The 288,358-nt window shown below is 39.9% G+C and overlaps 4 protein-coding genes, 2 long non-coding RNA genes and 1 pseudogene across 8 annotated transcripts in view; 1 reads left to right on the top strand and 6 right to left on the bottom strand.

The window, feature by feature from the left end:
- lsamp (limbic system associated membrane protein) overlaps positions 1–124,710 on the bottom strand; it is a 1,260,578-nt gene extending 1,135,868 nt beyond the window's left edge. Inside the window, exon 1 of the mRNA XM_026192045.1 lies at positions 124,232–124,710. Coding sequence (XP_026047830.1) covers positions 124,232–124,295 — 64 coding nt within the window. The 5' untranslated portion in view covers positions 124,296–124,710. The remainder of the gene's footprint in view (positions 1–124,231) is intronic.
- LOC113036031 (uncharacterized) lies at positions 190–3,149 on the bottom strand. 2 transcript variants are annotated; one of them, XM_026192047.1, is made up of 3 exons: positions 2,933–3,149; positions 1,703–1,766; positions 190–1,623 (listed from the first exon to the last, which is right to left on the bottom strand). In XM_026192047.1, exon 3 carries the CDS (start codon positions 1,614–1,616, stop codon positions 714–716), a length of 903 nt encoding a protein of 300 aa, XP_026047832.1. In that variant the 5' UTR covers positions 1,617–1,623; positions 1,703–1,766; positions 2,933–3,149; the 3' UTR covers positions 190–713. The 2 variants fall into 2 exon arrangements, with proteins under 2 accessions (XP_026047832.1, XP_026047833.1); XM_026192048.1 differs by lacking the exon at positions 2,933–3,149 and adding an exon at positions 1,939–2,289 and having other exon boundaries at positions 190–1,766.
- LOC113036035 (histone H1-like) lies at positions 81,282–82,435 on the top strand (annotated as a pseudogene).
- A 16,907-nt stretch (positions 124,711–141,617) lies between the features above and the next one.
- igsf11 (immunoglobulin superfamily member 11) lies at positions 141,618–265,423 on the bottom strand. 2 transcript variants are annotated; one of them, XM_026191303.1, is made up of 9 exons: positions 264,869–265,423; positions 227,623–227,652; positions 165,099–165,262; positions 164,763–164,771; positions 154,940–155,147; positions 154,360–154,515; positions 151,613–151,735; positions 147,492–147,639; positions 141,618–145,480 (listed from the first exon to the last, which is right to left on the bottom strand). In XM_026191303.1, exons 1-9 carry the CDS (start codon positions 264,927–264,929, stop codon positions 144,928–144,930), a joined length of 1,452 nt encoding a protein of 483 aa, XP_026047088.1. In that variant the 5' UTR covers positions 264,930–265,423; the 3' UTR covers positions 141,618–144,927. The 2 variants fall into 2 exon arrangements, with proteins under 2 accessions (XP_026047088.1, XP_026047089.1); XM_026191304.1 differs by lacking the exon at positions 164,763–164,771.
- A 14,023-nt stretch (positions 265,424–279,446) lies between these two features.
- LOC113036361 (splicing regulatory glutamine/lysine-rich protein 1-like) lies at positions 279,447–281,613 on the bottom strand. The gene is made up of 4 exons (XM_026192678.1): positions 281,493–281,613; positions 281,233–281,321; positions 280,849–281,043; positions 279,447–279,806 (listed from the first exon to the last, which is right to left on the bottom strand). The coding sequence occupies exons 1-4, from the start codon at positions 281,512–281,514 to the stop codon at positions 279,801–279,803; spliced, it is 312 nt and encodes a 103-aa protein (XP_026048463.1). The 5' UTR covers positions 281,515–281,613; the 3' UTR covers positions 279,447–279,800.
- A 2,397-nt stretch (positions 281,614–284,010) lies between these two features.
- Positions 284,011–284,214, bottom strand: LOC113035843 (uncharacterized). The gene is made up of 2 exons (XR_003274391.1): positions 284,180–284,214; positions 284,011–284,081 (listed from the first exon to the last, which is right to left on the bottom strand). It is a non-coding gene; the product is annotated as an uncharacterized LOC113035843 (long non-coding RNA).
- A 138-nt stretch (positions 284,215–284,352) lies between these two features.
- Positions 284,353–284,519, bottom strand: LOC113037018 (uncharacterized). The gene is made up of 2 exons (XR_003274541.1): positions 284,488–284,519; positions 284,353–284,409 (listed from the first exon to the last, which is right to left on the bottom strand). It is a non-coding gene; the product is annotated as an uncharacterized LOC113037018 (long non-coding RNA).
- Positions 284,520–288,358: the final 3,839 nt, after the last annotated feature.

Raw genomic sequence — 288,358 nt, 5'->3', positions numbered from 1 at the left:
TTGTAGGTCTGCAATGGCTACAGTCTGCAGAATTACCACAGCAACTCAAACCGAAGAAAATGTTGTGAAACAAGAAAATACATCCATCTGCGTAATTTTGTCCCCAGTTCAAAAAACTCAGTTTCTGAATTACGTTTTCTTTTCCACAATCCAAAAAAAAAAAAAAAAAAAAAAAAAGGCATTCAGTAAATCTCTTAAATATTAAAAGCTATGACAAAATATTTACAAACAAGGATCAACATATATACAATTTATAAACTTTTAAACAGTGAAACAGAGCACTTATTTTGGGGGACATTTTGATCTAGAAGAGTCATTGCGTCTCCTTTTGGCAGAGTTTGTTCTTCAGCACTTGTATTTTGTTAGACAGTTTTTTGTCTTCCAGTCCCATGAGCACCTTCTGGAAGAACTCAAATGTGTAGCGAAGTGGCTTTGGGTAACTCAGATTGAGGCAGTAAATTAGCCCAAACAAAAGTGCACACCCGCTCGCCACATCGTTTTTGCAAGATGTTCCTAGTGGGTTGCACACTTCAAAATCATCAATATATAGGCATAATGAAATTCTGAGCTCTTCACTTGAAAAAAAAAATTGTTCTTCTGATTCTCACCGTCCTGAAAACATGTAAGCAGTTGTGAATTTGAATGACTCCGTTTATAGTTTTCAACTAGCTTTCCAACAATATCTTCACGTTGAAGTAACTGCTCCAGTAACTTTAGCAGTGGAATATATTGAAAGGGTTTTTTTTTGTTTTTTCCTCTAGAACATATTCCTCTAGCTCAACAACATTAAACTTTTCATAGTAAAACTTCTTGCGCTTAAATGTTGTTTCAAGTGATCCTCCTTTTGCAATACTTCTAAGTAGTGGATTTCCAGTGTATAATGCTGTGCACAACTCATTCACTAGCGATGCACTAACCTCAATATTATGCTCCTTGAGAACGGCCAAAGTTAAGCTATTTGTTAAGGGTAAAGCAGAAGTAGTGAATAGAAAATGTAGTCCCTCGAGTAAATTGTCAATTGCTGATGTTGGTACATGTGAAAAGACCTCCAACTTTAACAAAATCAAGGCAAGGTTTTTAACTACAGCTTCCTCCAAATTTTCACTAACTACACCAGCTTCACAATCCAAGTCAGAGGGCCCTTCATCTGCAGACTCCTCAGAAAGATCATTCTTACTTGTAAATTCAGTTCTTTTCACTATTTCATTTTTGAAATCTCTTAGCGTGCATGAAGAATGTTTTCTACTCTTGTGTGTCTGGAAAGTACCATACACATTAGTTTTGAAAGAACAATTTTGATAAACACAATCTACTGTCTCCAACCTCTTGAGATGTTTATTAATATGGAGGAAGTATTCTCTGCTTGTTGATATGTGGCTTTCAGGACAAGAAGGACAAGTCAAAATAACATGTTCTACAGTGTGAGAGGGCTTAGCAACATGTGCACGACTTAGATGAGTCCTAAGACCACCCCATGTTTTGAAAGTACAAGGACAATGACTGTAAATGCACGGATATGAGCGTCTCAGACCAAGAATGGAGTGTTTAAGTCTCAAGTGTTTTAGAATTTGGTACCTTTTAGATACACTTAAAGAGCAAAGCTTACAACACCACATTCATAACCTAAAAGACCAAATAAGAGAATTCAAAATGTAAAATTGCGTATTAAGGAAAAAGTAAATAATATGAAAGCATTAGGTACCTCCAACATGCACTTTTGGAGCACAGCTCAAATCTCCACAGCTCCAAATTCCACAACCAGCAACCTGAGAGAAAAAGAAAACCAGAAAAAATTAATCGTGTACAGTGAGACACATGCAAAGGGGTAGCACAGAGATGGTCTAAACTTAAGAACACTCCTGTTTCTTTTAAAATGTAATAATACAAGTTAAATTTCTATTACTCATTTCATAAATCTGTTCCTGTGAGCACGTTTACCATTATATACCGGAGCAGCCCAGTCTGTGAACGTGACCCACTTGCCCCCAAAAATAAAATCAAGTATACTGGGTGGTTAGTGCTCCGTTTGTGTCGGTTTGTGCTGGTAAAATCCTCGTTTGTATCGCTAGGTGTCAAAGATATTACACTTTTATTTAATAGGTCATTCAGAGTTCACCCCCCCAAGCAACACGAAAATGGCCCAAAATAGGTCAAAACATGCCACAAAATGCTCGGGTGCGAGCAAGCGTTTCCTACGACGTCTACATCACCTCGCCCTCACTCGCGCCCGTAAGCACGGGGAGCGTGCTTGACGCCCTTGACGTCACCGCGAAAAAGTAAAACATTAATAACCGGCTAACCGTAGCAGCACAAATGTTAATTTTAACGGCACAAACAAGCACTAACCAAGCAGAGCATTTTGTGGTATGTTTTGGCCTATTTTGGGCCGTTTTCGTTTTGCTTGGGGGGGGGGGGGGGGGGCTCTTCAACTCTCAATGACCTATTAAATAAAAGTGCAATATCTTTGGCACCGTAGCAAACAAACGGAGCACTAACCACGCAGTATACTTGATTTTATTTTTGGGGGCAAGTGGGGGTCACCTTCAGAGGTCTCTTTGAGACTCGATGCGCGAAGATTGCAAACTACGCAGCTAGCGGTTCTCTTCAGTGAAACAGACGAGTATGGACTCGTCAACAATCACTGCACATGTATCCCAATTCTTGTTCGGGCTAACGTTCTCCTAACTTGATAGTGCAATAAAACAAATAAAATAAGTGTGCTATTCGGAGTTCGAATGAAATTTTAAACGCAGATGGAACAATATTCAGATGTGCAGTAACGTCGAATATGCAAATTAATGTTTCCAATGCTAGCAAAATGCTACAACCTACAGAACACATACTGCCCACATATTTACCGGAAAAATATACGCCATATATTATCACAAAGTACTAGTTAAATTATATTCTATTAAAAATAGGAAGAAATTACCTTAACTCCAACGGATGAATAGTGATTAATCCCTCTTTCCAGACACGTGGCCAAAGCACGCTGTGGCGTAGATGAAGAAGGTCAATGCGTATGCGCGAAGATTTTTTTCATTCTCTGCGCATGCTCAGAAAGGATGTGGAAAGGGCTCTTTGGATTTAATTAAATGTGTTCAATAAATTGGAAATATCAATATTATTTAACATTAAAACGGTATAGAATTAATTAAATCAAATTAAAAAATATTAATTACACCCATAAGATTAACAATTTTAAGTATATTGAACATAAAACTAAGAATTAATTTTTAAAAAGCCCATGTTTCATTTCTTAGAGTGTAATATGCTCATTAATCTTTGATTGCTTCAAGGCCCTTAATTTTGAGCAGGGCAGAAATGTCACATCAACCAGGTTCAACAGCTCATATCATTTACTCCAGACTGTCTTGCCAAACACATTTAAATCAATGTCAGACCTGCTCTCTATAGCGGCCTATAGTAAAGTCCAACCACTTTTTGTATATTTATACAATAACGAAACAGTGTGGATTGCCACAATATTACATTAGACCTCTATGTTATAGAGACCCTTCAGAAAACAATAAATTTGTGTTATTAACAAAATGATCAATTATTATATATGCTAAGAATATACCCAATCGTGTCACTGGCCTGTTGGCAAGTAAACTAAGTTGTTGCAAAATGTTCCTCAGACTGATTTTAGTAATACTTACACTCCCAGCCTCTTTTTTTTCTTGTCCAAACTTTTTTGATGTATCACTCACAACAACTTGAAAATGAAGTAATATTTTCCAAGACACATAAAAACGTCTCAATGTAAATTTTTTATCTTTTTATTTTATGTTCTATTGTGAATAAAATATGTGTTTTTCATATTTTACACAGCATCTCAATGTTTATGGAATTGGGGTTGTATAATATTGTTATGAATTTGATTTTAAAGTAAACTTGTGCATTGTTGATGTTGTTCTTAAGATAATGCTGTCTCTTTTTTAATCCTATTTAATCTGGGTTGAAACAATACCAGGATCAATTATACTGCAGTGAGCTGTGCTACTGTTCAGGGGACACATTAGAGATAAAAGACTGTTTGATGCTTCTTGCAGGGAGGCTGGATAAATATACCCGCTATTAATTTAGAATACAAATGTAGCCGCTATATTCCCAAAACTAAAGCCCAAGTGAGGAGATATGATGCGAATAAATGTGTGTGCGTTTGTGTGTGTGTGTTAGTTTTTGTGTGGACATACTGCAATAACTAAGTGTAATTTAATATTAGTACTGAAACATGAACAGGAGAATGAGATTGTGTGTAAATTGAGAAGTAGGTTAAGTGTGTGAAACTGTCGACTAACAGCCAGTATCATTAATACTCTATACATGTGTCAGTGGTGCCTAGATTTTTCACATACTTTCACAAATAAAAGTATGCTGTACTCAAGTGTGTGACGGATAACAGACAACCTGGAGGCTGCAGAAACAAACAGATGAAACTGTTCATTTCTGCAGGTCAGCTTGTTTGAAAATATCCCACGTCAGTCCACTAAGTCCCTACATTTCGCACGCCACTATCCATGGATCATACCAACTAATGATATGCAGTCATATACATATATTGGCAGACACTTGGTTGTCTTTCAGCTGATATTGTAAAGATATTTCATTCATTGCAATATCAATATGCTTTATTGTATAGTAAGCTAATACTCCTACAAACAACCAGACAAGCATCTTTAACCAAGCACTTGATGATTATGGGAAGGAAGACAGAAGACAGAAGACATATACTGGTACGCGTGTGCGTGCGTGCGTGCGTGTGTGTGTGTGTGTGCGCGCGTGTGTATATATATATATACGGAGATCTCTCTGTGTAGCAAATTGTTGTCCAGACTGAGTTGTGCTAAAATTTTTGTCTGTCTGGTTGTACTGCCCTAATACTGCTTATTAAGAATTTAATCTGGGACAAATTTGCACAAACAAGCAGCAAAGATTTCAGCTTGAACTATTCACTGCCTTAAATTCCATCACTACTGTGTGGCCACACAATGCAGGTAAATTCAGAATACTTGCACTTCCAGGCACACTTGTTGTAATTAAGCAAAGATACTATAATAATACTATAATAATACTATAATAATACTACACTGCTATCATAACCCATAAGATAATGTGACAACACTTTATCTGTTACTGGTCTTTATCAAATAAACAGACAAAGCAAATATTCTGGTCTTTCCAGTAAACACTTGCAGTCCATTCATCTTCCAAAAACAGGTGACAGAATCTAAGGAATTCATTGAAATGGGAATCCACAAGTGTAACACCATAACAGGGCTATTATTCACAACTGGATGAATGAGTGATTATTAGAAACTTGATGTCTGAGCATGTTTTAGTGGATAAAGACTTATGCCAGTCAAAAATTTTAATCCTGTAATCCTGTATTACACTCACCTCTTTTCTTCAACTTCACTGACTCTTAAGAAAGCAAACATCCAGTGATTTCTTAGGTTGTTGTACCAAAAGGGGTGTGTATTTTTCACCTTAGAGTTAAAAGTGATCTTTATAGCGCCTGACAGCACAAAATGAAGAATACCTATCTGCTATTTGCTACTGTACAACTATACAGTATGTATAGTATATCATGACTAACTGCCTATTTACTGTGTTAAAATGGCCTGAAAAAGTGAAAGCCTAAATCTTAATGTGATAACTGGAGCATCTAATTTAAATGCATAAACTACCAGGTATAAAAGTCTGTTACTTAATCATCTAACTAAAACCTCCACTTTAAAAGTTAATGCACAAAACTGGCTGCCTTACACAGCACTGGAGACTTTTTTTTGCTTTCTAATTAAATTAAGTCAAAGTTTTAATCCTAGCAAAAACAGAATGTGCGCTGCATCATCCAAATGAGTGGCCGGCCAGCTTAGCCTGGTTTCTCTTTAGGCACTGTCAATGTAAGAAGATAGAACAACTTGAAGCAGCAAAAACAGAGACTACAGAGCTAATGCCGCATTTTCAAAATGAGTATTACAAATCACAACACACTAGCTCAGCAATATCAAGATCAAAATGCATTTAATTTTTAATAAGAACTCTATGTCCCTGAAAATATAAAACTCAATATGTGAGAAACATGGTAGCTCAGTTTCATTTTGAAAAGGTAGAAATACGTTTATGACAGTAGAGAGCTTGCAATTATTACCTTTTTATTTATATGCATTCATTCTCAACAAAGAATAAATAAATGAGAAACAATCTAATGCAGTAAAAACAGCTGGGCTACCAAGTAAAACAGGCTCCAGGTAAAAGAAGTGCTATGCAGAGGGCAAAAAGCTGTTAAGCAAAAGAAAATGTCTTAGCTGCTTTAAATGCAAAATCTGTTTTTCCACAAAGCGCTCAGCCAGCATGCACAAATATAATGATGGGCATGTTTTTTTAATTAGTCCTTTGAGTGCCTCCCTCTCCCTTTCAATGTCTGCACTTTGAAAAGCCATTTGTAAATGATCCATTGAACTCTGAGGATGAGAACCTTATAGGATTCTCTTCAGAGAAAACAGTGGCTCAGCCAACACTCATTTGCATACAATTTGGAAAATTAATCCAAGATAGAACCTTAAAATCACACAAAACATAACATAAAAAAGTGCTGAGGCAGAGTAGAAAAGTGTGAAAAGAAGAAGTAAAGTGTGGATGGGGAATGAGTTTTATAAATGAGTGTGAACAGATCCGATTCTGTGGCAAAAGCAATGACGCTTTTCTCTCGCTCCCTATTAGTAAAGTAAATCATGTAGGCAAAAAAATCAAAACAACAACAACAAAAGAAGTTAAGTAATCAAATAAATGTTGACAATCAAGAATTGAATTGAATGGGAAGAACACAAATCCTAGACTGAAAAGGTGTGAGCTGGTAGCTTAAGCTTATTACACCTACACTTGTTGCATAATCCATATTCTCAATGGCAACACTTTTCTGACAAGTTCTGACCAAGGTAAACACCAAAGAAAAAAAGAATATTAAGAATAAACATCCTACGACAACAAAAAGAGGTTGATAAGCAATGATTGTGGCTCATTTTTATATTCAATGCCTGATATTTTTTGTTAATTGCATAGTGAACAACATAATCTTCATTCCTCTTTATTATTAGTCAACAAGTTTAACTCTCAAACAGATATTTGCCCTGACCCTTGTTTTTCTAAAATTACCTTCAGTTAGAATTTAAAAACAAAAATCCTGGAGAAATAAAAACCACCAAAACCCAGAACTGGAAGCTTTTGCACATCAGATTCTTTTCTTTTTTTATCCAAATTTGCACCACATGTGCAATATTTTCTTAGATTGAGGCCTTAAGTCTTTCTTTAAAGTGCAAAGAGGTCCTGTAGACTTTATTAATTTAATTAATAATACATGATGTAGGATTGAAAATGTAGCAGTTTCAGTACAGTTTCTCCAGCATTTACAGTGAGCACATCACACAGTAGGTAAAAACAATCATTACCTACTGTTCATTAGAGAAAAAGAAATCTGCTTTAATTCCAAAGTGTAGAACAATGACTTCTTACACTTGCAGATCAAAGTAAATGCCTCTGACTTGCAAGTGTTTTCATTCATAAATAATTTCTATGTCTAAGTGTTTCCGTTCTCCACCAAAAGTTTGGATAAGAAACCTTCCAGATAATGCTGGTCAATCTGGGAATATATGTAAGGCAGGTAATCCTAGATAGGTTTCACAAAGATTGTAGTGTAGTGATTGACTTTCAGAAAATGTGTAAAATTCCTCCTGATATTGCAATATTAAAATCCCATTGGGCGTAACATAAACTGCCCCTCAGGTTAATGACAATAATGACTGGTGTAATTAGATAATAAGACTCCTATTAGCCTCTTGTAATGAAGTTACACCTACATTTGCCACGCAGAAGATGTGTGATTAGAAGACAGTTAGCTAAATAAGCCTTTTTTCTATAACAGCTTGATGAAAAATATCTCCGTTGTTCTTTTTTAAATTAGTATTTTGAAGGTGATGATGTACTACTACAATAATTGATGACCAGTGATGATGTGCCTACTTACTGTTGACACTGAAATGCAACTCTGTGATTAAAATGCCAAAGAGCAGCTGAGCACTGAGCTCTTCATGGTCATTCTGAAAAGAGGCTTCACGTTCCATTTATCAGCCACAGGACATGGTTAAGAAAAGTTGCACATTGAGCACCACATCAGGCTCACTGTCACCACTCTGTGCTGGCCTTTTGCAGTAAAGCTACAGATGCTGTGTGGTATTTATACTCTGATGCTAACGACTCTTGGAGCTCCAGTTTTCCAGTTTCTTCTGCTGTTGGTCTCTGTCCTGAATAAAAAGCTCCTCTGTCTATTTCTAGTGACTCCACCCCAGTGACTTCCATCACACTAGACCCCTGCTCATTACCTGTAAACCTACTGAGAACACTTGATTTATGGCTCTTTTTTTTTTTCATAACTATTATACTTGAGTTCACTCAGCTATTACAGCTTTATTTCTTTCTGAATCTTGAGTTTAAAAACATCTTCCCTCTGACACAAAGCAAACCAGAACCCTCTTTTCGGTTTAGTCCAGTAGAGTCCATCACTGGACCTTTATTTCCAGGAGATAGCTGAATATCATTGCAGTCCTAAATATCCACATGGAGCAGCATTTGCAATAAAAGTGTAACCATACACATATTACACATTCTTATTCTGCTCTGTTGTGTGTAACAAGTGTGTGAAGTCCCTGGGCAGCCGCCACAATGATTGCTTTTTCTTCCTTGCTTAGTTCCTCACAGTCGACTGACACCGACTCTTCCTACGGAAGTGTTGCTGTTTAAATATCTATTTACTGAAACCTTTAACAGTCCACATCTTGATAAACATTATGAACTGCGTGACAGATGAGGAAGAACAAGTCAGTGTGCGTATTTAAAACTCTCAGGACGAAACACATCAAAATTCTGAGCGATGATGGGCTTCTCCACGTGAACCCTGTCATTCAATAAAATTCATTTTGGAGGTTTTACTAAACTTGAGAGGGACACTCTGACATTATATATGATACAGTTAAGCATCTACACACCTCTGAGGAATAAATTACTGAAACGCTATTGTGTTTAATGGACTCATTGGCATGATGCCTTTCTTTATCAGTCTCTACCTTCTTAAAAGCAGAATTGCAGTTCTGAATTTAATTGGTTTTAAAGGCTTAAAAGTGGACTTAAAAGTGACTTTTACTTATTACAGGAAAATGCAGGTGTCTGTTTCAGCCAGGTGCTGTTTGGATTGCAAAATTACTATATTCTATTATTGAAATATGTTTTACTGTGAAACCTCACTCATATTTCTCCCATGTGCCCCATCAAAACATCCATAATCACTCTGCAAACTGAATCCCCCTGTATTACTACATTTGTATAGCCAGTCAGTGCAACTAAATGGTGGATAGAGGAACACATAGGGAGACTTTACCCTCTTCAGTGCTGTTAAAGAGTAAATGAGCATTGAGTACCTCTAAATGCATGTAATCCAACAGAACCCTGGAGTGGCAGCATTAGAGGGTTTAAACAGACCTTAAATGGCGACAGTAGAAAATACTGCTACACTTAATGAAACATTAATGCATACATACAGACAATGCATTTATTGCCAAAAAGGGGTCCCCTATTAATGCTCTGCACCTCTTTTTGTTCTTTATTGTTTTCCACATGTATTTATTACGCCTACAATGTGCTGTGATACTAAACTGATTTTGTATATATTAAGAGTATGGGCAGTGATGACATTTGGGTTGTTTCCCTAGAAGTAAGAAGTAAGCTGTGAGTTTCAAGTTGGTGTAGAATGTGAAAAAAATATGTTCACTATTTATCTATTCATTAAAGACTGCTCTCTACCTGACAGTATATTTTAGAGCACTTCTTCTTTCCTTCCTTTCTCTAATTACATTTGTTTTACTTCTTATTCATTTTGTTTCCTGAAGCCATTCTAACTTCTCCCTGTGTTTTCTCTTATCAAGTATAAACCACATTTGCAGTGCATCAGCATTTTCTTCTCAGAAACTCTGGTTTAACAAAAGGACAGTCGAAATCAATTTTCATTTCCACCATTTCTTGTTTTTGTTCAGTCCTTTTCTTCATCCTACCTTTCTGCTCTAGGTGATAAGGAAGGATGATTCAGCTCTTTTTCAAAAGGTTGATGAAAGAACAGCGTTTATAATTATTTAAAAAATAATAATCTGCAACTGACACTGGTAGTGAAGCTGATGAGTATCTGAAAAGTTAAATGTTGCCATTGCATCTGGCTCTTGACAGAAAAATGCAAATGCCTGTATCTGTTGCTGAATGTCTGTCAACATAAAAGAAAGAATCGAAATGTAAAGTTTTAATCTTGCAGTTTGTATTTATGTCGAAATGCTCTCATTACCAGTTGTGCAAAACCCTCTGATAGATTATCTGACACTTTTGCTGATCACATGAGGAATCGCACACAGTGCTGATTCAACATTGCATCTGATAAGCGATTATGTCTTGATGCTTTCATTGAATGAAACCTGTAGAAGTATGATAATAACCATGCTAGGTGGGAAATTGCTGAACTGGATCAAAAACTCATTAATCTACCCATGCATATCGCCTTCACAGCTGTCGCCATAGTAATGAATGGAGAGGTTTGTCTGTTATCTGACTGGATCAGACTTTTCCCCTTCACCCTGCACCACTTTTCTCTTGATGTTCATCTCCAAACAGAAATGCAGCATGAAATTATTCGGAGTGGAGTCGCTGAATTGGTCTGTTTTCCAAAATTATTGGCTGAATGGCTACAGGGGGAATGGTTGTACTCAAAGAGAGACCTAAATTTGTGTGAGGAAAAAGGGAAAAAAAGAACACTGCTTTATGTGCAGACTTAATGCATTGAAAAATTGATTTATTATGTTCCTGGAAATCTGAGGTCTGGGTTAGGAACTATTAAGTGATAAGAGTCGCAGACAAAACTGTTCTCACTTTCTTTGGCTACATACATTATAAGTAAATTCACTTTAGTAAATATTAAATACGGACTGAAATTGATATTTAGATTTTGAACCTATGCTGAGTTGATAAGCACAATGAGAATAAAAGATTATAAAATAAAGGCATAAAATCAATGAAACAGTTTTCATCTGTATCAAGATTTTTGCTCCTTTCAAGCTCACTGATCACAACCCAACGCTGTCACAGGCTGTTCACCTAACCTTGGCAGTGACTCAGAGATCCTCAGCAGATACTAAAAAACTAAAATAGAACATAAGGCCAACAGCCACAACATTAGGCAAAGGACCCGGGTGAGCATGGCCATTTTAATGGGTCTATGGCTATGCAGACTGACACCATCTAACCATAATTCACTCTGTGCTTTTTGATGCCTTTCTGTCATAACCAGCATCTGCATGACAGTGACTCTTTTGCGAGATCAGATTCTGCAGGATAGCATGTATCACTGGTTGCATCATTACAAAACAAATATTCAGAAGGACTTATAGCATGTTTACTCTTTTAAATCTCTGATGATATAACTAACTATTCTGTAGCAGTTTATGGACTGCATAGGTCTCTTCATCTAGAGGTTTATTTCTGAAGCTAGCTATCGAGTACACTCATATATGTACGCGCAATTACTTTCTCCTACTTTTTTTTTTTTTTTTATGGATGTGTGTGACCTTCTAGTGTCGTACAAAGAGAGCCAACATGAAAAGGCAGCAGATGGTTCACACTGTGACTTTTATCAGCATGGTTCACACACACAAACACACACCTACACACTGACATCGATGCAATGCTGCCATGGTAGTTGTGCAAGCAGGAGAAGCACTTAATTTTAAACCTAGAAGTAGCTTTTATAAAAGCTTACAGGTCCATCGTACTAATTTTTTTAAACGTGTACTGTCATTCCATGGAATGTCTATCTGCACAATATATAATGCAGGTGAAAATCCTATTGTTTGTTGACCTATAAACCTACTTTAGCATAGAGTGTATAGAAGTCCACAACCTCGACCTCAGCTGTGACTGATAGGCTGTTAGCGGCCCACCCAACTACTGCAGAGCAGACCCTGCCCCCATTTGTGGCAAAGCACCCAGTGTATCATGTAGGACTGTGTGTGTGAGAGAGGGGGAAGCAAGTGTGGGTGTTGCTGTTTGTGTCTTCGGCCTAATTAAACTTTAATTCAGTGTAGAGTATTACTCTACAGTTCAACAGCAGAACACCAGGCGTGATTTACAACAGCTGACAACAGAGGGAAGGGAAAAGAAATAAAAAGTAACGAATGCATAATGTTAGTAGATTCATCAGAATGGGATGAAAAGCCATATAGATTTAAGAATCAGCTATGCTGTTGCTATTGCGTTGCTCTCATTTTGCCATTTATTCAGCTCATGAAGGCTGGAAAAAAAAGCCTTCAAGGGCTAAAGTGTTAGTATACATCAAAAACTCCTCAGTACTTTAAAGTGTTTGATATTTTCTCTCGTGCTGTGCACATAAAAACATGTTTAAAATCTTTTCTCAGATTTAGAAAGACTGATCATTATTCTATAATTATATATTATTATATATTATACAATCAGTCGGCTGTTTTCGTTTTCCGAAATAACCATTGATTATCTGTTTCCCTATGTTGCTGAGTGCAGCGACAAGACTTTGAAATGTTTCAGTTGCATTCAGGAGACCAGCTTTTCAAAAGTCTTACATTTAAGTAGAAAGACTGCATCTCAATATTTTTCTTAGCAATCTATAATCAATTGTAAAAAGCTTGTTAATGATCATTTACAATATTTCTGTGTCACCTTCAAAGGAAACATGTTGTTACTACCTAATTATTGAAAATCTAGCTGGTCACACTTTCTGCTTCCCGTGAACTTTGAAAGTTTCATGTTTCATGCATCATCCATCTGCATCGGCTGTCCTTGTGAACAACATGACAGCAGTGAAGGACATATTATGTATTCATGCTGAATGTTTGTGTTGCTCAAACATCAGCTAGTGTGTTATCTTTATCTGAGAGTGTCTGGTGGCGGGAGCGTTCCTCTCAAATTTTGGCTTTGAAATTCTCTCTCTTAATGTGTGTGTGTGACGTTGAGGTCAAGAAGTTATCTGAGCAGCTAAGCCCAGCGCTGCTGATGAAGTAGATAAACTGCCCTTCATTGTCTCTGTCTCCTTGTGAAGTTAAACTCAAATAATCTGCAGCAATGACATATGTCGCTCTTGTTGCCAGCGTACAGAGTAGATGCACGAAGAGAGGTTGAAGACCACCTTGGAAGATTTTCTGTGAACAAAAGAAGCAGGCAGTACCAGGGCTAAGCATTTTCATCTTGGAGCCACAGCTTAACATCAACAGTCTTGAACTGGTTCAAGAGCTGGCGTTTCACACACAAAAAACCAACAAAATCCTGAGAACTTGTAGCTAACTTTGACTAACTAATTGGAACTGGTGATCAGGGTCAAGATTTAACTAGCAATAGCAAAATAATACAACCAAACACAAATATTCCAAGCTCAAGTGTGCAAAACTTTATATAATTTACACAGGATAAAAAAAATCACTGAAATTTTTCAAATTTTTTGAGCATACTAGGCAGTTTTATTGATTGGTTCCCATATGTTTTATTGTTATTATTCAATACATATGAAATGAATGAGTGACTCAAGACAAGCCTTTCACCCTATACCACATTTTTGTATGAGATGATACATGAATGTTCAGCAGAAGGAAAACCTTCTTCTCTTATAAATTAAGTCATTTGCAGTTGCTTTTCAGCAATATGGTCTTGCAAGCCACCGCAACCCATTTCTGAATGTTCATCTTAGGTGTCATTCATGATGACCACTAACGTGACAGACACTGCTAAATAATAAATAAAACATAGAGAGCTTTGAGGCCGGGAAACAAGAGGGGATGGCTTTAAAATAAGCTAGGTTCTCGCTGTTCAGTTTATAGTAATGAATATTTTCAATAGCACATGCACACATCTCCTCTCTACCACTAACCTCCACCTGTAAAAGATAATTACTACTAATCTAAAACCTGAAGTGCAGACAGGTTCTGATCCTTAACAGGATTCCCCTATGGAGTATGTTACTGCACGATTAATTTACCATAGTCAATTGGAGTTTTAATGAAATGCCATACTGCTCACTTGAGAAATACAGGACTGCTTATCAGTTCACATCTATGAGATGGATCGTGGGATCTGTAATTTGTAAGATTCCACACTTGGTCAGGTTTCACACCAATATGTTTTCTGAACATCTGAGGATTAGTATGATATGTTAAACAAATGTAAAAAGAAAAAAAAACACATTTGCTGTAGACTTGTCTTCCAAAAGTTATTTTCCCTTACAAATAAACTATATTGTTAAATTATAATTTGAGACGAGAGTAATTTCTCATGCAATACATATAAGATTTTTATATCGCTCAAAAAATAGAATCTCAGTATAAAATCAGTTAAACTTCAGGGTTCTCAATCTTTCCTGTTAATTCGCTTCATCTATGGGGCAAATACAAGTGACAACAGGTGTACTGGAGAGGCCACAGCTTCCCAAAAAGTAATGGTTAGCAGGTAGTAGGCACACACCGTTTTTCTCTCTATATATATCCATGCTGAGTGTTACTTTTTGACAGTGTTCCTGTTACTACTGTTTGAATAAGACAGTAAGTAGGTTCTCATTCAAGTTGCTCAGGTAGCCTAGCTCCTCACACAGTATAGCACATCCATCCTGTGTGGATGTGGACAAGGTACCAGGAGTTGGGTCATTACACAAAGAGAGCTGGACAGGGCCATAGCAGTAGGTCCGATATCTGCTCCTTTGTGCAAGGACAGCCAAAGACCTCCATTGTGCTACTCGTGTGCTTGTTCTGACCAAACGAGCATGGCATTGCCAGTAGTGAGACGTATGGTCACAGTACAGCATCAAGCACTCAACTGGCATTTGCCCAAGAACACGAGAATTGGCAGATCTACTATTGGCATCATGTTTTCTTCATGAATGAGAGCAAGTTAACACTGAGTACACATGAGAGGACTGTGGACATTGAACTGATCACTGAAACACTGGAAAACCGTAGACCAACTGCATGGCTAATGAAAGCAGATAAATTCTAACCTAGAACAGATCTGCTGTTTGCCAAAGAGCTTAAAAATCTATAAAGTCACTGACACACTTTCAAGGATACTAAGACAGACTAGACAACAGTTTATACCTAGTTAATGGATCCATCCATCCATCCATCCATCCATCCATCCATCCATCCATCCATCCAGCTATTAAAAATGTAAATTATTCATAGCTGTGGCAGCAAAAAGAAGGAAACATGTTTTGCTTTGTGGTATTTATTCTTTTATCCTAAGGCAGATTAAAGTGATTTTTTCAGTATCTCTTGGTATATTTATCTTACTTCCTTCTTCCATACTCAATTACTGTTTCTTAAGTTCTCATTAAATGTGGAGTAATCTATTTGAAGAAAACCTATTGGTCATAGACAAATACTCATCGGAAAAGGCCTTAGCAGACAACTGCGTAACTAGAGGAAAGGTAGAAAGCAAAACTTAACTCTATCAACATTAAAAAAAACTTTTGATCATTTTTATCAGTTTAATGTGACAAGTTACCATAACCAAAGCAGCGCTGAGAAGAAACTCAGAAGGTAAGAGAACAAGAGTTTTATTTATTGATGATACTGCACCAACTCTGTCAAACATATGGCTCAGGGCCCAGTATCGGCCCAACAAAGACTCCAACCCAGGCCACTGGAAAGCTGTGAAAAATATGACTCTCCTGTCTGGACAAAGACCTACCAGAACTTTTTTACCCATTCCTCACATAGTTTCGTAGAGCTACAGATTTCCATTCAAGTTGCTCCCCAAACTGCAACAGTCTCTTGCCTCCAGTTTCATGCTTAAGATGTGTCTACTCGTGAGCTAAAACATGCATTTTACATACACATAGTTTTCTCCATCTTATTTTAATAATATTCACCCGTAGTGTTCTGAATAGTCTATTGAATATCAATGCAAAACAATATCAATGACAAAAGACACCACTGTGAGAAAATACTCTATGGAAATAACATAAGCAAGCAGAAAGAATGCACTGTTGGTTCTACTTTAAATTTGAAGTGGATAATTTTGTTTTGCAAGGGGTAGATCCTGATACTGTTTAGCAAGCATATTCATGGGAATGAGAAAATACAAAGAAGAATTGGAGTGGGCGATGACATGCCATGAAAACTTAATTATGTAATTTAAAAATCTGCAAGTAGTATCCTTTTAGTTGAGTGTAGCTCTAAGTCAGGACTGGAAGCTAAACCCCTGCATTAGATACTGCAATATGTCTTCCAAACTGTGACTTAATGAGCGGATTTTAAACAGAATAAATTAGCAAGTTTTCTATTCTCTCTGGAAAAGTCTAGCCCATATCAGTAAGACTAAAGGAAAGCCTATTTAGGACATACCGTACTGAAAAAAAAATGTAGAACTTTTTAGACAGAGGCTGATTGAAGGAACTGTAAGTGTCAAAGATGCTCAAGTTACTCATAAATAATAATAAGTTCATCTCTGTGCTAAAAAGTACATTTCATATAATCTCTGGAACACAACATGTATTGTTTTATGTATTTTGGTATTGCTTCTCCTTTTCCATCTATGGATTTTTTCACACTGTATTTTTTTGTATTGAACTTGATCATGGAAATAGAGTTAATGGTCTGACAGAGATGTTTTTCTAATACTAATGCAAGACTGAGAGACACATCATGAGGTAACCTTTTGACTTTATTTGAATCAACTAAGCTAACATATAATACACATAAAAAAACAAACAATTTTCTCCTGGAAGTAACTGCTGTGTACTACAAAGAAAAGCTCTCATACAGTTCCTGACCAAAATCCCAAGCAATGACTTGACAGGAACTCGAGCTGAATGGCAGTTTAGAGCTGAAATAGAGCACTGAGGTGTTTGGTTGATTCGCGTACCCGTTGTCCATTTCAATTACACACAGACATATTACCAAACCATTTCATACTAACAAGCTGACTGAAATGAAACTATTAATTCACTGGTGTTTGAAATCAAGCTGGAAAAAGCCTAAAAATACACATGTATCTCTTGCTATCTGTGGGCTTAATAATAGTAACAGTTTTTCATTGGAAAGAAAAGGGTACAAAAAAGAAACCCATTGCTGCTCAGATATGCAATATTCCTAGAAAAGTAAGATATAAATCTTTTCTAGTAATACTGACTATCAATCACAAACATTAAGGCTTTGTTCTGATATCCAGGCGAACTCACAGTTTGAGCAGCAACTAGCATGAATAAACAAAATGAACAAAAGACCAGCATGTGGCATGGAGAGATTATTTAACTGACAAGGTTGTAGGTTTGTTAAAAACAGATAAGATTTTATTTATGTAAGCAAGTAATGCCATTAAAATACAGGGGCATTTTATAAGAACTGTTGTGCATAAGTACACCTAACGCTCCAGATGAGAAATCACTCATGTTGCTGCTCTTCTCACTCATTTCTCGGTACTTTTCTCAAATTTGATAATTGGTGGTGACTTCAATATCCATTTTGGCAATGATAACATTCACTTTTTACTCTTCAAAAGAAAGCAATTCGAATCATCCACAATGCAGGTTATAGGGAACATACAAACTCACTATTTTTGCAGTCTGAAATATTGAAAATTGACGATATAGTGAAATTCCAAACAGCACAAATTCTATTCAAAGCAAAAAATAAAGAACTGCCAGGTAATATTCAGAGTATGTTTTTTTTGAAAGAAGGAAGTTATAATTTAAGGGGTTTTTGTAACTTCAAAACAATGAAGGTACGTACTACAAGAAAAGGCTTTTGTGTTTCGGTTCAAGGAGTGAAACTATGGAACAAACTGAATATGGAATTAAAGCAATGTCCAAACATAAAACTGTTCAAAAAGAGTTATAAAAATATGATCTTCTCGATCTATAAAGAAAAGGAAAATATTTAAATTAAGTGAATGTCTCTATTTAAAAACAAACAAACAAAAAATTCATGATGTGATATTATAGTATATAGTATATCAGAAATCTGTTCACTATTTTTATTACAAATTATATCAGTAAGGAAGCTGACTAAATATTCACTGATAATTTATGGGACAGGGGTGGGATTAAATAAGTGTATACTTCTTCCCACTCCCTTTCAACATGTAAATTAATCAGAATGTTTTTTTGTATGTAATTTGTATAGTATATATTTTTTTTCTCTCATTTCTTTTCTAAATGTACTTGTATATTGTTCACATGTTGAAATAAATTACCAATCAATCAATCAATCAATCCCTCTTTCCAAAGATTTTACTTCTTGTCTGAAAAATTTTGGCTTTCTACAATACATACAATTTTCTACTCATTCTAAAGGTCATATCTTGGATTTGGTCTACAACAACAACAACAATCTTTATTTATAGAGCACATTTAAAAGCCTTGGGCATACCAAAGTGCTTTACATAAAACAATAAAAAATAAAACAGTTCACACATTAACATCAAATACATAAAAGTAACGGATTATGTTCACAGATAAAAGCCACCAATAAGAGTAAACTGCAGCACATAGGTTATAGCAAGGTAAGACTGTACCACCATGATAAAAGACACCAATAATGGAAAGATAGCAGAGAATTTAATACAATACAATACAATAGGTCAATAGGTCACTGCAAGCAAGCCAGCATTTAACTGGTAGAAAAGGCAAGTTTAAACATACTTCCTCAAAAAGGGTATGTTACACACTGCTAATTTTCAAAAAGGGCAGAAGCTGCACTGACAAGCTACATAATTAGATGAAGGTTTAGATGGCGCCGGTGTGCATGGCTGACCGTCCTCGACCCCGTCTGCGCCTCGGCGTAGTACTCCTTGTTGTTTTATCTTTGGTTTTATGTTCTCTAGGTGATTGTACGCTAATAACTTAGAGACACGCTCCTGAATCTTCGGTTCTCCTGTTCTCAACGACTGGACAGCCTTGGGACCGCGGGTGCTGCTATCCCCCTGATGCCTGTCTCCCCCACCAATGTGACCTACTTACCCCTTCCCATGCTCCGCAGGAAACGTTTCAGGAAACGGGGTAGAAGGAGTGGTGTCCGTGTCCGCTTCAAGGCTTATATCAGAGCCATGGCTACGGATTACCCTTCTACAAGCCGTGAGCTATCTCGTTTCATCCACTATCTCAGGAGCCGCTTTGCGGCTAGATTGCTAACCCACCGTTGGATATGCTCCGTCGGCCTTCAAACCTACTCTGCCTGCCCAGTGGCTTACCACTCTGCTCGATCTTGGATAACACCGCCTGGCCGTGGTGTTCAACATAACAACCTTAGCACCTTGCGATGGGCTACTACTAAGGACTTGGCTCCTCGGACTCGGATGGCCTTATTTAATGTTAGGTCTCTTTCAAATAAGGCCTTCCTCCTAAATGACTTTTTTCTCACCACGGGACTGGATGTTCTATTCCTGACGGAGACATGGACTTCTCCGGGTGAGTTCATCCCCTTCTCTGAGCTTCTCCCTCCTGACTGTGCCTTCTTTAGCTCACCTAGGCTAAATGGTAGAGGTGGTGGCTTAGCCTCGGTTTTTAAAAATAAACATGAAGCACGGCTGCTACCCTCCCCAACCTATTCCAGCTTTGAAGCTCAGCTATTGGAATTGACTGGCTCTCGGACTACTCTGTGTGTTGTGGCTTATCGTCCGCCTAAATATCATAAGATGTTTATCTCTGAATTTGTTGACTTTTTGGGATCCATTCTTTTTAAATATGGTTCTGTTATTATTTCTGGTGATTTTAACATTCATGTCTGCTGTATGGATGACCAATTGGCTAAAGATTTTCTTGCACTGACTGACTCTTTTAATCTTATTCAGTGGGTGAATGAGCCTACCCATGTTAAAGGCCACACCCTTGATTTGGTTTTTTCATTTAATGTGGATATTTGCATTAAGGAAATTAGAAATACTGGACTTTCTGATCATTCCCCGGTTATCTTCGATGTTGACCTGGGCAACACTGGACAATACTTAGAGGCTCCTCTTTACCCTACGCGTACTATTAATGCTGATACTGTGGTCAACTTTTCTACGTCTTTTGTGAACTCCCCATTTATTATGCTGGATTGTTTTATCCACACACGCTTGAGAATTTTACTAATACTCTTTTAACTACCTGTTCCTCGATTCTTAGCATTGTTGCACCTATCAAAATGAAACGCCCCAGAACTTACTCACAATGTTGGTTAAATGATCCTGTTCGTGCTTTACGACGTATATGTCGGCGGGATGAGAGGAAGTGGAGGAATGATAGACTCCAGTCATCATATGACATTTTACGTATTAGCCGCTCGAAGTTCCAAACTGCTGCCAGAATGGCTAAAGCAGCTTTTCTCTCTAAAATTATTACCACTAATGGTGATAACCCTCGAATTCTATTTAAAATTTTTAACTCTGTGGTGAACCCCTGCCCCTCTATGCCACTGCCGTGCTCCCCGGGTCTTTGTGAAAAATTTTCAAACTATTTTTTGGATAAAGTTTTATCTCTTAAATCTACTCTTCCTTTGGTGACTGATAGTATGTCTATTCCTGATTGTTCTGCTACTCTTTATCAATTTGAACCCGTTTCACTCTCTACCCTGAAGCGTCTAATTGATAAACTGAACAATACTAATTCTGTACATGATGTTCTCCCATCCCGTATAGTCAAGGATTGTTTTAATGCAATTGGACCTTGTTTATTGTCCTTATTGAACTTTTCCTTGCTTTCTGGCTATGTACCTTCAGCTCTCAAACATGCTATAATTCAACCTGTTCTAAAAAAAAGGAACCTTGATCATAGTGATTTTGCCAACTATAGACCGATTTCTAAGCTTCCCTTCCTGGCTAAAATTCTTGAGAAGGTGGTTCTGCTTCAATTGCAGACCTTCCTGGATGAGAATAATATAAATGATAAATTTCAATCGGCCTTCAAACAACATCACAGCACTGAATCAGCGCTGCTTCGTGTTTTCAATGATCTTTTACTAATGGCTGACAATGGACGCCCCTCTGTCCTAGTGCTATTGGATCTCTCATCGGCATTTGACATGGTTGACCACAACATCCTATTGGCGAGACTAGAGCACACTGTAGGCATTAAGGGCGCTGCCTTGGATTGGTTTAAATCTTACCTCTCCAATCGGCTCTCTTCGGTACATTTGGCCACATCCTCTTCTTCGGCTGTACCTGTTTGCTGTGGTGTCCCCCAGGGATCTGTGTTAGGCCCTACCCTTTTCTCATTGTACATGCTTCCCTTAAGTGCTATCTTTGAGAAATACCACATTGCTTTTCACTATTATGCGGATAATATCCAGATCTATTTTGAGTTAAACGATGATCTTGCTCTGTCTTTGAATAGCTTTTGAGAATGCATGTGTGAGGTCAAAAAATGGCTTTTGGCAAATACTCTTATCCTCAATGATAAGAAAACTGAAATTATGATTTTTGGTAGTAATGCCATTCGTGCCAAACTTCGGGATGCCTTTGGTTTTCTCACTAGTTCTTTCTCTGACACTGTTAGGAATCTGGGTGTCTTATTTGACAGCTCATTTAAACTTGATAAACAAGTGTCTGCTGTTGTCAGATCCAGTTTTTACCAGCTTCGCCTTATTTCTAAGACCAGGCACTATATCCCGTATAAAGACCTAGAAAAGCTCATCCACGCCTTTGTAACGTCAAGGCTTGATTACTGCAATTCACTTTATTGTGGTCTCCACTCTTCCCTTTTACACAGATTACAGACAGTTCAGAATGCTGCAGCACGCATTCTAACTAAAACCAAGAAGTTTGCCCACATTACTCCTGTCCTTGCTGATCTGCACTGGCTGCCTGTCAAATATCGTATTCAATTTAAAATTTTGTCTACTGTTCTAGCGTTACCCCCACTCACCGTAAACACAATTTGTTTCCCTGATATGATCATATGTTTATTTCTTTTACTGTAAATACAACAGCCTCCAAAACCTATACTCCTTGTGACATCACATTTAGGAAAATTAGTAATATTAACCCTGTTGATCTTTAATCTGCCATTTATGACCTTCCATTTAGTCACAGCTCCTCATCCCCTGATGAATAACTCATGAAAGAATAAAGTTACGTTGAAACCAAGCACACCATTGTTTTTCTTGTGACATTACCAATAAGTTTGATGTGTCACATGGCCCTCTTCCTATTGAAAAAACAAAAGTTGTATCCAAGATGGCCGACTTCTAAATGGCCACCATGGTCACCACCCATCTTGAGGAGTTTGCCCCCTCACATATACTAATGTGCCACAAACAGGACTTTAATATCACCAACCATTCCCATTTTATTACGGTGTATCCATATAAATGGCCCGCCCTGTATTATAATCTACTGTTTTATTGGTATCTTCTTCTTTTTTTTGTAAGGTGACCTTGGGTTTTTAAAAGGATCCCGCAAATAAAATGTATAATAATTATTATTATAATAATGATGATTATTATCATCATCATTATCATTATCATTATTATTAATATTATTTACACAGCACCAAATCACAAGAACAGTCGCCTCAAGGTACTTTATATTGTAAGGTAGACCCTACAATAATACATACAGAGAAAAACCCAACAATGACCCCTATGAGCAAGCACTTTGAAAGAAAAATAGGAAGGAAAAACTCCCTTTTAACAGGAAGAAACCACCGCAGGCTCAGTTCAGACTGAAGGGGCCAGGCTCAGGAAGGGCCAGCCATCTGCCGTGATCGGTTAGGGTGAGAGAAGGCAGAATAAAATGCATGCTGTGAAAGAGAGCCATAGATTAATAACAAGTATGATTCAGTGCAGACGTGTCTATTAACACTTAGTGAGTGAGAAAGGTAACTGGAGAAGAAATACTCCATGCATCATGGGAATCCCCCAGCAACATACACCTTTTGCAGCATAACTTAGGGAGGATCCAGGGTCACCTGATCCACCCTACCTATATGCTTTAGGAAAAAGGAAAGTTTTAAGCCTAATCTTAAAATTAGAGATAGTGTCTGTCTCCCAAATCCAAACTGGAAGCTGGTTCCATTGAAGAAGGGCCAGAAAACTGAAGATTCTCCCTTTCATTCTACTTTTAAATACTTTATAAACAACAAGGTGGCAGTGTGAGAGTGAAGTGCTCTGATGGGGTGGTATGGTACAATAAGGTCATCGAGACCTACAACCTGCTGTCAGGGCATTTATGAAATGCCTAGCTGTTCACAGAGGGTTGTATCAAAGCAAATTGATGGTGAGATGCCTAAAAGAGAAACCTGTGGTACGAAAAGGTGACTAGCAGGGGTTTTCAGAGCCTTGAGAGCATTGTCCAGAATAGTTGGTTCAAGGACTAGGGAGAGGTTAAAAAGCAGTGCCCTGAAGCTGATGTCAATGCATCAAGTGCCAATAGGGATGGAAATCTTTGCAGACAAGCTACAACTGTCACATTTCTAATATAAAGAAACTCCTGAACCACAGGACATAATAGAAGCGTCTTAGCTGGGCTAAGGAGAATAAGAACTGGACTCTTTCTCAGATGCATTATCAGGTCATTTTGCATTTCATTTGAAAATCATAGCCCTAAAATCTGGAGGAAGAATGAAGTGGTAAATTACATTATACAATTTCAACAGTTTGGGATGAGTTGGGGTGCCATGCAAAGGTGATGATTTATCCACTGGCAAAGTCTGTGCAGATACATGTACCAGGAGATTTTAGAGCATTCATATTTGCATCGCCTGAAAAGTTTTATGAAGATGCCAGTTTCCTTTTGTAGGAGGACTTAGCACCTACACTCAATGCTAAAACTAATACTAAATCATTTCCTGACTGCATTGTTATTACTGTGCTTGACTGGCCAGCAAATAAGTCTGTGTGGAAGAGTAAAACAAAAAAGACCCCATTGAACCCAAAAAAACAGATGAGAGAAGGGTCACTATCATTATATCTAGAACATATAATAGTTTATCTTTTTAAAATTTTGAAAGATAAAATATAATAATGGATTTCATTTATATAGCGCTTTTCGGGACCCCTCAAAGCACTTTACAATACGACTATTCATTCACTCTCACATTCATACACTGGTGGAGGAAAACTACAGATGTAGCCACAGCTGCCGTGGGGCAGACTGACAGAGGCGAGGCTGCCATATTGCGCCATCGGCCCCTCTGCCAACACCAATAGGCGGTAGGTGAAGTGTCTTGCCCAAGGACACAACGACCGAGACTGTCCGAGCCGGGGCTCGAACCGGCAACCTTCCGATTACAAGACGAACACCCAACTCTTGAGCCACGACCGCCCCAAAACATGTTTTGCTATCATAATGCACCTGTATTTTCAAAACTTCAGAGTGCAAATTCTTTTTGTATTTTAAAGATTTTACACAATACAGTACATACACACATACAGCAAAATGTTATTCCAGGTGTCTTTTTTTAAATCACTCTCACACGAGGGAAGGAACACTGACACCAAATAAGATATGCTATGTATGTGTATATGTACATAGAATAAAGCAGCGTATAAATACAACAGGGCCTAATCAGATTAATTGTAGATACAACGGGTATAGAGGATCTTGAAGTAGGCCCCTGACCCAAACCATTACAATGTTCTTCTAATTAATCAGTGTTTTCACTTTTATTCATCGATTTTAGTGACAGAAACTGATCATTGAACACTTCAACAATATGTCACTTAAACCAGGAGCTAACAGACATAACTGTGGTCTCTATCACTCTATAACTTTGAAGAATTCTAGAAGACTCTCTAACATGAATAATTCCAAATGTACAGCTCAGACTTGAATACTATGTAGCTAAAACTATACTTGAAATTCCACCAAGTATGTGTTTTGTCTGCTTTGTATTAACATCAATACTGAGAGTTAAAAACATTTGAAAACACTTCTCAAGCACAGTGAGTAGACAGACAAATACACACAGACACAAAGAGGACATCAGCGTACACACAAACACAAGCTTAGTTGCAAAACACTTGATATCTTCAGAAGCATGAAATACAGGCGTATTCATCTGGTATCACAGGGGCAACAAATACTGTCCATGTGTATCAGGCTGTTGTCAGTGGACGCACAGATGTCAATAAAGCAGATATGAATTGGATTTGTGCGTATGTTTTGTTTCACACAGACAAGGTGAAAGATCTTTTCGTGGACTGCTGGTAAAAACAACAAGATGAAGAAAGGAAATAAATAAAAAAAAGAACTAGTGAAAGGCTCACTGTTGTTAGAGTATATCTACAGTTGCCCAATATAGGGTTTGTTTCTCAAATGTTTAGCTATTCTTGCTTCTAATAAATTATTAAAATTCAGTAAAAACAATTGTGTTGTTAAAAAGGTAGTTAATAGATCTAGTCATTTATAATCAAGTGATAATTTTTTGCATGACTTTATCAGTCTCTCAGAGTTTTGTGAAGGAGTTATGTTGCTTCAGCTCATTGAGATTTGCAGGATTATGTGCATGGACAACTCACAGGTCTTGCCGCAGCAATGGACTTTGGTTGGGCTTTTCTTTTTCAGCCATTCTGTTTTAGATTTGCTTGTGTGCTTGGGATCATTGTCATGCTGAAGGACTGAATCCATGACTCCAATTCCAAGCAAACCATGTCTTTTTCCATTTGTATTGTCATTAACTTTAACCTAATGCTAATTGGGTCCCGTAGAGTCTGAGTTGCAGCTCTTGGGGTTTTTTGCACTTTCTTTGAGCATTGCATGGTCTGAGCTTGGATCAAATTTTGAAATCTAATTGAGAAAAGCAGTAATCCTACAAAATTCTGTCCTAATGTGGTGCATTTTCTTTTAAAACATGCTTAAGCTGAAATGACTACCCACTACTTGTTAGTTGACAACTGCGTACAATGGTGGCCACTGAAACTGTACTAGAAAAACAATATGAACAGGAAGCTGCTGAAAAGTCAAAATCATAATGTGCAGTGTTTGCTGTAGTTTGTTTGTTTGTTTTACCTAAAATCTTATTGAAGTAGCAAATAACCTTCCATTCTTTCAAACTTGGACTTCCTCTCCTGGCAGCTAATTTAAGGCAGCAGGAATTTGCCTTAAAACCCTTCCCACATAGATGGACAGCTTCTCTAAGATCATTGCTGATGCATTTCCTGCTTGGCGCTGTGCTAACATGCACCTAAACGCTCCAGGCCAAGAAACTGCTGATGATCAGTTAATCAAGTATTTGATTAACAGCACCTGGCTTAACCTCTTAATTAGTATGGAAGCAACAAAAGTGCACACACTACTTCTGCATTTTTGCTTAGTTTCTGTTATATAAATCACGATACACTGTAACATGGCATGTTTTACAGTCCATCTCACAGCCTTCATTCACTCTGAGTGTGTGTGAGTGACACCGAGGCTACATACTAACACAGCAGACTCATATGTTTGATGCATGGAGATACACAGTAGGAGGGAAAATGTCTCCACTCCTTCACATTCTGAAACTTGCAGTTGCTGGAGGAGGACAGATGCATCAAACAAATATTACTACTACACTGTCTCGAGTGAGACATTCAAAAGGATTTTGAAGGTTTGTTTTGTTTAAATTTTATTTTGTTATATGGATTTTCTAAGTACTGTAAAACAGTGTACAATACAAAGCCTGTAAAAAATTACGTTTTATTTTTCCTATAAGATAAACAAACTTTGTTTCAGTTACTAGAGAAAATCTGGAGAAAATAGTAATGATTAAGAATACAGCAACCTACCTTTGTAAAATATAGTGTCTCTGTTCTGCACACATAAATCAAGTGAAGAAGGATTTGCTCTGGCACATGTGGCTTCCTAGTAACACAGGAGTCATGTTCATATTAACAAAGAGAAGAAGAAGGTTGATGATGATGAATATACTCTCTTGATGTTTTCTTGGATTTATTTTACTTTTTTATATTTTTTGACAACCAGTCATTACAAACAATGAGGGAAATATTTATCCTTCCAATTGTGAAAAATATGGGGAAAGAATTAAATACTGCATATAAAACTGAGTAGCACCTAATTTTAGTATTTACACTTACGATTCAATTGTTTTAATGTCACTAATCCACTTTCATAGTACTATTTATTAACTCATTCACTGCCATTGACGTCTATAGACGTCAATTGAAAAACTTACGTTGACTGCCATTGACGTCTATAGACGTCAATTACGTTTTTCAATGGGAGGGGGCAGGTGTGGGATTTGAAGGGGAAGGTGACTGGAAAGGCAGAAAAACCCCAAGGGCACCTTACAACACCGACCCTGATAGCAGGCTAGACGGCGACCTAGGCAGGCACCAACTTGAAAAACTGAAGCCCACCAGCAGTAAAAGTAGACCTGCAAGGAGGTGCAGGGTTTGCGCACGTAAGGGATTGCGCAGTGAGACAAAAATGTGGTGCAAGTCTTGTTGTGTGCCCTTGCATCCCGGAAAGTGTTATAATGATTACCACACAAAAGTGAATTATTCATTGTGAATAAATGTTTCACTATGTACATTTTATTTTTTCATATATTTGTAAATAAATTGTTTTGATAAAACATAACCTTTCTCAGTGTTATTTCTGTTTTATAGAAGTGAAAAACTATTTTATATGTTAGAGGTGTCACAAAGCAAGAAATATTAGTGTCAAAGGCACTTTTCTGCTTGAAATGTATTTTTCACAAAAAGCTCGTTTTCTCCCTTTTTTTGGTCAAAACAGGCATTTTTGGTGGAACCCACCTCTCTTCTACAGCTGATTACTAAAGAATGGAAAATGGTAGAAACAAGCTTTTTTTTTGGATGAAAGAAGAGAGTCTGTTCTTCATTTTGGTAGGTTCAGCGTTTATATGATCATAACACACAGTTTTCTGTGGCTCTTCAAAAATGAGTAAAAATGCTCAAAAACCCTGGCAGTGGGGTTTTTGAGATTTGAAAATGGCTGGCAGTGAATGAGTTAATGACAAAATTTCACTCCAATAGTTTCTTCCCTTAATATCAGGGAGAAAAAAAACTGAATCATCCCAAATACCATATGCTAGCATCATCTTTCACATTAGCCTTGACCAGCACTGATGAGAATTTGACTTGAAATTCGAGTTACTCTATATCATCTATTACTGAGAAGTGAAATGTGAATGAATCAAAGGCTCAAATACAAGCAACACTGTTTGTCTGACTGCTTGTGATGCAGTAGATTTAAAGATATCATGTAATTTGATGTAAAAATACACTTAGAAAAGCTGATCTCACCTCACCACCTCACGTGTGAGATACCCGTGTGAGATATGACAAGTATATATGAGTCAGTATTTTCTTTATAGGTTTGTCCAACTTTTGCATAGAAAGTGGTGAATGCCTGGTCCAATCAACAAAAGACAACTGAGATTAATTTACAGCCTTCACGCTGCCACAGTATATTTCTGTATTTAGATTTCCAGCAAGGGGCAAACCAGCACTGCTGCTGTATGTGGAAGAGCCATCCACGGCTGAGAGCTATCTGGCAAGAGGCACAGAAGCAGTCATGGCTTCACTGCCATACTGTACAACAGTTTCTTCTCCCAAACCATCAGACAGCTCAGTACTCAGGAACTAGGCTGGAAGAATGCTTTAAATACATGCCACCATTTCCTTTGCATTTCACATATTTATACTTAAATTGTATTAGTCACTCATTAGCTTACTATTCAAACATGACAAGTGAAATCTCACGCAGCAAGCTTAAACACGTGATAGAGGTTGATTGGCCAGAGAATCGCTGACCGTTATGTGTTTGAAATCCATCTGTGTAAAAACAGATTTACGCAGGTATTTTAGTTCTGCAGAGCCAAATAAGACAGGTCAGGGTGAAGAGGGGACAGCCAAAGAAAAGCCTACCACAAAATGGAAAAATTATGACAAATCAGACTATGAGGCAAAAAAGCACAGCTTTTTTGGTTTCATGGACAAAAAGAATTTCTGTAGCTGGAATATGACAAGCTGAATAACATAATGTTCTGCCGGGTGTGTCGTGAGTTTCCCTCGATTTCTGAGTCGACAAGTTACTGGGACCAGTAATTTTAAGAAAGACCCCATCAGAACACATGAGAAATGCAAGAAATGCATTATTGCTCAATCTGCAGTATCTTTCCCAGATCAAACACCAATTGCAAAAAAAATACTAAAAATAAACCAAGCACAACAAGAAGTCCTGAAAAAGCTGTTTAGAACAGCTTACTATGTTGCAAAGAGTGAACTACCACTGGCAAAATTTAGCAGTCTTTGCAAACTTAAAAAAAAACCGATTGTTTTAATTTGTGTTTTAACAATTTTTTGATTGATGTTTTGTTTCCTTTACAATATTATACTTTAATGTATAATATTCTGGCTACTTAAATTTATTTTGGGCTACCAAAACCTAAAGAGTGCCTGCCCGAAGGGCTGCCAGGGATTTGGAAATTTTGCGAGCCCTGATAATGTATAGGATCACCTGCCTTGATCTAACTCCAGTAGCGTGCACACAAGACTGACAAGTGTTGAAGGCATTTGAAAAAAAAAATAGATCAAAACTAAATATCGCCTACATGTTAGCAGAAATTAGAGTGTGGGCAAGTTAATGTATTAGTTTAAAGTGCATATCAATGAAATATTTCATTTTAAACAGCCTATAATTATTGTAATGGTTCAGTCAGCTCTTCTGTTATTGTCTCATTGCCAGTGTTAAACACTATTATTCACATACACACAGTGACGGCACCTCTGGTCTTCTTTGTGTTGCCTGGTTGTCTTGAACAGATAACTCAGGGGTGGACTGCTTGCTCTTAAAACAACATGTGTAGTAAGACAATGGTTATGACCGTTTGTTTTTGTTTTTTTTAAACAATTGCAGATCACATTTATATAATCTTAGCACTAAACTACAATTTTACACAGATATACTGACAAAATAGGAGCAGCAATATTCAGTACTTTCTTGTTGAAATACAATTTTATTTCACCAGTGTTAATGTTTCATAACTTATCTGTGCCTGGGGCTAAACTTAACTTTAACAACACTTCTCACATGAACTAGCAGTTGACATGTACAAAGTTTGTCACTATAATTGGGGGAAATATATCTCACCAGAAAAATAAATCTAAGACATAATCAACTCTCCACGTGTTTACAGCCTCAACAAAAAAAAAAAGAAAACTAAACAGATTTTGAATGTAATTTAACTTAAGACTCAAATACTTTGGCTTTTGGTTAGAGAATTATCTGCATGCAATGGAGGTGGTGATACCTGGAGGAGGAGCTTCTTCTAATCTCTTCACCACTCTTCATTTGGAGGCTAATTAACACTTAATTCCAAGGCTTAAAGGACATCAGAATCAAATGAACCATTTAGTGTAGCTCATTTAAAGTCCTCTGTAGAAGGCAAAAGTTTAATGTCCTCACAAGTTAACTAATAAAAAAAGTGAAAATGAAATGCCCTATTGATCTAACTTTCATTAGCATATCATAACATCATTAGAAAAATGACTTTACACAGAACTTAAAGGGGTTTACCATATGTACACTGCATACAACAGATGTTTATTGTCACTCCAGTTATACAGGTGCTTAAACACCTATCCCCTGTGTGCAGAAGTAAGATTCCACTGATTGTCATGTTGTGCACTAGGGCTGCCACAAACGATTATTTTGATAGTCGACTAGTCACCGATTATTTTTGCAATTAGTCGACTAATCAGATCATGCATGAACTGGACGTAAAACGTACAGCTTATTGCATCAGCATGCGTCTGCACTTATATAACTATCATTAGCTTACAGCTTGAAGTGTTTCAGGTATGTGCTAACTAAAAATAAAGACAAGATGATAGTTTATTAAACATACAAGAAAATTTGCAGATTGTCTCCGTGGAATTTAATAAACTCAGCCGTCTGATCCTTGCTATCTAAAATATAACAGGACACTGGAGTAAATTCTCGACCATCTCACACTTCCATTTAATCAGTTTTCTGTTTGACGTTTAGTCAGCTGTGTGAAAACTATGACTTTAATCTCAGCCAAACCGATTTACTCAGGAACAAATAAAACACTAAAAAAAAGCCAAACAGTAACAGTTTTAAGTTATCTAAGTGACTTATATATCATGTTTAACCTGAGTAGCGAAAGTCCGCGGGGGGTTTGAAAATGATTTGCCGGGAGTCCGCAGTTCTCGCCGGCTCGAGTGACCATTGAACCCCCCGGCTAGCTATCGAGCTGGTGGGTAACAGATGTCTCCGAAAATGTCGGAGCACTTTTGCAAATATGTGATGTCTTGATAAACCGAGCAGATATTTGAGGTTTACACAGCTACATTCTCACCTGAAAATATGTTAAAAGTTTATTTTGTCACCCAGAAAGAATAATAAGAGTAATATTAAAACGAAGTAGCTGCCGCCATTATTGGAAACTGGAATTGGCTGAGCCGTGCTATGAATTCTGGGCTAGGTTGGGCCACAAAGGATACACCCGACCCATCCTTCAAATCTGGGGAAAAGTAGGACGCATTCGTCTTCCAATCTGGAAAGCCTTCGTCACGTCGCTGTAACGTAATCGGCCTTCAAATGGGGCCTCCGAAGAATCCGGCCTGAATTCGGACAACAGCTACGATACCGGAGTTGCTTCTTCTTCTTCTGGGTTTAATGGCAGCTGGCATCCTTGTACATGCAGTGCTGCCATCTTCTGTTTCAGTCCGTTATTACACTCTTAAATTCTACTACTTATTCCTGCGTCTTTCAGGATCTTACAAGGCGTCGACTATTAAATTTGTCATCAACAATTTTGATAGTCACACATAGGGATGGGTATTGATAAGATTTTAACGATTCCGATTCCATTTTCGATTCTGTTTAACGATTCGATTCTTTATCGATTCTCTTATCGATTCTTTTTTTTTTTTAAAAAAGGAGAACACTAAGGTCGATTAGCTCAGAGCTTTGTTTTATATCTTCTCTTTGAACAAGATAGAAATTTAGGAGTAACATGGCCTTACAAACCCAACAGTGAGATCTTGAGAGATCCAGCCTACGGCTCTTCAATGGGGTGTCACAGGGTCCCCAGGAAAAAAAATTGTAAATGTAAAATAATAAAATAAATATTCTTGTGAGACATATCACATATTGACGGGGTCGGGTTATGTTAAAAAGTATAAATTGTTATACTTTGTTCATTGGTTCAAAGGTACCCCACACTTCTTTTTTTTGTTTGCTTGTTTGTTCTGGTGTATTTTTCATTTGAACTGTTACTCTGCCAGAGTACTCATATTTACAAGATGGCATTGAACGCCCCATTGGTGTATCAGGAAAACTATTTTGTACGTATGTTCCTTGAAGGGGATTGAAGTCGTTCTTTTTTCCACCGCAGCGAAGGGCTAGGAGTAGGAGAGGAGCTGCTGTATGTTTTTGTTATCGAATCGATCTGATTGTGAAATAAAGCATATGCAGTGAGAAAGCAACTCCAGGAGTCATCCCTGCCTTAAAGCTGCAACATTCTTCTGTAGCAATAACAAAGTATAACATAAATTGTTCTGTGGCAATTACACAAGAATATCCAGTAATGTCCCTGCCTACAATTAAACACATTCACTTACCAAAAATCGGGGGCATCTGCTGTGGCAAATGGGTGCAAGCCTTTGACCACAAACTTAGTCACTGCTCGGTGACATTTGTCTATCCTGGCCTGAAAGGAGACGCTACCGGTAGACTGCAGCGAGAACTACCAGCGAGCGCCAGCCAGACTCTGTCTCTCTCATCATGGTCACCTACATGTACAGTAATGGCAGGTCTTGTAATAAGGCAGATTGCGCTAACATAATATGCACTGTTAGTTGATTATTTACCTGCCGCATTAACGGGAGAGGACGTGCAAACGTTAGCGCTGCTGCTGGGTTGAGAGTCACGAGTCCGGAGCGGAATTAAAAACGCGTGTCATCGCGTGTTTTGTGAGCAAATGCTTTTGCATATTCGTAGTGTTTCCTCCCTTAAATGAAATATCTACTTTGCAAGTTGCCCTGTTGTCATCGGTTCTCATAAAGTATAATCAAACTTTTGAGCGTTTGAGCCGCTTAGGCGCCGTGTTTCCTGCCAGGTAAATGACGCTCCGCAACGTGGTGACGTCATTCGGGGCGACTGGAATCGATAAGGGAATCGTTTGCAAAAATGGCAAACGATTCCAAGGAATTGAAACAGTGGGAACCGGTTCTCAACAAGAACCGGTTTTCGATACCCATCCCTAGTCACACATTATTTATTTAACGGTATCATGGCAGCAGGGTGGCACGGTGGTTAGCACTGTTGCCGTACAGCAAGAAGGTCCTGAGTTCAATCCCACCATCAGCCTGGGGTCTTTCTGTGTGGAGTTTGCATGTTCTCTTGCATGAGAGTTTGCGTGGGTTCCCTCCGGGTACTCTGGTTTCCTCCCACCTTCCAAAGACATGCAACTTGTGGGGATAGGTTAATTGATTAATCCAAATTGCCCATAGGTGTGGAATGTGAGCGCGAAAGGTTGTCTGTCTCTGTGTGTTAGACTGGCGACCTGTCAAGGGTGTACCCCGCCTCTTGCCCTATGACAGCTGGGATAGGCTCCAGCACCCCCAACGACCCTGAAAAGGATAAGCGGAAGCGGATGGATGGATGGTATCATGGCTTGTAAGATAATAATAATAATAATAAAGAGCTGTTTCTTAGTCTGCTTATGTGCAATTTGGGGATACCATCTTCTGTCAGAGGGCCTCAGGGAGAACAGACTATTGTTTTGAATTATTTAAAGTTTATATTTTTTTCTGTTGTTATTCTGTTATTGTTATTAATATTATACTATAATATGTGTTTCTCACAGTAAATTATTCTTGGTGTTCCTATGGACCTAAATTAGTAGTTGACATATATTAAATATATCAATAGCATGAGCATTAAACCTTCCAGGGTTAAAAGAGCTCTTGTAGGCAAGGCAGCTTACACCTTTTGATGTGTTAAGACATGCGCAATGTACTCTCAAGAGCACTATGGTTACACTATGGAACAGTTTCTGTACCAAATGGTGAAGCAGTCTGTCAAAAAACTCTCCATTATGGCCCAGTAAAGGGATTTGAGGTCTCAATTCAAAAATTGTCTAACACCTTAGACTGTCCAGGTGCTGTTGGACCTGTAACCCATGAATCACTGTATATGTCAAAACCTCCACTACTGAATTTTTGATGAACACAGCGATTATTTGCTGAAGGCCGTAGTCAGCTATTCAGATGTTGCTGTAAAGACATAACTGTTGTTTAGAGAAAGTTGTTTTTGGTTTTTTTTTTGGGGTGAGGACCACATTCTCTGTGTATTTTTTTTTGATGAAGATGAGGACTCTGTGTTGTTTCTAATGCTTCTGTTCTTAGTACTGACTGTCGGAATAGTCCTGCATCTGACTGGTCTGTAGTGTATGGCCCTAAGAGCAACGTCTCCCCTTCTCAACCTCTGCCTATAGGCAGGGAAGGGAAGTGTAATGTGAGGGTTTGATATGTGCTAGTGGATCACTATTAGTTCAAACAAACAGAAGAATGGAGATTAATAACTTTCTTAAGCAGCCCTATTACTGTTCTCCACACTCCATCAACTCAATCACACAATTTCCTTATTCTGACAAGCACTGAGTTCACTCACTCACTTCACTGAGTTCCTTGGATTTTCTTATTGTTGGGTACTGGTCAATCCAAAAACACTTAATTCATCATTTTTATGCTGCCAAAAGGTAACTACACGATGTAGTCCATCAGGATCACTAATGAGAAATTAATAGGCCTCAGAATTGTCAAGCTAAAAGACACTGTAGGACCTTCATCAACACTTATTAAAAGATTTGAGTGTATGTATATATTTGAGCCTGTACATACAGTATAATTCTTATCCTGTGTGGATTAGAGAAAATCCTGTGAACCCAGTTTTTAGTTTTTAAACTCATCAAAAATGTATGCTGTACAATCATTCCAGTCTGGAAAGAGAACAGTTAAAAAAAAAAAAATCCCAAATTACCAATGATATTCTGGACATGTATGTAGACTTCTGTGCACAACTCTACAAGCATGTATTTAACATCAAACATACACATGATTCAGTGTATATGATTTTGTTATGGCAGGCATTGCAATGTTGTAAAATGATGATTAAAGTATGAAAAATAATGGTGAAAAGAGAACCTTTTGGTTCATGGAAAGAAACAATTGCCAAGCCTTATTTTTCCTTATCTCATTGAGATGTTTTGATATCTGTACATATATGAAAGATTGTGATTATTCAAACTGAGCAGGACATATACTACTGAACAGAAGAAGTAGACATTGCTGTATCACTGAAAAAGGTAATAAGTAAGGGCTCCGAAAATCACAGAGCCCGAAGCACAAGAATGAAGCTGAATATGATTTTAAAATCATAAAATCTGTGCTTCTGAACTACAGTGTAGATTAAACATGAACATAGTCAACCGCATTATAGTATTTAAATACTCTCATAATGGCAAACTTATAATGGGTTAATCTAGTCACTCTATGTGTATGCAATGACAGCATAATGTAATGTAATGACATTGTATCAATAGACAAGCATGTGTAATGCATATATAACACAGAGGCTGTATGTGTTTCATGTGTAGCACTAAGAGCCCATTTAATCAATGCTGTAAACATCAAACTGAATAGAATAAAGAGACACAATTACAGTGAAGGCCATCATCAGAGATTGTTTTGAGAGCAAAACATATGCAACCTTGCACTGGAAATGAACAAAATAAATTATTTTATAGTACTTTCCTCCTTCTTCTGTGCACCTGTCTCAGATTTGCCTCTTGTTTCACATTTTACTATGGATCTACCAACATCATTTCCCTCTCTCTACAGTGATACATAGCTGTAGTTCTGTCTCTTTTGTTGCATGCATTATGGTGCATTCTGATCATTAGCCAGACTGAGCCTCTTTCATTGCTGTGTGTCAGAAGTGTGAAGAAACAACAGACAGGGACAGTAGACGTAAACAAAGCACAACTCAGCATGAAATCCCCTAAGATGAAAGCGATCTGTTCCAGCATTTGTGCACCAACCAAATTTCTTATATACAGAAATTCAGCATAAGGAGAATAGGAACTTTTAATTTAATTTAATTGCACCGACCTTACTTCAGCAATGACTTCAAAAATTCTTAATGTTAAAGGCTATTTGAACTTAATTCAAAATGGACTTTGATGTTGGCTATTAAAACACTGGAGCAAAAAAAATAATTGATTTTAGCAGTGAGAGAGTAACAACCGTCATCTCAATATAGGGGAAAGTACAAAGAAGCGGAAAAAGTTAAGGGTCATATATGTTTGCCCTTAAAAAAGAGGAGTGGGAAAAAAAGTTCCATCATTTTATTTGTTCCTATCAACCAGCACTGCATATAAAACACTGGGACACAAACAGAAGGTAATTAACACATACTGTAATGCACCAAGGAGAGAATGAATGTCGGCAATGACAAGTGGCAGCCATCAGCCTATACCACGGTTATGAGGTATAGACTCTACGAAGATTCCAAGCAGAAGTATAAATCAGGCCTAACTTGGTAATAAGAATCATGTACTCTGAGACAAAAGTGGTTAAACTGAGTTATTTTTTTATATTTACTTATTTATTTTTTAATAAACATTGCAATTTAAAACATAAAAATTGTGTTTACTGTTGGTTCTGGATACTGTCTAATACACAGGGCTATGTCTAAGGCACCTCACAAGCATTGCATAAACCTACACACCATCTGGCACACAAACACACATGGTCTATCTAATAGTTGCTTGGAATAACACAGAATGAAATGTGTATTTTAAAATAGCATTAGTTAAAATGCTGTTGTGATCTAGAAGGTGTCAGAATGAATTTTAATCAGCCTTTTTACAAAAGAATGGCCAGTAAGAGCCTCCAGATGAAAGCAGTCTAACCTGCTCAATAACAAAAACTACACTTGTAACCTATTCATCCCCAGAAAAAATAAAGATACATCAATTCCATCACCTCAGTGGTGAATCCAAGTCAACAATGAGTAAGGTCACAGGAAAGATGGCCAAAGATTGCTTTATTTGCTCTTTGAGTAATTGTAACAATTTCTAAATCTGGCTTTTGCTACATGGATGAGAACGTGGGGTGGCTGTAGCTCAGGCGGTAGAGCAGGTCATCTACTGATTGGAAGGTTGGTGGTTCGATTCCTGGCTTCCCCTAGTCTGCATGCCAAATATCCTTGGGCAAGATACTAACCCCAAATTGCTCTCCGATGCATCCATCAGAGTATGTGTGTGTGAATGTTACTTAGAAAGCACCTAGAAAAATGTGCTAGTGTGAATGGGTGAATGCACAAGTTGTGTGAAGCGCTTTGAGTGCTCAGAAGAGTAGAAAAGCGCTATATAAGAACCAGTCCATTTACCAATTTGGAAAACAAACCAAATGCTTTAAAAGGGTCCAATTATTTTAGCTCGGGTCATTGGTAAGTGGTAACTGTCCTTTAGCTTGAACCAACTAAGAGTTACCCTGATTTATTTCTTTTACTATTACCTAATATAATAAGTATTTATTCACAAGTATTATGCAGATAATAAGAAGGCTTTTTAGTTTTAATGGGATTTGGTTTTATGCAAAAACCAGCAAGATGGAAAAAACAAAGCAGGTGCAAGACGAACCTTAGACTTTTCAATTAAATTCATTTTTATTTATATAGCACCAAATCACAACAACACTCGGCTCAATGCACTTTATATTGTAAGGTAAAGACTCTACAATAATATAGCAGATGGCAATGATGCATGAATGAAATACTGCATTTTTTAAATATTTATGTAACAAAGGGGTATGTCTACTTCTCCTCGCTGCCAGTGTTTCTGGATATAAAAAATTTAGTTTTGCAATGGGTAAAATGAAATCAATCTCAAATCAAACATCACAAGCTATGCTCTGCAGACCTGTGTATTGAAAGGTAATACATCACCATCTGGCATCATTGATTCAAGTCTTAATGCTCCCATTTCAGCTTAGAAATAAAGTATCTTACAAATTTTGACTTTATATTCTACAAGAATAGTACAGTGGCAGACAGTCCCTCATCTTCTCACTGCTGAGGTGGTAATAATGAGTAGTATATTTCAAAAGTATCTCAGTACACACAAGTAAAGATGCTATGGTGTGTTGAAACTGTTGTTTGCAAGGTTTATCACGCTGTACACAACTGGTAGATGCATCTCTATAGAAAGTTTAAGGATGAAACAGAGCTTTAAGGCAAATAATTCGCATTAAAGATTTTTTTTTCCTTCAGAATGCTTCTTCCCTACAAGCTTATTACTACTGAGTACCAGTTTTAAACAACAATATATTTTAAAAAGAAGACTTAGTTTGTCCTCCTGGTGACAGAATGATTCCTGGTAGGAAAAATAGCTGGGAAATCTTGTGTGAAAGGAAAATGCCCTGTGTGGGCTGGTTTTGCTGAAACGAAATAAAGTTGCTAAACTGAACTACAGTAACAGATGGTGAAACCTCTTAGTGAGATCCACTTGCGGAGGCAGTTCATTAATAGCACAGTGAAAGCTTTTTCAAACTGACAGCTTGAGACACAGAGAGGCAAAATATTGAATTGACACTCGCTTATTTTAGCCATCAGGGCATGTAGCTAGAACAACAACAACAGATTTGACCATCTGTGAAAAGAAAAAATACTGCATTTGCAAGTCATAGATTTAAAAATTAAGAAGATGTAGACGCTGCAATTATTTACCTTTAAGATAAACTGCTCCATCTTTTCTTTGGGGGGGGGGGGGGGGGGGGGGAGATACCGAGGTTTTCACAACCCCACAGAGACTTCTCTCCAGCTTGTTCTGGATTTGCCTTGGGGTTGCCTTGTAGTAGGACATGACCTTACCTCTCATACTCCTCAGATAAGGGTTTTTAGCTTTTGCATTTCTAAATTCCTGTTTATTTAGGATTATTAATGTACGTATATTATTTAGCATTTTGAGCCTTTAAGTATAAGTTCCAGTCCATGTTGTTTGTGTTAGTTATTTTGTTCCATCAGTATTTCCCCCTCATATCAGTTTCTCTGTTCTCTTTGACTGAGTATTTACTATTCTTACTTCCTGTAATACATTAGCATGTAGGGCTGTGCGATATGACCAAAATCTCATATCCCGATATTAAGACATCTATCGTCCGATAACGATATAAATCACAAAAATGTAACATTTTCTGTAAATTCTGTGAATCTCGGGCAGCTCGACTTGCGTGAAGTGTTTCCAGCTGGGCGTCGCGTACGTGGAGTCGAGTGTTTTAACTGATGCATGACACTATACATTTTTAGACATAGGTTGCAACGGCCGCCGTTGTGTATTTATTACATACACAACGGCAGCACACTATGTATTTATTACATAGTGTGCTGTGGGGAAAAGGCTATTCTAACATTTGAGTCTAAGGTTTATTTTTTAGCACCTGGCGGCTCTTTTTTGCTTCTCATCCGTAAATACTCTGCATACTCTTTCACGTGATTCAGTTTATTTTGAAAAGTCTCAACAGGATCTGAGCTTTATTGTGAAAGGTTTACGTGGAAAATAAACAAGCGGACACGCGGTGGTTTTACCATTGTTGTTGCTAACGACAACCCATAAAAACAAGCGCTTGTCTGTCCGTAGTGTGGTTATATTAAATATAAGAGAAAGAGAACTTTAAGAAATTAATATAGCCACTACAGTGACCATCAAAACGATTAAAAAATATTGCCGTAAACAGTTTATTTTGCGACACCACGAAACAAACGATAGCGTAAAATGCAACGATAGACATTTTTGTATCGTCATCCGATATATATCGTTATATCGAACAGCCCTATTAGCATGGTATTTGTCTCCTGCATTTCACGTTGAAGTTCACAAGTAAATTGACAGCCTTGCCTGCACAGCATTTCCTTAACTCTTTATCCAACACGGGTCATGTGGGTGCCAGAGCCTTTCAGAGCTGTCATGGGGTGAGAGTTGAGGTGGACCATGGACAGTCGATCACAGGGCCAACACAGAGCCCACACAGCCATTCATCACTCACATCATATACCTACAGCTGATTTAGAATCTCATAAACTGAGTAATTACTTTCTGCTTCACTGACTTTCCAGTTCAGCACACTGTTTTTGTGTTTGTTTGTTTTGGCTGTGACTGAACCAAAACTGTGTGTGTCACATTATTAATGCCAAAGTAGCCAAAGTAGAAGAATGGGATTTATTTATTTATTCCATCATTAATCAAACGTGAAAAAAACAACAACCATGGTCCTGAGGCTTACAATAGTAACGAAGCTGGGTTTGAAAAAACATTTTATGAGAAAGACTAAAAAAAGAAAAACAAAATGAAATTGCTTTACACTGCTCTGGCTGTCAGGTGTAATGCCTTAAGACTTGGAAATTTAACTGGAGCAATTAAACATTCATTCACTGGCCACTTCATTAATTACACCTGTCCCCCACACCACTGCACCACCTCCATACCTCCATCAGCCTGAACCAGCGCTACAAGATAGGACGGATCTGTACTTTCACGTTGTTTTTGTCACATTCTGGCCCTAACATCTGAAAATAAAAGACTCATGAGGCTAGGTAAAATATTTTGGTAAGCCTGTGTGAAATGTAGTCTTAGTTTCCTGTTCTCATGGATTGAATGTTTTTGAGTATTTACATAATTACCAAGGTTTCAAATTCAACAACTTATCTTGTCAATGATTTGTCAGTACAAATTTTAGGAATGTCGGAACAAAACTTAGTGGCTAAAGAACAGCCTCCACGCACCCAGCTCTTTCCTTTTTCATGGCAAATTTCACAAATACTGTGCGACACAGAAACTCTTCCCTAGCCTGCCTTAAATTTTTTTAAAAAGTAGCTCAAACTGCATTTGCAGTCAGTCACATGTTATACGACTATGTGTCTCTCTTGCTTAAGTCAGTGCCGACATCTTTAGTAAGCCCCTTGACAGGCGTCTATCTGGAATTACAGGAGGCCTGAAGACACATCAATTGTGCGACACATCACCCTGTCAGTTCTTTTTCAGCCAGTCTCAAGCTTGTCTTCTTTTCAACTACAAGACAACCTGACGTGAGCATTTTCTCTTCACTTATCGTTCATCCTGCCTCCTCCTTTTCAAACAACTCTATTATTTCGCTGTTACGACGATTGACATATTTGCTGATAGCTAACTGGACTTTGTGTGTGTGAATGTGTGTGTGGTCTGACTAGTCATAACACTCTATTCAAGCCTTAGGTCAGAGGCACAAAGATACAAAATAACGCAGACCTACTGCTAACACAGAGGGTGGAGGTAATCCATTTATCTTCAGCTGTGTATTAATCCTTCTACCTCAGGTTTAGTTTCTTCCACTCCAACGGCCATGTTCGAAGTCTCATATGTGAGAAATCTGGTGCTTCAGATATTATTGAGTAAAGCCCTGGTTTAAAACGGAACAAGTGGGGGCTGTGGCGAGGCAGTTTGTACTAACAAACTGACACACAGACAAAATGAGTTTCTATATACTAATAGTTTTTCAAATACTACCTTCTTGCTTTCTGTTGTCACAGACACTGAAACACTGAAACCAAGTGTCTACAGAAGACTATTCTATTATTCCCCTTTAACCAGAATTTGCCTCATGTTTATCACTGAGATTACAGCTGCCGGCTGAATGTCCAAGAAGCAGTCTTTCACAGAGCACAGCTATAACTCACATGACACCAAAATTATTTGGCAGCCTGAGCTAGTGCTTGAGACCAAGAGATACCTGAGCTAGCCTCAGTCCACAGCTTATCTTATGGAGCCACTTTCCTGGAGAGGGGTTGGACTCTTTTCAACTCTGGAGTTGCCCTTGGTGAGAGGCAATTTAAGAGCAGGTTCTTACACGATGAATGATAGTTCAGAGTACCCAGTCTTTTTGGGGATCCTGATGTGGTTCTCGAGGTTCCCCCAACTGATGACTCAATTGTCCTGCTGGAGGACTTCAGCACTTATGTGAAAATTACAGTGTGATCTGGAAGAATGTGAATAAGAGGACCTGCCCAACCTGAACCCAGTGTTTTATTGTTGGACCTCTGTGTGAAACATGATCTGAACCAGCAAACTGGTGGTCTGCTGGTTCAGATCATGGAGGCATGGGGGGTAAGCTTCAGAAAATGTATGGATGTTTAAAAAGAACTGACTGTATTGTTTAGCATATGGTCATATATCTACCAAAAGAAAAACCTAATGAATATAAGAATCCATCATGTCACATGTATTCATCAAGCATCCTGCTTCGTCTCATCAGCCTCATCATCAGCCTCCGACGGTACCTGCCTCCATGAAGAACCACTTATTTTGTTTCCTAATATTTTCTGTTTTTATCAAATCCTGTGTTATCCTCATTTCCTAAGGTGTTATTGCCCACCTGTTGGTCCCTGTAAACCTGCATAACCTGTAATACAGTGAACTCTACATTCACAGTGTTTATCATATAAAGTGTTTATCATCACTTTTTTTTTTTACAGCCTTTCCTTAGTTTTACACCTGCTACATAAATTAAACACCCTTCTGTGATGTATTTTGTGTATGCTGAAAAATTCTGTACCATTTTCCTGAAGCTGAATTATATATTATAGGAAGATTTCTTCACATATTTATTAGCACACGACACATTCACAGAAAACCTCACACTTATAACCACTGATACAAATTTTTGATAACTGTCAAAATGTAATCTATTGCGACACTTACTTCGTAGGATACTGTTTGTTATCCTGACATTTTACTGCAAAGTCAAATTCCCTGCACTCCATCCTTCAGTATGGATTTTTAGCAACAACTAAAATTGTTTCCTATGCTGCAGGGAATTGTTAAATTAAGCCACTGGGGGTATAAAAACATTCATCCAAAATAGCTCACCTGAATCGGCACTTAGTGTAAATTAGAATGAGACCACAATTAACTGTTAACTTTTCTACAATCTGAAACTGAATAGTGACAAATTAGCAAGCATTGCAGTAATTGTGTTAAACAGGAGTTTGTTGAACTGTGAACTTAATGGATTACTGCTTGCCTAACTTTCAGTGAATTAAACGTGCACAGTCTGAATGGCTCTATAGCTATTTTACTTCCAAAGCAAATGCAGCATGGATCAAGTATAGCCACTTAATCAGTTTGTAGGAATTACCTACCTAAGTTGAAAATGAGAAAAGGTCAGTCATGTACACCAAAAGTAAATGCAGACGTTCTACCTTGCTACCTTGCTGTGTGCTTCTTGGAGGGACATAAGAATCTAAGCAATGAAGTTCAACAGATGAAGAATTATTCTCAACATTTCCTTTTCACTGAGTTAAAACAAGAAATAACTATTAATAGATGGTATTATGAGATACGGATGCACAATAATATAAAGACACTTAGTGGTTAATGTTAATGCTACAACAGCTCATCTGCCTCCATCTCATCATATCTCTAGCGGTTTACTGTTGATATGTAGAGCCGCAGAACTATAAACCTCACCTGTCTTTTCCACATGTCTGCATTGAATAGGATCTCATTGTATCTCATTGTACATGTGAGAATAAGAAGGCGTTCTATTCGATTCTGTTCTATTCTATCACACTGTGCATGGCCTCTTTCCTTTTTTCTCAGTTGTGTAGTACAGTTTGGAAATTAATAATAAAGAAAAGGAGTTGGAGAAAATAATGCATCAGGTGTCAGCGAATGGAAGCAAAGGAGAAATGATCAAGAAGAGCTTTAGATCAGAAATGAAAATGTACTTGTTATTGTGATTAAGCTTACCACATAACCAAATTTAAATGTACTGTTCATATTTATTTAAAAAAAAAACTCCTTATAGGAGAGTAAATATGACTGACATCTTCCAATTCATATTTAATGCTACTATTTTCTTTCTAAAAAAAAGAAATTGCTATGATAATTGCAGCTCTTGAGGAATGCAGTAATAGGATTTACAAACTGAACAAAACTGAGTCCACGACCAGCTGAGCCCCCAGCATTTTAATCACACAAGCTCATTCTGGCAGAGACAATGATTTCAAAAGGAAAATAATAAACACTAATTAGATTTTCCAGCAGAATTCACTGAATGTAGAGAAGCTACTTTTGCTTCTTGACTTATTGCTGCTGAGTAAATTGCAAAAACTCCTCTGCCACAATACTCAACTACCTCTGGCAAGGTCTACATTATCTGCGGTAGGTTTGTGCTTTGCAAAGAGGAGAGAGTTTCTGGCCTTCATCTGACAGACAGTCAGAGAAGCAGGACAAAAAAAACAGTAATTACATAAGGTGAATGACATCTTGCCTTTTATTCCATGTTCTCAAGTTTTGCCTTATTCATTACAATTAACTCGAGGGCTCAGTTACTTTCAATATAAACAGCAACATATGAGCTCCATTCTGTCACAAAAGCAAGTCTGATTGCTATTGTTTTATTGGTATCGATAGTAGGGGTTTTGGTAGTCTGTCTCAGCACTGAAAATTTGTTATAAAATGTAACCTTGCAACATCCACTCCACTCCAGGAGGAATGCTGTAATACAATTAGAAAGGAAAACATCATTAGGAAAGTATGATCTCTGCCAAAAGCACAGAGCAGTTATATTTTCTTACCTTAAATCAAGCTTCCTGACTACAAAAGAGTGCAGCCAAATTATATGAGGTGACACTAGTTTTTAAGGTATTTGCACACTCTGACACTTAGCATAAAAACAAGTTATTAGCATGTGACAATTGGTAACATGACTGGAATTAAGTCAACAGATAAGAAAGCGGGGACACACAGAGTGGATAGTCTACAGGCAATCTGAAGAAATCCACTTATACTTGACTTAGCACAGAGGAATAGATCAGATTTCAGAATGGGACACATAAATGCTTTACTATCTAACCAGAGAGCAATTGGTGGGTCCAAATCTCATTCAAAGCCTAATGTCTTATTAATCTTCATTTAGTAGCAGATGTGATAGTGAGTAGTGACAAGAAGGATTTTTAAGGTGAGGTAGGAATGAAAAAAAAGAAAGAAAGAAAAGATTCAGTGCAAGAAAAAGAAGGAAGATTGTTTTAATATGTCCCACCTTTTTATCTCCATGTCGGACCAAGTCAAGTTTTGAATGGAAGCTATTGCGTTTGTTATAAAGCAGTTTACTGAAAAGAAAAGCACGGGAGACTTAACAGATTCTATTTTATCTTTTTTAACATCAGTACATCAGGGAATTACAAATAAAAGGTGTGCCAGTCTCTACTGCCTAACACTGTCTATTATAATATGTCACAATATCCACTACTTTGACCACTACATGAGGCAACACATCACAGCTTTTAGTTATCATCAGCTGTCAGTGACATCTATTACAGTGCTACCATGCTGCTTATGTACAAAAACATTTCACTGTGTGCTACTGTTGGATCTCTGGGGTATAACCTGAGGAAACCATGTCAAATTTGCAATTAGTCTGAACTGATTTTATATTTCATAAGAAAACAACTTGAACCATTTCTACTGTTCTCACTACTATGGCAGAAGATAAATGTAACAGCTTCAGTATACTGTAAAGCAAAGCCCAAAGGAAACATTATAGCAGATTTCCTGCCCTCTGCTGGACATCTAACTTTTCTCTTTTCTTATTCTGAAAAACAATAGAAGAAAAAAAAAAGTGGGTTTTTTAGTGGGTATAACTCTCAGTGTTATAGCTAAGATACACATGTGCCAGACACTATCAGTAACAAAAGCTGAGTACGTAAAAGCAGTAAAAGTATAAAATAAACACAATACACACAACACTGGTACTCGACTCTTCAGTTATGACAGCCAGCTTGTTGTCCCCGCTCGTCATGGATTTATTTACAGCTGTACAGTAAAACAGCAAACAGGAGCCTCCACAATCTCCTCCAGGTCACGCTGTGCTGACCAAACAATTTACAGTTTCCCAGACTTCAATAATGCCAAGTCCTAAAGACAAAGAAAAGTTGCTGAAAAAAAAAAACTTTTTTAATCTCCTCAACTTAATGCAGGATGACCTCCGTTTTCATTTGTGACGATATTGTGCCCAACGTCTCCAGGACAGCAAGCAGTTCTTTTAATGGTGTTTTTTTCTGTTTATTCTGTTCAGGTACTGAATCAAAATGTCTTACAATGGCAGAGAAACCTCGCAGCTTTTTAGGCTAAACCTGACAGCATGCTAAGGCTCATGACGGGTGCTTGATTTGATCGACCAGGTGGATGCTCTGCTGAGATTAGTCACTATATTGTGAAGCAAAGCTAAGCTGGTCTGATGTGATCAAGGATCAATCCAAAAAGCAGGCAGAGACAGACTAGGCCAAGAGTTATAAAACACACACAAATGCACAATTAAAAAAATATTTAAAAAAAAACAAAAAACACACAAGTATTATAACTCATAACAATGACTGAATAAATGGTTTGTGAGCAAACCATTCACAAATATATATTTTAAGTAATGGCAAACAGCATACACCAGGGAGGCTTTTTATTCTCATTAACTACGAGGTACAAATATAATGTAGTTCACTGGACCATTTGAATGTCACTTGAGATGACAAATTTTGAAAGGGCTCAACTTCAGGGTCTTTCAAATATAATTTCTTTATTATACAAGTGACACTCTTCCCAGGCACAGACTAACTGTGGATTTATGTTCTAGTGGGAAATCTACACTGCAGCTAGGTCACAACCTTCATAAAACCTTCATAAAACCTTTCCCGTAATGTACAATGTAGGCATTGTGATTGGTCTGTTCAGCATCTTCGATTCTTAATGTGAATTACTGGCTACTTTTCTTCACTGTTTTTGAAATTATCAGTGAGGAAAAACAAAAAACAAAACAAAGAGCATGGACCTCCCAACATTTTATTTGGTTTAATCTCCGCAGCATATAAAACACTAGGACACGACCTCATGGTAATTAACATATAATGCACCAGCACAAGCATGAATGCCAGCAACGACAAAAGGCATGTCAGTTACAGCTCAGGTTCTACAAGCATTCAGCATTCAGACTTAAAGTCCAGTTTATACAACTAGGCTGACTGCTGCGCAGTGTCCCCCAGCACAGTTCAGCTAAACACAACGCGGTAAGCATGTAGCACAATCGCTTACAACACCAAAGCACAAATCTCCAACGCATCCTCAGAGTCCTCATGAAAATTGTGTGTTAAGCAGTTTTACAAATTCATAAGGGATGTGAGTGGATAGAAAGTCGCTGCTTCCAAATAAGCCAGAAAATGCACAAAGCCGTGAACACTGATGTTCTCCTTTTCAAGAAAGCAGACACAGACTACCTGAAGCATACTCAAACCCAGATCATTAAGCACAGTGTGAGTACAGGCCAGCAGGGAATCGGGGAGAAGGGAGCAAGGGGGCGATGATGATACTGCACAGCACAAGGCAACTGTGTCTAGTGTGATTGCACCTCTATTGCTTAGAAGGATGTGTAATCTGTGTAGCGTGCCCAATGAATGAAACTACTTTATGTCTCAGCTGAGAAGTTATAATGAAACTACCAAAGCGAAGAATGAAGGTCAAAATGTTTAGGACACTAAGATTTTGACAAGCAAAGACTCATTGTGCAGGTTGTACCTGATCTGCCAACACAGACATGCTGACATAGGCTGATCCTGACATCTGTCAGCTGGTATTTCCTCTTCAGCAGATGAATAAGCTGTGACATATAACGCATGCGCACGCACACAGAATATGAATGTAACTTGTGTTTCTTGAAGGTTATAGAAATGAAGGAAGGAATGAAAGAAACTGGTGTGATGTTAGACCATGAGCTCCACATTCCAGACAGCCTTCAGCCCCTCAATACAGCAATCAGTCCTGTTTTGAAGCATCCTTTTTTTTCCTTTATTGGGTTACTTTTTGTTTTGTTTTTAGCCCCAAGTCTTCCAGTGGTGACCGATGAACATAATGCCAGGAAGATTTATTCTAATAGCTGTCCACATAAAAGGAAAAGAACTAAATTGCTCTCTGCAAGATGTGCTGACAGTAAAAATATTTTTCTTAGTGTAGAGCAAAACTCAAAATTTGTGCACATACAAAAAGAAAAAAAAAAACCACACTGCAGTTGTTGATTGTCTGAGTTTGAGGACTCCCGTGAAGCATTGTCTGGCGAAGACAAATGAGCATGTTCCATCATGCTGTGATAAACAGATCATTTAATGGAGTGAATGATGACTTTGTTTGTGTTCCCCTGTTTTAATAATAATATATCATTAATGTTTAGTAGCCGACGATGTGACCTCCCGTTTGCTTCTTAATTCAACTCCAAAGTCAGCAGTGCAAAGCAACAAGGGCAGGTAGGGCTTATTTTTGATCTCTTGTTTTAAAGATGATTTATTGCTGACACTCCTGCTGTTCTTCCCTGAAGCAAGACACCAGAGCTAGTAAACATCCAGCTGATGTTTCCTAGATTGTGACGGCACCCGTGCGGTGACAGACAGTATTTACCGTGGCTGCTGCTTTAGTCATCATAACTGCACTGTAACATTTCCAGCTGTGACACATGTGTTTATAATAAGTACAACACACAGTGGCTGCTTCTTCTCTGTCACCACTATCAAGTGCTGCATAAGCTTTGCATTAGTAATGTTTGTCATATACGACAGACGCAGCTTGATTCAAATCCTGTGCAGCCCATTGATGCTTTCTTGACTAATGCTTACAGAAGCAGTAAAGAGAAGGTAAATTGCAGCTAGACAAATCTGAGGCATCGTAAATTCAGCCAAACATCCACAGCAATAACAGTCATCTTCCCCGAGCATCAGCTGTGCTCATAGTCAATGGATTCGTGCCTTCACAGCTCAGCCTTTGATAAGAGTAATGGGCATATAATTCATCACACAAATTGTCACATCCTTTCTGCTTTCTGCAGTAGCTGGTAGTGATTTGGACTAACACACAGTTCTCCATATGGGCTAAATAGAAAAAGCAAAAACACTTTAAAGGATTGCAGACAATAAATAAGAGCAAATATATCACATCATGTCTCAAAAGTACATGTATACTAATCCAAACATAAAAAGCCCACTTTACCTTTTCTTTTTGTTTTTGCTTGACAAGTCAAATCTGAAAGCCAATTACATAAAAGAAAAGAAAAACGCAAGCATACATATTTTTTTCTCTAGACAATGGAAGTTTTATTTATATAGCGCATTTCAGTATATGCAAATTCAATGTCCTTAACACAGAATATAAAAACAGAAAAACCTGTGTAGGTTTTAAAATGCCTTAAGAAGGTGAAAACAGTCAAATGAAACTTGCATAGTTGAAAGCACTGTGTCGGGTTTGACTAGTCTGTAAACACTCAGGATACTGTAGGTTTGTTGTTTATATGCAGATATAAGTTAGATGGTTTATTTTAAGGGAAACATTACTAATTCTACCTGTAAGCTAATGCAATGTCAGCCAATATCAGAAACTGAAGTGGCATTAGATGAAAGTTGAGAACGAGGGAGCTCTTCACTGAAGAACCTCCATATGTTTATCTCCTCAAATTAATCTCCATTCTCATTAAGTTCACACTCAAGTTCATCCCTGCATGTTGCCTGAGTTAATTAACAATAACATAGTTATAACCCACAATGGATGACACCCAATCTAACATTTTTTTGTCCATCTGTGTAAGTCAGCGTGGCTCACTCTTTCACTTTGACTGCAGACAACACTGACAAAAATCCAAAAAACCCAAGTGATTTGTAATCCTGCTAAACCCACAGCAAGAGACAAGAATACACAAGTGAGGTAATAAACTACACAACAAATGTTTTGTAAAGGCAGAGGGGAAAAAAAAACAACAATTCCTGAGTACACTGTGTCTGCAGATGTTTGTGCATGTGAACATGAGCAGAAACAGTGATGTATTTATTTTTTCCCATGAAGCCCTTTTAAGTCTCTGATTACCAGTAGTGCCGTCGCTGCTCTGGCTGTGATCTTGTCTGTTCTATATTGTCAGTCTCACGATAACATTAACAGAAACCTGTTTCTCAACAGCTTCTGCAGGAAGCAGCAAAAGAAAAGGTGCTCAGCACATGAAAAAATACTGAATGTAGAGTGGATGAAAAAGACATCTATTTTCTGTGAGTCTCAAACATTTTAAATTTATAACCAATTCCTTCTTTTCCACTGACAGGCCATTTTCTCTTTCCTGCCCTTTCCTCCGTGTTCTCAATCTGGCATCAAGTTCCCATCACTCACATTTTGATCCATTATACTGTACTATCCTGCAGACTGCCTCTCCTTTACAGTCACAGTCAGCAGGGCAGCAGCAGCATCACTGTTTATAGGTGGACAGTGAAATATGAATAATTGTCTTTAACAATACAAAATATTACCAGCAGCATGTTACCATCATGCAGAGACACAGCTAAAGCTGCTTTGGAATGAGGATGTTCAGATAACCAAGGACACTTAAACAGCCTTGTGCTCTGCTCAGACGCTTATTACAAGAATCTGTGAAGCAGCACAAATCACCTCTGGCCCTCGTACTACAGCATTCAGAAATGATGAGTGTAGAGCAGTAAACCCAATACAAAGCAAAAAAAAGTGACCTCTAACTCTATACTCCATATACTCTGACTTTATGCTTCATGCATTTCATGGCTTCAATGAAACACTGAACATCCAAAAAAATCTATAAAATCTGTAGACACTGATGCATGCAAACAGTACACTGAGAGATTGTAGAATCTGAGTAAAACCGTGTCACTGAAAGGTGGCAGTTTGATGGTCCACTAAAGATAATGGATGCTTCGTAGTTTAAAAGATACAAATTGCACTGCATGTTATGGTCCAGGCAGGCTCGGGGTCTTTTCCCTGTTTTTCTCTCTCTTTCTTTCTGTCTCAATCTCAAGTGGAGAAGAAATGGGTCGGGGTTTTTTCCCCACACAGAGTTTTCCTTTTCGGGGCTTTCTCTCCCTACTCTGCTATTTATTATCTAATCTGCTCGTGGTATTTAAGGCCCGGGTGGTGCTGCTACTCTCTGCTGGATCATTGTCACCATCATGGTGCTAAATAGGCCTCCCTCGTCACATTTGCTGCTTTCAAGTTTCTCACTGAGCAACTGCTTGCTCGTTTGTTCTCTAGTTGCCTGGCCGAAGTCCTTGAGACTCTTCTGAGTTGTCTGACCTGCAAAAAGTCAGATGAGTTTAGCAAGTACTGCCTGCCTCAACTTACCTAGGTTAAATATTCAGTTGCAACAACTGAAAATCCAAGATCTTATGTACTACTCACTAGCCTGCCCCCTCGCTACCGAATCCCTTGTTCCTTCACTGAAAACCCTACTGCTTTCCCACTGCCCATCAAAATCGACAATTCAACAAAACACAAAATAAGGTCTGAGAAACATTTTACAAACTTACAAAACCTTACCAGTATCACGGCAGCAACTGTTAATATTTGCGCTCCTCTCCAACAGAAACTCCATCCCTGCTCCAGTAATAAATACATTCTCCAATTGCACTTCTTATTCCACCTTTTCAATAAGGCTTTTAAAACTACCATCAGAATTTACTCCATGTGTAAATTGTGGTTAAACATGACAGTTCACCAATTAGAAAAGGTTAAAAAAAAACATCATGGCAGCACAGGAACAAGATCTAAGCACAAGGTCAATTGAGTCTGAGGTCTAACACACCAGCCAAGACACCAGGGACAAGCTTTGAAGATTGCAAGATGCTAGCAAGCAGGGCATACATGGAACGCCATAATATAAGTAGCTGGGATAATATACAGGAATCTGTGCTAAGTTTGGGCTGAAGGTTCCAATGTCAAAATGAGATTCTACCCCTAGGGTGGTTGAGGATGACTGAGCTAAGATCCTGCAAGACCTAGATGTAGAGGGGCAAACTGGTCATTGATTGATTGATAACCAACCGCACATAGTAGTGGTGAACAAGCAGAGGAAGAAAGTCATAGTGTAATGTAGTTATACCAAGCGATAGCAACAGGAAGAAGTAATACGAGCAGCTCAAGAAATACCAAGGGCTGAGAGAAGAGCTCGAGAAGATGTGGAGGCTGAAGACAGTGGTCCCCGTGGTAATCGGAGCCCCAGAGTGGCTCCAGCATATCCCAGGAACAATATCCAAAATCTCTGTCCAGACAAGCGCAGTCCTAGGAACAGCAAAGATACTGCCCAGAATCCAGTTTCACCATCAATTTGATAATTAGGAAAAAAAAATATTTTAATTAAGTTATGGTGATCTGGGTGTCAAACTCATGAGGCCTCAAATAGGGCAAAATATTTATTAATTACATACCTAATATGTTATTGACAGTTAATACTTTGGGGGGAAATCATTTGCTCACTGTAGTGCCTCCTAATTAGTTTGGGTTTTTCCACTACAATGCTTAGATTGTATTTCTTTGCACGTGGGAGTCAAACCCAACATGTGCTTTCTCTGGCTTGCTGAAAGTAACAAGTCTGATGAGGCTGAATTCAATACAGTGTCCACAGCATTTCATCAGGGAGTAAGCATGCAGGGACTGCAGTGATTTCTCTAAAGAGAAGAAGAGATTGGATGGGTTAAGAAGTCATTCATGTGCTTGCAGGTTTAAAGCTTTTCTATATGTAGACAGTGCTAATAGTGCAACCTGATTACATCTGGAAACAGGCTCAGGCTGAAGCACTGGCATACCACTTTAACAAAAGATTGGTGTGTTTGTCTCCTATAGGCAGTTGTTTCACCACGGAAGTTAGTTTACGAGTCACAGCAGCTTTAGACAGAGATAAGAATCAGCAAGAGGAAGTAAAATCCCCAAACTATGGTCTCTGTCTCAGGTTTAAATCCTGTTGATTAACCTGTGCGTCTTAGCATCAATGACAATGCCCGCATCAGCACTTCACTGACACGTCGGGACAGCAGACTGCATTTGCTTCTTCTCAACATAAGCTGAGGACAACAGAGGCATGGAGGGTTTGTTTTACTTAAGAGCAGAGGTTATAGGCATCTGTGTATCTGTAGATTGACATTTTCTTGATGCTGCAGCGTGTCTGCTGGGGAAACACTGACTGAATCCCAAAGATTCTCCAGCGAGTTTGAATGTCTGTGCTGCATGCAGTCTTCAAGCAATTTTACTTCTTTTAATAAGTAATTATTTACTGTTTGTGTCATGAGCTGAAGAAATAGCTGCCTGTTAACATGTAGATTATTGCTCCAACAAAGCCTCAGTAAAATTCTCTTTCATTAGAGCCAAACTACCAACCAATGTGTAGAAATCATCATGGATTAATGATGGTTCACAACATCCACATGAACACAAATTGTGAAACTTCAGAGCTTATGTGAGTGTGATATCAAGAACCGATCCAGAAAATACACCAAATATACTTTGACTACACCATGGCACACAGCATGCACACAGACTTGCATATAATCTTTCACACTTCATCACTAGGAGACGAATGGCACATGTTTTACCTGCATTTCAGGATTGATGCCAGAAGATTCCAGATGGAGCAATAAGAAAAGAGAAAAGGGGGAAGAAATGGAATTAAAATACTAATTTTTGCATGTGCATAGTTTTGTAGTGCTTCATAGCTTGTAATCCTTCAAAAATAGATGTTTCATCAAAGCATCACGATTATAAAGAAACACATGTTCAGCACAAATTAATTAAAATCAAAATACTCACTTATCATTTTTTACCAAGTACAGGCCTTTTAAATATTAACAGAAGCAATGACAGCCTTAATTTGTCCTGGCTTCTTTTCTAACTTTCTTAATTACTGCTTGGAAGACGCATTCAACCTCAACCAGTTAGGACAGTGTCACTGCCCAGACAATTTAAGATCTCCCCAGAGGTGATCTATCGAGTTCAGCTCTGGCTGGGCCACTCAAGGACTTTTCCAGAGTGTGGCCAAAGCCACTTATTGGCAGTATGCATTGGATCATTTTCTGGTTGAATTGTAAAATGCTTGCCTCAAATCCTGAGTACGGTGGAAAAGGTTTCCACTTGCTCAATGTTTCTGCATGCAAGTTTCCTTCTACAATAAGGGATAGTCTTCCAATCCCTTTTTTGTAAAAAACAAAAACAAAAAACAAAAACAAAACAAAAGCATCCAAAAAAGCCTGACAGCCTGATGCTGCCACCCCTAATGTTTGACTGCAGGGATCATATTAATGAGGTGAACCTCACTACTCAACACAGAAGACTTAGCTTCTCACAGTTTACGAGTCATTGAGAGTCTTTATAGGTGCCTTGTGGCAAACTCCGAGCAGGCTGTCATAGGCCTTTTACAGAAGAACAGACCTACGGACCACTATCATGAAGGCCAGACTGGAATGGTCAAAGTCCTGTCAGGTTATTTAATCGCCATACAGGACATGCAGTGCATTTATAGTGGTCATATTAGGTTTTTGGTTCTATGTCTGACCAAGCCCCCAAACTATATTGCTTTAGTTTAAAACATTGTGACTTAACAAAATTCTGCCTAGCAGTTATGTTCTAGAAACTCATTTCAGGCACAGACACCAATTGTAAAGGCTACTTAACAATATTGTATGGACAAATACAGAACAGGTTCAAGTCACTGGCCTTAAGTGCTTAAAAGAAGGCAACTGGACTTATTTAGGGTCGCCTGTCTTCACTGAGAAAACAGATGGTTTGAAAGCGGATCAACTGTTCACTGTGAACAACCACTGTTGAACAGAGATGAGGGCTTACAACACCGGCTATCAGCCACCTGCAATCCCTTCCCAAGCGTCTCAACCTCACCCCCTCACCCCCTTGCCTCAGGTGACCTCAATAGTTCACACAATAAAGTAAAGTGAAATGTTCCCAGTGATGTTAAGGCCAAAACCATTTTTCTTACCTTAATCCTAATTCTCACAGGATTAACAGTGGGTCAACAATTCACACGATCAACTCCAAGGGGACAAATCCCCATTCTGGTTGTCACTCAGAAGGTAGAGCAGGTCTTCTGCTAATAAGGTTCATCATTTAATCCCTGACTGCTCTAGTTTGCATGACTCAATGGAGTGCAACATAGAACAGGAATCAACCCCCACAACCAAAATCTACAGTACTTAAAATCTGCGCATGTTTGTTTCTTTGGCCACCAACTCTTACACAACCAGGAGAAGAGTAACCAAACTTGGCACACAGGTATATCTTAGACCCCTGAAGGGTCTTATCTATATCATTTAATATGATTGTCATCATGTTGCCTAGCAATGCTGTTTTTAGCATTCAAGCACATATGACACTTGATAAAAGCACCATAACAGTTTTATGTCACAACAATAACACCTAATTAATACTAATTAATTAACACTAATTAATATCCACAAAAGGTGAAATATCTAATGATATTTGATCATCAATATGTTGCCTAGTAACCACCTAACAATGAGTTAAAATAACCCTTTTTTAATTAATGTACCTAAAACATGTGATAAAAGCATTATTTTAATTTCACAACCAACAGTGTGAATAAGCAAGGCAATACTAGAGCATGAGCATGTGTTAGTAATACAAATATACAAAAGCTTTATGGTAAAGTAACACAAGCAGCAGTTCTTCATCTAAGAACAGAAAGATTGAGCCATGTAGTGGGTGCGACATAAACCTTTTTTACATTAGGATGAACAGACTGGCCTTTAACTAGAGATGCTGTTATCAAAAGAAACGCAAGAGAAAAGTAGTTTGATGTAGACAGAAAAACTGGGACAAAAAAAGACAGCATTGCATTTTCCACCAAGTTTCAGATATAATGGAAAAATTGCAGGTGGTGTGAAGGAGAAAGAAAAAGAAGAGTGCATGGCAAACACGCTAAACTAAAATAACTTTTATTTGCTTTTTTTAAAATTACATCTAATATGTGTATTATAGATTGTGGGCCTACCTGTGAGTGCATATTGACTTTTCTGTTTCAATTTTTTAACTGATTAAATGCAAATAAATGGGGAACATGTCAAGAGGACCTTACAGCAGAGACTGAGAATAAAAAATGAACAAAGGGAGATAAAAAATCAACTCTGAAGATTTCTAGTAGCCCAGAAAAAAGAAAGAGGACAAAGCTAAAGTGATTTTTTTTTTAAATGTAATAATTCTTTAACACTGAAAACTTGCCATAGTGGAGCACACTGGGTGTACACTGCACAGAAGAGAACAAACACAGTGTATCATGGTTACACATTAATCATTTGACTATGATGGGTTCACTTCACACCAAAATGTGTTGAGATGAAGGTAAACAGGTTTTACATTAATAAAAACTACTGTCACAGAGTCATTGTGATTGTCTTTGTAAGACAGCACTTTAAATCAATTGATTAAAAAGTAGATATGGGCACACTATCATATATAGCCTGCTAAATAATGTAAATTAAAAATGATGAGAGAAAATTATTCACCACAGCCTATTTTATTTTTGATGACCATGCACTACTAGCAAATACACCACGACAGCACCAGGCATGCTTCAGTAGCTGTGAATTTTAAGGACATAATGTCCTCGTAGAATCAGCAATGGATGAAAAATTATGGCAGACCTAAGCAGAAGTAATTGGTTTTGTTAAACGGAAGCAAACATTAAGATGAATGAAGATAAAGTAATACCAAACACCAAAATTAAGCCTAGACATGCTGAAATGTAACATTAGACAATCTAGTCTTTGATTGAGAAATGCTGTAATTCACACTGGACCCCTTTTTGTTTGCTCTATTTTGTTACTAACTGACATTTAATGTAGTAGGATCTTAAACCTCTGCTGTGTTCTTCCTTCTGTTGCCACCAGTAAAAGATATTATATAAATATACATCTGGTTTTTAAATTCATCATAATACCTCCTTACCACCAGGAGAAAATGCTGTCACACTTTAGCAACTGATCATATTTTGAAGTTGATTGAGTCCTCAGCATTTCTAAAGTTGCTCCTGTCAGTCAAACCACCTCAGCCATATTTGCTTGTTACATATCTCTGTGTGAAGAGAGAAAAACAAAGGCTCAAGTGAGGATCTTGTCTGTATGGTTTCCTCTCCTCAGAGTTTTGTTCTGATCTTCTGTCAATATCTGTCACAAAAAAGGGTTTCTCCCAGAAGAGGACTGAACAGAAATAATTCACTTTTCAATAGTAAAGTGAAGACAAGACTGGTTGTGGGAGTAAAAACAGTTTTTTTCTCCTGTAACGTATATTTAAGATTTTCTTCCTATGTTCAGTAGCAATATTATTAGTTCTTCCTTTCATTTTTCTTCCTCCACCACTTGAGTTTTAACAGTTTGTCCTGAAGTAGTGGTCTCTATACAGAAAAAACAAATGGACAACTTTAAATAATGTTATGTCATTTTCCCAATTTTAGTAATCATACAGAGTACATTCTCCTGGATCATTCAACTCTTGTTGAAGTCTTTGTGACATCTAACACCTAACTGACACAAAAACTAGTGCTGTGTCTCTGTACTGTGTCTTACTCTCACATATTGCAAAAAGTTACTATACCCTTGTCATCTCTTTATTCATATTATAGTCACAGAATAATCTATCAGCAGGGTGTCATTATGCAGTGTGCTGAACAGTATTTTCACTCAGATTTGTCCCGCTGACATGGGCAAGAAAATATGGCCTTGTATTGAAGGAGGGAGTTGAGAACCAGCCAGAAGTCGCTAGAACTGAGACACTACAGCAAAGAAACACAGCTGGACACAACATGAAAACAATGTTAAAAATCTTGCAGTATAATGTGAGAGGAATGTGGACTGAGGCTACACACGAAAGCAGAATTGCAGCCACCCCTCTTTTCTTTTTATTTGGCTTCCAATGAGCCAATAACCATGACACAGCAATGAACCAGTGTTACATCTAAAACACAACAGACAATTCAGCAATAAACCAGTTTTAAATTGTATCTTTAGGCTCTTTGTTACCAACAGCCTGTCACAAAAGCACATCATTTGTTCGCACTTCTTTAGTAGAATCTGGAAAATTGCCAAAGATCGCACAGTTTGACAGACATAAAATGGTATTTTTGCACCAACAAGGGGAGTCTCAAAGAGATATGGCCAAAAATGTATCATATGGTGTGGTGTGCAATGTGTCCTTAAAAAAAAATAAGGAAGCTGTTTTGGGACAAGCCCAAAAATCTACCTACAGCAGATGAACACTGAGAAATATCAAAATATCCAGGACATACGAATTAACATCAAGAAGCCACCTGGAATGAAAATCAGTAGCAAGACCTCTTGTGGACTGATGATAGCTGATGTGGAACAGTTTCCAATTTCATGGGCATGACTGTGCAATGACAATAAAAAGTAATCTTATCATCTTATATCTGAATCCAGATTTTTGGTTCAAGTCATCACGGGCTGGGGACTTCCTCTGTGGAGTTTGCATGTTCTTTTCATGTTTGCGTGGGTTCTCTCCGGCTTCCTCTCAGTCCAAAGACATGTAATTAGTGGATTTAGGTTAATTGGTGATTCAAAATTGAAGTGATGGTGAATGGTTGTCTGTATCTCTGTGTTAGCCTTGCATCATCTTGCAGGACTGTAATCCTGATAAGCAGTAGAAACTAATGTTAAAATTTGTTTAATGATGAAACATTTAAGTGTGACAAATATGCAAAAAATTAAGAAACCAGGAGGGAAGCAAATATTGTTTCACAGCATCGTATATAAATGTAAATACAGTAAATCAGAGAAGGAATTCAGAAAACTCCAATGATGACTACAGGACCTGTTTACTCTGCCTCTGACAGGGTTACCTGAGTCAAGCCAAGAGTAGAGTAAATTAAATTGAAGCTCCACAGTTCCTCTCAGATACACAGTAGCTGGTCAGAAGAATATACGAAGAGTGGAAGAGCAAGCAGGGCCTTGCCTGGGAGCTTTGATATGCAGACAAGCAAGGAAGAGAGAGATGAAAATCCAAGATCAAACACCATGCATTGGTACTCCACTCACATTAACTGACAGTAAGACTGCTAGAGGAAAAAGTGGAGATATCATCAACACACATAAAGCCTCCAGAGTCTTTATAAGCATCTCTACCTTAAAAAATGATTTTCAGATCAAAGCCATCCATGCAAAGGAAAAACCAGAGTGTGTTTGTTCTTAAAAGTGTGAGGACAGGCTACTCTGACTTGATGGTACCACAGAAATGTACATTTTAACAGTTGAATTATTTTATTATAAGTATTTTAAAAAGATCAGAAAATTACAAGGCCATGGGAAAGTAAAATACATTTCTATGAAGTTGTAATAATGGTATAGCTCAAGGATGTTGGGTTAGGCTTCAGTATCAGTATCGCTGCAAAATATCTGACAGGCTGGCCGCGTGTGGATCCTGTGCTTTGTAAACCATTGCCTACTTGCCAGTGTAAAAAAATCAGTGGACCTATGGACTAGGAAATCATGGCAGAGCCCAGAAGAAATTCTGATAAGACTTCTTAACGCAAGATGTTCTTCATACCTTAAGAAAACACGTTCTAACTTCCTATCACCTATCAGAGTAGACTACTAAACAAAGAAGGTATCAATTTTTTGAAACCACAGAGGCAGACGGTTGGATGCCATTATACCTCTCATCAGCAGTGAATTTAAGCACAGCATGTGGGTAAATCTGCATTCCTCTCATGTTTAGAATTTGATATTAAGAATCTTCAGACTCCAACTTCCATAAAGCCTCAAAGCACCCCAAGAGTACCTTTCAGCTGTTTTTAGTTACAGTCATGTTAGCGCCAGTTTGAGCGGCAACTACATGCCGCACAGCCCGGGTTTGAGTCCAACCCACGCCCGTTTGCTACATGCCGCCCCCTGTCTTTCTCTCCCTGCTTTCCTCTCTGTCTTCACTGTCACTATTGAATCAAGGCAAAAAAGCCATAAAAAAATCAAGTAAGCACCTAACTGTTTTGTTTAATTGTTTTTATTTAGTCCTTTTTTCACCTGTGGATAACTCGAATTGATCACGTTTAACTATGCATTTCTCTTAATTAATTTTATTTTTTGCATACTTCACACTTTAAAAGCATGAAAATACTTAATCTATAGTTAATACTGACATCATCATGATTTGAGCCATTGACCCAATATAATAATTCTGTTTGATGAAAGGAAAACATACCAATTTCTGCTGCAGTTTCAGATCTTACTGCAGTTGTGTCTCAGAGGGCGCAACCACTTCAGTAATTGCAGTCTAAGAGTATATATATATATATATTTTTTTTTTTTAAATGATGGTCAGTCTCCAGAGAAGACTTTGAGAAACGTTTACAGTGTGAAGGCGATTTTCCCTTTTGTTTGAGCCTTCCCTCTTAAAACAACTTTCTCTATACAAGCATATATAAACATATTTCCTTATAGTAAAATGTTGCTGTGGTGTTCTGGTGACTGGAAATGCACATTCCAAACTGGAATTATTATGAGAGACTACCACACTGTAATAATAGCACAATTTGATCATATATCCTAAATCTAAGTTTTAAAATCTATACTTTGAATGACACAGCATGAAGTGTATTATGAAATGTTCTTTCTGGGGCTCTACAAAGGCCAATCCATGACAGTGCTCCATTGCGCATTCTTCTATCCATGTATGCTTTTATTATTTCCATCAATTTTGGTGAGATGAGCTGGAATTATGAAAGCATCAAGAGCTATTGCTTAATATCACTTTTAAAAGATTACAAGAAAGTATAAGTTTGGAAGGAAAATAATAAGAATTGAGAGGTGACTCTTTTGCTCAGCACTGTATTTTTTTTTTCTTTTCGTTTTAACCACAGTACTGTATCTGCCTTGTTATAATGAACTCCATCTTCACTACAAAGATCTGTCAAACTACCACTGTGCTGCACCATGCTGACAAATCCACTGCAGTGTTTTCTGTATCAGACAAATGGAAACTATTCCTGCTGGTAGGTGACAGTGGGGTAGGAGTTGTAAAGCTGGTGAACTGCAACAGAGAACTGTTCCAACTCTCCTCTTTGTCCACAATAGTAAATCAATTCTGCTGAAGAAAGCCTTCCATCAATAGAAAATTTGTTGTTGACTTCTCCATCTGATCTCCATATGTTTTTAATGTAATTTTAGTAGCAGTGGTAGTGATACATAAATAGAAATTTGGTGAAATGCTCACATGATTCAAATGTCAAGTCATGAATAAAACTACATTTGGCTACTCGCATGCCGCAATGTGTCCCCACAGCAGGTAGTTCCACGTTTTGATTTGGGAGAGGTATTTGCCAAAAGCTCTTTTAGAATTGAACCTTTGACTTGCTAGGCCAGGGGTCTGCAACCTTTTACACCCAAAGAGCCACTTGGACCCAGTTTCCACGCAAAAGAAAACACTGGGAGCCGCAAATACTTTTTGAAATCTAAAATGAAGGTAACACTGTATATATTGTTTTTTTTACCTTTATGCTTTGTGTGAACAACTAAAGTAAGTAAGTAAAATTTATTTATTAAGCGCTTTTCACAGACAGGCAGTCACAAAGCGCTGTACACAAATATTACAATAAACAATACAATCAATAGACATTATGCACAATGTAAAAGATCAAATGTAAATAATGTAAAGAATATAAAATACGTAGATCAACAAAAGGTTTGTCTGAACAGAAAAGTTTTTAACTGCTTTTTAAGAGAATCCACAGAGCAACTAAAGTGTGTTGCTTATGAAATCCATGAAGTGCTACAGAGAAAATTACATTTTATTTATGTAATTAACACATTTTGAACTCTTAAAGAAATATAACAAAAGGAAAGACACCCAGCTGAACTAAAATGATCCATGTAGCAAACAAAAACTGCTGTGAGCCGCCCCCCTTATATCGCCTTTGGGCTTTTGGAGCCTTGACCTGACTTTTAAAAAGTAATTGGAAAAAAAGCACTATGCTGCTAAAAAAAAAAAGAAGATATTTTTAAAATTCTGCCTAAATATGTATTTTACCTGGTTAATGTGTATGGCGGGGCGTGGTCTGCAGCGCCGCTGCAGGGGAGTCGGACGCACCTAAGCGGGACCCACAATCACGCCTTGCCGCCTTAAAGTCTGTGCTCTCTCTGCTGTTGTGTTGGTATGTGTCGGGCTGTGAGCTGAAAAGCTAGAGCCGGCTGTATGTGTCAGCAACCGTGTGTGAAAAGTGGTCAATAAAGAGATGCTGAAAAGCATGTTCATGGAAACATCATCGGGTCTGCCGTGATACGTTTACAATAAGACTTATGGTCCCGAACCTCTGCGCACAGCGTCTGCAAATCGGGGCTTTCATCTTTACGCAGGACTGTAAGCTGTCATCTGTGGGGCGTGAGCGGTGTTTGTTTTTAACATAGTTCACGGTGGAGAACAGCTGCCGACATAATGTGGATCCGAAGATCCATAACTGGCCTACCTGGGTTTGAAAGTCTCGATAAATGCACGGCGTTTCGGCGGGTACACCGGCTTCCGCGAGTGTGATGCTTATTTTGAGCGATGAAAAAATAATAAGATATAATTTTATTTTTATATTTCAAAATCACAATAATCTTCCAATTTAGAACTACAAGTTAAAAAAAGAACTAAACACAAATAAAATACACTTCAGCTAAATACTTCTAATTTATTTTTCCAAACCACCCGGAGCCGCAGTATAAGGACAAAAGAGCCGCATGCGGCTCCGGAGCCGCAGGTTGCCGACCCCTGTGCTAGGCAAATGTGAAAGCCACTGTGCTGGGCAGCAACATGGCATAAGTAGACAAACTTTAAAAGACATGGACAAAACACGCACATACACCATTCTTGTACCAGTTTTACATTAAAGGATACTTTACCTTACATTTCTAACAGAAACCCCTGAATTCACATGGTGAACACACTTCAAGCCATAACGCTACTTAAAAAAAATGAAGCATTATTGCCCCTGACAGCCTCATTCTCTTTTCCCTATCTATCTTTGATCTGTTGTAATCTCATGAGAAAGTCCAGTCAGCTCAGTTTGCGTTCTTTACATTATCACATTGGCAAAGCAATGATTTTGTTCATCCCTAGCCCCTGCAGCAGTGATCTCACCACATCTCTCTGATCTGCTGCTCTTCTTCCACTTAAACTTGATGTGATGAAGCTCGGTGCTGAGATTAATATCTGTCTCTGAGCCTGAATGGCCTGACATTTATCATGGATAAAAGGTTTCATCCACCATTCTGCATATGCATTATATATTTTTTTTCTCATAATGTAAGAATGATATTAAAGATGGGGTATTAAAAAAATCTGTTTCTGTAAAATAAAACACAAGCCTGTGTTTTACTGAGACGTGTTGCTGCCATGAAATTCAAAATGAGCTAATATTTTTCATGAAATAATAAAATGTCGCAGTTTAAATATCTGACACACAGTATTTTCTGTGTTCTGCTGTGAACACAAATATCGATTTGTGGGATTTGTAAATGATTGTTTTCTGTTTTTATTTACACATTACGCAGCGTCCCAACTTTTTGGAAATTGGGTTGTAAGTAATCAACGTTGTTTTGATGTCTTATCAGTATGATGTATGGCGGGATCCAATGTATTGTCTCCAAAGGCATAAACTGGAAGAGTGGGAGCATAATCGGGTATACCTTGGGCACATGAGTGGGTGAGAAGCGGAATAAAACTTCTGTGTTTGGAGATAAAAAGCCTTTTAGGAAAGAGGGGGTGGTTGACTGATGGTGCTTGCCAGTTGGCCTTAATGACATTGGCTACAGTCCCAGTTGTCATTTATGGCAGCAAAGCATCACTTTAACTCTACAAAGGGGCCTAACTGAAAATACCCACCAGACTATTAGAATTAGAAAAATCTAATTCAAAAAGCCTTGAGTACCTCTCCCTACCCAGAAATCTACAGAGGGCAACAACAACCCATGAAAGGGACTTTGAAATGAGCTGCAGGACAAAGATGACGCTTCATTTTTTTTCTTACTTATTGAATAAAACATTTAGCATATTAATGTTTTAGTGGTTAGTTTTTTTTTTCTTGTTCTTTGTTGTATTTTCTTGTTCTAATTTTGCATGTAGATAATACAAGCTAAATGGTTGGTACAGTATATGAATGGCACACAAGTTTTGTAAAATGAATTTGATACATGCTAACTTTTTTATTTTGTATAAATGACTGGAATTAAAGGGTACTGATTAGTAATTAAACAAAGTTTCTGGCTAAGACGAAACTGAATTGACTCAGTAACTGATGTTCAGCACCATCATAAAATGACTGAAAAGACTGCAGAATTGATGGGGCACAACTTTGTTAACAATATCAACCAAGATCTTGACGAGCATCATCAATGTGGGGATCTATGAAACAGTGGGTGCTGATAAAGCACGTACCCAGCTGGGATCTGTTTAAAATAAATCGAAATTTTTGACAGACTAAACATTGCTGAGATTAAGTCGAATACTACAAAAATAAAATAAAAAAAAAATTAATAATAATAATAATGATAAACTTTATTTATAAAGCACACTTAAAAACCAAGGGTATGCCAAGGTGCTTAACAAGTAAGATAGAGAATAGGAGGAGGATAATAGAAATAGGACCAAAGCAAGTACTAAGTATGCAAGCAGGTAGCTGTCACTGATACATAGGAAAGCAACAGGTAGAGAGCAAACAAGAATTTAAATGAGCATAAAAGTGCATGATACAAAATCATAAAAGAAATATTAACTAGAGGGAAAGGCAAGATTGAATAAGTGGGTTTTTAGTTGTGATTTGAACAGTGCAATGGAATCAGATGCGCGGAGGTCGAGAGGAAGGGTATTCCACAGTACCGGGGCAGCCAGAGCAAACGCACGGTCACCCCAGGACTTCAGCCGAGATCTGGGTTGCGTCAGAAGTAGTTGAGTGGCAGATCTGAGTGTTCTAGCAGGAGTATGTGATTTGAGGAGTTCACTAAAATAAATTGGTGCTAATTTATTAATAGTTTTGAATGTAAGGAGTAATATTTTAAATTGAATACGGTACTTTATGGGCAGCCAATGCAAGCTAGCTAGAACAGGAGTAATAGGGCAAAATTTCCTGGTACCAGTCAAGAGGCGGGCTGCTCTTGACTGGTACCAGTCAAGAGCATTTTGGACTGTTTGCAGTCTAAGAAGAAGAGAAGAGGGAAGACCGTAATACAAGGAATTACAATAATGCAACCTGGAGGTCACAAAAGCGTGAATAAGCTTCTCCAGGTCCTCATGCGGAACATAATGCCTAGCCTTAGAGATAAGGCGCAGTTGGTGGAAGCTAGATATCACTACAGCAGACATTTGCTTATCGTGTTTGAGCGAGCTATCCAGCAGTACACCCAAGTTACTGACATAGTCACAAGAAAAGCTAGCAAAGGGACCCAGGGCAGCACAGAGTTGGGCACGAGGGATTTTACTGTTGAACACCACAATCTCAGTCTTCTTATCGTTTAAAACGAGGGAATTACTCAGGAACCATTCTTTGACCTCCCGCATGCATTCTTGAAAGTAGTGTAGGGACACAGCAAGGTCGTCAGTAAGTTCAAAATAGATCTGTATGTCATCAGCGTAACAGTGGAAGGCGATATTGTATTTTTCAAAGATTGCGCCTAGAGGGAGCAAATACAATGAGAAGTGAATAGGGCCTAAAACTGATCCTTGAGGCACACCACAACAGACCGGAGCGGAGGAAGAGGAGAAGGTGCCTAAGTTAACTGATAAGGATCTATCAGCGAGATATGATTTAAACCAGTCGAGGGCAGTGCCTCTAATACCCACAGTGTGCTCAAGCCTTAGTAATAAAATGTTATGGTCCACCATATCAAAGGCTGAAGAGAGGTCCAGTAAAACTAGGACCATAGAGCGTCCAGTATCAGTGATTGCAAGAATATCATTAAGAACTCTAAGCAACGCTATTTCAGTGCTATGGAATGGCTTAAAGGCAGATTGAAATTTCTCAGCAATATTGTTCGTGTCCAATTACGCCTGGAGCTGGGAAACAACAAATTACCTAGTCTCTCCAGGATCTTGGACAAGAACGAAAGCTTAGAGATCGGTCTGTAGTTTGAAAGGTCATAACAGTCAGAGTTTCTTTTTTTAAGAAGGCCAAAGGAACACAGCCTGAGAGCAAGGAAAAGTTAATAAGAAATAGGATACTAGGTCCAATTACATCAAAATAGTCCTTAGCTAAGCAAGATGGAAGAATGTCAAGCACAGTATTGGTGTTATTCATTTGAACAACTAGCCGCTTGAGTCAAAAGTGACACAGGCTCAAACTGGTGGAAAGTTGAAATGCACTCAAGAATGGGGAGAGGATATAAAACATGGGGAAGGGAGGACTTAAGAGATGAGACCTTCTCTAAAACGTGAATTTGAAATCGCTCACAAAGAGCCTGAGAATAAATTAAAGGCATGTCCGGAGAAGGGTTAACCACAGAGTTAAAATTTTTAAATAAGGTACAGGGGTTATGGTCATTGGCCAGGATGATTTTGGACAAGAAGGAGGCTTTGGCCGTTTTAGCAGTACTTTGGAATTTTAAGCAGCTAGTCCGTAGCATGTCATGAGAAACCTGAAGTTTATCTTTTTTCCACCTTCTCTCAGTGCGCCGACACATGCGACTTAAAGCGCGCGTAGTGTCATTAAGCCAACACTGAGAGTAGGTTCTAGGGCGCTTCATCTTAATGGGGGCAACAGTATCAAGGATTGAAGAAAATAGCGAAAACAAGGAATTAGCACAGTCATCAACCGAGCGAAAAGAACAACAGTCGAGAGTGACAGATGCAGAATCCAAGAAAGACAGAGAAGTTTGACATCGCTTCTGCATTAATTACACGTAGCGGGCGAAGGGGAGCCGCAGAATGTAGTTCATTAGTGCATAAGCCAGTATCAAATATAACTGGGAAATGATCCGAGATCCCAGCGTTACTTATATCCTTGATACAAATGTCCAGATCATATGAGAAAACCAAGTCCAAAGTATGTCCTTTAACATGCGTTGGGTCATTAACCCACTGAGCCAGGTTAAAAGAGTCCGTTAAAGCAAGGAAGTCTTTAGCAAATGGGTCATCCTTACAGCAAGTGTGTATGTTAAAATCACCGACAATGAGAACACAACCATACTTAAAAAGAACGGAGACTAGGAGATCAGCAAAGTCCGTGATAAAATATTTGCTTTATTTAGGCGGTCGATAAACCACCACGCAGAGTGTGGTCGTGGATGCAGTCATCTCCAATAATTGGACTTCAAAGCTAGAGTAGGTAGGTGAGGGTAGCTGCCGAACTGCATAAGAATTTTTAAAGACCGAGGCTACGCCGCCACCCCTGTCAGTAAGCCTTGGTGAGCTAAAAGCGACACAGTCCGATGGAAGAAGTTCAGTAAAAGGGATAAACTCACCAGGATGAATCCAGGTTTCAGTCAGGAATAAAGCATCAATCCCATTAGTGGAGAGGAAGTCATTTAAGAGAAAGGTCTTATTGACCAGCGACCTGACATTAAGCAATGCCATCCGTATCCTAGGGGCTAAGTCGCCACGGGTGGTGCGTCGTAGGACACTTAGGTTGCTTCGGCAAACGCCACGTCGGAGTGATGTTATCCAAACCCGAGCAGAAAAACATGCCACAGGAATCGCAGGGTAGACTTCGTGGTCGGCCGAGCAGATCCAACGGGGGGTGAGCAACTTAGCATCAGAGCGCTCCTGGGAAGGAGGGAAAGAAGATAAAATATCCAGGCTGGCATGTGGGTAGCCAGTGGATCTGGCTTTAAAGTAGACCCTGAGGCGAACGCGACGGCTGCTCCTTCTACCGCGTTTCCTATAGCGTTTCTTGTGTAGATTCGGAATAGGTAGGTGGGGGAAGCCGGTCAGAGGGTCCGGTCGGGGCGCGGTGGCGTCACCCAGGTTCCAGCAAGGATCAGGCCGAGAGGAATGAGAGAGTCTTAGATTTAAAAGTGTTTGCCTATCGTATGTAATCATTGCACAGCCATTAGATGAGCATACAACTAAAAGGATTAAAAAAAATACAATGCCAAGGCCCATAAAGAGCGTAGAGAGGGTAAAAAGCAGCGAAGCAGATGTAGCCGAGGACGGCAAGCCACGTACATCGGCACCATCTTTGTCGCATACATATGTTTTGACAACATATGTAGGTGCTTTCAGATATACTTGTTAATTTTTCAACAAATAGTAAATTGACTAATGTTTAAAGTGCTTTATACTACAATTCTCATTCATCCATTCACACACATATTAATGCAAGCACTTTTTTTCTATGCCCAAGTGCTTTGTATCTAATATTCACACACATCTGCACTCCAGTGATCACATCTGGAGAAACTTGGGGAATCAATATCTTGACCACAGATACCTGGTCTGTCTCCTGTGCCACAGATACCCCAAAAACTTCTACATAGACATCAGTCTATATCACAACATGCAGTGCAGATTAACTCTTTAGTCTGATCATTACTGAAGTGACTGAACTGATTCTAGCACTCCCTGGTTTACGTTATTGTGGAAAAAACAAGACCTTTCAGCTATGGCCTATTACCAGTGTAATCCAAAGTGTAAAGTGTAATCCCTTTCCTGACTTTATATATTTCAAAATATTAAATTGAGGAAGGTTTGAGCACAAATCAGCAAATAAATGTTAATTGCACGATAGGACGCATGCTGTGATGAACCACCAAGAGGGCAGACATTTCTCATCAAGGATGCATGACCACCAGAGCCAGAAACAACAAATTACCTTCCTTGTTTTCTGAGATGTACAGAGCAGCCTGTGGGGTTAGCCCGACCGTCATCTCAGCCCTACTCCTACACTGATTGGGGGTCATTATCCCAGGGAGAACAGTCTTATTTTAGGACCATGGGTAATTTGCCAATTCATGGAGATTTTTGTCAAACAACGTTTCATTTATAGAATGAGCATTTTATCACAGAAGTGCAGCTGCTTCAGAATTACTGCTATTTAGTGTTCAGTGGTGATGTCTGGAGCATTTCTTTTCTTTCAGTAATGTGACAAAAGAAAGTGGAAAAAAATAGAAATGATAATAATCATAGCATGCTGTTTTGCTGTATCAAAACACAGTGTTAGTGACTAGAGGACAATGACCAGCCATGCAGAATTGAAAAGCAGAAATTTAGAAATCTTCTTGCCCAAGACATTATTGTTTTAAGCCTTATTTTTTGCATGCAAATTAATCTCTCAAGAGAAAAGTTCACTTTATTTCTCTTTATTTTTAGTTTATTTATTTCATTTGTTTTCTTATTTATTTATTTTTTCTTTATTTTTATGAGGTTTTGAGGTTCTGGTTTTCATATAAAGCCCAGATGCCTTGTTAAGTGCATGTATGCTGGACATTTATATGCAGTTGACATCTATATATCCATTTCTTTGCTTGTTTGTTTGTTTGTTTTTGTTTGTTTTTGTCTGCTGCAAATCAATGAAGCAGTTTAGCCATTTGACAGCCTCCATAGTTTAACATCTACAGTACATTGTTCTTCCACCCATATGACATTTAATCGTGCACTCCTCAGCACATCCTTGACAGTTTGGTTTTCCCTTTTCTTGGCATCCTTTTGATGACAGCACTTTACTCTCCAGGGACACTCTGCAAATAGCTAATGGCTTTGTGTCTCAAGCCCTCTAACCTTTAAGCACACAAATCTCTAAGCCTTAGACGACAATACAGTGATCCCTGCAAACCTCTGTCTGTCCACTTCTTCCAACGCACAAAGACCTGTTAGCATTTTTTTGCTTAGTGTGGCAACTACAACATGTAAGGCTTTTTTTTCCAGTCTGTTACAATGTTTTGAAAGATGCAACAATCTTCAGTCTAGAATGTAGAGAGTAAAGCAAAAATGTGAAAACCAAACAATTATAGCAGGAAAAATGTGGAATGTCAATGTGGATGTGCAATTGTTGAACGAACACAAGAGGCTGGGTCCACGGTGAGTCAATAACCACAGATTCCATAAAAATGTTGAAATTTACTGCAGAAATTACCCAGTTTTCAGTCTGGTACAAAAATGGTTTCGGCATCTATCTGCCTCTGCTTTACAATGAAGAAGGATGTTTTCCACTGTGGCAATGTTCCAAATGAATTGTCAAAAGGTACATTTTATTATATCTTATTAGCATTTGTATGAAATAACGTTATATTACAAGCATGCTGTTCCCTATGTACTAGCCTATCTCTTTTGATATGTCCATGTTGTGAAGAGAGCAGTTGAAGTTTCTCACAATAAATCATGTGCATGCTGTGCAGAAATGTCATACTGGATGTGATACAACCACCAGTTGCTAAGGGAAAAAAAACATGTATTCCTCTTCTAGTGGTTACTGGAGGTTGCTGGTTCTCATTGGGTGAAACTTGATGCAAAGAAGTTGCTGTAGCAAAAGCCTCCTAGTGAGTGTTTTGGTTGATAGCAGATTCCCAATGTTGCCCGTAGATTTTTATGTAAATAATTGATAACTACTAGCCCAGCAGTAGGACAACTTGAAAAGTGCACTGCAATCCAAAAATTGAGAAAAAGTTGTGTCTTGGTGCTACAGCCAAAATATTTTACAAGACAGTTTTTATTATGAAGGCAAATGGTCTCCATTTGTGGTTTGTACTGTGCTTTTCCATTTCACTAAAGCAAGAAGAGTAGCTGACCAGTGTATTCACTGCAAACTAAAAATGACAACTGCAGCAACATAATAGTAACTAAACCAATCACAAGGAGGTTTTGCCAACGCGGTGGGAAATACACATTTTTTCCCTAATGACAGGTGGTTGCTGGTGAACGGAAGTGCAGGCTCACTGACTGGTCTGTAGTTTCTGTGTGACTGTGGCTTTAGCAATCATTTTCCAAGCGACTGCCATCAACCTCCAGCAGTCTTCACAACAGTGATTGTGAGATGCTAACAGACCAGTCTCTATGCCAGAGCAACTGGGACCTTATTCACTTGATCCTATATTGTCACCATGATTGTCACAAATGCAAAATGATGTACAAGTTAACACCACATAGTTTTGTGGTCACATGCAAAACATCAACAAAAAAGGGGAAAGCAGTATAGTTCCAGAAGAAAAATAAGACATACACACTGTATATTTACAGTGGTGTGAATAAGTGCTTGCCCCTTTCCTGATTTCCTTTTTTTTTGTATGTTTGTCACACTTAAATGTTTCGGATCATCAAATAAATTTAAAAAAAATTAGACAAGGATAACACAAGTAAACACAAAATGCAGTTTATAAATGAAGGTGTTGGTTATTTAGGGAGAAAAAACTCCAAACCTACAAGTGTTTGCGATAACTGGAAATGAGTCTTTTACAACACTGTGGAGGAATTTTGGCCAACTCATATTTGCATAATTGTTGTAATTCAGCCACACTGTAGGGTTGTCGAGCACGAACCGCCTTTTTAAGGTCATGCCGCAGCATCTCATCTCAATCGAGTTCAGATCAGGACTTTGACTAAGCCACGTTTTTAGCTTTTCTTAAGCCATTAAGAAGTGGATCATTATTCTGCTGCAGAACTCAAGTGTGCTTCAGCTTATATATGATCACTTTTCCCACACAGGGCCATGTAGGTTTGGATTTTTTTTTCCCTTAATAATAAACCCCTTCATTTAGAAACTGCATTTTATGTTTACTTGTGTTATCTTTGTCTTATATGTGAATTTGTTTAAGGATCTGAAACATTTGTTACAAGTGTGACAAACATACAAAAAATATGAAATCCGGAAGGGGGAAAACACTTTTTGACACCACTGTAGATGATTATGCCTTAGACGTCCTTGAAATGGGTAGTTTTCTTTAGCATCATGCAATACACTTAGTGTAAATTTCTAATGTTGCTAAAGTACACATATTTAGATTTTTTACATAAAGCACCTTGCTTTATGTAAAAAGAAAGGCCTCTTTTACAAAAGAAATGACAAATAATATCTGCAGTTGTGCCACAATGAAAAATAACCCAATAGCAACTCCAGCTTCCTGGCTCTGTCAGTAGACAGACTGAGAGTAGAGCTATAAGAGAGAATTGAAATATATGATGGCAAGATTAAACACCCACTATTTTCTATTTGTCTGTCTTACTGTAACAGGTTTAACCAAACTTCTCAGTGTATCCTTACTGCATATACTGTAAAACTGTGAGTGAGGCTCAGGTAGTTGACATTTACCTGTCTAGGTCAAAAATCTATAGTAGCATAGTAAATCAGGCTCTCAAACTATATTAATATTTTGTATGAAACCTTTTAATGAATTAATCAGTTTTCCCATGTCAGTGACCAGAGTAAGTTCATTGAAAATCCAAAGTTTTGTTAGATACTGACAACGAAAAAAAAAACAAGAAAACAATCTTTACTTGGACTGCCATCCAAAACATTATCTGTATGATGACATGACAGTTTTCTATATCTTTAACTCTTTAACTCATATATCTATCACTCAATGCATAATACAGGAGATCACAGCTGCTGCTCAAGCAATGAACTGAACAACAATGAACAGCAGCAGCAGGTCCTACAGCTCTTCATAGAACCAACCTTAAGAGTTAATTCATGATGAACATAATTAACATGAACTAACTACTACTATCATTATTAATACTATTAGAAAATTGATAACAATATAGGTGGCATGTAGTATGATTCATTATTAGCTTGGATATCAGCTGACAGGCTGCTGTCAAATACCATGTGACTGAGAGGAACCTTAGGATTCACTGCTGGTGGTGCTGCTCATCATTATTTGTCAGATCATTCCATCTTAAAATGAAAACAGAAACCCAGTGTCACTTTAAATGAAGTCGTAGAATAAAAAAACATGACAGTGAGACTTTACAAACGCCTTCATCCCTCAGTCTTAATTTACTGCAGTCAGAAATGTACAATGCCCCAATTCTGTCACTACAATATATCACATGGAATTTGAAAGATGGTATTAGTCATTAGATTAATGTGGATTGACAGATGAAGAAAATGTGAATAATTACTGTATTACTATAGTGTAATAAAGAAAACAATACTCTTTCAGCCACTATTCAAGATACTGATACTGTAGGAGTCTTGCACACACGCGCACACACACACACACACACACACACACACACACACACACACACACACACACACACACACAGATACACTTGTCCATAGAGAAAACTATCAAACTGTCTCCTCTTCTTCAGATTGTATCCATCTGCTGTCTCAGTGGAGCAGAAAGTGTTGGTGTATTCAGTAGTGTGAGAGAATATTGGTGTAGATGGAGTCACAGATGTCATGGTACCAAACCAGCTGTAAATTGCATTGGAGAACAAGTGTATGTGCCAGTTTTAGTTTAGTAGACGATGTCAGAATTCATTTAGATAGACAGCTCATTCTTACATTTTACAACGCAGAAATGCATGCTTATTGTGTTCATTATTTTTCACCAAAGGGACAATTCTTACAACAATACATGTTTGCGTGATATTTTAACTCCTATGTGCTGATTATTTCACAATTGGTGTGGTTAAAAATATTGAGCACCTGTCACCATTGAAATTAGTTGTTAGTTCAGGAGTAAAGAAAGAAGAAACGGGTAGGAGTTAAGGTGTCATAATTCTAGAATTTCAAACTCTATACCAATAACCAAGAAAATACTAGATACTCGCTACCATTTAAAATACCATGAAAAGAGAAGTATTCAAAATTAAGTTCAGATTTGATTCATGTTAAAAATTAATTTGATCACTTCATTACAGATCATGAAGGTAGAATATATTTTAAATCCTATTAATAAACAAAGGACATAACAAACAACAAAATACCTAACTCAGTCTGCAAGCATTATTCATCTTTTATCTAACTACAGTCCAACAGCTGCTATGTTGGCTAATGTGGCTATCGGGTAAGTTGTTAATAGATAAATGTTTGTCTGTTCGCAGCGGCGCGGTGTTGGACCGAGGAGGCAAAGACTGGACAGTTTGTACTGATATTGTTGCAAAGGAGTATCTGAGATCCAAATTAAGTTTAGTATCAACTGATATCTGAGTCGAGACATTTATAGACCTAAAACCAGAAGAGGGGGAATCGGATGTCCTGCTCCTAAAATTCACATCAATTATCTCCAGTTGGTCAAAACATTAACTTGGCATCTGCTCTCTGTTACAATCAAAATTATCAGCCATGATCATGACTTACAAGAGTTTATGATATGCCTGTTGAATACATTTTCAAGGTACTTGAATTTAGTTTACAGATGATTAGATGTTTGGCTCCACTGAACACAGGCCTTTGAAGTATGCTTAAAACCTGATGCCATAGTCAGAAATGCTCACCTCACCACATTTACAAACATTTAAAAATGATTTCAAAACAATGCAGCAGATTTTTATTCTCCCTTTTTCATCTCATCTGCTGGGGTCTATCAATCAAGACTCTCCAGGTTTTCATCACAAGATGAAACCAGTGAGAAGGAGAGAAGAGATAATATACAGTGGAAGACCCCATTTAAGGCACTTAACGGCAATATTTTTGCCCGTGGTACGACAAAATGCCCGTGTAACGAAATCTGTTTGCAAAATGCGTTTCGCTGTTCCACGTGAAAGACGTATTGTTGTTGCAGTGCGCCATTTCGTGTGCTTTTCGTTTGCAATTAGCCTATCGTTCATTCATAATGGGGCCGGCATAAGGCATAAATATAAGCGAGTTTAAAAAAAATGTTAAAAAATATCATTGCACAGTGTACGTACATTAATTAACGTAAATGTAAGTTTTAGTTTTTAATGTTTAGAATTAAATTCCATAATGTTATGAACATGTACACATACGTATGTATGTATGTATGTATGCATGCATGCATATGCTTTCTTCAGCCTCCACCAAGAACTTCGTCTTCAGCCAGCATCGCCTCACTCAAAAGACGATGGAAAATGTGCTTCGACTGACAAAAATTTTGACTTACGAAAGACCCTCTGGAACAAATTAATTTCATAAGTCGGGGTTCCGCTGTACTTTAAGATTAACCAGCAGACAATTGCCAGATCTGTTCAACATGCTGCACCCACCATTGAGTCATGAAACAGGCTACTAAAACATATGGAGTAAACTCATTAGAATGTGCAGAACCAGAGCAGTGCATCTTACTAATAAATCTATCTTGACTGCTATTCAGTTGATTAGCTTAGTAGGTTTACTGCTGGGGACCCTACTGAGTGCAGATGAGTTTGGGGTCATTTGGAAGAGCTGTGGTCTCTGTTTTGTCCTCTTCCCAGCATTACACCCCAAACGATACACTTGTGTGGTCTGAAGCAGATAGATGGATGGGTGCACTTTATGTTGAGTATAGTTTCAACCTAATTTTTCTCTTCTTCCTGTGAATGGCCTCTGCAAAATGCCATGAATAGCAAAGCATTGGAAATACTTCCAGGAAAAAACAATCCAGACACAATACTTTTGTCTTACATGTACTGAGTGAAAATATGTGGTTTACTTTTTTGCTGAAAGAAAGTGGAGGACATTTTAAGGGCAGATATTATTTTGTTAACGATAGCTCAGACTAGGTAAAATACTTAATAGTTAGTATTAGTGAGATATTAGTGCTCAAGTCTTACAAAAAAGAGAAGACTGCTCCAGATAATATCTAATCCCCTTGTATTTTAGATGTAGGTGTAATTCTATGGTTGACCTTCCTTGGAACACATAAAGGCTGCAAAATTACAGTGATTTAAAAGAAGAAGTATATATAAAAAGAAACTTTAAAGAAGAGAGAGAAGGCTGTGGAAGATTTTATTATATCTAAGGGCGTTTGGCTTCAATAATGTATATAAGAATGAGTTCAGATTGCTGACATTCAACAATTTTCTTACTCTGACGCCCAGTGTGGTGGTTTTGTCATTACAGACATTTTTAGCCCACTGCACACAGAAAATGACAGAAAGTGTATTCATTTCACAGTCCAGGCTCCAAATTTCCCCTTTTCCCTCTCTGAGGTGAGAGAGAGAGAGCCATTATACTGACTGAGGCATTTTTATCAAAAAATATTGGAGCCACCAATAACCTTTCTCTGGTGTATATTCTGAGCATACCATCTATGTGACCTAGTCACATAAATGTGCGCAATCAAACTATAATCATGGCTCAATACCGATTTGTAGGGAAAGAAAATACTAAACTTACAAGAAATATATTTTGGACTTACGCAAATGATCAGTTTTTTACGTATCCTGACAGAGAAAAGATGTACAATTCTCCAACATGAATTTGCAACTCTGCTTTAATATAGTGCTGTCAAATTTAATGTGTTAACGCAAATTAATCAGCCATCACGGTCGACACAATTGAAACATTTTATGCAATTAACCCATCTGGAGTGCAGAATGACTCAAAATCCCTGAAATGTTTCTGTCAACGCATTTCGGGCAGTTTGTCCAAGTAGAGTTACCTTCGCACATGCGCAAATGGGCAGTTGAGCTGGTAGTGCCGGGCAGCTGAACCAATCAACTCAACATGGGAGATGATAAACGCACATTGGCCTTCTCGATGGGAAATTTTAGTATTAAAAAAATAACAAGAGGGAACAGTCAACTGACATACTGTAGAGTGTTATGCACATTGTGCAAAGAATTTTCTTTTCACCGAAGCTCTTCCAGCTTAAAACATCACATTGACGCGAAGCATGCGTTAGCCGGGGATGCTGCTAGCACTTTGACTTACAGAAAATTGAGCGATTAATTCGTTCGTTGTTTTTTTTTTTTAAATCTGTTGACAGCCCCACTTAAATACTTCCAAATAACATCCATCCATTCATCCATCCATCCATTTTCTTCAGCTTATCCAGGGCCGGGTCGCGGGCACAGCAGCCCAATCAGTGAAGCCCAGACCTCCCTCTCCCCAGCCACCTCCTCCAGCTTGTCCAGGGGAACACCAAAGCGTTCCCAGGCCAGCCGAGAAAGATCTCTCCGGGGCCTCCTCCCGGGGCAGACTTCCAAATAACATATTCAATGTAAAGATGAAGCACGTTAGGACACAGGCCTGGAGACCACTCAGCAACCACGTAGCTGTTAGGGAAAAACGTATCTTCCCCGACGAGTTAGCAAGTGGTTGTTATAGGCCGATCTACTGGTAGGGATCAGTGGTTGCCAAAGGGTCACTGATCAGTCTCTAGGCCTGTGTGACTAGTGTTTATTTTACATGTTCAGATATCATTTCATCTCCACTAGAGCAGGGCGATATGGCCAAAAATATTTATCACGATATTTATTTGAAAATTTGCGATAACGATATAACTGACGATATAATTGATGCGTGACAAAATACAACTCCACAACATTACTAGCGCAAAAAGACAACTATCATTTATTTTCACTTAAACAAGAAGCTGGTTTTTATGTACATTAAAGCTTTATAAAAATGTAACAGTGCAAATGCAAATTCCTTGCTGAAAGTTTAACCAAAAGGCATTTCCAGTAGAAATGGGCTGACATATACTGAGCATAACCATGTATAATATCACTGAAGTTAAAAAGAGGTGCTTTGCAACATTAAACTGCAGTGTGCAGTACGTATTTTTCGGACCATAAGGTGCACGGGATTATAAGGCACATTAAGCGAAACAAAGCAGTCAGATAAATCAAACTTTATTAAACTCATTCTTCTTGCTTCCTCCACTTCTGTACCATTGATTCATTAATGTTGAATTCTCTGGCAGCGGCTCTATTCCCATGTTGTTGCAGTATATTAATGACTAACCTCGTATTGTGGATGGATTATCTCAGTTGTTCTCCTGACTGAAGTTTGGTCCGTTTACAGCATCCTGCCATGCGATTGCATTTGTCTCTAACCATGAGGAACCTTAACGTTAATTTTTATAAGTGGAAAAGTGTTAGTGTTCGTCCTCCAGCTTCACTGTTTATGTTATGCTAACATAGCTGTGTCGCTAGCGATCACGTAGCACATCATTATATACCAGCTAGCCCAACTTCAGTAACCCTACAAACGTCACTGCTGTTTAGTTTCCTGTGTTCATTTATGTTGGAAGTGATAGCAGAGCTGTACGTTTGATTTTTTTCAGAAATCTCTCAGTCAGAACATGCAATATCATGCTTAGGTAACTAGCGAGCTAACTTCCGCTAGCTTCCTGCTAGCTTCTAACTCCGTTAAATGTAATACATTTTGTTTTCATGGATGCCTGGAAGTTAAACTTCATAGTTACACCTGGTAAAGCAGCAATGCTGATCGTTTTATTAAAGATGAAAGAATTTAGACAGTTTTTAACTCTTAGTGATGCTGCAGTGTTCGTTTGACCTGAAAAAGACGGAGTTTAGGACCCAGATTACTCCCAGATTTAAGGGCATCTTAGTCCGACGGCCGCTTGCATGTTCTGCAAAAAAATGTGCTTTGTGGACAAACACCAAACCAGTTCCACATCACTGAAGTTGCACCATTTTTACAAACCAATTCTGGTTCATCTGTTTCACTCAACAATCGGCCATGTGCGTATGAAAACAAAGGCACTGTGCATGCGCGTTTTACTCATATTCTATCGCGATATTTCATTTTCCTATCGTTGCCTAACATTATACCGGTATTACCGTGAACGGTATTGTTAGAGTTTGTATTGTTGATTGTATTGTTGATTGTCATTGTTGATTGTCATTTATGCTTAGAAATATTTAACCATAGATGCTTAGAGGTGTATAATCAATTGTGTAGTGATAAGTTGTAGAATGCACACCTACATCCTGGGAGCACGGGAAGAGGTCGCATCTTGTTTTAATTGTTTTATGGTAGGATTAACGTAGCTACGTCTGTTCTAGTCTAAGTGCTTTTCTGTTTAGATGAACTGCTGGACTTCCTCACCGGGGGGGGGTCTAGTCTACCCTCTTCCTGACCAAGGATGTTTGACCCTTTGATCAGCAACACACACACACACACACACACACACACACACACACACACACACACACACACACACACACACACAGGCAAGGTACTCTTTGTTTGTATGTAGACGTCGGTATGTTAATGAACCTATGCATATTCATGTAACCTCAATAAAAGGACAGTGTATGGGAGGACGGACGAGAGCTACTGGGGTCAAGCGAAGGAACGGTGCCTGTCCGGTTCTCTCCCGTGCACGAGTACCATGAAGAAGTTTGCCTACTTGCGTCTTGCTTAGCAGTGTAATTATATTGTCTTAACGTTCCAGCGAATAGGTTCAAGCTACAAACCTAACATTAATTGGTCCTTCGATGCCGGATCCCTGGGATCGCATTCACCGAGGGGGGGGAGGCACGCTGAAAGACTGACGTCAGCCAGGAAGTTCCTGTGGATTCGCTGTCTGTCTTTCTCCTCGATGAATGGCGATCGGCGGGATTCAGGCTGATATTACACGCTAAGCAACGCCAAGTAAGTTTAAAGAGGCCGACTCTATAACCGTGTCGTTGTGCAGTCTCCGCCATTTTGTGAGGCGTTGAGAAGTTCGCTGCTTTGTGGAGCGATAACTGGGTTAGTGTCCCGAAAAAGAAGTTTTGGTTAAATCGCCCAAGGGTCCCAAGCGTCCGGTGAGTGTCCGGTTTTGAAATCGCCCTGGGTGTGTGTCCCGAGCGTCCCTTCATTGGGTTTTGTCGCGCGAGTGGGTGAGCGTCCCACAACTGGGTCAGGGTCCCGAGCGGTCCGGTGTGAGTCCGGAGTAGGCCTATTTTGTGTTGTTGTCATTGTTGTCGTCGTCGTCGTTTTTGTTGTTGTTGTTGTGTGAGTGTATGCGGAGCAGAACACGTGGTCTGTAACACCGACTGTTGTTGTTATCATGGGTTTCTAAGCAACCAAGAGTGAGTTAGAGGGAGAAAGACGTTTGTGCTGGACTTTGCTCCTGGCAGCACAAAGTATTTATGTATAAAAGAGAGAGAGCGACGGCTCCACAGCTGCGTGGGTGCACGCGAATGCGGTCGCGCGGGTTTCACGCGGACCTGAGCCGTGCGGTTAATCGCAGGTTTATAAATGGAAGAGATTCAAATGTTAGAAGTTTTCAGAAAACACACCAGCCTTGAAGAGTGTGTGGAAAAGGCCAGCCCACATCAGCAGCTGTGCTCTGGTGGGTGGCTTTCCCCCCACCCCTTCCTGACACAAAATGTTAACAGCCTGTGTGCCAAACCATTGAGGTGGATAGTTGTTAAAAGTAACCTACATTAAACTTGTGGTTGCTTAAATTCAGTACAATGACATGTGAGGAGAAGTGATATAGGTAAATATTTAAACTAATGAAGTGCATAGAGGCACTTGACCTGTGTGGAAGACTGTCGTCTTATTATGAACCATTGTTGAGATATACAGCACACCTGTGAAAACAACTAATATGCTCAACCCTGTATGAAACATCTAAAAATACATGATGGAGAAGCTGTGTTGAATATGAAAGTGTAAGACTTTGCCACTGTGGGCAGAGCATGCAACTACTGTGTGATGTCGCGTTGCAGTTTTGTTTTTGTTTTTTGAGCTGATGAGCAAGCTACACATTATCAGATCAAGAGCTGTCTGAGAACTACTCAAAGAGAGGGAAACAGAGAGTGTGCAGTGTTTCCATGAGCAGTTTTTCTGCACCTTGACTCGTGTGTGTGTGTGTAGCATCAGCATCATGTTTTGTTTATTTGTTTTGTTGGATTAAAAATAATTAAATAAACTGGTGATCATGCTTATGGATCACCATGGCACATATCTCCAGCCATATGGTTTATTTATGCAGATGAAAAAGTGAGTGTGAATGTGTCTGACATCACAGTGTTTTTGTGCACTGTGCAAAAGTGATTGCCTCTGATTGTGAGTGAGAGCGGTGATTTTGCAGGTCACCAGCTATTTAAAAAAAAAAAAAAAAAGAAGAGTGAAAAAGAGAGAGAATTTATATTGTAGATGAAAAATAATCATAGGAAAAAGGTTTTGTGTTGATCAGCCGAAAAACAACTACAATGTCATTTTCTGCTTTTAAGAAAGGATTGTTCACACAAACACAGACAGAGAGAGAGAGAGAGAGAGATGTGTGTTGATTAAGCAGTGATGATAATAATGAACATGTTTTAGTTTGTCACTTTCAGGTGAAAAGCAGACCTGAATCAATTTTCCACATGCAGCAGTCGGAAGAAAGTTATAGTTTAACATCATTGGAAACATGCAGGCCAAGTTTCTGGCTGACTTATTTACAGTGCCATGTGTTTCTCAACCTCACAAGCGAGCTCACTCCTCCCTGAAGATAAGGAATGCAGCTCCAAAGCAATAACATGATAAAGAGACAGCAGCAAGTCCTGAGCACAAAAAGTCCCAGCAAAGCAGCAGCAATGTGGATAAACAGCAGCAGAAGAAGAAAGCAAACCCATCTTCCTGTCTGATTGGTTGAATTTCACGGAGGGGCGAGCAAGATGGCAGCGTGAAGAGGAGTTTTTGTTTGAGTTCTCAGCACAAGACACTTATTTGATGTCTTTCTGGCCTTCGGGACTTTTTTGGAGATCAGCGCGCTAAACTTGCTGGATCTGAGGCCAGGGTCTGCGGCGGCAGCATGTTGAAATGCTCAAAAAGGACTGAGTGACTCGGGCAAGCCACATGCGGCTAGCGACATGAAAGAAATGGACCCTTCATGATGCGTTCAACGTGCCAGCGCTGTGGTGGGAAAGGCTCCATCATAAACACGCCCTGCGCCCTGCGCCGAGGTTCAGGCCAAGAAGAAGAAGACGATGACTTCCAAGCCCAAGAAGGTCGGCCTCAGCGTGGGCGAGCTGATTGTGAAAGCCGTGGCCGCTTCCAAGGAGCGCAACGGCCTGTCTGTGGCCGCTCTCAAGAAGGCTCTGGCTGCCGGAGGCTACGATGTGGACAAGAACAAGGCCCGTGTCAAGACCGCCATCAAGAGTCTGGTGGCGAAGGGCACTCTGGTGCAGACCAAGGGCACCGGGGCCTCCGGATCCTTCAAGATGAACAGGGTTACTGAGACCAAAGCCAAGAAGCCTGCCGCGGCCAAAGCCAAGAAACCGGCAGCAGCTGCTAAGAAGTCGCCCAAGAAGGCAGCGGCAGCACTTCAGACACTAGCACAAGGTCAACCGCATCAGAGGAGGGACAGGACAATAGTGAGAGTGGCTGTGACTTCACTGTGCATGTGAAGAAAACGTTTGAGGAGAACTGAACAGTTGGAGTTTGACATTTGCCACCTGTGGAGTAAAATGGCAAGAAGAGACAGTGGGACACAGGACAAAGCTGAAGGAGAACTGCCGGCTATTGGACTGTTGAAGTGGGAGAGGACAACAGAGTGAGAAGACTAGGTGAGAACACATAGGAATTATTTAATGTGGGAAATCAAAATTTGGGTTAGCAAACCTGGGGAAAAGAAAACTGACTGCTTAAGTTGGAAAATTGAGACGGAGTCTGAAACATTGCGAAAATAGAAACATATACAAAATCACACACACACAAGCAGAACATGCATTAACCCTACTAACAATTCCAAACACAAAATGACTCATGAAGACTCATAGCACATTAGTTAAGAAATGATTAAACAATAGCAGAGAAGTGTGTAGGAAAGGCAGCTTTAAGAACATGCTCTGCTGGAGATGCAGCTCCACAGACATGCATTAGACCTGCCTAATAACACAAACACATGTAATGAAAATTAGCTTGTTATCTTTCATCAGTGTTACAATAGTGTCAATTTAGCAGACACTTGTTATCAAATGCTGAATTTATCCTAAAGAAAAAAAATTGACTCTCCAAGTTGCAGGACAACAATTTAACTTTTGTGGGAAAAAAAAAAAAAAAAAAATCCTGGTTTGATAAATCAGTGATCAGACAATAAATTTAGTGTTAAAATGGTAAATTGGGAGAAGCTTCCTGCTTGATTGAGGCAGCATAAGTAATTTACTGTATGAGGGAAATTGTCTTTTGTGATACTATTTTGAACATGCTTTTCTGTCGTCCTGTCAACTTAGTGGGTTAATAGCTGATATGCAAATTAGTTGATTGGTTTTAGATTAATGAAAGGTGACTGAATTCTAGTACGAGTGAATGAGATGTGTTGGAGTTGTTGTGTGTTGAGTGGAGACTCTAAAACACTGAGTTTCCTGCTTTGATGTGCGATTGAATCCTGTATTTAGATACACAACTCTGAATACGTCAGAACAGACTGTTTTGTGAAGTGCATGACAGCATGTCACATGTTTTATGATGAAGGGAAAAGGAAAATTGAATAAAATAGATCTGTGGCCTAAATGAGTGAAGAGCACAGACCTGGTAATTAAACTCATAGCTAATAAGACATTAGGATTATGTTGTGTGTTGTGCAGCTGATGGTTGATTTGGAGTGAATCTAGCTGATGATTTTTCTTTTGTTGTGAAGTTGAGCCTGCCGATTAGTATGATGGTATGATGAACCATGCTAATGGTATGATTTACCTGAGATGAGGAGTTTGTGTCATGACTTAACAAGGCCTTTTTATTTTGATACTTTCACAGTGCACTGAAAGTTTTGTTTGATAATCTTTGTTCTTTAAGCAGATCTGCACGTCGGGAATTAAAAGCGCTACACGTCGTCGAGAAAATTGTGCCAAGTGAGTTCTCCACATTTAAATGGACTCTGGAGAAAGCCACTTATTTGGGACAATTATTAAATGACAGTCCCAGTCCAAAAGGATTCAGCGATGTAATCCAAACTAAAGTTCTTCTTTTTCTTTTTGAAATGACGTCATTTTGCTGAGAGTGGAAACTAAATGCGACGATAGGTTCCACTATCAGCAAAGAAAGAAAGAATGAATGCATGAATGAGTGAGTGAAAGGAAAACAAACTGACTGACTGGTAAAAGCTGACAAAAGCTGACAAGACTTTACTGATGTAACACGACTGTGTGAAGTTGACCCCCGCCTGGCAGGGGTGCAGATGAGTCTGTGTGTGCTTCCCTTTACAGAAGCAGAAAGATGACAGCAACACTCGAGGTTGCGTGATGATTTAACCTTTTAAATGCCATTTTCTGTGTCTGTGAATTTACTATGTGTGTGTCATTCACTAGCTTGTGTGTTCACAGAGATAGCTGTGACAAAGTATGCATATGCCTGCGCAAGCGCTAACATTTGCATTTTCGTTTTTACAGCATTACGGTTCTTCATGTGTTTGATCATGTGATTTATAGGAATACTGGCTAATGTTTCTCTACTACAAGATTTCTGGGTTTATGTGTGAAGAAAACTGTAGTTACAGGCATATGTTGATGGAGAAATGAATATAGTTTGAGACATACTGTGATGAGACCAGTGTTACTGTTTCCACAGCGAGTGTTAACTTTATGGTGTTTTATGGCACCTCTAGAATCCGTTGACCTGTGTCTGACCTCCGTCTGACCACAGTCAATGTGTATTGCTAATGTTTGTTTCTTTGAGAATGCTGTAGTAGATTCAGCTGAAGCGGACAAGTGACATGGGTAAAACAAATAAGAGATTACGGTGTTTATGGGATAGTTTATTATGGGCTCATTTGCTGGCCACTTTTGAACCCATAATAATAATATATGAGTGGAGTGACTTTGCTTAAGAGAAGTCACTGATTACATTAATGTTAACAGAGTACATGGGATAATCCATGTCTGAGGTGAATTAGGGTAATAGTTGTAGTTACTGATTTGAGAAAACCTGCACATGACACTTGTCTTGCTGATGTTGAATGCTTATTACTCTTATGATACAATTGTTTACAGGTATGAAGTTTGATTTCACTTCCAGATTTTGCTTTCCAGGCCGTGATGGTGTGTATGCAGGCTCCTGGGAGAGCCAGGTGTTAAGCAAACTTAATATGCAACACACGCTAACATCTTTTATTGCAGGGTTACGGAGCTACTCCAGAGGAGATGCCCTGATGTTGCCTGGGACATGATCTAGCTAATCTTTTTCTTTAAGACAGGGATCCAGGTTTGGTGAGTTGACGCATGGGAATGTCCATGCGTCAAGAGGTGGAGTGCAAGGATTAACATTAAACAATGTTTACTATTATTGTTGCAGTGATTTGTGTGATTAGCCGTTTTATTTACAAATATTAAACCTATGCAAGTGGTGCATCCATGTTCAGATGAGGCTTTGATGGCCTATAAGTGAAGTTCACTGAACTAAAGAATGTGGTTTGATGATTGTTGACATGCTCTCCAAATAGAAGTTTTTCTTCTTAGCAAGGAAATACAGGTGCAGCAGTAATCTCCTGAGAAATCTTCAGAGGCCCAGTGAGAAGCGTGAACCATTCCAGGCATAGCTGACAGCCAGGCAGTGGTTGAGGTCAAAGGTCAAGCTGGTTGGGGCCCATCATGAGATCAGACCTTGGAGCCACAGCAAGGACCATGAAACTGCCTGCAAAATAGAGGAGAGGATCGTCCACAAGATGGGAGAGAGGCTTCAGGAGGATCAGAGATCATCTTCAGCACAGCAGACATCACACAGAGAGCTGTGCTACTAAGCTTCCAGGAGATCAAGAGGAGACTTCCCACAGCAAGATGTTAAATAAAATGAAACATTCAATATTGACGCTGAGAAAGACAATTAAGGTGTACGACGTGCTCTGCCTTAAATCTTCAGCAGCATTGGGACATGAAAACTCGAGGGATGAGGGCTCCATCGACAGCGCAGAAGGAGTTCGAGGATGACATCATGATTCTGTGAAAAGCACAGGAACCAGAAGCTATGGTGGTGATGACAGCAATTTCCTATGAACATCACCTAATGCTGTGCCACTATACTGTGCATACGATGACACTCTGAAGGCTGCTGGGATCATAACAGCAGTAAGACAACTGAACCCTGCACCCTTTCCACAGAGGTGTTTCTCTGCAGAGCGTGGACAATGAAGGAGTCATAAATATCCCCCTCGCAGGATGAAGGCCTGAAGTGAGGTGATGGGAGGCCATAAAACTAGAGTGCTGAGAGGTCTGCAGCTTTGGAAATAGCTGAGACCCATGTTGACAAACAACAAAACTAACTGGTATGTTTGAATGTTTATTCTACATACATTTGGACTCTGGTCCTATGGACAACGAAACAACTAGAAGAGACATTCATGACGCCCTGCAGAACTCAAACCACTCTGCAGAGAGACATGTGATTTGCACACCCGGAGGAAGCATTACCAAGCTGAGATGTTTTTGAAAATGTTACTTTTTTATTTTTACTATTAAATTAACAATTTCTTTGTTTGCTCGTAAGATGCAGTTTGCCATGAGATGAGCTCAATGAATGGGGTAACTGCTAATACATTTATTAAACTGTGTAACTTTTACAGTAATTTAGGGTGATTTGACATATGCTGAGTAAAAAAATGTTTGCATTGAAACTGTCAGACATGAGGTATGCATAACTGGGAACTTTTCAGGCATAAAGGTCAAAAACGGGGGAATGTTAGAGTTTGTATTGTTGATTGTATTGTTGATTGTCATTGTTGATTGTCATTTATGCTTAGAAATATTTAACCATAGATGCTTAGAGGTGTATAATCAATTGTGTAGTGATAAGTTGTAGAATGCACACCTACATCCTGGGAGCACGGGAAGAGGTCGCATCTTGTTTTAATTGTTTTATGGTAGGATTAACGTAGCTACGTCTGTTCTAGTCTAAGTGCTTTTCTGTTTAGATGAACTGCTGGACTTCCTCACCGGGGGGGGGTCTAGTCTACCCTCTTCCTGACCAAGGATGTTTGACCCTTTGATCAGCAACACACACACACACACACACACACACACACACACACACACACACACACACACACACACACACACACACACACACACAGGCAAGGTACTCTTTGTTTGTATGTAGACGTCGGTATGTTAATGAACCTATGCATATTCATGTAACCTCAATAAAAGGACAGTGTATGGGAGGACGGACGAGAGCTACTGGGGTCAAGCGAAGGAACGGTGCCTGTCCGGTTCTCTCCCGTGCACGAGTACCATGAAGAAGTTTGCCTACTTGCGTCTTGCTTAGCAGTGTAATTATATTGTCTTAACGTTCCAGCGAATAGGTTCAAGCTACAAACCTAACAGGTATAATATGGCCCAGCCCTAATCTCCACTGTGATTCCTGTTCCGTCTAGACATTGTTTCTGTCGTCAGTGCCTGTAGTTAGTGCTCAACAATTGCTCCTAACAGTCAGTCACATTTTTATACTACAAGAAACACACACACACAACACAAACATATTTCTTTTGACATAATAACATTTTTGAGTTTCAACATTTCATATTGTGTTTCTGATCTGATTTCAGCTGAACTGAGGGGTGGCAGAGATACTGGAGAAAGATAAATGACTGGAGCGAGTCAGAAGTGTATGAAAGTAAGTCACCACTGTCATAACCACTGTCTAAAAAATTTGTATTTCATCTTCCTGGAACCTAAACTGTGTCTCTCTTTGGGAGACAGTAAGACCTGTCACCCACACAAATAGAGAGCAAAATCGCATTTCCTGCAGAGACACACCTCTCTCACATCTTCCCTCTCCTAACTGCCTTCACTTCACTCGAGGTCTGATTTCATCTTCTCTCTTTGATGAAAAACACTCATTTTAGCAGAGTGCTGATCTAATTTTCTCTCTTAATATACTCACATAAGTTTGCTTCTCTGCCACTTTATTACTGTCACTGCTTTCATTTTTATGATCCAGTACCAATCCAAATGTCACAAAGTTAGAACATTTAGAACACAAAACATTTTATTTGACAAATCAATTAATTATACAATCAAATGTTTGGACAAAGTACAAAGACTGACCAAGCTAACATTTGACACTGGCACTCTTTTAACGAGTGGGGCTACTGAATGTGTGGTTAAGTGGACCACTGGTTTTCTCCTACACCCACTTTGTACCACCACAAATCTTTACAGACTGTCAGCTGATTGTTATTTATTTTCTCATTTTGTCTTGATCTTTCGTCTCAAATAGGAATGTAGTATGACTGTCAGAGTGGAGCCAAGGAGCCCAACTGAGAGCCTTGAAGAGGAAAACTAAAAAACACAAACTGACACTACTATACTATATAAAATAAAGCTATTTTTGAAACAAAAGGAAAAAAGACTGTCTCAAGGGCGTAGATAGAGAGAAACAAAAGAAGGAACAAACTTCCAGTTCTGTGTTTAAAACTCGGGATTCCTCCCACTTTCTATAACTTCACTTAAACTCAGGTAGCTAGAAGGGTATCAAAGAAATACAGAAAATGGATGACAGCATTCAACTCGCAGACAAGAGTTATCTATAAGATTACTGCAAAGTGCTGAATAAAACACACCTGTCCCAGCTTCTGCTTAGACCTTGCTCTCTTTCTCTGTCTCCACGTCGTCTTGTCAGCCTCTGGCCTCTGACTGAATGAGATCCAAAGTGCCAGGTTATCATTTTAAACCTCCACTACTGTTGATGTCAGACTTCTATTGTACCTTTGAGACAGATTTTGGCTCAGTGTTCCCAGTGGCTCCAAGCATGACTTTTCAGACTGTGACAGACTGCTACTTATCCTCTGTCTTGACTAGAGATGGACCGATCTGATATTACTTATCGGTATCGGTCCGATACTGACCTAAATTACTGGATCGGATATCGGAGAAAAATAAAAAATGTAATCCGATCCATTAAATATCAGGAAAGCACCTCACAAAACTTGCAACACGCCGTAACTCACCTCAGAACGTTAGCACGTCGGAGCAGTATGCATCACGTGATAGAGCGGCTGTGGCGTGCGGGACCTGTCAGTGGTGTGGATAGCATGTGGAGCTTCGCTAGCAACCCGGCATTTCATTTCCGACAAAGTTATCCCCGAGAGAAGTAAAGCAAGTGTGTAAGTCCATCTCTGAATGTTTGTAAAGCATTCCCACGTTAAGCTTAACAAGTGACTGCCTCTCGCTCTCCTGCTGCTACTTCAATCATGAAACTGCTTAATGATCAGCTGATCAGCTTTTCTGTCACGAGTACGTCTCTCTTGTTTGTTTTTGGCCCACTTTGCACCAGGAAGAGGAAACCAGCGGCTGAACAACAGCAGCACGTTTAAGCTTGATAAGCTGTTGTTAGAATTTATTTAATATTACTTTCTACTCGAGGATCTTTTTCTACTTAGCTGACGCTGGTAACTGTGCAGGGGCGGATCTAGCAAAGTTTAGCCAGGGGGGCCGATAGGGCATTAACAGGGAAAAGGGGGCACAAAGACATACTTTTCTTTCTTATTCTCATTTAAAATGTCTAGCTTTTAATAAATAATTATCTGACACCCAAAGTTTTAATTTGATGTAAAATGAATAGAAGTCAATAACTGTATATAGTGACTATTAAGTCTAATATATACAGTGGGGCAAAAAAGTATTTAGTCAGCCACCGATTGTGCAAGTTCCCCCACCTAAAATGATGACAGAGGTCAGTAATTTGCACCAGAGGTACACTTCAACTGTGAGAGACAGAATGTGAAAAAAAAATCCATGAATTCACATGGTAGGATTTGTAAAGAATTTATTCGTAAATTAGGGTGGAAAATAAATATTTGGTCACCTCAAACAAGGAAAATCTCTGGCTCTCACAGACCTGTAACGTCTTCTGTAAGAAGCTTTTCTGTCCCCCACTCGTTACCTGTATGAATGGCACCTGTTTGAACTCATCATCTGTATAAAAGACACCTGTCCACAGCCTCAAACAGTCAGACTCCAAACTCCGCCATGGCCAAGACCAAAGAGCTTTCGAAGGACACCAGGAAAAGTATTGTAGACCTGCACCAGACTGGGAAGAGTGAATCTACAATAGGCAAGCAGCTTGGTGTGAAAAAAAATCAACTGTGGGAGCAATCATCAGAAAATGGAAGACATACAAGACCACTGATAATCTCCCTCGATCTGGGGCTCCACGCAAGATCTCATCCCGTGGGGTCAAAATGATCATGAGAACGGTGAGCAAAGATCCCAGAACCACACGGGGGGACCTGGTGAATGACCTGCAGAGAGCTGGGACCAAAGTAACAAAGGTCACCATCAGTAACACACTACAACGGCAGGGAATCAAATCCCGCAGTGCCAGACGTGTTCCGCTGCTGAAGCCAGTGCATGTCCAGGCCCGTCTGGACATGCACTAAGGACAGAATGAATGGGGCCATGTATCGTGAGATTTTGAGCCAAAACCTCCTTCCATCAGTGAGACCTTTGAAGACGAAACGAGGCTGGGTCTTCCAACATGACAATGATCCAAAACACACCGCCCGGGCAACAAAGGAGTGGCTCCGTAAGAAGCATTTGAAAGTCCTGGAGTGGCCTAGCCAGTCTCCAGACCTCAACCCCATAGAAAATCTGTGGCGGGAGTTGAAAGTCCGTGTTGCTCGGCGACAGCCCCAAAACATCACTGGTCTCGAGAAGATCTGCATGGAGGAATGGGCCAAAATACCAGCTACTGTGTGTGCAAACCTGGTAAAGACCTATAGTAAACGTTTGACCTCTGTTATTGTCAACAAATGTTATGTTACAAAGTATTGAGTTGTATTTTTGTTATTGACCAAATACTTATTTTCCACCCTGATTTACGAATAAATTCTTTACAAATCCTACCATGTGGATTCATGGATTTTTTTTTTTCACATTCTGTCTCTCACAGTTGAAGTGCAAATTACTGACCTTTGTCTTCATTTTAGGTGGGGGAACTTGCACAATCGGTGGCTGACTAAATACTTTTTTGCCCCACTGTATACCCTAGTAAGCTATAGTACTTTTTCCTTTGGGAAGGTACCATCTGTGCAGTCTGCAATTTTGTTGAAGAAAGATGTTGAACCTATTTAATATTTCTTGAAAAATAATTGATTTCTGTGCATTTTTTTTCACACTGCATCAAATTAAGGTTGATTACGTCGATTAAGCATCATGAGGTGGAGCATGAGGGGTGGTTCCCCATTTTTTATTTATTTATTTTTGCTGTTGCTGGGAGTTGGAACCCTATTAGTTAGGTTGCTTAATATTTACGCTAAGTACTCTTTAAAATACCAGAATAGGGAGGATGGTGTAGGTTTAAGTTTATTAGATTGATCAGTATTGCTGAACTATGAAATATTTTTTTTTGCATACAGGTATAACAGAATAGCTTTAGTGTAGTTGTTGTTTTAAACTTGAGTATGAACTTATACAAAATGCAGCAAGATATTTAAAAAAACAGTTTTGTTGATTAAAAAACACTATATCGGATTCCTATCGGTATCGGCAGCTATCCAAATTTATGATATCGGTATCGGACATAAAAAAGTGGTATCGTGCCATCTCTAGTTATTGCACTCATAAACTTGGGTATGCCCATCCCGCCCAACCCAATCAGCAGGGTGACAGCAATACCCCATTAGTCTTTTTATGGCTGAGGAGAGGGGAGGGGAGGAGAGAAGGGAATCAAAGAATTCTGCAGGCTTGGTTTTAGATCACCCAAAATATAATAATACTCAGCCGTAATCAGATCACTTCAAAGTAAAATACACATGCTCCACACACTACTGCCTGAGTTTCCTATGAGGCATCATTGTGCCTACTGGAACTTGGTTTCACTCAGTCAGTTGGTCAGTTTGTAAATTGAACTAGTGGGTTGTTTTTGCGTGGTCTACCTAAGATAAAGTTAGGAAGACTATATGAAAGTCATATTCTTCTATGTTTAGTCTTATTTGCATTAGCTCAATATGCAATATGTTTCATCAGGCTTATCTATTTGACACACTTACTGCTGTGTGTGCTGCAAATCAAGCTTTTCAAAATGTCTCTCAACTGGGTTGTTGAAGCTTTTCTTAGAAACTGAACACTGAAAAAAAAGAGAAAAAAATTGTCCTCATTTGATTTAAAACACCATTTTATATTGAATGAAAAAAATTATCTGGTTTATTTGCAGAACAAGAATGTAAAAGGTCTTTAAACTTATGTTAGCCCACTAAAACTCTGATTAGATTCTAAGAATGTAAGGTCATAATAGAAATGCACCACTAGTGCTGTTTGGAATTAAATCTGGTATTCACACCAAAGACATTGATAGAGGTTCCATGATGTATAGATACATTATGCAGCGAGGCAGTCTATGAATGATATACTCACTGGCATTTCACTTAAATTTTACTATTACTGGGTATTTAGTACTTTTGGCTTCAGAACTGTCTTAATTCTTCATGGCTCTGACTCAACAAGTTGATGAAAACATTCCTCAGAGAATTTGGCTCATATTAACATGACAGCATCACACAGGTCCTGCAGATCTGTTGGCGAAAATCAGTTATACAGTATGAAGCTCCTATTCCACCACATCCAAAAGGTGCTCTTCTTGATTTAGATTTGGTGACTATGTAGGGTATTTAAGTACATTTGAACACCGTGGCATGTTATCCCGCTGGAAGAAGCCATCAGAAAACGGGTACATTGTGGCCATAAATGGATGGACATTGTCAGCAACAATACTCCAAGTCTGGCACCAAGTCTGGTTTTCTGCTGCTGGGACCGATTTGTTTCAAAAGGTTCAAAATACTGTGTGTTCAGAGACGCTGCATATCTTGCTTGTAACACAACTGGTTATTTGAATTGCTGCTGCCCTCCTATCAGCTCAATACAGTCTTGCCATTTACTCCTGACCTTTGGCACCAACAAGAGAACTGCTACTCACTGGATATTTTCTCTATTTCTGCCCATTCTCTGTAAATCGCAGTTGTGTGGAGATTGATTCAATCCACTGTACTTATTTCATTTAACAAATCAAATGTCTTTTGTGGGAAAAGGCTTGTTGTCCGTCAGTTACGGCCATGCATATTTACATTCTGAAAAAGCGCCAGTTTATCATTAATTATTTTAAATTTGTCCAAAGCAATGTACGCATTTTCTAGTAATGATTGAAAAGACTACAATGTTTTGTTTTGTTATGTTCTATCACTCTTTGTTCATAAACCTCAAGTTATACTGGAATACTAAAATAGACTCTACATTGATCCACAGCACTAGCAGTGAATTCTTTCTCTAATCCACAAGACAATCAAAGACAGCATGTACATCCTCTGGCAATGTTTTTCTTTTTTCTACCTCCCGACCTCTTCCCTCATCTGTCTCTCTTAAGCTGTTTTTGACATCACATCCACTCCTGAAGCCTCTCCTGACACAGCTAGCATCTCCACAACACAGCCAGGTTGACACTTATCATCACAACAGCAGACCCTGTCCACATTTGTGGACAGCATGCTTTGTGCTTTGTACAGTATGAGTTCAGTGTCTCCTTCAGTGTAGAGAACCACATCACAACCCACCGTGTAGGCGCACCAACAGTGAGCAGTGCTCACTTGTAGTCTCTCTGACAGGACAGAGAAAAAACCAAAACAGTGAAAACATACACAGCTTTTTATGCTCAGAGTAAACAGCTTCCGTCAAAGCTTTGAAGGTTTTCTTTGGACTTTTTCCTTTCTTTTATTCTGTGTTGTATAAATGGCAGGCTCTCAATATTATCTGGACTAGATGTAAGGGTATTACATCTGAGGAAAAATCTGGTATGATGTTTGGGTCAAAGATCTAGGTGCTGTGCAAAGAATATATGGAGATTTTGACATTTGAGAGATGATTATAGACAAATTTGTACCTTGAATATTTCCTTGATTGTAAATAAGCTTATAGTTGCCATTAGTTGATACAACAAAAATCAAACGTATTGCCCACCTAAAGCCCTCTGTTACAGCTGGGCGGCCGGTGTGTTTGAGAAGCAGACCCAGCTCTCGATTCTCACTCCAACTTTATTCTTCATCACAAAACAACTGACTACTTCGTGCCTCACAATTCAGCAACCACTTCCCATACCTGGGTGTGAGTAGAGCCCACTAGCTGTCCACCACAGCGTGAGACCTGACGCGACGCAAGACAGACAGACAAACCGACACTGAACAGAGGGAGACAGGGGAGTCAAGTACACAGGAGGGTAATGAGGGAAGTGGAAACACCTGGGGAAACACAGCTGACACAAATGAACCTGACGCTACAGGGAAGTAAAACTAAACACACAAAACAAGGAAACACCAGACTCTTCAAAATAAAACAGGAACATAATGGGACGTAGACAAGACAACACAAGCTTGACAACGTGGAACCCGCAGACATGAAACGCATGATAGACTGGGGAGACATGGAACACAAGGAGAGACACATGAAAACAGGTAAGGGAGACACAAGCATAGGCATAACTAAAAGTTAAACACAGAGAAAAAAGAGACTACACAGAGGACAAGAGATGACTTCTAAACAAGTAGACATAGATGAAACAAACTAGATTAAATCTCAACTAAACCCTAACTAAAAGTAACAACACAAGAACTTAACATTATTCCAATATAACATAAGAAATCAAAAATACAAAATAAACTTAAAATACTGAGTATCTGGCCCAGCCCCCTGACACCCTCAACCTGTCCACAAACTTTAAAATCTTTTATCACAATTAGTCCAGCAACATAATGCATTATGCAGAAACCAAATGACCTCAACCTCTTTCTCAGCCCTGAATTTGACAGTGACTGGTGGCCTGGCAAAATCACTAATTCTATTCTATTTTATTCTATTCTATTCTGTTTAATTTTATTTTATTAAATTCATAAAAACAGTCACCTCAAACCACTTTATATGGTAAGGTAAAGACCTTGCATTCTTATAATACAGAGAAAATCTAGACTTCCTTGTTTTGGGGTGCTGATCTCAAACAGCAGTTTGTCATTAATTGTGCTGACTATTTCATCCTTTTAAATAACTCATATTTTATGGACACAGTTGGCTGTTGTCTCTGGCTTGTAAGCTTAACTCTGCTTGACTATAAGCCACTGGGATATTTAGTGTTGATCTATTTGTATCCCATTTACAAAGGCTGGAGCTGGGTAAGCAGTTTTTTTTGTTTCTGGTTATTTGCATATGCATATTATGAATAAACACTGATAAAAACTTTAATGATAGACTAATGAAAGACTGGCATGCTAGACAAGCTGTTGCTAGCTCTGCTTTCACTACTTTGAGATTAGTTACCATCTGTGCCCTTTGTTAGCATTAGCAAGTAAATGGTTTTTGATTGTCATTTCTGTAAAAGTGACTGCATTATGGTACTTTATGTACAGTTTGTCAGTAATATATGTGTCCTGAGATGTTTTCATAGTGACATTTCTTTTTTTTACAAAGTAAATAGTTATTAAAAAAAATTGTCAAATTGTCAAATATTGGTAAATATTTTGATGATAACAACAGAAGTGAGTGGTGGCAGAAGATATGTTCTTATCTTCTGTGGAGAGGTATGTTATTTTTCTACTTTGTTGCTCACAGTTTTAGCATTGCAATACAGATTCAACAACAAAAAGCTCGGTCATTTGGGAATAGGGCTGTGCGATATGACCAAAATCTCCTATTCCGATATAAAACATCTATTGTCCCGATAACCATATAAATCACAAAAAATTTTATATTCTCTGTAAATTCTGTGAATCTCGGGTAGGTGAAGTGTTTCCAGCTGGGCGTCGTGTACCTGGAGTCGAGTGCATGAAACTATACATTTTTAGACATAAGTTGTAAAGGCCGCCGTTTTCTTTGTGAGTACTTATTACACGGAGTGCTGCGGGGAAAAGCCTGTTCTAACGTTTGAGTCTAACATTTATTTTTTAGCACCTGACAACTCTTTTTTTGCTTCTCATCCGTCAATACTCTGCATACTTTTTCACGTGATTCCGTTTATTTTGAAAATTCTCAACAGGATCCTGAGCTTTATTGTGAAAGGTTTAGGTGGAAAATAAACAAGCGGACATGCGATGGTGTTACCGTCGTTGTTGCTAACGACAACCCATAAAAACAGGTGCTTGTCCATTGGTAGTGTGGTTATATTAAATATAAGAGAAAGAGAGAACTTTAAGAAATTAATATAGCCACTACAGTGACCATCAAAACGATGAAAAAATATTACTGTAAACAGCTTATTTTGCGACACCACGAAACAAACGATAGTGTAAAATGAAACGATAGATGTTTTTATATTGTCATCCGATATATATCTGTTCAGAAGGGTTAAAGAAATCTGAGCTGGCAGCAATCACTTCAGAGTGTCGGGTCAGAACACTTGCAAATGTTCAGATGTGAGAGGAACAAACAGGCAGAGTCCAGGAATAAAGTTGTCATTCTTTGTATTTCCAATTGAGAATGTGCCCGCAGCTGGGCGAGAGAGTGTGTGTGTGTGTGTGTGTGTGTGTGTGTGCGTGTGTGTGCGTGTGTGCGTGTGTGTGCGTGTGTGTGTGTGTGTGTGGGGCTTGGTCTTATGAACGCACACACTGTCCGTTGTTTGGCTGCCGTTTGTCTCTGAACTAAAGTTGCGGACATGCACCCCGATGGTGCATTCAGGGGGCATAGTGAATCCCATACACAAACCCAACCCTTTTGTACAGCCGCCCCCAAATTTGGTGTACAAATTTGACCTTGATGGAATGTCCTCTGCACCTAAGCAGAATCCTGGGGTAGAACAGGCTACCTGATGAGCCGTGCCACCGGGCGAGTGTAAGTTCGGTCCTTTACTTGAACGACTGCAGCTCTGACACAATCATCGGCCCCCTGTAAGATAGTTTTCACGGTTCCTACTTGCCAGAGCGCTCGTGGGGTCTGCTGATCAACAATGAGAACGACAGATCCAACTGCAATGTTGTCTGTGTCCTTGTGCCATTTCTGCCGTGGTTGCAAGGTGGGCATAAAATGCCGTATGAAGTGCTTCCAGAATTGATCAGCCAGGACTTGAGTGTGTCTCCAGCTCTTACGACTGAGCAGTCGGATTCTGGATAGAACACTTGGGGTAGAGAGCAATCTGGCCGCCCCATCAACAAAGAGTAGGGCGTTAGGGCTGGGCGATATGACCCAAAATTCATATCTCGATATTTTTTAGCTGGATGGCGATATAAGATATATATCTCGATTTTTTTTTTAAAGCCATAAGTTAAGAACAAAAAGAGTGTTCTTAGTCACACTGTGTCCCAGATGTCACACGGGCACTTTTATTTATATACAGCGTAGATGTACATGAAGAAATTACTCAAAAATAAATTATCAGCATTTATTAAATAATCATGGTCCATAAATAAAAGAAAACAATGTTGTTTTTGTGCATAACAAAAAGCTCACAATTGTGCAGTCAAAATGTAAACTAATAGACGCTGAGCATAATAACAAAGAGACAGATTTCACAGCTGCACCACATCTCTGAACGGGTGCCATTTGTGGTCCTTATACACACACAGTACGTATCACTCCGCGAGGCTCCTCCTTGGTAGCCGTAATCCTCCGACAATCCATCAAGCGGTGCAGCTCCGTAGCTTAGCAAAGTCATATTAAAACATTTTTTGACAGATTGCTGAGCGCTGTGTACCACATAAAATCGGTTCGCGGTCAGTAAGCACAACCAGAATTCATACATAAGGCACACTGTCGATTTTTGAGAAAATGAAAGGATTTTAGGCCGTGCAGCCCCTCCTGGCTGCATGTCGTTAGCGCGGTTAGCACGGTTAGCTCGCTAACACGTTGACGCCGTCCAGCCCCACGCACGGTAACTCGCTAACGGAGATTTTCCGCTTTCATCTTGTCATTGCCTGCAGGTGAAGTTATGGGGGAGGCGGAGTTGTGTTCAGTGAAGGAGAGGCGAGGCCGAGTAACGTTGCGTAGAGACAAAAGTGGACGAAAGAGAGGCAAACCTGCGGCTCCACAAGTATAATTATAACGTAACATAGACTATATCGATATAAACGATATTGTCACATCTTATATCTCGTATGAAAATATATCGATATTTTTAAAAACCTCGATATATCGCCCAGCCCTATAGGGCGTGATGGGATCTGGGTCTGCGATGTCTGAAGAAACATAACCCAAAGGCCTGGAGTTGAGTATACTCTCCACCTCAAGCAGGACTGTCCTCAGCACTTCCTCTGACACTATCTGCGCTCCCAACGTGGTGCGCAGAGCGGTTCTCACAGATCGCACCTCTCTCTCCCAAGACCCTCCAAAGTGTGGAGCACTAGGGGGATTGAAACAGAATCGGATCTGTTCTGCTGCCAGTTGCTGTCTAAGATCTGCCGTTAGGGCAGTGAATGCTTCTTGTAGTTCCTTACTTGCACCTCGAAAGTTGGTACCCTGGTCTGAAAGGAGTTCAAACGGCTTCCCTCTATGGGCTATGAACCCTCTAAGTGACATCAAGAAGGAGTCAACATCCATGTTTACCAGCAGATCCAGATGAACTGCTCGAGTAGTAAGACACTTGTAAAGGATGCCCCACCTCTTTTCTGTGCGCCGACCCACTTTAATGAGCATAGGGCCGAAGCAGTCCATTCCAGTCGAATAGAAAGCAGGTCGGAAGAGCCTCAAACTTGAGGGTGGCAAATCTGCCATTTTCGGGACCTCTGGTTGACCTCTCCACTTCTTGCATTCGGGACAGTAATGCTGATGTCTTCTGACTGCTTCTCTCCCCCTTAAGATCCAGTATTTCCGGCGCAACTCAGCGAAAACACGTTCAGCTCCCGGGTGGTTGAGCTTATTGTCACATCGCTGGATTAGAAGCTTCGTAACTGGGTGAGCAGGCTCTAGAAGTACAGGGTGTAGTACCTCAGGACTCAGGCCTTCGCATCTGCGGAGTCGACCTCCAACTCTAATCAAGTCAGAAGCCTTGTCATACTCAGGAGCGAGGGTAATTAGCCTGCTACTGGATGGAATCAGCTTCTCTGATTTAAGTAATGTGAATTCTCTCGGGAAGCTCTCCATCTGTGAATGTCTAAGCAGGGCCAGCTCTGCCCTTTTAAAGTCATCAGCATCAGGGTGACTGGTGTCATTAGCCGCCCCGTGCATCAATCGAGCAGTGGCTTTCAGGAGTTCCTCATATGTGCTGAACTGTTTAATGTCAGGTATCGCTGGACTAGCGGATCCCGTAAGCAGACCACAGAACACTGGCTTCTTCAGCTCCTCCACTTCCTCCTTAGCTTCTCCCACCGGTGCTTGTGGCCAAAGGCTGGGTGGCAGCTGAAGAAATGGTGGCCCCCGGCTCCAGCGATTCTCACCAGTAAGCTGAGCCACAGTTTTCCCTCTCGTGATATCGTCTGCTGGATTGGTTCCTGAGTCCACGTACCGCCAAGATGCTGCAGCAGAGAGTTCTTGTACCTCTGCAACTCTGGTTCCCACAAAGACTTTATATCTGCATGAATCTGAATGGAGCCAGTTAAGTACTGTGGTCGAGTCTGTCCAGAACACCACATCTTGGATGTCAAGGGTCAGTTCTTTCTTCAGAACAGAAGCCAGCTGTGCTCCTGTAAGGGCTCCACACAACTCTAGCCTTGGAATTGAGAGTTGCTTCTTGGGGGCAACTCTCGACCTCGCAACCAAGAAAGCCACCTGACCTTTCCTTCTCCTTGGTCGGTGCGTAGATATGCCACAGACCCATAGGCACGCTCAGAGGCATCACAGAACACATGAAGGCTTTGCTGGCTGTTACTACAATCCGAGCGTGAGTCAGTGTAGCATCTCGTCAGCGTTATCTGTGAGAGCTGGCCGAGTTCACTTTCCCACAAACGCCAGGCGTGGAGCAGATTCTCAGGTAAGTGGGGATCATCCCATCCTCTTTTCTTGTCCCAGAGGTGTTGCACGATGACCTTTGCCCTGGTTGTATATGGAATAAGAAACCCGAGAGGATCATACTGCTGGACGAGCAGCCGATAAATGTTGCGCATTGTTGGCTTTGAACTGACGCTCTGCTGATGCTTGTACCGGAGTGCATCAGTCTTACAGTGCCATACGAGTCCTAGAGTGTGCTCTTGAGGATCGGCTGACTCCTGGGAGAGCCAGAGAACGCTACCCTCTGACTGGGACTCAACTGGTAGGTGGCTGATGACCGTGTGGACATTGCTAGCCCATTGTCGTAGTTCAAATCCACCCTCCAAGAGGAGAGACTGCAGGCGATCCACCAACTTCTTGGCTTGGCCTTCTGATGGGAGGCTCTGCAAACAGTTGTCAACATAGAAATTACATTCTATGGACAGACGAGCATCCTCTCCTGGCTCAGTGTGTTTCTGGACATGGTCTTGAAGTGCAAAGGTAGCGCAGCACGGACTGCATGTAGTCCCAAAAGGAAGCCCTATTTGGGAACCTTTTGGCAAGGTAATAGTCTTGAAGTAACATTAACAATGGATGTGGTTGTGGAGCCAAAAGATATTTGTCGCTACTGTTGTCCCCTTAACCACCAGTTAAGTGATTTCTCCCAGTAATCAGCAGCTGCAAAGGCAGCAGAGGAATTTGTGGAGCATGAACATGAATATTTGCTTCAGGGAAAATTTCCTGAAAACCATTTTTAGTCCTAATTATCTATTTTTGGATTAATTTGCATTGCCAATATAGGTCAGATCATAATAATTATCTCTCCTCTTCATAATAATATTCTGCTGGTTAAATAGTCATTTATGTCCTCATTTTCAATTAGTAGCCAACTGTAGCCTGTAAACTTCTCCCAAGACTCACTTTTATAGGTTTATTAATATATTTAGATATTAATAAACCTATAGATACTTCAACAACCCAGATAGATTATTTAGAGGTTTTAAAATGTGCTTATTAAGTTGGGGATCCTAAACAGAAGACTCAGTCTTACACAGTGAGTTATGAAAGATGTACCTGCTGGAAAGACAAAATGCTTTCTTCAGCAAGCACTCGTCTGACCGCCCGCATTTCACTTTAATTTCCTAAATTTTGGGGGGCACATTCAATTGTAGCATGGATCTGCCTAGTGATGTGCACCCCAAACCAATCAGAAAGGTGCAAATTCATTGCGGTGTCAAGATTATAAGCAAAATAACTGAGAAAGAAGGAAAGAAAGAATGTTGATACTAAAGGTAGGTCATTTTAATTAAAAAGTCCTAATCTCTGATCCTGTGAGTCTTACCCAGTAGACAGTACAGATGGATGGAGATTCTAAGGGGAAGCTCTCTTGGAACTATTACAACTACAGATCGCCAATTCACATTCTAATTTACGGCGCTAATCATGCTAGCTTCTTAAATACATTATTAGGTCATTGTTTTAAGGCACATATTGTTGTTAACAGTACCGATGAGTAATGTACATTTCCATATACGCTTTATTGTTGCATTTTCACAAAATGAAAGAACCAGTAAACTTCATAAGATATCATCTACTGTCTGGAGTTCCTGGGTTCATGTTTAGCTGTTTGGATAGCTAGTCAGACTTATAGTGAGGCCAATTACAATACATAATTACTATAAGAAGGCCCAAACTGTCACCTTAAGATAAGAGGAAATGGATTATGATATATATGAATAATCCAGGAACTACCAAGGCTTAAGCCTGTACTGGAAACTGCAGTTACAATGAAAATGTAAGGTGGTCACTGATGAATGAAAAACTGTTACGCTCCCACATGACAGCTAGGCAAAGGGGGTGGGTGATAGCAACAGTTGGATCCGGGTTGAAATGAAAAGGACACCAGGCAGAGGAGTTCAACACAAAATAAATCTTTATTATAATTAATTAACCCAATAATCATATAAGCAGTAACAAAGGAAAGGGACAGCAACGCTGCTTTAATGATAACTTAGACAGGCCAACCCAAAAAGATGGTGGCCGCTTCAACTAAGAAAACAACAAGGATTCAACAGAAAAAGACAGCAACGCTGCTATTAGCAATAACCAGACAGGCCAAACCAAGAAATGGAGGCTGCCGTCACTTAAGCAAAAGCACTGCCCAGTTGAGCTACTCACAACAAGCCACGCACGGTGGGGCTGGTCACACACACAGCAGGCCTTTTCCACACCTAGACCAGACTCACACACTGACCAGCACAGAGGAAATCCACCAGAAGCCTCTCCCACACCCACACTGCTCTCCTCCAGCTTATATCACCTCTGGAGGGTAATTGGTGGTAACAGGGGGAAAAGCAGCAGGCGTGTTCTAAAGGAGAAGGCAGCGGCAGAGCGAAACAGGGGAGGGGCAATAAAGAAGGAGGAGGAGACGGAGAGGACAACACCACGCCCACACACTCCCACAGCCTCACAGGATGTAACAAAAACTTTGTCATGGATTTTGTACAGGCTCAGTTTCTTGCTTAGGACTGTATCTAGAAGTAAAAAAAAACTATATCACATTAGCTCTACGCATACTATCCAAGAGACAACAGACCTCTAGGAAAAATGTATTTTTCATATGACTATATATAAAAACATCTAAGTTCTGAGAGGTATGTGAAGCAGATTACATTTACTTGCTTTGTTCAAAAAAGAGGCAAAACAGAAATAGCAGAACTGCAGTGACCTAATTAGGTGTTGGACTGTAGCTGTGAATGTCTGTGCATTTGGAGAATCATTGACAGTAAGTCCTTCAAGATGTAACAAACTGTGAATTGATCAGTTTCCAGATGGCACCATGGAAAAAGACATTGCATCACAGCTCAGCTCAAGGCTGCTTAGATAAAGCTACTGTTTTCACTGCAGCATACACTAATGAGCTAAATCATAATCAAATTACCACCCCTGCCTTATATAATATCAGTCCCTTGTATGCTGTCAGAACAGCTCTGAATTTAACAAGGCATCTGAAGGAGCCTTTGGTATTTAGTATCAATAAGGAAGCAGTATATCAAACTTGATTTGGCACATTCATCGGCACCTGTTTATGTGTTCTGTTCTTCCTTGTCAAAGTATTTTCAGTAGTTACTCACCAGTGTTGATTTTGAGCTCCAGACAAGCTCTGCAATTTCCAAGATGTCTGCACTGTGTCATCCTTGTATAATAATCTGGCCCTCAAAGCTAGCTCTACATGCTTAGCACAACAACTAACTTCCTCTGTAAGGATATGTTTTGATAATGCAGCAAATGCCTTACGCTAATTGAATTTATTAGGCAATATAAAAGAAGAGAAATTTAACCATAGCTTTTAAGACTCTCTGTTGCAGTTTGATAATATTCAGGGTCCAAGGAAAGGGAACATGTTGTAATTTCCATGCCAACATGATGATTTGTGCTATCAAATGTTAAATCCATAGATATTCTAGAGAGATCATCAGGATTGAGCCTAAACACATTATAGGATTAACTAATAAGTGTTTCCTTTCAGCACTATAACTACAGTATAATAACACACTTCCCTCCATGCTGACAAGATTCGTTTTTTTCCCCTAAGTTGTCTGTTGTGTATTAGACACAATACTTCGACACTTTTAACAAACAAAAAAAAGTTCAAGACCACTTTAAAAAAGACATGAGGTCATGTAATGACAAAACAATATTTTGAAATAAAATACCACAGCAGCTAACAGTACCTTACCATATGAGCTGAAAACTCCGACATGTGATACAAACAAGGCAAACTAACTAAAGCTAAAGAAATAAGCCAGCATTTGTCAGAGGCCAGTTAAGCATACAGTGAGACTTGACCTGCTGATAGACTTTTTCTGAACAACATAGTAAAACAGAGCTATGATACACGGGAGACAGCTGAAGTGATGCACACAACCTGTATTAACTGCACAACCTTCAAACTCACAGTTCTAATTATATGGCAAAATTAATGTGAGACAACACACAGCTGTATATAGCTATTCAACATGACCATAACCAATTTCTGCATGTGCTCCTTCTATGCTTGACTTTGTGCTTCTGTAATAAATGACAGAGAACCAGACGAGGCAAACATAACCTACTCATGTTGTTCCAGGTCTTTTTACCTAGACCGGAATAATTTGTGCTACAAAGTTTACAGAAAACTGTCCAAATGGAGAGTATTTAAAGCTGCACTTCATAGCTTTGCTGTGGAAATACCAATGCTAACTGCCATTTCATGGTTTTGTTTAAGAACAGGCCACAAAAAGTGGCATTGCATGTAACTGAAAAGTAATAGAGGGCAGGAACTCTGCAACATCCTTGTTGGCAATACCTGTATGCCACAAATAATAATAAACATTTGGTATCAGTTAATCTCAGTAAAGACATGCAGAGAGTAAACAAGTCATCCACAACTTTAAAACAAGATTTTTTAAACAAGCAGCCTGTTCAGGACTGCTCTGTGTCAAATGTTCGTAAACTGAGTCTAAGTGTAGAATATTTGTTGTTTTGGATGTTTGTGCATAAAATTGAGTGAATATATATTCTGTACTTTTGTAGAGACTTGGTGGAGATGTGCTTTTGTGTGAATTACATAAATGCAGTCTTGTAAACCAACATCTCGGGGCTGAATGCAACAAATACACAGGTACCTACGTTGTAAAAATAACTTGCGACAGTGAATTAAACTAAAACATCTACAGTCTCTTAATTGACAGATTACTTCTGTTAATTACTGACTAAGTCAATGAGATCCAGGTCACTGACACATCATCCTTTATTCTGCCAATGTAGATTGAGAATTGAATGTTTAATGCATCAATAACAAAGAAATCAGGCTTTAACATTTCTTCTCCGCATTGATTTGCTGCTTGCTTGATGTTTGTGAATGTAAACTGATCTTTCTCTTTTTCTGTTTCGTGCTGTCTTTCTTTTTTCAGGATTTCCCTTTAAAATCCTTCAAATATTCACGTCTTCTGACTATGTCAGCCACATTCTTGTAGAATACAATCTCAGCTGACTGAATCTAAAAGATTTACGTGCAAATGATTCTACCTCATGTTCATACTCAAAATATTTAGATCCTAACAAGTCATATCATTAGGACGGCTGTTAAAATAAAATTTGCATGATGAGCTATCTAAGAAAATCTTGTCAGATCCCAAATGTCGGTGTCTCAGAGTTTGGGTGATGGGTTACATGAATAATCATATCCATTTGTAACCAGAACATGTCTGTCTGAGAGCTGAACAGGTTGTGACGGCAGCAGTGTAAAGGCAGTGCGATCGCTATAAAACATCTGTTAGATTATGTGTACAGGAGGTGAAGCACAAAGTGGAAACACATTTAAAGTGCAAATAGTCACAACACACAGCCAGTGTCACAGAGTGCTAATAATCTCTTTATGGCAGGGGTAGGCAACCTTTCTGATGATGAGTGCCATCTAAAATTTCCTCAGAAGTCAATGTGCCATATGATTGCATTAGCAATAAATTTAATAACACTCTATATTAACAGTTACACAATATATAGAACCACTTTATAGAATTATATTTGTTCGCCGACATTGGCAGCTATCAGCGAATAGTTATCAGCTATTTTGAAACAAAAGACTTTTTATCCATAACAGCAAATGAAATGTGCAACAGAAAATACAAATGCTATTTATGGTCTCCTCACAACAGTGATAAGTAAAATAAACTGGGCCAATATGGCATGTCTGTTAATACAGAGACACACATGATAATGTGATCTCTTGTCTCCCACTCAGATACAAAGGTCTCCAAGCGTCCAGCATTCAGACGGCTACCTGAGGACGTTCTTCGTGTGGCAGAAAATCTGCTCACACAGATATGTAGAGCCAAATGATGTCAATAAGGCCTCTGCAATGTTCTGAAGACAGTTAAACTTGTCAGGTAGTGATGTCCAGCAGGTGAAAATGCAAGCTTCATGAACTCGCACATCTATGGATTCCAGCTGCTTTGATGTCACATTAACTGGTATTAACTCAGCCAGTTAATGCGAGACAAATCTAGCTGCTCATTAAAGATTTCTGGTTTGATCAGAAAATAAAACATTGGTCCATACGCCTGAAAGTCCCAAAAATGCATTGTGTCTCGCGTCTACAGATGTATCCGTGTATTTCCGTGGTGCTGATGCTGTGCTGAGCGGACAGCTCCTGCAGCTTTTGAAGTGTCGGAATGTGGAAAGCTAACAACGTCCCTCTCACCAGTAGGCTAAGGTATTTTTAGCCAATTACAAGTTGAATCTGGTAGTTGGGGTTGTTAGCTAAGATACCATCATTAAGAAGAGGCACAACTAATGCGAGCTAATTTGCGGCGATTTATTTTTTTAATGCACCTTCTCAGATTAATTCACTGCGTGTCGTGCCCAGGACTGGAGTGGGACAAAAAAAAATTGGCCTGGGCATTTTGACTAAAGACCAGCCCACCAGGTATTAAAGCCATAAAGCCTTTGAATGAAAACAAATGCTGTTGTGACAGTGATGTACGCTGTCTTGTTGGTACATGTATGATTTCTATACATTTTACATTAGATAAAAACTTTGGTTGTAAGCTTCAGATAATTATCTAATAACAGCCAGATATTTTAAATGAGAATAAGAAAGTATTTCTTTGTGCCCCCCTTTCCCTGTTAATGCCCCACCTGGCCCCCCTGGCAAAACTTTGCTAGACCCGCCCCTGCACAGTTACCAGCTGTCAGCTACTTAGAAAAGGATCCTGGTGTTATTTGTCTCTCAGAAACAGTTCATAACTTCCCTTCAACTCATTCATGTCACCTAAAAGGTAAACCTGTTTCTCCATCACCTGTTCAGCTCTGATGATTCAGTAAGGACATCTCCTGGTTTCATCTTCATGTTTCCCTCTCACCACATATCCAAACTGACATCATGACCAGCAGCTTTTACAGATGTGGCTCCAGCAAACATCAGCTGATACTAGAAATTAATATTAAATAAATTCTAACAACAGCTGATCAAGTTTAAACGTGCTGCTGTTGTTTAGCGCGACATCTGCTGGTTTCCTCTTTCTGGCGCAAAGTGGGCGATAAACAAACGAGAGAGAAAAGCCGATCAGCTGATCACTGATCAGTTTCATGATTGAAGTAGCAACAGGAGAGGGAGGGGAGAGAATGAGAGAAGAAGAAACAGCTGTGCAGCGTAACGACAGAATAAATCCAGCTTTGTGTCTTTTTCCATTCCAGCTGAAGTCCGGGTGTTACGAACTTGCATGTTCATGTGTTTGTTTTGTGCAGGTGTTATATCTTTTTATGTTAATTCAGCTGTGCCAGGGCCCTGCTCCGATTGGTGCGTGGATACACCGCCTCGATGTGACTGGTTCCAGCTGGAGGACCCGCCCATTAAAAGGAGGCTGGAGTGCTACGGCGGGAGAGGTCCTCGCGTTTCTCCTCATGACCCAGCAGTGTTCCTGTGGCAGCCGCTGGCTGCAGTGCGGCTTAAAAGTTGTGGAAGTGGAGTGGGTAGGGGTGAGCTGCCGTTTCTTTTGATCACCCGTTTTCTCCTGTTTTGAATTAGTTAAGGAGGTCAGACTCTGTCTTTATTTTTGACTTTGTTTTGGTGAGGTCAGGGGCCCGTTCTTCGTACCTCGCTAAGTAGGTTAGCTGGATTTGATTGTTGACGATTTCGCGTGATCTTGGATCGTTCGGTTCCCGAAGCTCATCCGGGACTTGCTGTCATAGCAACAGATCTGTAAGCGTAAACCTGCCCGGGAGCAGGTTTACTTTATGTAAACAAGATTAGATCGCGGCCACGCAGGTATGTCCGCTTCATTTATACGAAAGCAACAGCGATATTTTACCACTGTTTTACCATAAATAAATATTATCAATGTAACTAAAGATAATGCAGTACTTGATCCTTTTATTGATTTCATACAGATACATACAGGTCATTTCCTAAAAAAAGGGAAATGTACTATTAATCATTCTATTTCATGTATTTGATTATTTCAGATGTAATTCACAGTTCAGAGTAGTAATAGTAAATTACTTCATGTAAGCAAGATGGGAGACCACGGCTATAAAAGCGAAGGTGGATTTGGGAAGTCTGTCGCAGCCATGTCCTGTCCGTATACGCGAGCCACCCATTGCGGAAGGTGCAAGATTGATAAGGAGAGTTTTCAGAATTCCGCGTATATTGCGGGATAGACAGGATCCTTTAGCTCAGTGCGACAGTGTGCTCATAGAGAGATATCGATTTTCCCGTGAGGGTAGTATTTACTTAACCAACTTGTTGACGAGGGGGTGCAGGACCACCACCTGTCTTTTTTTGCTCTGCCCTTTTCTTGGTTGCTGTTATAAACAAACAAATTATTTCAGGGTCTCTTTTCAAGAGACTAAAAGCAATATAAGTGATAAATATTACCATTCTGTAGAATATTCTTATATTTCACTTTTACTTGTTCCCATGTTCTAGTGGGTCCTGTTGTGGCTCTAATGTGAAAGAGGATATAATGTAATATAATATAATAAATTTACCCTACCGCCTACTGGTGTTGGCCAGAGGGGCCGATGGCGCGATATGGCAGCCTCACTTCTGTCAGTCTGCCCCAGACTTTTATAGCATAAAAGTAAGGACTTTCTATTAAACCTCAGTAATATTGCAATAACTCGGTCTAAACAAGTAGGTGTTACTGACTTGTGGTTTTAACTTCATAATTATAAGGTGATACTGCTACCATAACAGCCTCTACCCAGCCCTGCCCTCCTGTGCTTAAGTAGTCCTTTCCTTTACCTCATGTTCTCCTGGCAGGTTGCTTTGGATTTTTTGATTCTTTTACCTTCCTGTCCTTGTTACCAGCCAGCAATGAATCTGGTTATTGACTTTGTGAACTTTGGACTTTGCTATTACTGAAATAAAGGGCAGTTTTTGCAACATCTGTCAGCCTGAGAGTCTGCATTTGGGTCCGTACTTTACAATTCATGAAAGGCTCCAAAACTCAAGTGCAAGTTCCCCTCACCGCTTGTTTTATTGAGTTGGTTAAAGCAATTAGATGAATGTTTTCTACTACACGGCTTCATGTCTTTAAGAAAGAAAAAAAAAAGCTAAAAACATTCCTATTCAAGACAGGCATTTGGGTAATTATGTGTCTAACCTTGTGTTGATCATTTATGTTTTATTGTTTTCTTTTTGGTGTTGGTGACTTTGTGATTGGTGCTTTATACATGAACTTTACTTACTTATATTTCTGTTTTTATTACGTCCAAAGACTTCAGGTTGGCTTCTTCTGTAACACCAATCTTCTATGTTTTACCACCAGCTGTAACTGATGACAGAAAGTGAAGATCCGGACTGTCTAGACTTTTTAAAACTCAAACATTTGTTGTGTCCTTGTGTGACTGATGCAAAAACCATTACCAAACTACTTCTTCCACTAAAGAGGCTGTTTGCCCAAGATGCACAAAAATCATTTTCAACCCCTGCCTCTTGTAAACATACAGCAAAGCTTCATGATTTGTGTGCCAGAGTGAGAGAAAAGCCACATTTTCACTGAGAATGATCTCCAGTAAAAAAAAAAAAAATGACTTCCTTCATTAGTTTTCAGTGCATATTCCTGTTTTATCACAAAACTTGCTATACAACACTGCAGCTTGTTAGTATGACGTGTAACCATCCAAATCAATGAGCAGGAGGTTATCATGCAGCACACTTTGCCATGATCACAGACACATCACAAAATGATGTGACCGTTACAGAAAACAATGTTTATCAATAAAGAAAAAATACAAATCTTTTCACAGAAATATTCAGATTTTCAGCAGCACTACAGAGAATATAAATTAGATACAAGGACTACAGTGAGCTTAAATTCAATGGTTTCTGTCAGGTGAGGCTTACGTGTTTGCTGGTTAATGTTTACTAAATGATCACAAAATAGGACACCCTCACGCATGACCAGAACAACAAGTGCTCCAGTTCTTTCATGAGAGCAGGAGAGCAGAAAGTACCTGTCAAAAGATATTATCTCATCAGTCAAAAGAGAATGCATAAAAATGATAATCCTTTGTGTCATCTCCTTTTCTCTGTCTCCTACAACAGGCCTCTTTTGTGACTCAGAGCTCAGCTCATATCTGGGAGGACTGCAGATTATGGAGCACCATCAGACCTGAAGAGCTGGAGCAGAGCGTAGCAGCATTTCACACTGCAGTGACCACACAAGAGGCACGGGGCCAGAAATCCCTGTTCACCTCTGCTTCTCCTGTACACCAACAGCCACATTGCTTTCAGTAAAAAAGTACATCCCCTGAACTGCTCATGTACACTGGGATTATACCGCACACTCAAAATCATCTCGTTTTAAGAACTAAACTGCTTCTTTCCTGCGTGGAGAATTGTAGTGTGCACTGGTCAAACCACATTCAGTCTCAGGGGGAAATTTATTGAATGGATTTAATGGATGACTGTGTCTGAGTAATATTCAGTCACATTACTAATTTGAATTATTTAAATTATTCAGTATCTGTGCTTTTCCCATGATAACACTATCTGCCAAATGCCTCTCTTTATTGCAGAAATTATGCATACTGAATTTTGTCTTTAAAAAAGTGCATGGCTTGCAGAACTGGAACAACGGGCAGCTAGAAACCTTCAAGGAATCTGCATGAGCATAAAACTAAGAAAGAATGAATTAAAGTTCAATAAAGCAAAACTCTTAGCAGATACTTCACCCAAACCCTTTTTTTGTACTCTGCAGCTCCTGTCACTGAGTGTTATCCAGCATAACCAAAATTTAGTGATTATAATGAGTGGAGCAGCACTGGTTTACGTGTGTTGATTAAGTTATTCATTCACTGAAAACTAAAAGAATTCAAAGTGTAAGGTCTTCCGAAATACGCCAACATTTTCTTCATTTTCTTTCACCTGCCTCCATCTCAGCATCTCCTCTGTCACACCAACCCTTTGCATGTCCTTCTTCACTACATCCATGAATCTTCTCTGTGTTCTTCCTTTTCCTGGCAGTTCCATTTTCAGCATCCTTTGTCCGATATAAAGTGGACAATGAAGATGTTTGCAAAAATTTTCAATCTTCAGCTCAGTCTTCTCTTTTTGTCAGAGCCAATGTCTCCAAACCGCACATCACAGCAGGTCTCACTTCCCTCCTGTAAATCATCTCTTCCACTCTTGCTCAGTGTTGGGTAAGTTACTTTAAATTAGTAACTTAGTTACATTACTAGTTCTATCAAAAGTAACTCAGTTACTTCAAGTTACTCGTTACTTTCAGAGTAACTAGTTACTAGGGAAAGTAACTTTGGTTTTACTCAGAATTCTCTTGTTAATGTGTTGCTTCCGTAACTGGATACCCAGCAAGATTGCCAGTCTTCTAGCTTGCTTACTTGCCACAACTGCACTGTGCCACCTACCAATAGAAAGAAAAAAATAATGTGCACATTTCCACGAGAGAAATCCCACACCTGATTCTATCCTGGCCTGCTTTTTACATCCAACACAAAAACTGCAGTCGTGGTGCTTTCGATTGTACTCAGAACTCGGAAATTCTGCCTTCTGAATAGGAAGATGTAGGTAACACCAGACTGCAGATGAGCTGCTTACAGGGCTGGACTGGGACAAAAAAATCGTCCCAGGCATTTTGACTAGATTATAGGAAAAATCATAAAGCCTTTGAATGAAAATAAACACTGTTGTGACAGTGATGTACACTGTTCTGATGGTATATATGCATCAATCTATCAATCGTTTGTTGTAAGACTCAGATAATTTTTTTTTAAAAGTGAGACATTTTAAATGAGAATAAGAAAGTATTTCCTTGTGCCCCCATTTCCCTGTTAATGCCCTACATGGACCCCTGGCAACACTTTGCTAGACCCGCCCCTGCACAGTTACCAGCTGTCAGCTACTTAGAAAAGGATCCCGGTGTTATTTGTCTCTCAGAAACAGTTCATAACTTCCCTTCAACTCATTCATGTTAACTAAAAGGTAAACCTGTTTCTCCATCACAGCTCTGATGATTCAGGAAGGACATCTCCTGGTTTCATCTTCATGTTTCCCTCTCATCACATATCCAAACCGATATCATGACCAACAGGTTTACAGCTGTGGCTCCAGCCAACATCAGCTGATACTAGAAATTAATATTAAATAAATTCTAACAACAGCTGATCAAGCTTAAAAGTGCTGCTGTTGTTTAGCGCCACATCCGCTGGTTTCCTCTTTCTGGCGCAAAGTGGGCGATAAATAAACAAGAGAGAAAAGCCAATCAGCTGATCACTGATCAGTTTCATGATTGAAGTAGAAACAGAAGAGGGAGGGTGAGCAGATGAGAGAAGAAGAGGCAGCTGTGCAGCACACAGAATAACTCCAGCTTTGTGTCTTTTTCATTGTAGCTGACAAACTGTGTTCCTTTTCACCTCAATACGAAACGCATGATATTTTCTCTGAATACCAGACGATTCCGTTTTTTTACGGGAGGTTGACAACTCTAATAATTAACCTTATGAACAAAATAAAGTTCAACATCAGTAACATCAAAGCACCCACCCAGCTGTATAGAAACTCCGTCATGCTAGCTAGATTAAAATTCCAAATATTTGTCCAAATATATCTGAGTAGCCAAAAGTTTACAGCACATGCTGAATAAATGCACCAGCTCCATTCCTAAAGTGAGCTAGTCGGACTGTCTCTCTCAACCAATGTTTCTGGTCTTTTCACGGCTATGTAAGAAAAGGAAAACTATTTATGACTGACATAATAATGTTTATGTGTAAATATTCTACAGAGAACTGAAAACAAAGCAACAGCGTGTTCACTGTAAACTAGTGTTTGTATTTCAATTTCATTTCAGTTCAATTCGATTTTATTTATATACCACCAAATCACATCAATAGTCACATAAAGGCACTTTATATTCAAATGTAAAGACCGAACAATAATATAGGGAAAACCCCAACATTCAAATGACCTCATATGAGCAATAATTTGGCAACAGTGGGAAGGAAGAATTCCTTTTTAACAGGAAAAAAAACTCATGGAGGGGTAGTCCTATACAGAATACAAAAATTATTCAAATTTGAATTCTAAATCTAAGGAAAGCACTTAGCTTGAATCTGCTATGTAGGACACAAGCAGTGAATTATTTTCTGCTGCCTACATGGCAGAGGGTGACTTTGTCTACATACAGCTTTCTCCATCTCTGAGTGAAGTTCTGTCTCACTCTTTTCTCTCTCTGTGAAATACAGTAGCTGGACCTTCAGCTAGCAACACTGATGTTTGCTGGTGTTTGTTAAGGTGACAGAAATGTTAAATTTGGAATTACCTGCCACCTAAAGAAACATCACTCCCTTCATGCTTCCTCCTCTTCTGTAGTGCTAACTAGATGCTGAAGTAGCACGAATACAACTTACCGACCCCTGCACTCCTTTCAGCCCACTTTAACCCCAGAGCATAAATGCTATTAATAACACCACTGAACCTAAAGTAACGAGTCTGTTTTGAAAACCTGATAAGTGTAAAGTACTGATATTTGTTTAAAAATTTACGGAGTAAAAGTAAAAAGTTGTCAGAAAAATAAAAATTCAAGTAAAGTACATATGTCTGAAAATTCTACTTAAGTATTTGTACTTTGTTATTTCCCACCTCTGATAAAAACACAGAGTGAAACGAGATGAGTAAAGAAGAAAGACACATAAAAAAAAAACAGCAGCATAGGCCTAGAATAACTAAGGGTCACCTGATCCAGCCCTAACTATAAGCTTGGTCCAAAAAGTGTGAGCTTGTTCCACAGAAGAGGGCCCTGAAAGCTGAAGGCTCTGCCTCCCATTCTACTTTAATATACCCTAGGAACCACAAGTAAGCCAGCAGTCTGAGAGCAAACCGCTCTGCTTACACACAGATTCAATATTAATTTCAGTGACCTTTGACTGATGTAACCGGGTGCCATTAAGGCCAACGATAATTATTTCTTTACAAAATCTACATTTATCGTTAGCCAGCAGTTTCAGCGTCACCTGCTCTGGCCCCTGGAAGACAAAGAACAATGGTCGCTGGTCGCTCCATCTTCACATTTCTCAAAACAACATTAACATGTTAAATATTCCCCCCAGAGTTTCTTTCTCCATCTATCGAGATGTCACTAGCTTGGGCTGTGCTGTACTTGACTCATTTCCAGATGTAATCAGTGGGCACATTTATTCAAATGGCACAAGGCTAATGGCTTTTCTGGCATTTATGTGTAGGCCTCAGTGTTTTAGTTCAGCATTAAACAGTAAAGTTAGGTGACCACACCTTAGATTTATCTGTGTTAGGCACATATAGCTGAAAAGCTTCAAAAAGAGATCACTTTCTTGCCTGGTGAAAAATGTGTGTTTGTGCTTCACATGAAAGACCACTGAAATAAGAGGAATATGGTCACACCAGATGAAACCCTTTAAGTAAAGGTGGTTTCCTTAAGCAATCTATTTTAGAGCAGACACTAAGCATGATTTGCAATGGGGTATTTTAAGTCTTTACAATAAATGTGCCTGTACTAGTTCAGTGATTTCAAAACAACTATAGCCCCAGTTAAAGAATCAATAAGCAATTTCCAACCTAATGACCAGGAAATGTAGCTAGGGACAGTGTGGAGTGTTATAATCGTATTCAGCTGTTTCTAACTGTTCTGAGGTGTCAGGAGTGACTATTAAGACTTAAAAAGATGCAGGACACCAAATGTGCTCATTCAAGAATGTCAGTGATTTACTTCAAACCAGTCTTAATTCGTTTATATATGACGGCTGAAACACTGCCAGGCAAATGGTCAGTTTTTGGTTTTTTTGCTTGTTTGTTTTTTACAGTGCAGCCTCATTTAGTCTCACTTAGTACTAATATATCAAGTGTTTTCACAGTAGTGTGGAACAAAGTATTGCCTTACTGTACACCCAAGTGGGAGAGTACAGGAGAGCTAATAAGGACTACAACTGAAGTTATTCATGATTCAACAGTTTCACATTACTTTTTCATCTTCAGTTCTGTTTCATGTCATCAGAATTCTTATTGTGGCTGTTTTGTCTGGCATCTCTTAAATGTGTCACAATTGCATGCAAGACTCTTTCAGCTGCATACTCCACATAAAGCAATGGTGGAATTTCAAATGAAGATCAGCTAGCTGCAGTTGGTCGCTGTCCCAAAAAGTACTCTATCCAAACAGAGTGCAACGGTGGTTCAGCACCACGGACAGCTCCTGGTATAAGAAAGACAAAGTGATCATTTTTGGCAGCTGCAAAATCTCATACTGTTAGGATTCTTTTTCAGCCATATAAAATACACTTTGGGCCACTAACATGCACACTGATAAAAAGGCTATTTCCATCAAAGTGAAATGGAGGTGATGTGTGATGTTTATGCTTGGTGAATTGTCATAAATAATATATGAGTAATATACAGTACAGCAGAACAGTTTTAGGCACTTTTGGAATAACGCAATACCATCTGGCTGGCACTTGGTCCTGAATACATTCTGCAGCAGCACAAAATCCCTAAATGGACTCGCTGTCTCTTTGTTTAGTATATAAAAGCTGGTTCAGGTCAAGAAAACAGCTGTGACGTGAAATCAACTTTTATTTAAATTTTACATTTTATTGACACAATTTTTTTTTAAAAAAGGTCATATGTAAGGGTTATTTTTGAAAGGATAGTGAGTGAGGGTTGTGTGCTCAGGCTGGATTACATTTACAAGTAGCAGCATCTTATCTATTGTGAGACATAATATTAGGAACACTAGAATTATCCTTAGCAAAAACAAGATGTCCTGGACCAGACTGTAGAACGTAAACACGATATCTCCACATCGTCACCACTCATCACCATTTCTGTCACATGAAGAGATAGAAGACACTGAAACATAACAACCATAAATTCTTCAGGGTGCTTTGAAGTACTACTTTTTTGTTTGTTTGTATTACATTAGACTTACTATTGTAAGAATATTAGTGGGAGCCAGTGAAGGGAAGATAATCTTTGGTTCAGTACAGCCTAATGTGTGAGATTTTCCCTTGTTTCATCTATTCATCTTCCACCAGTTTCCTCTATACTCCAAAAGATTGGATCAGCTTCCACTGTAAGTCACACAGAGGAACAGACAGTTTTCTTAAAGCCACCAATCATGCTACTTTAACTTGTTGCCACTCCCAGATTTGGCATTTCTATTCTGCTATCCATGGTGAGATCTAACATCCCACCTCATAGCATCAGAAAATTCTCCATTTGACTCCAGATAATTAGCACAAGGTTAATTTTTGGAGTTAGAGCAGGTCATTTATTAATCAGAAGGTTGGTGGTTCAAGTCAGTATGCCAAATATCCTTGGACACTAGCCCCAAGTTGCTTATCAATGCATCCATTGGAGTATGAAGGTGTTTGAATTTTAGATAGAAAGTGCTCACGTTGAAAAAGCATAGAAAAAAGTCTTGTATGAAAAATTATGAACAGGTGAATGAGGCTTTGAGTGCTCAGGTATTGTGGAAAAGCGCCACACACACACACACACACACACACCTCCAGACATGTAAGATACATAGAGACTGCAAGAAACATCTCATTTCAACTTGAACTGCGGGAACTCTAATGTGTTACCTGTTTCTTTGGTCATTTACCATATAAATAACTTGGACTGTGTATCAAGATTCACTTTAAAAGCCTGTCCTAAGAATAGGAGAGAAAAGGGATAGTGTCAGAGAAAGACAGAGTTTATCAGGTTCGCATTACGGAGAGGCACTCAAAATTTATTACTCTCTCATCTCATTAGAGGGTCTGAGTTTCTCTTTCTGGTTTCTGGTTTTGTGCTTGTGCACACTTTTCCCTGGACTCAGCAACGAGGGGGGGTCATCAAAGTTAATCATTTACATATAATCATGGGATTTAGGCTTATGACATTGTCAGGATGACCTTCTAAAGTTTAAAGCACTAGAATGGAGAAGAAAGGTGATATTAGTGCCTTTGAACTTGGCATGGATGCTTTACCAATTTTCTGGGATTTTCCCACACAATCATTTCTATGGTTTACAGAGAATGGTCCAAAACGTATCCACTGACTGGCAGCTCTGTCAGAGTAAATGTCTTCTTGATGCCAGAGCTCAGAGGAGAATGGCCAGACTACTTCAAGCTGATAGGAAGGCAACAATCAATTTAATACCCACTCATTACAACTGAGGTATGTAGATGAACATTTATAAATGCACAATACAAACATTGATGCAACTGGACTACAGCAGCAGAGGAGAATTCAGGGTGCAATTTGTGTAAGATAGTACAATTTATCCAGGCTCATCAAAACTGAACAACAGATAATAAGAAAATAATTGCCTGGTCTGAGTCTCAGTTTCTGCCACAACTTTCAGGTGGCAGGATCAGAAGTTCTTCGGGAACTCTATGATCACTTCGGGATCATAGATATGGTGTAATGCTGTGAAGCTGTGAAGCTGTTGCAGTACCAAATTCAGTGTGTACCATTAGCAATGTGGTGTAATTGGAGACCTGTATAATGGATGATCAACTGACAAATCTGCAGCAACTGTACGAAGCTATCATGTCAGCAAAATCTCTGAGGAATGTTTCCAGCACCTTGTTGGCACCCAGGATTAAAGCATTTCTGAAGACAAAAGAGGGTCAACCTGGTATTCACAAGCTATAGTTAATGAAGTGGTAAGTGTATGAAATAAAGAACTAGACAGTGTTGATAAATCTGAGGCATAATTAGATCAGAAACAGATGATAAAAGTGCAGACAAAGTTTCTGACTAATATAATTTTCATTGTCCATTTTAGCCATCAATCTCCTCTTTTAACCTACAGAACCACACAGAACTCCTTCCTTCTCTACTGCAGTTGCCTGGCTGTTCATTGTCTATTCGTGTTATTTTACAGTATGTGAGTATGTTTGGCCTAACATATACTGCTGCTTAAGTAAATTATTTATGTGATGTGAATTCTCTGACTGCGCTCTACTCTCAGCTTTCCTTTTGCCCAACTCAGTTTGCACATTCTGCTCAACAGTCTGAAGTAAGGGTAAACCAAATGGACATTTGGACTGACTTCAAAGTGTTAACAAACATAATCACTATTATATAAAGCAATCAGTTCTTATTTTCACATACATGCATACATAAAAGGCTGCACCACCTATGCAATCACTTAAAAACTTTTCAGAGGCAAAGAAATTCCCTCTTTCGGCTTTCCTGGAGACATTGCGCTTTCCTCATAACTAAAACAAGGATTCATGGTGAGTTTCTTTGGACTCTTTTAATACCTTAAATAAAATGCGACTGGCAACTAAAATGACTGTATTTCTTCTCGTTTCTTGCAATATTTCTGTTGTCAGCACAAGTGTTTTCATCCAAGCAAAGGTTAAGGAATTAAAGAAGTAAACTTACTAGTGGCACACTAGACTAAAATAAAAATGTATAGTTATTAAAATGTATAATCTAAACTATGAACATACACATCATTTGGTAGTCAGTGCTGTGTTGTTGCCCTCCTCTGACCTCCAGGCAGTATAGCATTATCATACTGGAGCAGACAAATGCTTCAAGTCTTTCTCCTAAGTAGATGGTGGTCCTGCTGCTGTGTCCCTCCACTGCTCTGGGAGATGTGAGCAGACTCTCCAATCAGCCTCATTCTTCTTTCTTTACAGCTACAGAACAGCTGACAGCACATTTTATTGGTTCTTATCAGCCTCAGCCCCTGCAGCAGGAGTCATTTCACATCTTTCAAATCTGATGCCTCTTGTCCACAGAAACTCAGGAAACATATGTTATGTGCCTCAGTTCTGAGACTAGCCTTCTCTGTGGGTGGAAGGGTGGAGATTTGGCAATAATGTCAAATGTCTGCTGTAAAAAAAATAGTCATCAGTAATTTTCAAAGTCCGACAACAGCACATTTATTTCACAAATGGTTATATCTTGATTGTTTAGATACATCTTTGAACCTAACTTCAAAACTTACCCTTAAAAAGGTTTTCTATGGAAAGGAACTTCAGAGATTTGCTTTTATCACCAGAAAGTGATCAGTCATCCTGTTTGTGTCTCTCTAAGCAAACTCATTCATTTCTCACTGCCACACACTGCATTTCTACCTCTCCATCTCCTGATTTTTGCCAAAGGACACTCGGGTAAATACTACAGTCTATGCCAGCTAAATACATTAATTAAGGAAGGTAACTTGGCTTTCTTATTCTAATTAACCTCTACACATATTGATTTACGTACCTTGCATAAGTGCTTGCTCCTCTGGCAAGTTACAACCTGACATTTATTCACTGTCTAATTGCCTGCATTTTTATATTTTGAATACAATAGAGAGTTGCAAAAGCAACCAGAGCCTGAAATGTCCACTAGCTGCTGACTGTCAGTGCCAAAGAGATGCATTTGTCAATCATTTCCTGTGCAGGTTAAAAATCAGTCTTGGTGGTTTCAGTAAATTTTTTTGTATATTTATATAGAAATACAATAAATACTAAACCTTTAAATGTTGGACAATTAATCAACCTTACCAGACAACTGACATGAGAACAAAGGACCGAGCTGTATGATCCTGTGAAATCTGTTTGAATTAGTCTGAGGTCCCTCACTTTCATGTCAAATCAAAGATTCAATTTACTGGGACAAGATTCAGATATATCCTAAAAGGCCTTCCAGTTCCTAGCTCATAGGTCACCAGCAACTCTGAAAACTAGTGTGCTCACTAAAGACTGTCTGTCTGTCTATTGTTCTAAGGAGCAGGTCAAATCTTCCTGTATTAACTTTTATGCCACATATCAAAAAGGTCTGACACTCAGCTGTCTCAGGGTTTGACTCTTCTGCTCCCTCTCCAGCTTTGCTGAATATCATTGGTAAGCATAGCACTTCAATACCAGCCTGACCTATTCATGGACTTGATACTGCTTTATACAGTATCCAGTTCTTTATGATCACTCAAGGTGCTAGTAGTCTTATAGAATTTAACAGTCACCAATATGGCGGTAATTGAAAATGCAGGGCCTCAAGCTCCAATCAGTTTATGTCATGAGAGGAATTACTGGAGCCTTAATCCTGCTCTAAACAATCATTTGGGGGTAATTATGTCATGTAAAATGGATAGCCAAGTCCTGAAAGAAGAGCATGACTACAAAAGGGAACATTCTGAAGTAAAAGAAAGAAGAAAAGTTGAAGTGACAGTGAGAAAAAAGGATTTCTAAACCTCCGGCCTCCATCTTTTGTGGTCTCTGTGGTGTGAGATCGCTGCTGGGAAAGGCAGCCACTGTGTCAGTAATAGAAATGCGAAGAGCTTGGCTGCAGACTGAAGAGCAGAAGACAGAAAGTGGCAGGCCTATTTGATCAGATCAGGACCTGGAGGAAGCTGTTTCTGTGCATGTGTGTTTTGTATCACACACGAAAGAAAATCATGGCAAATTACAAACAGTCCAGTCAAATTAATTTACTATTACCTATCCATGAACAACAGAATACTGAAGAATCACGTTACTGTAGGTTTAATGGAAACAGATCATTTAAATAGTGAAAACTGAAACCTTGAAATTGGCAGTGATAATTATGATTATCATGAGTGTTGGGTTTACATTTTCACTGACCCACTTCTACTTCACATCACTGTCCCATTTGTCAACACAGAAACACATAGTTCTCATAGTACAGACTGTTACTAGAATATGTGCAGTGATAGCAAGAGATTTCAACAACATTCATACTTTTCATTTTGTTCTGCCAATCTTTTTTTTTTTCCCATTCTCATTCTCTATACATAAGCTGTCCCCCGCTGTTTAGCTTTGCTTCATTTTGTGCTTGCCATACACCGTTTAAGACAAATCAAGACAAGTCTTCAGACTAAAATCACAGATTGAAATTAGCCCTTCTAAATGTTGCCTTACTTGAATTGTTTCTCAAAAAAAAAAAATCAGGACACAGAGCATTCAGCTGGCTTTTCAATCTCAAAAATTGACTATAGATATTTCTAGTTTTGCTCTGTGAGTGCACAGCTACAAATAAGCCAGTGCTCCACTTGCCGCTGACTGTGGTTTTAGTGGTCCCCTAGCTTGCAGTAGATCTCCAGAAAAGAAAAAAAGATATGAATCTCCGCCACGAGCAGAGACTATGTAGCAGGAGACGCGTGACTCACTGGAAAGGCAACTAAATCAGGGACAACCACCATTAAAGTGGCCTAGCCAGTCTGTTAGCCAAAGTTAACTACTGGTGGACCGCCAGTAACTATTAAATCACTCTGATCAATCAGGCTAACAAAGTTAGAGTGGCTAACGCTAAAGCAATCCAGAGCTCAGAAACAGCCACAAACCAGCAGCCTCGGTATGAGCAAAGGATCAAAGCAGTTATGAGGAAATCAAAAAAGAGAAAAGAGTCGATGTCCTGTTGTGGAAGAAAGGACCAAAGGCACACATTGCAGGCACTTGAACATTTGGGGGGGGGGGTTTGACAATATTCTTTCATTTTTCTGTGCGGCCTTGTGCAGCTTTCCAGCCGCCTCTCTCCAGTGCAGTACACAGCTCTGCCATCAGGTCCCAGCCGGCATCCTACAAATATAGGGGAGGCATGATTAGGTGATGGAGAACAGCTGTGTAGATCAGCCTCCCCTGACACCACACCCTGAACCCACTGCTCCGCCCCCCCCCCCCCCCCCTGCAGCTGAACCAAACCACACCCTCCCACACCTGTTATCTGATGAAGTTACAAACATACTGAAAAACCTGATAATTGTTTTGTGAAATGTAAATTTGCAGCACTTGCTGTTGTTCGGTAAGGTCAAAGGTAATGGTGCAGGTGCACCGGTTTAATTTTTCATTTAATTATTTGTAGCTTTTCCCAGTAGCTGAGCTCTTTATTTTCAGTTGTTTAAGCTTCTGTAATTTACTATAGTAATAATTAAGTTCATTATGATAACAATATTCTGCACTGAAGAAAATGGATTTATGCTGTCACTTAGAAAGCAAATGAAAAAAAAAAAAAAAATCAGAAAAATTGGTATAGACAGGTCGCACTTACAAAAACATCACTAATCTGATTAAGGCCAAGAAAACTGACATCAGTCATGAATATTGTCTCATTTTTATTATGTTCTGCTTTATCTTAACAAAAGCTGTGTGTTCAGTTTTCTACAACACAGAAGTCAAAAATGCCTAGTAGGAACTTAGGATCTACTAATTCCTTAAAAGAAAACTAGATAAATGACTAAATATGTCCTTTCCTCTTTTCTTTCTACCTTCCTGTATGGCGTCTCTCTCTCCCACTGTGAAGGTAATGTGCAAAACAGCCACTATTAACATTACATACTGTCATTTGTCCTAATTAATTAAATGAAACCATCAGGAGAGGGACTCTAGTGCCCTGATGAGGAGGCAAATATGAAGATCAAAGCAGGAAGGCAACTCTTTGAAGAATAAAAAAAAACAAAACAATCTGTACTTGGTGAAGAAAGATGAATTTGTTTTACAAAGAAATAGAACACCACATCGATAAATGATAATTCATTTGTAGACTGTCTCTATACAAGGCAATTATTTTTTGGAAAACATTGCAGGTGGCATTTTATAATCCACCTATAATAAATATCCCCAACACGTCTACAGAAAAATCTAAGACTACCTTACAGACACCCTGAAAGTTCTCCAGCTTCCCCTCCCTCAGATAATGTGATCTCTGATTGACACTTCTGTATGCAGCTTGCCACAGTCTAACCTATAAAATATGCAACAACTAATATGGTAACACAGAGTCAGAGGCCTTGTCCCAGCTGAATTGGCCACATACAGTATAACAGTTTGAAATGAACACTGTGAAAGATGGAAAAGACGCAACTAGGAGGAGGAAGCAGAAGCAGCAGCTGAAGTGACAGACCAAATCTCCATCCATCATTCTTTTCTTTATCAGCAGTGGCTTGGTAAGTAAATGAGCCACATCCCCAGACAGCACAGTTCAGTGCCAGTGCTGATTGTGACTGTAGACAACAGTTGTGCATCTGCCAAGACAACTGTTTGGAGATTTGATGGAATGTGGCTGGCTCTGTTTCTAGGATTTATCATTATCGGCATAGCAGAAAACTTGTTAAAAAAAATGATAATAAGATAACCAAAAAAATCAACATTAATCCGATGATAGTAATCAGTTATTCTTACCGTGTGTGCTACAGTACACCAAGTTTAAAAGCAAACTTCTCATAAGCCTCTGCTCTGAGAAGTAATCTGCCATTTGTGCTTTAAAATTCAGGACAAGCAGTGCGCTCTACATGAGCTGCATAAAAAGAAGACTCGTGGGCGAGGAAAGAGGAGGATGAAATAAAGAGAGGTACAAAGTAATAGTGAAGGGAGACAGACCATTTCTCACCATCAAAGAACTAGTGGTAACATTTGAGTATTCAAACACACTTTAACGTTCTTCAGTCTCCTACTGATATCCTGTGCAGTGAGGTGCTTGAGGATGCTTGAGAGCATTACTTACTGCCAATAACTCATTTTGAATGTAACAAAAAATTAAAAAATCTGTCTGATTCCCGTTCAACATGTCAAATTTTCTCTCTTCCTATCTCCACTTATGTCTCTTCCTCTCCTCCTTTCCTCTCTCGCTCTCTAGTTGCCCCAATCTGGCACATCACACTATTCCAGGCTGCTTGCCAGCATCAGACCACTGTCAAACTGAATCCAATATGCTTGGTCAGGCCGTATGCTTTTCTAGGTAGCGTGCTCCTATGGGAGACAAAAGAACCAAATTGATTTAACTCTCAACTCCCGGAGAGGAGCTAAATCAGCTCAATTAGAGCGCTCGCGGTCGAAAGCAAAGTAGATCTGTGAGGTCAGATCACATCAATGGACAGAGAAAAGATCCAGTATAGACTAAATAAGACTGGTAGATTAGGTGAGAATGTGATCAACACTGTCTAGCTTTATAACAGAGGGTGGCTTTCACTCTTCCATGGGTTAGTCTACTAGAGTGTTCCAAAATCACTCTTGGACATATAACTGCAATTTTTTATACAATTGAGATCACATTGTTACTGAGTATCAAAAACTTCAAATAACCATCAACAGATGAAAGTGTCACGTGAGAGCCTCTTGGTTAGGTCTCATCTATGGGGGGGGTTCTAATAGATAAAATTGATTTAAACTACACAGAATCACATTTTAACCAATTGGATGTTCGCAAACATGCTCTCTGGCCCTCAAAAGACAAGCATCCGGTTTCCCAGAGAGCCACCAGTAAGGAAATGTAGATGAAACTTGGAAGCTTTGATCTGAACACTTGGGAATCGTCTCAGTCTGCTCCTGTCTGCCCTGGACCTCCCCACTAACAGCAAAGACGAACTTCACCTTCGGTCTCCGTGCAGGCGTGCTGCTGCTGTGCCACTTGTCCGACCCCTGGCATCTATCAAGTTTACAAACGTGTTATGCACCTTGACCTTGCTGAGCAGCGAGGTCTGTCTGACACAGATCATTTAATGTCTAAAGTCATACACTTAGTGATACAGTTTCCTAAGTGCGCAACAGCCACAATTCAAAGGGCCATGTAACAGAATGAGGCACTAACAGGCAGCTAACACAGCTCCAAACAATTTCCAAACAGCCCAAAACTGCATCACAGCATAGTCTAACTCCTGCTACACTCACAGGGCAAACGAATGAAACTGTCTCTCTTACCTTGAAATCCGAAGAGGAAAGCGAGGAAGGGGATCCAAACGCTGTATATCCAGAAGTAATGCATGGCGTCCTTCAATCAGCTCCAACTGCTCAGCGCTCCTCCAGAAGAAACTGGGTGTCCTGGCGTGGTTCGGGGGTCCGCAGGTGATCTGTTGACCTTGGAGGGTAGGCTTTCCTCAGCAAATAACGCCTGAAAGTGAACGAACTCAGCGGCAGCTGCCGACAGAAACCGCACAAGTGCTGGAGGAACAACTGGTGGATTCTATCTCACTCTGCCAAGTGGATGCTCGGTGGGCGGCCATTGCTTGGCCTGCGCTGCCATCTAGTGTTTCTTGCAGAAAATAAGGATTAGATGAGACAAGCTGAGCTTGCCATTGGTTCATTATTACCTGAGCTTAATGAGCCATGCGCACATTATAGCAACCCGTTGTCTCAGCGGGCCTCTGAGGAGCGTGTCTCGAATAAATCAAGTTTAACTGAGGTTGTCATGGAAACATCTTTCAGCGCACTAATCCTCACTGATATTGATTAGTATATTTAAGCAACAACCGCAGCAACCAGGCTCATTCATCATCGCCTTTGTTTAGAATTAGGACAATATGTGTTGGTGACATAAAGCGACATACGGATGACATCATTCATCGCATTCATTATTTAAAGCACGCTGTCACTTCTTATTTTTTATTCTTGTTCTGCAAAGTTAAAATATTTGCCATTGTTCATTGTGACTGTCTTGTTAATATGAAACAACAAGGCTTCACAATTAAATATTAATTAACAACCGCCAAATGATTTGTAACCTATACATAATTAAAGTGGGCTTCTGATATGAGGCACTGTTTATTAGTGCGAGACAGCACAGTGGGGTTTGTCGGGGCACCAAAATAGCTTCTTCTACCTCTCATGGTGATCTCTGACCTCCACTGCTGCTTAGAATAAATGGCATCTTCCTTAAGGTCAGCGGCAACCTGGAAATTGCCAACAGCACCTCACCCATTGCCGGCAGCATCCACGAAGCAAATATTTCATTACCCTCAGGATGACCGATTGCACGGTTCACTTGATCCTCTGCGTCCAGGACAATAGCGGGCACTTCATCTGGACTGAATGACTTCCTGTCCTGAAGGTCATTGCAACAAAAGCTCTAGAGACGAATTTTCTATGTAATTGTTCACATCAGTTTGGGGCTACTTTTTTCGAAAATGGTATTTTTATCAGACATTATTTGACGTGAATTGATCACTGTTTAATTCCTCACAGTCTGAACGCTCTCAGAGACTTTCCAATTAATGTTTGCTGAAAGAAAATCAGGATCTGCCTGAAATAATGCTGAAAAGTAATTACTGAAGTGAAGACGGGCATATTTAAAATATTCCTAACACTCTTTGTGCCTGAATGTAGTTTTAATTGCTTGAGAACATAATGCTGCTAGAAGATTATCTTTGAAACCTTTATATGAGCATCGTCTATATGACGTCACTAATTGGCTTGATGAAACCTCTGACCTCTATAACAGTTTACACACAAATCCGCCTTTGTGCTTAAATCTGCCTGATGCTGCCCTTGTCATGAGGCGTCATCCTCACACTGTGGGCAATGCAGAGCTGCTTCAAATGAAGCCTTCTGAATATCTGCAAATCTTTACCTATTGAAATCTCAGAGGCTTTTCAGTGAGCTTCACCTGCCAAGCTCTTTTCTGTGTTGCTGCGGAGCCCCCAAGTGTAACACTAACTTTCCACCAGCTACAAGGGAGCTTTTGTGTCATTAACGATAATCTTTGACCTTTTTGGCATGCCTTTCTTCCGAGGATTGAAATGTTTCAGCTGAGGCTTTGATACGATTTTTTTCTTCAGGCATCCAGATCAGAGTCGTCCTTGTGGATAAAGCATTGAACACTTTATCCTGTACAGATGTGCACTGTCTGCACAACCAGGCCATGTATGAAGCACCATTGCCGCTGCAGAATTTGATGACAGAGCTTGCCGGTTTGGTACAGGATGCTGGTCCTCTGTATGTTCGCCATTTGCACACACACACACCTACACTAACACACACACATAGTAGAACTTTTTTTAATTTACTTTTTCTTCAGGTTTTGTGAGGGATTCATTGCAATCGTTCCCATTTTCAAGTTCCCTTGAATTATTGTTGTGGCTTTACTCCTTTGGCTTGCATTCTCACTCTATTTTGAATGTAATGAGAGATTTCCCTCCTGTATACTGAAACTGTCTTCACTTTCAATGACATGTCGAGGACCTGAGAATAAACGGTTTCGCTGATGGATCGACTCCACAAAGCAGACTCTCATCCACTGACAGGGAAATGTGTGAGGCTTTTTTTGCAGTCTTGTTGCATTGTGTTTAAATCTCCCCCTACATAATTTTGTGTGTGTTTGGGGGGGGGGGGGGGGGGGGTGTTTGGACTCCTTCAGGAAAACACATTTCAATTTAGTGATGGAAGAACATGTTGGTGACAATCTCTTAATAATTCATGCAGCATGAGAAAATGGTTCAACACTTCTCAGAGAACACCGTGTACAGTAGTGCTGAACATTTGCCATCCATCAGTTTTAGACGGTGGGGGAACCGTAGGGCAAGTGTTGAATTATTTAAAAGAGATAAAGACTATAAGAGAAAGTACCTGTAACCAGCTTTAATAACAGCACGGAGCGTGGGAGAGCCCAAGGAGCTGTCTTTATAGTGAATGTTTATACCCGTCTCCGTGTTTTTATGATAATACTTTGTTGCAGAACAACAAATCCTTTCAGCTGATATCTCCTCACCATAAACCAAAAATGTTAAATGTGCTAATGAGACTGCAGGCTGACAAAGATAGCCCATCAAAATACCAATTTACTGTCTGTGAACTTGTAGTACTCTGGAGGGGATAAGGCAAACATGCTCAAGGCTAAAAGGCCAGCAGTGAGACTACACTGTAACTTCTTTTGCCGTTGACTGTAACAAACTGAACTGCTACTCTGACATTTTCCCCTCTTCATCTTTTCTGACAGTTTTTGCAGCAGTTTTGCATTTGGCCAGTGTCCGTGTCACTAGCATGAGACAATACTTGAATGCTACCATACTTGGGTAAAAGGTTGTAGAAGTAGCCCATCCCCCAGGACTGTACATCAGTAAGTGACATTGCCAGAAGGTCTGTTGTGTCTCCCAGCACAGTCTCAATAACATATAGGAGATTCCAGGAGACAGGCAGTTACTCTAGGAGAGGTGAACTCAGCTCAACTGAAACGTGTTTTGCTGTTTTCTTCAGGATCATGAAACACGGGTGTAATCCAGTTCCAAGGCAAACATTGAAATCTAGAGAAACTGAACTATATCAGTCCATGAATGTGGCCACTCAGTTATTATGACAGTCCTTGGATAGTGAATAGAGAGAAAGTACTGCATGTGCTGCTGTGCATACTATGCACCTGGTCCATTTTCTCAAGAGCCACCACAGGCAGAGACAGAGCAGCAGCAAGCCAAATTTCACTTCAAAGCTCATAACACGTCTGTTGTACTCGTAACAATTTTTCTATGCATGTTTATTCACTCCTTCTTATCTATAAAGTTTCTTTATCAAGCCCTCGGGCTGTCTTTTCATTTGAAATGAAATGCAGCCTCCAAGATCTGCAGGATCTCAAGCCAGACAAATTACAGTTATTTAAATTTTTTCCTTTCTGTTCTCTCTTTCATTTTCTCGTCATACCAGAGAGTTTCATACTCTTTAAAAGTCATCTGTATCCCAGATGGAAAAAGAAGATATCCTAACATGAGAGAGTATGACAAAAGGGTGGATGGGGGGTTTGAAGATGAACCAGACAGAGTGTAGAGACATCGCTTCTCATCCACCGAATTTGAAGTGGAAAATCTGGTCAAGCTTCAAATGCTAATTAGAAGATGAATATGAGTGTTGAAGATGCTGTTAAAGACATTTGGAAATAAAAAAAAAATTAAAGTGTAGTGGAAACTTATAAGAAGTTGTGGACTTTATTGATTAGAATTTATTAGATTTATACTTGAGCTTTGTTTTCAGATCTTTTCGGTTGATGTGCACGTAATGGACTCATAGGAGATGCTGAGTGTATTGTGCCAGTTCACAGCGACAGTTGCCTCAGGGAACTTTATACTGCAAGGTGAAGACCCTACATATTACAGAGAAAATATAAACATTCAAGGGATCTCCATCAGGGTCAGGAAGGGCCTGCTATCTATCACAGCCAGTTGAGTGGAATGAAAAAAAGGAAAGAAAAAAAGAGCATGAAGAGACGAGGCAAAACACAGATGATATCACGAGTGAGGATTGGGTGAGACGCAGCCAAACCAAGAAAAACACATTTTTAAAGAGAATATCATGCCAATCGTAGTGAAGCTCAGGGCAAAACAACAGCCTGCAAAGTTATTGTATGTCATTTTGGATAATCATGCAAAACTGAAATATTTCTACAAATTCAAAAACAAGGAAATCTTTTCGCTTTCTTCTAGAGTTTGCTTACAAATAATTTGCATGTAAAGGTTTTACAATTACTTATATGCACTTTAAAAAAATTATAAATAAATAATTCATGCAAAAAATGTCCTTGTAGGTTTGTGGCAGTGTATTATCAGTTTTTTGTAGCTGACACTTCCATAAATGATAAAATATACAGGAAATAATCCTTTAAAATCTTTTAAAAATTCATATGGAAAATTCATTTTAAAATAGTACACTTTGGCATGTAGATGACTGCATTCTTCTGGTTACATTCCAGCAGCATACATAATATTAATATATATATATATATATATATATATATATATATATATATATATATATATATATATATATATATATATATATATATATATGTATATATATATATAATTAGGGATGGGTACCGGTGTCCGGTGCCATGATGGCACCGGTTCTGACATAAACGAGTAGGCTAACCACGTTATTACATTAATGCATGTAAGGTGAACTAGCAAACATCATCATAGCTACATGCTGCTGTCTTCTTGTGTGATGGCAGATACTCCTTTCACCCTGGCCAAAAAGGCTAAAATGACCAAAGAAAAAGTGGAAAACAGTTAAACATGAGAGGTTTTTGGACAAAGTTTGTGTTTTTTCTATTGTTTAAGCACTGCTTCCAGCCAAGAGTGATACCATATATGCTCTATAGCTGCAGAAAAGGCTAACATTGTTATCTTTTTACAAAAAAACAGCTGAACATGAGAGGTTTTTGGACCAATTTTGTGTTCTCCATTCTTTAAGCACCGGTTTGAGCACCGGTTTGAGCACCGGTTTGAGCACCGGCACCGTTTCAAAAGTACCGGTATCAGATAAAACCTAAACAATACCCATCCCTATATATAATACATATATATGTATTATTTATTTTTCAAATTATTCCTGTCTGGTGTTCATTCTTCTTCCAGGGACCTCAGCCAGTGTATTGTCCAGTCTGTTGAGCAGGTGATTGGCTGTCAGCTCTACTCTCAGAAGAAAATAAAGCCCAGATAGAGTTGCAACAGATCCTGCCGATTCAGTCATCCACACCATCCTCGAGCATCCCTCTGGGAGATATATATATAGATATATAACCTGCATTAAATTCATAGTTCCAACCACAATGCCTGCTTTCTCCGTCCTCCTCTAGCTCTCAGTTTTCAGTTTCTCCATGTGTTCAGTGTTTACTCGCTACTATTGCTGGTTCCAGAGAGCGTCTCGCATCTGCTCATTAACTGACTGACTGTGTCACCTGCCATCTGCCAGCCCAGCTGTTCTGCATTTGTTTTCTAATACGCTCAGTACATGGAGGGTTTCTTTGTGACACCTTGATTGTTTGATATGCCTGACTTGACCGTGCTGTCTGCTCTGTTTCCTGCCAACTTGATTTCATGGATGTGTACTTCTATTAACTGCCTTGGGCCCTATGTGTAAAGCATCTTCAGCTTACTTCTCAGAGTTGTGCTGAACGTTTGAGGGGGGATCGATGGTGAGTGTTAGGGTGAAATTTTCAACATACACCATAAACACAAACTTTGACAAAATCTTTCAGATTGATATGAGCAAATTTGGGGAGAATGTCAGCTACTACTTTCTGCACTGAAACAAATCTTAAGTTCATTTAGGGGGAATGGACATTAAGATGAAAAAAGACTAAAAGAAGCCAATACTGAAAGGTTTCCATTTTGAGGTAGAAAAGATACGAGTACTTGAGCTCTCTGAAGGGGCCAAAAATGTAGAGATTTTGAGGCTGCCTGTAGGGAGATGTATGATGGATTCCTTTGGTCAGATGAGAACAACTGGAAGGAAATCAAGGCAGACTCGGGCGGCCAGAGGAGCTTTTAGAGTGAATAAAATAGCTGCTGATGTGAGAAACAGAAAGGCAGGGAAAATGTCTGGGGCAGGCAGGTGAGAAGGTTGAAAGGGGTGGTTGGGAATTGCTGATCATCAGCTTTAAGAGTGAATTGACAATTTGCACAAAAATGCAGTTGAAGACGTCGATCCAGGAATGATGGGGGCAGTGAATCACTGAAAGAAAATGAAAGCGGAAAAGAAAACTGAAGCTCTGCACGTGTAAAAGGGGGAAGCATGGATGAAGTTACAAGGCTGTGAACATAAGGTGGTGGTTTTAAAATATCCATCGTTCCACATACAATTATATGCAGGAGTACAAAGTAAGGTATAAGGTATTAAAGATCTTTTTTCAACTGGCTTTCCCTCTGTGCATTTATAATACAGCTTCAGCTCATACCAGGTCACAAAGGAAAGTCAAAAAGGGGCGGACAATTTATATCTGGGGAAAAAATAAAGATAGAAATAGACTGAGAATGGAAACGGTGAAGAAGAATGAGCTTGAAAACTGTTATGTGACAGGTGGCAAGACCTTGACACTAGGCTTAGACTTGATTCTGTCATGTCATTGCAATATCCTGTTTTTCCTGTGATACGATAATACTCTTTCTTCTCTTTCTCCTTCGTGTAACTGGGGGGATTTGTAGGCAGGTAACAGAAAGATAAGGCTGATGGGAAGCTTAAATACATAGATAACAGGGGGACAAGAGGGCAGCAATTGTTTTCCATTTCACTGCAGCTGTCTTCTAAACATTGGATTACATTAATAATGTTAGTGTATTAAAGCGCACTCTCTGTCACCCACCAAGACAGACCAAAAACTCATCTTAAAGAGGAAAAAATATCCTAAAAACATAGATATGAGACTGTCCTCCCAAGAAAATAACTCTAAAGGGATGCTTCTGAATTGCATGCCAATAACATGAACTTTAGCTATTTTTAGGCATTAACAGTCTAAGGTTGAAATGTAAGTAAGCAAACTGTGTGCTGAAGTCAAACCTTTAGATGCGTTGGAATACGGCAGCCCGTTTAAACCAGACAGACAGAGATTTCATTCCAGCCCAGCTACAATCTTATACAAACCCCTCACAAGTTTTGCTGCCTAATATAATTCTTTCTTTTATTTAATTTATTTACTTAAACCTGAACAAACAACTACTGAAAACAAAGATAAACAGTGTAACATCACATCTACTCCCCCACCACACTCTTGAAAACATCTCTATATTTCAATATTTTAGTAAAAAAAAACAGAGTGCAAAATCAACTTTAATTCTAAGGAAGCTTTGTAAGCAAAAATACATTCTTCCATATCTGCATACCTGCTAATAAAGCTAAGCAACAGACAAATAAAATACTAGTATTCCACTTCTTACTTAGTTAGTACGATTAATTAAGCACATCTATAAGCCACGATGAGACTGTTGTGTCTTTTAAATCTAGTTATCATTTTATTCATTATTCATTTATTTTGTGCAGCTATTTACGTCATTTTAATAACTAATTTAAGATGTCTTCTCTTTGTCTGTTTTTAGCCTTCATAAGTTCATAAAGAGTTCCTTTTCCTAAGTGGTATTTGTCATTTCTTAAATCACACAGATCCAAATTACAGAAGGTGTGTGTCTCTGCCAGTGTGGAACGGGTATGTTGTTTACAGTGAGACTACGGTTTGCTTGTACCCACACCTGGCAATGTTGTGCTGGATGAAACATACCAAATGGTGTCTTCTTTACCCACTGAGATGCTTTGATATGGTATCTCGAGCTAAGTCAAGTGGAAGCAAAGCACGGCACATTTACGTATTTGAATTTCTGTCTGTGTGAGCATGTACCTAACTGTGTTGTGTTAAATCCCACTCACAGCGTCCACATTTACTTCCTTTTTCTTACGCACTCTGTCATTTAGTTTTTTATGACTTTTTATGTCTTGTTCTTAATTATCTGACATCATTGTTTTCTATTCTTGCATTTATCAGTGCTTTTTAAAACTGGAAATGTTTTGAAAGGACTCCAGTCAAAAGCACCGAATTCCAGATCTAGAGTTCAAATAAATGGAAGTCTTGAGTTTCATTTTAAAGAGGAAAGACTCCATTGCTTTATTCGGTTATCAGAACATTGGAGACATCCCTATATTTTCACCTAAGAAAGCTGGGGTATGCCCTGGTCATACCACATATGAAAAGAAGAGCTGCTTTACAACCTCTGATCAAAGCAGCAATGACCTTGCTGAGAGTGAGGAAAACTCCATCTGCTGATGTGACTTTTCAACACTCAGCTGGAAAAGCATGATAGAGGTGTCACGTTTGGTCCCACAACACAGACAGGAAGGCAGCAACTATTTATCCCTCCTGTCAAAGTCTGCCCTGAGTATAGCCTGTAGTGTATTTAGCTTTAGTTGTTTTTAATTGTTTCTGGTCCCTGTACAACTGCAGTGACAGCCTGGGTCACATAGTGAGAAACAAGTCATATTTATTCTTGGTGGCCTCCAACACGACTGTACTTTGTCACCAATTTACTGTTCATAATTTATGGAAAGAACTTGAAGGCACAGCCCAAATGTAAACCCAGGATCTCATGTTTGCAGATGATGTGGCTCTCTTGGCCTCATCAGGAGATGCCCTCCAGCTCGCACTGGTTGATCTATGCTCCTACCCTCACCGATGGTCAGAAACTGTAGGTAGTGACTGAGAGAATAAGCTTGCAGCTGCAAGGAGTTTCCTGTAAAAAGACATCTGGGCTCAATCTTAGAAAGGGGTTTGGAGCTTGGTCATTCGGGAGGGGCTCAAAGTAGAGCTGCTACGTCTCTTTATCAAAATAAGCCAGCTCAGGTGGTATGAGCATGTGACTAGGATGCCTCTGTCATGTCATGTCTTTTTAATAATAGTAATAATAACAACAATATTTTAAATGACATTAATTACATAAATAATAATGCTTTTAGAAGAAATAAGTTTAGCTGTTATTATTATTATTTGCTATTATACTTTCTTCTTGCATTAAATTATGCTGTAAGAATCTATTACGTAAAATGTGTCAGTAGGATGAGGCTAAAGAATCAACCTTTTTTGTTATTGGTAAAAAAAAACAAAATAAAAGATGGTATACAAGTGTTTCAGAGTTGGCCTGAAACAAAATGGATGCACCCTGAAACTGCAATTTGTTAACTTTTTGTTCAGAGGATGCTAAAGATGGACAGGAAATACTAGGATGCAACGCTGTGGAACCAGACAGGCAGACAAACACAAAGAGCCGCAGACGCAGAGTCCAAGAACAAGCAGGAGACTAAAAGCATGAGGTAATTGCCAGAGACTGCAGCCTCAAGAATTAAGCCTCCCGTGACAATTTGGCAAATGAGGTATGGTGGGAGTATAACTGGAGGGAGTAATGAGGTGAGTGGAAGCAGGTGAGTTAATTGGGAAGTGGGAATAGACGACAAACGATTAGGGCTGTGGTTGAACAGTCAGGAAAAAATGTCTTTCCTAATCACTTCTTGACCTTGATGAAAAACATTGTGAGTTCAAGGAAAAATGTGAAGGACAGTTCAGAATAGACTCACACACTAGACTATGTGACATCTTTAGAACTTACTTACAGTACTCAGAAACCATCCTAAGCAAAACTGACTATTCAACAAAGTCATTCCTGATGGTTGTGGATAATGCTGTGTGTTTTGATGTAACCTTTTTGGACATTGTTTCCCTTGTGACATATAAAAGTGTGCAACACACAGCTGAATTATATAAATCGGGGTCATCATAACTTGTTTTAGTTTGGATGAAGCGAACAATTTTGCTCTTCACTGTGCAAATTACAGAAAAAAGTATACATGATGCACTTTTTGGACAACAGTAGCTAGCCACCTACACATAATCCCTGCCGGAGCTGCTCAGCTATGAAAACCCATGCCATGAAGCTCCCGGCATACAGTCCTCATGCTGATGTTAATGTCAGAGGAGGTTTGGAACGCCGCAGTTGTTGAGTCAAAAGAGTGTTGGAGATTTATATGCTATATAAAGATTTTAAAAAAGCACTCAGCTACCCCAGTCTGTAGCCACTCCATAGCCACAGAGTGGGGCCAGATCAAGGACCAGATACAACAGTTCTATTTTGCAATAATACCTCTTACTGTTGATCATGCAATAGCTGGTAGAAGAGAACTGACACAAATCTTTGTAAAGGCAGAGAGCATGGCTAGATGTCTGATGTTATACCCCTGTGGCAGTGGGACTGAAAACACCCAAATGTAAACATTCAGAGGTGTGGCCCTATGTTTTTGTTCACATTACGCCATGTTGTAAAATCTATTGAAAATGAATAAATACATTGTCATGGCTTCTGTAAAGCTGATAATATAAAGCAGTAGGTCATGGCAAAGCAAAGAACAGCTGATGCAACTGTATATGTTGCATATGACTGAGATTTCTTTTAAACTGAAAGCTCAGAAGCAAGAATGTATCGTTTTGTTGAACAGCCATTACCTCAGCTCCTCTCTCCTCCCGTCTCTTATTTGTCTCCTCCACTTGAATCTCATGTTGGAGAGACTAAAATGAGAAAAGGAGAGAAAGCGAAGACCTTACTGGAATGGAACAGAAAAGAAAATGGATTTCTCATTTAGATGACACTTAACAAATATTTGGCACCAAAATGTTTGTGCTATCTATCTTCAGTATTCATCAGAATCCCAAACCTTGACTTCTAATCCGGAAAGAAAAGCAGATCCACTGACTAATGCTGTTAGTTTTACTGCATATGATCTATTGCTTGGTAGCAGCTTTCTGTCATTACCATATTGATTATTTCAGTGAAACATTCAGATTAATATTTGTTCCTCCAAGCCAGTCCTCTTGTCCTGTCAAAAAAGGAAACAAAATGCTCTTGAGAAGTTAGCCAACCCTGAGTTACTCCAGCAGAAAATTAAATGTCAGAACTTATAAATTGACCACTTTAAAGTCTTTCCTTTGGCTCTTTCCTCTGACTGTAGGATATTTGATGGTGTAAAGTATACATGAAATACATCCTAATCATTACATCACAATATATACAATGAATGTTTTCTCTCCTATGTTGTATTCTTGAGTGAATAAGTTACAGAAGCAAGAAAGATCTTTCTCTCTTTGCAGGATGCATGCCGTACTGGGTACACTTCCAGTTCCAGTGAAGGGTTAGCTTTTTTTATTTTATCCTTTTTCACTAAACAAACTTTTGCTTAGTTCATCTCATGCTCGGTGAAAGTTTAAATTGTTTTTTTGGAAGGCATTCTCCTCATCTAAACTCTGAGCCTGTCCATCAGTCTGCTGAACCTGTTTCTATCTCCTCATTTTCTTTCTTCTCTTTCATTCATTCTATCCCAGATGGACTGCTTTGACCCCAAACTCAGGGGGGTTAACAGCATCCTTATAGCTTCTGTAACTCCAAAGACCAAATAACAAAACTCACAGAAAACATGTTGGGGTTTCTTTTCCTTTTTTTTTTTTTGTCTTTGTTGCCATCCTTCAGTGCACTTTGGGGAAAACTTGTTTTTTGTTTTTGCTGTTTTTCTTTGTTACACTTTTTATAATGGTTTGTGCTTGAATAGTTTTATATCCCTACACCTTGTCAGAACATTAACTTCTCCTTGTAAAGAGTCTACAGCAGGGAATAATAATTGTTTATTCTAGTTATGTAGCCACAGGCGTGATTGATACATCATTTGGCATCCAGTATTAGTTAACATCAAAGCAGTGACCTGAGTTCACCTCAGCTCTCAGATGAAATGTCTACCTACAGCTTCTGTAACTATAAGACCAAAAAATAAAACTCACAGAAAACATGTTGTTGTTTTTTTTCTTCTTGCTTTTGTTTGTCTTTCTTGCCATCTTTCAATGCACTGTGGGGAATAACACTGAGTATGTATAACTTCTGTCTGATCCCTGGGATTGGTCATGTTTTTTGAGTTTGTGTAGTTTTAATTTTTTATTTTTGTTCAAGGGTTGGAGTCAGTATTCTGATAATGGATTTGTGTTTTGTTTTTTTATACTGCCTCCATGTTCCGTGTGAGTTTCCTCTTCTCTGTATTTAGTTGGATTCTTTTTCCTGCTTTATCTCTCGTCTCTTACGCCTTGCTGTGAGTTTTACTTCCTAACCTGTGATTGCCATGATTACTTCCCTGCGGTTCACAATTCCCAATTAGCCCTCAGTGTGTGTACATACGGTTCCATCGTTCTCCTAGTCTTTTCCCCAGACTGCTCTCTGTCATCCTGCTTTCCTGCAAGCTTTTGTATTTCTGCTTTGTGCTTCTTGTGGACTTTGTTTTTGGACTTTGGCATTCAGTGTAAAACAAACAAAACAAAACAAAAAGTCTGCTTTTTTTTGCTTTTATCCCTAATTTGGGTTCTTAATTCTGAATACTGAAGGCATTAACAACAAAAAGATCAGAAAATAAAAGCAAAAAATAAATAAATCAAAGTTAAAAACAAAACAAAACATGGGGGCATTATTGTCGAAATAGTAATTGATTTAAAATACTGAGTTTTGTTTTTAGATTAACTCCCATCAGGACTCAAAAAACAGAATACACTGACAATCTGTCACGGTCTGGCTGGCAGACCGTGGGGATGTGGGGAAAAGGAGGACCCAGGCGCGGTACTCTGTGTATGAACAGTGCGTTTATTTACAGTGATGGAAAGTAACAATAAACCCCAGTGTATTCCCCAGACTCCCGTGTCGTGTCTCCCTCGTGCTCTCTGCTCCCGTGTCAGCACCCCCCGGTGCTCGCTGCTCTCCCAAGCCTTCCACGCTCCACCTGTGGGAAACAATAGCGGCAGCTGTCAGGACACTTAGGAATGGCAGGCATACACTTTAAGACAAAACCTAGACGGGGTGACTAACGTGGAGTCTCATGCAATGATCCCGCGTCAGTGGGAGCTCCAAGACTCTCCTAAGTAGCTCCCCCGACGAGCCCTGATCAGCGGCAGGTGTGTGGCTTCGGGTGTGGCCAGTCCCTCCGCAGGGCCACACCCCTCAGGCCTGCAGGTGGCCGAGCTCCATCCTCCAGGCACACCCGGAGACATACACACCCATACCTCGCCTAAACATATGAGTGGGACACAGACTAACACAGCACAGAGAAACACACATATGTACACGCACAGAGAAGGGGAAACGACACCAAAAATACATAATAATACACAGGTCCATGACTGCCCAGGGATCCTGGGTCGCCCAGTCCCAGGACCCTGACACAAACAAAAGCCACATTTGCTGTTAATTGAAAATGCACGCTGTGGGTAACTAGTCCAGTGACATCAGTCAAAAGGAGCACCAAGTATAGTTCAGTAGTAGCTAACGAGTACATGATCAGCACCAAGGAGAGCGCTGCGTCTCAGTCATATCTGCTCCAGATTCTAAGTAGACGAAGAACTCTGCTGTCAGTTTCTTCATAGCAACAAGGCCAATGACAAAGTCAGCACGGAGATACCTCACGTTTGATTTTGATTTTATTTTTTCATTTATTTATTTATTTTGACATTAGATGTCTTCCTGAAGTCCCCAAAGGGATTTGAGTCTCCTCCTGGGAGAGGAACTGGAGATCTTTTTGCTTGTTTATGTGTAAAGCATTATGGAGCCACTTTCCTCTAGATTAGTAAGAAGTAAGAAACAAATGATGTCTATGACTAAACAGTGGACTAAGAAAAAATACTAATTTAAATTACAAATTAAAGCTTCAACATGAGCTATGACCTTTGGTAGTTTATGCTGATCAGGTCACACATTCACTGTTAGATGTCAAATTTTTCATCTTATCTTGAGTCCATGTGAAGGCTTGGTCAGTATCAGTCAGGGATTACAATGTTTGCCTGCATGTGAGTCGCCCTTATTTAGGCAATTTTTTATATTTATATTTTTTATAACTTCAATGTGACTGGAATTAAACACATTGAACCTTCTAAAGGATTTTGTTTTTAACAGAAAGAAGTCTGTGTTTCATTTGTGCTGCAATAATAACAGATAAAGATGGGAGAAAGGCAAGTTATTGGGAGCAGCGAACAGTGTTTGCTTTCCAAAAAGCAGCCATTAGGGGTAGATAGAGCTCACCATCATTAGAGAAAGGCTGATTTGTAGACAACATAAGAGGAGACAGTGTTTTGGATAGAGCCAAGTAATGGATGTCTGAAGTGATTTCTCAGAAATGCCATTGTGCACTCAGCTTGGAAACCAGAGAGGCCAGTGTGGCTGTGTTCAGCTACCTAGCTTGTCACCTGTCAGCCCTTCTGGGAAATGAGTTTCTGCCTTTTCAGCTCAACTGTTTCTTCACACTGCTCAATGTATTCAGTTTATCTTCAGCATATGGAGAAAAATATCCAAATAATATTCTGATGAATAATAATCATCAGAATAACAGCCAAACTGACCATCACCATCACGATAATGAAAATCCTGGTTTTAGTCTCCGTGTTATCTCGTTCATACCACAAACGCAAAATCCCTTCATAACCTATGACTGTAGCTGAGTCTTTTTTTCCCTTTAATCTTTGATCAATGAATGCTAAACTTTGAATCATAATATTTGAAATATCATATACACAACATCTGTCAGCCTGAGCTGTCTATATGAATTTTCCTGCTTTTATGCGTGCAGTTTAAAAATAGTAACACAGTGCTGGATATTTTGTGGTCACCGTTAAGTATGATAGTGTTCAATACAGTTAACTGCTTTGTGCAGAGTCTAATCAGCCATGGTCGTCTAAAATAACCGGCGATTCAGCCAGAAATCAATCAGGCAATAAAAAACTGTACTGTTGTAGGAGAGAGGAGCCACAATATTTCAAGAATTTAGACTTCTTCGGGACATTTTGAAAGGATCGATAGAGTAAAGATAGTGTGTATGTTGTACTACACTCACTTATTCACAGTCAAATTATTATTGTATTAAAAGGTGTGCATTCGATAACATAGCTGCCAGACAAAACTCCAAAACGTTTTCACACACAAAATATGCTTAGCTTTGTGCTTAGATGTGATATTAAACAGAGAATGGACTTTTGCATGACAGGAGATGGGAAAAATACTGGAAAGAAAATTGATTTAAAATTGTTGTAATTGTGCTCATTACACAGACCAGCATCTGTCAGCCTTGTGACCAGAAAATCATGTATGCACACGCACAGCCTCAGCTGATGAGCTCATCCTTTTTTCTTTTTCTTTTTTTTTTTAATTGACTGGGCTCTCAGGTCCATTTGCCTTTTTTGTAGCGGTCGTCCCAGTGGTCACTTGGGTTGATTTTTAAAGCTTACATGGGCTAGAGGAGAAATAAAGGAAGGCTGGTGGAAATTCAGATTAGAAATGGAACCTTGAAGATTAATGGAAATCAAATGCACTGATTGAGACTGCATTAAGACAAGTGTTCAGCCCACTGCAAGTGGAGTCTCCTATTCAACTGCATTTAAATGAGTCCATTAACACTCACTCCATTACCGATGAATACTTTTGCCTTTCATAATGAATGGTTTGGAATTTACTGCCTTGAACTCTTTTGAACGAACATAAGTGAAGAGGCTGCATGAATAAATAGTGCCCCCTAGTGGTTCAATAAAGGTCTTCACCTTCACCTAATTTTCAAATTATTATCATTATTATTATTGTTGTTGTTGTTGTTGTTGTTGTTGTTGTTGTCATATACAAACTATTGAACAGATTCAAATCATCAATGCCATGTATAAATTATTTACATAATGGAATCACCAAGGGAGGACTCCCATAACAATAACACACATACTAAATAAACTAGATAGAAACAAACTGAAAATGTAATGCCTTAGTGCTAGAAAATATCCCGTATTTTATGATGGATTATGGTGGTATAATTCTTGGACAGTGGGCTGCAAAAGAATTCATTCACTAACATGCACCTGTTCATTTGTTCTATATTTCTTTATAAGCTGACTTAGGCTTGCTTAGGCTGCTACACCTGCAAGCATGCCCCATGTAAGCGGAAAAAAATAGATGGATAGATGAACATTTGTTCATTCAATTATTGGTTCTGTCACTTGGTTTACAGTCTCTTAAAGCACTTTGCTAGACCCACAATTTCTTTAATTGAAATTTATCATATCTTGTTACTTAAAAAATTGAGGAAACTACATAAGTGGAGGACAAAAGAAGCGATGGGCCTAAAAAAAAAAGCAGTGTATCTGAAAGTCATGTCCTAGAAATAGGAACAAAAATCCAGCAAAGACCTGATGCAGAACCTCAGCGATACATCTGGCCCTCCAGTTGTTGCAGCTACTGTTCACTGAAGTCTCCTCAGAAGTGGAAGCGTGACTGAGGTGTGCCAGATTACACAAGAAATGGATTGAAAATCAGTGGCAGGGAGTCTTAAGGAGTGATGAATGCCAATGTGAGAGTTTTGGTTCAAATGATCATCGATATGTACGGAGGAGATCAGGAGAGACACTGAGCATCTACAGCTATCTGTAAAACACAGTATTCCTGAAGGCAACTTAAAGACATTACAAGAAAGCTTGCCAATGATTCAGGCTGTGTTAAAGAATAAAGGCACTCATACCAAATACTGACTTGAAAGTCAGTATTTGGTATGAGTCTAACTCTGTTTTTGCCTTATATATTATATATCCATGTATGTTTAGACCTTTTAATAAATCCCTGAACCTATTTCCTTTTTTTCTAGCAAAATATAAAGAAATAAACGTTGGCTCAAGTCTGAAGTGAAATTGTGTAATAGTGTGAAGTCATTTCAAATAGAAACAAGGAGGGTGTGAAGAAACTAACACATGGTTATTTTTCATATTGTTATTCTATACCACTCCCTTTTTATGGATGTCTTTACAGCCAGCACCACCAAGGGCCCAATTTATGAGTCTGAGAGAAAACTTTCCAAGGAAACTGTATTTTACCTATATTACTGGGGTAATACACTAGTTTCTTCGTCATTACTGCTGACTAAGAAATTGAAAGTGTATCAGTGTATTTCAGTGCATGTATTCACTGAAATACAGTTAGGGAGTTTGCATCATGTCACAAGCACACATACACAAAATGAGCAGGATGCCGACTAGGATGTATTAACAATATTTATTCACTACAAGCTCCAGTGTTATTTTTCCTATTTCATTTCAACCCAACAGTCAGAATGAGATGTGTTTCTTTTTCTTTACATATTTACAGATTGGTTTCACTATTGGCAATATATCACATTTATCTATATACACAACCCATTTATCACCTTGTTGACACTAAGCACTTTGAATGGTCACTAAGACCAGAAAAGCGCCATATAAATGCAGTCTATTTATCGTTCTTGCCAGCCATCAGCAGAAGATGTTTGTTAAATATGGGTTAAAACCTCAGTAGATTTCTACTGATTGTGTTCTCTTTCCGCCTTATCTCTTGAAAACAGAGGGCAGAGCAAAAGTAAAATAAACTCCATTTAGTTTTACTTTTGGAACTTTCCATTCTCTTTAGGAATAAAGCTAAAGGCCTTAGAATAAGAGTTCAGTAATGCTTTCAGAAAGTGTTCAGGGCAGGGACACTGGAAGAGATTGTGAGTGAAATATTCACAAAGACTTTATTATGAAAACACTGACAGACAAAAAGGAGGGGATGCGATCACTGATCTTTGACCATCTGCCCTCGTTTAGCCTTTCTCTATTTAAAATCAGTGTGTTCAAGTGCCGTAGCTCTCCAGCACTGTAGACAAAGGAAAACAAAGAAAGAAATGGGTCCATGTAGTCAGACCATACATGAGCAAGTCAGTTTATGATACTGGAGTAACTGATTAATGTAAACTGAATACTGAATAAATGAAGAATATGGAGATCCAAAGTACCAGCCGTTATAATGTCAGAAAAGCAATTCTGGGTTATGGTGAAGCACACGTAACTGTCAGGACATTAACATCATAACATATTAGGCCTGTATAACTTGATATTTATTGCTCCCATTATCAAAATATTTGGTGGGATTCGTCTGAAAGTGAGTACTGAAAATCAGTATTTCATTTAAAAATGTTCAAATATTGACTTTAAGTTACCTTTTGAAAAGTGCAAGTATTTCTGAACTGATTACTCATCAAATGTGGTACAAGCGTACTTCCAAGTCATAGCTATGGATAAATACAATTTGGTTTTGGAAAGAGGTGAAATGAAAGAGTAGGAGAAAAAAAAAGGTTAACAGTGAGACACCTTCAGTTCTCACTATAATGATTTTAATGGAAGAACATGACAGCCAATCAAAAATACAAGAAGAAGAAGAAGAAGAAGAATGCTTGATTTTAAACTTTCAAAACATCTACTGAAAGTTTTTAAAAACTTCTGAGCCCGTACATGGACTGATGAGAAAATTTGAACTTTTGTCAAAAACAGACAAAGTATGTTTTGAAAGGCACTGCACAAAAACAACGAAACCTCATCGCAGCTGGAAAGCATGTTGGAGGAAGTGTCGTGGTTGGATGGAGGCTTTTTCAGCTACAGACAACTTTTTTTCTTACTTCTATCAAAGACTTGAAGAGCACATCTGTTTACTTGTCATCGGTTTGGTCAGATAGTGTGTATCTAATGAATAAGAAAAAAATCATTTTTTAGTAATCAGTGCAGAAATCCTGTTATTTCCAAAAAGAGTACGTAGGCAAATTGTACGAAGAGTTAAAGTAAATAAACATCAACCCCTGATTAAATGAGTAAAGTCGTCTATATAAAACATTTTTTTGTGACACAAGTGACACAATTGCATTTGTTACAGAACACTTGCTCTCTAAGTGTTTTGTCTAGTAAGACAAAATGCTAAACAGCACATTTTAACTTTTCCAACAAACACACACACATTTTCCAATACTGCATTTACCTTGAAAAGCGGCTGTGTCCAATATTGCATCGTTGCTAGAAGGATTTATAAGAAACGGTGCCTTCAGGCACAAAAAGAAATGAACATGGCTAAATTTGGAAAGGTGGGACATGTTGAAATTTGGTTGGAATACAAATATGGTGGGTCAGAAATACAGTACCTTATACAACACACATATCATAAGCTGTAATGAAACACATAGCCATCCGTGTTAAAACACTGCATTTACCCCACATCTCCTAACGAAACCCTTCACTGAAACCAGTAGCACAGTCTATGAAACCTAGCTTGTTACCAGTGTAGCAGAAAAAAACCTGTTTTCAAATTAAGACATGTGAGCTGTAAAATATGTGTTAGATGTGTATTTTCTTTGATTTACAATCTAGCCTACTTTTGCAATATGTACATTAAAAAAAATATTTAGACAGAGAAAAAAAAATCAGCTTTAAATATATATTTATCTCTGTGTTTTTAAAAAATCATTTATGAAATAAGCGGTCAGCTTATTTCATGTCAAAGCAGCAGTGATGTGTCATGAACCAGGCTAGGACAACAGCAAGAATAAAGACAGCAAACACTAAGGTCCATCTCCATCCGGTGGACAGTAGCTTTCTGTTGGGAAAGTGGCACCAATTTTTTCTCTGGTGCCCTCTTCAAATATTACCACTGTTCTGTGTGTGTGATAAACTTTAGATGTTATGGGAAAAGCAAAATGTTAGTAAAACTATTATTAAAACTTTTCATTCAGTGACTTAATGTATGTTTTGCCTTGTATTGCACCCAGTAACACCCACTCGCCTTTACGAGCTTCTAAGGCCATTTGAAACCCCATCATTTCATTCACACCTTCATCTTTGGGGTACTGCCAACAGACTTTAAGCATTCACGTTTTCATGTATAATCCTCATCATCTCTATCATTTCCCTCAACCAAAATTACAACAAAAATGAAAAACGAACAAACAAATGGGAAAAAAAAGCAAACTTGTTATGTTCTGAATCAGGGATCACATGCATTTATTTAAGAATCCAAGCTTGCTTTTGTCTGACCATGCAGTATGGACACACTGCGATGTGCGTTGCTTTAAAAAACAAACAAACAAAAGAAAGCAATCATCACAATCAGCCCTGAAAAACACCTGGGAATCCAGGTTCTGTAGGATGTTTCACGCCAGCTTTGGGAATTCATCCAGATGGTTTTAAAAATAGTTGCCACTGAACCCACCAATGAAATCCATCCAGTTAAGGGGATGATCAGATACCACGTAGTGCTTCTCTAGAAAAAACAAACAAAAGAAAAAAAACACCGGTCCATCAAGGAATTGGCATCAAATGAACTCTGCACTGTAAAATCCCAGTTTGTTTGGAGATAAAAAGGTCGAGACATACAGAAAGACACAGCTGTAAAGGGCAGCGGGCTGCTTCAGCCCATATTTAGTCTGCTTCTCATCGGCGGATTTCAAACATTGCAACCGAACACTCATTCAGTCTCGTTTTGAAAGCTAACAGTTCCTCAAACTCAATTTCAAACAAGTGAGCCCGCTCTGCTCTGGGCAGGCACCATGACTGGCACCGCCCCCATCCGCTCCAGAGTGGCCTGGCTCACGGCGTAGGAGTGTGTGTGTTGCCCGTGTGCGGACGTCACCACCGGTTTGAGGCTCACGGTGCCGTTGCTGCGCACCATGTTGGGAGGGGAGGGGGCAGAGTTTGTGGTGACCACCAGAGTCTTTGGTGGCGGGAGGGTGTGGCTGCCGTTGGCAAACGACGTCGTTGCTGTCGTGGGCGGGGGGTGGCGGGAGAGCGGGGTTGAGCCTGGCGCTGTCACTGCTGTGCCGTGGCCTTGTGCTGCGTTCTGGCCTGGGCCGTGTCCGTGCGTGCCGTGAGCAGCGGCAGAGTAGGTCTGGCGAGCGTCTCCATTGTAGCGCGTGTAGGAGTTGGTGTCATAGTTGGGTTTGGGGTTGTGCCAGTAACGACTGTTGTACGTGTTGGTAGACGTGAGCGTGTCGTTCTCTGAGGAGGACGCGTCGGCATGGAAAGCCTTTACTGATGATGACCTCTTAGGAGGAAGGTCATCCTCTCTGTTGAGGAGACATTTGAAAGAGAGCACAGTTAGACATGCACAGCTTTACACGCAGATTACAATAACTGCCTGTACCAACGTTTATGGTTTGCATGGGGAAAAACATTAGAAAACTGTTTTTCATTAAACGCAATTTTATGATATTTATTTTGTTAATCCTGTGCATTTATAGCAAAGCAAAAGATCACAGATAAAAGATGTCAGTAATACAAGAAGTGAAGGCCAGTTAGTTCAGCTTCATATATTTAGCACAAATTTCCATAAAAGATTAATTCAGCTTCACAGTGCAGCAAAAGTTCTACTGAGAATCTACAAGGTGCTTATGTATTCATGTGTGCACTCTGATCTTCGTGGAGCCTATTAAATATAATGTGATAATCATTGCGAAGCCGTGTGCGAGTAAAGCAACAAAAAAATGTCAAAACTATGATCAAATAATTTTATATGTATTCAAAAGTATTTCAAATGAAGTCGACAAAAACTTCCTGCCTTTCTGTTTTTCTATTTTCATGAGCTCCTGAGGCATATGAGATGAAGTGTATTCTTTGTGATTTTCTGTTGAGGAAAAGCAGAAGTGTAAGGGTGGACTGACAGTTTTATTGCTATCTCAGTTACTCAGAGCTACAGATATCTGAAAGTAAACTAATTTATCCTCCAAATAAGTCCTGGAGTAATTTAGTGGCAAATTTACAGCTAAGGTAAACAACTGACAGAGGATTTAAAAGACAAACTAGCCTGTAATTAGGAAGAACATTTAAGCCTATTACTGGTGTAGTTTTCAGAGCTTTCAGTGCTGACACGCTTAATATTCTACAACAGGAAGCACAAAGCCAACGCTGCATGTTTTTGATTTTTAAAATACATCAGACAGGCCATAAATGTCACCCTGCAACCTTCTGAAACACTAAGTATGTGATTAGCTCAGTAAACAAACCCTGCTTTACTTCAACAGAAACTCTATATTAAGTATAAACAATGTCGTGGAAAGACTGACTAAAGAGCTGCTTAATTCTGAGAAACAAACAAAACGCTTTGATGACAAAATACAAAAACTGCACAAAATGGAGAAAAGCTGGACTGTTAAATAGCTTTTCACCTGATAGTAACAGACAGTATGGATACTGGATACTACTGGTACTTTATTTATAAGTAGTATTTCTATGTTATGCTACTTTCTACTTCTACTCCACTTTATTTTTGGAACCAGACATCCCAACACAATTTATTTGAAATCTTTAGTTGCTTATTTGGCAGTAAAATTACATATAGCAACAAATAATGTTTAAATAAAATAACACATACAATTATGAAAAGTTCTATATAATATATTTTTATATAGGAAGTTGAAATATTTTTCTGATTCCCCACCCTCTTGGCTCTTGGTTCCCTCTGTGCCCCTTCATTAAAAAAAATCCTGGAAACGCCCCTGCATCCTAATAGCCTTAACACCTTATAAGGTAAACGCATTCTTTACGGCTCCTACACATCAGTCACTGGACAAATAAAAGCTTATCTTTAAATATAAATGTATTCAGTCTGAATAAATACATAAACTACACCCATTAGCCACTTGATCAAGCATAGTGCAATCTACTACCTTCCAACAGTCTGCCGTAAAGCCTTGCTTTTGTTGACTGATTCCATTGTGTGTTGTGATGGTGGTCTACTGAACTGCATTTCATTGAAATATCTTCCAAATATTTTTTTCATTCCATAAGCACACAGTGCATTTAGGGAGCAAATCATCAAATGTATGTTGTCTAGTACAAGCACTCAGCACAGCGTGGCCTCAATAATAAAGCAGAATTATCACCTTTTTGACACAGTCAGCAAAAGCTGAAAATGTGCTCTCCATAAAAGTTCAGCATGCCAGTGCCGCTGCGTTACAGGTTACAGACATACTGAGTAAACGTGGTGAGCGTACAAGCTTGCAGATGCACTTTCACACCAGCTACATAGTAATGAAAAAGAAAAAAAGAACAATGGAAAAACAGCAATCAAAGCCAAACCTGATCTCATTGGGAATCTCCTCCTCATCATATTTGTTCTTGTTCTTCCAATAGAAGAGTGTGACCACCACTAACAGGGAACAGATGACGACTGCCAGGACTCCTGTGGCAATGGTTCCTGCTATTAGACCTACACTCTGAGGCTGGGCTGCAGGACAGACAGACAAGAGGATGACATTTGAAAATGACCAGAGAGCTGGATGAGTTGGCCAAAACTACACTTAAAAAAATTATCTAGTAAACAGATTTCATTTCATTACACACAGAGAAGAGAATCAAAAAATGTATTTGGAAGTTTTCAGTCTTTTGAATATGTGGCTTTACAGCTGAAGGCCCCATCCAAAGTTGTGTTTCTTAATGTTTACAGGCCTCCCAAATACTGCACAGACTTTTTTAATGACCTCAGTGAACTGCTGTCTGTGATCTGTGTTGATTTTGACTGTGTAATTATTGCTGGGGATTTTAACATTCATGTGGACAACCCTCAGGACAAAGGGACTAAAGACCTGAGTAACACTCTGGGCAACTTTGGGCTGACTCAGCATGTAACAGAGGCCACACATAATAGAGGACACACTCTTGACCTACTGATCTCCAAAGGCCTGAGCATTTCAAAGGTTACTGTGTCTGATGTGGGCGTGTCTGATCATTACTGTGTTTTCTTTGAAAGTAAAATCTCAGCCCACACAAATATATCAACAACAGTGATCACAAAACGGTGTATAACTGAACACAGTAGTGCAATTTTTAACCAGGTCTTCCCATTAACACCTGATCTGTCCAGAGGGTCAGTCAATGAGCTCGTCAATAGCTTCAATGCTAACATGTTAAATGTAATGGACACTATTGCTCCCATTAAGGTGAAGGTTATCTCTGGAAGGAAAAAGTCTCCATGGAGAAACTCCACACTGGTGAAAAATGAAAAAAGAGAGTGTAGGAAAGCTGAGCGCAGATGGAGAAAAACAAACCTCCAGGTTCATTATGACATTTATAAAGAGAAACTTCACAATTATAATTTACAACTGAGGAATGCAAGGAGGTCCTACTTCTCTGACATCATCACTAAAAACAGCCATAATGCTCGGGTCTTATTTTCTACAGTTGACAGGCTAACAAACCCTCCTGTGTCAGTGGCAGCTGAACTTCATTCGACCATGGCCTGCAATGACTTTGCCAAATTCTTCACTGAAAAAATCCAAAAAATTAGACAAGCAATTGGTACATCAACAGCAGATCCAGGATATGTACTGTGTCCACCAAAAAACTGTTTAAACACCATGAAACAGTTTCAACCTATTAACAGCAAAGACCTGGAGGACATCTTAGGTCAACTGAACTCCTCCTCCTGCTGTTTAGATGTCCTGCCAACAAGTTTTTTCAAAAAGGTCTCAAAGACTTTAGAGTCAGACCTGTTACAGATCGTCAACTTTTCTTTATTATCAGGTGTGTTTCCAGAATCACTAAAAACTGCTGTAATCAAACCTATACTGAAAAAGGACAAGCTTGACAAGACACAAATGAACAACTACAGGCCGATCTCAAATCTCCCGTTTTTAAGTAAGATCATTGAAAAAGCAGTTTCTCAACAGCTCAGTTACTTCTTAAAACAGAATAACTGCTACGATGCCTTCCAGTCAGGTTTTAGACAGAACCACAGCACTGAAACCGCTCTGACCAAAGTGTTTAATGACATATGTCTGAATACAGACAGTGGAAAAATGTCAGTCCTAGTTTTACTGGATCTCAGTGCAGCATTTGATACAGTTGACCACAACATATTACTCAAACGACTGGAGAACTGGACAGGTCTTTCAGGAACTGTACTAAACTGGTTCAAAACATACGTAGAAAACAGGAAATACTTTGTATCAATAGGTAACTTCACATCTGAGCAGACAAGTATCACATGTGGAGTTCCCCAAGGTTCCATCTTGGGACCCCTTCTGTTTAACATCTACATGCTCCCACTGGCACAGATTATAAACAACAACAAAATAAACTATCACAGCTATGCAGATGACACACAAATATATATCACAATGTCACCAGGAGACCGAGGCCCTGTACAGGCTCTTGGTAAATGCATTGAGGAAATCAATGACTGGTTGTGCCACAATTTTCTCCAGCTAAACAAAAACAAAACTGAGGTAATAGTCTTTGGCGCCAAAGAAAAACGATTACAGGTCACCAGAGAACTTCAATCTATACATCTAAAAACCACAAACCAGGCGAGAAATTTGGGTGTAGTGATGGATGCAGACCTAAACTTAGAAAAACACATTAAGACAATAACAAAGTCAGCTTACTATCACCTCAAGAATATTTCAAGGATAAAAGATCTGATGTCTCAACAGGACCTGGAAAAACTAGTCCATGCATTCATCTTTAGTAGGCTTGATTACTGTAACAGCATCTTTACAGGTCTACCTAAAAAATCAGTCAGACAACTACAGCTCATTCAGAACTCTGCTGCTCGAGTCCTCACTAAGACCAAAAAAGTGGACCACATCAGTCCAGCTCTGAGGTCCTTACACTGGCTGCCTGTCCGTCAGAGGATAGACTTTAAAGTTCTGATGCTGGCCTATAAAGCTCTGAATGGTTTAGGACCAAAATACATCAATGACCTCCTGACCCAGTATGAACCATCCAGATCCCTCAGGTCATCTGGATCCGGTCTTTTATCAGTTCCCAGAGTCAGAACCAGACACGGAGAAGCTGCATTCAGCTTTTATGCTCCTTATATCTGGAACAAACTCCCAGAAAGCCTCAGATCAGCTGAAACACTCAGTTTATTTAAATCCAGGTTGAAGACTCACCTGTTCTCAGCTGCATTTGAATAAAGCACCAAATCCACACTGTAAGCTTAAATTTCAAAACTTACATTTAACTACTGATTTTATCTACTGTTCTGATTTTATCTGTTTTGATTTTATATACTGTTGTTTGTTTGTTTGTTTGTTAATTAGTTAGTTAGTTTATTTGCTTGTTTTAATCAATTTTAAATCATGCTTTTTATTTGTTCTTGTTTCTAATGTCTCTGTAAAGCACTTTGAATCACCTTGTTGTTGAATTGTGCTATACAAATAAACTTGCCTTGCCTTGCCTTGCCTTGCCTTAATATAGCTCCTAAAATACATCACTAGATCTGTATGTCAGGTATTTCAGAATAATATAAGGTGTCACTACAATAAGACACAAAATAAGGTGTGGTCCACACTTGATAATAACAGACTGAGCACACAGTGCAGCTTTTATAGGCTGAAAGCCACATAAGAAACTAGAACAGCTGATTATCCTCCGACATCAGGCAATTGCCCACCGAGGCTGGCAGCTTCCAAATCGTCCAATAAATAAATAAATAAATAAATAAAATATAAAAAAAAACCAACCCATTTTTGAATATTGAAAACTTTGTCTTGCTTTAATGAAAGAGCCCCAGATGTACTAAACTGACCTTTTCTGTGCCAAATAACAATTTTCAGCGCCCAGCTGACACAACTTTACACAACAGATGTACTTGCCAAAATAAATAAATAAACAAGATTCTTTCAAGTCTAACGTCTGACTAACTTTGTCAAAAAGAGTTTGGGACAATCCTTGTTAAACATATACATCATGCCTTTTATTTAATATATGGCTTTGTAAAAAGCAATCTCTTTGTCATAATTAATGGATTCAAATTGTTTTTAATAAAAAAATAAAATAAAATCTCATTCACGAGCCTTTACGTCTGTATTGTGTCAGCAAATCACAAGTCTGGCATGTCTGGCAGACTCAGCACTCTGATACAGAGCCCCGGCCTGTCACACACTGTCAGATGACCAAAAGAAAACAACATGTTACAGCCCTTTCTGTCAAGCTATCAAAACTGCCCGACCCTGTCACTTTTATCACCTCTGTTTTTTTCCTGGTGTCAGATGTCAAGTGCTGCCGTGTGCAAGCGGCTCTGACTGTGCCCTTTGTTTGGCTGGATTTTGTCACATTTGTTTGTTTGCTTATGTCTGTGTTTGACGGCTGTCAGTCACCGAGAAGACTTCTGCTCTGCCACTAGCAGCCTTTCCATCTTAAACAAACAGACACGTGTCACCTTACCCGTGCCTGTGATGTTTGAGTATACTTACGTGCAACAACCTGCAGGTTCAGCAGACAAGTGCTCTTTCCGATAGCGTTGCTGGATGTGCACTGGTAGAGTCCTGAGGTGGTGGTGCTGATGTTTCTCAGTGTGACAGTGCCCTGCATCTGGTCTAAAGGACACAAACGCACGCACATACAGAGAGCCACATAGTAATTAAAGTTTCTAAAACACAACCATATGGACCCTGTGTTGTAACTCGCACATTTAAATAATTCAAACACACTTACATTGATTTATACTTTTAAAAACTTCCGCTGAACAAGTTATACTAACTACCAATAGAGGGTGCTATTGTCTTCTTAATCCCAGTTGTGCAAATATGTTGTTCAGTAGAACAATAAAACTGAAGATTCCTTTTTCATAAATGATGAAAGGGTTGAGCTGTACACTACTGGATTCATTTAAATTGCATAAGCTTTTATTCATTTATTTATTTGTTCTTATCTTGCATATTTCCGCTGTAGAGGAAGTCAGCCAGATCTTTAACTGTTTTCTTAGCAATGACATGACAGATGTCATAGCTGTGTGCGTCAAACTAAACACACAGAGGATTAGGAGTGGCACTGGATTCCAGGATCCCTTTACAGTTTGAATGAAATGCAAGCAGAAGAAAACAAACGTGAATATTTAAAAATACATTTGTTATGTCTGTTTGCTGTTTTTTTATGTAAGCGGACATGTCAATTGTAGTCATCAAAAGGTAAAAACTTAATATATTATACATTAATGCAAAATTTATTTTAGAGGCTGTTAAATTATTTATACTGTAAATAATACCTGCAGCTATAAGTATAACCTCAGTAGTGAGTCATATTTTGGGCTACATGTTGCAAAACAAGCTAACAAGTGTGTTTTTTTCACTAATGAAGTGGATTTATTTTATGGCTGCTAGTCTGTTCCATAAATGCATGGACTAAAAACTACTTATTAATTCTAGGCTTGACTACTGCAATTCATTATTATCAGGTTTTCCTAAAAACTTATTAAGTATCCTAAAAAGTATTCAGCTGATCTAAAATGCTGCAGGACAAGATTCACAGGAACTAGAAAGAGAGAGAGTATTATTTCATTGTTTCCCTGTGAAACCCAGAATCAAACTTGAATGATCAGGCACCATCTTATCTTAAAGAGCTCATAGTACTGTATGACCCCATTAGAGCACTTAGACTGCTGGCTTACTTGTGGTTCCTTGAGTATTTAAAAGTAGAATGCGAGGCAGAGCCTTCAGCTTTCAGGCCCCTCTTCTGTGGAACCAGCTCCCAGTTTGGATTCAGGAGAGAGACACCCTCTCCTGAATCCTAACTGGGATCCAGCCTAGGCCTAGGTCACCTGATCGAGCCCCAACTATATAGTTAGGGCTTGATCAGGTGACCTAGGCCTAGGCTGCTGGGGACGTCCCATGCATGCATTCTGCATTTAAGCATGACTTATTATTCATTGTTGGCTCTCTTCCACAGTGTGGCTTTTGGCTTCCCCTCCCCTAGCTGGTTGCAGCACATGGCCGCCCCTCCCTGAGCCTGGTTCTGCCGGAGGTTTCCTTCTGTTAAAAGGCAGTTTTTCCTTCCCACTGTCACGAAGTGCTTGCTCATAGGGGCTCATTTGACTGTGGGGTTTTCTCTGTATTATTTTAGCTTCTTTACTTTACAATATAAAACACCTTGGAGCAACTGTTGTGATTTGGTTCTATATAAATAAAACTGAACTGAACTGAAATGAACAGTGTTCACCAATACACATTAAAAATACTCGTGCACACAGATGAAACTTTACAGTCTAACTGAAATATTGAAAAAGAAAAAGAAAACAACAACAACAACAACAAAATCTAGATTATTTAAAAAAAACAATTTTTGTGACAGGTTGTTTTTGTGTCTTTGTTGTTTGTTTGTTCATTTGTGCTAACGCCACTCCATTTTGTGGTGAGTCAGATTCTTTGAAGCGCTTTTCGATGTTATCATTTCAAAGGCCTGATTGCCAAAATTGCAAATTAGCATATCACAAAAGAAGATAATTGACATTTATTCAACCACCTTTGCAGCCTAATTTGCAATTATGATTTACTGAGTACACATTTCCTATTCTCCCTCTGCAAGTGCTCAGATAATTGGACTCATACCTGTTAACAGAAGACTGTTTCACTTTTATGATAATATGCTGTCTGCAATTGATGTGACTTTTGCACAGTGGGCTTTCTACTGACCAGTAGTGTACAGACAAAGAAAGATACCAGTGATGAATATTATTTCACTGTGCAGTGGGCACAGCTGGAAAAGAAAGGAGAGTGCACCACACCAGTCCTCTCTGATGCTGAAAACCAAATCCAACTCCAGTTTCTGTAAATGTTAAACGCTGGATGGCAGAAGAAAGTTATTGTATGTATTGCGGTCGCAGCAATGACACAACTGCAGATCTCACAATGGCACGTGTGGGCAGAGTTGGTATTCAGCATGAGGAAGGAGCACCACAAAGCAATATCACTTTGCTCACTTACAGAAACACATTGCTGACACACACACAAGCTCATTCACAAATTCACAGGTTCGAGTCACTACATCCATCCATCATCACCCTCAGCAGGGTCAGCGGAGGAGGATAGTCAGGAAGGGGGCAGTAGTTCAGGCCTGGCACATGACAGGTGGCAGTGATTTGGAGTCTGAGCTACGCTATGCGTGTGAGATTTACCAGCGAAGGTGGGGCAAAAGGGAACTCCGACGGCCAGCTTGTTTGTAATACCTTGCATGGCGTTGTGCGGCAGCTTGGGCAGCGCGTCCAGCTTCTCCCAGGAGTAGGACGGCGTGGGAATACCTTCCTCTGATTTGCAGATCAGCATGATGTCACTGCCTACATCCAGCGTCCCCTGGATTCGACACGCTGGCACCGAGGGGGGCACTGGCAGATGGAGAGAGTGGGCGGTGGTGCGTTAACCACTTTACAAAAGAAAACTAATTTTTTTCCAAATAGGGGAGAGAATTACATAATTTAAAAAATGTGCAGTCTCATTAATCAAACAGTCAAATATGATGTTTTTCTTATTAAAAGGACTCCTGACAAATTGAACAGTTTCCACTTTGCCACAGTGATGATTGTGCTGTTTATCTTTCTTTAATAAAGATCTGCAGATGGTAGAGAAGAAAATAAGACAAAACCTTCTTTTTTGGTCCTTTACTGTTATTAGCTGGCACTTGAGATGCATTTTTAAAAAAGTGAGCGCCACGTGCTCTCAGGTTATGAAGTACGCAACGCTTTCCTTTTCTCATTTTTATTTTTGGAGTTGTGGAAAGAATAATGAAAGAAATGTGCTGGTGTACACTACCCAACACTGTGAGTCCGACGACACCAATGCTGCGCCCCCCTCTGTCTGGGAGGTTGTTGACCAGGCACTGGTAGGTCCCAGTGTCGGACACCTGGGTGTTGTTGATGAAGATGGAGGCACTTGTGCTTGGCATGGTGGCAACGAAGCCCACACGACCGATGAGGTGGTTGGAGAGGCTGAAGACCCGACCGCCCTGGTAAATTATCACCTGGATAAGGGACCAGAGAAAAATTTAAATTAAACTCAATATTTAAAATACTGTTGCACACAGTGTCAATTTTACTGTAATTTAAAAGATACAGATGAGGACTAAATTATTACCCCCATTGAAAATGTTTTTTCAAAGGTATTTTCCAAGTGCTCTTAAACAGAACAAGGAACGCAGTTTTTCCAAACATCCTATTTGTATTTTACACACTGAAACCAAAAGTATTTAATAATAACCAAAAAACTATTTGGCCCTCCTTATGCTAATGTTTGCATATCCTTTTGTCTGGATCACAACCTGCAGTTGTTTCTTGCAATTTCCACAAGTTTAACCCACGTCGCCTGAGCAATCCCTGCCCATTCTTCTTTAATGACTCATAAGCTCCTCCAGATTTGACGGTCTTCTGGCATGGACCTTGGTTGTCAGTTCATCCCAAAGATTTTCATAGGGATTCAAGTCTGGGCTTTGTGCAGACCAGTCAGTAACGTTCACTTTGGTTTCCAGGAGGTAGCTCTTCACTGGGAGTGACACATGTTTTGGGATGTTCTCATGTTTGAAAACAAAATGACGACCTAGACCTCGTTTTGCTGCTGAATGCTTGAGGTTTCCTTTCAAAAACATTCATGTATCCTACTTTCCTTATGGTTCTTTCCACCCTGAGGGGATTGCCCATTCCAGACGCACTGAAGCGTCCCCACAGCATGATACTCCCACCACCATGTTTCACTGTGGGGATGGTCTTCTTTGAGCCAGATGCCTCTCCCTTCTTTTTCCAAACACAAGCAGCATCTCTTTGGCCAAAGAGCTTCAGTTTCATTTCATCTGAACAAGTATGCATAATCTAAAGGTTGTCCTTAGCATACTTGTTGTCTTCTTTGAGACTACATTTTCCCAACTTGGCTAAGTTATTCACATCCCGCTGCCAGGCTTGTTCTGTGTTCGGTGCTGCATGGCTCTCCTTAAATTTCTTGAGTTCTTGACACTTGAAACGCTATGATAACTTTTTCTATCCATCTCCTGCTTTGTGAGCATTCAGTCTAAACTGATTTATTTTGCTTTTGGTATGATGCTTTCTCAACTGACAGCGCCAACCCTTGCAGTTTTTATACTGTTCAAATTGAAAGATAACACTCAGTTCTAACTTCATTTTACAAACTGAGCATTTCAATATTGACTGGTAATTTTATTTTTCCTATTGTTCACAAATATAAATAATTTATGCTAGTAAAGTTAAAAAATGCTGGATTCAAAATCCATTGCACTCCTAAACAAGCACTTGGGAAAAATTTGACAATAACAAAAACTTTAGATTTCATAGAGGGACGAATGATTTTTGTCCTCACCTGTAGATGACGTTTCCTTTAGTGTTACACATCACTCTCACTAGAGAGAGACCTATTTCTACATAGAGGCTAAAAATAGACAGTGGATAGAATGGAGCAAACTGACTTATTTCTCTGGAAGAAACAAACAAACAAACAGACAAACTAAAAAAAACCTTTTCATTTGTAAGTGGCCCTTTCTAGCTCAGTGGGTAGATTTAGGGGGAGAAGTACACACTAAAAGTATGCTTTCATGCTACTGTAAGGCTCTTCACATAAAAGCATGCACTAAATGTTATGCATAATTGAAAACATTTTAAATTAGAAACATATAAACTGCAATATGACCAATCTGACAGCAGCAATGCAGGCAGACGTCTGCACAAAGAGGTCAAACCCAGCAGGAACTTAAGGCAGAAGCTATCATTTTATCATTACATCCGTGACCTTTGAGAACAATCACAGACTCCACACTTGGTTCAGGTTGAGCTGATCTTGTCTCAGGATCGAAATTAAAAGCCAATGAAAGACCAAGTTGTTTAAAAGCTTCCCAGAAGCTTCAAATTTGGCCCGAACAGCTCGTTTGTGAGGCCGAGCCACATGCAAAACAGCTCTCACCCCTCAGCTGGGCCCACACAAAGGATGAAGGACCCACGCAAACACACAGTACATGCACACAAGTCTGGCAGTCATGACACGCGCGCACCAACTCACATGGTGGCGCGGCGCATACGCCTACACACAAAGCGTGGTGGGGAATCAGAGGGGCTATTCACTTTGCTGAAAAGAGGCCTCATTGAACTGTTCAAAGACCCAGGCGGAGAGGCAACCAGCACCAGTGTGTTCTCGCCTGAGTGTGCACGGCTCTGTGTGCGCGTGCATGCATGAGAATGATAGTTCGGATGAAAGTGCAGGAGTGCGTATGTGACCGTGTCCTCCACCGCTGCTTAACGATTGTAAATTGCGTGGCAGCAATTTCCTGAGTGCAGCACGCTCGCTTTGTCCTCTTATGTGCAGATGAATAGGCAGCTCCTCAGCTGTGATGAGAGCCTGCAACTGCATCTCTTCTGCGTGTGTGTGTCTTTCACTGTAGATACATTTTGTCACAAGGAGTGTATCAGTTGTGAGCAGAGTGTGCAAGTGTGTGTGTGGAGCATGGAAGTGTTTGTGACTCTTATGTCACAATAAGTGTTCCTCCGTTTAATAACTGCCCATTCTTTTCTTTCCTTCTATGTGTTTTTTTTGTAATGGGTTCATTTGTGCATACCTCTCTGTTTCCTTTCTCTAACACATGATCTGACCTGGCTCTATATTCCTGATGACCCAACAATATAATCTGCATGCTCGGGGAAAGCGATCCAATCAATCGGCCTCGCACACGCCGTTTTGACTGGGCTCGTTTTGAGTGTGTGCATGAATGAGTGGAGGATTAAAGCAGGTCCTAACCTGTGCTGCAGATCAAGCCCATTTTGGCAACGCTAACTCCTTCTACTCTGCAGGTATTAATTTTAGGAACAGAAACAAATGCCCGATGGATTAAGGAGAAATAAATCAAGCCAATGTATGTTTAAAAAGATGTTAAAAATCACAAGCATGAGAACAGTGGTGCATTTATGGTGCATGCCAAAAGCCCTCCTTTTTGTACACTTGTTTTTATTTTGTCTCTGTCCGCTATGTCGATCCATCCGTATCTATGTGTATGTATAAATCACCTCATTCCCTCGCGTGACCTGGTTGGCTTTGTGGCTATGAACAGATAGAAAAGAGGTCATGGCTGGCACTCAGATGGCAGACGGCCCTAAGAACTCTAGCTGGACTAGCTGGATACCCAACTGGCCCAGTGGTAAACCTCTGTTTCATCCTTTGACTCCTAAAATCCTACATAGATACAGTACAAGCATCTGCACAAATTGTGCTACATCCCCAGTCGTTCTCCTGCTGCGCGATATACCCTGTAAGTGTGAGTAGCAAACGAATGCTCATAGTGAACTTTCAGATACTGCTGTACCAGTTTCGTACTCCTATTCCAATTCTAACTGACCGTGCAAGGACCCCCTGGCCCCTGACATGCCAGATACTGTCATCGCTTCAATAAAGCCTGAATAAATCTCTAAACCCTCACAGCTCCCTTCAATCTTATGACTATAAGCTGCAACTGTTATCTCTTTCTATCCTTTGAGACATGTTCTGAACAATATGGGACCAAACCCCATTTTACTAATATACTTCTGGATTTACCTCATTTACCCTTTTGACTCTAGTACATATATATATATATATATATATATATATATATATATATATATATATATATATATATATATATATATATATATATATATATATATATATATATATATATATATATATATTTGACTCTTTTGCCAGCACATTTTCACACATTGCCAAATGTTTAAAATGCTTGGTCAGTTGGTGTGGCACAACAACTGACCAAGAGAATGAAGTGATGGGAGGTGTGAGAGGGGTCCTATAAGAACCCTCTCACTTGTAACTGATCTAATGCACAACTCTGTTTGAACTAAACCTGTAATCTCACTGGCCTGTCTGATAATCTGAGCTGTCTTGTGTGTAACAGTGGGGCTTGTACTTAGATGAAATACTGAAGGTCAAACTAGATTCACTGAGACTTCAAACTTCAGACAGCACTGGAGAAACTGTGCCTGGAGTCACTCACACGAAGTACGACTCCCATAAAATTGAGTTGCTTATAAAGTGCCCATGTCGTTGGCCTAAGCCTGGAACGGTATTAAAAACTCACCATAATCACGATAACCACATTCCACTGTAAACTAAAAAAAACTCCCAGTATTAATAAAAAGGATTTTTCCCATTAAACCATCCTTTGGAAATACACTTGTAAAACACAAAAATTATATAATATAACATAATAAAAAGCAGAAAATAAAAAACTAATTAAGTTGACTCTGCATACTCATGTCCCTTGAGGTAGACAAGTGGAAAAGTAATCAAATATATAAATAAATAAAGTAAAATACCTGTCTGCTGATAAATACAAAGTACAGTATAGTACAAATATACTATGGAAGCACATGTAAATGTTCGGTGTGGTTTTGCTATATAAGTACAATGTATGCTAAGACGTTACGTTTAATGGAATCTGCTCAAATTAAATTGACTTTACAGGCACACAGGCTATATTCTCGTTTAAAGATCAGCATCATTTCTGCATCACATATTCTTTATGATCTCAATTTCACAGAATATTCATTTCAGTGATGCGGCACATATTTTACTATATCAACATTATATATATATTTTAAGCTTCTTTTTCCAGGAACTAAGAAAAAGAGGGACTTAATCAGGGAGATGACCAAGGTACACAAATATTGAAAATGAGAAACGTTTTCATTAGTGCAGAGAAAATACACCTTTCTCTAAAACTTTTGATCATCAACTGCAACAACAAAGAAAACAATATGCAATTTTACAAGATGTCCCGCCACAATAAAAGCATTTTTACAAAAGTTGGAGCATATTTAAGCATAAGGACCACCGATATCCAGCAAACACCTTTATGAGGATGAACAACAGGTAAGTGTTGAGTTTGATTGTGTGTGTGTGTGTGTGTGTGTGTGTGTGTGTGTGTGTGTGTGTGTGTGTGTGTGTGTGTGCGTGTGTGGGTGTGTGTGTGTGTGTGTGTGTGTGTGTGTGTGTGTGTGCGTGTGTGTGTGTGAGGCCAAAACTTCTGATGTCTCTGTACATTGCTACACTCACATTTCCCTCAATCCTGACTAGTCTCCCAGTTCCTGCTGCTGAAAAAACACCCCGCAGCATTATGCTGCCACCACCTGACAAGATGATGAGTGGTGCTTGATTTCCTTCAAACTTGACACTTGGTATTCATGCCAAAGAGTTTAACCTTTTTTCATCAGACCAGATAATTTTGTTTCTCATGGTCTAAGAGTGCGTCAGTTAACTTTTGGGAAGCTACGGGCCTGCTGTCATGTGCCTTTTACTGAGGAGTTGCTTCAGTCTAGTCATTCTGGACCCTACCATGCAGGCCTGGTTGGTTGAGTGCTACAGAAATGGTTCTCCTCTGTCCACATAACAATGCTGGATCTCTTTCAGAGTGACCATAGAGTTCTTGGTCATCTCCCTGATTAAGTCCCTTCCATCCCGATTGGTCAGATTGGCGGGCACCTCTAGGAAGAGTCCTGGTGGTTCCAAACTTCACTTTGGATGCACTGTAAGTGCTTGTTCAGTGAAGCTCTCACATTATTGCTCCTTTACATCAGCGATCCCCAACTTTTTTTGCGCCACGGACCGGTTTATGCCCGACAATATTTTCATGGACCGGCCTTTAAGGTGTCGCGGATAAATACAACAAAATAAAACTAGTACCGGTACCGGAAAAAAGAAAATTTATTCATAACACACGTGAAAAGACCAAGGAAAACCGAGTAAACGATAAAAACGATAACAAAATAACGCTGAAAACCGATAAAAACCCTGAAAACTATACATTTCACACCTGAGCCTCAACTCTCGCGGCCCGGTACCAAACGACTCACAGACCGGTACCGGTCCGAGGCCCGGGGGTTGGGGACCGCTGCTTTACATCACAATTTTGTTGCTATAGGAGAGATGCAACACGGACGATACTGGCTTCTTGTCATATTATAGTAGGTTCAGGTACACAATTACTGATGGAGGTTTTCCTCAGTATAACTGAAGTCATGGAGACTTTGCACGGTGTAGTCTATGTCATATAAAGTGTAAAAGAAAGCATCAGGGTGGAAGTTTCCATTAAGGTGTCCTACAAATTTCTGAGTGGGCATCATCCCAAGATACCAGCCAGATGTCCTCAGCTAGCTTTCTCTATCATAGTGAAAGAGTGTGTGTTGTACTGCAGACTCCTCCATGAACATATTATTAGTTGTCTGTTTTAGAAATCACAGTTTTTCACAGTTTTATCACAATGTGTGAAGCATTTGAGCAAGTTTTCAAGTCTAATTTATCATGCTTTGGAATCTGAAATCTCTGTGAACTTCAATATGTAGCACCTCATGTGTCTGTTAAATATGAAACTACAACCACCAGCTGGCTATCTTAGCAAAGCTTAGCTGTTTCTTTAATTATACAGTGGTGAGAACCCAAACAAAGTAGATGCTTTGGTAACCCCTGTTGCTATCTTGGAGGTGATGCTATAACCTTCAGGGTAGCCTTAGAGTCTAGGAGTGTAATTGGCTGACATGGCCACTAGATAATGCTCATGCATATGCTAGCACTGTTAAATACTTCAAAGCACATACAAACCACATGCACTCAATTGTTGTTTTGTTTTGGTGTAGGTTAAATACGTTACCTTTATTACTTTTATGCATGTAATTATATTGGTTTATGTTTGTGATAGATGTCTTTCATCAAAAAATACATGCCGTGAAAGGTAATTGAACCCATTTTTAAATGGCAAAGCCTGGTACTATCAATGGGCATTCGTTTTTACCATAAAATAGAACAAATATCTTTTGGAGGTCTCTATGTGTGAACTATTTCATGTTATATAAAATGGTCATTCATATGCCAAAGAAAAGAACAGAAGAAGACTGAAGGGAGGGATTTTTTCTGCTGAATCTACAGCTACTATATTACCTTATGCTGAGCAGCAAGAAGCAAGGTGCAAATACAACACTAATGTCAAGACCTTTAAATGTAATAATGTGTAGGAGTTAACAGTTCTGGAGCAACATTAACATTCATTTGAGGTCAGTTTCCCCTTCAGCTCTGTTTTGTTACCTTAACTCCTGGGGGAAATATGTGGCTCTTTAGACTCTAGCTAATTGCTTACCTTCTCTGTTTGTTCTCCAGGTAGTATATATATATGTGTGTGTGTGTGTGTGTGTGTGTGTGTGTGTGTGTGTGTGTGTGTGTGTGTGTGTGTGTGTGTGTGTGTGTGTAGCTTTTTTTTCTGTTGGTTTAAGAAAAAAAGAAAAAAATCACAGGAAAATGCTGAAAGTGAATCAGAAATGACTGGAAATTATAACAATAAGTAAAAGATCCTAAAAAGCACAGAGCTGAGGATGAACTTGAGATAGAGTTTTTTGGGTGGTTGTCAACTCTTTACTTGTTTAATAATACAGGCAGACATTTTATCCATTTTTAAAACATACACCAAAATATATTCTAATGGAGTGATTTGGGGTTTATTGTGACTTTTAACTCAAAATACAAATTACTTTGTCTCCAGAGTAATTCCTTCATACATCAGGATCCCAGCAGACAACAAATGCACCAGCCTGTCACACTGCCTGCTCTCATAAACAAAATATATAGAGCTCATAGTTAAGTTCCCACAGCCTATAATGTGGGGTCGACCGTGTAAGCTAAAGGCTATGAAGTAGATAGTGATGCCTTAGACAAAAATGCAATAAAGGTAGCGGGGAAAACAAATAGCTACATTTGCACTTTTTAGTGAGGCCGACAAAGTTTTGCCGTCGCCTTCTAACAGTTCATGATTCGGTACGGACCAACACGAACATGGCATTTTGAGGAGAGAGAGCTCTGAGTGGTCATAGTGTGTGCTCACTAAAGTGCTAATGCAGGTTGCGCAAGTGTATGGAGTTCTGTTCAGTCATTCTTAATGGCTTTCAGCATCAACTGTAATCATTTATGACAAACACACTCTTCCTCTCTCTAAAATGACCTTGTGCGTGTTCTGTCGCACCACGCAGCACTTTATTTCATCACACACTTTTTAGACAGCTCCCCAATTTCAGCCATACAAGCGACAGGTGTACACATGACATAACCATGCCATGATGTGTGAATTTCTGGATGTATATACTCACGTCAGTATTCGCACTTAGACTGTGCACTTTGTCTACAGACTTCACACATGAATGCATACTGTATATAAGCCCCGCATGTAGGCACGTGGATCCGCACTACATTTGGACCAGCAGTCTGTTCAATTCCAGTTTGTGTGCGTGCATTTGTGCATATTTGTGTGTCTGTGTGTGTGGAGAACAGCTGCGATATAGAGCCTGTCGTGGGCGTGAGTTAATTAGTGCAGAAGATGATTGTGTTATTTGGACGGCCGACCAGCACTGGGGTTCAAAGTGAAGGGAGGCAGGTGAGCTTGTACGGCCTGCAGCTGCATGTTAAACAACTCAAATGGAATCACAGAAGTCCCGCACGAGGGGATGAAGAGTGAGCGAGAGAGGGACGGAGGGAAGGTGAGAGAGTAGACTGCTATAAACAAGGCCAGATAAACAAAATGAGCATCAGCAGTCAGCGAGTAACTTAAATTTGCCATGTCTTTGCGTGTTTCCACATCAAATCAGCGCTGCGAAAGCAGTTTGAAGCTTTGGCTGTGCATATGTTGTTTAAGAGGCGTCCTGCAGCACACAGATTGTAAACTATTAATACACCCTTAAGCTTACTACTACATTACTTCTATTTTAAAGTATGGTGATCTCTATTAATTACAAAACTGATGTAGTAAAGGTGTGTTCAGATGCACTGAAAAGGGAATTATTTTTTCTGTCTGCTTTTGTTTAAGCAGTGCAACTATATTTTTGGCATATGCAAATTTAGCATGGGCTAGATAGATAGTTTTTTTGCAAAAGCCTTGATCCACCCCTAATTTCTTTTTACCTTGCCAGGAAAATTCAGAAATAGGTGCACCAATCATATTTATTTTTCAGCACAGCCTGAAATCTCTTAGACAAGCTTTCTTGTAATTTAAGTAGTCTTCAGGAATATTTCTCAGGCTTCTTGAAGGTCATTCAAAGCTGTTCTTTAGATGTTGGCTGTTGTTGTTGCGCTTTAAAGATGATTGTAGACTGCTTCCATAATGTTGAGGTCTGGGAACTGGGAAGGCCAATTCATGACTGGCTGTGTTTCTTTGTGTGTTTTTACTGTCTTTGCAGTGTGTTTGTGATCATTGCCATGCTGAAAAATGACGCTGTTGCTTTCCAGATGGTATTGAAAGGTGGATCAAAATCTTACTGTGCTTTTCTGCATTTATAACTTTGACAGACGTCAAGTTTGATGCTGAAATCCAACCTCAAAAGACCTTCAGAAAGTATAAAGAATTATTCCTCAAGAGCACAATAACAATTAGTTATATAGTCTGGGTCTGTGGGGGCAAAATATAAACAAAAGAGTCGTGCCATAAGATGTAAGAGCTACATGACACTTCCCTTTCGCTTGTTTCATTCTCTACACGTGTGATGCATTTTTGCAGCCACTCATATTCTCTTTGCGCTGTATCTGAGCACACCTTCAAACAGAGCAAACTCTCGTGTACCTGCATTGACTGTAAGGAACCCATCCACAAGATGCGCATACAGTAGTGTTGCATTAGAAAATAAGATTTCAGAAGCAGACATTTCAGTTGATGTGCAGAGTGCATGGCAACACTGACTGTGTACCAATTCAGCATCCAAACATCTACAGTTAATTACAACAATCACAGCAAAACTCTCAGATTAGTAAATAAGGCTCTGACATGCTTAATTGCACTGCACAAGTCTGTCTTCTAAATATGAAGACTATGCTTTTTAACACACCTGTGACTCTAATCTCAGCTGTAAAAGCTGTAAAAGATGACTCAGGTCAGTGGGTGGATGCAAGTGGTTCATACCTGCTCTGGCTGGTAAGCATTGGACAGCGGTGTCACCATCCAGATGATGTTGAGGTTGGTGAGGGCAGCGCTGGTGGTAAAGGAGCAGGGCAGGATGGCTGCTTGGCCACGAGCCACCTGGACACTGCGCTGGGACATTGTCACATCTAGTGCCTGCACACAGACTGCAGGAGAAAAAAAGAGTCAGTGATCAGCGTCTTGATTCTCAAAAGAAAAGCACATGCAGTACCAAACGAAACAGAGAGAAAGAGAGGGAGAGCGAGCGAGAGAGATGAGCAGATGTCTAAATTCAGAAATTCTCCCCGAAACTCCCAACAGATGTATCTTTGCACTTTGTAAGAAAAGCAGCATCTTCAAAAGGTTTCCTGAAGGCTATTAGATCCCCTAAATCCCTAAAAATGAGAACGCTTGCTTTAGTGTGTGAGTAACAGAAACGCGCACACACACACACAGAGACAGACGATACGAGAAATCCAAAGCTAAAACGCTGCCATGTACAATATCTTTAATATGTGACATTTTTTTTACAGCTTTTTCATCTTTACAGCAAAACAAACATGATTTGCTGAGAGCCAAACTCCTCGTCTGAGATGCTTTTGACAACTAACAAACAAGGCTGCACTGAGAGGGATCACATGAAATACGTAATGTGCAATTAAATGGGGGAAAAAATGATAAGATGTCACGAGATGTTAATTTTATTCCTCTCCTAAAACAGCAACGTCTGAATCTGTGCATACTGAATGATGAGAGTAATGTTAGATTTGTTGCTTCCTCTCAAAGTAAACAACTAAGGCGCCACTTTCCTCATCTGGACTCAGCTGCCATCCACAACAGACCCACAAAGACAGATATGTGCATGCTGCATCCTATTTCAAGACCGGCTAAAGACATTAAAGCCTAAATTAAGTTAGATCTCCCCCGCAAGCATGTATCCATGTCCAAAAAACCCCATTGGGAAGTAATCTTATCTAAACACGGTGAGGAGGATGATGCGCTGATATGATTACAGATAATTGATCATGTCATGTGAATCACCCTTGTCAGTGGTAATGTAAAATGAGGATCTTAGCATTAATCAATAGTAGGAACCACCAGGATGTCAATTATGGTTTGTAGTCAAGAGTCAAGCTAGATCCCAAGTGCAAGCAATGACCACACTGCGCAATAGAATATATATGAGTAATTATTAACATTATGATAAGGAAACGAATATAAGAATTTTTTCCCATCTACTGACTCGCTTCTGCCTACTTTTGAATATCAGTGTAATATTTTCGAGCTGACAGACTGCCTGTTGCTCTCTGCCTGTCTGTCCAAAACCTGCTGGACTTCCTACGCTTTCTTTCTGCTGGCAGACACAACAGGCCCTGCAGGCTCAGAGCTGGGCCAGGGGAGATATGCAGCACTCAAACTGCTTCACTCAGTTCTGCTTTGTCAAAGATATATACTCATAAAAAAAGAGAGTCACCCCCCACCCCTACAAAAACAGCACAGAGGAAGAAGTTCATGCGAAGAGCTGCGGCCTTAACAAGAATGCGCGATTGCATTGGCAACATGAGATCAAGTGCAAGTGTGTTTTCTCAGTGGCCACATAGGTATTAAATGTGCTTGATTTAAGGGAAGCAGAAAGGCAGAGAAAGACTAAAGTACAGAAAGAAAGAAAGAATTAAAGATCCTAGAGGAATGAAGATAGAAGGAGCATCTTATCATCTGTAAGCCCCCTCCAAGGCAGCAGTCTCTCAAGCCCACAACAGCTGGAGGGCTCATTTCAAAACACTGGATTAGGGAACCTCTGCGCACAGAGCCTGTAAGCTCCCACGACCAAAGCAAACTCACACACACACACACACACACACACCAAACATCACAAACAAGCACCAACACGCAGTGCCAGCAAAACCAGTGCAGTACATATGCCGTGCACTGTGCCCTCTCAACTCACAGGCACATGCGTGACATACTGCTCACTACAATCCACACACTCAGACTTTAATCAATGTATGTCATTGGTGACATGTATGTTAGCCCTTTGGGGACACATCTAAAGGACAGGGACGAGAAGTATGGTATTGCTTGGCATTGCCTCATTATTGCGCACACTTCTGCCAAAGCTTTATGCCAGCTTCACTCAAGCATGTCTGGTAGACCGTCGCTCTTCCAGAATCCATCCTGTAATGGGTTCAATATGTAAGGGATGAACAGTAAGCCAGACACAGTCAAACATAACCACCCGCATTTAAAAAAAAAAAAAAAACTAAATAAAAAATCAGTACAGTATTGTATTATAGCTCCAAAGGAGCCACTATGGCTGAGGTAAACCATGTTTTCTAATCGCTAGCAGAAAACAATAAAGTACAAACTGATTTCAGGAAATAATCAAAGACAGGTCAGGGCTTGATACAGTAGTCCTGACATTATTTTTGCTGTAGTCTAAGATATTTTGCATTTATGACCAGCACTGAGTGAAGCAAAGAGTCATCCATTCTATTTTTTTTAACCCTTTAGGCCAAATTTATCACATTTGATACATGAGTTTTGGAGACTTCTACATCATCAGTGGGATTCTTTACAATATATACTTAATTTTCAAAAAATTAAAAATAAAAATAATTCTGGCTTGAAAGGGTTCATTTATCATTTATCATTTTCCTGTTGACAAACATCCCGTTCCCTCCTGCTGTCAATTCCAGCCCAGAGGCGCCCCGAGGCCGAGGCCAGCCTGACTGGTACGAAGCTGCACAGAGTAACTATGCTAATCTCTGAGGCTGACCCCTGGCTGCCCACAGTTATGTTTAACTGTAACAGAGCAGCGCCGCATTGTCTCCTATAGTATTACTCACCTGTGGCAGTGTTCTATTGTTGTGGGATCGTACACATTTTACATTTTCAGAGAAAAATAGCTTTTATTTAATCAAAACAGAATATGTTTGTGCTATGTTATTTCCATTAAAGGAACTACAAGTTGCTGACTAGATAAGATTTGGGTTGGGAATGCGGAAGGAATTTTTAAAAAAGAGTGTACAGTAAAGAAAAATGTTGGCGCGCATGAAGTATGAGTAGTAACAGATGAGTAGGTGGAGGAGAGGAACACGAGAACGATGCGAGGAGGGGCAGGTAGGAGAAAAAGAAAACAACAAATCATAAAAAAGAAAGTGAAACAGAGGAGGACATGAGGGAGCAGAGAGGATGCCGGTGTTTCCAGAAAGGCCCAATTGATAAAGTCACCTGAGGCAGTGCTAGCAGTCAAGGAGAGAACCAACAGTATGGCTCTGTTAAGTGTCAAAACCGCTGTTGATTAATGCATGAGAAAAGCATGCACCTCGGAGAAGAAAAAGCTTTGTGTCTGATTCTGTGTGTGTGTGTGTGCTTACTCTATCAGTCAAGCTAAAGTGGAGGCATGATTGGATGGAGAACAAATGCAGGCTGGATGCAACACTTCCTCTCTCTCACTCTTGCACTCGCAGTCGCTCACACACAAACACACACACACAGAATCCCTGCCTGGCAAGTCATTTGCATTCTGTGATTTTATTCATGTGGCTCTTTTATTCATAGGCTCTACTTTTATTCCAGTTTCAAACAGATGCCCGCGATGCAGTGATGAGCCCCTGGGAAAGCCTCAATGCACAGAGACAGCCACACACCTATACATGCATAAACCTGGTTAAGTGAAGTAATTGATGATAGCAAAGGCATTACTAAAGAGAGAGAAGAGCGCACACATTAACTCGTGTGCGAAGACACAACTTTATTTTAAATCTGTTCAAAGACAATTAAGAGGCGAGAGCATCACATATCTACTACTTCAGGGATGACAGTTGGTAACTAGGATCACACTTAGTTCTGTGTCCTGCACATGCACAATAGAGGTGAGTCTCCAGCAAGCGCTTGGGAAAAAATTAACATCAAAAACCATAAAATTAATCACACAGTTACAAATACATCTGCACATGGATTCATGTATTCCGACACCTGTGCCCACACACAAACAGAGCTGCGTGTCCTGTTCTTTTGCAGAACACCCAGGGGCTTCATGATGAGCTGTGTACATGCGAGTAGCGGACCCCGCGTTGTTGCCACTGCCTGCACCAGGGCGAACCGACAGGCGGGCAAAGACAGGTTATTTTGCGAAACTCAGGTGGCGTAATTGTGTACCCAGCTGCTCGATGGCAACCCATCAAGCGCTGTGCTCACAGCACTGCTGAGGTAAAAATTAATGAACGCCATTCTAAAGACACTTTCATTAAATGATGTCTGAAAGTCTAGTCAATTCTTTGTTTGTCGAATTTAATAAACTATAACATTTAATTTTAGGAAATTCTACTTTTAGTTGTTTCACCCTCGTATCTCTGCTAAGTCAGAAGGTTGGAAGCAGGTGCTCTGTTTCTTTGTAGAGGTAAATAAATCACCAATGTTTGTTTTTACAAAAAGAATATTATCATATATGCTGGACGATACTGCAAACTCTGGTATTGATCCAATACCAAGTGAATACAGGGCCATTATTGTCAAACATACAAAGGCAGGTTATGTAGGGGAGAGCAGTGTGCTATGATCTATGAGATGAATCATCATCAAATTATTTTAATAACCACTAAACCACTGTGATTTTTACTTTCCATAATAGTTATTCACAGAATCAAATATACCTTTTAGCTTTTCATGTATTTTGAAACTGGGTTTTTCGGAGACGTGGAATGGAAATGTGCCTGTCTCTAAACAGCTTCTGTTGTTTAAATGTGCTGTAGGCTATAAATAAAATAGACGTGGCAGTCAACACACAACTGTTCAGGCATTTTTCATAGTTTGTGTCTAAGGAATATATTTTTCATTTTCAATAAAATAACTTTTTTGCCACAATTCAGTGGGCTTAATATATTATCTGATTATAGCCTCTAGGTAAAATAACAGCTACAGATGACCACTAACACTATCTTTATAGTTCGTGCTTAACATGTATTTAATGTTAAAGTGTGACTGCATAATAAGAGCGATGTACTGTACATGTACTGAACTTAGAAGATAGAAACATACTAAAGTATTGATCTCATCACAGATCGATCTGATACCAATACCAATATTGGTATCAATACTATCTATAGTTGGATCGATTTGATCATTTCTGTCAATCAGCTGTTTTGTTTGCGTTAGACAGATGCAGGTTAGCTGGTTCCCCTTTGAGCTTTTTCTAAGCTTGAAGCAAAACAGCAAACTTATAGTGTTACCTATTTTCTCTAAAGCTGGAAGGAAGATGACATTCTGCCTTAGAGTAAACAAACTGAAGCTTAGGGCAGGCTTGCCCATAGGGACTGCATTACTAAAGGTCCTCATTCATATTTTACAAGGAAATGTTGGTCTTGTGTACTTTGTTCAGAGCACACAAGCCTCTGTTAACAACTAAACACAATTGACTGAAACAGCTCCACACCTGTCTTGCATCTCAGGTCAAGTCTTGAACTAGGGAAACTCATTTTTGGTCATTAAAAGTCTCAGAACAGGTGTCAGTTTAACCCTTTATCACCTGAGTATCATGCAGGCTGCCTGGACGATCTTTCAATTTTGGCTGTAAATTTACAAAATAGTTCCCATCTTTAGGGGACCGTTTGAATTTTCCCAATTGCTCAGAATGGTTGAGGAGTTAGCAAACTGTAAAATCTTAGCAGAGCTTAGTTTTCTGTCTGTTTTCAGACAGCATTACCAAATATTTCCGTAAAGCTCGCCCTGTCTTCTATCAAAAACCATTTGAATTTTGTCTTTAGCAGAAACGTTAATGGAGCTACGATCATATAAAGAGCCCTTACACAGTGGGCCTGGGCCAAAGGTACAAGGAAAACAAGACAAGGGTCTGGCAGAGGTTTTGTTCACATAACATAGCGCATTTAATCTTTCCTTTCCTTTCCTCAATTATTCCTTCATCAGTGTGTCTGACAAACGCTCACCCAGTGAAAGAGCCTTAAAAATCTCTCGCTCATCCTCTCTCATCCCCTGCCCCGCCCATCCCAGCTGACCCATTAGCCACAGCAGCCGACTCCCAAACAGGGCCCGCTGACTAGCCTACATAGCTTAATACTCTTTTCTAAACTGTACCGAGTCTGACAAGCACAGCTTAGTGTGTTCCCAAACTACTATAAACATCAGGCTGAAGCATGTCGTTTGAACGTGTTAGTTGTAGCGATGCTTATAAAGTTCACAATTCTCAAGCTATTCAGCATTACAGTGACTCAAATGTGCAGCACATTAAGAAAAGTTGAGAAAATGTAAATAATGGTGGCGGTGTTGGGATGAGACATACATTTCTGACTTATATATATATATATATATATAAGTAAACATATAAACACTTATTCCGACTTGCTCTTCATGTTGGACTACTCGGAGGCATGTCATCATACTACCATCCTAGCATGCCACCATCCACACCTGCAGAGTTTCTTAAGAAGAGAAGATCAAATGCTAGGACAAGTAGAAGAATTCATATATTATGTGGAATGTAGTCACAAGTAAAAAAGAAAAGTGGTTTTAAGTGATGGGCCCAAGACTTTTGTAGATAAACTGAGGGGAAGTTATTGCGATCGAGCTGACGGGTGATCAGCCAAACTAGTGTGGCTCGGCTGTGTGCACCGAGTGAGCAGAAGGTTGAAGTAGGCCACTGCCCTCGTGCACAGATAAGCCTGAGCACTAGAAGACTGCTGCTAAAGCAGCAAACAGATGGCTCTGCACATGCAGCCCTGGACACAGCTTCACAAACACATGCACACACACATACACACAAACACAATGTCCGAAAACATACCAACTTCACTGTAGTACAATTGTCACAAACATACACCTCTAATCTAAAATAGCCTTCACACACTCCCTGACAGCACAAACAGGTAAGAAAACCCTCAGCTTTGCGTGCCGCTCCACGTGGTTTCGCGTGACAGCCGAAGAGTCAGACCTGAATTTTTAGAAAGAAACGCACTCTTTTCCCCGTCACCCATCAGCCACCTCGCAGCCTTCATACCGACTCTGTATGGGGCAGCTCCAGCTCTGGCAGACTTACACATTTGGCAAACCTGTCACTGTGTCTGCACTAAATCTGACATCCTGGCGAGCGTGCTGATCTACCAGTAAGATGACATGATTGGCGTGTGACTCCATTTTGCAGTTTGGCAGCTTCCATCTTGAAGTCTCTTTTAACTTGTTGACAATGGCTTGGTTCTGCTAAAGGCATCCACATAAAAAGCCAATCGTGCTTTGTGTCTGGTATTCATGTACAGTAAGTTAGCAAGATCATTGCTCTTAAAATTGCAGCACTCAAAAGATGAAGTGTTTTTACAATTATGTAATTTTGCCTCTGTACACCATCACAGTGGGTTTTAAATCAAACAATCAATATGTGACTAAAGTGGAGACTTGGAGCTTTAATTCAACAGGTTTGACAAAAGTATATCACTCTTTAGGGATTACAGGTATTTTTACTCCTACCTCCTGAATTTAAGAGGGTCATAAGTAAGCAGAGAGCCCAGCATGACTTTTATTATAAGGATTGTTTTTAGCACTTTAATAAAAATGAAAATCCTTTTCAGTCAACACTTCCGTAAGTCCACAAGCCACGGGCATCGCCAAATGCTGTCTTTGTTCTTCCTGGCCTTCACTGCATCCGTCTTCAGTTGCTGCCTGTTTTTGGGTCATTCAGTTTTACGCTCAGTGACTGTGAAGTGAGCTCTGTTGGGTTGACATCAGGCCACAGGATTAGTCATTGAAGATACTATACTGGTTTTGGTGAGAAAGTGCCAAACACTATACCCTTTGTTGCCGTTAATGAGTATTATCTCATTAACGACAACAGTATTATTATGTCATCAAATAAGGTCAGACTCCTGCGCTGTCATGTGACAGTGACGTTACAGGTTAACCCAGTAATCAAAGTCTAACAGTCTCCCAGCCAGAACCATCAGATAACACTAGAGGACTATTCCTAGCACTAGCATTTAGCCTAAGGTAACCTTGTCTGATTCCTCAGCTAGTAATTGGCTTGTAGGCAGATATTCCTCTTTCTCTAACTTGCTTTACCCTCCTTTGTTCTTTTCTTTGCTGCCTTTCTCACTGATTGTTCCTGGTTTGATCTCTCCTTATCGGTATCTACCGCCCTTTCTTGTGTAACCTCACTACAGCTGTTCTCTGAATGAAGACAGCGATTTCAAGCCCGCCATCCCCGGCTGAGCCACCTGGGAGTGGTAGCACTTCTGAAGGAGATTTGGTCAGTACGGTTCTGCAGCGGTAAGGGTTTATAGTGCTTTATCCTCCGTTCCTGCATGGCTCACCTTAAACGGGAACTCTAGCTCAACTCAGTGACACATGTGGATTAGCAGAGGAAAGCAAAGAAAAAGGCTAGAATACACAGCATAGCATACTTGATAGCCTGCTGGGTTAATCTAAAAATGATTGCTGTTCCTGTTACAAATTTGTAGAATGTATTTTTTGACAGCAATTTGAGAGAAAGTAAGATAACTGACCAGAAACGTCTTTACTTTTTTTAAGTGTTAATAAAAATGTAATGGATCACTGGGATTTCAAATACGGCCCATCAATTAAGAGTGTGTTGTTTGTCACGCAACTGTATAACGCAGGACAGTGTAAAATGTGAAATGAGATCCTTTATCACAGGCGGGTCATTGTAGTTAAGGGGTGTGTAAACATTTCACATGCACACACTCAGCAGAATGGGAAATTTCATTTAAATAGGGTTAAAGGCTGGAATAAAAAATGTGGAGCTTTAAAATTAGACTTCTGCTATCAAATAATCATCTGTATTAAACAGATCTAGTATGTTTAGTACAAAAATTATTTTACTATGAGTTTGCGAATGTTGTTTCTCTCTTGCAGGATCTGAATAGAAAAAACAGGAGGCAATAAAAGTCAAAGTCAAAGTCAAAGTCAACTTTATTTGTCGATTCTGCCACATGTACAGGACATACAGAGAATAGAAATTGCGTTACTCTCAATCCCTAGATAAATAGCAAATGAACATTTAAATATATTTAAATATAAAAGTGATTAAAAATGCAAGTAAAATAATTAAAAAGTAAAAATTTAAATAAATACAATTTTACATATAACAAGAAAGCTATACAATATACAATATAATGGGTAAGTGACATAAGCTGGAACTGCTACCAAAAGACAGCAAAATGCCAGTAAGAATAAAATCAGGGGATGCGACAGAGACCAGACCAGACCCCTTTCCTCAAAGATTTATAATATTTATACAGTATATCTGTAGTTTTACCAACTGGGTGACATTCCTGGAAAAAAAATGCTGTAACACAGTGATCCAGACACTTGGATAATATTCTCTGAGGCCTCTCTGAGGGTTAAGTTAGTGCTATTAGAAACCACACAATTTGCTCTGCTGCTGCTTAACATTAAAAACATTTCACTGGGTAAGCTGACTATTGTTTTAAAGTCACAGGAAATACATTGACCTTATTATGTGACCCTCCAGATGGGCTTTGAAACAAGGAAACACTTATTTTTTTGTTATTCATCCGCAGATCGGTTTAAAAATGAGCAGGAAATACTGAATGATGACGAACTGGCTGTGCACCTCCAACTCATTAGAGAAGTAAAGAAGGAAGATGTGAGATCTACTGATGCATTTTGTAAATATGATTTAAACTGTTGTTTTCTCTCCTGTAGCTGGACAGGATGTCTTCTTCCAGATAGGCTGACTGACAACACTGATTAAGATATTTTTGACTGTGTCACAAATATATTTAAATATATCCTAAAATATTTCTTCTTTAATCTTTTTTTTAAATACAAGTTAATGCAGACACCCAGACTGACAGTAGATGTGATGAACAACATCTCCCAGAACTTATTCACACAAACTGTACCATGTTTAAAGTAGTTCATAGTTGTGTTGGAAGGAAGCTGTGTTGCACCACCAGCAGTTATGTGCATGCTTCCATTCAGAGGCACAGCATTACTCCATGAGTGCTTTTACTATTTAAAAGACTGGGCACTGATGCACATCAGGACTGAGACGGGAAACATGAACAGCAAGATTTTTTTTTCCTATTGAAACTTTTAAATTTTGATGGGACTTTGAAAACAGATCACTAGTTTTCTTTTCTATTTCTTTTTTTTTTTTTACATTTTGCCTCACTTGCCTCTCAGCGCTTCCACAGTTTGAAGATTTGCCATTACCAATAGTACCTACAGGTGTCACCAATTCAACAATGACTCAGGTACTTCAGATGCAACAGGAATGATAAGCATGCACTTTATAAAGATAAACTCGCAGCTTTTTTTCTTTCTCCCTTCACTTGGAAACACTCTTCTGTCCCCAAAATTAAAAACAGCAAATCTTTCATAATGCATGCACGCTTCCTACGTATTTACTTTCACTTTTATTGATCATATTATATCTGAAAGAGCTAAAAACTCACTGACTGCCTCTCATCAGCTGTTACCGGCACATAGGCACACAAACCGACACACCCAATGTCTCAAAGGTTGGTCGTTTTCACCGTGCGCAGCTGCTCCAAGCTGATTCCTCTATGACATGTGAACAGCCAAGCAATGCATTTAGTTACTTAGAGAAGAAGGAAAAAACATTGATTAAAAACAATGCTTTAATCTCTTGTTCTCCTTTCACTGACATCATTCATAGATCATCACAGTCACCTTTTGATGTTTTTTTTTTTCATTAATCCAAAGGAGGGAATGAATGAGGTGCATTTTATTTCAAAATAGCATTTCCCATTTCCAAATGTAAAGAAGCCCTCATGATGAATAGTGTGCTGAGGGATGGATGGCATTTCCTAGTTGCGAATACACTCATAAGTCATATTGAAATTCAGATGATGTGTTATGTCATTGTGTGATTGACGATACATAAGCATTTCTAATAATAGAAGAGCTTAGCTTTCTCCTGCTCAGTATCAAAACATGGGTTTACATATAAATCTGCTTGTACCCTTTATTACTCATAAATATATTAGTGTAGGACATGGCAGACACTATACTGCTTTCTGCGTTGTCATAACTCTCAGAAGTATAAACTGTGGGGCATATGAAATGTTGATTTTAGAAAAGGAAAAAAAACTCCAAACATGCCTCTGTATGGGCACTTTTGCTCTTTTTTTTCTTTTTTCCTAATATTTTCGATGTGGGCCTATGACTAGGTGTTGACCAACATTGGAGTACTTTCATAGATATTCTGCTTTTGAATGTTTGATATAGGTCAAGTGCTGGCTCAGCAAACACTGGGAACGAGCCTGCATTTTCATTCTGCATGCTGGTCAAATTTACATCCCATTTCATTCAGAGGAAACTTTACAGTACTGTAACACACACATATACACGAAGATGCACAGGCCCCACATCGTTCTCCTACGATTCAGCAAAAAAAATAGCTCTTAAAAAAAAAAAGAAATCAACACAAATGTGCTGACTGTGTGCTCTTTGGGCAACGAAGACTCTTTCGTAGACAGCAAAAGAAGCCAGAAAGTCAAACGCAACAATCTCTGAACGGTGAAGATACGTTTTTTACAATCTAATGAGTTAGATCCAAGTCATCAGGATGTTCACTTGCCTCGTGTAAAGAGTTTGAAGAGAAAAGGATGTGTCTGACATCTCTACTATAGTATCCCATTGGTTTAGCACGACAACACATCACAAATACAATATAATTCAAATTATATTGCCAAATTCATATGTACAGTCAAATATAAATGACAGTTTCAACTAATAAACAGCAGCACTATATTATAACTTTCAATTGCTGAGAAATATTTTAAAAGAAATTCATTTACTTTTAACTTAAAGTCTCACTGAGACCTCACAAGTACCTCAGTGCAGCCTCTGTCACCCCTGCATCCGCCATGGCAGCACTTTGGGAGTTAGATAATGCCGTTGTCAGTCAGTGACCTCTTCCTCGGTAACAGGCACCACATAAGCTTCCCTCTGTGTGTGTAAGTACGCATGTGCTTGATTGAGCAGAGCCCCGATGCCGAGCACATCTGCTCCGGACGCCCCTGGCACTGCCATATGGCTGGCAAACATGCCTCCTACTCCTTCCTCACAAAGAGGGAGTTTGCAATGAAAAGAAAAAATGAGTAAACATGAGCGCAAGTGCATGACAGAGAAAAAAGGCGAGGCAGAGCCAGTGAAGGAAGGCAGTAGTAAGTAACAGCTGATGAGCGCGGAGCTGCATGTGCTGCTCATTTGACTGGGTGAACAGATCCACTCCACCTCCATACGCACTAATGTTTTAAACACCCTGACATGACTGAATTCTTCCAGCCACACCGAGTCCAGGTTAAATACTCGTTACATAACAGCATTTCTCAGCCACAGTCTTTACCTGACTGGGGTTGTAAAGGAGAGGGTAAATGAGTCGGCCTTACGACATTATTTTGGGAAGTGCGGTGAGCTTAGTGTCTCATATCCTGGTTTAACCTGTACATGAGATGTATGCATAGACACATTTTTACACATTTTCCTAAAACAAAAAATTTGTGTTTTTTGTAAAAATCTTGCGGCTAAGGGAGCAGCCAAAGGAAGCCTTACCAGTGCTGCAGTACTGTTCTCATCAGTACTGTTCTATCTAATCAGAGAGTAATTTTTAGTATGAATTAGTATCACCCCTAATCACCCCAACAATACCCCTTCTCTATATTGTACTTTTAAAATGTTAATGTTGAAAGGTCCCCTAAGTATTTGTTCTGGTGACACTGATCCAGCCTACAAACCTACTAGGTCACAGTCCAATCAGGCACTGATAGGATACACAAGATCCATGATCCACCTAAGCTCCACCCTTAAACCCCATGATCTCCAGCTAATATCCCGATCCTAGCTCCAGACTGCCGATCTATCCACCAACTACAACAAAAGTGTTTTTAATGTTGTGACTGAATAGTGTGTACTGAAAGCATTAGCATCCGCCATTGTCTCAGAAGACCTCACCAATCAAACAGAGCATAGCATTACATTTAAATACATTACAAGTACAGTAAGCTATTCATTTGACTTTTTTTCAACATTTCAAAGGCCAAAGCGGGCACTGAAGTTTAGCTTATGCCTAGCTTAGTCGTGGTATCTAAATTCTGTTTGAGCATGATGTAGAGTATCAGAGGCATCAGACACTGCTTTAAACTTTTATTCCGTCTTGTTCTCCTGCTTCTCTTATCTCCTCCAGTTTCCTCCTTTTCCATCCATCCTGTACCTCTTTGTTCTCTCCTGTTCTCTCTCTTCTACACTGCTGCCTGGGGCTTCTCATGAAGGATGCATTAATATGGGGAAATCAATACCTTCACTACCCTGGCTGTCGAGAGGGGCAGGTCAGAGACTTGGTGGTTACGTGGAGGTGTGTGCTCGTGCACGAATGGGGTGGGGGGGGTGTTCGCCGCTCGATAAACACACGCCCATTGATCTTTCCTGCACGTCTATTTGCTTGTGATGGTCCGCTGAGACTCTTCATGGCCTGACTGACTGGCAGCATAATGAGCTGGTTCTTAGCCTCAAGTCCAGACTGGTCATCCTGAATGCAAACTGTACAAGAGCCCTTCCACCACTGCAAGTGATCGAAGAAAAATTCAGATCACAGACAAAATGTGCAGAGTTTTGTACTGATAATCCCTGTTTGTGTTATGCATTATATGACCCACACAGACATATCAGATATAATATTACGTTTAAAGAAAAAAAATATCGCTACTGATAAATTTACAAAATAATGCATGCAGCATTTTAACACCAGAGCTGGTGGAATATTCATATACAGTGGCTTGCAAAAGTAATCGGCCCCCTTGAACTTTTGTCACATTACAGCCACAAACACGAATCAATTTTATTGGAATTCCACGTGAACGACAATTACAAAGTGGTGCACACGTGAGAAGTGGAACGAAAATCATACATGATTCCAAACATTTTTTACAAATAAATAACTGCAAAGTGGGGTGTGCGTAATTATTCAGCCCCCTTTGGTCTGAGTGCAGTCAGTTGCCCATAGACATTGCCTGATGAGTGCTAATGACTAAACAGAGTGCACCTGTGTGTAATCTAATGTCAGTACAAGTACAGCTGCTCTGTGACGGCCTCAGAGAACACACCAGACAGGTCAGGGATAAAGTTATTGAGAATTTTAAAGCAGGCTTAGGCTACAAAAAGATTTCCCAAGCCTTGAACATCCCACGAAGCACTGTTCAAGCGATCATTCAGAAATGGAAGGAGTATGGCACAACTGTAAACCTACCAAGACAAGGCCATCCTCCTAAACTCACAGGCCGAACAAGGAGAGCTCTGATCAGAAATGCAGCCAAGAGGCCCATGGTGACTGTGGACGAGCTGCAGAGATCTACAGCTCAGGTGGGGGAATCTGTCCATAGGACAACTATTAGTCGTGCACTGCACAAAGTTGGCCTTTATGGAAGAGTGGCAAGAAGAAAGCCATTGTTAACAGAAAACCATAAGAAGTCCCGTTTGCAGTTTGCCACAAGCCATGTGGGGGACACAGCAAACATGTGGAAGAAGGTGCTCTGGTCAGATGAGACCAAAATGGAACTTTTGGGCCAAAATGCAAAATGCTATGTGTGGCGGAAAACTAACACTGCACATCACTCTGAACACATCATCCCCACTGTCAAACATGGTGGTGGCAGCATCATGCTCTGGGGGTGCTTCTCTTCAGCAGGGACAGGGAAGCTGGTCAGAGTTGATGGGAAGATGGATGGAGCCAAATACAGGGCAATCTTGGAAGAAAACTTCTTGGAGTCTGCAAAAGACTTGAAACTGGGGCGGAGGTTCACCTTCCAGCAGGACAAGGACCCTAAACTTAAAGCCAGGGCACCAATGGAATGGTTTAAAACAAAACATACCCATGTGTTAGACTGGACCAGTCAAAGTCCAGATCTAAATCCAGTCGAGAATCTGTGGCAAGATCTGAAAACTGCTGTCCACAAACGCTGACCATCTAATCTGACTGAGCTGGAGCTGTTTTGCAAAGAAGAATGGGCAAAGATTTCAGTCTCTCGATGTGCAAAGCTGGTAGAGACATACCCTAAAAGACCGGCAGCTGTAATTGCAGCAAAAGGTGGTTCTACAAAGTATTGACTCAGGGGGCTGAATAATTACGCACACCCCACTTTGCAGTTATTTATTTGTAAAAAATGTTTGGAATCATGTATGATTTTCGTTCCACTTCTTACATTTACACCACTTTGTATTGGTCTTTCACGTGGAATTCCAATAAAATAGATTCATGTTTGTGGCTGTAATGTGACAAAACGTGGAAAAGTTCAAGGGGGCCGAATACTTTTGCAAGCCACTGTAAACACTCACATCAGGATTCCCACACATAGCCTTTAGAGCCATTTTACCAATGAAAAATGAGGAATGGAAAAAAAACACCAAAAGGGTAACGAGTATCAGATGAATATTCAACTGTGTAATTTTAACCTCCTAGGACCTGGCATCCACATACAGTGGGGCAAAAAAGTATTTAGTCAGCCACCGATTGTGCAAGTTCCCCCACTTAAAATGATGACAGAGGTCAGTAATTTGCACCAGACGTACACTTCAACTGTGAGAGACAGAATGTGAAAAAAAAATCCATGAATCCACATGGTAGGATTTGTAAAGAATTTATTCGTAAATCAGGGTGGAAAATAAGTATTTGGTCACCTCAAACCAGGAAAATCTCTGGCTCTCACAGACCTGTAACGTCGTCTGTAAGAAGCTTTTCTGTCCCCCACTCGTTACCTGTATGAATGGCACCTGTTTGAACTCATCATCTGTATAAAAGACACCTGTCCACAGCCTCAAACAGTCAGACTCCAAACTCCGCCATGGCCAAGACCAAAGAGCTTTCGAAGGACACCAGGAAAAGTATTGTAGACCTGCACCAGACTGGGAAGAGTGAATCTACAATAGGCAAGCAGCTTGGTGTGAAAAAATCAACTGTGGGAGCAATCATCAGAAAATGGAAGACATACAAGACCACTGATAATCTCCCTCGATCTGGGGCTCCACGCAAGATCTCATCCCGTGGGGTCAAAATGATCATGAGAACGGTGAGCAAAGATCCCAGAACCACACGGGGGGACCTGGTGAATGACCTGCAGAGAGCTGGGACCAAAGTAACAAAGGTCACCATCAGTAACACACTACAACGGCAGGGAATCAAATCCCGCAGTGCCAGACGTGTTCGGCTGCTGAAGCCAGTGCATGTCCAGGCCCGTCTGAAGTTTGCCAGAGAGCACATGGATGATACAGCAGAGGATTGGGAGAATGTCATGTGGTCAGATGAAACCAAAGTAGAACTTTTTGGTATAAACTCAACTCGTCGTGTTTGGAGGAAGAAGAATACTGAGTTGCATCCCAAGAACACCATACCTACTGTGAAGCATGGGGGTGGAAACATCATGCTATGGGGCTGTTTTTCTGCCAAGGGGACAGGACGACTGATCCGTGTTAAGGACAGAATGAATGGGGCCATGTATCGTGAGATTTTGAGCCAAAACCTCCTTCCATCAGTGAGAACTTTGAAGATGAAACGAGGCTGGGTCTTCCAACATGACAATGATCCAAAACACACCGCCCGGGCAACAAAGGAGTGGCTCCGTAAGAAGCATTTGAAAGTCCTGGAGTGGCCTAGCCAGTCTCCAGACCTCAACCCCATAGAAAATCTGTGGCGGGAGTTGAAAGTCCGTGTTGCTCGGCGACAGCCCCAAAACATCACTGCTCTCGAGAAGATCTGCATGGAGGAATGGGCCAAAATACCAGCTACTGTGTGTGCAAACCTGGTAAAGACCTATAGTAAACGTTTGACCTCTGTTATTGCCAACAAAGGTTATGTTACAAAGTATTGAGTTGTATTTTTGTTATTGACCAAATACTTATTTTCCACCCTGATTTACAAATAAATTCTTTACAAATCCTACCATGTGAATTCATGGATTTTTTTTTCACATTCTGTCTCTCACAGTTGAAGTGTACGTCTGGTGCAAATTACTGACCTCTGTCATCATTTTAGGTGGGGGAACTTGCACAATCGGTGGCTGACTAAATACTTTTTTGCCCCACTGTATGTGGACATCACATTTTGGGTTATTTAGACCAAAATACTCAATTTTGCTCTACAAGGGCCTGATATCCACTTACGAGGACATTATACTGCTACTGTTCTATCGGAATTTTAAACACCTATGTATCATAAGTGGCTCTCATTTTTCTCAGAAATGAAAATCAGGTAAAAAAAATTTTTTGTCATTCTTCGTTTTTACATTCATCAGGTCCCAATCAGCCCAAATATCAAAGAGAAATTAAAAATGCATGCCGTGGAAGGGTTCGGGTCTTAGGAGGTTATTGCTTTTTAGTTTTTTGCCTTACGGTCTAAATGCGCTGAAGGAAGGGTCATGTGTCAAATTTTAAAATACAAAATTAGCATCTCATTCGCTCATTTACACACCAGCGGCAGGTAGATCTCAGGCAAGGAGTCACAGATCAAGCATTTTGAATCAAAGCTCTTACCTGTCACACTCCAAATGCTTCACAGGTATGTTTGCTTTAGCCTTAGTCGTTGGTGGCCAACAGTGACGTAGGTCTATTCGGGGGCTAGATATGGGAGCTATTATCCTGCTGTGATCCATCTCTGCGGCTCAGTTTCTTTACCTCTGTCACTTTCCGCCTCTTACTATTTCCCGTATGTGAAAGAAAATCCATACAAAGCTGGACAGCAAAGTCGGCTATATTATTAATGGGAGCTTAACATCCATCTAAGGGGTTTAAAATGTTAAAGGCTTGATGTGTTAGACTTAACGTTTCTCCTGCAGCAAAAAGAGGGGGGAAAAGGTGTTTTAACTGAAAATGGGTAGCTATGTGGAAACCTACTGATTCTTTGATTTACGCTTCTTATTGTTTTTTGTAGTCGGTAAAGTCAACAGCCGACAGGGCAAATATTGCTCTCTTTCTTTGAGATCTTTGGTTTCAGACTTTCTATTATTACAAACACACACAGACAAAGAACACACCCCTCAATAATCAGTTGAGCTATTCACCGCTCGGGGCAACACACAAAATGAACGCATTCATCACATAATTACTGTGGAGGCAGTCACACACTTCATCAGTCTATTCCTGTCTCAAAGAGGCCCGGAGAGAACAGTGAGCGCATAAAGATTTCTAAAAGATATTATGAGATTCTTATACCTCGTTCTAAGGAGAGTCAAAGAAGAAGAGCGGGATTTACAAAGCTTCAAAGTGTCATTCTAACTGATTCATACATCCTTGTCCAGCCCATATAGTTGAAAAAGTAAGGACTCAGGGAAGGTGGGGTGCTTGAATGATTGAAAAGGCAGATAAATTTTTTAAAACCTGTGCCACACTAAGGCATATTTCTTTCAAAAATACACCTGTCTTTTTCACAGGGGGAGATAATTGGCGATCCAGAGAGGCATCGGTTACGAATCACGGGAGCTGAGAGAGACATAAAGGCAGAGGTGTCTGTAAGAGATATCATGATATAGGGTGAGCAATATAAAAGGTGAAGCCTTAATACTGGGTGATGTATGATGCCTAGGGTGAATAGGCCTAGGGCTCACTTTGGGAGGATACTGGAAATCAATGGTGATGTAAAAGTGGTGGAATGGTGAATGTCATGTCAGACCTCTGAACATGAAGGGATGAGCGTGATCATAAACCACAGTGATTAGTGGGAAGGGGGTTCAATGTGGATGTTAGCAAAGTATGAACTGTGGATCTATTTTATATGACCATGAGACGTACTAATATAGATTGTGTGGAGTATGACTGCGTACTTTTACTGCAGCTTTACAGTTTTCTCTCAACTTATGCCCAATGGATAATGAAACTTTTCAATTTTCTCTTTAACTACAGCAACATTATATTTAATATGAGATGTGAGTTAGTTGGTAATAAGCTGCTAGTACTGTAAAGGGGGTGAAAGATGGGGAGATTTTTGTGTATAAGAGAAATATTTAGACAAGAGACAAGAAAGGACTAAATGAAAGACAAGTGGCATATGAATGGGTGAAGAATGAAATATGGACACAACGCTTAAATATTAAGAGAGTGGACAAGAATATGAGAGTGGGAGATTCTGTGTTTTCATTGCAAGAGAACAGTAGAGCAATAAGAGTAAACAGGTTTAAAACCTGAACCAAAGAAAACAGTAAACAGTAGCAACTGGCCTACCCCCTGCCACGCCCTCTTACCTGGGCACGCTCTCTCTCCAGTGCAATGGTCAGACTCTATGTATCTATCGCCTGTAAAAGCTCTCAGAAATTATGGCGGTGCAGCATAATTTCTGTTTATCAGCCTTACAGGAGCTATATTGACACTCTGGGTGTTGCTGGTATCTTACCATGTGGCACAGTTTGTTGCATCTTTTATGAGGTTGGAGACCTGGAGTTGGAGACCATGGGCATCTTACACTGTTTGCAAGGACTGTAGAATGACTATGGTCCAACAAGGTCCATGTCAGAAGAAAAACAGGAAAAGATTTTTGGCACTCCTCAGCAGAAGTAATGTATATTGAGATTAAGCCTGACCCACATTTTTAGCACATGCAGGTAGAAGGCAAATGCATGAACCCAGTAACCAGATCAGGAAAGGTCCTGGATGAACCTTTGAAACTCCATTTAAATTTCTTGGTAGTAGCAATAAGTTTGTGCCACAGATTCAAGGCACAGTCAGAACCCTTTTCATTATTGGAGTAGCAACTCTTTTGTCTTTGCACATTCAAGGAAAGATCTCCTTAATTCCTTCCAAATTCTTTTTTGACCAAAGTTAGTCCCTCATTTCAATCTGGTTAGTCATTTTGTGGCAATTTGCCTGCTTGGGACCACACATCCGTCCAGGTTGGAAAAACATGGTGCGCAGGGCATCCAAATACTTCACCTGGAGGAATTGCCTGATAAGACTTTCCTTCACTTTCTTCTACAGGAAACAGCCCAACAACAACCTCTTCTCCTGCAGCAGATGGCTGCAAAGTCTTTAACTCAACATGTAACCCTCCATCAATGGTCCTGATAGACTCTGGCAGTGGATGGAGCACTCACTCCATCTAGTCTAGGCCATACTTGAATTCTTTGCATATTATTAAGTGATCCCATTTGAAATTATTTAGCTCATTTTGCAGTTTTGGTAAAATAAAAACTCTTACTGGTTCTTTGTTTAGGGCCATATTAACAAGGCAGAACACATGGTTTTCAACTTCTGTTGTGACAACCAGCAGCTGACCTTTTACCACCTCAGTAACAAACAAAACACTTGTATTTGCAGCTTGTCTAAACAAAACAGCTATCCCTGTGTGAAAGCTTGCACCATGGCTAAGGGCATATGAACACTCTATTGAATTAGTACATGTCTCCTGCAAAAACCAGCTCATCAATCCTTTTTTGAGGAGCAATTTCAGAGATTGATGCCCTTTTACGCCTGTCTCTCCCACCATTAATGTTCAAAGACCCTATTTTGAGGCTCTGCATAGGGAGGTCAGAGAAGATAAATAGACAAAGGAAATCAGCAGAGAGCCATAAAGAGGGAGAGCACCATGTGTTACATGATCCCATGACTTAAATAACAGTTTTACATGTTGTTGCTTTTGTCAGTTTTCTCATGTGTTTTTGATGAAGAGCACTTCTGTCATCTACAAGGTCAAAAAATGACCAATTTCAATTCTGATGAATCTGTCAATATTATTTTACCTAATCTGAAAGGACTGTCCCTTAGTATTGCATTTTTATTATTAATCTTTCTATCTTTCTTTCTGGCTAATTCACTAGTATTTCCCAGTTGGAGAGCACATTAGTAACATCAGAGTATGTTAACTTCACTTTCAAAGATAAAGAAATGCAAAAAGGGGAGAACGATGAAGAAAAAAAATGACTATATTCATGGTTATGGACTGCTTAGTACAGACTAGATGATACACTGGAAGAAATTTAAAATTAAAATTTTTGACCCCATAACAGCCCATATCAGTTAATTGGCAATAAAGAAAATGGTATGTATCATTTAAATATTTGTGATATTTTATGTTGTTGTTCCTGAATGACCTCAAACTCTCTGGTCAGCATTAATCTTTAGAGAGTGTATGCTATGAGGGGTAGGGTACAAGGCACCCACATCTATTTATTCTGAAGGAGGCTGTAAAGGAGTCTAATATGCATCATTGAGTAAATAAAGGTCATTTCTGACCGATGACAATGATACAAAGGTGAGTTGAAGAGGATATCCTGAATTTTAACCTCGATTAGCGCTAATGTTTTTGACAGTTTTAGCAACTGTTAGCTGGTGTTACTTAAAAATTCTTTAGAGTGGCTCTACCATTACCAATAAGTGAATAAACTGTCATATGAGGTGTAATCAAACTACTTGTCAGAGGAAAAGTTCGATGTTTAGGACACTCGGTGTTAGCATTAGGTAGGATAAAGTTAGCTTATAAAGTTAGCTTGTTGTTATAGTCAGCTTGTTCAAATATAGTGCTATGGAACAGTTTAAATTCGACTAATTTTGGCCCGTTGAAGCACAGACTATGACTGACTTAATTTGCCATACTCCATCTTGATATTACTAGGTGTTGGCAAGCAGCCAGCAGTATGACAACCTATGAAAAATCTGCTAATAATTCTCAGAATCCAGCTGGCTAAATACACAAAGAGGAGCAAACCTCAGAACCACAACAGCAGCAGAGGCCAGCTGATCACAAAGCTTGTCAACAAAGAAAACAAGTGCACCGGAGCTCACATACAAATGAATTTTGGGAGTTATTTTGAGGTGAGTCATTTATCCCAGATGTACCACTACACCATATCTTAGGGTTCTCCCACCTGTCAAATCCCACTTTAACAAGTACGCCACACACACGAAAACCCCCTTACAAAACCACTGATCACTCAACTATCAACAACTGCGAAAACAGCTTCTTTACAGCTTCTTTGATCATGCACATAAAGAGATGGAAAACAATCCAAACCACACAAACACACACACACTCAATCACACTGAAAAATGGCATGAATACTCTCTTTAATACATTTTTTTATGCCTCTTTTCACACACTTTGATCTCGCCTGTGCTTTTTCGATCTTGTTCTTCATTGTGTTCTTTTCTTCTCATTTCGTTTTTTCTTTTTCCTGTAATTCATTACATACCTCTGTAAATTGTTAACACAGTGCTGTAAAACTTTTGTTTTTTTGAAGCCACGCACCCATCCTTGGAGAGTCATAAGTTACGACACAAACAACTATTTCCTACAGAGTACAAATTAACAAGGAAGACATTTATTGATCAAGTCATTGACTAAATCTACTGACTGAAAACGTAATTTCATTATGTTTCACGCTTGTTAATGTCGCCAGGGATAGTAATAGCTCCATATTGTGGGAGCATTTTGTTGTTTTTCTCTCCCTCCCAGTGGACTGACTTATGCATCAGTGGGGTTAGTGCGGGTGCTATCTCTGTGTGAAATTTTGTAGTGGGGCCAATAAAAGCATTCCCATCAGAGCATCATTTACATTCAAATTAATTCCATCAAAAGCAAAGCTGAATGTTCAATGAGAGGAGAGTGGGGCTAGCTGTCATCACCCACTTCTCTGGAGAGAAGGGAAAAATGAAAGGATGAGATGGGAGATGGGAATATGCTGAAAGCAAAGTAAAGGTTATGTGAGGTGGAGAACAGTGGTTGATTTTTGCATTCAGACGAAATAAAAGGAACAAAGAAGCTCAAAAATTAGTGACGACTGATTCCTTTGGAGAGGCTTGGTACTAAAAATGAAACACAGTGAGTAATTCGAACACAGCTGAAGGAAGCATGTAATTTATCCATCATTTATTGATCACTGTGATTATGTCTGCACCAGAACAATCATCACCATTGATCCATTAAAATCAATAGTTCAACTTCAAACCCAATCAGTGTCGTGCGTGTGCCCTGCAGCTTTGGGGCAGAGAGCCTAGCACCTCGCCTGTGGTGGCATAATTGCATAGCATGTCAAAAACACTAATAAATAAATCAGTGATTACTTCCCTTTGTGAAGTGCTGCAGCTCCACTATTGAATATTCATGTAGGTAAATACATCTATGCAAGCTTCTCTCCAGGGTTTTACAGTTAGCTTTTTCTCTCTGTCTCTTTCACTGTGCTGGGAGGAACAGAAGCTTTGAAAAGGGGAGTCTTAATTTGCTTATCCATCACACATGTTTATATTTTAAAAGCTCCTAGTATGTTATCATATTTGTTCTCAGATCTCTTCTGAAAGCACAAAAAAACATGCCTTCCTGCCTTATATCCAGACATTCAGACCTTCTCCACACACTTTGCTTATTCCCACTTTGGTCCCCCACCCACCTGCCCATCTTTTTCCACATTCTTGTTACACTCTTTCACGAGGGGATCTTCCAAATCTGGGAGACACCACTGATGCTTCCCAAAACTGCTGCCTCTCATCCAGCTCTCTGTGCCTGTCTGTCCTTTAATATTCCCGACTCCACTGACAGTACATGTAATTTCTGCATGTTTGGGAATGTGGACATCCAGTGATCAATTTTCTACAGGAATTCAAAGCTGATTGGCATTGGCAGAGGGTAATTGATTCCTCATCCCCCTGAGGTTGATATCCATGTGGTGTCGAACGCACACACGCATGCACACACACTGTCGTATCCAACCCGGCTGCTTCTGTAACATCTCACTGGTGCAGAGAGGAAATAATACCACCTTTCTGACCTGCTCGTCTCCATTATCACTTCCCACACTGCTAACACACCCTCCCCATCAGCTTCTCTCTCCCACTCGCTCCCTGTCCTCACTAATATCGTGATTGCATGGGAACATTTGCTTCATCGCTTATTCAACCTCTTTCTCTTTTTCACATTTCTCCAGATTCAGCAGAGTGAGCAAGAGCATCCGTCTATGCCCTGGCAGTTTAATGTATGACGTACATGCATGCAACACACATAAACACACACACATACATACCCAAACATTCACATACACCATTGATGGAAACTTAGCCTGCGTGATTACTGTGACTCTAAGCTGCTTAGGGGTTCTGTCCCATCTGGCTCTGGTGTTTGCGGCATCATTCACCCCATCCCACACACATAGCCCCTTCCCTCCCAACCCCATCCTCCTGCTTCATCCTCACTCCCGCCGCCATCCACTCTCCCTGTACACACATGCAGGGGGAGAACAGAGGCGGAGCAAAAGGGATGATAATCCTGCGTAATCTGGGTTTACCAACTATTAGGGCTCTGCAGTGTTTTCTTACGTAATCTAATCATCCGTAGAAACGTGCAGTCATCCACCGGAGTGAGCTTCTGAGTGTGTGTGTGTTTGTGTGCTCACAGTGGAAGCCGGAAGGGATGCCTCCTTTTGCCACCTGGACCATGTGGGAGGACACACACACACAAACACAGGCTCACACAAAAGCGCACAAACATAGACGATATGCAATGGCACACATATGGAGGTTAGCGCTTAATCTGCAAGCATATTTTGTAGACACCCCTCCCCCACCTACCAAAACACACAGATGTACAGAGAGTGCCGCAGGGAGGAAAGTCTATAATTTAAAGTTTAGCAGCTCATCATATAGAGCATTCAGATTCCAGCTGCTCTAATTACCTCCACCCACCCCCACTGTCTAGTAATGAAGATGCACACACGCACACAGTCAAACAGACACAACAAACATATGTATCAACCATGACAATAAATATACCCACTGATATTAACATGTTAACAAGTAATTGTTGAGAAAAATGCTTTATAATGCATGAATGTTTGGGGGGGGCGTTTCCAATCTTACATGGCAACCAGAGCACTTTCTGCAACCTTTTTACTTGATGCTTCACTCCAGCAAATAGAGTTGACTTGAAAGCACCAGCTGAAACAAGGCATACATTAAACTGATATGGAAAAGTCAACTCCATTCACGCGCAAGTTATTAAGGTGGGCTATCACGCAACGCAAAGCTGTCAGAGAAAATGAGCTGCGCCGTACATGGCTATGGTTCGGATAGTCTCTGAGAGACACAATAAATATTGCATGTGTAATCTCATTCATTCCAGCTTAAGTCACTGCTGGTTTGCATTGTGCTCTGCATTCCACACAGAAGCTATGACGTGAAAGACGTTGTGAGGACAATATAGAGTTTTGTGCTGTAGCCCTAAAACATATGGATAAAAAAGGATTACGTTTATCTATACACTTAATCATGCAACACCGATCTGGTGCGGTGCACACGGCCTCTCCGAGGATCCAGGGATGTTACAGAGAGTAATGGACAAATCCTCTGAATATTTTTTTTCTCTTTGCACTTCACATAGATGATGCAGGAAAGATTTTTTTCTGTCACAAGCTCTGATGTGGGGACAGAAAAGCTTCCATTAGCCCATGTGGATCTACGTCACACATTTGTGTGCATTTGCAGCAATTCTTGTCTGTGGACAGTGCTGCTAGAAAAACTAGAACATAGCTGTCCATCTTGAGCTAAAGCTTTCTGCGCTTTTACCCTAAAAATCTCTAAGGGATTTTCCAATGTTTTGGAGATTCTATTAAGGTAAAAGTTGTTGCTCATTGGATTTTATTTTCCTCATTTTTGTCACTCTCTAGCTACAGAATTCACGAAAGTCCTGAGCTAACCCAGATTTGTTTATATTTTGCTTCCAAGGATCCAGATGTTCTTGTAATTCTTTAAAATGGAGTGGAGGAATAGTTCTCCAGGATTTCTCAACATCTCAACAGTTTTTCTTTTGTATTGTCTGACTCATTTTCAGTGCATTCCTTGATTCTGACCACTCTGAGAGGATTCTGTTAAATCACTGTTAAAACACTGACCTAGGAGTCATTTATAATAACAATGGAGCCTAACTCAAAAGGATGGGTGAACTCGTAAAAGACAACCTCACAGGACCTGGTGTCCAGATATGTGGGCATCACATTTTGGGTTGTATAGACCAAAATACTAAATTCTGGTGCTGACATCCACTTACGAGGACATTATACTGCCACTGTTCTATCGAAATTTAAAACAAATTTAAAACTCATATGTGAATCTCATTTTTCTTAGAAACAAAAATCCAGTAAAAAAATAAAATCAGGTAATTATTTGTTTTTACTTTCTTTAGGTCCCAATCAGCCCAAATAGCAAATGCATGCCATGAAAGAGTTCGGGTCTCAGGAGGTTAAAAAAAATGTTACTATCAGCCTGTCACTAAACACATCATTTGTTTATATTTGTTTAGTTGAATAAAAAAAATGCCAAAGATAACACAGTTTGATAAAGTTGTATTTTTGTACCAATACAATGATTTCCAAGGAGCCAATAGCTGAAAACTTGGCAGCAGAAGTGGGAGGCCTAAAAAACTATCTACACTACATGAACAGGATCTGAACGTCATGTCCTTAAGAAATACGACACAGGACCTCAGAGATGCATCTGGCCCTTCAGTTGACTCATCTACTACTCGCTGAAGCCTTGTCAGAAATGGTCTCAGTGGAAGGGTAGCTGTAAAGAAGCGATTCTTAACGAAAAACTAAGAAACAGCAAGAAAAGGCTGAGGCATGCCAGATTACTGAACTGGACTGAAGGTCAGTGGCACCAGGTTTTATACTATGAGTGTAAAGCACTGTGGATGCTTTTCTGGAATGTCCTTCAAGAAGCCCAGAGATTAACTCCTGAAGACAACTTAAAGAAATGAAAAGAAGCTTGCCTGAGTGAGTTTCAAGTCATTCAAATTGTTCAAAGTTGCCTAACTGCACTTCAGCGATGATTGCGTGTTTCCTATTTTTCTAGTGAAATATAAAGAAACGAGGGGTTACTCAAGACTTTTGAACATTTTAGTTAAATAGAAATAGCTAAACAGCTTTTCTGCTGTTCACTTGAACACACTTCATCTTTTGATACGACCTATAAACCATCAAAGAGGTGTCAATAGCTTTGTACGTTTTCTTTGAATGACTGTTCTTTGGCTGTTCTCATTTTCTGAACAAGAACCACGTGTAGAATTTAAATGAATGTAAATGAGAACACAAAAAAAGACTACCTCCTCTGTTTACTTGACTTGTGTTCAATCTGCATATAGCGTTTGCATATAGCGAATTTGTGCAACAAGGTCAACTTACCATGGGCTACAGTTAAAAGCTTTGAAAGCTTCTAAGTGGACACTTAAGAATTGAAAACCAACGTACTTATTGTGTTGTTCCCCAAAGGTTGATTCTGTTCATCTGGACGTAGCGTTTTCCGTGGGAGAAACGCTTCGTCACTAATCCACGTGACTTTTTCAGTCTCAGCTGGCTGCAGGTTTCCCCAATCTTATAAACAGTAACCATGCACAATGACTGAAACTAGCACCACTGAAGGAACAAAGGGCTGGGAAGTCAGCTCCTTGATCATTAATATGCAAATTCTCATGACCATTGATCAACAAGCACTGATCAAAGCTCACTGATCAAAGACCATGGCTGTGAGTACCATTCAGAATCAACTTTTGGGGATTTACTTACCTGGATGATTGAGCATGCATCAAGACGTTATTGTGTTGTTGTTGTTTTAATTTAACTGACTATTTTAAACATATTTAGTAAAAAGAATGGGCTTCATGCAGACATATTGGTAATGCCAATGATATTTACTGTTTGTTGTTGCTATAATTTACATGGGATTAATACTGGGATGTGGTGAAAATGGAACAACATGGAACACATTGAAAGAGCAGGCAGACTGAGTGCTGTCAAGGTCAGAGCTTTGATATTAACCATTTTTTCTCCTTTTCTGCCCTTTTTTGAAAAACACTCAGCCAAACTGAAATACTGCATTTTAGCTATGGCAGTATGTCTGATAGAAAGAAGGAAAAAGAAAAGCTTGCTGGAAAAGTGGTACGGAGAGAAAGAGCGGAGCAGTTTATTTAGCATTTACTATGCTTCATCCATCTGTGGTCCTAGCACTGATGACAGTCATTTTATTTGCTGAATAGCTGTGTAACTTCCACACTTTCCAAGAAATAAATATACATAGCACCAAACTTTAAATGAAAGGGGAAAAAAAGAAGAACAGAGTAGAAAAAAAAAGAAGGGCTGCCACTTATTTGCCTGTGCATACTTGCGAAAAGCAGGCAAAGAAAATGTGAGGGCAAAAAATGAGTGAATTAGTGACACACACACACACACAGAACAGGGAGGGAGCGAGGGGGGGATGACGCACCCATCATGCTAGGAGAGGATCACATTATGAATGATTAATGCGTTCATCTTTAACGATATTTGAAGAACTTTCGATTTCTCAAATGGATCGCTTCACCCACTGCCTCCCCCTCCCCCAGCAGGAGTGAAACCGTCTTGGGTTGATATTTCTTAAGAGACAGCCATGTGTATCTATCTTGTCACATCCGCGTTTTAATATATGTCTTTCCAGACATCTTTTTCCCCCCCTCTTGACACTTATTGCAGCAGCCAGTGGCATCCCTAAAACTTAATTCAGTAGCTAACCTTCGAATGAATGCTATAAAGAAACTGTCATATGGACCACTTGATGGAAATATTTGCAAAGACTCATCTAAGTGTGAGCACATTAGATTATTAGGGACCGAAGAACGATGGAGGGGGACTGCTGCATAAGCTCCAATAACCGTGATAATGTACTGTCGTTAAACAAAGAACGGGATTCATTGTTGGGGGAAGGCTGGCAAAGGCACAGTCTTTGCTGGCTACTGTATATTCATTATATGTAAGACAATAGAAATAAAACCAGGGCAGTATTTGATTTGATAGCCAGCTATTCACTGCTCTCAACAGATGAAGAATAAAGAAAGTCTCTGTATTAGATTGTGCAGTGGGAGCATTCAGGATAATATGAAGAGAGCTGAAATAAATGCTGCTTTTTGTGGTAGAGCAAAGGCTGTGCATGGTACCGAAGTGCACCTCTGCCTAACTGTTCTCCCATTTGTCTCCCACAGTGACTACGTCTAACAAAGTCACGATTACTTATCTGTCCTTCTGCTAAACGATTAACAAATAATGAGAAAGCCAATCGGTCTAGGTAAAATGTGGCATCTTTTGCTGGTAAAGTACAGACTGGTGAGAAATGACTGTGACACACAGGAAATCTACGAGCGTGGAGCGTGCTGGTTCTCCCGTTGCTGCCACTGCGATCAATTTAATGGGCCTCCATATGGCACTGCAGAATCAATGAAAGATCATTGCAGATTCTTCTCAGTACCTAATGTTAGCAGGGAGCAGGAGAGTCTAAATTTATACTGGAATTCCACTGAGACGTCTCAGAAGAAATGGTGACTATATATATATATATGAGTACAATAACTTTACCACCCTTTTCTCCTCCTCCTGCAGCCCTTTAGTGGAGGGTCAGGAGAAAATAAAGGAGGGGAGTACGGCTACACTCTAAGAGCTTTGGCCCATATCTTTACCACAGAACTGTCACAGCTCGGGAAATTAATGGGTGACCTTGGCTGAAACTTGTACTCACATCTTGGGGATAGTCCTAAAAAGACAATGTTAGCCTGAGGTTGGGGAGGGGCTTCCAGCACTAAAAGACTGAATCAAAGCGTGCTTTTCCAGGGGTAATTAATAGTTTTAATGAGTATGGTCAGTGAAAGCACATATAACACTTTAATGACGTATCAAGTGAGAGAAGCAGCACAGGGAGCTGTCCACGCCACAAAGGTGCGACTGATGTCTATCCTCGCTCTTGCAGCAAGGATCACGGGAAGCGACGTCGAGCGTAATGAGAGTGAAAAGTCACTTTAAGATGCTGGCCTTTTTTTCTATATCACACATCCAGCATGTGATGTGGTCCGTGGTACATTACAGTCACAACATTACAATAGCAGAGAGGTGTTATCTAACGATTCCAAGAATCTGAGAAGGCAGATTCTGCGAACACAATCTAATGTGCCTCTGACAAATAATAGAAATAGGAGAGGTGTGAAGATAAATGCCGTCTTCTCTGGAGCTCATCCTCTAGGAACTATGCCGTCTTTACAGCGACGCACTCAAACATTTTGCTTAGATCGACAAGAAAGGAAGTTATGCCGGTTATCCTGCATCGTTTAATGGAGACGGGGTTTGCCTCAGGGATGGACAGGCAAGTTTAGAATATCAATTAGTATTAACCAATTCTCGGAAATTCTGCTCTGGGTGATACAGTTTCTTTTTTTTCCCCACACAAAGAAATCGCTCCTCGGAAGATAAAAGGCAGTACTGCACAAGGAGTACAGTACTGTATCTCTGTGTTGCTTCATTTTGCCTTATACCTTAAGGGTACACAGAGTACACTGAGATCTTTTTTACATCAAAGACCATTGTCTGGGTGAGGACCTTTAGATCTTTACAGTGTGCATTAAGATGAGTGCTTTCTTCTTCCTTATCATCATTTTGTTAAGTGAAACATCTCAGTTGTAAAGGTCATTCAGTTAAAAAAATATGTAGATGTCATGAAATTAAATTCTTAACATAATAGCCAAATAAACAAAAGTAAGAGAAATGTGCAAGAAAAGCCAGATTTGAGGACTATTGTGTGTGCGTGTTCCCACAAATCAATCTAACAGAAAGGATTGATGTTTCACTTTTAACCTGTATTTAATCCCCTGTTGTGATGCGTCGCATTACAGCAGTCATAGCATTGGCGGGAACTGCAACTGTCAGGGCTCTGTGTGCAGGCGGATGGAGAGGAGGATCCAAATGCAAGACTCTGAGACTGAATTGAAACTGAGAACCTTAGCTTTATTGCTGGTGATAAACGAAAACATGAACTGACCAATGACATGGAGAACTGAACACACAGGCATAATTCTGAGGGTACGACGCAACACTGAGCACAGGAAAACACAGGGCTAATATACACAGGGCGGTAATCAGGGAATGGGCAACAGGAGGGAGACACAGCTGGGAGAAATTGGACTAACGAGACAGGGGGAGCAAAGCTGCACACACTAACATAAGACATAGACTTTCACAATAAAACAGGAAATAAGACACAAGGACGCAGACTAAGAAACACAGACTTAACACGGGCAGAACTAAAAATAAACCAGAATAAGCTGGAGCATAGAACATCATCATAATCATCATCATCATCATCATCACAAGCACTAAGAGAATAAGAAAACAATCAAACACACCAAAGTAACTTGGAACGCAGATTCATCATAAAACCCAACAAAGCACCAGAGAAACATAAAGAACAATCCATCATTCAAAAATAAACCAAAACATAACAACTCAAAATACTGGGTCAAACTGACCCAGAACCGTGACAGCAACAGTCCTACAGAGCTCTTTACGAAGTTGAGCGATCCAAACAAAACTAACTTAACCCAATTAACAGTGAAAACAATGAGGCCATAGAGAGCGCTGGAGAGAGAGACAGACATTTGTCCCGGGGACAGACAGACGGGGGGGATGATCAGCACATGATGCAGCCCTATTTGACAAGGTTACGCCTTGTAAATTCAGAGACACACACACAAACAACGCTCGTACTCGGCACTAAGATACGCAGATGGAGAAGCGAACCCATGTGAACACAAACACGTAAAGACGAACGCACGATTCTGGGGCGAAGACGCAGCTGTGTGATGTTTGATGTCTAGACAACAGCTCTGCGGCCAGCAAAAATGTACAGCTTCCACACGAGCGGACTTATTTAAAACGGCGTGTCTTGAAAAGACAGACACGCCCACAGCTAATAGGTTTTCTAAAAAGGAGGAAGGAGAGAAGGAAGCAGGACAAATCACTGGGAGCAAAAACACGAGTCCATTCATCTATTTGCTATGTAACGTCTCTGATGAGGCACTAAAACAGCAAAGCAGACACCAGACCGAGGGTAGTGAGAGACACAGGAGATTTTTAACAAGTTTGCTATCTAAAAATACAAAGTGACAGTTCCTCTTTGCAGTTATCTTTCTGCCACATCCTCAGTTTCACACATGAATCCCAGGGTGGCTGCAATTCAGCCATAAGCCTGTCCAAAGATCATTTTCAACCCACTGCAGATTAAAGTCGCACACAGACACAAACACATCCCACGAGCGCTCAGGAAGAATCATAAACACCTAACACGGGGGTCAGATTCAAGGCCAACTGTGGAGACAGGGCTACCCAGAGACAAGCACTTACATACTGTAGGCTGTTGAGATGTACAGGGTCAGGGGAAACAGGCTAAAGTAGGAACTGTGGGGAAAAATGTTTTGTTAATTATGAAAATGATGAGTGTAGTACTACAAAATGGGTTGTGTTTATTTATAGTTTGTCCTCTTTTTCTCTCATTTTTTCACTACTGGGACAGTTATTAGCTAATTAACAATTTCAATTTTCTTTCACCTGAATGTAACCATTCATTAGGCAAGTAACCTAGTGAAGCAGGTTTTGATGAAAGCAGTTAGGTGGCTGGTACAGTCTCTGAATATAGAGTATGTGTAATTTCCACCCAAACCTTGAGATTTCACACTCACTCCTGTGAAAAATCACACTTGAAGGGGCTCCAGTAAGCAGGGGCTTAATTGGCTGCGACGTGACGTGCATAATATCAGCTACCTCTCTATTCAAAACGCTCTAGAAATCCACAAACGCACATGTGCGCGCACACGGACACACACACAACCAGGTAACCACACCATTTCACTATTATGCACAAATGGGTGAGGACCACATCTGAGCTGCTTGTCTAAATGCAGTGAGAAAAGCAGTTAAGAGGCATAGGGGCAAATATGTTAGCTCAGCCTGGGAGGGACGGAGAGAGAGAGAGGGGGAGAGAGAGACAGCAATCTTGCATGTGAACTCAGATGGAACGGAGAAGTAACGAGCAGCTCAGTTTCTGTCATTAACAACAGTGAACACAAAACAATTTTGGCTCTCAACAACACTGAATTAACTAAACTTTGAACATTGTGGGCAAAATTAACTACTCTGTGTGTGCGAGTGACACGTAAAAATCTTGAGCCGAACCCTTTATTTCTTTGTATTTTGCTTCTTGTAATTTTTTTAAGTGCTCTTTCAGAGTTTTTCTTTGGACACTTTTCACACATTTTTGGTCCGGTCTTATTTATTTACACCTGACCATTGACCTACTTAACACTATCCCAGCATAAAAACCAACCTAACTCAAGGGATGAACCAATATTGTTAGGTACTTTGTTAGTAGCAGCCTGTCATTTGTCCCAGATTATTTAATTGAATCTATCAAAACTGCCAAAGATAACACAGTTTGACAGGCATAATATAATATATGCGTAAACCAACAAGGTGATTCCCAAAGACCTATTAGCTGTCGTGGTGTGGCATGTAATGCCATCTGTAAAATGTCTTATTGGTAACAGGTTAATTTCAACATGACAATGATACCAAACACTACCAATGCAGTAAAATGCAGCAAAACACACAGTGGAACACTATCAGTCTTTAGTATTTAGTATTTAGTATTTATTTATTTATTGTCATTGTCAAGAACAATGAAATTGCGTTTGGGGCTTCCATACAACCCAAAAAAAAGAAGAAAATAATAAATACCCCTTAAAACCCAAGTGTACATATTTAACCCAGTGTCACTCCAATGCAATAAGACAATCCTTAGCAATAATGTTCGTAGAAATTCAGACACAGACCTGAGAAACATGACAAAATACAACAATGCAACCCATTCAATATTATTGTACTGTGAGATATGATATCAGCTTAAACCTTGACATTACAGAAGCAGTGCGGGGTCATCTTGACTGAGAACAGAATAAAGAAGAGCTTTGAATGTCCTTCAAGAAGCCTGAAAAACTATTCCTGACGACTGCTTAAAGAAATCAGATGAAAGCCTATGTAAGAGAGTTCAGGGCGTGCTGAAAAATAAATGCGTTCATACTAACTATTGACTTTCAAGCTTGGACAAACTTTTTTGTATTTCTTTCTATTTCTTTGAATGTGTTTCAATAAATCGGTGTGCTGCTTTCATAGCAAAACATAAAGAAAAGAGCTGTGTCTCGAGGCTTTTGCGCAGTACTGCATATACACTGCAGAATAGCATTTTAAGACATTCAAACAGTATAATATATAAATGGCCTCATCACTTCTCTGGAACCCCTGAAAATGTCTGAAACTTGATTGCTACTGATTTAGTGCATTTCCCTTCGAATGATTGTATTCAAGTGTGCTCACGCCTTGGCATAAGCTCCGAATGATTGCAATGGAAACAGATTTTGAATTACAGCGTTCTTAGCAATGACTAAAGACTTACATATTCCCCCATAATCCGGCCGCTAATTACATCCTTGTAATGTTTGGTGGATTGAGCATGAAAGCTATTTATGCATTCACGCTTTACTCTAAGCTGATAAATGAGCACGGCGATCGCTAGTGAAGACTAATTATTTTGGCCCGTTAGTTCCTCCAGCTCGTTAGGCACGCTCACGAGGAACGTGTCCTCTAGTGTTTTTGTTTTGCATATTAAATGACATTTACGCAGCACATTTACATCATTACTGAAAAATGGGAGGCCCCTAAATTGTGTTTGGTTTCATTTGATTATGTACAGTATGTTTTATGAACACTGCCTTCGCAGAAAAATGGAAAGCCTTAAGGAATGCAATTACTGAATCATGAAGGATGTCTCAAAGTACTGGTATGCCACTGAAAATGGCCATTAAAGGGTGAGATTAGCTGAGAAAGATAAGAGAAGTACTATTTGGCCCTGTGGTACATTCAATCCTCAGCAATATGAGGTAAGAGGCATGGTTTATGCTATTAGAAGCTAATTACAGCTGGACCACCAGAGCAGCTAGATATAATATATAGCTGCAGCGATAATACACATCCAAATTAGGAGCAGAGATCACCTTGACATCTAATGGTAGCCACAAGTGCAATTTCCTGGTAGGCGATATCTGTGTATCGCTCCATCTTACAACAAGCACTCACATTCTTCGTCCTTCCGCACCTCTGTTATGATGCAGAACGAGACTTCTCGACACATGAATCCAGTGGTATGCAGAGGCGTCTGGTAGGCAGTTCTGAATTAGCTCAGCGTCTTTGAAAGACAGACAGAGCAAGCTCGAGGTTGGCATTTAGACGTGACAAAGATGAAACTGTACACCGCTTCTTGGAATAGCCACCTCACTTAGTGGCACCGGCAACTTAATCTCCTTTTCACTTTCCCTTGGGGTCAAAGGAGCGTCTCTCCTTCTTCTTATTTTCTTTCTTCTAAATCTCTCTCTTGCAAACACACACACGCACGCACACAAGTGCAGTACACCGCAAAGTTGTTTTACATATCCTGACCTGGTGTTTAAATGCTCAAAATAACCACTGACACCCGCTCCTCCACCATTCAAACACACCACAGCTGCTGCGGTGTAAAAATAGCACCGTCATCTTGAGGTGTCTTGGAAGAAATCATTAAGTTAGATGTGAGGTGCTGATAGGTGAGAAGACTGGATGCCATGAGAAAATGTATGGTCAATTACACCGCGGTGACCAGCGAAGACATGTAAAGTAGGGATGAAATCCTGATTAAGCTGCGATGTGAAACCCTTCAGCTAAATGTCAAGTAGAGCTTATTTATGACATACAGTATGTCTATCTTTCATACCTCTCAGGATGCGTAATTGTGTAATTTCACCCAGCAACACATCTTTTTTGATTTGTTGTTGATCTTCTCTTTTTTTATTCATTAACTAATCAAAATCCTGGCACTGGGTTATCTACATTTCTGACCTGAAACTGTAAAACGTCCCTTATAAGACATAAACAAACTGATTTATGGTTCCAGACACGGTGTGGGACAGTGCTGGGATAGCCCAAGTCCAGCAAGATTGTTAGAAAAACACTGAAGGGAATCCCCTAAAATCTTGAAGACTACATTAACAGTTCTGAGCAAAATCCAACTTTGAGGTTACGTATCGTTCAGCAAGGTAACACTATTTCTTCTGTAAAATACTTCAGAAAAATTTTGCAGTAAATTTCCAGAAATTGTAGACCCTTGCATGGTACAGATTTAAAAGGGAAGGTTCAAAATTGAAGTAACAGAAGTCAAGATGCCCTGAAATGTATTTTTTCATAGGTCAGGATCCCAAAACCTCTGGATTCAACACTTCCCATGATGCAACTCAGTTGCAACTCAATAGCATTATTTTTTCTGTGTGGTAAATCCCACATTTTTCAAACTCTATGCCCCTAGCTCTTAACGCAGCTTTCACTTCAATATCTCTTGACTCACATGCTCAGCTTTATATTACACTCACACACACACTTTTTACAAACGTCTTCCACTATAGAGAGGACAAGTATGAAAGGAAGCAGGATGAAAGCAGAATGGATAAACACTCTGTGATTGTTTTGAGGAGTCAGTGGGTGGTAGGTACCGTAATAGGGTTGGGCCATGTTATACCATTCACAATACCAGTGCAACGTTAGGCAATGATAAGAAAATGAAATATCGCGATAGAATATGGATAAAATGCACATGCTCAGTGCCTTTGTTTTCGTTGTGTTTTTCGGACTATAAGGCGCCCTTAAAAGCCTTTAAGTTTCTCACAAATCAACAGTCCACCTTATAATCCATGGGAATAGAGCAGCTGCGAGAGAATTCAGTATTAATGAATCAATAGTACAGAAGTGGAGGAAGCAAGAAGAATGAGTGCAGTAAAGTTAGACTTATCTGACTGTTTTGTTTCAATTAATGCGCCTTAAAATCCGGTGCATCTTATGAAAAATATGTATTTGACTTATTTATTTGGCACACTGCAGTTTCATGTTGCAAAGCACCTCTTTTTAACTTTTGTGGATATTATATATTGGAAATGCCTTTTGGTTAAACTGTCAGCAAGGAATTTGCATTTGGACTGTTAAATTTTTATATAGCTTTAATGCACATAAAAAACAGCTGCTCGTTTAAGTGAAAATGAATTGATGGCGGTTTTTTGCACTAATAAAGTTGTGGAGTTGTAAAGTATTTTGTCTTGCATGAAGTATATCGTCAGTTATATCGTTATCGCAAATTTTCTCATATATATCGTAATAAATATTTTTGGCCACATTGCCCTGCCCTAGTAGGTAAGACATGAGGTGGCTGCAAAGAAGTGGTCAGGTGTGATGTGAACGGGTTAGTGAGGTGGAAAACCCACCATGGACTCAACATCACACTGTGCACGAGAGAAGGACAGAGCAGAAGACTGCCCAGCCAGGTCTGCACACACACATAAACACACACACACTGTACACAAACCCACGTGGACTACCACAGAGCCAGTGAACAGCTGGGTTAGGTTACAACCTGTAAAGCCGCACTGGCCACAGGACATCCAGCAGGAAAGGGGAAAAACCACCATGTCACCAGGAAGAGTCACCGTCAGCTGACAGCCACGACATTCATTGGGACTTTCATTTTTTATGATTGCACAATATTATGTAAGTACATTATGGCAGGGGATAAATGAAAAAGTAGGTGAATCCTGAGCTCATGTTTTTATATTTATTTGTTTATAACTCACCTGGTTACAGTGCATTAAGGTTTACAGATCTTACAGATGTGCTGGTTTGTTACAGGTGTGCTGACAGTGGCTTTGCTAGTTGTCTGCTAGGCTCTAACTCAGCTACATAGACCACACGGAACCACTTGACAGTGTTTGTGGTGCATTTAAAGCATGTTTGATGATAATTACTTGATATGCGAAAAACTTTTTTAATCTAACAATTCTGTGCGTCACGTTATTCTAATCTGTTTCTTAGAATTAATTTGCAGATATGTGAATTCAGTTTGCAATCCAAACTAGCCTTCTTGAGTGTGGTTGGTAGGATATGGTCATTTCTGGTTAAAAAACAAACAAAACCCTCAAAAACAGCATTGCACTAGCCAAAATGCTAAATACTGAGGCTTTAAAATGTATACCCCAGCTTTTACTTGTGGTTCTATAAACATTGGGAAGAGTCTGGGTTCAAGTAGTTACAAGTGGTAAATACATAGTCCTACACAAATAAGGTAAGACAATATCATTTGTATTATCACTGTTGCACAAGGAAAAATAGTTTAGAAGCTATTCAATTTAGCGACACAATATATATATATATAAACAATGGAGAAATATGGAGAGAAATATATACACACATACACATATGTGTGACCAGCTAACACCCGGGTAGCTTCAACGAGCCAAGTAGCTACATGGATTTTGACTGGAGTGGGGCAGTCTTTTGTGGCATTATTTTTGTGCCACTATTCTGAGCTGGTCTAAAAAGTTCCCTCATCTCACTTTCCACCGCGCTGTGGGTAACACTGGGTGCAGTTGAGCCCGTCCCATCTCGATCAAGTGACGAGGACAAAGATGTGACCGTTTCAGGAGATGATTGAGTTTCTTCTCCCCCCTCCACGCTGTCAGACACTTGAAAGTGACCCGCGCGTGCTTCTCAGCCAATCACAGCGGTACAGAGACCCAGCCTTCCGTTTCCATTAAACTCCTTCCGTTTCCACAATACTCTTTCATACTCTTTCTTGCATACATATATTTTCTTCAGACATGTATGCATTCTCTTCTTACATACATATATTATTTGTGAGATTAAATGCATATTGAATGCATGTAAATGAGAGCAAAATGTAGGAATGCATAAATGAAAATGCATGTATGTTAGAGTGAAAATTTGTAAATATGTACATTAAAATACATGTATAAGAGAGCACAATATTGCAATGTGTGTGTTAAATATGTGTAAACATGAGAATAAAAATATCTAAATATAAAAATTAAAATAAAACTATGTGAGAGTGAAAGTATATGTATGTGAAAGAAGAATATGTGTATCTGAGAGTGACAATATGTGTGTCTGACAGAAGAATATATGTATGTGAGAGTGAAAATATATGCACGTGAGAGTGAAAGTATATGTGTGTGAAAGAAGAATGTCTGTGTGTGAGAGTGAAATAATGAATTTTGGCTTGTACGGCCCCTCATACAGTGGAGTGTATAGAGACCTACTCTGTACAGCTAAAAGTGGGGCTGGATCATCAGTGCTTCAATGAGGTGGTGAAGGGAAGACTGTGGGTAGAAGCTGTTATTGAGACTGTTTGTTTTTGACATGAGTGACCTGTAGTCTTTTCCAGATGGGAGGGGTGAGAGTGTCCAGTGTGAGAGGGCTTGTGGAGTCTGGAGTCTGCCAGGGTAGATGTCCCTGCGGGGCACTTCATTATTACTATCCTGATTCAAAATGTAGTCAGTAATACAATTAAAATTTTAGCTTTTTCGAGTAAATCAATTTAATTTCTTTCTAGTATATTTCGATAACCTCAATACCAAAATGTCAAATACAGGCAAGAGAAAAGAAAATGTTGATGATCAACAAATAAAGTATAATATTATCAATTCAACTTAATAATAATCTGGATGAAGAAAGAAATGGCCATCATTTAAGTAATATAACACAATAATACCCCAAACAAATCATTAACCATACTGTACCACTACACTAACTGTGTATCTGATAAGACTGAAAAGTCGTGTGGAATTACAGGTTAAGGTGAAATAAATTTTGTCAGGATGTGCTGTGTGGCAGGCAGGAGATGAGGACTCAAAATGCAGGACTCTCAGACTCGAGGGATGAACTCAAAACCACAGCTTTATTTGCTGGCCGGGAAAAGCATGCAAACTAAACTAAACTGGAAAATCACAAACTAGAGACACAGAGAGCTCCACACAGCATGAGCGACAACACGACACTGACTCAGAGAAACACAGGGTTTAAATACACTGGGAAGTAACGAGGGGAATGAGACACAGAAGGAGAGCACAGCTGGGAGAAATCAGAACTGACGAGACAAGGAAGCAAAGTAGAATACATTCACGTGAGACACAGACCTTCAAAGTAAAACAGGAAGTAGCACAGACGCAGACTTGACTAGGGGAGACAGAGCAACTAAGAAACACAGAGAACAGCAACAAAGAGACACAGAGGGCAGCTACTAAATACTCAGAACTAAACAGAATACAAGAAAGCCAAACTAAGGCACTAGACTATACAATAAACTGGGGCAACAAAGAGAACTAATACAAAAACTCTGAGACACAAGAAACTCAACACTGAGTTACCGACACAGGACCGTGACAAATTTAGCTTTGGGTTCACCTCCAGATGAATTTTCCTAGTTTCTTTAATGAGGAAACAGATCACATTCCTGCCTTCATGTAGTTATGGGAACACAACTATTGGTACAAAAATGTCACTCCTGCAAAAAGCCTGCTGTGAGAGTCTGAAATGGAAAAATCTCTGACGTTAAAAACGCGTCATTACAGTAAAAAACAATCATTTACCTTCAGGAAAAAGTCTTTTATATTATATCCTGATTGCTGTGATCGAGCTCTGGACTCGACCTGAGCTTTTTCACAGCTGCTGTGAAGCAAATTGCTATTGAAACTGTAAGTGTTAAACTCTGTGTCACAGCCCGCCTGACTGAAGGAAAGAAATGTAGACGGTGTTCTCTGCCTTAGATCCTCATCGATCATGTTTCATTGTAATTAATGGCAGTTGTGCTGTTTTGTGCCTTGCATTAACTCATACATTCTGCTGCTCACCCTGACGCTGCAAACTCAGAGGAAAGACTCCAACAAAGAGCCGGAACAACTAAACAAGACCTCTTTGTTAATGTTTTATCAGAGCCAAAAAAAAACATTCAAAGCTGGTCAGTGAGATTATTCCCCTATTTCTAACTTCAGCGGCACAACACTGTATATTTTCCAGAGGTTTCATTTTGTAATAGACATGAAAATGTAAAGCAAGAAAATCTCACAAAGACTAAGTTTTCACACAACACCATTCCAGGTACTGTGTTGTGGTACTATGTTTTGCCAAAGTAAAATTGTGCAAAACAGATCTTACATATTCAGGAGAAGACCTCTTCTAAATTTAAAACTCTATTACGGACATGCCTGATTAGTTCACAAATTACTGAAGACAAGAAGCCCACAGCTGACTCTGCTTCCACCAACCCATGAAATACTGTATACTGCATACAGTGGGTTTGAAGTCCCTGCTACAGCTCTCCAGGCTACAGGCAAAAAAGAGAGCAAAAATAACAACAGTAACATCCATGAACAAGCTGAAATGATTTCTCTCAACCTATTTCACTCCATTGGCAATCTAACATGTGAGACCTACCCTTTGAAGTTGGTTCTTTATAATAATTTACACTACGCTTCAGCTTCCACTGTTTTACTTCCTGTAATGCACTTTCCAACTCTGCTGTGTTGGGAGCCCAGTAAGCATCTGATAGCTTTGGGACTAAAACCACGAGCAGACAAGAAGTGATGACAACTTGGAGCTTAAGTGTGAACTTCTAATTCTACCACTGGGTATTACGCCTGCGCTCAGGATATATGGATTCAATATAAAGCCGAGAATATTCAGCACAACGCCGAGATGCAGACTCTGCGGAAATTATTAAGCTTCATCATCGGGCCTTTTATTAGATATTAAAAAATACTCGTTATTAGCCTGAGCGGTTCACAGTTATAAAGTAAGTGTGATCCACTTGATGAAAAAAACAAAGTAAATGTGAGAATAATCATCCAGTGTGTTCACGTACTGGAAACAGATCTGTAAAGCTACATGTGTCGAATACGTTATTGTTATTTAGTCCAAATAAGGTTACAAGGAGCCAAATTCAAGCAGTCTTACAACTGAACAACAGAGGATGTCAGTCTAACCAGGGGGATAGTTAAGTGATGCTATGATAGTGTGAACTAGAGAGGTTACCCAGAGCCATTTCGCCAACAAGAGGACAAGCACTGCAAACCAAGCAGAAGAACTGCCTGAAGCCAGAGAGACAACTGTGTGTGTTTATGTCTTTGTGTGTATGTGTGCGTGTGTTAGGTAGCATGGCCACACTGCAGCAAAGTTCTCTTTTTGCATCTAACTGAGGTTCTGTGAGTGAGAAAACGTGCTATGGAAAGCCTGTAATGCAGCCCTGGACCTATTTTGTGTTTTATTACCAAGTCAGTTACAGTGGAGGGCAAATAAGGACTTGGTTGTAATTCCACTAGTCCTTGTTAAGTGATGTGTGAGAACAAACTGGTGTACGAGGTGATGCAGAACAGGCAGGCAAACAAGCACAACAGACCCCTGCATTCATGTCAATCTCCAGTACTATTCGTACCAGCGGACACATTCATACACACACATTTCGACATAAATTAACCCCGTCCAGCACTTTTCATAATGTGTTTATAGAAGAACAACAATCAACTAAAATCTGGAGTTTTGTGTCATTTTATTTTGTGTCAAACACTTTTTTTTTGGCTTTTTCCTCTCCCAGCGTCTCCATTAATGTAGGATGGCTCAAGCCATCTGTAGCTGACATGAGGAAATCACTGCTCACATGCCGTCTGTGTGTCTGCGTTAGTCTGTGTCAGAGAGGTGTTGCGGCAGAGCCGTGGCTCTCTTTCTTTCCTCCCTTGATCGAAAAAAGAAAAAGAAAAAAAAGAACCTTATCAATCAGCACAGAGGCATTTGCATTTGATTTACAGAAGCTTGTGGTCGAACTTCCTCAGAGGAGCTACTTTAATTTCTCCCCCCTCAGGGAACTAATCACGGCACCAGCTTCAGCCATTAATATGGCTAAAATTAAAAAACTGCCCAGCTAACGTTGCAAGAGTTATCGCATAGTTAAAATTAAAAAACCAATAATAATACTACTATTTCACTGAGTATCCAACTTTAAGTAAATTGATTTAAGAAAGTAAGTAAGCAACAACCCTTCAAGATATTGAGGAGTAGAATCTCTAATAAGGGTGTTCCTATTATGGTGCTTTTGTGTTTGTGGGAACTCCATGTAATCCATACCTGTCTATATCTACTGAGTAAGTGGCCTCTTTTGTTATTTGTAAGAAGAAAACATATTGACAATCTTGTTGATCTAGCTACGGAGACTATAAATATTACAAAACAGCTGACAAACCTCAGTCCTGCGGCATCCACCAGCCATTATCACCACATATGAAACAAGCAACTGGAGGAGCAACCCGCGTTGCCTCTCCATTCTCCGCCCCGCTGTGCCTCTCATTACACTGCAAGGGCGGCATCGTTACCATTGAGGGCTGACAAATAGCTAACTTCCCTTCAACTCTGCTTCTCTATCATAAACTGGGAAATAAAACTGTGGTGGTATTGACCCTCTTTCAGTGTGCATGCTGGGTCAATCTCCTACCATTATACCCAGCCTGCCTGCTTCATTTCAGTGGCGACACAAAACATGGCTACATCTGCGTTTGAATGTGAAGCAATTGAGGCCAGACTGATTACCGAACATGGTGGCAGCAGTGCTTTCCCGACTCCAAACACACATGGATCAATGAACCTCAGTTGATGATTGCTATAATTAGATTTGATTTTCTGTCTTTACCATTTTGCATGAAATGCGGTTGAGGTTAGGTGAGAAACTCACTTTTCAGCTGCTGCCATAACCTCCTGTCCCCACTTGGATGAGCTCATTACATTTAAGAGCTAATTAATGAAGGCAGTATAAATCAGTGGCATTGTTGTGGTAGAGACAAATAAAGAGCTGCTACTCATAAGTGAATGTCTTGAAGAATAAACCTCCTCATTTACAAACCCATAATCTAATCGAAGACGTGCTGCAGTAAAAGGATAAACCTGCGCAGACACAACGCACACAAGCACATACAGTGCAGTCTTCACGCTCCAGTGGCTCATAGTTAAATCCACAGGCCTCCTGTGTAACTGATGTGCTCATCACACTGCTTGAGTGCCAATACAGTAGGTTATACACACAGACACGCCACGCTTTTTCTCACCTTTTCATTCTCATTCAAATGTAAAACATGAAGTAGATCAGAAAGAAATCACTGGTGTGTTCAGGATTGTGAAAACACATAACAGAACAGTTCGACATTAATCTCATCGTTCAGTTTTTGCCAGGCTTGTGGCACTTTTCCAAAGTCTTCATTCTGTATGTGGTGTTGACTGGACCAAAACTCAGTCGCAAATACAAATCTTGCCCTGTTGGTGCCCCTGATTCACTAAGAGGGCAAGATTTTGAATCATTTTTAAATTAAATCCCCAACCCTAATAGCTTTTCCTTAACTGGGAAGCTATTTTAAATGTGTTTTAATGTGCTATACAAAAAAAGTTTAGTCTAAGCTAAACTAATTCCAAGCTAACGCTGGTATACAGACATGAATCATCATTTGTCTCATCGAAACTTACCAAAACTATGTGTTTAAACTATTTCTAGTAACTTTGCAAATATAGACTGACTATAAAAAACATCACAGTGTTTCACAGCCTGTCAAAAACCCTGGAAACTAAAACTCACATGCATCGATTAATTGAGTTAAAATGAACTATTTGCTCTCCATGTTGAAAAGGCTAAAACACTAAAACTGACCTGAGGACATTTTCAGCACTAATGCTATAAAAGCTATAAAGGTGTATAATGCAGTAGGTTTTGGTGGGACCACCTTTCATATATATTCTGTTAGTTTCACTTCTACACAGTTTTTCAAGACACTTGGCAGGTATGAGTGGTAGTAGGTTGGGATGAGTTCTCTGTGGCAGACGTACCATCTGTTGCAGAACTCATCTTGTCACTGAAGACAGTTCTTCATGAATGCCATGCTGAAGAGTTAATTTAGGATCAGCGAGATGCCTTTTCGAATGGCACTGCGTGATGACTAAGAATCTAAATCTCTATGTGTCTAATGTTTTGCGCAGCACTCTAAGCTGCCTAGTAACGGCACATTTCTAAGCGGTATGGTGTCTGAATTACCAGCCAGGATTGACTTTTTGGAGGTACTATGAAGCACCGTGGGTTTCACTCAAGTCTGAGCTGTGTCTGTACACGCCAAACACTAATAGAGTTGACATCAAAGATTTCTCTCCCACTGCGACAGCCTAGCAAGATACTCGCTCTCTCTTTCTCCGTCTTGCTCCTTATCTTGCACCCCTGTTCTCAACCTATGGCCCTCCCCCTTTTTCTCCTTCCCTCCCTTTTTTTCTCTTTCTCTCTCTCTCCTCTACTTCCCACTTCAGGTGGTGGTGTAGCAGGGTGGAGTGTCACCTTGCTCAGCGCCCAGCAGCCTGTGGCTAGATGATGATTTATAGCAGAGGAAAGCTGGGGCTTGGGAGATGAAGTTGGTGGATGGCTTGGTTTAAAATCACTTGTGGCGGTGTGTGAAAGCGAGGCGTGATGAATGAATATAGTCTTTGCACGCCAATCAAAAAGATCTTTCTCCAAGTTAAAGTAGGTTTTAGATCCATCCAGAGGCTCTGGGCAGCTTTTCCGCCTAATGATCTTTTCATTCTACACTCCCGTGTATTAGGATGACGATGCGCAGCAGACGATGCCAAACTGAAAAACCTTGAAGATACCCTGAAGAATCATGCACCGACAAACACCACAACATCGAGTGGTAGTGCTTTTGAAGGGTTGAAAATAAATAGATCACACTGGATACATTTTTACCCAACTCAGTTTTTGAGCAGAACCGCTGGAGGTCAAATGCAAATATCTCTTTGTTTTAATTGATGCTCTGTCTTTTGACTAGGAGCTTCCCATTGTGCAGAATTCATTAAGGAAAAAAAGCATCATTAATGAAATACAAAGTCTTTCAGATGTTGATGGTAAAAAATGAATTGCTTTGAAAAAACAAAGCCCCGATCTTTATATAGCCCCTTAAAACATTTGTCAGTAAGAATTAATGCAGACAGGGAATCTAGATATATAGATATTAACAATTACTGTTGTTGCATGTACTGTAAGTAGTCCATGAGGACAGTAATAATTTCCATCTGCTCAGGGTAACAATTGGAATAATTTCTCATTTAAATGCATGTTTTTTTCTGATATCAGAAAGAGCCAAGAGCAGCTTCATGTTCGGTATGCTAATACGATCCACGTTATGTTTATTTTACATGGATAAAATCACACATATCTGTGGCTACGGGAACCCCTGTGATGTGTTGCTCCCAGTAAGGAGCCACTCCCTACAGCTCACTGAATAACTAGAGAGTTGCAAAGCATACAAAATAGCACGCGTCTCCAGGACATTTACAGTAAGAATGTGGATAGATTTCATTTCACATCTATACTACATCTAAGAGTGTTTCTCAATATACACAGTATTTCACATTTACATGAATGATTAATCACTCCTTATGTATGAACTACAAACAGTACGAGCGAACAACTTGTATCAGGCAGAACTACTCAGCGGCCAGTTGTCCGTACTGTATGCATACTGCATGAGTCATACTGTACAACAGCAAGTCACACAGACAGATTGTGCTTTGCTCTCCATCTGAATCCATTCATATGTCAGTAATATCACAGCACTGCTCTGACATCTCCCATTGAACATATTGTCTGACATGTAAAACTGGAAATCCGAAAAGTCCCCATAACTGTTTTCAAATTACTTCAAAGAATGTAAGAAATTTTAGTATCACATCATAACCATTTATCAAAAATAGCGTTGTCTGTGTGGCCAAATCTCATGCCTCATATGTCTACTTTAGACACAAAAAAGGGTTAAATACATACTCCAATACTCTGCTAGCTGAAATACTTGACTAGGGCATCACGTGTATGAATCCATCGCTGAAAATGCTTCCCAACAACTCGATTTCTATCTAAGCAACAGCTGCATAAAAAGCTGCTTTGGAAAATGACTAGACCTTAAAAAACCTTTAAAAATGCATTTATTTCACATTTTCAACAATAAAATAAGACCTGTCCTTTAAAATGTAACGCTTCAGGATACAACCCAAGCTGTTTTAAAGGGGCGCCACATAAAGTCTGACTGCCAAACCAATGAACTGCACATCACAACACGACTCTCTACTGTGGGCCGAGTTCAACTTTTATGAACCTGTTTGGTTTCATTCTTGTTGAACTGAATCGCTGATAACATTTCCCAATTTCCTTTTACAATTTGTTCACAAATATTCTAGTAAAGGCAATTTGCAATTCCGTCTGTGGCCTGGAAAAAGCTGCACCACTTCGGTTTGACTCATATTTTATAATATAGTGTTAGTTGACCCATTCTCCATCAGGATAGTTCAAAGCCCTACAACTGGCCCAGTTCCCTGCATGTGGCAACAATAGCGTCACCACGCAGTAATGAATCAAATTAAGTGGAATGTCAGCTAGGCTAACAGAGCTCTCCTTCTCCTCTCAGCACGAAAAGGAATAGCTTCATGGCACCAATTTGTCTCTTTCCACCCTTACTGGCACATATTTTTGCATTTAAACTAAAAAAAGCAACAACAAAAAAATCTACTGGCAAAGACACGAGAAGTAGAAGAGAGAAGGCTCCAGTCCAACTGGAAATATAATCTTTATTCATGCATAACAAGGTAGACAGGTTTGACTGATGTAGAGCAAGACCTTATTGGTACAATGTAAACATAAGCAATAAAATAAATGATATCCCAAGAGAGATTTTGCATCTTTACCCCTTTCCTTCTCTCATTCCTGCTCCTCGCCTCTCTCCTATGAAGATTAAAGTAAAGGTGTTGTGAAGGAAGAGTGATAATTTACACTGACAGAAGTAGAGGAACAACGCGGCAATATGCTGATGATATGGTGATGAGGACAACAGAAGATGAATGTGTGAAAGACGAAGACAGAGTGCAGGAAAGATGAGGTGTGTTTTTCAAATGAAAGAATATACATTGAGGTTTGTATGCAAATGTCTGAGTGGTTACTGTCACACCGTAATGTCTTTGGTATCACTGAAATAAAGATTGCATTTAGAAAACCCAAAGAAGCCTCTTTGTTTCCATTTGTTTGTTTGCATTTTTAATATAAAGCCAACTTTTTTACATTAAGTGTATCAAATACTAAAAAATGCTATTATACAATAAGGATGTTTTAATATGTCAGTCTGCATTAACTAAAAAAATCTTCAATTTCCAGTACTGAATGGAGTTAAGACAATCACTACCAATGAATTAGGATATCAAATAAGCATGCTTCAGTGAACTATTTGAGCTGAGCACATAGACACTTTTTTCCTTTTTAGCGGATGACATATTAAAAAAACAAAAAACAAAAAAAACTCCACACATGCTCAGTAACCCTTAAAGATCATGTAAGGCAACATTTAACAAAACGGAAACCTGAATCATTACATTAATTAAGTTTGTCAGATTTTTCTCTACCTCTGTCAAAACTGATTATGACAGTTAAAAACTAGCCAAGCTTGTAGTTCAAGCATGTGAACACCAATGAATAAAAAAAAAATTATGCTGGAATGGATGCAATAAGAAAAAGATCAAATGCAGTTTTTCCAATACTATTTAGTGTAATAACTAAATCCTGGATAGAAGATAGCAGAGAAAGCACAAAACGCTGAGAATGACGAAACAAAAAGGAAGACTGTGAGATTATCACTGTAGTTATAATCCATGCTTTACAATATGGCCCACAGAAAATCGTAAATCTGCCACATGACAGTTTATAGGAATGATTGGACAGTACTGAACAGCAGATAATGCACTGTGGGCCACTCTTTCTATAGTCATATATAATCGTGATACAGAGTCACTAAGATTAGCAAACATCCTCGAGCACAACTATTGTCCCAGCAGGGAAATATGACTAAACACTAATCCATAATTTTGTTTTCCATTTATATATTTCAAAACTGGGATTTGCCATTACAGAAACAATCCCAGCTGTCAGAGTGAATGTGAATCTGTCAGCGTGTTCATTCTCCTGCTAGCGCACTCTCACCACGAGGTCCGGCACCATTTACAAAAATCACGCTGCTCAGGCCATTGAATTTCAAGAGTTCTGTAAATGGGGAGAGACAGTCTATTTGCATTGGCAGTCACAACCCAAAAGGTGTATCCGATGTCTTGAGGCTGCAGGGAGAAGATGAATAAGGGAAGCTGCATAGGACTGGCTCTATATATAGTAGGTAATCTGTCATCTCATTTTTGTCGTCTCCCTTCCCCTCGTTTTTGCTTTGAGGAATGAGGGATTGATGTTCAGAAGATCAGAGGAAGTAAGAAGGGAATCTTGAAGGCTTGGAGAGAAGAGAATTAGAAGGGCTGGTGTGTATGCGTGTGCGTTAGTGTGCATGTTGGAGGAAAGAAGGCGCTTGCACCGATAACTGCTGTTTTTGGAGACCCAGTTGTAGCTGGCCCAAGTCCAATTCGGATAGTTCAACTCTCCCAACTACAAGAGAGAAAGTAAAAAGGGAAACTATACATCTAACAGTTTAGCTTCAAAAGAGTTCCGCTGATTCCCATCCTACACTGCAAAAAAACTTCATTTCCTCTCAATCTGCAACACTGCTGTAGCCTAGAGTCACATATCTGAAGCGGATATTGTTTGAACGTCCTGTCAGTCCTGACAGGTTAGACTCCCTGACAGAGACATACAGAGACAAGAAGAGTTGAATATTGTTCACAAGCACGTACACACATACACATGCACACGCAAAAAAAACACTCAAGAAAACACCTTTGGGAAAAAGCTGAGGGGCCCTTATGGAGCTCCTTTTGATAAGGTTCACCATGTGGTCACTTCAAAGCACACATGTAGGAGTGGATAAAATAGAAGCAAAGGGATGGTGGGAGTGAGAAAAAAGACATGAGGTGGGATAAAAAGGCAGCAGCAAACAGCAGTAGAATGAACCAGGGGAAGGGTTGGTAAGATTAAAGAAAATGCAGGGAGGGATTACTCTGCAAAAAAAGAAAGAAGGAAGCAGATTTGCAAAGAAAGACAGCAGGACACACGAGGGTAAAGGCACAAACACAAGCGCCCAATGTGCAAGTGCATGCACACACGTGCGGTTGCACATACACTGCGTTTGCACACCTGGGGGAGACGAATCTGGAACATCGGCGAGAGGATTGGGAGGCCGAATCTCATTGCTCTGTGCCAGCTAAAGCAGCAACTTTTTGCTGAGAAAGAATCCTCACACTGATGAGTAGCTAGCTACGGTGTGGCCTGCAGGCACACACCAGCACATGAGGGAAAGAGTGGATCATTAGACTAACTGAAGCATTCATAGACAGTAGACAGTTAGCTAGCTAGCTCCATCTAGAAACACTTCCACTAAATAATTCACAGAGGTGTAAATAAAATATTATTCCAGTGGCCTTCACCTTAACAAAAACTGAAACAAGAAAGCTGCCATGCTGAGTAATGAGTTCTTCTGTAGGGGATGAGTTCAGCTATGACAGCCAAGCAGATGAGTACATAAAAAAGACCTTACCTCAATATTCAGTTATTCTCATTGATATTCAAAAAGGGGGTTGTGCTGCTTGGTTTAAAACAGAATATTTCATCTATATATCTGGCTTTGATAATGACACTGTAACATGCCATCTCTCCAGATTTAAAAAAAAATAACAATAATAATAATTAGAAAGCAATGTTCTCCATCAGCAAGAACCCAGCAACTGCAGAATGATAGCAGGACATTTATCGCTTTTCTCCCACAGCGAAGAGTGCAATATCTTTCTGCATAATGCATGAACACGACAACATGGCCTAAATCATACCACAAAAACAAATAGACTCATAATCGATGGGGCGGCGAGCTATTTGTGCGCATTAGATATCAATCTTCCTCACATATATAACACAATATTAGGACAAGCTGAAACACAGCCAGACGGAGGTTGGCAAGGACAAGAAACCAAAGCACTACACTGAGTCAGGAGAAGATGAATAGGCCACAGGTCTTTTCCACGTGTCCCACTGGGGCTACAGTGCTACAGCGTGGTGATGTAGTCCTCACCCTGTGTGCCAAAACTACAATCGAGAGCAGAAATCAATACGTACTGCAGCCGATTCCTCACCGTGGCACCCGTGATTATGACAACCACTCCAGGTGGTAGGAGTATGGATCATATTGCTTTCCTGGCTCAAGGCCTCTGCTTCTGGCACACAAAAACCTTCTCATTTCCAAAAGGTCAATCAATATAAAAAACGGGCTCATCTCCCTCTGGCCAGCTTTGTATTTCTTAAATTACACAGTAATCAGTTTTTAATGGGTCCCCTGGGATATGAAACCCCCTAAGTGTCTGCAGCGCAAGACCGAGCAGCATTTCTAAAACTTAGAATCTTAATCTCGCGTGTGAATTTCATATCCATACACTTCACTGAGGTATTCACTTAGAATAAGGCAGATGATGGAGGACATTCTCCACCACTATTTTATTTTAGGAAGCTGTCTTCATATCTTTGCACTGCTCTTGACGTCCAAATGCCAAGGTTAAGAAAGTTAAAAAGATGTCCCGTGATTGAGCCCTCTGAGACTGATATCTAAGGACAGCTGCTCTTCCTCTTTCCTCTCTCCCTCTTTTTATGCTCCTTGCCTATCTCCCTCTGTCAATCCCAGAAAAAACTTTTAACCCCACCCCAACCCCCGATACCCCCTTGCAGCTCCCCCCACACATACATCTCCGAACTCACCAGATTTCCTCTCCATCTGCTGCCTGTCCTAACAGAGCCCCTTCGCTCTCCACTATTTTCTCAAATATTGTTTCTTCATTTACTTACAACTACACGATGATTTGCTTACAATTGCTCCACTGAGGCAAATTGTCAAGTTTTCAATGCCAGTAAACATTCAGTTAGCCAGTGAGTCAGAGAGGCGAGTAGTCTGTGTGTGTGTGTTTGATATGTATCAGGGGTTTCCTCTCAGCTCCTATTACTCTGACACAACACGTTCTAAATTAGTCACCTGACACTAGCCACTGCCCGAACCATAGGGCTTGACCTCGGGTGTCCCCCCCACTTTGCACACGCAACATGCCTCAACATAGGAGTGCAACACCTGATCAGAACAAACCTCACTAAAGAGTGCAAATTCCCTCATAGAAAAAGATGTCTGTGCAATAGAAAGAGCGTGTGCTTTAAGATTCCAGGTTTCCCATCCAAGTACCAACTCAGGTTTCAGCACACAGTAAAATATTCACAGCATTCAGTAACCTTGTCAAAGTTACAGACATGGTTTCACTGACTTTGTCATGGCCTATTTAACATTAAGTTCCTATCAAATTGCCGCTACCCTCTGAACCCAACTCACAGTTTATATCCCGCCGTTCGCAGATACTTAAAGGTGTGATGATTAATCTCTGTGCTGCTGGCGTTAATGAGCAGTGCCCTCTTTCTCCCAGTCCTGTGGCTGGCATCTGCCCGCTTCACACAAGGAGAGAGGAAAGTATGCAGGGCAGAGCAAAGACAGCTCACGTTGATTATTGGAAATACTAATACATTAATCCATCCAAATATCTCGACCCACAGTTTATTTTTGTGGTGAGTCTGACACTTTGTTCCTCTTTATACAAGATGTTCAACGATGACTCATGTGTGCTTTCCTCTGAGGATGAGAGGGCAATGTGTCCACCTTTGCACCTACAAAAGTATAAAACCCACTACTTAAAACATTATTTTTCCTTTTTCCCCAAGATGCAGTCTAAAAACTGCAAATTGTACCTCTGAATGGTAATGTGCATTACCGCTGCAGAACACTGAGGGCAAAGATGGCAAAAGTATGTGGCAACAATGTTACTTGAAGCTACTGTGTGATGCCAACTATGAGATGGTACAAGGACAGGTTTGTTTAAAGTGGACATCTGATCACACGCAGGCCTCTCAGTAATTAATAGGCATGAAGTGTTAATTCAAAATGGTATGTGTTTCAACTTTCAACTTTAACAGGATTACAAAACACATTCTTCAGAAGTGGCATCTGGAAGGTAAGAAGTAGGGGGGGATTGTGACTCGGTTATAGTTTCAAGTCACATTGTGGTAGCAGCTCTTTTTCGGTACAACAGTGATTTGCTTGGACTGATAGCCGTGTCGTTCCACTCATACTGCGCAGCCCTGACCTCTGTCGGTCTCATAAACACTGGCTTTACAAAATTTGATTACATGTACGTGTGGAAAGAAGAGGTCAGAGGGGCAGAAGGAGTATGTATGAGAGAGAATGACTGACAACTTGTATCCCTAAATCCCCAGAAGAGAGCAGATCAGAAACAAGGTGCAGTGCAGAAGAGTCAGCAGTTATAAACAGTTACTTACTAGAGCTTGTACTATCAAACTCTTTGTCATGATAACCTCTTCATGTTATAGCTGTGGGATTAAAGAAACCTATAGTAGTTTCTATGGAGTTTCACCTATAACATTAGTTCATGTTAGCCACACTGGACTAGAAATGTCAATAGGAGGTCAGTCGGAGATCTTGTTGAGAATACATACAGCTAGGGCTGGGCGATATATCGAGTTTTTAAAAAAATATCGGTATATTTTCATACGAGATATAAGATGTGACAATATCGTTTATATCGACATAGTATATGTTACGTTATAATTATACTTGTGGAGCCGCAAGTTTGCCTCTTTTATCCACTTTTGTCTCTATGCAACGTTACTGGGCCTCACCTCTCCTTCACTGAACACAACTCCCCCATCGCTTCACCTGCAGGCAACGACAAGATGGACACGGCAAATCTCCGTTAACGAGTTACTGCGGATCGCCCCGTGTGTGGGGCTGGATGGCGTCAACGTGTTAGCGAGCTAACCGCGCTAACGACATGCATGACCTAAAATCCTTTCATTTTCTCCAAAAACGACAGTGCGCCTTACAGTGGGGCAAAAAAGTATTTAGTCAGCCACCGATTGTGCAAGTTCCCCCACCTAAAATGATGACAGAGGTCAGTAATTTGCACCACAGGTACACTTCAACTGTGAGAGACAGAATGTGAAAAAAAAAATCCATGAATCCACATGGTAGGATTTGTAAAGAATTTATTCGTAAATCAGGGTGGAAAATAAGTATTTGGTCAATAACAAAAATACAACTCAATACTTTGTAACATAACCTTTGTTGGCAATAACAGAGGTCAAACGTTTACTATAGGTCTTTACCAGGTTTGCACACACAGTAGCTGGTATTTTGGCCCATTCCTCCATGCAGATCTTCTCGAGAGCAGTGATGTTTTGGGGCTGTCGCCGAGCAACACGGACTTTCAACTCCCGCCACAGATTTTCTATGGGGTTGAGGTCTGGAGACTGGCTAGGCCACTCCAGGACTTTCAAATGCTTCTTACGGAGCCACTCCTTTGTTGCCCGGGCGGTGTGTTTTGGATCATTGTCATGTTGGAAGACCCAGCCTCGTTTCATCTTCAAAGTTCTCACTGATGGAAGGAGGTTTTGGCTCAAAATCTCACGATACATGGCCCCATTCATTCTGTCCTTAACACGGATCAGTCGTCCTGTCCCCTTGGCAGAAAAACAGCCCCATAGCATGATGTTTCCACCCCCATGCTTCACAGTAGGTATGGTGTTCTTGGGATGCAACTCAGTATTCTTCTTCCTCCAAACACGACGAGTTGAGTTTATACCAAAAAGTTCTACTTTGGTTTCATCTGACCACATGACATTCTCCCAATCCTCTGCTGTATCATCCATGTGCTCTCTGGCAAACTTCAGACGGGCCTGGACATGCACTGGCTTCAGCAGCGGAACACGTCTGGCACTGCGGGATTTGATTCCCTGCCGTTGTAGTGTGTTACTGATGGTGACCTTTGTTACTTTGGTCCCAGCTCTCTGCAGGTCATTCACCAGGTCCCCCCGTGTGGTTCTGGGATCTTTGCTCACCGTTCTCATGATCATTTTGACCCCACGGGATGAGATCTTGCGTGGAGCCCCAGATCGAGGGAGATTATCAGTGGTCTTGTATGTCTTCCATTTTCTGATGATTGCTCCCACAGTTGATTTTTTCACACCAAGCTGCTTGCCTATTGTAGATTCACTCTTCCCAGTCTGGTGCAGGTCTGCAATACTTTTCCTGGTGTCCTTCGAAAGCTCTTTGGTCTTGGCCATGGCGGAGTTTGGAGTCTGACTGTTTGAGGCTGTGGACAGGTGTCTTTTATACAGATGATGAGTTCAAACAGGTGCCATTCATACAGGTAACGAGTGGGGGACAGAAAAGCTTCTTACAGAAGACGTTACAGGTCTGTGAGAGCCAGAGATTTTCCTTGTTTGAGGTGACCAAATACTTATTTTCCACCCTGATTTACGAATAAATTCTTTACAAATCCTACCATGTGGATTCATGGATTTTTTTTTCACATTCTGTCTCTCACAGTTGAAGTGTACCTCTGGTGCAAATTACTGACCTCTGTCATCATTTTAAGTGGGGGAACTTGCACAATCGGTGGCTGACTAAATACTTTTTTGCCCCACTGTATGTATGAATTCTGGTTGTGCTTACTGACCGCGAACCGATTTTATGTGGTACACGGCGCTCAGCAAACTGTCAAGAAATGTTTTAGTTCGACTTTGGTAAGCTACGGAGCTGCAGCGCTTGATGGATTGTCGGAGCATTATGACTACCGTAGTCCGGAGCCTCGCGGAGTGATACGTACTGTGCTTCAACGTAATATTACCGTATTGTGTGTGTACAAGCACCTGTTAAGAGACACGGTTATGAAGCAGATTTCAAACTCCAGGCTGTCAGCCACACAGTAGAACTTGGGAACAGAGCAGCTGTGAAATCTGTCTTTGTTATTGTGCTCAGCGTCTATTAGTTTACATTTTGACTGCACAATTGTGAGCTTTTTGTTATGCACAAAAACAACATTGTTTTCTTTTATTTATGGAGGATTATTATTTAATAAATGCTGATAATTTATTTTTGAGTAATTTCTTCATGTACATCTATGCTGTATGTTAATAAAAGTGCCTGTGTGACATCTGGAACACAGCTTTGACTAAGAACTCTCTTTTTGTTCTTACCTTATGGCTTAAAGAAAAATATCGAGATATATATCGTATATCGCCATCCAGCTAAAAAATATCGAGATATGAATTTTGGGTCTTATCGCCCAGCCCTACATACAGCAACCATCTTAAGAAAAAAAACAACAAAGAAAATAAATGGAAAACAAGAAGCACTCCGAGAGAGCAAACCTCCACGAAGGCGGCACAGTCTCTGGGTAGTATTTATATTTAACGGAGTAGTATCCTGTTTTGTATTCATTCGTGTTGTTTTCTTTGTGCTTTTTAAATGGAATTCAGGAAGGTTCAAGACATACAAATAACGTGTTTTGGAGCCAACGTGAAAGAAAAGCAGATGTAAAATATAAAACTGAGGTCAGAACTCAAATGTGACAAGCTATGGATCCAAACTATAAGAGTCAGAGGCCCACGGTAATGTTATATTTAGAATCCCGTTATACATCACATATATTATATAGTGTGTTGTCAACACAAACAATGGCAGTAAGAAACAGCTTTAAATTGATTTACATAGAATAATTATCACTTTGACCTTCAGATTGATCTGTTGGGGTCAGAGTTCAAATGCGATACGATAATTTAAATCTTTATGTGGTACTTTTTATATGTTGACCTTGAAGACCTTGGTGGATGCAAGACAAATTTTAATGTCTTGTTAATGTGACCCCGTATCAGTAAGGTGATTTTATCCTGTAAGTCAAATAGAAATAAAACACATTGTGAGCATGCATTTCAAGGTGTCTATATTTAGCTATCCCCAGATATAAAACTGTGTGATTAGAAAAAAAATCCCATCACTTCTTTGGAAGCACTTGGGAAGCTGACATTTCTTTTCAGTCACATTCATTTTCTTGGCAACCTGCTAAAACACAACAATAATTACCTGCTTTTAACTCTGCTGTAGTAGTGTCCAAAACTCCAGAGGGAAACATCTGGGACTTTTTTAGCTGCTCAGTACTCCCGAATGCTCACCAACAAATTGTTAACCGTGTCTTGTCTACTATCTTGACTTGACCAGGTACTAAAAAAAGTTCAAAGTGAACCAAACAGTAAAGTTGTGGGACAAGCAGCTAAACAATGAGCCCAAATGTTTTTATAAAACCCTGTTTGTTGAGCGACTAGCATCGTCTTTGTGTGGGATTTATGGTTTCTGTTGTAATCCTTACAGCTTTGCTCTGACACCGCTCAAAGATTTTCTTTTCCATGCCTGCTCCTTCTGTGTGTTTTGCTTGATCTGAGTTCTTTGTTCTTTGTCCTTTTTGCACTTCTTCCTGTTTTATTTTGAAGGTTAAGAAGGTTAGAAAGGTTTGAAGGCTAGAAAAGGAGAAAAGTTGTTCCATTTGGTGTTTTGCCTTTTTGGTTTTTTTAAACGAACTGTAAACTGGAGGCCATGGCTTTTAGCCTTTTGACAGACACTGGGTCAAATTTAAGAACTTCATCCACACTATCCTTTTTTCACATTGTCACATGCAAAAAAAAGAGGTCCGCAAGTTATTTTCTTTACCTTCAGTCCATTGGTCATTAGTGCTGACATGTGCCCGCACTCAGTTTGAGATCCCTGATCATATCTCCTCGTCGCCTAAGTTACATCTTTTAAATTTGAACAATGGGAGCCACCTCTTCATTCTTCCCGCAATCCTATACTTCTCCCAGCCTCCCACTCGCTCCCAACTTCCCCGTTCTTCCATTGTCCTCGACTGATATTATATGAACTCTCATTACAGGGGTGGTAATAGACTCTTCAGCACCCAGATCCTCTTTATTATCTGTCAGCTGTGGACTACATCTCTAAGCTGATTAGCCAGAGCCGTCTTTTCAGCATTTCAATTAGGAGCGTTTTGAATAGTCAAGCAGCTTGCACGCCTTATATTCATTACTGACATTCTTAGAGCACTATGCGACGTTCAAATCCAGTAATCCAAGAAACATATTGCAGCAGTGAGGATGAAAGGGCAACAGAAGAATGACATCATGGCAGATTTTAATATTGGTCTCACAGGCAAAAGGCAAAAGTAGCTATTAACAGCGATGCAAAGCAATTTACAGCAGCAGAGACACTTGCAGTTTAGCATAAATGGCCCAGCTGGCAATCCTGTCATGTACACCCATATGCAAGCACACATGCATACACACAAATGGTTTTTCATATGCTTTAAAAGACAAATATATTCAAGAGAGTTATATTTACCATCACATATTAAGCTCTGTGCCTGAATCTTATCACTGCAGAATGGTAAAAATTGATAAATGTGTCAGTCTGAGTAGCATGAAGACTGGACATACAGGTAAAACACCTGTATGTCCAATTCGGCTGTTCGGCCAGGTAAAGGGCCACAAAAGGGGAAAAAATGAGAGAGGATGAAGCGGAAGAGCAGGAAATTGAGGGAGAGGAATGGGAGGAAGAGGTTGTGACTCCTAGTGCTAATGGATTTAGGTCAGATGACGAAGATATGATTTGCTTTGCACGCTGTGTGTGTTCGTGCGTGTGTGTGTTTGTGTGTGAGCTTGCGTGTACAAGTGGAGGGCATGGTTTTGTGATGTCATTAACAGTGGAGCCAAAATACGATGATCTCGGGGTATTATCAGTATCTGTTTAAGGTATCCGGCTTTGTCAAATACCCACTTGACACAGGAGTCACCATCATGTTTTATCATTCAGTCTGACTCTCTCACTTTCACACACACACACAAACACGCACACACACACACACACACACACACACAAACTCCCACTAATCCATTCAAGGCATTGTTAATCCAGCTGTGTGCTGGTACAGAGATGTGCTGTACATGGCTGACAACCAAGTCACCAACGCTGATGTCATACCTGTGTGTATTTCGGTTGCCTCCGTTGTAATCGCTGCTGTTTGCGAGACAGACGCAGCACACTATTATGCGACTACATCAAGGAGCCTAAACCGTGTACTCTGCTCTCTGCATTACAGCACACTGAATTTCTCTCTGTAGAGATCCTGAGTGTCACAAACGCTCGTGTCGGTGCGCTAAGTGAAATGTTGTTGTCATGTTCTCAGCTGTATAATTTGACAAAGAGCTCAGTCTCACTTAGAGCCTCAGTCGGGGAGAAGGGAGCAGAGAGGGAAAAGGGATGCAGTTGTGCACACTTGAGGATTTCTACAGTAGTCATGTACCATTTGCCACAGAACAATGGAAGTGGAGTAGCTGAGAGTCAAGTGCCTTTTCCCTGGGCATGTGAGTGGTGCTTGTAGAGGAAGACGACGGTCTTCCACATTTCATATTAGATTTTTCAAGGGAGTAGATTCGTTTTTTTTACCATTGTGGTTTCAGTGAGGTCTCTTTCTCTAACCTTAAAACATAATATCCCTCATGCTTAATTCAACGAACACGTTTAGACGTATTAAAATCACAAAAGAAGTATTTCATCTCATCACCTTGACACTGTCTGATCTGTTTCTCAGGTATGGTAGAGTGGGTCTGTATTGTTGGAGTGTTCAAAGATATCGCCACAGTCTTTGCTTGATTGTTATAATCTGGTCAATCTGCTTTAAATGCTTAGTTTCCAGCAGTTACTGCATCTGTTTGTCATCGACATGAGGGGATTTCTTTAATATAGTCGCAGCTCTGGCTGTAAACACAGCAGTGTCACCAACCTGCTCCATCTGATTCAAAATTGTATCCACCGCTTTGCTCTGCAGTACTCTGCAGTTTTTGGATGTTGACCAAAACAGCTTTTTCATTAATTAAGTCATGTTAAACTTGCTTTTCTTTGATTAAGGTTAAAGTAAAAGTGAACAGTACAGTCCCAACGTGTGCCCCAGTCACACAAGTATAGAAACTGTTGAGGAATTATCTGACAACCAAATGTGTATTCTCCAACCAATTGGGGAGTGGTTACTGGAGGTTGTTGGCAGTAATTAAGAAATTCACACAGGCCTAGAGACCCCCTGGTAACCTCAGGCCATTGGTTGGCAGGTGGTTGCTGGAGGTTACTGCCAGTTGCTAGTAGTCCCTGCTGTGTGTGATGCTGGACGGAAAACCTCTGTGCGATTGCTTTGATCACTAGCAGGTTACTGCTGTCTCCAGGGGTTTTCATGCAAGATGCCAACTTGTCTACAAACTACTCGCCAAGCAGCAGTGAAACTGAAGAAAGCGATTGTAACTATAAACAGAGAACATTCACCAAAACGTTCTGCCCTTCAGTTGCAAAAGGGACTACTTTCTCTTTGAAAACAGACAAACTCAAGTCCCAGTTTGCCACAAGCAACTCTGCAGTAGGAAATACGAAAAAGGAAATAAGAGGATGACATTTTAATTTGCTACCTGAACACCCATATGCACCTTTTAACAGAGACATATATAAATAACACTGTTTTATATAGCCTACTGTATTATTGAATGACTAAGTTCACTGTTATGGCCCACAGTAAGCAGGAAATGAGGGTATATTTACTGAATACAAATACCTTGCTATAATCATTGTTGTTGCAGAACTTTGCTTGCTTGCTTTGAGTGCCGTGCACTCTCATACTGTGGAGTAGATTCAGGCACCCTAACAGATTTGAGAATTTCAATTTTATTTCAGTGGTAATTTTAAATGTTGTTATTTTTTCCTCTTCTTTTTACAGAACCAGGCCAGGGACAGAGAACAGAAGAAGAAAAAGTTGGCTTAAAGGGAGCGTGGACGTGTAGTTATGAAGAAGTTAGGAAAAGCCTTCATAAATTATTTCAATGGATATACAAATGATGAGTGTAACCTTCAGAGATGTTTTGCTGGAATAAATGGGGAATAGACTGATTCTTCTACTCTCCCAGAGCACTCAAAGAATTTAATAGAACATACTTGATTCACCTATTCACACCCAGTCATAGAAGTGCTTTTTCTATGTTTAAGTGCTTTCTATCTAACATTCACACACATTCACATGCATCGGAGAGCAACTTGGGGTTAATATCTTGCCCAAGGATATTTGGCATGTAGACAAAAGTAGCCAGGGATTGAACCACCAACCTTCCTAACCCACTTAACCTCTTGACTTACAGCGACCAATGCACATAATGGGGAAATAAATGTAGTTCTTTACATTTCTAATAGAGTGGATTTTTAGGACTTTTCAGTTACAAACTAGAGGATGCATTTTTTCATGCAAGCCCAGATTAAGATTTAACTGCCTGTGTAGCATGGACGGGATAAATAAGGGAAAGCAAAGGAGTGGACACATCCAGAAAGAACAAGACAGATGTAAAGCTATGCTAACAGGAAGCACAAGAAACAAGTGAGGAAAAACAGTATGCGTAGAAAAAAACATGATACAGGCGAGGCAGAAGACTATCAAAGTAAAACAGGAAGTAGCACACTTAGACATGTAGGCTTGATACAGGGACTGGAGAGAAACACTCATGAAGACACACAACTTGATGTGGGAAGACAAAAGCACGCACATAGCAGACAGAGCTGAAAGACAGAGAGAGAAAGCTAAAGAGCAAGGGACGAGAGAGAGAGACAGAGGAAGAGAGTGCACGAGAGAGCGACAGCAAACTTGACTTTCATAAACAGACATGATAGACAACACAGAGACATGACAGGCATACAAATTAACATGAAGACAAGACTGACTTCACAGAGAGACACCAATAACTAACACAGGAAACTAGACACGAGAGAAGGAACCAGCTAGTGATGATGAACAATGACTTAATCGCATAATAACAAAAGCCTGAATGACAACAAATGCAAAATATAGAGCTATAATATAAAAATAACTAACTGGAAAACTCAAAACCAATAAGATAGAAAAATTAAAAACCCATGAGAAAGAAGGAGCAGTCAGATTGGGACATGGCTGAGATTGAAAGGCTGAATGTGGGAGGAAGAGGGTCATGACATTTAAAAAAAAAAGCTGGGAGGGATCACAGGGAAATACTGAAAGAAAAAACAGAAAGAAGAAAAGCAATAGGAAAGAGTGACGGATAGACAGAGAGATAGTAAGCACTAAAATGTAGTAGAGGAGATAGCAGATGGTGGGGATTATTCTGGACTAAAATACTCTGTGATCTACAGAGGGAAGGCCACAGACATAAACCGTTACAGACTCCATCTGCCAGAAATAGACCAAAAAGAGCTGTAGGTGCACCATCACGATAATGATCAAATACTGCCTGGATAGCAAAATCCAAAAAACGGCTATATTTGTCATCATAAACAACACAATGACTCTGAGGACAGATAAAATGCTGATGTTCAGTTATGCTCACGCGTTTAGAGAAATCACTTGGGAGAAATGTCCTGTTGAGTGTCACAGAATCGGGCCTTTCAAAAAACTTAACAGAATTATATTTAGAAACTGAAACGGGTGATCGGCAACGACGTGAAGACCTAAAACGTGCTGCTTTCAGGTGCCTATGTGCTGGAGCATTTGTTTGTGTGTGATTATGACTGATACCATCAGCCACTAATCCACATTTTATGTTCACCGTGATTAGGACAACAGCCTGCTGAGCTATGTGCGTGCATGTGCGTGTGTGTGTGTGTGTGTGTGTGTGTGTGTGTGCAGTGAAAACAAAGGCAAACTAGTCCACAAATCTCCCAAATAATTCGGTTATATCCATCCACACACATACAAAACCTGAAAACACACAAACAGAGATACAGACTAATGCTTGCTAATCACCCAGTCTCCCCCTGTGTGCAGGAAGGGAATAAAAGAGCAAAGACAGAGATCTGGAAATAAGTTGAGCTCTTTTTTTTTACCTTTTCCTGTGTGTAGATCAAACCTTGAACCTGCGGAGAGAGAGAAAAGACAATAAAGAAGGCATAATTACTGTTGTGTTTTGTGAGTGAGCATTAGTGTAGCTGAGGCAATCACACAGTGCACCATCACACTGATGAAACAGAGAAATCAACATTAGCATCTCTCTGCAGGCAGACAGAACCTGCGCCATGCTCAGTTGCTTCTTGCATCTTTTCTTGATATCCCTGCAACTGCTACTCAAGACTTTAGGTTCCTGTGGCAGCAAGTAAGCCAGTGGCATTCAAGTCTCAAATATTGTGACTTAATCTTTGTGTGCATAAGAGAGAAAGTGTGTGTTTGTGCATGTGTGTTATTGGCTAATTATCTACCCTGACATGGGGGGCAGTTAATTAAATCCTTCCCCGGCAGTATGCATAAAGTAATTATTGAGCATGGATGCATATCTACAAAAAAAAAAAAAAAAAAAACATTTGCATGTGATAAACATAATGTCACATGTTCCCTGATGCAACACACACATTTAAAAGAACTTCCTTTCCAAAGAACTGAGAACATGCAGGCAATCAAACCGCAAATCAGAAATTTGTTTTTTGCATCATCTTCTCAGAAGATAATGAGCTGCTCTTCAATTCCACCTGGAAATTGAAGGTGAGCGCAATTGCACTTGACAGACCGCTAAGTTCATTGTTTCTAAGTTCATCATCACATTGAACCGGTGTTGATTTTGTTGCTCGTTGATTTTCGTTAAAGGACTGTTAAAGTTAAAGACTTCTTAATTCTTAAACCTATTATGGATTCAGTTTTTATACACCTCAAAACACCAATATGTATCCACCAACTGCGCCAGTGAAACAACACATTCCCTGCAATCACCGTGCCCCCAATTACTGCTTTCTGTTCTGAAGCTGATGGAAGAAGCCTGTCATCCAGTCGGTATGTACAACGTGCAAACAGATGCCTGCTGCATCTGCCGTCTCAGTGAAACGGTCCGGTGCTGGATTGACACGATCTGCTAAGCTGCAGTGAGTGTCTGAGATCTTTACCTTCGCTTAAAGGGCTTTGAACGCTATAATCAGTGATGAAAGCTCTTAACTGACACAACATCCTCAGAGAGAGAAAGGGGGGGGGGGGGGGGGGGGGGAGTGATTGCGTGTGTGCGGGGTTAACTGGGCATTTTTGTCCCTTTGCTACTTTCACGAGACTTCTCACACTTTTCAATTTCAAAGATTCACTTTCTAAGATATCTCTTCCTTTCATGCAAAACACTGCGTCATTGTCCCACACTGTAGCTGCATTCAGAGTATTTTGAAAAGAGGCAACACTGGCAGTTTCAATCTGTCCTCTGCTGAAAACCTTTGATGCTTTCAAGCTGAACAGAGAGAGACTGACCACCCAGGCTACAGGAGCCCTAGAAACAACAGGAGCTTCTGCAGCATACAAATAAGCTTAACAATCTTCTACGGATACGCACACATAAACACAATAAGATGTGTATGCTTTTCCCGTACAGGTTTATGTGTTGCTAAAAATACATATAAAAGACCTTCATGTTACAGGATTAAAGTTATTTTACCCCTATAGGGACCCCAAAGCTAACAAGCTTTATGGCTCATATAGCAAAAACATCATGCCTGAGTACTTCTGTTTTAGTTTACCAATACAAACGTTCTGCTAAGAGCTGAGTTCTTATAATCTTGCGAACATATAGTCATGTACTTGGTCAGTAGAAAAGCACTTTACACTCTCTTCATGTGTGAAGAGATAAAAAAAAAACCAAGCAAACAAGCGAGCAAAACAAGAAAAACGAGCACACACAGTAATAATATTTCATATTTTCTGCATGAGCAGGTGATGCAAGCAGAGGTGTGAGGCTGATGCTTCGCACGGCTGATCCTTTTCAGCTGCTGACATTCACAGGACCGTCAGCAGCATGTCTTCACACTACCTGCCACATACGGCTGGAGTGTTCTGCGCTTGGAGGCATAATCATTTCAGCAGTTGTTAAGGAGAACTCATTCAGATGGAGCAAAGGCCTGTGGCAAAATTGGAAGAGGAGGGTGGTTGGCAGTGAAAAAATGTGCTGCACATGCTGCTATGTTAACAGTTAATATTTTGCGTATCTGCACAGAACTAATGCAAATTTTGTGCAACAGTGGATGTAACAGCAGTGCGTGATCGCATCTGACTAATCAATGAATGAAAGTTCAGTGACTGACGATGCAAGGAGTGGTGTTTTGGGGTGTTTTTTGAACGAGGCAGCCAGAAACGAAAGAGCCAAAATTAAAAAATGTGATGATGCGAGCAACAGGTTGCAGATACAGATACTATATCTCCCCCTCTCTAAAGGGCATCATTCACTCTACAACAATGTGATAAGTCACTGCGTGAGTCCACTGCCAACAGTTTGAATTTAATCTCAACCTCTGAGCCACTTTACAGAGAATTTCAAACCATTACCCAAGCTCAACGATTGCCAGTGGCTGCCAAGTACCTTCAAGGGAATGTCAGTTTCCATGGTAACCACGCCACCACCAGCTGTAGACCCCATGAGTGAAAAATTCTTTAACGGCCAACCGATCACAAACCTTTCTGGAAGTTTCTCCCGAGTACTGTGTTGGCCTCTCTATCTCTAATGGACTTTTTACTCTTTGTACTGTGTGTGTCAGCTGATGCTCACTCCCAGCTTTCTTTAGTAGTTTTTCTCGGACTGAGAGGGCTCTGCGACACTAAATGGAAGGATGTACACATTTTTTAAAGTCAGTTGAGAATCAGGAAATGATATGTTCCCATCATTGTAGTTTCTTAACTTTGATCACATCAAAAATGTGTTTAACCTGTAATACAGTACTGTTTATGTTATTACCTGAAGAAAGAAGATGAAAGCACTATTGTGCTACAGTCACACTAGTTTAAACAGTGGTTGGAGACACAACCATGTTTATTGTGACTGTGTTAAATGAAGTTTTCTTGTTTGGAAACAGTTGCTTGAGAGACGGGGAACAGGTCTGTCAACTGCTGTCCTCAAAACATCTTGGGTTAGTCAAGATGGCAATAAGGTGGAACCAGTCAGTTTGCAATCAAATGGGCTCAAGTTGGCCATTACATGCAGTCTGTTTGTGATAATACACCAAACTCTGATAAATCTGCAGTCCCCAGATCTGTTGCAAATCTATTGTGATCCATCCATTTTCTTCCACTTGTCCAATTCAGGGTCACAGTGGGGATGGAGGTTATCATAGTACAAGAGCCAGGATACTCTTTGGACAGGTAGCCAGACTGTTGAAGGGCCAGCACAGAGAGACAGACAACCACTTACACTCACATTCACACCCACAGATAATTTAGAATCACCAACTAACCTAAGCCCGCTAACAGCATGTATCCGGACTGGGGAAGGAAGCCAGACCACAGAGAGAGGACTCACACGGACACGGGGAGAACATGTGAAACTCTTTAAGCAGAAATGCACATTAGCTATTTACATTCAGAAATCAGTCAGAACCTCAAATGTGAAACACACTTTCCTCTATAAGTAGTGGTGTAGTTGCTGTGAAATGGCAATTTAACTGCATTAAAATATAGGCGTGCTGTAACTTTGTTTTAATAAAATAATTTCAACAGAATCCAACCAGCTGGCAACCAGATGATGATGCAGATTAATTCTAGCATTTTATTTATTCACAAACCTTTGCCACTCTGTCTGAGAGTGATTCCAGTCAGTCTCAGTCAGACTACAACAGTTTGGGGACAGGCTGCCTCCCACCAAGCGACCTGTGGTATCCACTCAAGCTCTGGGTGACAAGTTGGTTACTTGTCACCCGAGCCATTAGAAAAGCAATGGCCTTGCTAAACAATACCAGGTAAAGCAAAGCTTTACTTGAAATTATGTGCTTAGATGCGCTGAGCAGTACTGAAGATGGAAAAACAACTTTACAACATGGGAAATAAGACCAACAACTGTAAATGCACAGGCGGGCTGAAACAAGCTCTGTAACTTTGACTGAATTATTATCACCATGTAAGTTACAAATTTACTGTTACAGTCTTCTGAAGGACTGGTGGGTCTTTACAGCATAATAAAGTAAATCGACTCCGCTCATTCTTTTTCCTCTAACACCAAACTGACACGAGTAAAATAAATCACTGTGGAGTGCCTTTAGTTTTGATTGCATTCCTGGGGACAGACTACTGGAGCAGTGAAAATAACAGTTAAGAAGACTGAGAATATTACTGCTAAGCATATGTGCACAATTAAAATGCAATTTGTTTAAATGTTTAAAGCGGATCAAAGTACATTCCCGAGAACTGGTATAAAAGTAAAGATGAGCTTCTGGTAAACTACAGCATCACATCTAATTATCACTAAACAAATGTTTCTATAGTAAAAAATATGTGTTGTTTCGCTTTTTGTGTTGTTTCCCTTATAAGCAGGGTTTACTTCTCTCTTCTGAAGACAAGGAAAGGAAGAGTACTGCTCAGTAGACACTGAAGAAATGCAGCTTCAAGCAAAACAGACATGTGCCTCCCAAAGGCAAAGCATGCTCATCTCTCCCGCTAGTGTGCGTAGCCAGGAGTTGATAACCAGGTAGAGAGGAGCCATGTTGGAGACAACATGCCCAAACAAACTCCCACAGGATGTGGAGCGCTTCTTAAAAGCAGACAAGCCGCATCTTTAAAAACACAGCTCTGGCATTGGTTCACACATGATTTCATGACCCACGGTGTTCACACCTGATTCTCTCCCCTCCTGGGTCTTAATCAAGTTGTTTGTTTCAGAAAGACTTCATTAGTTTGTTTCTTTGATTGTGTAGCTGTGAATGCCTCTGAGTGAGTGCGCGCGGACGAGCGCACACTGATTTAACATCATGAAACACACATACTGTCCTTGAGAGTGCCTCTGACAAATGTAAACAAGTAAAACAAATTTAAAAAAAAGCCCTCATGACGTCGTGATCATAGATCATTTTCTTACTGGGAATACAGGTCGGCGCAAGGCAGGCGAAAGTGGGTGTTAAGAGATGTTTTCCTTTATGGAGAATGATTTGTTTGTTTTACGTTCCAGCTCGCAAGCCTCACGGGCCCTAACCTACATTACAGCACAATGACTATTAATCATTGATGCTCAGACCTTTTAATATCGCTCATATAAAATTTATCTACAAGTGAACAAAACAAATGAAGAGTTGTGTTCTGAAACACTGCATATTCATTTTTTGGTGGAAAATGATCACCTGGTGATTATCAAGCCAAGTCTGGACCTAAGCAAGACATGCCTGTTTGTTCTGAGAATATAATATCGTTTCCAACTTAGCTGATGAATTTGAAAGTTACTTTATATAGTTACATTACTCTCAGACACATATCATGTCTTTTAACCCTCCTGCCATCCTTTAAAAAACTCACACCCATCACCCTAGGGACCATTCTCAGCCACGCCATAAAAAGACCATATATCCATATTTTATTCCACTTTAAATTAGCCAACCTTGTAAAACTACTTCTCCCTGAAATATTCATGTAAAGTTTTAATTATATTTTCGTTGTTTTAACCCTTCAAATCCCAGTGTTATTACATGAGCGCCCTGTGTTATAAGCCCCAAAAACCAAAAAACGAAACTAAATATTTCCACAAAAAACCAGTTGAAGTAATATGTGATTATCATTATAAGTAGGCCTTTAGATGGACCAAAGATTGGCACCAACATACATTTTGACCTGCCATTATTTTTTTTGCATTTTTTTTGCAATTTAAAAATTAAAACTTCAAGGCCCTGAGTCTTCATTGACATCCAAGAAAAGAAGAAAAAATAAAATCATATGATGATAATTTGGGGTTGAAAAATAGAGTTTATAATGGAAGTCAATGGGCAGAAAATGGTCCCCAGGGTGATGGGTGTGGGGATTTCTGCTGCTCAGCCATTTTAGGCTGATTTAAGGAATTCACACTGGAATATTAACATTGACAGGTAAAAACTATCCTGTGGCAAGTTTGGTTATATTCCACTGAACACAGTGGAAATGGCAGCCATTTAACACATAGCAGTGGCACAAAAAGGTCCCAAGAAGGCAGGAAGGTTAAGGTTATTTACAGTTATGTAACTGTAATCTATAGCACTGTGCAAATGTTTTGAGCCACCCCTCATTTCTTTATGTGCTGCTTGGAAAATTAGAAATGCTCCATGAAAGAGCCTCTGCCATGTTTCACAGATGGCTGTGGACACTTACTATATAAGACCTGTTGACACTGATTTTGAGTCATTGTTTAGTTTGGCATACCTCACCTTTTTCCCTCTGTTTGCCTTCCTTACACATGGCTTTTTCGACAGCCACTCGTCCATTGAGAACATTTCTGATGAAGCATCGGTGAAACAGAAGATGGATCAGCTCAAGGGTCAAATCTCATGTTTACTGACAGGCCTTTGCTGGATTTTCCCCCCTATTTCTTAAGGGTGTGAATTCAGACACTTTTCATCAGCTTTTTAGGTCTGCCACTTCTTCTTTTGACCTCCACTGTTCCAGTTTCCTCAAATTTCTTTAAGGGCACACTGCACGCCATATCTATATGAAAGGTTTTTCTCTCATAGCTCCTTAGTAATCACCCTGTTGGTTCAAAAATACAATTTCATGCCTGCCAAACTGTGGTGTTTTTGGTATTCTTCATAGATACTACTGCTGAAGTCCACTTTAAAAATGTATAGCAGTCTAGCAGTTTGGAAGCTAAATAATAAAAAAAATGAAATGAAAGGTGGCTTGACACTTTTGCACAGTAGTGAAGCCGTGAAATGCTGACAGTTTGTTAGTTTATATGCATATCAAATTCATTTTCACAGTTTGTGCCTGCAAATCGTATTTTCAGAGTTTCTTTAGGTGTGAAGATTAAGATTGCCCTCTAACAAGTCAGTCAAACTAAAACTTTGTTCAGTCACATTAATGTTTCAAACCCTGGTGCAGCACCAGCTTCAACAAGGTTCTCAAAAATCCACTGCTCACACATTTTGGTATCAGCAGCATCAACTTCTTTCAGACTTTATTAGGTTGGATTATTAATTTCCCTTTTAACATCAATAATATCTCAAAACCTACATATTATTTTTGTATCAGCTTGATGAACAACTTCTATGGAAACCTGAGTATCAGTGACGTGCTTTTCAGAAAAACAGTGAACACAAAAATATATTTTTAGACCAAGTCCAAACACAGCAGCTGTCTCATTTGCATTTGTGATTATCAGAGACTATTTCTCTCATGTATTTCTTTTTACCATTGACAAGAAGCCACTGTACCGTCGCTGCTCGCTGTGCGCCATCAATCTTCAAACAATCTCTAGTCTTTGCTGCAATGTACTCCATATTTGTCACTTTTGAGACAGGCCCCAATTGTGTCTCCTGGATTGGACGCTCGGTGTCCGTTTCATTTTGACGACTTTGAGATAGCCAAGCACTTCACAAGTTACAGACGTGTCTGAAGTTCAATTTAAATGACCACTGGCTAAAACAAAAAAACATGCACTGCCTGAAATCTCACATGCACACACGACAACAGAGTTTTGAGGCCTGCTGCAATGAGTGTATGAATCCCAATATAGCAAAAGTGCCTATAAGAACCAGAAGAAGAAGAACAAGAGCTTGGTAGCTCTGGTTTTAACATTTTTTTATTAAAACAAACAAAGAAGCAAACAATGTATGAAGAACCACAATGGCATGAACGCACTCCTATCGGCTCTGCTTCACTTATCATTTGCATTATTTATTATGTTTACATACTTAACTTTTCCACCATTGTTTGCCCAAGTCTATTCAAGTCAGCTACATTTAGTTATAGTACAGCTATAAGGTATGGGGTCTTCACACACCCCCATTCTCTGCTAGCCATTGGGGCGGGGGGTCTGGGAGGAGATGTTAGCTGTCCGATTGGCCTCCCTGCTGCTGCGGAGCCTGGGACGGTCTGCTTGCCTCCACCCCGGGGAGAAGGGTAACATCTCTTGGGCCTGGGTTCTGTTTCCCCCTCTGGGGGCGAGGGTACCTGGACCCGGGGTATAGAGTATGTTTGGGGAGTGTGATTGTGTGTACATGTCCATTTATGTCAATCCTTACATTGGGTGAGTGCTGAGTGTTTGTATATGTGTGCATGAGGGTGGGAATGCATGTTTGTGTCTGTGTGTGCCTGTTTGTCTGTGTCTATATGTCAGGTCAGGTCTTAGACTCCACCTCTCTTGGAACTCCCAGGCCCTCCAAGGCCTATCTCCCCTCACCACACTCCCTGCCGGTGACTGATGCCCTTAGGGGTCGGTGCATTGGTGGTTCTTGGTGTCCGGGGCTGGGCACTCAGGTATGTACCGGCTCACTCCCGGTGGCTACCTGGCGGGGCCTGGCGCCTGTTGCTCAGTCAGGCCTCCTCCGGGGTGCGGGGGGCCCTCGGGCCTCCGGCCTCTGGGCCTGCGGCTCGGTTCACTCTGGCACAGCTGGCTGCCGGCAGAGCCGGCGAGCACGCCGGTGCAGCCCCCTCTAGCTTCTGCTCGGTGGCCGCTGGGTGACGCCTCGTCTGGGGATCCTCAGCCCTTCCCATGAGGGTGGCACGGATGCCCCTCCGGTGGTCCTCTTTGGGCTCTCGTGCTCTGGGAGCCTCTGGATGTCTGGGGCCTGGGTCTCCTCCATGCCTGCTTCATGCCCTGGAGGACGGGGCTATGGCTCGTTACATCCTCTTGCAGACCATTACATGTGGAAACCATTTGAATACAAGCGCGCTGATCCACACAGGTAGGCACACGGGTGTTCACTGCTCGTAGACTTAAATTACACCTTTCTTGGCTGCTACTTCAAAGCACATTGTGCGCTGTCTGTCCTGCGTGCTGCACAACAACATTGAATATTCAGTATTTACTGCTGTTTACACTTAGCTAGATTAATGCGATGGTGTTGTGTTTAGTATGTTGCTTTGGTTTTTGTTTTTTTGTTTTTTTGCTTGTTTTCTATTCTGCCTCTCTCAACAGGTGATCCAGGAGATTTTTTTTTCTCCCCCCCTTTCTCACTGTCCCTCTCCCCTTCTGTTTTTCTTTTCCTTCCTCTTTCTTTCTCCCTTTCCTATCCCTCACTCATGTCTGTCCCGTCTGTAACATCTGAAAATAAAATATAATAAACAATAAAAACAAAGGTCGATCAAATGGACCAATACGGCAATGCCATGATGATCCATTTGGCAAAGTAAATCCATTGGGTATCCTTGTTGGTCTTCAGACAACAATTCTGATGGCTAAAGAACCAAATGGGACAGGCAAAAAAAAAAAAGTTATAGTACAGCTAATTCGATGTGATCGTGTCTCTTTGAATGTTTCATGGGTCTTGGGGAACTATCGATCCTTGATCTCAAAATCATGCACGTTTAAAAATGGAAACCTCACAACCTCCACACTGCAAAAGCCAGTTGGTCTAGTTTTCACGTAGCGTTTCACATTGGCAGTATTTTTTTCTTCAGACACATGCATCAAAGGCATTTAAAATAAAGCTCAAATATCTCATTTAAAAAAAAATGAACCACCTCAGAAATCAAAGCTCTTACAAATTCCAGATCTAAGGCCAATGCAGAATCATCATTTAATCCAGACAGTCATTATAACTGCGGAGAAAAACGTCTCCAGAGGTCAATTAACCCGATGAGTGAACTGAGAACCCTCCAGTGGAGGCATCAAATAAGCCAATATAGCAAAGACAACACACACACACACACACACGAGCAGGCCAAGATAATAATGACATGACAAAGAAGCACTTGATAAACTGACACATGCTGTTTAATTCTCTCTGTCTCTGTTAAACATACTCTCTCTCACACACTGTACACATTAGCAAACAGATTGCTGTCCTTTAATCGCACGTCATCTTTTAATTGGAATAAGTGTGAAAGAAATAAAGGCAGTTAGATTGGCTCAGTCTGGCAGAGACGCCTTAGAGCACGAGTGCTGGAACGAACTTCATATATTCACATATGTTTTAATCATAAGGTCTTTTTACAGTCAGCCTGGAAGCGGAGGTAGCCAGATTATTATTTTTACATTCTCCATCAAAATCAGCCCAAAATCAGCCCAAAATCAGCGAAAATTTTACATGATTTACTGTTGGCTTAATTGAACAGTAGATAAAAACACTCAATCTCTGAAGAGACTAAATTATCAGATAAACCTAAATTATATACCCAAAGGTAATAGATAATAGATGTAAAACTTTAATAGTTGACATATCTCAAATACAACAATTTAATTGGCCATGCCAACAACTGATTACATAGCACTGATTTATACATTGCCTTGATTATGAGGAAGGAGGCGATAGACTGTGTCCTTAAAGAGCTGAAATCAGTCACTTTTGTGTGCTTATGATGGTCCAAGCGGTGTATTTGAGTCCTCGAATTAAGGGTTAGATTAAGGGTTCAAAAAACTTGATCAGGAAGTAGTGAAAATGTTAATTCATCTCTATTCATTCTGAAATGTGATAAAGTTTGTGTCCTGATCAAAGAGATATAATGAATTCTATACAAAACAGCAGGCTCATGATAAATCTGTGTTTTATACCATGTAATCTATGTTAGCCATTCCTACAGTTTTCAGCTCAAACCCTTGTCACGACTGCTGTCATAATGTTGTCTAATATGCAAATCTTAGTGTGGAGATGCCTCTCCGTGATTGATCCAGAGGACAGACCATACAGATTGGCTAACTAGCTGGAGATGAATTATATGATGACACCACGATGGACTGTTTTTCACTCATCCTATGTAGGGGTGGACTGCCTTTTTGTTTGGTTATAGTTTTCTCCTGTTTTCATAGTTAGGGAGCCAAGTTGTTGTCATTTGGTTTGATTCTTTTGATTAGGTTAGTTTGGTAAATCCTCGAGATATTAGATTATTTGACACTAAAAAAGGAGCCTGACAAATTAACATGTTGTAAATCAATCATTGTCAAACTTTATCAATTGTGCGATGTGGCTGCTTGGGGTCTGACGAGGATGGATCACCCTTATTTTGTGGTCTGGCCCTAGACAGGCCATAATACCCTGAAAAAGCTTCAGATATTCAGGTCACCTATACCTGCTCAGGCCACTTCAACTCATGGTCTTTATAATACATAACACTTTAACACCAGCAGAGTCATTTTCTGGGTTGCTGCATCTGTCTACGACATGCTCATTCACAGCCTTCTCGAGGTATTATTCACCATCGCATACTTGTATCTACATAATAAGTATGCGTGAGCTGCACACAATCGCTCACCGAAGTCTCAGTGTTGCTTATGCAAGCACTTTCCAACAGAATGCACACATGCATGAAGAATCATGCATCAAAAAAAACCTCCCTACACACACACTCATACAAACACACTTACACTTACATATCCCTGTCCCAGCACACACTGAAACCTTTGATTTGCGTGAGCACAGGTAGTTGTGCTCTTAGCACCTTTGGCTATTTCGGCCGTTAAATTGGTCCCAGTGAGATGTGAGAGCTCAGACCACGGGGCTGACCTCTAACTCTCCACCTATGGTGGCAAAGAGTCAGAATCGGTCGGTCCGATCAATGGCACAACAGCAGCCAGACACCCAGCTTCGATGTAGGGAGCCTCCTTGTAATGTATCAGCAGGCAGATGGTGATAATGGACAAGGCCATCTGCTTGGTGGTTCTCCTCCGAGCACACGTTTGATTTTAGGGAAAATCTTTCTGTCTTTGACGCTTAAATCATCCTGGGAGCTGATTAAGGAATCAGAATTGGCTCGACTGTTTTTATTTTTTTTATATATTATTATTCTTTAAGGACCCTTGCCTCATTGCCTTTTTTGGGACACAATTAAATTGCAGATTCTATTAAAATAACTTTATTTAAACCTCACTAAAGATGACACTAGTGAAGATACAGTTGAAGCTCTGACAGTTATTGCTCATAATAACTTGTAATAAAGGTAAAAAAGCTTGGGATATACACAAGCTAAACTCAATGCAATACAAGACATGTAATGGACTGCCTTGTGCTGTGCTCAGAAGTGATAGCCTAGCTTCCTAGAAATCCTGTAGACACTGATGAGTGTCCTGCTCAAGCCACCTTTTGTCTGGGCATTGTTTATGACACATGACTACTGCTGGGCTTCCTACTGCCTCCAAAGTCAGCTGAGGACACTGATAAGACCTCACACCTGACTGCTGAGCAGGCTCTCAGACATGATGGAAGTTATATCTGGCCTGTCTGCCTGACACAAAAATAAATAAATGAAGAACGTATCTACCTGTCAATCAGCTGAGGACACAACCAGGTCCAAAGCTGAACTAAACTCATTAAAAGAGGAAGCAAAGCCGAGTCAAGAGCCACGTGTGGGAGAGTAATGCTAGGGAGTTGCACTGTCATCCACTGGTCATTCTTTTCTACACAAACTGTAATCATGAACTGATCACCATTTCCTTAATTGTTTTGTTGCTAAGGAAGAGAAAAAAACTGCAGTTGCTTCAGTGTATTTGTTTTTTGGCAGAAATAAGAATCCCCAATTTACACATGTGAACTCATACTTTATATTTGACTAATAAAAGTGTCACACAACATGACTTTGAATGATGCAGAAACAGCTGATGCAAAAACAAAACTGGACATTTAGTCATCTTTTTTAGTCACAGTTAAAAAAAAGAAAAACCAGAATGCTGCACATCATAATATAGCCTCATCATACATGAATAATCTAAAGCCAATCAGTATGAAGCCCTCCATCAGCCATTAAGTCTTTCTGAATGGAGTCTTCCAACCTCATTCCAACAGACCGATTCCTCGCCGGCTGCTGAGATGCCAGTACAGATGGACTGAATGGAGATGAGGCCAGGAGCAGTGTCTGTGGAGCTAAACTCTTGGTGAATTGTGCCAGCAAAGAACGGCGCCGCTCTGGGGCCTGGCCCATGCGTTCACTCGAGCCCTGGCAGGGAGAACAGGGGCCCCCTTGTTTGGCAGAGGCATGTTGACGGGAAACATAAAGCATTCACATGATAACGAGAGAGCGAATACATGTCGCTGCTTTCTCTCCCTCAGATACAGTACACGTCTTTACACAGGGGGGTGGGATGTGGGGGGGGTCAGCAAGTACACATATACACACACATAAATCACACAAATCTACTGTACGCTGACACAAACACACACTGGTGCAGTCGCACAAACATGAGCCCTCCATCACAAACCCCTCAGTGTCTGGTGCAGAACGGCCTGATTGCTGGCCTCATCACCAAGGAGACCAGTATTAAGCGGGCACCTGGCAGAGACTGACTGGCATTTAGCATTTAGGACCCCACAAAGCTTTCAGGCAGAATATACAGGCCCTTTTCTCAAACGAGAGAGGGAGAGAGAGAGATTAGTCACATGGATACACACAGAGAAACAAAAACAGGGGGGAGAGAGAATGAAAAACAGTCTGATGATCACATTAAAGAGGAGAATGATTTGGAGGGGAAATAAAACAGTGATAGAGGTGAAGTGGGCAGCGGGTTCGCAACAGCTAGATCAGGGACAAACATGGCTCAAAAAGCAGAAAAGGCGTGAAAGCAAATACGTCGTTGAAGATGAGATCCTTAAAGGCAGGCAGGAGGTGAGAAAGAAAGGGGTTTTTTGTCAGCTTTACACTGACAAGTGCTTTACAGCAGTGACTACATAGCAGCTGATAGTCATGCGTCTAACATAAAGGATCTGAGCATTAAGAGCCGCATGTGTGATTTCAGCTGACGTCACAAACGAGGGAAGCTATTAATACTCATGCCCACCTGAGTCTCCACCAGGCTAGGGAGAGAAATGCAGTGCAAATGAACGACAAAAATATTTTTTTTCATTTTCATTCACAAGTCTCCAGGCTGAGAATGAAAGAAAGGAAGTGAGAAGAGGGGAAATCAAGCATTTGGCTTGTTGTGTTTTGCCCTATTAACAGAAAGTGGAAGATCAAGTGATCCATCCATCCATCCTCTTCTGCTTATCCTTATCGGGATCGCGGGGGGGGGGCTGGAGACTAGCTGCCATAGGGCGAGAGGCAGGGTACACCCTGGACAGGTCACCAGTCTGTCGCAGGGCTGCTGCACAGCAAATAAGGGTTAAAGGCTTTAACAGAGGGGGGTGGTGGTGCACTCCAGATGTTTTTAAGCTGAGGAGAACAGTGGGAGGAGTGGAAAGGAGAGGAGAAATTAATTTTGTCATGAATTAAACAGATAACAGAAGGTGTGCGAGGTCATCGTATCAGCTCCACCGCTGAATTAAGCTCACAGACCTTCTCCATTATCATTTTTTATGCTTCCACGCCAGCAAAACCATATCTCTCACATAGCCTTGAGGGAATTTCTTCAAATTTGCTGCTTGAACTCTAGGATGAACTGGTTAGATTCTGGTCGTCAAAAGTTAAAGTTCACTGTGGCCTAATTACATTACATCACTCCTAGGACGTCCAGAGTTCAAGTTTGGACAGACAAGGACATGAACTGCAAGGTGGCTGGCGTGAGGTGACAAAACTTGATCCTCTATTTTTTGAAGTTTTGATTTTCTCATCCAACGATTGTTGTCCATTTTAAATGGAACTTGCAACGCCCTTAAATACACCTTACTTATAAAATTCATAAAGCACAGGGACCGACTGTACAGTGTTGTGGTTTTAGAAGAAACAACATGCTTTCAAATTGATATTAACTGTCAGTTTATAGTCGGCAATGAATGTGGTATAAACTCTAGCGGGATTTGCTAGCGTTTGCAGATGTTTTGTTTAGCCCATTCATTTTCTCCAAACTCCTCCCTGTATGAGTGCCGGTGCTTTAGAATTGCTGCTGTGAATCTTTTTGAGGGGCAGTAATGGGCTGTTAATTTGATGAAACAAGTTATTACAAGGCACTGACTGAATCAACTGATTGCTGTTGTTGCAGTCTTAAAGTAAAAAATAAAGCGAGCTTTTTGGACATTCACTATCCGGACAGCTTATGAGTCCTGTGTTCAACAAGAAATAAACTGCTTTGCACACTGAAAACAAAAATAATAATAATAATATTGGAAGCAATTAGGTTTCCTCCAACAGAGGCCTTGACTGTAAACAAAGTTCAACACATTTGGGCTTTTTTTGAGTTAGCTGGCTCGACAAATCCTAAAACCCCAGCTGGTGATAATGGGTGTCAAAGCAGTGGTTATGGCCCGGTGTGCCCTCAAACAAAAGAAGGGAGTTTACAGAAAATGGCCCCATTAGTGCCGCCTACTCCAGTCAGATGATGATAAAAACGGCGATAGCAGGGATAGCAGGGCAGGAACATAACCTGCTCCCGACCGAAGTAAAAAAAATCCAGGCACTTTTTAATACAGAAAAATCTGACCTCAACATGAAGATAGCTCGGTAACCTTCATAGTACACCCCTCAAAACAAATGGCAAAAAGGTGTCTCATCCAGCACCGCCCGACTCGCTTCATCTATCTATCTGCCAGCTTCAGCCTCAGACTGTTAAACCAAATGTGAAATCTGCCAATGCTGCTGATTTGTTCTCTCAGGTTTACTTTCACAAGTCAACTGGTCCCCAGTTACTCTCACTTAAAATTTCTTAACGGTTCAGCACTTAGCCCACCACTCCTGTCCTCGTGGAGCCTGTGATACTTTGATAACAAGCTATGAAACACTGTATCATATATGTCTCATCTCATCTGCAAGGCCAGCTTATAGTATTAATTTTTCATCTTAATTCAAACAAGGATTAATTAAAAACGGAGCCTTTTTTTCTCCCCTTGGTGCATGGCAGTGGCGTAATCTGTTACTGTATCTGCTCTGGCTCCACCATTGCAAGATGCATTCACGAGTCTTTATCTAAAGAGTGTTTTACTGTAACAATGGTGAATAGTCTCATGTGGTTGCGCAGGCACACTGATGACAGTTTCAATGGGTCCTGCTATTCCACACTAGGCTCATTTTAACAAAGAGTATTTTTTTCCCCATTGTGCTCTAATACACAACACACATTTCCACATCTCTCTCATCACCCAGTGGTACAGTAATAAAGAAAAGCTACATCTCGCTCTCTCTCTGTATCTGCCTCGCTCCAGCTCAGCACCAGTCCCGAAGCATTACTCAGCTCTATTCCACTTATTTGCAATGCACAAAAGCAAGCTATCGAAAATGACCAGAGTTGAACTCCAGCGGGGAAATCATTCCCTAAATACAGAGAAATCTTTCAAGAACGAGACAATGCCCCGCCTTAATAAAGTACCCTCCAGCTGAGTACAATAGAGTCATTGATCATCTCGTGTCATCGTTAAAATCTTGTGTTTCATCTCACAGCTTTAATAAAGGGAAAATGTCAACCGTTTACAGGCCAGAGAAGATGGATTACTTTATATTCTGCCATTGATTATGAGATGTTTATGAAGAGACAGAACGGGACTCACAAGTCCCCTTGAGGATCCTCTATCCTGCTATCGCTGACTGAGATTGTCTTTGTTCCACAATGGAGTTTCTCTCCACGTTAGTGTTATATACTGCAACTCTCGATCATCTCACTCCCTCGGCCATCTTTATGACATCACGTCACTGCAGAGCAATGAGAGTGAACTGTAATTGCACATCATTGTTGCTTTGCCATAATTACAGTTGTGATAGTGCACAGGGAGAAAATGACTTAATAGTCTCTGGGTAATTACCCCAATTGACTAGATGGCAGCTAATTGGATTGTTTGACATTGTGTGAATGTCTACATCTTTGCGTGTGTGTGTGTGTGTGTGTGTGTGTGTGTGTGCGTGTGTGTGCGTGTGCGTGTGTGTGTGTGTGAGAGAGAGAGAGAGAGAGAGAGAGAGAGAGCACTTGACAAAAAATAATAATAACCACAAAAGACTCCATTTGTGGAAACACTAAGACAAAGTCACATAATCATCCTTTGCAACTAATGGCATTGCATCCAGATTCACAAATTTTACATGGGGAATCCATTTGAAATTATTTCTAATGACTTTGGTCATTTCTTAAAAATTCATTGCCTATTGCAAACCATTCTGATCTTCACAATGAATTTTTGGACAAAAACATCACTCTTCAAGAGCAGAGAATTACTTTACCCTTTAAAATCATCTGATGGTGTTAAAAGTATACCTAAAAATATATAATTATATATTTTTTTCTTAATATTGTTGACCTCACTAAGGTTTTAACATAGTTAAACAGATTAACTATAACAATAGCTGTCACAATATTATAATCAACAGAAATACCCAGAAAAATACCACTTTTGATACCATTGCAAAAGAAATTACAAAGTCAAGAGGCTTTTTTTATATAATATATTAAATGTTTTCAGTATATACCCCTGTTTATTTCCGGTGCTTATGATGACTTAGTACTAGAGCTGGGCGATAGAACGATAACGTATGTATTGCGAAATAACTTTTTCTCGATAGAAAAGTTAAACTATTGCAATAGGCCTCATCTCTCTTGTCCTCTTAAAAAAAAAAAAAAGAAGAACAGCCAATCCAAATTAAGTAGCGCAGAGCCAAACCAATCACAGCCGCAGCGTCACGTCACGTGACTTGTTACGTACAGCACAAGTGCCAAGCCGCATATGTGTATTTGTTTGGGAAGCAGCCAGCCGCCGTGCCGCCCGGGTAATGGAGGAAATGAGTGTGCCGACTACAGAAAAATCAACTGAGAGCGTGACCGAAGGTTACCAAAGAGAAAACAGATGATGATGGTTCCAATGCTGGAGAGATTGTTGAACGGAAAAGCCATAGAAGTTCCGTAGTATGAAGGTATTTCGGCTATTTCAAGTCTGACAAAAAACAGAGTAGCGCCCACTGCAAATTGTGCCGAAAGCAAGTCTGGAAATACAATAAAGCGGTGCATGCTCAATCTCTGACTGGAAGCGCTAATTCGTCATTCGGCTTTTGTCAGACTAAAGTAACTGTTAAAACTGTTTGAAAAGCTAAGCTATACAACAAGGAGAGATTGAGAATTTCCTTTTAGTTCTCAGTTTATTTGATATTGACAAAAGTTAGTCAGTTTTGTCTGTTCTTCTGTAAAACAAAATAAGATTTATTTTTAGAAGTAGTCTGTTTTGTTTGTTCTGTTTTGAAACTTAAACGCTTTAGCGGCTGCCTTTTGTGTAGTTTGCAATATTTGCCTTTATTTATCTGAAAAAGTCTCATGTTCCTTAAGTACATCTACCCTGTTGAACTTATTATGGGAAATAAATATTTAAATCAAAACAAGCTGCTGATTATTTCACATTTTACTTGTGAGCAACGGCACATTTAAATCTTACAAATATAGTTATTTGGCTTATATCGTGATAGATATCGTTATCGCCTGAAATGAAAAAAACATATCGTGATATGAAAAAATCTTATATCGCCCAGCTCTACTTGGTACCATATTTATGTTGCTAATCAGTTAAGGTAGACTTTCACTGTTTCTCTCTAGCAGCTTGTAGACTCTTCTCAACTTCAATCTTGGATTTTAAGAGAAAGCTGACACTTTTTAGGCACAAACAACACAATAAATGTTAAATCTGTAAAATTAACAATATCAATAGCATGCTATGTTGCTCCTACCTTAGCTCCAACCATAGCTGCTAGCTATCTCAATAATAATTTAACAGACAGCTAATGAGGATAACTGCTAATAAACAGTTAATGTTAACATATTTGAGGGAATGACAATGTTTATAGCAATTTTTAATTTCAATGTTGTTGAAACAGGTGCTTTAGTCTTCAGGGTGCTTTGAAAGTTTGTTGCACTTCTGTTCATGTATTCAGCTGCTAGTGAAGGGAGTGCTGTGCTGTGAACTCATAAAAAAGACATACTGTTATTTTTTCAGAATTTTGCTGTTGAAAGGTGACATAAATATCATAAATATCTGATAGCATTTAATTTACATGTTCTTATTTGGTGAAGGTGGGCAGCTTAGCCCTGGTAGGTTAACAGATGATTGGCAGTAGGTTTGAAAGTGAGAATTTTTGGTTTCTGTCTCTCTGTGTTAGCCCTATAATGGACTGAAAACTTGTTCATGGTTGACATTGCAAAATGATATCCCTTAATAGGCCCAACTTCTCATAACGTGTAAAATTCACACAACTTACTTTTAAACCTGACAACTTGAACGACCAGAGGAAGGATCCATGTTCTCATTTAGTTAACTGGAGACCGTTGACTGGTGAATATCCTCTCAATTCATTCAGGCTCATACATGACAGCATATGATTTCACTATATGCGAATTAACATTAAAACCACCTTGATTATCTCCTTACAGTGTTATGCTCTGCCAGGAAGGCTCAGGCCCTGGCATTTGTGTGGATGTTTATTTGACATGTACTGAACCTGAACACTGATGTTAGATAACCCCTCATAGAAAGATGCACCCTAATTCAGGAAAACTGGCTTTGGCAAAATTTGTTCAGAGCAGCTCAGCAGACATCATAAAGAGCCCCAGACACTGACTCCAAACTGTCTCCAAAGTCCCCTTATCCAGATCCAATCAAGCATTCACGAGATACGCCACACCAAGCCGGATCCACAGAGGCACTACCCCATTACCTCAAGGACCCAAAGCTCCTGGTGCCAACACTCATGTACCAGACACCACACTGAAAAAAGGCCATGTTGGATTTACTTGATTCAATAGTGGACATTGGTTGCACACAAATGTTCTGCTTTGGCAGAAACTTAAACAATTGTGTTCAATCAACACAACTTTTTCATATTCAATAAACATGTTCATAAAACGCGATTGAAACATGTTTAGATGAAGTAAGTTGAGCTCTTGAAATATTTTAATCCTTCACAATTTTGTCATTTTATTTCAACACCAATTAATAACATTTACCCCAATACTACTTGCTCATTTAAATACTACATGTTGTCTTCATATTACATAATGTTCAACAAAGTCTAGAGTCTGGTTAAGATAAAAAATTTAATGGATCTACAACAACTAATATCCTATCTTTATCCTGGTTGCAGGGGGGCTGGGAAATAACCCTGAATTGTTAGGCAGGGTACACCCTAGACAACTCACAAGTCTGTCACAAACAACCATTTGCACTTACATTGACAGGTAATTTAGAATCATCAATTAACCTAACTCTAACAACTGCACAACTTTTAACTGTGGGAAGAAACCAGAATACCCAGAGAGAAACCAGTGCAAACTAGCCAGATTGTGGATTTGAACCCAGGATCTTCTTACTGTGAAGCAACAGCACTAACCACAATGCCACCAATCCAGACTTAACAAAAGTAGGAAAGCTATGATTTCAAGGCTTGATGCAGAATTGTTTTGTACGTTTTTGTCCTTGACAGGTTAATTCACAATAAATAGCAATAGCATGCACGTGGTGTGTCGTAGTTGTCTGCCTCTTATAACGCCAGTGATTTTCCTACAGTTTGACATCTCGTGCGATCTTGTGAATTTCATGAGTCCAGCAACTAACCACTCTTACTAGATTGTATCATGTCATCTCAACAAGGACAAATTAAGTTGTTGAATTTCGTACAGATCCTTCATGATTTAATTACGTTCATAGAAGCATGAAATTATTGTGTTTAAATTACAAGTTAGACTTTTTTTAATGTAAAAAACACCGAATTTACTTTTTTCAGTATACCAAAAAACGTAGTGGAGGCTACTCGATTTGACTGAGATGGATACCTTCCTGAAACCACGATCCAAAGCATACGAGACTGAAAGTTATTGACTTACTTCACTCGAACATGATATGAACAATTTAATCTAGCCTCTCTGCAGATCATGTAGTTTCTACACTATATAGTTACACTTAACTTTAAAGCATGAGGCACTTATGTTAAATACACGCAAGATGCTTACGTAAATCCAAGAGTTGGCCAATCCCTTTTTTTCAGTGCATAAGACATCACCCAGACATGATTTTTTGGCTGATTTTTTCTACTCAAGTCATTTTCTCAAGCTCACACACGTGATTCAGCTTCCTTAAGAACTCCAGAATTACTTTAGGAATCCAGCAAATGTTACCTGTCACAAGTTCATAAAACAGGCAGGAGTTCTGTACTGAGAGTATTGTACAGCGATTGCAGAGATCTCTGATGCATTAGAGGGTTTGTTCACCCTGCACACATTTTGACCCCTTCAATGGTCTCCAATTTGCACAAGATCTGATTTTAAAAAGCATCTGCTCACATATAAATAGCCAAGAGTTCACTCACACAATCATATTTATCTGAGCTCACCATCCATTATGTACCCTGTCACGATTTTCCAATCACAGGCCTGGCTGGCAGGCTGTCATCGACAATCAGGAGGAAATTAGCAGGCAGCAGAGCATTTCCTACAAATCACCACACTAGATCTGGAGGCCCTGTGGAAAGATAAACCTTCGGAAATCTTCAAATCCCATCCACAGTTTGTCACAGCAGGGGAAAAAAGACATAAAGAGTGTATATCAGGGCCTAGTCCACAGCTTCTTCTTTTTTTCTTTTTTTTTAAATCATTCCAATCACTTCCTGTCTGGTTTGTGATTAAAAATGCCAACCTAGGGAAAATGAGACTTTTAGTTTATAGAAATATTTCTGACCAAAAAAGTAAGAAATATGTTTATAAAAAAAAAGAAAGAAAAAAAACAGAGCAAAAAGAAAATGACAGATAGAAAATTATTTGCTGTAAACCATAGCTCTAATTTTGTAGCTGCCCGACAGCATGTGTACACATGCATGGTCTTGCCTGTGTGCCACCAAACTGATCAAATAAAGCCAAAGCTATCTATAATCTATAAGCCAGGGTCGTAGACCAAATGACAGACATAATCTGTAGCAAAGCCCGTTTTAGCAGATGATTTGGGCCTTGGCTCCATAGTTTACACATTGTTCCACATTCACAAATCATCTCTTAGCAGCCAAACCGGGTAGAGATCATCAGTCACGGCTCATCAGAGGAGGCAAGTAAGCAAGCAAGTTGCATCATCCTCACTCATGTAAAAGCAGCATGGAGGGTTTAATTCAGTGCTAATGCAATTAAAACTGGGAGAAAAGACGCCGAAGTGCAAAGAAGGAAAACATCTTAGGAAGTTGCCCGAGAAGGCGACAAATCAAAGGCTTGTTTGTGAAATAATAAACGTGACGCCCCAAATTATGGACCCTTACAAATGTATGTAGTTCTGTTTGTCTGTTCTTTCCTCAGATAAGCTGAGAAAGTATGAATGCATGCAATCAATATGCACTTCTGTCGCTTTACAGTTACACCATTTCATTCACTGAAACAGACAGTCCTTATTCCTTTAATATTGCCACAGTAATATTTAGCAATGTTTTCCCAAGGGAGACAAGTTAAAGATTTTCCTTTAGTTGTTTTTGCTCTCCTTTAACACTGTCTTTCACCACCCTCCAATTAAACAGCCATTTCTTTTCTGTTTAGCCAGAACACTGCCTCCGGCTTCATTTTCCATTAACACTCTCCACTGTTATTCTTTTCTTCTTGAGCTATTTGCAGGGTGTTTTTAGAAAGCTTGCAATGCCAAGTGCTTTAATCTCTGTATAGACAGAAATGGGAAGGCTTTACCTCTCAGACGCACAACCTTTAATGAGACACAGCATTAGCCTCGAGGTGACAAAATCCTCTTTTCCGAAAAAGATGGACAACTCCGTGTTGCGCAGGGATCCCATGTGAGTCTGGATCACTGCATCAGTAGGAGGCAAACCAGCCTAGTCAATCAGTCATTGTCACTCGGTATGTTTTGTATGCTCATTCAGTCTTGAACGAGATGCCATTAATCAAAGCGCCGTTATCCTTTTTTTAATGGTGTCATAATGAAAACAGTGTCCTTCTCGAAGTCTGTTCAGTTTCTGTGTTTCTACCATTTAACGCTTTCTCCCAAAAAGATTATATTGACGAACGCTGTAGCCTTAATGATGAGTTTTGATACCTCAGTACATAACAATAAAGACATGTTTTGAAGACCATTAGAATAGATTCTTGGTTTATAGGTTAGGCAAAGACCACCCCCACTGACTTCAGATGCAAACCCAGTCATTCTGTTCTATAAGCAGGCCTGAAGTGAGACAGAAACTGCTTGGTTCAGAAAAGAGCTTCAGTTGTCATGTGTCAGTGTGCAGATCCAATTGCAGACTTGGAGACAGGACTGAATTCAGACCAGCATTTTATTGCCTGAGCTTGGGCAGCAAAATACAGCAATACAAAAAGTCAGACTAACCAGGAATTAAGCACTTAGAAGTTATAAAACCGAACACACACATGGGAAAGGTATGATGACAACGTCACCAAAACTAGACTCAGACAATAAGGAGACAGGAGGGAATCAGGGCAGAGAGGACACACCTGGGGGACATGGCTGAAGGAATGTAAGTGACGCAAGACAGGAAGCAGAACTGAACATAATGCACACGAAACAAGGAACTATCAAAATAAGACAGGAAAAATAACAAACTCAGACAAAGAGACCCAGACTTGAGACACAGGAACAGAGTAACACAACACAAAGACATGACTGGAGGAGGAGACGACACTCACCTGGGACCACAGGAGAGGATAATTAAATATTAGAAACTAAGAAGATAATCAGATGCACACTATGACCTTAACATGAAACTGGACACAGACCAAAGGTAAACAAATACAGAGATAAAGGCTGACTAGACAAAAGAAGGAGCCTGTGACAGGACAGGCAACTTGCACCATTACAGGATTAACAACTAGGAATTTAAATAACAAAACTCAGAAGACTAAATGTTAGAACTAGAACGTAAATTGTTTCACAAGTCCAGAAATAAATTGAAAACCACCAAAACTTAAAATACATGGCCTAGGTAGTAGGTCATGTAGGTACTTCTAGTAGTCGTTCAAGGGTTAAAGAGTTAACCGCCCTCACAGTTGATGTCATGTGGGATAAGCGTGAATGTGGACCAACATTCCATTATTGTGTTATGCTTATTTAAAGCTCCTGCAATAGCTAAAATCTACTTAAAAGGCTTTTTGTAGTATAGTGGACAAATAGGGCACACACACACACATAAAATTACTATGTCTATGGGGTATATGGCAATACTACTATCTGGCATTATCAGATAAGTCTGTGAAATACCCTCGTGATGTTAATGCACGAGGGAGGGTGGGGGGAAGGATCTTTGTGTGTGTGTGTGTGTGTGTGTGCGTTGGTATATCTTTTCCTGCGCGGCCTTGAGATAGTAATAGTGAATTTAGCTCCTCGCATTCGTCAATTACTACTTGATAGGGCAAACACAAAGCAGTAATCAGAGCGTTGGACGGTGTTTCCAGGCCCCCACCATCCGTCCCAAGGCTATCAGAGAAAGCAACCAGATAAGACAGTAAAGACAAGGATTAAGGGCTGGAGTGGCACAGCAACATATGGTGCCCCCCGATAAACATGCCCCTTATACTGCTGTTACACAAACACCACCTACATGTTTGACACAACTAACAGGTCTCAAAGGATGTACGAAAAGAAATCCTCTTCTATTTCTTACTTAACCTTTAAAGTTTACCGTGAAATTACTGTGAATAACGTTTAGCGGCTAAAACTTTGTTTTGCTGAGCTAAACTTCTCAGACTGTGTTATTTTGTTGACAAAATAAAAGGTTAAATCATTTTTTATTATCGTTTAACTAAAGTACTGAGCAGTTATGCTATAGCGTTATTTAACATTTTGCAATTTTCTTGAAATATCATTTCAGTTTTGAGGCTATATGTCCCACCCCTAATCTACAGCAATCTGTAAAACATGGTGAAGGCTCTGTTGTGGTTTGAGGCTACAATTCAGCGAGTATTGTTGGAGATCATGTCAAAACTGATGGAATTATGAACAAAGAAAATTATCAACAGATTTGAAGCCACTATGCAATACCATCTGGAAAACATCTGATTGATGAACAGCTTAATTTTTCAGTAATAACAATGATCCCAAACACACTGTCAATGCAGTGAAAACACACCTGGACAGAAAAACACATAATGGAACACAGATTGGCCTCCCCAGAGCCCACCCGTCCATATCACTGAAGCAGTGTGTGATCATCCTGATGGAGAATGTAACAAAAGTGCTCCAACACTGTTACACAATACCTCAGGAAGGTGAGATTAAATTTTTTTTCTTTTTTTATAAAGACCCTTAATGGTCTTTTTAACTCTTCCATAGATGTGTTCCTGTCTTTGGATGGGTGCCATTTAAAAATGATCAAAAGGATCATGCTGCCTGTTTTTATTAAGTTTGAAAATCCACTTTCACTCAGCTCCAATAGTGATTTTCATGCACATGCACAACAATTCATAGCTAGCCTAATTTTACCAGATCAAAATGTAAAGTTTAAATTTAGCCTTGTTTTAGTTTAGTCATTGCTTTCAATTTTAACATTTAAAAAATAAATAATAATCCCATCATTTCATTTTCCATTATTTTGAGGCAGTTTTTATAACTTTAGTCTTATGTCTATTTATTGGTACTTGCCATCTTTTTGGATAAAAAATATTCCATCGATTTATTAATTTGTCCAAAATTCCTACTAACAACCTCAGCAGAAATACATTTCTAAAAATGAATAAATCGCTGTCAGATCGTGCAAAGTAACGTGCAGTCAAAGCTTTGGTATTCTCTGGGTCTCTCAAACCAATATAAATCATCTTTTCTAGTCAAAATATGTTAATATGTTTTGCTAATTGTTGTTGCTGCAAGAATAAAATGTGCTGTTTAATGAGCTGTAGCTAGAAAGCTAATTAGCTAACTATCCTGCAAACTGCTGTGCACTTTTCCCCAGCGACTCTCAGCTTGGTCACTTGTTTACTACGTTAAGGATCAGGACAGGATGTGTCTTCATGGTTTTAAATTAGATAAAGAAAAAAAATCATCTGGGTTCTTTTTGAAAAAGAACCCAGCTCAGCGACTGCATTGCTTTATGCAAACAGTGCCATAAGACGCCCCATCTAATTATAAGGAATCAGATGAATCAGATGAATCAGATGAATTAATACCAATCTACTATCATGAAAACAGAGAATATAACATTCTTCCACTGGTATGAGTTCTTCCTCAAGGAAGAACACAGTACATACGTGTGCTGTCACTGCCAATAAAACACGCTATTTAATTTCAGCGGGATGCTTCAAATTGTATTTCAGCAATATGATTAGATTTTGAACTGCTCATATTTTTAATCTGATTTCCTTTGTTGGGCAACAAAATGAACACAGATGCATTGCCTTTTCTATCAAGAGTTAGAACAAGTCCCGCGACAAAAAAGCTTACAGGTCCTATCTCCTTCTGTCCCTATCCGAATACCCGCTGAGCACAAAATCTCCAACAGAAAGAGCAACAGAACAGAAATTACAAAAGCCTGATTAATGCAAACATCATCCCCAGATCAAACAAACCAAATAACCACTCAGTAGCTCTAATTCTATATACAGGCCTCAGGTGGCTCTGTGTGTGCCTGAACATGTCAACTAACAGCTTTTCGCTATATGTTCATGTAGGCATGTGCGTGTTCTGCAAAGGTATGTCTGTGTGAGCAAGTGTATCTGAATGTGTGTATGTGCAGTATAAAGTGTATGTGTGTGTGAGCAAGTGTGTATTCCCTCACTTAGTAAAAGTCCCACCTGGTGCCCCCTCCTGTTCAACTGGATGCAACAGAGACAATGTTAGAGTGAAGTCTGCTGTAACAATGCACAGATGGGATCTCTCTCTCTCTCACTCACTCCCTCCCTCTCTCTCTCTCTGTCCCACTCTTTTCCTCTCGCACAGTGCGCCTAATGCGCCATTCTTCCTGGCTGTTCACATGTATCAGATTTGACATGCTCACTCGTTGTCTGCAAGGACAGAACAACCGGGGACCACTTTTCAGTCTCATCCTCATCCCTGAAAAGTCATTTGTGTTTCGGCAGAGTGTGTGGGAGGGCAGAGCAATCGAGGCAGGGAGAGAGAAATTTTGACTGTGAGCGAGAGTCACGGAGAGAAATAGAGAGTTGGTAAAAAAAAAGGAAAGAAACACAGAAATCGGGACAGCAGAAGAAAAGGTGATGCAGAGCAATAAAGCGGGCGCGAACGCAGTGAGCACAGCGAGGGCAGAGTGAAACCTAAAGAGGATATAGGTCACGATGCAAAGAGGAAGAGAAGCTGGACATTTTAGAACAATATGAATGAGCAAGAGAAAGTGTGCGGAAGCATAACACTGCTGAGAAAATGAGGCTCTAAGGGCACTGTACAAAAGAGGGACTAATAATGGAACTACAGAGGGCTGCTGCCTACAGCCTTTCCTGCAGGGAACAGGCAGCCAGTTAACATACATTTACTGAGAGCCAAAGTGTGTCACACCTAAATCTAACCTTGCACTACAGCAGGTCTCCTTCTTTTTTTGTCCTTACTGAACAGCTAAATGAAAGCAGTGGTTCATGTAAGCATGATGCTGATGACATAAGAGGACATAATGCATATGGTTCTTCTGCACACCTTCTAAAAACATTTGAATATCAAAGGAATAGTTGAGGTTATTACCACTTGATACCTGCTGTTATTTTAAGTCCTTCTGCTCACTTATGGTTATATTTTACCCACCATGGTTTTTGTGAGGGGTTTTTTCTTTACTTTTTCAGTAAGACCACCCCACTGAAAGCTTGCCTAATCAATCACAGTCCATGCGGTTACTTTTAATCAGATTTTCAGAGATCAGAGATATGTAGCTATATTTTAGATCTGGCTACAACAAGCGATGTCAGCATGTTCCAAGAATTGATTCCCAGAATGCATTAAATCGAAACCTGTCTTTACCATCCCGCTGCCTTTTGAAGGGTACTTTTTGATGATTCTGAGAGTACAGACATTAAACTGGAGAAAAAGCAGAAATACTGCAGCAATGTTTTACCCCAACAGCTAGTTTATGAATTACCTATGGCAGTGAAAAGCCCTGGGCATATTTAATGCAGGAGAATCTGTCCCTTTTTCATCTTTCTTTCTTTTTAAAAAAAAACCAACAACTTTTTTCCCCAATCTGTTTTCTTTCCCTTTCCAGAAATCTGCATTTTTCCCCGCATTATGAGAGTAACAGCCAGGATTATCAGGACAACAAGCACATGGTTTCAAGATGAGTTTATCAGCTCACCCTGACCACATTCCTCCAAAAAGAAGCATGTGAATTCATTGTGAAAGATAAGGGATCAAAGGGTTTTCACTCAACTATCACACTGCTTTCAGGAGAATAAAAACATTATTAAGGAAATATTCTTGCAAAAAGAAAGAGTGGCATGTACAGCAGCAAAAAGCTTTCAAATGGTGGTGAGTTTTCCATCTTTTCTAAACCACGTCATGTCTGAGATCTCTGAACCTTAAAAACGTAAAGGAAAGAAGTCGTTTCTGCAGGTTCAGTCAGCCAAGTGTCCAACAATCAATGCAGCAATTACGGCAGAGCGCAGAAAACCCACTGAGTGCAACACTATGCAATTTAGAAAATTATAATCTAGTGTATGAAATTATGCATAGTATATTTTTAGAGACTGCACAGTTATCTGATGTAGACAAACTGACTGGACCACCGTGCACTCAAAGCAGGTCACAGGATCGGCATCAACTCCCAGTGTGACACCAGCTGGTTCAGCCTCTGGGTTCATTCAAGTGCTGAAAGGTCATTTAGTCTTTGTTTAGATCAATTTAGAATCAATTTCAAATTCGTGATGCAAGGCCACTGTACTCCAGGGAGTACAGTTGAAAATACCGATGTACAGTCCTTGCTTCAGGACACACTCTTGTTAAAAAGTCTAGGACCCACTCACTCACAGGTCCTACTCATTTGTCACTGCTAGCAGCTTTTAAGCAAGCAGGTTTTGTGCCGTGTGAGAAAGATACGCTCTCATTGCATGATCATTATACATGTAACTACAGCTGCAATCAGAGCAGAGTCATAGCCTATAACTTTTGTGTGTGGTGAGTCTGTCAGATGCAGAGCAGCAGTTTGTAGGTGGTTTTGAAGAGACTGCTTGACAGCTTTATTGGGGTTTTGGCAGTATTAAAGTAGAGCATATGTAAGCACAAAGAATAAGACAATAGAAAACAAATGTTAAGGCCTAACATCTGCTGACACCAGGCTGAAATAAGCTATTACAAGAGCCAGTGTTTAGCGAATAGCCTGCTTAGCCCACCTAGCAGCACTTGTGCAACATGGAGGAAGGTAGCAAAACTTTATCTTTGCATTTGATTTCGATTGCAGTCTGTTGTAATTAAAGTCCTTGGGCACTTGCATTTGTGGCTTTCACTTACATTTATCTATGACTGAGATCTACTCAAACTCATGTATTGCCATGAATGAAACTAGCTATGATTTTTGCGCCATATTGCCTCGCCTTTCCTCAAACCACCCACTGCTGAATCTGTCAGCCTGCACTTTAAATGCAACTCCAACTACTATAAAGGAGCAGTGTGGTGTTTGTTCTTGCACTCTGCTAATCACTAATGCTCTGAAATCTCTCAGATAAGGAAGCTTGTTTTTAATGGATTCTGGTGGTTCAAAGAAGAAAAACTTGCTTTCCGAGAGCTGATTATCATAATAACATACCCTTTCAGTACACAACCCTCAATTTAATCATGACAGAAATCCACTTCAAGGAATTTAAAACTCTTAGGAAATTATTTTTAGCTAAGATGGCTATATACAAGACATGAACGTAAACGTCCCCAAAGATTTTGTGATATAATAGGCGGAAACACGATAGGCCACACTTCCTCCAATCTTACAAAACAAAAGCCAAAATATGGCTGCCTTCTTGTACTGCATAGTCTTGAGTGGGCAATGGAAAACTGTCCTGTTCTTATACAATATGAGTGAAACAGGCCCACAATACTGAAAGAATACAAGACCACCTAAAACATCTGGATGGAATTGATTGGATGTTATTGGTCACTTGGTAGCTGAACAGATGATGCATTAAAAAGCCAATCGTAATATGACAGCTGATACAACTTTGCAAACTCAAGCAGACCCTGTATTTTATTGGGCTTCACAATAGCAATGTTTATAATTCTTTAACAATTCAATTTTTCCCCTGAAATGCTCATATTTGGATCCTCTCGCTATCATTCCAGTTCACTTTAAACAGTTGTAGTTTGACTGGAACATGTTGATGTACAAATGTCTTTAGCCACGTTAATTTCTTTTGATTTTTCTTTTCTCTGAGTGAGACTTTTTTTGTCATTTTTAAAGTGGTCGTAAGGCTGAGGTGAATCATTTAAAATTTAAAAAAGCACCAAAACTGAGGAATGAGCCAGTGTTGTCTCTATACATTATAGACAACTTCGCGCTTACTGAAAGCCTGTCAGAAAAACACATTATGTTCCCATTTCTTTGAAGCTATAAAAACTAACAATAACACTGTTTCACAGACATAAATTGAATTTTTACACCAAAAATATATTCTCAAAGAGATATTAGCCAAAAACTTGGCACTGTCTCAGGGTAAGAGTGGCTGCAAATGAACCATTTTTAAAGTAGGGAAACAGGTAGAAATGGAACTGACAGTCGGTAGCAACAGGTCTTATGGTCTTATGAATCAAATCTGAAATTTTAGGTTCAAATCAACATGTGCAGAAGAGCTCAGGAGAGGAGTGTGACAATGAGTGTCTAAAGCCATCTGTAAAACACGGTGGAGGCACTGTCATGGTTTGGAGTGTGGGGGAATGATGAACACATAAAAGTACCAACAGATTTTGAATCACTATGCAATACTGTCTGGAAAGAATGTGATTGACGGCACTCGAATTTCTCCACATGACAATGATCCCAAACACACGAGCTGTGTGGAGCATACCTGGATAAAAACAACACTCAGGTAAACTATCAGTCATGGATTGGTCTCCCCACAGCCTACACCTCAACATTATTGAAGCAGTGTGTAAGGTTTTCTTGGTGGAACAGAACAAAAGGCACCCAACATCCAAAAGGGAGCTTTGAGCGTGCTTCAGGATCCTGGAGAAGTATTCCTGAAGACTACTTAAAGGATTGACAAGATGGCTTGGCTAAGGGAGTTCAAGAATAAAGGTGGTGCTAACACAAATTGACTTTCAAGCTTGTTAGAACTGTACAAACTCTGTTTTTGCCTTATATACTGTGTTTCCATTTATGTGTTATATGTATTGCTGCACTATGTTCTATTTTCTTAGCAAAATCTAAAGAAATTGGAGATGGCTCAAGACTTTGCACAGTAACATACTTCAGATTTGTCTATAAGCCATAATGTTGCAGCTCTATTAATTTCTTTGTTTTTTCCTAAGGTCACCGTTTATATTGTTTTACTGTAAAAGAAAAGATAGTAATGTGGGTTTAAAAAAGCAAAACATATTAGTTATTGGTCTTTTATGTGTTTTGAAAAATTGAACTCTACACAATAAAAAGTGGGGGTTAACAGAGTTTTAACAAACCTTTTTTAAATTTATTTCTGAGTTGGTGCAACTCAGCAAGTCACAAGGCTATTCACAAATTCAGCCTATACAGCAGAGTGAGAGTCTACCTAATGAATCTAAGAGACAATCTGATGGTCCGCGACTGGGAGATTTGGGATTGGTGGAACAAACTGATGGAGTCATTACCGTCCAAGGGAAACCTTGATCCTTTGGGATCAACTGTAATTTATTTGCCAGGGGAATAAGAGGGCCCAAGCACAAACAGCCTGCCTGTTAGTGCACACCTGTGGGAGTAATGTGTGCACGGGAGCATTTCCTTTTGCCATTGATCTGAGCTCATAAAGACTTACAATGATGAACACAGCAGCTATTCTTGGTAATACCAGAGATCAACTGAACGACCATCAGGCAGCCACTGACTGAAAGCTGCAATATATCATACACACACACACACACACACACACACACACACACACACACACACACACACACACACACACACACACACACACACACACACACAAAAGGAAGTAAATGGTGTGGGAGAGCTTGTGTAAATTATAAGACAATTAATATGAATTGTTAGAAACATGAAAAGTTTAAAACTTGGACCGCACAATTTTTAAGAGGTACAAAGAGCCTACCATGGAAAAGAGGATGAATGAGTAAGCGTTTTATTTTTTAGGGGGTTTTGTGATACTGATGTGGCATCAAGGAGGGGTTTTTTCAAGAGCCTGCAAAGACACAATACTTATTCTGTTAAATCAAAGTCTATGGAAAGCCCCAATTTGTGCCTGCAGTTTCGCTGACTGGCATGCATGACTTTGCTCACATTTGCTGGATTTAAGAGACCGATTTTTCCCCCCACTTTTGTTGTACATGCAGAGCTTTTGAAACAGCAATTAAGTAAATTTACAGCAGTTCTGACTCGTGAGTAAACATGAGTTTACTTGATATCTTTAAAAAGAAATTGTAAAAGTGGTCATGCAGCGCAGTATCTACATGTTCCAAACAACTCCCGAGCAACTTATTTAACGAGCGAGTCAGGAGCCCTGTCAAAACCTCAAGAGCCAGCAAAGCAAAACTGCTCGTGTCGTAGCGCCCTGAAGGAGAGGATCGCCAGGGTGCCGCGACAAGAGGAAGACATCCACCTTAAATATGTATAAGCCTCGGGTTCACCCACACACTCGAAAGGAAAATCAAGCTAAAAGACGCTCTCATCCCAATGCCTCAACCTGCCACAGTGTGTTACAGACGAAGGCGCCGTACACATAGAGCATGTAAATTAAATTTTGTTCTGCTGTTTAGTCATGAATTACTTTGTGTCTTTTTTTTTCCAGCTTTTTCAAATGATATCACCTCCTCTGCACCTGTAAACCAACAAAAAAAAGCCCCATTGCAAGACTGTAGTGATTCATTTCCATCTTTGAGTCACGAAGCCGACTTGCCTTTTCAAAGACTCATAAACTAACATCAGCTCTCACAATGGCGCGATTGTCGCACTTCATCCACGATTATCTCTTTGCTCAGAGCAACGATCTTGTGGCTGGAGATGAATCTGGCCACTGTTTCAAGTGCTGCAAGGTGTCATAAAGTAAAAGTCAAAAAGCTTTAGTCACACACTTTCTCTGCTTACATATGAACTTAACCTATTATTTTTTCATGTAATAAATCATGTAATAAATGGCAAACACAAATCTAAAGCAAGTTTGACAACGGCACTGACCACAAGCTGAGCTTCTGGTTTATTAAGTGACACGCAATTTCCCCGACACTCCGTTTCGCCATCTAACCCAAATGCAACAAAAAGCCCCACTGATCGCAGTGCTGCATTAAGAGCATCACCCTGCTTTACTACATCCTCGTGATTTCCTCATTTGCCACTGTGATTAGAGGTACAACCAACTCCAAAACCTCAAAGCTCCAAACCCCCAAATCTCTGTGAAGTGACCACATCAGATGTTTGCCCCAGATGCTTGGCCAACTGCCGTGCAAGCAAGAGGCAGCCTGTGGATTCTTTGGGGGCCTAGTTTAATGTGTGCTTAAGAGACCAAGGGACCGGGCAAATGCTGCTCTCTCTCTCCTCCAAATATCTGCCCATCATTTATTCATTCACACTCCCAGGATGGCCGCGGCTGCCATCATCTGAGGACCACGTCGTCTGAAGTTCCCTGCGCCTCTGTCGCTCAAGCGGCCACGTACACGCACGCACATGCACTTTGCGAGCGGTCCCGGAGGTCTTTTAATTTTTTGAGAGGCTATTTTTAGCGGGAAAAATAATCGAGGTGGAAAGTTCCATCTGTCCAACACTCTTGTTCCAGCTGCTCCTTTTTAGCAGCAGGCAGAAGAGGAGAGGGGGTGAAAAAAAATCTCTACTTAACGGCTGAAACTGACACAAACTGCTTTTTTTTTTTTTAATCTGCATCAGCAGCAAGAGAGGTGTTCTCTAAGTTAGTACCTGACCAACTAAGCGGGAAACTCTCGGCACCCCTACATGTTCTTTACTCTGCTACTGGCATAACATCTCAGGGACTACTTGCCGCTCTCCTCTCTCTCATTGGCTTTAACTAGCAGACAAATAGCCTAACAAAATAAAACGGTGACAATTTGAAGCGGCAAAAAAAGGCATTCTGGTAAATATGCAGTTGTTTCTCACTGGACCTGATGGTCATTGAAATATACTGTAATTACTGATGAAAATAAAAGATGATAATATTGCGACTGAGTCCAAAAGAGGAAAGGATCCAAATATAGCACTGAAGGAACCAGGAAGAACATGCCAAACTTTACTACTGGGCTTTCAGAGCATGGGCATGATGGCAGTCAGCAATGAAAAGACAACACAAGGGTGCAGGCAAACCAAAAACACAAAAATCACTTTTAAGGAACACAACACTCCAATCTGGCGATTTGGGAGAACTACATAGGAGGTTTTTATACTTGGAGGAATAATGAGTGGACCAGAAACAGGTGATACAGAAGACTGGCAGGAAAAAGAACAAGGCCTACAAGATGAGACTGGAAATGACTTGAGCAATAAGTATAACAATAACCCAAAATCAAAAAAGATATCATTGTTTAGCACACTTTTCTTCATCCAGACAGGTTGTTGTCTTATGGTCTGCAGATCTGGTGAGTACTCCTGCTGGAAGTAGATGAAATCTAATTTCTGGGACGGATTGAGTTGGAAAGTGGACTTGCAAACATGACAAAACGCAGCAACCGACACGACAGATAAACCAGACTCACTGTGTAACTTTGATGCCGCCACTTTCAGCAGAGCCTCAAGAGGTTAACAAGCTCACAGAGCGAGCAGGAAGGAGAATTGGTCTAAGTTCTGCTTTGAAGCAGGCACGAACGCCCTGAATGCCAATGAGCTCTGAGAAACAGACCATGTTGTCTCTTTTTAACGCTTATTCTCACTGAACTCTTCGGTCCAAACCTGAAGACAACGGGCTAATCTGAGCGCTTCTGTGTATTCAAACTTGAAGGATTCTATAGGAAGCGTTACGCAGGCGAGTAAACCAAACAAAAGCAATTGAAAAGTTCAGAGCCACCAGCTCCGCTCGAATTCAATTTGCTGAATTGACTGAACCTCGGGATCTGTCCCTGCTACGCCCTTGAGGGCTGTTCTGGGTGTATCTTTAAATCAGGGCACGGTAACAGAGCGGCCCTGTGTTGGTATCACCACGGGTGTTCATTGTGACAACAGCTGAACTAATCTGTTTATCAGCATAGAGTCTCCACTGTTCATTCTTCTAACTTTTAGAAACTTTCTTCAAATGATCCCAGCACTGCAGATCCAGACGAACCCAACTTTTCTTGCGAGGCTGCTGTTGAGATGAATCCATTTCTAACTGAGAAGAGGGGATACAATATTTATGTGTAACTGGGGAGCGCTGATGGCTGAAGAGGACACGACATGTCCTCTAACTAATGCTGAAATACGAAGGGCCCTGCCACGAACTAGGCCATGATTGATGCCTGTCCGAGGAACTCATGAATTTTACTTCCTTCTGTTGCTTTTTCCTGCTTTTTAAAGCTTTTCCATTTTTCATGCTTTTCTGTGGACATCCTAAGGCACTTCTGAACAAAAAGTAGGGTTTTTTTGCCACACGTGTGAAGCAAAACTACAACAAACTAATATATATGTATAAAGTCTCATGTGTAATATCTTCAAAAACAATCTGATGTCTATTAAGACTGATCTCATCATCCTAGAGACTATGTTTGGCATGAAAAAGTTGAGGTCAACAAACACAGAAGCCACCATGAACAATACAGACTTTGCTGCATCAGAATTTATTTATAGCAACACTGGCAGCTCCCCAGCAAGACAGCAAAAGGAGAGAAGAAAGGCTGTCCTGCTTCTCTCTGAGCAAGTTGTCTTGTTACAGAGATGCTGAACTCACATCGGTCTTACTTAACCTAAAGTCAATGCAAAGCTGAGGTCTTTTGAGCCGGACAGACACATGGAGTGACCACAGTCCACGATGTACTATCATGGGCGTGTATGTGTGTAACCCGAGTGAAGCTGACGAGAGGCCACGCATCCACTCACCACAGAGGTACCCACAAGCCAAATAAGCAAGCAGCGGAGTAAAAACACCTGGGGAATTGGGCTAAATTGAATCTTGCACAACTCTTCGGTCCAAATTGACATGTCAGACTGGTGTGTGTGTGTGTGTGTGTTGCAAGGTTCAGTGCAAATGTTGCATGAAGCTCTGAGAGGAATCAGTCAATATTCAAGCATGTCTCTGCTCTGCTCTGATGTGTTTTTCAATAAAGATGTGGACCTCAGGTGAAAGGAAATTTTAATATGAGCACCATATCCATCCTTATTCAGTGGGGAAACATCATATCTGCAGCAATATATTTAGTCTATAAACGGCAGGCTGTTAATATTGTCTTTAATGTTAACTTAATCTTGTTTTTCATGAATTCCTTCGTCTCACCTAAAGCTTGAATAGGACGCACAAGGACTTGTTTTCAAATTTTTAAACTTTGGTTTATTTTATAGCAGCAAGTGTGACAAACTCACTAAACTTGCAGGCACTCTCGGCGAGAACACTGTTAAATTACTGCAGGGATAACAGCACCGCTGCGCTAAGAAGAAAGGGAAGGTAAACAAAAGCGCACACATATACATAACTGCTATTTGTGCACGCACACAATAAAATTCCCATCGGAGGGCTATAGGAACATCCAGTGATTTTCCTTTGGGGCTGCTCGCTCTCCTGTGCAGCCTGATCATCATACTCCTCGTTAATCGGGCGGATTACCAGCGCAACCCTCCACCGTCTGCTCCGTTTCTATTTTAAAACACAGACACTACTGTACCACGCTTTAAAGTGTATCAGTGGTCAAAAGAAGGGGCGGGTGTGGGGGGGAGAAAAAAATCAGACCTCGGGTTGTGTAAGGTGGCCACAAGGAAAACTAAGCAGTGCGCATATGGATAAGACGTGCACGGTCAAAAGTGCTCGGTGGGGATAGCGACTAGCAAAAGGCGGAAAAGTCTTTTTTTTATTATTTTTTTTATTTTTTTGTAATGCCGGGGATTTGTCAGCGTGATCCAAACACAAAGTATTAAGGAGGGCTGGGATCATATGGCTTTTGGAGAGGCAGAGCCCAAGAGACAATTCAATTCCAGGTTCCAAGGGTTCCAAGTCTGTTTTTATACCAGTTATAGACATATATGGTCATGGTGACTTATCCAAGTTACAAAAGAGCCACATTATTATTAGTAGTATTAGTATTAGTAGTAATAGTAGTAGTGGTATCATTAACCTACCAGGCGCTTTCAGTTTATAGTTGGCGCACAGACTACGTTTCCAAGTGTCATATAACTTACCCTCCATGCAGAAAATGACCATCCAGGCTATCCATAGATCTGAGTTATGGAACTTCACCATGGCTGGTAACTGTTCAGTAGTAACTCACTTTCAATTTAAGACCACTGCCTCCTTTCTTTATGGAGGTCTCCGCTCACAGTTTCCTCAAAGAGAAGTAATTGTTCCTTATAACAACATGTAAGCGATATGGGGGCTTTTACGCAGCGCGCATTCTCCAAACGGTATCCACCAATCCACCTTTCTATCCAGCAGGCACTCTTCTTCACTTCAGAGCTTGTTTTAAAAACTAACTAGCCTCCCTCCCGTTCTTTGGTAGCCGCTGGACACTCCAAGGCTATTTTCTTTCCCCGACCACTCCAATCAGTTTACGCACGCTTGGAGAAAAAAAAGAAAACGAAGAATCACTCTCCACCTGCTGATGTTCCAAAAGTCTGTCCACTCTCGCTGGAAGTAACTTACAAACACGACTGAAACTGACACTTTCCGCGCCCGCTCGGTGATTCTCTCCAACGCGTCTTGTTGCGCTCCATGGTTTTTCGTCTGTTCGGCTGCAGCTGAGCAGACCCGAGCGTAAGTCGGAAAGTGTGGGGGAAATGTCCCACTTCCGGTCGCTGTTTTTCAAAGCAAACGAAAGAAAAAAATCAAATGGGAGGTATTTGATAGAAAAAGATCTGAAAAAATTATAAAGTCAAATCGTTGTTAGATGGGGATAAAGGTCAGATGTGTCAGTACCTTCGATCATCCCTGAATTGCCTCACCGATCATCTTTACAATTCACTGCAGTCATGAGGTCGATACATATGAATACTGGTGGGTTAACATTTCATTTTTACTTTTCTAATTATCTTTCTTGCTTTTTGCTTTGAGGTGCTACTTAAGCATTAAAAATAGCCTCCCAACTTGAAATTTCACATTTTATTCCATTGCCATTTATCCAAACTAGCAAACAGGGACAGCAGAATCCAGCACCGTCAGGCTGGGCGACTACACGCCTAACCTCAGTTGGCTTTTATTTTGTAGGCAACACCCCACTCTGTCCGCGAGGGCCTGGCTGTGTCCGTGCGGCTTGACGGCGCTCAGCGGCGGTCGATTGAGACGAGCTCGAGCCTGGCTGTTGCTGGGAGACCGTTGACGCCAGACGAAAGAGAGACGTTCGCGCCCTCCTGCGGCGCGTCGACAAAAGGCCCAGTAGAATGAAATAGAACAGACCAGAAAGCTTTGCACACTTCTGTGTGAATCATTTTCTCTGCCTGTCACGGTGACAGCATTCATCAGTTTGTTTGATATTGCTGCTATATTTGAGCTCTGTGTTCATTTTCATAATTTGGAATTTAACAAGAGAGCGTTGTCACTGCCACACCAGAGGAGCCTATAATTAGAATCAGTCAGGAGAGTTCTTCTCTGAGAGACAATGGCTGCAGAGCTCTTTACAAGAAAGCAAAGTTACTTCTCTGAAAGTCTCCTAAAGCCGTCTGCATGCATTCAAAAGAAGATAGAAACTTGGACTATTCGTGCATTGGTGGTTCTTGGTGTCCGGGGATGGGCGTCTGGTATGCACCAGCTCACTCCAGTGGCTGCTTGTCGGGGCCTGGAGCCTGGGGCTCACTCGGGCCACTTCGTTGGGTGGGGTGCCCTCGGCATCTCGGCCTGGGGCTCGGTCACTCAGGCACAGCTGGCTGTCGGCGGAGCTCACGGGCGCGTCACTGCAACTCCCCCTGGCTTCTGCTCCGCAGCTGCTGAGTGACCCCTCATCTGGGGCTCTCCTCAGCTCTTTCCGGGAGAGTGGCACGGTTGCCCCTCCGTTGGTCTTCCTTGGTCTCTTGTGTTCTGGGGGCCTCTGGATGATGGGGGCCTGAATCTCCTCCATACCTGCTTCATGCCCTGGACGACGGGGCTGTGGCTCCCCACACCCTCTAGCAGATCATTGCATGAAGGAACCTTTTAAATACAAGCGCGCTCATGCTCACAGGTGTACACACGGGTGCTCACACACACAAACTACACCCTTTTTGGCTCCTACCTCAAAGCACACTGAGCACTGTCGATCCTACGTGCTGCACAATAATATTCAATATTTAGTATTTACTGTTATATTCAAATAGATCATCGCAATGATGTTTTTTATTATATTGATCTGTTTTTTTGCTTGTTTTCTCTTTTTTCTTTCTCAACAGGTGATCCAGGTGATTGATATATGTATTTTTTGTCTGTTTGTTTTGTTGGTTTTTGGGATTTTGCCCTTTATCACCGTTCCTCTTCCCCGCTGTTTTTCTCTCCCTACCTCTCTTTCTTTCTCCCTTTTCTTTCCCCCAGTCATGTCTGTCCCGTGTGTAGCAAGTGAAAATAAAATAAAATAAACATTTGGTTTATTTTAAAAGGAGAAGCAACAAATAGAAACAAAAAAAACTTGGACTAGACTGTGTCTGTGGCAAAGAAGGAAATAAAATAGAAATCTCTTTTTCATTAAAGAGTAGCACGGGGATGAGCATGAACTCACAGGCTAAAGGAACTCATCAGCGATTAAACAAGCTACCAAGGACACTGCATCAAACAACCTACGTACGGCATCTAATTACTGTGATCCACTGATCTCACTTAGCTCATCTCTGCACTAAATGCCTGCTTATATCTTTTCTACTTCACAGGATTCTCAGTCTTGTCAGTCTCAGAGCATCAGAACATCAAAGGAGAAACATTATGAGTGAAGCATTTGTAGATATTCTTCACTAATTAGATTTTTCAGAATTTAAAAAAAGTGCAGCATAAGCCATGATGGGGGGGGGGGGGGGGGGGGCAGCACCATATACATCACTCCATGCTTTTATTTTTTTTTCCAGCCCTAAAAGCTTCTGGCAGGTATTCACTGTTTGCCACAGCAAGTAAATAAGTTGAACATTGGAGCATCTTAAAAAGGCCCGAGGGCTTCCCCTCGCTCTGTCTCTCTGCTTGAACTTTAAACTTTCCTCTCATCCACTCGCAGCTCCCTTTCTGAAAAGGGCTTGCAACCTTTGTGATATTCATGAAAGATGCTTGAGGGGCAAAGTTACACCCAGTGCAACGGACCAGGGCTTAAAAGTTTGAAGAGACATACGGCGTTTGGCATCATACTTAAAAAAAGAGCTCTCAGTGTCACCCAAAGGCAGAATTAATTAAATGATCTCTTGGAAAGAAAAATTTAAAATTAAAAAGGGAAACTTATTTGACATGAATCATTGCAGGGCTATATGAACGATGCAGATCTAGTTTATGTTGCTATTGTTTCTTATTATACAACACACTGACTTAGTAGCCTGCTGTGTTTTGGTTAGGGTTTTTTTTTTTGTTTTTTGTTTTTTTACATATAATCGAAAGAATCTTCTTCTTTCACTTGCTCCCAGAGGGCGCCATAGTAAATCATCCACCTACTCTTTGCTCATCTTTCACATCAATCCTCCTCATGTCCTCCCTCACTACATCCACAAATCTTCTCTGAGGTCATCCACTTTTTCTCCTTCCTGGTAGCTTCATAGTCACCATCTTTGTACAGTTTATTCATCGATACTCGTCTCCATGCACTCCACCGTGCCTGCGCTCTCTTCTTCACCTTCACTACCTCTGCTATGTGTGTCTTTACTGCTACACCTGCCTCCCTCTTATTCACACACACTTATTCTGTCCATACCTCCACCTGCTCCCTATAAAAGCTATAATCCACGGAGATTCCCGCCTGACCTCATCTGTCATCCTGCTTTCTCTAGATCTAGACAGTGCAACTCCTTCTGACTAGAGATGGGTATCGAAAACCGGTTCTTGTTGAGAACCGGTTCCCACTGTTTCAATTCCTTGGAATTGTTTGCCATTTTTGCAAATGATTCCCTTATCGATTCCAGTCGCCCCGAATGACGTCACCACGTTGCGGAGCGTCATTTACCTGGCAGGAAACACGGCGGCTCAAAAGCTCAAAAGTTTGGTCATACTTTACAAGAACGGATGACAACAGGGCAACTTGCAATACTTGCAAAGTAGATACTTCATTTAAGGGAAAACACGTGATAACCTTAAATGAATGTCGTGTTTTTAATTCCGCTCCAGACTCGTGAATCTCAACCCAGCAGCAGCGGTAACGTTTGCACGTCCTCTCCTGTTAATGTGGCAGGTAAATAATCAACTAACAGTGCATATTATGTTAGCGCGATCTGCCTTATTACAAAACCGGCCATTACTGTGCATTTAGGTGACCATTTAGGTGACCATGATGAGAGAGACAGACAGAGTCTGGCTCAGATGCTGGTAGTTCTCGCTGCAGTCTACCGATAGCATCTCCTTTCAGGCCAGGATAGACGAATGTCACCGAGCAGTGATTAAGTTTGTGGTAAAAGGCTTGCACCTATTTGCCACAGCGGATGCCCCGATTTTCGGTAAGTGAATGTGTTTAATTGTAGGCAGGGACATTACTGGATATTCTTGTGTAATTGCTACTGAATAATTTATGTTATACTTTGTTATTGCTACAGAAGAATATTTATTTTATTATTTTACATTTACAATTTTTTTTCCCGGGGACCCTGTGACACCCCATTGAAGAGCCGTAGGCTGTGGATCTCTTAAGATCTCACTGTTGGGTTTGTAAGGCCATGTTACTCCTAAATTTCTATCTTGTTCAAAGAGAAGATATAAAACAAAGTTCTAAGCTAATCGACCTTAGTGTTCTCCTTTTTTAAAAAGAATCGATAAGAGAATCGATAAAGAATTGAATTTTTAAACAGAATCAAAAATGGAATCGGAATCGTGAAAATCTTATCAATACCCATCCCTACTTCTGACCATCTCCAAACTTCTCCATCAACACTCTAAAAGCAAACATCACACCTGCAGTGCTTTTTCTTGGCATGAAGCTAAGCCTGTCTCCTTAAACTGGCTTCTTTCTCGTTTCTTCATGGTTTGACTCGTCCACTTCATCCCTCCCTCTTTATCCCATAGCTCTCCACATCAGCACACTTCTTGTCCATCCCTCAGGCATGCGCTCACTCACCAAGATTATGATGAACAGTCTGATCAAAAAGCCCAATGCCCTCTGGTCTACACCTCCACAGGTATGTCATCTGGACCTGCTGCCTTTCCACTCTTCATCCTTTTCATAGCTGCCCTCCCTTCCTCTTTACTAATCCTCTGCAGGTCCTGATTCATTTACTGTCGTCCATCCATTCTCCTCTCTTTCTCTTTACCATCATAACTGACAAAGACAAATTTGGAAAGCTAGGATCAGACAATATGCTGCATATTTAAATGGTCTTGTTTTTTCTGTCAATCATTTCTGCTGTAGTTGAGTTTTTCACCTTTTCATACATCCACAATTTATTGGAGAAAGACAGAGGTTCAGCAGTTTTGCCTCTGTAGGCCAGAACATATTATTTTAAGTCAAGGCATATCCTGATTGTTTGACTTTAAATCCGCTGTGGTATGTATAGGAGACAAACTGAGGCAAACTAAAGTTGTGTCTTTGTCTAACAAATTATGGACCTGCTGCATGTTAATGGTTTCTGACCTCTCGTTCTCCTCTGACTTTCAGTTTGCATTTCTATGTCATTTGTCAGAAGCTGAAGAGAAATCCAAATGATGCAAGTGATGCGCTAATTAGGTAAGAGAAGTTCAACAGAAATGAAAAGGGGACAAAAAAAGCAAAACAATGAAATAACATGTTTTTTCTAAAGTGAAAGACATTTTTAGCACAAATGATTCATACATTCTTCTGACCGAAGAAGAAATATTCCTCTAATTCTCCTGATTCTCTTCTTACAGGTTAAAATTAGGTTTAAACATGATGGATGGGTAAAACTGAGTTTCTCCAGCAGCCACAAACAGATGTGTGCTTGATGTATTATTGATTTCCTTCTGAAACCTGCTCCATTTTATTTTTTTTTCTGCACCTCCATGAAAGATTCAAAAGACCTGAAGGAGATCCTCGATGCTAAACGCTGTACTACTCCTCTCTGACAGACCTGGCTGCAGTTCACCATAACTTTAATATTGATGTCAAGTAAACGAGCGATCCTTTGCTTTAGTGCTGCATCATGTCTTCTTTGAGTTGTTTTGCCCTTGTTGGCTGCGAGCGTTCACCTTTTTCTTCCGACCTCTTTATGGCCGAGTAGTTTTGGTTTATGAGCAGCTGAGTATTTCTATCTCCTGTCACTTTTGCTTCTACACAGTTTTCTGAGATTTTTGCCAAACATTATGCTTCTTTTTTTTTAAAGAACAAACTATTCAAACATGGTGCAAAATGAAATCCAACACACAGGAAGAGAGTGGAAAACAGCATGTGTTAAAGTAAAAATAAGACTAATATTACTGAACTACAAACAGTTCGTGATGAAGTCATCATATTGCATACCTTGATGAGGTCAACAGACTTTAAAGTGGCAGTGGCAGACCTTTTAAATGAATTGGTAGGTAAAAACAGTGTTGTTACTGTCGCCTAAGGGTTAGTACCTCTAAAAATCAAAAAGGAGACGTGATCAGAGTTACAAGTCTAACTTCTTATTTATATGTTTAAGGTTTAAGGCCTCAGTTATTAGACAGCACATGATTATATACTACACGAGACACTAATATCAAAATATAGAGCGCTTAATAAATGCAATAGAGTCCCTGTCATAAAGCACACATATTTTAGAAATTTCTAAAAAAATAAATAAGTCAAATAATAAAAGTGCTATGCCATTATTTTTAGACAAATAAAAAACTGAAAACTTTTTGACAGTCTCATTTCTTATTGAATTTCAAATAGTTTCCAGCTGTTTCCAGAGACTTGAATCTTTTCGTTGCATCTTTCGTTGCATCTTTCGTAGCTTTTATTTTGGTATTTCCGTTGATCCGTACAATACATTTGCATATTAGCCTAAACATTTAGGTTTAACATTTAACATTTAGCATTTAGATTTAACATTAAATATTTAGATTTAACATTTAACATTTAGATTTAAATATAATATTTAGATTTAACATTTAACATTTAGATTTAACATTTAACATTTAGATTTAAATATAATATTTAGATTTAACATTTAACATTTAGATTTAACATTTAACATTTAGATTTAACATTTAACATTTAGATTTAAATATAATATTTAGATTTAACATTTAACATTTAGATTTAACATTTAACATTTAGATTTAATATTTAACATTTAGATTTAACATTTAACATTTAGATTTAATATTTAACATTTAGATTTAATATTTAACATTTGATGAAAAATTACAAATATTTTACTAAATGTTGTAAAAATTTACTCGAAAAAATATGTTTTTGTAAGGTTTTGAGCTAAATGTGGAAAAATGTTGCCGTTAATTTCAGCATGTTTCACTTTACAAACGGCGCCCCATATTGTCTTGAAGTGGTCATGTGATTGGCTTGCCACGACTACTTTATTCTTCCTCAGTCAAACAGCAGCACTCGTGCGATTGTTTTGCCCCCTTAGCTCCAGGTGTTGTGCTAGACCAGACCTTCACAAAGTGTGGGGCAGAGCCATTGGGGGGGGGGGGGGGGGGGGGGGGGGGGCACGGTATGTAAAGGGGGAAAAAACAAAAAAACAGGGCTTGGACACTGCTAGCATAATGGACAGGTTTTTGACGGGGCTCCCACACAAATGCAAAGGAGGAGATGAAGCATCGCTGAATGTTTCTAAACCAACTTCATTCTAAGCCAAAGACTAGAAAATATGGTGAAGCTTATCTTCCCTTTGGCTTCACCTGCACAAGTGCCGAGGTAGGTCTCCCAGGCAGAATTGGTTTTCCCTTCGTCGGGAGCAGCGCTGGGCTCTCCAAATCACGGACAAACAGTATCCCACATTCTTGATTTTTAGTTCACAAACACTTGTTGTAATGACTAACTACTCCTGACATTTTGGAGATGTTAGCTCTTTATACAGTAAAGTTACAGTGGGATACAAATAACATCAGGCTGATCCTGCCACCATTTATTCCCCCGGTTCAAATCACGGACAAACAGCATCCAACAGTTGTTTATGTTGTTGAACCTTTTTTGCAGAGGGATTGAAAAATGTATTGATAGCAATGTTGAATATTATTACACCGGAAAAAAACAATTACACGTAAAATAATCACACCGTGAGGCCTCTGCCTTTGTAAATAAAGGAACAGTAGCTGCATGTGTGTATGTAAGCGTGTAAAACCTGCAGATTGTCAGATTAACAGTATTTTGTCTCTACCTGCTATTCTGCAATTCATCTCATGTAAACGATAACGTGGCGCACAGCCTGACGTGAAAAAAGGCACATACCTTTGACGTTGCATGATGAATTCTGTATTCCTCGTCCACACCTAAACGCAAAAAAGGAGTTTTAAAAAAATCTCCGTTTTCGGTGATTCGAAACGCCGTTTACATGTGGAAGAAAGGTCCAAACGCATAGAAACAGCTGCGTTTTCAAAAATACCCGTGTAGGTGTGCACGTAGCGTAAAAGAGTTAGTAGTTTATTTTCTTACTAAATGTAATTTATTGCAGATTACTTGTATTTGCTTAATTGTTTAATAAATGTTTGAGGTATGAAATAAACCGCAATGGAGCAAAATATGGGTGTGTTTGGTTAGAGGATGTGTTTGTGCGTGCGTGTGCGCGCGCGCGGGGGGGGGGGGGGCGAACATTTTTCTTGTAAAACAAAGGGGGGCCTAGCAAAAAAAGTTTGGGAACCACTGTGCTAGACAGTGATCGTGATTACCATCAGTGGGAGCGCGCGCAGCTGCTTAAAGTTGTAGCTCCAGATTACTTATGTAGTCAGCTACTTCCGTGCAACTGATAGAAGACGCAGTAAGCTGAACACAGCTTCAACCGTCTGTTTGTTGAAAAATAGTAACAGACCGCATTTTCTTGTTAGTAACTGTAACGGCGTTGTAACGATAGGAATAGTAATTAGTTTATTACTCGTTGCTGAAAAAAGTAACGCCGTTAGTAACGCCGTTACTTGTAACGCCGTTATTCCCATCACTGATAACGACCCTATCTAAATACCAGTAACGATTAACGTGTTCCTGATTCTGGCATAATAACTAGTTACCATGCTCGTTACCACAATAATAACGTAGTTATTATAACGCGTTAGTCCCTACACTGGCGGTATGTGGGCCATGTGTAAGCACATTGTGTGGGCCAGATCTGGCCCATACCAATTTTGCTATGTGGGGATCAGGCTGGTGGTATAATGGTGTGGAGGACCAACTGAGTATTATTTAAATACTAGGGGTGCAACGATACACAAAATTCACGGTTCGGTTCAGTTCGATACTTTGGTGTCACGGTTCAATATTTTTTCAATACAAAAAAAATGTTCATGCCTTTTTAATTTGTCATTTATTAAAATTATAAATATATATTTTAACTCAAAAGTACAGTTTTTAAATTGAATGCTGCTGAAACAAAAGTAATTAAAAAAATAAATATATCTCAGGGCTCTCAAAATTTCAAAATCCCTGGTAGCCCTTCGGGCAGGGACTCTTCAGTTTTTGGTAGCCCAAAATAAATGTAAGTAGCCCGAATAAAAAAGAGAGCAATTTTTTGATTGATGTTTTGTTTCCTTTACAATATTATACTTTAATGTATAATATTGTAAAGGAAACAAAACATTAATCAAAAAATTGTTGAAAAACAAATTACAACATTGTATTACAATCATCAACTCAAATACTTGGTTCTAATTGAACAGAAATTTCTATGAACTTGTAAGAACTGTGTAGAACATGAATCAGTCTGTGTCATATCCTGAATTTGAAATTTCCACTGAAGTCACGGGTAAGAGACAAGTGGAACCAAGATCTAGGCCATTTGCTTTTTGAAGTTTGCAAAGACTGCTAAATTTTGCCAGTGGTAGTTCACTCTTTGCAACATAGTATGCTGTTCTAAACAGATTTTTCAGGTTTATTTTTAGTATGTTATTTGCAATTGGTGTTTGTTCTGGGAAAGATATTGCAGACTGAGCAATAATGCATTTCTTGCATTGCTCATGGGTTCTACTGGGGGCCTTTCTTAAAATGACTGGTCCCAGTAACAAAGGCGCTTGTCGACTCAGGAATCGAGAGAAAACCAACAACACACCCGGAGGAACATTATGTTATTTACACGGGTGCACATAAGTGGTCTGCATGTGCGCATTCGCTGTCAAAATAAAAGACGCGCACCAGATAAGAAGTTGCAACGCGCGTTTGCGTCCATATAAAAAGCACTGTTTTTGTCCGCTAGAGTGGGATTTTCACGGCACATTCCGCACCACATCTCTGTGCGTTCATCATTTGTTTGAAGCCAGCTCACCTCCTGCAACCACTTTTCCGAGAATACGTGCTTCTTTTGTGGTTCGGACTCCTTCTGACATTTCTTTGGAGGTGGAAGAACACCAAAGTAATTGCTTAAAGGAGCTTCTTCGACATCTTTAAGAGTTCTAAACAAATGTCTGTCCTCCTCCAGAAAATCTTATATATGCAAACACGCGTTGCAACTTCATATCTTGTGCGCGTTTTTTTTATTTTATTTTGACAGCGAATGCGCACCTGCGGACCATTTATGTGCAGCCCCGGTTATATAGCTCGTCATATTGCAGCCACAGAAATTCTTTTGTCCATGAAACCATAAAGCTGCACTTTCTTTTCGCCTTATAGTCTGATTTGTCATAACTTTTCCGTTTTGTGGTAAGCTTTTCTTTGGCTGTCACTTCTTCACCCTGACCTGTCTTATTTGGCTCAGCAGAACTAAAATATATATCCTGCTGCTTTTACACACACACACATAACGGTCAGCGATTCTCTGCGCGATCAACCTCTCACATGTTTAAGCTTGCTGCGGGAGATTTCACTTGTCATGTTTGCATAGTAAGCTAATGATTGATAAGACGATATCAGAGGAATTGGTGCGCAAATTATCATCACTCACCAATCAGTACTGTCGCTCTCTATACACAGTTCACCCGATTGCAAAGTGAAAGCAAAAAACAAGCGCAAATTCAAACGCGATTTCAATATGTCACATATTGACAGTGGCTCACCGATGCCAATGACATAATTACCCAGCTACATTTCCGAAAGAATGCAAAAACATTGACATATATTTTTCCTTCCTACCATAGCCCTACGGGCAGGGCAGAGATAGATTTTGGTAGCCCGACTGGAAAAATCGCTAGCCCCGGGACGTCGGGTTAGCGATTTTGCGAGCCCTGTATCTGATTGAGGAATCACTCATCTTTGGAAAAGAGAGTTTATTACAGAGAAATGGCTCTTTCCAAAATAAAAGCAATACTATACACTTCTTCTGGGCTATATTCTCAGCAGCATATTGTAGCGGGTCAGGGCTGTTCGGGGTTCTGTTTGTACAGTTATGTTTTGTTTATGTTGCCATAGTGACGGGTGACGCCCTCTCGATGCGATGGTGTGTTCTTCCGGGGTCAGAGGGCGCCCTGTGTGTTGCTGTTGTTGTTGCTGTGCGGTTGCCGCGCTGAGCAGTTAGCTAGCGGCAGTGTTCTTCTGCAGATGTCAATAAACGGCTGTGCTCCCTGGCTAGCTCACGGAAGCAAGACCAAACGACACCTCCGTCTCCTCCTTGTCTGAGCTCGCCACATTGGTGTCAGAAGTGGGACGATGGTGGCACCCCATGTTCTGACCCAAGTGACTTCAAAAGAAGGCACCTGGACATTTGCAGGACTTTGTGTGGGGTAATGGGGTCGTCGGGGACAACTGACTCCTTAGATGGGGGCTATGTAGCGGGTCAGGACTGTTCGGGGTTCTGTTTGTACAGTTATGTTTTGTTTATGTTGCCATAGTGAAGGGTGACGCCCTCTCACTGCGACGGTGTGTCCTTCCGGGGGCAGAGGGCGCCCTGTGTGTTGTTGTTGTTGTGCGGTTGCCGCGCTGAGCAGTTAGCTAGCGGCAGTGTTCTTCTGCAGATGTCAATAAACGGCTGTGCTCCCTGGCTAGCTCACGGGAAGCAAGACCAAACGACACCTCCGTCTCCACCTTGTCTGAGCTCGCCACAATATTAAACATATCAGGTCCCCATAAGGAGAATCATGTGCTAACGGCTGTCTAAATGACTCGGGTAAAGTTTGAAGCATGCATGCTTGTTGTTTTTGTCTGCTTCCACTTGTCTTTGCACTAGGATGATGTCGGTGTAAATGTGCAGTCATATTCGTTGTGTTCCCACTAGTGCTGTCAGCGTTAATCTCGTTGAAATGACGTTAACGCCACAACACGGCAAATCTCCGTTTACGAGCTACCGCGGATCGCCCCGTGCGTGGGGCTAGATGGCCAACACGTTAACGAGCTAACTGCGCTAACACACTAGTTCCCATCCATGTAATTGAGCATTGCCTGGCACATCCAACATACTGTTTTACTTTAGTCCATGATGCGCTTACCTTCAGGGTCATGAGGGTGGGGGAGGTTCAATTTGCCATGTACATATGCGTACCGAACCGAAAGCACTGTATTGACCGGTTCAATATCGATACGAGTATCGTTGCACCCCTATTAAATACCACAGTCAACCTGAATGTTGTTGCTGATCATGTCCATATTTTGATGGCTGGTTCCAGGAGGGTAGCACACCTGCTCACAAAACTCAGATCATCTCAGTTTTTTGTTTAACATGACAGTGAGTTCACTGTACAGGGTGGGCCATTTATATGGATACACTGTAATAAAATGGGAATGGCCTATTGTGTTGCATTGACAATCCAACACAATGGGCAACACATTGAACACATTTTAAGTGGGCAGAAACTTGTAAATAACTCATGAAAGAATAAAGTTATGTTGAAACCAAGCACAACATTGTTTTTCTTGTGACATTACCAATAAGTTTGAGGTGTCACATGGCCCTCTTCCTATTGAAAAAACAAAAGTTGTATCCAAGATGGCCGACTTCTAAATGGCCACCATGGTCACCACCCATCTTGAGGAGTTTGCCCCCTCACATATACTAATGTGCCACAAACAGGACTTTAATATCACCAACCATTCCCATTTTATTACGGTGTATCCATATAAATGGCCCACCCTGTACTTAAATGGCCTCCACAGTCACCAGATCTTACTCTAATAGAGCTGCTTTGGGATGTGGTGGAACTGGAAATTCACATTATTGATGTGCAGATGACAAATTGTGTTATGCTGACATGGACCAAAAACCCTTGCCAAACGTTTCCAGCAACTTGTTGAATCTGTGAAACAAATAATTTAGGCAATTCTGAAGGAAAAGGGGGTTCAGTCCAATCCCGGCCTAAAATAAGTAATCTGTGTGTGACTTCCTGTGAAAATTTCTCATTTTTCAACAGTGACTATTCTTCTACTCCTGCTGCTTTCTCCATTGTAAATCTGAATCCACAGCCGTGAGTGATTACAAAATCGTGCTGAAAAAGGACTCCTTCTTTTATAATTAGAAGCTCTAATCAGCCACTGGCTCCATCAATCACTGAATCCCAGAGTCCTTTTGCAAGCTGAATGGAGGAGTATTTTTTTAACTTTTAAAAAACATTCACTTCTACCTCTGATCTTTTTGTCTCTGGTAAATTATAAAAAGTGAAAGTGTTAGTGCAGTTTTGGAAAATTTTGAAAAGTCACCGGACAAGACGTTTAAATGTAAACTTGGTCAAGTCTTCAGATGCATGTCGACAAGTAGTCATAATGATAAAACATAAGGTGAAGGGAAAGAAAATTAAATGAGCAGTGGGGCACAGTTTAAAAATGAACCTGTCTGGTTCCGATCGTTTGTCAACGTGAAGTGTGCTTCACAGCTTGTCCGCATCTTCCAACCACAAAAAAGGGACACAGCCTACTTTTACTGGCTGCTTAAACTTCATGAGTTAAGTCACAAAAGTAGATTTTTTTCTTTGTTAATGGGTTTCTTGTATGACCAGATTATCATAGGGTTTTTACCTTACTATATAAAGTGCCTTGAGGTGACTGTTATTGTGATTTGATGCTACATAAATAGCACTGAACAGAATGTTGTAATTGCTGTATTTGATGACCTGTAATTGGTTTGTCAATGACATCAATGTGTTAAACTGGAAGTTTCTTACATATCTGATCAGTGTCAGGCCAGGCAGAATTTAGGCTGGTGGTCCAATGTCATACCTGCTGAGTATGACTCTTTCTTTCCCACGTCAGTAGTTCTATCAATAATTTAGAGCAGGGATGTGAAACTCATTCTACATCATGGGTCACACACAGCTCACTTTGATGTTAAGTGTCTTTCCATATTTTTTAGGTTTTTGAAGTGTGATCAATTTATTTCTGGGATTTTTTTTTTTTCTAAGATGGCAAATATTTGTTCTTGCTTGTGCACGACTACTCTGCCCTCAACTGATCCATCCATCAACATAGAGGCCAGTTTCCAGGAGGAAAGAAAACACTTAACATTTTACATCAAATGATCTTTAATTCACAGTTTCACAGGAAAACTGCTTCTTTTAGTATACGTACACGCATCTAAATAAAAAAAAACCCATTTACTTAAAAAACAAATTTAAAAATAAAAACCCAACTATTATTCATAAAAGTCACCGGTTTAAGAAGAAATATTCGAGTGGTTTATTTACTTTAGTCCAACTCTTTTTTATTTTACCAAAACAAAAATAAATGACAGTGACAGACAACAACGATCTGTGTATTTTTATTCGTTCTCATAACAGAAAGTATCTTCACATTTTTTTGCTTTATGTGGACATTACTGCCATCTTGTGGTGAAAAACCATACAGGCCAGGAGTGGAAAAAAATGGGGGTAAATCCTGCAGACCTACTGTTTGTTGTCAGAACATTAATTTCCAGGAATCATCGGTTTTGTGTACTTGAGACATCAACAGAAGGACAAAAAGAAAAACTGGCACACTCACTTAGTCGACAGATGATATTATAAAAAGACTAACATAGCAGTTTGGTCCCCGAAGAAGCATCAGTCCTGAAATGACAAAGGGAATAATCCCGTTACTGCTGAAAGGAAACAATGATTTATAAAGGAACACTTTAAAAGCCGGGGGGAGGGCAGGAATATTGGGAAATGTAATCAGGTCACGACTGATCCAAGTGTGGCACAGCTCTCATATCATCTGACCAGTTTCCTCTTCTGTAACACACTGGCTCATATGCGTGTAAGTCTTTTCATACAAATGTGAGCAACATGATTCTTAAAATAAAAGTGCAAGTCAGAGAAAAGGAATTCCTCTGAAAGACGAAAGAGTAGGTGTTCCCCTGCTGCGGGTTAGTCAGTCAGATCTGATCACAGTCTGAGCTCTTTAGCACACAAAGAGAGCTGGGTGTGTCTCATCTTGTTAAACTGCAAGTACTGGTAAGGCTGGTTATGGCTGTTCCATAGGAACCAAAGATTCGGCGGATAAGGGTTAGGGTTAGGGTTAGAGCAGAGGTGTGACAGGTTTGTTACAAGTTTAGCTGCAGGTTTATAACTACAGAGACACGTTCACACACTGAGCACTGACAGCTATGTGGAGGTGGCCTGTGTGTGTTCACTGTGCCAGCCCCGGTCATTTTAGTTACCTAAAACTAAAAACAAAAACTAGATGGGGAGAAAAGACTTTAATGAACTAAAATAAAAATTAAAAATAAACCTTTGAAAAAAATATTTTGTGAGCTTGGAAAAGGTGAATCACAAAAAAGAAATTACCTACTGTCCTAAATACATTCCTTCCAATAAAATAATAATAATAATAATAATAATAATAATACAAACTACACTAAAACAAGAGAATCCACCCTGGAAAATAACTTCAACTAAACCGAATTAAATACAAAAAGAAATCAAAATAAAAACCAATTAGAAAAATACGAAAACTATAACGACTTTGGCTACAAAATACTAATAATAAATACAAATAATAATAATAATAACAACAACAACAATAATAATAAAAATCAACTAAAACCACTTTGCCTGATCAGGAGATGAGGAAGTGATCCCTGAAACTAAACCGTACAGGTACACCTACCTCATCACTGCTGGAAGATTTGCCTCCATGCTTCTTCTCCTTTTTCTTTTTCTCCTTCTTCTTCTCACCATGTTCCTTGCTGTGAGACTTGTCCTTATCCTTGTCCTTATGCTTGTCCTTGTCCTTATGCTTGTCCTTGTCCTTACTTCCAGACTTGTCCTTGTCCTTACTTCCAGACTTGTCTTTGCTGCCTTCCTAAAAATATACAAAGTTTACAATTAATAAATAGTTTTTTTTTATGTCGTGATTATTGTAGTTAATCAAAAGTAAGGAAATACGAGAAAAACCGGTTTACAAGAGGAGATGTCAATTCTCGTCACCGTGTTTATGCAACTCCCATCCGTAGCGCACATTTTGTTCTGGAAAGCGAATTAAAAGTCTTACCTTGTCCTTATCTTTGTTCTTGCCCCAGGGCAAATTGAGTTCATCTTTCTGTGCTTCCTCCTTCTTTATCTCCTCGTCCTTACCCGCAGCTGCCAAAGACAAAGATGGGACAGGGTTTTAAGGACCATGTGTCCACATATCGCAATATGGAGCGCAAAACCTGTTCGCAGGTTTTGCGCGAACAAAAGCGCAAAATCTTCGAACAACAGAAGAGTGCAGCTAAAGAAAAAAAAACACGTAAAGCTGCAATATATTTTTACCTTCTGACAGATCGAAACTCATTGTGACTATTACTTATGCGCCTCTTCTCTCCGATTCCGAAACAGACTCTGTCAGCGAGCTCTCGCTGCTACTACTTTTCAGGAAATCTGGAGTGACCGACCGCACCTAAGTCACGTGTTCAACACCGCACCACGCCCCGCAAACGCAGTTCGTTCTTGCGGTGAGGTGAGAGGGAGACGTTGTGAGGTAGTGTTATATTTCTTATTTGTGCGTATTTGATACATAACCTTGCTCGCTGGCCTGTCCACCGTCCACCTGCTTCCCCCACATCAGCTGCGATAAGCTCCATCCCTCCTACCATCCTCTCGGATAGTCCCTCTCCTCTTTATTTCAAGGATGCAACAGTGTCCATGTTTTTCAAAATGACTTAAAAATTTGGATTATTCTGACTACAGAATAGTTTTCAACCCTTCCATGATCTTTTAAAGAAGAGGTAGATCATGTTCATATATGTCTTCTTCTTTGGATGATAGAGCTTTAACCTGCAATTGTGGATGGCACAGTGAACTGTGCTCACAGACAATGATTTCTGGAAGTGGTCCTGAGCCTGTGCAGTGATTTCCATGACCTGTAGTTATGTCACATGCTATAATATTACACATCTAAAACAGAAGATGGCACCAGAGCTTCTGTAACATAAATTTTATGCAATATATTCAGACTTTCTTTCTATATATTCAGGATTCATTTGATTTATTCATTCACTATATTTGAGTTTTAATTCAATATATACAGGCTTTCATTTAATTTATTTGAGGCTAATTCCATGTATAGATACACATACATATTGGAATCTCAAATACTGTGTGACAATGGCACTGCTGCTTTCTGAAAGACATATGGCTTGTGCTGCCTTGCTCTTAACTCCATGCAGCAGCAAAAGCCATTGGGTCTGGGGGAACACCTGCGCGTGTCACAACTGTGTCCCACTGTAACATAAATTCGGGCAACCATAATTACTGGGGCACATGGTCCACATGGGTCCAAAAATGACACAGCACAACACACATTTAAAACCATATGCTCAACCTAGTAATCAGTGCAGTGCATACCGCTTTCTATGTCAAGGGGTAACAGAGGTGATCAATTGTGGTTCAGCAATTGAATGGAGTTGCTAAAGAATAAAGCAACTCCTTTTATCTTTTATAATTTGTATTTCCTGACAGTAGTTTAGAGTAGTTACATGTATAAAATATTTACATTGTAATTAACTGTAGATATAGAATTTACTGCTTATAATGAAAGCAGCCTCTAGTAGAAAGTGCTGATGCACCAACTAGTAATAATAACAGCAAACACAAACCACAAACATGAATTCATGCTCTTTTATTTCTCAAACCTTTAACCTGTTGTGATCATAAATTGACATTTCCTCCACCAATTGACAAGTTTACAACTGTCAATTGTAAACTTGTCAATTTTAAAAACACAAATCTTTTCTCTCTAATCAAGCGGTGTATTTATTTTGTAAAATTTACTCCAATGAAATCATGACCCAAGGTAACATCATTAAAGCATTCATGATTACATTTAAGTGCTTCCATTGTGATGTAGGCCAGATTTTGGCTGATAACTAAGATCTATGAAATCTTAATATTGGTAAGGTCTGGGCCCTGACAGCAGATCCTTTGAGGTGAAGTGACTAGTGGAGTGTGTCGTGCTGTCTCCAGTCTTCTTCGGGGTGCCCATCAGGCTCTCCATGTAGCTGGGACGTTTGATTACAAGGGATGGCTTGGTGGCAGCTGAAGAACTCACAGGATGCAGCTTCAAGGCGGGAGATGTAAGAGACACATTGGGAGTATCACTTGGCTTGGAGCTGGCAGAAGGTCCACCACCACCTGAGGCTGAAATGCTGGTTTTAGAGTGGCTGCTTTGCTCACCATCAAGGTGGTCCTGGAAATGAACATTAACAATCCATTTTGAACATTTTTAGATTAAAAGCTTTTTTTGTTGTTTCTATTGATTTCACTTCCCGAGGAGCCAAAACTTCGGTAAAAAAGAATAACACTAAAATTATTATTTGTCATTTTTCTTTCATATAATCTGATGATATTAGCATGTTACAGGTCATTTTACCTGTTCCTCCCTTTTCTCACTCTCCTCCTTTTTATTTTCCTTGTCGCTGTCACTACCAGAGGAGCCTGAACTGGAGCTTGAGTCCTGCTCAGAGAGGAAGCATTAGAAACTCATCAACTCACAAATATGATTACCAAAATGAGCAGAGACACTTTTTTTTCCCATCACACAGAGTAGAACTACCTTCTTTTTGTCTTTCTTCTTCTTGTCTTTCTTCTTTTTCTTCTTCTTGTCATCATCACTGCTGGAAGAAGAACCCGAAGAGGAACTGGAATCCTGGGATGTAAATATGATAGTGAGGTCACACAATCATAAGACGGATAGGAACCAGAGTTTTGAAAATATACAAAGGAGGAGGAGGCAGTGAGTCCACTCTTCTTTACCTTTTTCTTGTCTTTCTTCTTCTTTTTCTTCTTATCCTTCTTCTTCTTTTTCTTCTTATCATCATCACTAGAAGAATCACTTGAGGAGCTTGATGAAGAAGAAGAATCCTGGACAAAAAACAAGGAACATATTTCATTTAGAGGAATTACAGTAGCTTATAAATAAATAAAGTCAACCTAAAACCTTAAAGTGGATGGCCCCTCACCTTCTTTTTCTTCTTCTTCTTCTTCTTGTCCTTCTTCTTCTTCTTCTTCTTTTTCTAAATACGAAAACGAAGACTCAATTTAAATTGTGCAATCTTCTATCTTTCATCATTTTGAGTGCGGCAAATGTGTTTGCAAAGACGAAAATGGCAATTTTTGTAGATGTTCTTCTCACCTTGTCATCATCACTATCGGAGGAAGAAGAGGAGCTGTCATCAGAAGAGCTAGAATCCTAGAAAGTGCATCAGTCAGTCAGTAACAGAAATACACGATTTTCTGTAAAATATATATTTAGACTTTTTCTAGCCACCTTCTTCTTCTTCTTCTTTGTCTGCTTCTTCTTCTTTTTCTTCTTCTTTTTCTTCTTTTCATCTTCACTATCAGAGGAAGAAGAAGAAGAAGAAGAAGAGCTGGAATCCTGTAAAAGAGTTGAACAATTACAAGTTTAATTTATTATTATTAGTATATATTATTATTAGTAGTAGTACTGTTATTAGAGTTCTGTATGGGTAGCTGACAATCTTTTACCTTTTTCTTTTTCATTTTCTTCTTTTTGTCCTTCTCTTCCCCTCCTCCTTCATCATCACTCAGGTTGCCATCCTCAGGTACTGCCTCTACTCCCCCTGCTAGACAGGAAACATCATTGCCATCAATACCATTGCCAATGCCATCAATGCTATTTGATCTATGTAAGAGCTAGAGAAGCATACATACCAGCCAATGTAGAGGAGACTTTGCAATCGTCTGAAGTTTGAAGCTGTCATGGGAAAGGAAAGTAACTATTATATCTTTTTCTTTCTGTCATGCCTTTCTATATAAAACCAGGACGTGGTCACCATGATGTGACCACTCCTGTTTGTAGGCTCCCTAAAGCACTGAGTCAGCTGTAAACATTTAATTTTTCTCAACATGGGGAGAAACCAAGGACACTGAAAACTCCTGTGGAATCATCTTTTCAATGAAGCAACAAACTCCAGAGCAAGAAAAATTAAACAAAAAAAAAAACTGTAGGTCTTCTGTTAGCCACTTGAGGCTGATCCCAAAAACCTGTCAGCTCCATTAATCTCTCTCAAGCTTTTGTCTCTTGTGCACCGTCATCTTTAGCTATCCCGGTACTTCTTATCTAGGCTAGCAACTTGACAGCCACACAATAAATTTGCACTGAACCATTCTCAGCTTTATCATCTTTTCTGAGTCCAACAGGGCAATCATAATATATAAAAGGAACATCATGCAGTCCTTACTTAAACCTGAAACTGGCAACCGAGAAAAATTATCATGAATAAGTTTGCATCGGCTGTCGCTCTTTTGTTTGCACGTATTGAGTTTGTGCATGCAGGTGTAGTGTGAAAAGTATGCGTGAGCAAATATTTCACCTTGCCAGGAACCTTTTCATCTGGTCCTGGAATCACACCACCTACAAAAATGGAGAAAAGGCAACCAAAAGGATCAACATAATGTAAATGTTTGGCTACTGTGATTTATATTACTGTGCACAAGAGCAAGTAGAAAACACTCACCTGCTGCTGACAGAACAATATCACTCTGCTCTTCATCCTGAAAGAAGACACAGAAGCACACGCACACAGTTAAGCTAAAAAAATAAACTTCACAAACTTTCAAAATGATAAAAGCTGAGTTGTTAGGAATCATTTCCTGATAGTGAAAAGCCAGTGAGAGGGCAAATGTGTTCACTGTGGGCGGGTTATCACAGAGCAACAGGACTGATGCTTTTATTAAACACAAACACAAGTTACTTTACTTTTTTCTCATCGTCCTCCTTCTTCTTGTCCTTTTTCTTTTTCTCCTTGTCACTGTCAGAAGATGAGGATGAAGAGCTGGAATCCTGCATTAAGGAAAAGAAACATCATTCATCTTGTTGTTTAAATAAAGAAATGAAACCCCTATGGTAAGGTTTCTTCTTCATTGTTCATGCCTGGATACTGACTGTATATTTTGTAACGTCATATGAATGTAAGAGGACAACAAACATCCACATCTGTTTTACCTTTTTCTTGTCCTTCTTTTTCTTCTTCTTCTTGTCCTTTTTCTTCTTCTTCTTTTTCTTCTTCTCATCCTCACTATCAGAAGAAGAAGAAGAGGAGGAGCTATTTGAGCTGCAGTCCTGTGGAAAAATGAATATATTTAAAACAAAATATCATCAATGAACTGTGATACAGAAATAGAGAAATTAGTCAGTTGAAAATTAAGAACCTCAGGCATTACCTTCTTCTTTTTCTTCTTCTTGTCCTTTTTCTTCTTCTTTTTCTTCTTGTCATCCTCGCTGTCAGAAGAAGATGAAGAAGAGGAGCTATCTGAGCTGGAGTCCTGTGGAAAAACAAATGTATTTAAAACAAAAAAGTCTTAATGAACTTTTAAACACAAGTGAAATAGAAAGATTAGTCACTTGAAAATTAAGACGCTTGGACAATACCTTCTTCTTTTTCTTTTTCTTGTCCTTGTCCTTTTTCTTCTTCTTTTTTTTCATCTTGTCATCCTCACTGTCAGAAGAGGATGAAGAAGAAGAGCTATCAGAAGACGAGGAGCTGGAGTCCTGTGAAAGGAAAAAATATAGTTAACACACAAAAATCTCTTTAATAAATGAGTTTTAACACAGAAGTAAAATACATTATTCACTTGAAAATTAAGAAACACGGGGAATACCTTCTTCTTTTTCTTCTTCTTCTTGTCTTTTTTCTTCTTCTTTTTCTTCTTGTCATCCTCGCTATCAGAAGAAGAGGAGCTGGAGTCCTGTGAGAAAGGAATAAAAAGTATTCACATAAAATCTATTTCTGTCTGCACATTAACACAGACACATCAGGCAGACAGACACATCATAGTGATGTTCATACCTTCTTCTTCTTCTTTTTCTTCTTCTTCTTCTTGTCATCTTCACTGTCAGAAGATGAAGAAGAGCTGGATTGCTGTGAGAAAGGAATAAAAAGTATTAAGTATAAATCATTCTCTGTCTTTTTCCTCAGAGTTACATACATGTGGTGACAATGGTGAGTTTCACACCTTCTTCTTCTTTTTCTTCTTCTTCTTCTTTTCGTCCTCACTGTCAGATGATGAACTATCAGATGATGAGGAAGAAGATTCCTAGGACAGAGGACGTATAATACATATTCATTAACATAGTCTACCATACCTACCATAGTCTACCTTTGTCTCTGTCATTTGTCATTTATGGTATGTTGAAATTTGATAGTCTTATTAAACAATTAGTCGTCGTAAAATTTGCCAGTTTTGGAGGGGAAATTAAACCCACTTTCTTCTTCTTTTCCTTCTTCTTCTTCTTTTCCTTCTTCTTGTCATCCTCATCATCTGATGAGCTAAAATCCTGAGACAAATAAAAATAAAATTACAATGATAAGTTTGGAATGTTTTGATGTATTGTGCTCTGTTTTTCACACAACCGAGTGGATTGGTGGATCGGTACACAGGACCTATATGATTGATTCAAATTAAGAATTTTTTTCTCTGCTAAACATGTACGGCATGTAAATTATGGTTTGCAATACATTTCTCATGAATCTGATGAAATCCTGATGAAAAAACACGTTGGTCGATTAATAAAGCTGTTCTCTATACCACAGGTGTTACTGGAGCGTCGACCTCTTTAGCAATGCAATGTATAAAATTACAGACTTGAGTTGTTTCTCACCTGACCAAGATCGTCTGCATGTTTTATTTGGCCATTGGAACCTGGTAAGATTGAATGCAACAAAATGCAATGCATTAGTTTAATCATTCTGGAAACAAAAAGACATTTTGTTATGTAAACAGCTGGTCTACTATGATCACAGAATGTGGCGTTGCAGGATGGTTTAGGACATGTTGTTATAAAGGGGATCTAGACACAGCCCCCATTCTGGCTTTGTGAGCTGACCTCAGCACTACTCCACGATAACCCAATGAATGTTCAGTATCTGTTTGTGAACGGCAAATTAAACAAACTAGCCGTTTGATTTAATTGAAATTTCAGGTTCATCGAGCGAACGCTGCAAACCAGAAATCAAGAACAAACTGTCATCGTGAAATAGCGTAGATCACCTACCAGCCTGAGATATGACGACACTGTCGTGGATATACTCTTTCTCCTTGTCTTTTTTCTTCTTCTTTTCCTTCTCCTTTTTCTTCTTCTTCTTTTTCTTTTCATCCTGCCAGGAAACATTGAACAG

This window comes from Astatotilapia calliptera, chromosome 14 (genome assembly GCF_900246225.1).
Source record: "Astatotilapia calliptera chromosome 14, fAstCal1.2, whole genome shotgun sequence".
Taxonomy (NCBI): Eukaryota; Metazoa; Chordata; class Actinopteri; order Cichliformes; family Cichlidae; genus Astatotilapia; species Astatotilapia calliptera.
Note: the sequence above shows the minus strand (reverse complement) of the source record. Positions and strands in the feature narration are given on the sequence as shown.

Coding starts and splice junctions, on each gene's coding strand:
- LOC113036031 (XM_026192047.1), bottom strand. CDS start 1,616: ATGTGGTGTTGTAAGCTTTGCTCTTTAAGTGTATCTAAAAGGTACCAA.
- LOC113036361 (XM_026192678.1), bottom strand. CDS start 281,514: ATGAGTTTCGATCTGTCAGAAG. Junction 281,322..281,492: donor GAGTTTCGATCTGTCAGAAG/GTAAAAATATAT, acceptor TGTCTTTGGCAG/CTGCGGGTAAGGACGAGGAG. Junction 281,044..281,232: donor AGAACAAAGATAAGGACAAG/GTAAGACTTTTA, acceptor GTATATTTTTAG/GAAGGCAGCAAAGACAAGTC.
- igsf11 (XM_026191303.1), bottom strand. CDS start 264,929: ATGGTGAAGTTCCATAACTCAGATCTATGGATAGCCTGGATGGTCATT. Junction 165,263..227,622: donor TGATCTACACACAGGAAAAG/GTAAAAAAAAAG, acceptor TTTCTCCTGCAG/TCTGTGTGCAGGCACTAGAT. Junction 147,640..151,612: donor GAACCTGCAGGTTGTTGCAC/GTAAGTATACTC, acceptor TCTGTCCTGCAG/CCCAGCCTCAGAGTGTAGGT.